This window comes from Heteronotia binoei, chromosome 21 (genome assembly GCF_032191835.1).
Source record: "Heteronotia binoei isolate CCM8104 ecotype False Entrance Well chromosome 21, APGP_CSIRO_Hbin_v1, whole genome shotgun sequence".
Taxonomy (NCBI): domain Eukaryota; kingdom Metazoa; phylum Chordata; class Lepidosauria; order Squamata; family Gekkonidae; genus Heteronotia; species Heteronotia binoei.
Genome location: NC_083243.1, coordinates 161,612,798 through 161,856,590, shown reverse-complemented (window position 1 = coordinate 161,856,590; position 243,793 = coordinate 161,612,798). Strand labels below are relative to the sequence as shown.

Below are 243,793 nucleotides of genomic sequence, written 5' to 3'. Positions count from 1 at the left end.
CAGTAGCTCACACATGCGTATATGAAAGAAACAATAAGTTTTCTCTAACAGCAAAATCAAGGTTATATGAAAAAGCACTGTCCACATTCTTTATCTCTCTCTATTCCTCAAGCCTGCATTCCAACACACTTCTATGTATTAAACTGAATGAATCCCCACATCTCCTCTGTTTTTATTTATTTTGTCAACTATTAAGGCTAAAGGAAAACATTAACTACATAATCTAAATACATTGATTAATGCAGGAATACATTATATGAAAGAACAACAAATTACTAGTAATATAAGTATCATAATCACTGCCATTACAAAATTTCCCAACTACTCCCAATTTTGAAACCAGGATCATATTTTACCATGGCTTCCTCTATAACCCTTGATTCATTTATAAAAACAACAAGATTGATTTAAAAAAGATATAAAACCTCATTCTATAAAAATAAAAAATCTAAACCAAGACAATTCTAAAAAACAGTATTCATTACAAAATTCATTTCAATCAGCAAAGCAGCAATAGCTATTTTTAAAGCATTAGTAAATAATTCTATATCTTTAGAAATGGTTAACAATATCAAATCATTACTAACAAAAATCATAGTAAGAATAAAAACTTGCAATATCCAATAATACTATCTGTAACTTATTCAGTGCTTGCTTATACATATATATGTGTGAGTGAGGATTACATGATACCATAATATCAGAATGTTTAACAGTATACATGTCATAAGGACTAAGAGCAATTAGAGTACATTTGCTTCTCTAATAAGAAAACAAAACCTTATAAGCACTATGTTTACAAACAAAATACACCATCTTTCAAACCATAACTATAATTTTCAGTTGTTTCCACATTTGTCTTTCATTTCAGAATTACATTTTCCACCCCAACTGTTATTCTTAACATTGAGATTACAAAAACAATTCAAATTCTCTATGCCATGGTTTGACACATCGAGCAGGGATCCATAAAACACCCTGCCACGTTGGGGGAATCCATAGAAGTGCTTTCTTTAATGCTACTGCAATATATTCTCTTCCCCAGGTGATCAGGAGGACAGGACCTTTCCATTCAGGATAAGGAAACTTCTGATATGTGACAAGTGATCTAGGCAGTTGTTCTTCTGACCTAAAATAAAGCTCAACAGGAATATGAGACCCTGTTATGGGGAGTAAACAAAAATTTAATGCATAAAGCACTCTAGCCATGACTGTGGGAACAGCTGCTGTTGGAATCCCTTTCCCCTCCATCTGGCAATACAATAGCAATATAAAGGTTAAATGAGCTCTCTCCACAATAGCTTGACCTGTTGAATTGAAAGGAATAGCATGAGTTAATTTTGTTCCCCACAATTAACAAAAATCTGCAAATGCTGTAGAAACATAGCCAGGTGCATTGTCCATTTTTAAACATCCTGGCCTTCATAACTGCAAAAGCTCAAATACAATGTTGAATGACATGACATGATGTTTCTTCTTTCATGGGCATAGTCCAGATAAAACCCAAAGATGTGTTTATGGTGAGATGTAACTTGTTGAGAGGAGCTAATGTTAACACATGAATCACATCCAATTGCCAAACCTGGTTGGCCTGAGCTTCTCGAAAATTCACTGCATCATAAGAAAAGCTAATAGAAGTCTTACAATAAGAAAAACACACAGATACAATGTCTCTTGCTTGTAACATCGAGGTGAAAAACATTCTGTGCAAGGTCTTAGTAGACTGATGGAATGCAGCATGTGACTGAATAGGATTGTCAAACAAGGAAAAAACATTATTCTGAAGAGCTGCATCTGCACGTGCATTTCCTTTCACCAACATCCCTGGTAGACCAGAGTAGAAACGAATGTGACAAAACAGAAAGCTCTTCTCTCCTGTAATAAAAACTGCAACTGACAAAACATTTCATACAACTCTTTGTCAATAGATGGAACCAAATAAAACAAAAGTAAATGCATCATTAATCTGAACACATATTAAGTATCTACTACAAGAGTAAAATCATCATTTTTAAACAACTGAAATGCTAAAATTACAGCAGCCAATTTTGACCACTGGGCTGATGACTGTGAATCAGTAAAGTTCACTTCCCACACCCTGGAGATCCATCTGTAAAAAGAGTTAACACATCTTGCAAAGGGTGTGAAAAAAAGCAAGTTATTAGTTTTAAGGCATTTGGAAAAACAACAACAAACATTTATCTTGGGGGGGTGTTACAAAGGATTGTTCCCAGAAAACCCTCAAAAGCTATTTGGAACTTTGAAGTAGTCTGCAACAACCTGTGAAAAGGGAAAATAAACAAGATTAATATCTTTTTCTGTTAACTGGATTGCATTACTTCTGGATTTAAAAAACAAGTCAGAGATTGCTATAATCTTTGAGTACAAATTCTTTGAAAAAGTATGTGGTAGATGAATCCATTCCACGACAACAATTTCTTCAAAGGTAGACTTCAATCTTTTCTGCAGGAGATGAATGTCCAGCAAGTGCTAAAAATAAAGGTGACAGTTCCATGGTTGTAAACGCTAGGAAGGCCTAGCCCAATTAATGTTTCCCAATGTACTTTGTAATTGTATCAATGTCAATGTCTTTTGGAAGCTGTAATTGTGGAAAAACTGGAATTAATGAAGTTGTGGAAAATTTGTGCCTTAAATACATATAAGGACTTTGACGTAGAATCTTTTCTGGTGCAATCATAAGGCCATATTCTTGAAACACTTGTTACTAAAAAAATCCACATGATGACTTAATGTCCACTTCCAGCCAGCAGAATGTCATCCATATTTCCAGTGTATAGGCAGGGCATGTAATGACACTGCTGGATTTAATGATCCTTGAGCAGCTTGAATTGTAGCCGCCAAGAGGCAGGCAGCATAGGATTGAGACCCCACATTTTGGCATACTTTGAGCATAGACTGAATATCAGTGGTGGGATTGTTGTAGATAGGTGTCAAGGCTGCCTTGCAATCCTCATTAGCATTTTCAAAAGCCAATTGCTTTCCAGCCCCAGCACTGTCAATCTGCCTCTGCACTGCCCTCATAAGTCCATTAACAGATTCAGCATAGGGTTCTGTGATGCCTTGGCATGTGTTAGCAAAACTAGCCAAGGAATTCTCATCAGCCTCTGGGATTTCTTTATATGCCTTAGTGACAAGTGAGGACAATTGAGAGAGTGCTCCATCCGTCAGCACTGCCTGCTGTATGGCTGTGATATAAGGTACTGATTCCTCCAGCTCATTCAGAGTCTGGAATGTGTCAAATCTGCCACAAACAGCTAGCTGTCCTCCCCCACTTGAGCCTTCTGGAAAAACAACTTCAGTTTGGCCTTGATGTTCTATATCTGGGCCTCCTCGAATATTTGCATCCCCCTCCTCCAGCACAGCAGCTTGGAGATCTGTAGTTAATTGTGCTGGCCTCTGCATTTTTGGAACAAGAGCAATGCTGTTGAGTAGTTGCTTATTTGAATCTGAGCCATCTGGTGATTTAGGGGGTAGATGAATTTCATCACAGCCAGAAGATGTAACACAAAACCCTGAAGGCAATGGTAGCAGAATCTGAGGTAAGACGCCAGAAAGCATTGCTTCAGCCTCTGTCTGCTGATTAAATAGAATGTTGGTGGGCTTAAGTCCTTCTAAACAAGCTTTCACTTTGCCCCAGGTGCATAGAACTTTGGCTGTGATTTTTGGATGATCCTGAAAAGCATTCCCTATTTTATGCCAGTCTTGTATATTTAAACTTTCACTCTCAGGAACACACAGACAAATATCTGTTATAGGTGTAACTAAATCAAAAACATCAGACTTTCTAACAACAAGTCCTTCTTTGGAAAGAAGACAGTGTAAATATTTTCTGAGGCTGGCTTGGGCAGCTGATAAGGGAGAACCCATTTTTTCAGGGTCTGTGTGCTCTTTACTTGACAAATCACACCCACCGTTGGGATCCTTGACCGGATGAATAAAATGTCTTTGAAGCCCTTCCTCGGGCGGAGTGGAGTGATTTTCAAGCAATAAATCAGCCTGAGCAGCACATAACATAGACCCCATCTTCACTACAGTGTGTGTGTGGTCTAACTTGACAAGCCAACTCACCCCCAGGGACCTTGACCAGGTGAAGTTCGACGTCGTTGCCCTCGCCGGGCGCAGGGAGTGAGTGATGATCAATAAATCAGGTTATCTTGTCTTGCTATCTCTTCTGAGCCTCGCTGAGGGGCACCAAATGTCGTAATTCAGAAGCTGGGACCAAGTGCGTAGATCCAGCCCACGCACTGGTGATAAGAGAAAGATTTACACCAAAAGAAAAACACACACATGCACACAAGGAGGCGCCTGGAAAAAGTTATCTAGTGCTGCGCAAATCAATCAGAAGCTTCTTCATAACTCAAAAACTCTTTATTATCTTCTTGGTACATTCTTAGTTCCTACAGGACCAAAAGCCCCAAAAGGACCCCTCCCAATACCGAGGGCTGCCTTTTATATCTTTCATGACTTAATAACATGCCACCTGTACCAGCCAATTAATTACCCTGTGTATTCTGCCCAGAGACAGTAGCTCACACATGCGTATATGAAAGAAACAATAAGTTTTCTCTAACAGCAAAATCAAGGTTATATGAAAAAGCACTGTCCACATTCTTTATCTCTCTCTGTTCCTCAAGCCTGCATTCCAACACACTTCTATGTATTAAACTGAATGAATCCCCACAGGAAATGACCTTACTAACTCACACCATGTGGCATAGCCAAGCCAATCAGCGTCTACGTCCACCTCGCTGTGACATAGCAACCTTGCATATTAATTGAGCAGGCCGGAAATCACATGTGTAGCCTCCTCCCCTGCCCCCTTCTTCAGCGCCACCCACTGCAGCGTCACTGAACTACCGCCTGTGGCACCCCACCCAGGAAAATGGGGGCTGCCACTGAGAAAGCCTGAGTAGGTCCATGTGACCCTTCTAACAACACGCCAAGTCACCCCTGGCCAATAGCAAATGGGCTGGGGTATTGGGCTGGGGCCCACCCCCACCAGGTTATTTTAGGAAAGAAGCCATTTGTGCTTGAGCACACATGCGCAGGCTCTTGCTGAGAACATGGAAACTCCTGCCAGTTCCCAGGTATTCACCACACCACCGCCATTGGGGAGATCTAACTTCAACATTGGCGCTCCTGCCAGGCAGCTGGAATTTGACATCCCTTCTGCATCTACTATGTACTTTGGAGGAGTTGTCCCTATGCGCTGTACTTACCTGGTCTCCAGTGAGGCACCCCGCAACTCCAGAGGTAAATGGCAGAACAGAAAACACGATGATGCCTGCATGGGGAAGCCAGCATGATGTGTGAACGGAGCTTTCCAACCGCCCTTAAGATGAGATGGACTTGGGAATGCTCAACCCGCTGTGGTGTATTTACCAGGACCCTGCTGAGCAGTTTGAGGATGATGATGAAACTCCAGAGGGGAGTGAGAATGAAGAGGTTTTAGACAAACAAGACATGAAGAGGTTTTAGACATGGAACAAGAGAACGTGGTGTCAAACTCACAGGTAATCAGGTAAAGCAGTGTTTGTGAATGGGTGTATAATGAAGGCGGGTGATGGACTTTTTCACTGAGCTGTTCTTTTTATTTTATTTTGATAGCTTGATGAGAATTTTATCCAGGCTTTCAGTAATCTTCACATCGGTAGCCCTGTTGATGTGAATCTATCATATGTGTTGTGTTTCTGTACCAAAGTTACCCAGTGCGACAAGAAAAAGAATAAAATGAATAATAAGAGGAAGAGGTAGTTCTGTTACAATAAAGACATTTGTTTTATAACCTTGTGTGATCATTTCTGAGTTAAGCAGGCAATGATGAGGGCAGTTGATGAAGAGGAGGTCTTAAGGCACATGTATTATACACCCGGAGAAGCAGGGAGCTTTGGCAGGGTGAGGCCTCTCTTCCAGGCAGCCCAAAAGCAGTGTAAAGCTCTCACTCAAAATCATGTTACTAACTGGCTTTCAGAGCAAGATGCGTACACATTGCATAAGCAAGCCCGTGTCCGCTTTAAGAGAAACAAGACCACGGTTTCTGGTCTCAATGCCCAGTGGCAGCTGGATTAGTTGATAAGCAAAATTTTTCAAAAAATAATGATGGCTACCAGTACATTTCAACAGTGGTTGACATATTGTCTAAATATGCCTGGGCTTTGGCCTTAAAAGACAAGACACGGGGGAAGGCGTCAAAAGCCCTTAAGGAAATTTTCAAACAAGATAGAATACCTGCCAGGCTTCAGACTGATGCAGGTAAAGAGTTTCTAAACCAGTCTGTAAGCAGCATGTTAAAACAACACGGAGTCCACCATTTTTACACCCATAATGAAGTCAAAGCAGCTATTGTGGAGTGCTTCAATCAAACATTAAAAACAAAAATGTGGAGGTATTTTACTGCCAACAACACATTCAGATATATTGACGTGCTGCTGCTTATTAAAAGTTACAACCACAGCTTTCCCAGGACAATCAGAGCCCGTTCTGTGGATGTAAACCACACCAATGCTCATACTGTGTGGAAAACGCTTTACGGAGACGGTGTTGGGGCAAATGTAAAGGAAAGGCCTTTCATTAGAAAAGGAGATCATGTGCGTGTGTCTCAAAGCAAAGGAGTTTTTGTAAAAGGATATGAATGGAGCTTCACAGATGAACTATTTATAGTAGAACAGGTCATCTAAAGAGGCAAGAGGCCTGTGTACTTGCTCAAAGATTATGCTGGAGACCCTGTCATATGCTCATTCTATCCTGAAGAGCTACAAAAAGTTAAGAGTAAAGCAGACAGAGTGTATTGAATTGAGAAAATCTTAGCCTCCAAAGGCAGGGGGAAGAGAAAACAACATCTAGTGAAGTGGTTAGGGTGGCCTGATAAATTTAACAGCTGGGTTCCTGCTTCTCAACTGTGATCATATATAGAAAAAAAATGGCTGACAGCGACTTCTTTATCACCCTCCCTAGCAACGCATGCACAAGTGTTTTTCCACAGAACACTACAGCAGCCTTTACCACCCATCTAGCACGTCATTGGACCTTCCAGGGGCCTGGGAGGTTGGGCTTGTGGAAATAGTACCCTCACAGCTGGAAGACCCTCACCTAGGATTCCACCATCGCAATCGTTACCAAGGAGAAACAGTGGAAATACAGATTCAGTAGCAGCTATTATAAAAGCATTCCTGACCTGGTGGTGAAACTGAACAAAACCCTACAGTCACATTTTTCCCCACTGAACTGAGCATGGACTATGACCCACAGTATAGGAAGATTGGCCTAAGAGCACCGCCTACTTATACCTTTTCAACTTCTCACCTTTGGCTCACCTTTTAGGGGCACCCCCAGATGAGGTGATCCAAAATATAAACTTTACAGCAGACATCACAGGGGAGTTCAATACTTTGTACATTTACACAGACATTGTGGAGCACCAAATTGTAGGTGATGCATATGTTCCATTACTGCATTGTATCACTGTGCAAGGGGAGACTGGCGACTGTATTAATAATATCTATGTCAAGCCACACTATATTCCTGTGAATAAGCACCACATAGACACCATCACTATTGAAATAAAGACAGAGCAGAACAAGAACGTGCCATTCCAGTTTGGTAAGGTGATTGCGAAGCTTCACTTTTTGTTCGCGGAAAGGCTTGGTCTGTTAAGCACACAAAGATGGTCATCATAAAAAGCTATGGGGATCCCAACCTCTATAGGAATTATGACAAGCACCAGGTTGGCTATGCTTTTCCTGGTTACCATGATGCCCCGGTGATGTATGGGGCTGGGGTTGGTGGAATTTTCTGGAGCCTTTTCAGAAAAGCTGTCTCTCTTCTGAGAAGGGGATTTGAACTCATGAAGCCCCATGTGAGAACCGCCACCAAACCAGCATTGAGAGATGTCTATATATTGAAGTTCCTCCCCAGGCTGCTTTGTCAGAATTAACACCACTTAACTTTTTCATCGCTGGAAATGGAGATGATTATAAGGATTTAAATAATACCCTGCTTTACCTGTGCTGCAAAATTGTGAAAGAAGATGGGACAGACCTTGACAGAAATGCAAGGGTGAGTCTGGTGAATTACCTTATTGCCTTCATCTTTAGATAGGCTCATCATGCAGTCACATAACGCATATCCATACAGAGGGTTTATAGAAGCTGTACTGAATTACAGCAATGATACTCTGAACACTCAGTTCTCTGCAGGCCTGTTTTACAAAGACACAGCTGCTCAACATGAATCAACTGCCCTGGATGGAGACAACAAATGGTTTGTTAAAAGAGCAGCTCTAGCGGCTGAAAGCAGAAAAATAGATTTGCTGGGTCAGCTTCACAGTGACCTGCTTTTCCAAGAAAAACTGCTCTTAAATGGCGTGGATGTCAAAATTAAACTGACACGCAATAAAGACGCTTTTTGCCTCATGGCGGATTATTTAAACAGGGCTTGCAAATTAAACATCTTGTCTGCTTCCCTTTTCGTCAAGAAAGTCAGAGTAGCCCCTGTTGTCCGTTTAGGCCACGCAGAGGCGCTCTTCACAGCTAATGCCAAATATCCTGTGGACCGCGTGGGCATCAAAGTGTTTAGCATCCCTGCAGGAAGTCGTGTCAGCAACCAAGAGAATTTGGTTTTGGGGCAATTACCCAAGCTGCTGGTTATTGGACTGGTAGATAATGAGTCCTTCAGCGGGGCCCATAATAAAAACCCATTTAACTTTAAGCATTATGACATCAATTTCTTTGCTCTCTACTTGGATGGAGAACAGGTACCCACAAAACCACTGCAGCCAGACTTTGAAGGTGGAAACTGTGTGAGGGAATACATGCAGCTGGTTCAGGCCGCTGGTAAACATATGAAAGACGGATCTTTGTTAGTAAACTGCGAGGAGTTTGCACAGGGCTACACGCTATTTACATTTGATCTTTCCCCAGATCAGGAATGTGCAGACCACTATTCCTTGATGAAAACTGGGAACCTGCGGGCTGAAGTGTGGTTTGCTAGAGCATTGCCTCACACTGTCAACATGATTGTCTATGGTGTTTTTGACAACGTTATAGAGATGAACCACAGGCGAAATGTTTTGTTTGACTATATGTAACATGGACACCCTGCAGCTAACAACTGTTATCTACTAACCCTTACACCAAAAAGACTTTCTTGGGAGTGTATCCAAGCAACTGGCTCCCCAAACAGAGAGTGGATCAAAGACCAGCAGGGCTAATTGTAAATACCCACCCACATGACCTCCCTGGAGAACATTGGCTTGCCATATACTTGACAGAGGATGGGTGCAGCGAGTTTTTTGATTCGTATGGACATGCGCCTAGCAGTGTTTTAATTCCTAAATCCATTGTGAGATTTCTGAGAAAAAATGCCAATGAGACTGCATTCCAAACCCAGGCAACTGCAGGCATCTGACACTCAGGGATAATAACGAGGAATATAAGGAAAGATAACTTGGTTAATAACAGTACTTGCTCGTGTATTATGTGTACATTTTGTGCCTTTATGAGCAGCAATACACCATGCATATGCCTGTGGTTTGGGTGGACAATGGCAGAGTTCTACCTGATCTCCACACCAGTGATGCCATCAGGGTTGGACTTTGCAGTAGAAGTTCAGAGCCTCAACAGGGCAGGAAGACAAAGGCTGTAGCTTCATGCCTCCCCCCGTAAGTTCCTCCAGTCCAGGATCTAAAATTACCTAACTTCCCCACTGCCCTGCACTCTTTTGTTGACCAGCTTGACATCATGGTCTTTCTTTAAGATTGTTTTTCTGTTGTTTGTCCTTTCTGTACTCTGGCACATAGGGATTCCTGTAACATACTGCACTGAAAGGTGAAACACAGAGAAGTTCCTAGCTATAATATCATTATGGTCTTTTCGTTACTTGGCACTCATTGCTAAAAGTTTTGTATCTTCTTCTGTCAGTTAAAAGTGTATGATCGTTTCTTGATTTTTAACCAGGACTCTCTAGTAGTTTGTCCAAGCTACACAGCATGAATAGTTATTGTGCATGGATTTCTACAGATCACTAAAATAAAATCCTTTTAATTCTCTTTTATTGCTTTCTGGATTTCAGCTTAGCATAGGACACTGCCATTTGCTTTCTAGTAGGTGAGCCAATTTTTAACTATTGTATCTTTCCTAACTTTTTGAAACCATTTTTTCTGGAGAAGTGTTTCAAGAATATGAGAAAACATTGTATCGATTGCTCTGTCACCTTAAGTGACGACCTGGCCACATTTACACAAATCGCCTTGTCAAGTGACATTGTAAGACCCATAAAAAGAAGGTGATGGCTTTCAAAAATTGTATTATCCATATACTATTTTATAAACAAACATTACAGATAAACTATACATATGCCTCATCATATTAGTGGATTTTTTTGCTACAATAAACCAATGTAAACCAACAGAGCTAAATTATATTCTTATTAATTCCATTCTAATACTTAGGCTGAAGTTCCTTCTGTGTATTCTATATCCTAGGTTCTGCCTGATCTATGTAGGGTGCTTCATTTTCAAATGTGTCATATATCTAGCTTAGTTTGAATGTTATAGTGGAATTTTCTATTTTATCAGTGTGTCTTACAGATTTTCATCATCTTCTAAAGTAAAAATTGCAATGTAGGGTGGGAAATTTGGATTAGAGAAAGGAAGTTTACTCCTCCTCTCTGTCATCCCCTTGGTGTGTTCATCCTGAGTGGAGGAACACATGAGAAAGAGAATGTGCCCAAAAGTATACCTAATACGGGCAGTCTACCATTTCACTTGGTGGTAGGGTTGCCAAGTCCAATTCAAGAAATATCTGGGGACTTTGGGGGTGGAGCCAGGAGGCTGTGGGGGTGGAGCCAGGAGACATTGGGGGCGGAGCCAGGAACAAGGGTGTGACAAGCATAACTGAACTCCAAGGGAGTTCTGGCCATCACATTTAAAGGGACAGCACACTTTTTAAAATGTCTTCCTTCCATAGGAAATAATGAAGGATAGGGGCACCTTCTTTTGGGGCTCATAGAATTGGACCCCCTGGTCCAATCGTTTTGAAACTTGGGGGGTACTTTGGAGAAAGGCAGTAGATACTATACTGAAAATTTGGTGCCTCTACCTCAAAAAATAGCTCCCCCAGAGCCCCCAAAACCTCCAGATCAATTTCCCATTATACCCTATGAGAAACAATTCACAAATAGAGAATAATGAAGACGTTTCCCTCTCCTCCACACCCACACCCACACACCCCTTCTCGCAAATGTAGGGGATTGGCCTCTCTACTCACCAGCCAGCTTCTTCACAGACACAGGAAGTTGAAGCCTTTCACCACCTCCGGGGGTGCAAAGACACATGGTCCTTTGGGGCGGGGCAGGAAGCAGCCTGGGAAAGCTCCGGCTGCTGCGATGGAGCTGGGTGGGAAGGGGAGGGGCAAGGAGAAGCTGCTGCAATCCGAGGTAAGAAGGGAAGGGAAGGGAGTAGTAGTAGAAGCATTGGGGATCGGTGGGAACGGGAGAGGAGAAGCTGCTGGGATCGGGGCTGGGTGGGAAGGGCTGCCATTCCCCCCCCCCCCCCGCTTTCTGAATTTTTGGCCAGTGGGGGGAGGAGGCTCCAAAACTGGGGTCCCCTGCCCAGGTGGGGGATTTGGGAAGCCTACTTGGTGGAGTATTCCTACCACCTACACAAATAAAAAAAGGAAATTAACTAGGAGATGAAGTCATCTTCTTGTACCCTCACAATCCTCCCTTGAATCTTGAAAATGTGAAGAGGACTGGGGGAGGCATCTACCAGTAAGCAGCATTGTACTGTTTTTGGAGGTCACAATGCAAATGGCAACTGATTGCTTTTTCCTTCCCAGGGTTACAGCTTGCAGCCACAGGGTCAGCTGGATTTTTATCTCTTGTACTCTCTGTGTAGCTGAAGATTATCTGGTCATTTGGAGGGTATTTGTACTTATCACAGACAAACAGGTAAGAAGTACCTCTTGAAGAATATTGAAACACATTCGTAGTACAGTACCTCTCCATCTTAATTTTTCTCTTCATTTTTTAAAAGATCTGGTAAAACAAGGAAGAGATGTGCAGCATAATGCATAAATGTTCTTACCATTAATGTTCTTACTGTTAAGAGCTGATTGATGTAACAATAGTTTCCTGTTGACATCATAGTAAATCTCAGCTGCCTAAATTTTTCCCCCAGAAGAGGTTATCTTCAGGGCACTTTCAGAAAATTATACCTGAAATGGTATTCATGACTCCCTCAGGACTTTCAAAACAAAACTATTCATGCATTCATCTACACAGATTTCTTTATTAATTTAGTGATGAGGTAGTACCACTTGGGCTGTTGCTTGCAAGAATGAAAATGGATTGTTATGTACTCCTGGAATGCAGTAAAAATCCATAGATTAATTTAGGCTTGGTGCATGAAGAGGAGAGCACTGGGCTTTCAAAATGATGCTTTATGTCTATAGCATATAGAGAATTTTGATTTCTAGTATAAAGCTGCTATAAAACTTATAGTGAAATAAATGTGTTCATGAGACAGAATGGGAGTTATATTACTGAAGAGATAAATGCCATGCTTAAAACAGCTTAGGGTTCTTTTGGAATAAGAGAGTTTAGGACAATGTTACCTGTCTAAATTTGACTGTGTATTGGTCATCTATGGTGCTTGGAAAAATTGTAATAAACAACTTTGTAGATTCCAGTATGGTTCATTTTGCCTCTGTCACGACTCAGGGGGTTATTAACCAATTGCAGCCACGAACTCTGGGTTAAGGGTTCCCCTTGAGAAGGCCCAGAATTCCCTCCCAAGCCCTTTAGATCTCTAGTAGCTTAAGCCAAATAATAGGCGTGAGGACCAGGCAGAGTGAACAACAACAAAAAAGGTTTATTTTAGTGCAATATAAATTAACAAGGTGCATGAAACAGTAAAAGGGTGAAGGGAAAATAAACAAAAGTCCTAACATGTCTGAATTTATAGTCCCTAAACTACTAACCAGCACTCATCCCTTTCCTTAGGTGAGGGAGCTTTCCCCTGCTCAAGCTCTTTAGGTACAGCCTACCTCCAGCTCAGCCTTCCAGGGAAAGAACATCCACTTCCTGGGCTTGGTCTTTATATTCTCTTCCCAGGCCCCACCCCTCTCTGTGCCGGTTTCCCTCCAAACCCCTTGCTACCCAATCAGAGGGGATCTCTGGGAGATGTAGGCTTTTCCCAGTAACTCCTATACAGGCTTCCCTGGGGCCTGCAGGCCTCGTTAGGCCCAGGATCATGACAGCGTTCCACAGAGTGATTGTTGGTATATTAAACCTCATACAAATACAAAAGACATAGAAAATACCTTTGAACTAAACACACTCATATTTCTTTAGCCTTGAACTCGGTTTAAAAACAAAGACAAAAACAATGGTCTGCACCTTGTGAAATATCAAGACTTTCACCTGTAAGCTAAAATATTTTGATACTCCATACATTTTGTGACATTTAGGGTAATTTTTTTCAAATTTGTTTTTAGTAATCCCTTTATACGTCTTCTATCTTTCTCTTCATTCTACCACCCTCATTGCAGACAAATATAGACTTTCCTCTGGTTTAGTGGTGTAGTGGTTAAGTGCGTGAACTCTAATCTGGGAGAACTGGGTTTGATTTCCCATTCCTCCATTTGCAGTTGCTGCAATGGCCTTGGGTCAGTCATAACTCACAGAAGTTGTCCTTGAAAGGGCAGCTTCTGGGAGAGATCTCTCAGCCCCACCTACCTCACAGGGTGTCAGTTGTGGAGAGGGGAAGGTAAAGGAGATTGTGACCACTCTGACATTCAGAGTATAGGATGGGATAGAAATCCAGTGTTGTCGTCGTCCTCCTCCTCCTCACATAGTAATTTAAAGGGAAATCCTAATAGGTCCTTTACTCACCATATGATCCACTTTTCCCCAGCTCTGCCATTTTCATCACTAATGCTCATTCTATTCTAAAAGAGCAATCCTAAGCAGGTCTACTCTGAATTCTACCAGGGGTCAGTTTGTAGAAAAAGAGGTGCTGGAGCATATGCCACACCCCCTGACATCAAATCCTTGCTAGGAAATATGAGAACCACATCTGAGTGCACCAATGGCAATACCATTTACCAAGCTCCAAAAGCTGCAGCAGATTATGAAACCAACTTCCATTGGTAACTTCCATTTCATTGTATTTGAAGAAGTGTGCATACACATGGAAGCTTATACCTTGAAAGCTTATACCTGTTGGCTTTAAAAGTGCCATCAGACTCAAACTTGGTTCTGCTACTTCAGACCAACACAGCTACCCACTGAACCTATTAGATAGTTGAAACTGATTATATCTTTATATAGTTTATTTTTAAAATTTAGAACTGAATATGCCATCAAAATAGCTCTCTTTGGATCCAAAGTAATGCAAGCTCCAGCCCATTCGTGGAGTGAAACAGTCCTGTCCTTGGCAGTCAGAATTCGGCTTAGGAACAGGACTGGATGCACGGTCAGCCCTTCCACTAGGCCAATCAGGCAATTAGGCGCCCCTCCCCATGACTTTTATAAGGACCCTACACCTGGCCTTTGCCCAGCCCCCTGGCTCTGAGGAAGTACCATGCTGCCAAGAAGTGCCTTGCTGCGCGCTGCTTGCTTCCCTCCTCACCTTCCCTTCCATCCCGTCTTTCTGTCCTTCCTTGCTTTCTCTCCCACCCCCTTTCTCCCAGGCACAGTACTGCTTCCTTCCTTGCTTTCTCTTTCCCCTTCTCCTGAGCATGGTGCTTCCCTCCCATCCCCTCTTCTTTATGTCCTTCCTTGCTCCCCCCCCCTTTCTGCCGACAAGGTGCTGCTTCCCTCCCCACAACGCTAAAGGCCACCTTCTTTTCCTTTTGGTTCTTTAGATCCAGTTCAGTATGTCAGCTCATGCTGTCTGCAATGTTGCATTTGCCATGATATAGTATTAGTCTTTCAATCCAAATAAAAGGGATTTGTTCCCTCCATGGGCAGAATGGCAGATGTCACTCCTGTTGATATAACTACATAAACCTTTAGCCATAAATGGTCTAATCGAAACAACTTTTTTTTCTTTTGGGCTGACTATAGATGATCAGTCTGTTAAGATAGGGGGGGGGGGTCAAACTCATTTGTTATGAGGGCCGGATCTGACATAAATGAGACCTGGTCAGGCTGGGCCATGTGTTTCAGGGTCTGCAAGAACAGCAAGCAAGAGATGGTTGAATAGAGTTTTCCTTCCTACACTTTGGGTACTTTATGTAGCTCTGAGTCCAAACTGGGAAGTGCATGTTTATTCACAGAAGACTTGTGTTTTGTGCACATGGTATAAAGGAGGTGGGATTAGTTTTTAAACAGAATTGAATGTCTGCGCAAAAGGCGCTAAACTCAGTTGCTTTCATAATTTTCCTTCTGACGTGGCTCTTGAGACCAGAAGAGAGAAAAACACTTCTAAGCACTGGGGCACAGTCAAGGAAGGCAGGAGTAGCAATGGGGTTTTGTTCTTAATCCAAGTGTTCTGTTTTTGTTTAAAATTGACCTATTTTCTTTCAGTGGACTTCCATAAACACAGAAGGATACATGTAATTATTATTGTATATTATCTGTCCCCATTAGTTGCTTTCTTGTGTTACAAAATACCTCTCTGTACCTATTCTATTAGCAAGAAATTGTAAATCAGAGGTTGTTTCTTCCATCTGTGTAAAGCATAGAAGGGAAAATCCCTTGCATAAAGAGTACAGTACACTCCCTCAGAATGGAGGGGGTAAGAGGGCAGATGGAAAACATTGAAACCAGTGGAAATGAAAATAAAATTAATAACCTAAACATAAATGGATAGCTTTAGTAGACAGTTTAATGAAACCAAATCAAGTCTGTTTTTTTAAAAATAGATCAAGATGGGTTGCTGTGTGAATTTGTGGCAGTAGGAAAGTTCAGTAGCACTTCACAGACTAACAAATCCTGTGATAGGGTATGAGCTTTCATGAGTCACTGAAATGAGCAGTGACTCATGAGAGCTCATATCCTACCACTAATTTTGTTAGTCTTTAAAATGCTGCTAGAGTCTCTTTTCTACCCTTTTAAAGTACCTATTCATTAAAGTGATCCTATCAAATAATGAGATGCCAGAAGTAAAATATTGGTGGTAAGGATTTGAGTATTACATTATAATTTGATATTAGCATTTCTATTTGCTTCCAGTATCATTGCAGGATTGTTATAGATTGTGTGATGAAGTAAATGCTGAGATCAAATAACTAGGGGTTTTTTTCGTGTTTTATACTTAGGGCATTCTGAGATGGAACTAACCTGGAAACTAAATCGAGTTCCAAGACCGGGTTCTGCTACAGTTCGTGTGACAGACTTGGGTTTGCAAGGACGGTTGAATCCCAGTCCATTAGTTAGAGATGATGGAGACTTACTAGTGGATGAATATCTTTCTCCTAGTAAGCTGGTGAGTAAGTACCCTTTTGAATGCATCTGCAAAGAGAACAGTGGAATAAAAATATGCCTTGCTAATCAGCATTGCACTGTGACCTTTCTGACAGATTTGTAGTTGGATTACTGATACAACGTTGGAGCATCCCTGGCTACTTCCAGCATGAGTTCTCTATTTACCAAAGTTACCAAAGGAGGAGGGCATTTTTCAGACTGCAGCCACATTTCACATGTGTTGTGCTGGTTCTGATTATCACACTTATCAGTGGGATCCATTCAGACTTCGTCTCAGGAGATCCATATTGTGGGGGTTTTTTGCACATGCATTGAAGCGTTTGAGCATTTCAGCAGCCTCATTTACTTGCCTTCCTTATGTGAGTGTAGTTCCTTTTGCTCTTGTATAAAGCACAGTAGCTAAAGCACAAGAGATAATTTATTTCCACTATTGGCTTTAGAACTGAAGAGGGGGATAAGATTCTGGCTTAGAAAGCAGGCTGGAGATAGAGGAAGAGAGGAGACTAGAGCTGGGGGGTGGGGAGGAGACACTGTATCTCCCCAACTCCCAGGCAGATTTTTCCTGCCAAAACTTCAATTCCCTTCAAGGACTGAGTTGCCCTATAGTAGCATGTCTTTCTTCTTTGTTTGATAGCTTAAATTGTCTGCCTTGTCACAGATATTTGTTTAGGCTTTAAACTCAATACAGGAACTTTAGGGAAATATAGGAGCTGTTTTATAAACCCTTGTGAAATGATACTTGAGGCAGATTAACTTGCAAAAACAGAATAAATATTTTCTTAAACAGGCATGTAATATATACATATATAAAAAAAATCAAGGTTTAGAGATGTTCTAATATACCAATTTGAGTTCTTAAGACTGTTTTCCGGAGATAGCTTTTGCTTATAGTTTCTAGATTTCTCCCTTTGGAGTTCTAGGTCTTTCCTTTAGTTATTACAACTTTTCACTAACTTCGCTTATAGTTTCTAGATTTCTCCCTTTGGAGTTCTAGGTCTTCCCTTTAGTTATTACAACTTTTCACTAACTTCTGAAGTGTCTAAGTTTCTCCCCTTTATTGCAGATCAGGGTTCTCTTCCCAAGCCCATTAACTGGCAGGAAATTATTCTCCTTGTCCCTAAGACATCAGTTCTCTTGTTAGGACATCATGCTTTACAAACTATGATGCTATCCTATTTATTATCATCATTATTTCTTTTGGGCCAAAAACTGCTGTATCATTTGTAATGTGCCCTTCCAGCCTGATGATGCAGCTATTTGTTTTATTGTTCTGTTGTTTGATTTGCTAATTTTATTGTATTGTTTTAAATTTAAATGGTAGTTTTTGTTGTTGTTCAGTTCATGTTGTGATCCACCCTTATGGGAAAGGGTGGAATATAAGCCTTCTAAATAAAATAAATAAATAACCCTTTACTATTTGACTTGTATGGGAGTTCTCTCTAATTATCCAGACCTTCTGCCAAATCCTTCTCCAGTATTCGTTGTCTGTATAACGCATTTCTGTAGCTTTCCTGACTGAAAATGACCACTGGACACTTACTGTGAAGAGTCCTTGTCCTCTGAGGAGAGGACATCTTGCTGGGTGATTCCCACCATCCAATCAGGGAGGCAGGAACAATTTTTCAACTTCCGGGGTTTTGCCTGTGGAAGTCACCCTCTTTAGTTCTGGTAACTCTGAAAGCAGTAAGACTGTAAAGTAAATTCAAGAAAAGAGGACAAATGGACAAGAACAGAATGACAAGGAAAATAGGCTAACAGTACTCATAAGACAAAAAGTATACCTGCTGAATAACTAGGTTGACAATGACTTTGGGAGGGACAAAGATGTCCTCTTTTCCTCAGAGGATAAGGACCCTTCATGGTAAGTGTCCAATGGTCGTTCTCCCTCTGAGGCAGAGGACATCTTGCTGGGACCTCCTAGAGCAGTGTCCTCATTTAATAAGTGGGTCATCATCCTCTTCCTTCAGAAGCCGAACCCTGATCCAGATGTAAGGCAAAGGTCAAAAGGCCACTGACTGACCCTTTCCCCTCCAATTCAACTGTTTTTATTTAACAGCTAATGCTGGCCAAACCCCAAAATTCTGCACTCAAGGAAGGATTAACTCATGAACTCCCTGACTCTGATACAAGCAGCATTTAAAAAAAAAAAAAAACCCCTGTTTTTCTATGCAATCCATCATACATACGCATGCATGCACACTCCACTGGCAAGGCAGAGCAAAGAGGAATACAAGCACATTCAATCACTTAAACGTTTTGTCATTGAGATGTAATTTAAAAGAAAAACCACACCAGCCTTCCCTTTCTGGATGGATTTTGGTGGGCTAGTGGGTTGTGCCAGAAGCTGCCAATATAAAAAACTTAGTTCAGATTACAGAACAGAAGCTTTGTTGTGAATACATTTCACTTTGGGGGAAAAGTGCAGAAGAAACCAGTTTTATTAGGAACAGGAAAAAAAATGGGGAAGATCCCAGAGAGTGCTGGGATGTTTATGAAGTTGTCTGAACACAAGAAAAAAAACATGGTAACATCAGGTAATACAAGTGGATTTTTAAGGCAATATGAAAGATGAAGATGGGAAAGTATATCACATACTCAAACACCTGAGAAGAAACTCAAGGCAAAGCCAAAAGATGTAATTTGAAAGCTTCACATAACATTTCCTTTTTCTGCAAGTATAATATGAGAACTTAATATAAAGTTCCTATATTTATACTAACTGCAAAAAGGAACTTTACATTAAATGTTTGCCTTTGGTTTCTTAGTTTAATTTGTAATGTAAGAAATGTATTGAACAGAAGACTTGTTCTTATTTTAATATCAGAAGAATTTTTTTACAATAATTAACTTTCCTGAAAAGACAGATATCTTAAAAATGTCTTTTAGAATTTGAGTCAGGCATTTGACATATAAACAAGTGTATTTTGTCATGCTAGTGGAGTTTCTTGTCTGAAATTGTGTACTCTGAATGTAAATGGGCGTTTTCCCACTGAGCTTACCTCGGAGCGACGTCCCTCTTCACCACGCAGCGTCTGCGCGGATTTCCCACCAACTGCTCCGAGGAACCAGGAAGTTCCCGACCTTTTGAGTCACAAATGTAAACCACCCCAAACCAGTTTACATTTGCGACGCAAAAGCCACGGGACTTTGACGCTATTCCGGGTTCTGCGGAGCAGTTGGTGCGAAATCCGCGCAGACGCTGCGCGGTGAAGAGGGATGTCGCTCCAGGGTAAGCCCTGTGCAAAAACGCCCAGTGTCTCAAAAGCTTTCTTTTATATGTGTTATCTGATACTTTGTATGTAGTAATACCACAAATTGAATCCGAGGCCACCCCCTAAGTAAAAGCACCTCCTTCATCCATCCTTTCTCACATGAGAGTCTGTTAGAAAAATGAATGTTCAGCAAAAGTGCATGAATTCTCATATTTCTGTTAATATTTGAATAATGTTTTTGTAAAATGTGTTTTAGTCTATTGAAAGAAAAACCCCCCAGAATTCTCTTGTGATAATGCATATTTGTGTTGTAGCATGCATTATTTATTTGGTTACTAATTAACGGCTGATAAAAACCTGAGGGGCACCAGAATTAGCTCTTCTGCTGGCATGGGATAGCTAGACAACAGGCTGCATTGATAACAGAGTATGGTGGTTCTATCTCTGTGTGGAAATGAAAAATACTCTTATTTTTGTTTTCAATAGTTCGTTTTATGATTTCAGCACAATGGCTTCTTCCCTAAGATTGTATATCAGAGAAGGATGGATGACAGTTCTAGATTAAAGTGGAATTTTAGTGAGAGCTGTGATAGAAATAGTGTGATAGAAGTTGGCATCTTTATTAAAGCAGTAATCACTTGTATAGTAAGTTTATTGTTAGTGCAGGGCACAAGACCATGGGGATATCTCCTCCCTAAGCAGCCTTCTCTAAATATTAAAAAGAATAGCAACCCCCCCCCCCACCACACTTAATATAATCTAGTAGGAAGTTTTATGAGATAGAATCTGTGAATACTTTGCTCACAGTATACAAAACTGCTTGTACATACAGTTATAGGGAAAGGGTTTATCTAGAACCATATCCTTTACATGCTACTTTTTTATGTATAGGGAGTGTTTTATATGAGAGATTAGTCAAACATTTAATCCTCTATCTGCAGTGCAGTCCAGTACGTTACAGCCCAACGCAGATAACAATATACGGCTTCTCCTTTGTTTTTACTCTGATTCAAACTCTTCAAGCTTCCTTGAGGAATGCTCTCAGACAGCTGCATTCTTTTCTGTTTGGCTTGAAAACTCACTTTTGAGTGGGCTTGGTTGCAACTGACACTTCCTGCTTAAAAGAAGAGGTATAGCATTGTGATGAAAACAATAACTATGTTTGCAACATATTTTAATAAAGAATCTAACATATCCATTATTTGCTCTCTTGTTCAAGTTGAAGTGACTGCTTCTATACATTACTTTCTTTTGCTTTCTCGAGTTTAAAAAATAGTACCACTGTTAATTGATTAGAAACAAATTTTCATTATGCCTTTTCTGTTCTTATATCTAGTTAAGGAATCAGCAGCAGGATTTTTTTTTCTCAAGTCAGCACAATTACATCATTTTTCTTAATAGTTCTAAGACCTGGGAGCATTTCTTGTTATGTTTTCATTTAATTCTTATTTTATTCTGCTTCATAAGACTTTGGTAAGTTGCTTGCGGTATACTCATTTTCTATATTTCTTTCCTGGGCATGAGTTGATTTACACACTATAAACAAGCAGTTTAGATATACAGATCATAGTCTGGATGGCCAAGACTGGCTGATCTTTGCAGAACTTGAAAGCTAAGCAGGGTTGACCCTGGTTAGTACTTGGATGGGACACCACCTAGAAAGTCCCTGGTTGTTACAAGAAGGCAGGCAATGGAAAACCATCTCTGCTCGTCTCTTGCTTTGAAAACCCTATAGGGTCACCATAAATTGGTTGCGACTTGATGGCAACCCCATCATCAGTGGGGTTTTCTTATGGGCAATGTCAGGTGGCCATGGTGGAGAGTGGAACAGAAAATGCTTTCCACTTCTTGTTCCCATGTTCCTCCATTATGTCTTCACTAGAATTGTCGAGTGTTCTTTATGTCAGGTTTCTGATACAGGGATCTCCTTGCAGATGAACAATGTAAAAGTTCTGTTGGAGACATACACATCCTATTCCCCCTTCATTTCCAGCACACCCAGTGCTATAGCTGGTGTGTGTGAAATCTTGAAACAAGGAGATCATAGGGAAAGTCTAAGTATATTTTTCTTAGAAGAGAATTGCTAAAAATAGCCACAAATAATGTAATTTTTAAGGTGTAAGCATTTTGCCAAGTGCCTCCAAGACTAAGTAGGTAACTGTTTTTCTTATTCTCAGTAGCTGAAATTGCCCCTATTCAGCAGTGTGTGACATTTCTATTTTACAAATTAGCTATGCTGCTTATTTGAAGAATGATCATAGAGTTTTGACATTATCAGTTGTCTATGTAAGAGTGATTTAGTGCAGTCAGAAACCATTCTTGATTATTTATTGGTTTTACTACACTGACAGCTCTGGCACAAATTAATTAAATGCATTTGTCTGGGACTGTTTCCCATGTTACAGTTTTAAAAAGTACACATTACAGACCTGTGTTTCATACCCCCTGAAAGGGAAATACATACATGTTGTTAATGTTTTCACACTTGCTGTGAGGAGTTGCAGTTAGCCCTGGCTTCAACTGTCATGAATCAGGATACACATAAGGTAAAAAATAGTGGGCTGGATCCTAGCCTTGTCCCACCACTTCACTGGGCAAAATGTTTACTAGAAAAATATGTAGAAAATACAATCACACACACACAAGCAATACGATACACACAATTAAGAAATTAGGAATAGAGTGGTGAGGAATAGCGATTTTCAGGGGTTGTTGATGAGGGCAATATTTACCTGTTTTAGATATGCAGAAGTCTATATAGAGGGGAAAATGGAGATGAGGACGTTCATGACCAGCGTGACACACCCAAGGGACCCAATTACAGAGAGTAAAGGGGAGTACAGACTGTATATGGCACCTTATAGAATGCACACTGTAGTGGGGCATGCTCTCAGTTTATATAGGGTTTGGAGGGGTGGAGACCTTTTCAGGGCAATGATGACTCTTAATGGTCATTGATGTGTCTTTCTTGGGTGCCTGAATAGATTCTCAGTTCAAGACAAAAGGGGGGTTGTCATAAATCAGGTGTGACTTTATGGCACTTTCCACCACCAACTCAGTTTAGAATGGCACTGTTAATGTGTCATAACAGAAATGTGCAACACACCACTGGGTGTATTTGGTAATTGGGGGGGATTAGTTTAACTATGTTAACATTTGGTTAAGGTATGCATGTTATAGTTAAAAACTAAGTGAAGTCAAATGAAAAATGAATCCAGTCTCTTGTATGTATTTGCAGCTATAACATTTACTAACATACTAATGTTTAATTTTAAAAAGCTTCTGCTAAGAATCTGTCAAACTCACAGAGCTGTCAAACATATACCCGCAGGACGAATCCAGACCCTCAGGGCTCAGATCCATCCCACAAGCTCCTTCCTTTTCCAGGGCTGCTTCTGCAACCACACCATAGCTTGCTTTTTCCTAGCTCCCTCAGTGGCTCTTTGCTTCCTATTTCCTGCCTCTTGCCTCCCTCCCCCCTCTCTCACATACCGTACATACAGCTCCCTCAGTAGCTGCTTCCCACTTCCTGTGGTGCAGATACAAAGACAAGCTCCCCCTCCCCCCCATAGCTTCTGCTTCCTTCTCTGGGGCTGCTCCTCCTCTTCTGGAAAGGAAGGGATGGGGAGGAGAGAGAAAACAAAGTCCCATGGCAGTTTTAGGACCATCAATGTTTTATTCCAGGTATAAATTTTTGTGTGCAAGCACACTTCTTCTTCAGAGGGAGGGTGGATGGATGTATTCTTTTGACAATTTACATTGAGGAAATTATTTTGGCTTATTGTGATTTTTTTTTAAAAAAATTGGATTTCTCTGTTCTGATCTGGATTTTATTGTAATTCAAAAAGATTCTGATTAGGAGTTAGAACACTTGGGTTGGTCCTTATATCTTGGAAAGTGGAGTTATTTCAGATGCCAAATGATAATAGCACACATTGGTAATGAGACAGGAAAACTAGGTCTCAGTTCAGTCATTGTCTTGAGCTTCATTATCAATTGCAATTCAACAGTCTGTCTAATCTTCCTTTGACATTCCTTTGCAAGGACACTGCTAGTCTTAGATCAGCAGCTGAATGTTGTGATTTCTAAAGTCAGATATGTTCATTTATTCTTTGCATCCTTCTAGACTGAATCCTCCAGGACATAATTGTGACCTAGGTTTCCTTTCTTATTGCCAATGCTGGTACGTCCATGACTACTACCCCTCTGCATATCACACCTAATCCAATCCAGCCTGCTATTGTCATCCACCTGCTATTGCCATTCGGCATCCAAAATCATCTTTATAAAATCTATATTTCTGATACCTCATGCTATAGTTTATTGCAGTCATGGCCCAACAAAGTGACATCTGATCCAGCTCTCATAAAAATGAGTTTGACACCTCTGCTCTAAAGAGTCAATAATATAAATGAAAGCTGGCAATGCTTTTGCGGTCCCATCATGTATATTGCTTGATCTTAAAAATTTGGTGCAACATAATATGTTTCAGCTGTGTACATGGAAAATCTAATCCAGTATTCTTAATCCATTACTGGCACCTACCATGTATGCGACATTATCATCAAGTACTCCCCAAGTGACATGAGACATTAGAGCAGTGCAACAGAAAGCAACTTATTTGCTTATTTGTATGCTAGACATTTTCTATCTAAATTGGCAATATGGGTATCTGAGAATAATTTGATAGTACCACATCAAATAGGATTCAGACATGATCACTCCACTCTTGACCACTGTCTATTACTGCAGCATCTTATTAGTAAATATACAACTCATCCTTTCAAAAAATTGTATGCGACTTTTGTGGATCTTAAAGCCGCATTTGATTTTATCTCAAGGAACCACCTATGGACGAAATTGAGTAATATGAATATTGACCATAGGTTGCTTGAATGTATAAAAGGTCTTTATTCCGATACAAGTATGAAGATTCGACTTGGCTCTCGTGGTCAATTGTCCAACCCAGTTAAAACAACAAAAGGAGTCCGACAGGGGTGCATTTTGGCCCCACTTCTTTTTAATTTATACCTGAACGATATAGTAGACTATCTAGCAGGTCCACAGTTTTTCCCAGTTAAAGTAGAAGGAAAATTTATTTCTACCCTACTTTATGCAGATGACACCTTGCTAATTTCTCATACCCAAATTGGCTTTAGAAGATTATTGAGACATTTTAGCCAATATTGCAGAGACAGTCTATTACATGTAAACTATGATAAAACCAAGATTATGGTCTTTGCTAAAAGATCCCATTACTATAAGTGGAAAATGGATGAGAAACCACTAGAACAGGTTCTCTTTTTTAAAATATTTAGGTGTGCTGTTCCATCATTCAGCCTCTTGAACTTCTCATATTGACTATGCTAAGCGTAATCTCGAAAAAGCTGCTGTGGGGCTATTGCAATTTTATAGAAGAGGTGGATGCTTGATACGTCCAGCTGTAGAAATCTACAAAATGCAGTCAATACCCCAGCTTCTGTATGGAGCGCCAGTATGGGCTTCTGGAAATCTTCATACTTTAGAAATTTCCCAAAATAAATTTACACGCAGGGTTCTTGCTGTCCCACCTTCAACACCTTCTGTAATGACTAGAATAGAATTATCTTTATCTCAGATAACAATCTTCGTTCATAAAATAACTATCAGCTTTTGAATTGGTTGAAGATTATTTTTCATATGGCTTCCGAATTACTTACGTTGGCATATGGGGAAATGAAGGATAGGTCTTGGCGCAGTTTTGTTTTGAGAATAGTGGCCAAGCTTGGCTTCTCGGTTGATTATCTGAGATCCCTTGGTTTTTACAATGTCAAATCTATTGTTAAACAAAGATTGTTGGATCAGTGTATTCAAGCTGACATGGAACTATTAGGCAAATTGAGAATTTCTGTGATTTATGGACAGTTATCACCTCTGGTATCTTCTCCATATTTTGTTAATCTAATTAATTTTAAGTATCAAAAAGCTTTTACTAGGGGTCGTTTTGATATTTTACCATTATTGACCAATGAAGGTCGTTTTAAGTGGCTACCTTATGAGAAAAGAGTTTGCCCCTGTGATCAAATGGCTATTGAAGACCGGTCTCATGTCATATTTTATTGTGTAAAACATGAGGCAGAACGAAATAGGTTTTTGTATACCATTTTATCTCACCTTCTTGGAAGATCGGACCAAGAAAAATTAGTTTTCCTATTGTCAGATAGAGATAAATATATTAGTTTCCAAGTGGCAAACTTTATGGCTACCATTATAGATAAAAAAATGAGTAAAGAAATATATTAAATATTCTCCTTTTTACTACTGTGAATTGTTTTCTTAGGATGTCATTGAATAAATTTTATTGATAATTCGCCTAAATTTTATCATGATTTATATAATTCTATTGTTGTATTGAATGTTTTATTTTATTTTTTTTGCTGGTTGTCGGTTGCTTTGGCATTTTGTTGCTAATGTAATAGATTGATTGATTGAACTTATATGCTTAAGTTAATTTATAAAGGTACTTGTCCTGACCTGGATGGCCAAGACTAGCCTGAGCTTGTCAGGTCTTAGAAGTTAAGCAAGGTTAGTCCAGGTTAGTATTTGGATGATAGACTATCAAGGAATTCCAAGGTTGCAGTGCAGAGGAAGGCATTGGCAAACTACCTCTGTTAGTCTCTTGCTTTGAAAATCTTACCATGAGTCATCTGCATGTTGACTCTTACCATGCATCTTACCATGAGTCATCTGCAATCTGATGGCACTTGATAAGAACATAAGAGAAGCCATGTTGGATCAGGCCAATGGCCCATCCAGTCCAACACTCTGTGTCACACAGTAGCCAAAAATTTTATATATACATATATATACACACTGTGGCTAATAGCCACTGATGGACCTCTGCTCCATATTTTTATCTACCTCCTCTTGAAGATGGCTATGCTTGTAGCTGCCACCACTTCCTGTGGCAGTGAATTCCACATGTTAATCAGCTTTTGGGTGAAGAAGTACCTCCTTTTATCCATTCTAACCCGACTGCTCAGCAATTTCATTGAATGTCCACGAGTTCTTGTATTGTGAGAAAGGGAGAAAAGTACTTCTTTCTCTATCTTCTCCATCCCATGCATAACCTTGTAAACCTCTATCATGTCACCCCGCAGTCGACGTTTCTCCAAGCTAAAGAGCCCCAAGCGTTTTAACCTTTCTTCTTACGGAAAGTGTTCCATACCTTTAATCATTCTAGTTGCCCTTTTCTGGACTTTTTCCAATGTTATAATATCCTTTTTGAGGTGCGGTGACCAGAATTGCACACAGTATTCCAAATGAGACTGCACCATCGATTTATACAAGGGCATTATGATACTGGCTGATTTGTTTTCAATTCCCTTCCTAATAATTCCCAGCATGGCGTTGGCCTTTTTATTGCAATCGTACACTGTCTTGACATTTTCAGCGAGTTATCTACCACGACCCCAAGATCTCTTGGTCAGTCTCTGCCAGTTCACACCCTATCAACTTGTATTTGTTGCTAGGATTCTTGGCCCCAGTGTGCATTACTTTGCACTTGGCCAGATTGAACCTTATCTGCCACGTTGACATCCACTCACCCAGCCTCAACAGATCCCTTTGGAGTGCCTCACAATCCTCTCTGGTTCTCACCACCCTGAACAATTTAGTGTCATCTGCAAACTTGGCCACTTCACTGCTTACTCTCAACTCCAAATCATTTATGAACAAGTTAAAGAGCATGGGACCCAGTACCGAGCCCTGCGGCACTCCACTGCTTACCGTCCTCCACTGCGAAGACTGCCCATTTATACTCACTCTCTGCTTCCTATTAATTAGCCGGTTTTGGTCCACAAGAGGACCTGTCCTCTTACTCTATGACTTTCGAGCTTACTAAGGAGCCTTTGATGAGGAACTTTATCAAAAGCTTTCTGGAAGTCAAGGTAAACAATATCTGCTGGGTCTCCTTTGTCCACATGTTTGTTCACCCCCTCAAAGAACTGTAACAGGTTAGTGAGGCAAGATCTTCCCTTACAGAACCCATGCTGAGTCTTCCTCAATAATTCGTGTTAAGCAATGTGCCTACTCATTCTGTCCTTGATAATGGTTTCTACCGACTTTCCTGGTATTGAAGTTAGACTGACTGGCCTGTAGTTTTCCGGATCTCCTCTGGAACGCTTTTTAAAGATGGGGGTGACATTGATGCACACACACATATAAGCACCTGTATTTCTTTAAATAAAATCTCAGCCTTGTTTTGGCAACAATCAGGTTTTGTTACCAATAGCCTAATAAAGCTTGCTTGTGAACCATCCAGGCAAATTCTGGGTATAAGCTTTTGTGTTCATGCACAATTCTTCAGATACCAAAATTGTGTGTGCACACAAAAGCTTATACCCAGAATTAAGCTCTGTTGGTCTTAAAGATGCTACTGGACTCAAACTTTGTTCTGTTGCTTCAGACCAACATACCTACCCACCAGAATCTATCCAGGTTAAGATTCCTAAATCATACATTCTAGTTCCCCTAATTGGCAAGTGTCATTTTTCAGGGTAGCCAGACTGTGTAAGTGGAAGAAGTGTCATCTTAACATTAAGCTTAAATTCTGCCAAACTGGTCATATCTCTGGATGAGTGTCCCAAACCCAAGTTGGAGAGTCCACATGTGCCTAAGGATATACATAAAGGAGAGTACACATGGTAACAACCTATTTTCTTCCTAATGTGGACCCTCTTCCATTGTATCGTCATAACAACAATCCTGTTTATAGGTTACCTGAAGGAGAATGACTGGCCCAAGTTCGCTCAATGAGCTTCTGTAGCAAAGTAGAGATCTGAACCTGGGTTTTTCAAATCCTAGTCTGATACTCAGACCACTATAACAGAACAACTCTCTAGAGGTTTGTGGACTGTGGCATTTGAATCTCTTGTAAGGCATAGGAAAATGAAAACATTCCAGTTTGCTCAAGAGTTTACATTGTGCCAAACATCATGCCCTTAGAGAGAACAGTTCCCTGTGGGAACATGCTTGCTCAATGACATTATTTGAGGGAACTCTACTCCAAAATCCTTCTCTTTGAATTTTAAAATATATAGCAGAATTTATACCTGCAGTATAGAACCTTTTCATTGGAGCTCAACTATACCACTGTTTTTTGAATATAAATACAGTTTTCCTCTTCTAAGAGTTTTAATTGGTTTATTGTAACAACATCCTCATCTTTTGTCTTTAGAAGTATTCATCTTCCTATTCACATTCCAAAAACAGAGAAAGAGAAGTAAATCCCTTCTGTAATGTATCCAATGGTGCTGACAAGTTCCTTGATTTCATAATCAAAGTAATTTTTAGGGACAGGAAAGTTCTAGCTTTTAAGCCTAGAAATGAAAAATTGAGGCACACTGTGAATTTGCTTCTCACAGAAAATGGTTGAGGATTTATTATGAAGCTTGTAAATGTATTCTGTAGAATAAGATGCTCTCCCTCCCTTTTAACAATAAATTTATTGGAACCCTCTGGAACCCACAGATATTGCTACATTGAATGGTGAAGATTCAGAATCGTTTAATAGGCTTTCTGACTGTTCTAAAGCAGTCCAGGGTCAGTGCAATATAGTCTTAGTCAAAAATATGTCTTCTTTCATACTGAATATGATCCATATGTTATTTCTGCTTATTTGGATTTCCTTGCTGTGGCAAAACAACTGAAACAGATGCTGAATCCATTATCATAAAGGAATCTTTAGGAGGCATAGGGTTTAATCTTTGGCATCTCATTACAATTTGGATTAGCAAAGAATCCTGGAAAAAAGGTTGCAGCGCTTCAGTATTCTCCAGTTGTAGGAAAGGTCCATTTAATTTATGGCAGTTTAGAGTAGCCCAGGGGGCTATGTTATTTTTTCAGCTTCTTGTTAGGAAGCTATAATACCTACAGTTTCTGATTCTTGGTTTGGGTACTTTAAATAAAAAGACAGCTATGATATCTTAGATCACAGCCTATTTGATTTTATGAACAGTGGAAAATAGTTCTAATCCACTCAGGTCTAATCCACTGAAATGTCATGATAAAACACCATTTATTTGATTAACCTCTGGTTTAATGTGATGTCTGCAGAGTGCTCAACAAATTGTGGTTGCTGGGATTCTACACTATAATTTGTTTGATTTGTTATGGTGTCTTAGTACATAATTTGGAGTTGGGCAACACTCTTAATCAAGGTAGATACTTGAACAAAACCCAGGAAGTTTGGTTTTAAACCCAAAAGGATTTTGAGAGACCCTAAGGGTAGATTTTTGTGGAAGGTACACTTGGAGCATCCTAAATAGTTACCCTTGCATCACTATATTTCTCAAATAATGGCCAATTAGATTTTGCTCACAAGATTTTAAGGAAATTGGGAAGATTTTCCTCATCTATAAAAATAATAGGGACATGAATGTTAATTTGCAAGGAATACTTCATAATTGTCATGGTAATGGGTTTAATAAAAAACTGAAGGGGGGATATACTCCCACACTATGTAAGGCTTACGGTCGTCTCAACTAGATAACTGAGTTTATGTGAACTAAGGGCAGAATTACTGTAAGATTGTCAAGTAACACTCAGGTAGATTTCTGTTCTAGGAATATAGATGAAGCTTTATTACTGATTTGTTACCAGCATTCTTTCCCACTCCAGGGTATTGCCAGGAATAACTACCACTATGCAAGCAGTTTTAAAATAGCCCTGAAATCCCTCCCCCCCTTCACTACCCAAACATTCTAGCCTAAGCAATAATAATAATAATGATAATAATAATAATAATAATAATAATAATAATAATAATAATAATAATAATAATAAGATATTGGATTTCTATCCCGCCCTCCACTCTGAAGAGTCTCAGAGCGGCTCACAATCTCCTTTACCTTCCTCCCCCACAACAAACACCCTGTGAGGTGGGTGGGGCTGGAGAGGGCTCTCACAGCAACTTCCCTTTCAAGGACAACCTCTGCCAGAGCTATGGTTGACCCAAGGCCATTCCAGTAGGTGCAAGTGGAGGAGTGGGGAATCAAACCCAGTTCTCCCAGATAAGAGTCCGCACACTTAACCACTACACCAAACTGGCTCTCCATTACTAGTCATTACTCTCTAGCCTAACCAAAATAATACATAGTTCTTAAGAGGTAAGGTGTTATCAGAAGACCGTGACCAGATGGAACATGTAGGAGGGGTTAACACTTGTGTTTCCAAGTGCTGGGCAATTCACACAGGAATGCATTTCATTTTACTCCAGTTACACTAACTCACTTAATGAAAATAGACAGTAAAAATTGTTGGAGAGGTAGCAGTGAACTAGGGACGTTTATTCATATGTGGTGATCTTGTCCAGTTATAGTATTTTTTTTAAATCAATAATTGCAGAGATTGCTAAAATAACCTGGGAACAGATAAAACCTACTATTGAACTAGTGCTCCACAATTTATTTATCAATGAAACATCCAATGTAGACAAAAAACTTATCAACTTTCTTTTAGTAGCAGCTAGGATGTCTATAGCTCAGTGTTGGAAGAATGCTAAAGGGATTTCCTTTGATAGGTAGTGCACTAAATTAAGGAATATAGCGACACTTGAAAAAAAATTAACAAACGAGATTAATTCAGAGAAGAAGAAAAAAGACAATTTTAAGATAATTTGGAATAGTTTTGTTTTTCTGGTTGGAACATCACCATAATATGATGGTATCTTATATTGAATAAGAGGTTATCAGGACTCCCTCCCTCCATTTTTTTTAAGTTTTCATAGGTCTTCTAAAGAAATCGATATTAATCAGGCAAGCATATCCCTTACTAAATTTTGTATACAGTTGGATAAATTGATTTTGAATGGTTCTCATGTTGGTGACATCTCTGGGGAATAGCATCTCATCATCTGAGTCCCTTCCCAGATTCATCTGGTCACACAATCTTAAAGAGAGAGCTCAGTGATTAGTTACCAAGCAAGTATTAAAGAACCTGTGTTCCTCACTTATAACCTCCTTAAATCCAACAGAAATAATATCCTTATTTGGCACTCTAGTTTCAAACTGTATTTCATTTCTCAATCCTGTTCCTATGTTGATCCTCAAATATCCCAAATATAATCCTTGGTACAACTAATAGTGTTTACATCTGAAGTCTACTCTTCACTCTATTTATCACTGCTTTCAGAGCCAAATAAAACCTTTTCTGAAAGAATATTGTATTATTAGACAACAGTTATCTCATCTAGTCAAGGCCAAGAAGCTCCAATATGCTAGGGCCCAGTCGGAATTGTTGATTAAGGCAGTTAGGTCAAATGACAATGAGAAATTTTGGGCTGTAATCTCTGGCATCTCATGGGCAAAATCAATTTCATAACCATCAATTCATCCTGGGTTTTGTATTTTTTCAACCTTTTCAATGAAGGTGCTGCTAGTTTTTCTAACTCCACTGAATCTGGCATCCCTGGCTGCCTAAATGGCCACCTGGATCTCCAGAGGATATCATTACTTTGATCACACATCTTAAATCAAAAGATGATTACTCCAGAATTATTAAAGTTCCTCCCAGAATGGTGGGCCCCTCCTTTGGCTGTTTTGTTCACTATGATAAATAGTGGAATAATGTCAAAGCCATGGACCAATGCAATCATCATTTGTATCTTTAAAAAGGGTGATTCTTCTTTACCCAATAACAAGAGACTAATTAGTCTTTTATCAGTAGTCTTGAAGCTTTATGCTAAGCTTCTCCTAACTAAACTAGAATGGATGAGTGACCATAGCATACTAGGTCAAGAACAATTGGGGTTTTGCCACGGAAAATCTACACTGGATCATTGTATAGTACTGTCACACTTAGTTGCTAAATATGGTGGGAAACCTGGTAATAAGTTCTTTGCTGCCTTTTTAGACCTTAAAGCAGCGTTTGATTCAATTCTAAGAGATCTCTTATGGGATAAGATGGCCAGAATGAATATGGAGCCCAGATTACTTTTTCTTTTCCAAAAACTTTATATAGACACTTGTTATCAGGTCAAATTTAATCTTCTGGGAAATTTAACCCAAAAATTCCATCACGCAAAGGTGTAAAACAGGGCTGCATTCTTGCCCCTTCATTGTTCAATCTGTTTCTAAATGACCTGGCCCCAGTTTTATCCGATATGGATGGACATTTCTCTAAAATTGCACAAAGCCATATTCCAATTCTTTTATATGTGTACGATGCTGTCCTACTTTCATGCTCTCAAATTGGTCTGAGGTGTCTTTTATATCAATGCTTGGTTTACTGTGATAACAACAGACTAACTCTGAACTATATGAAAACAAAGATCCTAGTATTCACTAAATCTTGGAACAGCATGTATGGACAATTCAGGGAAACCCCATCGAGCAGGTTAAATCTTTCAAATATCAGGGGATCAACTTTTATTATAATGGGAACTGGGCTACATATCATAATTATGCCACCGACTTAACAAGGAACAGTGCTGCTGCCATCAGCCATTTCTTTTATTTGAGAGCCAATAAGTATGTTCCTATGGCTCTAAAAGCCTTTAATGCCAAATCCAGGCCACAGTTCCTATATGGAGCTCATACATGGATAAATGCAATCAACCCTTCTGTTGAGGGGCTACAATCTCTTTTTTTATAAAAACATTCCTTGGTTTTCCTGTGTACCACATGCTGCGATTTGTCTCAAAACCAGCCAGATGTTGTTAGAAACTCAGACAATTAGGTTTTGGCTTCTCACAATTAGGTTTTGACTTCTCACAGTTAGGTTTTGACTTCGCCTTTTGTTTAACTCTGATTCAACTCTTTGACTTTCCTAATGCTGACAGATGATCATGAATCTAATTGATTGGAATTAGTCCATTAAAAATTAGATCTATAGGAGAGCAAGTTTTCCTTGCTGCCTCAGTCAGGTGCTGGAATTGAATATCTAAAAGCCTGCACTTGATTATCTGGAATACTGTTGAGGCAGATGGATTCCTTGTACCTATCAGGGGGAATGTGAACTGGAGGGATTCTGCTCAGCATAGTAAGAGCCAGAATGGTGTAGTGGTTAAAGTATTGGACTGGGGTCTTGGAGATCCAGGTTTGAATTCCCACTCCAGCATAGAAGCTTGATAGGTCACACAGTGGCCAAAAAACTAGGTGTCATCAGGAGGTCCACCAGTGGGTCAGGACATTAGAAGCTCTCCCACTGTTGCCCCTTCCAAGCACCAAGAATACAGAGCATCACTTGCTCCAGATAGAGTTTGAACAATATGCTGTGGCTAATAGCCACTGATAGACCTCTGCTCCATTTATTTATCCAGTCCCCTCCTGAAGCCGTCTATGCATGTAGCTGCCACCACCTTCTGTGGCAGTGAATTCCATATGTTAATCACTCCTTGGGTGAAGAAGTACTTCCTTTTATCCATTCTAACCTGACTGCTCAGCAATTTCATTGAGTCCCCATGAGTTCTTGTACTGTGAGAAAAATAGAAAAGTACTTCTTTCTCTACCTTCTCTATCCCATATAATCTTGTAAACCTCTATTATGTCAACCCTCAGTCAACATTTCTTTAAGCAAAAGATCCCCAAGCACTTTAACCTTTCTTCATAGGGAAAGTGTTCCAACCCTTTAATCATTCTAGTTGCCCTTTTCTGGCCTTTTTCCAGTGCTATAATATCTTTTTTGAGGTGTGGTAATCAGAATTGTACACAGTATTCCAAAGGAGGCTGCACCATTGCTTTCTACAGGGGCATTATGATACTGGCTAATTCGTTTTCAATTCCCTTCCTAATAATCCCCAGCATAGGGTTGGCTTTTTTAATTGCAATTGCACACTGTCTCGACATTTTCAGTGAGTTATCTACCATGACTCCAAGATCTCTCTCTTGGTCAGTGTCCGCCAGTTCACACCCCATCAACTTGTATTTATAGTTAGAATTTTTGGCCTCAATGTGCATTACTTTGCACTTGACCACATTGAACCTCATTTGCTATGTTGACACCCACTCACCCAGCCTCAACAGATCCCTTTGGAGTGCCTCACAATCCTCTCTAATTCTCACCACCCTGAACAATTTAGTGTCATCCGCAAACTTAGCCACTTCACTGCTTACTTCCAACTCCAAATCAAAAATGAGCAAACAAGGCAGGCTGAGCCAGTGAAGTCCCCTCCCTTAACAAGTCAGTCAGTAAAGGGGAGGTTAGAGGTAGAGCAGCTGCTTGGAGCCTGTACGGCACTGTTCATGCCCCTGCCCAAAGCCAGGCCTGTGATATTAAGGGTAGGCTTCCTCAGAGTGCCCCCTGACAGAGGGCCAACTGTCTAGGAGTAAATCTCACTGAACACAGTGTATTTTACTCTTGAGTATACATGCCAAAGATAGTGCTGTAAGACGCTTCAGGACTGAGAAGCAGAGTATAAAGATGTGAGAGGTACTATGGTGTTTTCCCCCATGGACCTTGTAGCTTCCCATTTTGCCCTAGTTCATTCTTACTTTTTGTTTCCTGTTGCAGCAAGCACTGACAGGACTGGATGATCTGCGACAAGTGAGGGCCCTAGAGATGCGTGTTGACACAAGAGAGAACAGCCTAGGAAACTTTGGTAAGAAACAATTGATCTGGCCTTTACTAGTTGACTCTTAATAATAAGGAGCTAGGTTTTTAAAGTTCTTCATTTCTGAATGCAGACAAATGTGGAACTGTGTTCATGGCAAGGAAACTCTTAGAAAGTAATGGTTGGTAATAGCTTTATAATGCTACCAGGTTTCTTTAGACAGTAGCCACAAATCAAGTTACTGACAGTCTACCCTTATTTGATTTTTGCCTCCTGGCAGACACACTAAGTTGATTGGGTGCCTGAATCTGTCTTCTTCTATGGCTGAGGAAGCACTTTAAAAGCAGAAAGTGGTTTTGGAACATTTTTGATAGAGAAAAACAATCTTTGTTTTATATTTGCTCAGGAAAATACTTGACACTCATCACCCCTGTCATTCTGTTATTTTTAGTACTGCTTCATTCTGTAACCATAAATGTGTGCTTTCTAATACTGGCTATGTCCTAGAAATTAGCTCTTATAAACCTTGTTTAGCAGTAATTACTGTTGACTGCATTGAAAGAATGCTTAGTATACAGGAGTTGATGCTTTATTTAAGTAGTCATAATTTATCCAGTTTATTTGAATTGGCTCCTCCTATGGACAGAGCTAAGAGCATTGTAAGCTCAAAATCTTTCCCAGTTCCACATAGGGCTGATTCACGCAGTACAAAAAGTCCATGTGACAGATATGAGACCATCACCAAGACTTTGGATGAAATGTTTGCCTGGAGTTCCATTTTGGGAACTCAATTCCTAGGGCAATGGGGACCCAATTCAGATCAGGATTATAGAGCATGGAGAGAGGGAGCTTAAGCCTAACTGAAATAGCCCTGGGGAACCACTACTTGCCTCACTGGAGAAACTTTTATCTACTGATTGGTACATGTAAACTTCCCCAGTGGGGCAAACAGAGTTCCTGAGGATGTTTTAGGTTGGGAAAATGGGGTTGGGGAAGGCTAATATGCCTGCTTTCAATGTGTTGCAATGCTGATCTGAATTGGGGCCCATAACACTTGGGAATTGAATTCCCAGCACTGAACTCTAGATGCCTATCTATTAACATTCATTCTGTGGATTTGGAACATGTGAACGCCCTTAGATGTGGATGGGGTAAAAAAATGACATAACATAAAATTAAGAGGTCAGCTTTTAGAAAGTTATCTTAAAAATCCGACTCAGTACAAGGGTGTTTAATAAGCTCAGTAACGGAAAAGTTAAGAACACAAAACTTATATACCTCTTTTGGCCCACTGTTGCCTCTGGTGAAGGGGATTTCACAGGGCCTTGGAGTAATACAAAACCTATTTGATCAGAAGTGGAAGTGGAACAAATGTTTACACCATGAGCTACAATTCTTTCAAACCTTCTTTAGCTGTCTGGGGGGAAAACAATCTGTCTCATTTAGAAGCAGGTATGGATACATTGGCTGTATTTAAATGTTGCAAGAAACTAGTTTATAAAGTATGGCTTGACTAAATTCTGGGTTTTTTATTATATCCAGATGGAACATACCTTTAAAAATGCCAGTTTCTAGAGGCGAAAATGTAAGGGAATACACTTACTTTAGGCAGACTTGTTACTATGTATATTTCTTATGTCACAGTTCGGAAAGAATGAGAGGGCTTTACAAACATTATGTTGATCTCATTGTAGCTACAAATTGTTATTTTCCTTTCCTGGTCTTATAGGTGTTTATCTCCCTAACTTAAAACATCTGAAACTGAACAACAGTGTACTTACATCTGTGAGGTAAGAAGCTAGAAGTAAAATTCAATATACTCTTACATTCTTCTCCCCTAGTTAGGGCCAAACTACACATTCATTTTTTGTAAAGAGTTGTGTTCAACTTTCCCTGAGCCAGCTCAGGTTCCATACATCCACCCAGAAGCTGCAGGGAATGTCTATTAAATATATGAGAGCCCAAACAAGACACTGACACTGAAGATGTAAAATTAATGTTAAAACCAAGGATGAACTAAAACCCTCTTTGTTTCTTCCCTTAATAAATAAATTATTTATTCACTGCCTAAGCCAGCATTTAAAGCAGTAAAATCATACAAAATTAAAACTGATTGTCCATAAAATCATACATAAAAGGCATAAAATACTGTTACAAAACTACAAATATAACAAAACATGGCAGTTACAGCCAACAGATTGGCAAAGGTGTTTAGCCATTTCCTTATTCTTGTGGCAAGCCAGCCAAATTTTGCTAATTTGTATGTAACCTCAGGGTTCCTATCGCTAAGAAGATTCTTAAGGAGTTGCAATTTTTGGCTACTGGTAGGGTATCGAGGTCACCCTGTTGATTGGTTCTGTCAGAGCTCGCCGTTTGGTTGTGCTATTGGGGTCGTTTTGTCTGACAATGTCCAATATTCTCTGTTTCATTATCTCCCTAGCATTATCATAAGTGAAAGAACTGAGATATTGTTTGGAAAGGCCGTAATAATGTTTTCTGTAAAATTTTCCATTCCTCCTCCCCAGAATACACATTTATTTTTTTCAAAGTTTCCAGAAATCAGACTTTCTCTCAGGACAATGAAATTAATGAGTGTGTTCTTTTGTTAACTGAAATACTGACCATCTTTTTCCTATGTGTGCCAACATGCAATACAACACTTAGCTTACAGCCATATAGATTTCTGGATCCCCTGATAGGGTTGCCAATCCCCAGGTGTGGGCAGGGGATCCCCCAGTTTGGAGGCCCTCCCCCTGATTCAGGGTCATCAGAAAGCGGGGGGAGGGGAGGGAAATGTCTGCTGGGAACTCTATTCTTCCCTATGGAGATTTATTCCCATAGAAAATCTTGGAGAATTGATCTGTGGGTATCTGTGGCTCTGGGGGGGTCTGTTTTATGGAATAGAGGCACCAAATTTTCAGTACAGCATCTAGTGCCTCTCCTGAAAATACCTCCCAAGTTTCAAAAAGATTGGACCAGGGGGTCCAATTCTATGAGTCCTAAAAGAAGGTGCTCCTATCCTTCATTATTTCCTATGGAAGGAATTGAAAAGGTGTGCCGTCCCTTTAAATGTGATGGCCAGAACTCCCTTTGGAGTTCAATTATGCTTGTCACAGCCTTGATCTTGGCTCCACCCCTAATGTCTCCTGGCTCCAACCCCAAAGTCTCCTGGCTCCACCCCCAAAGTCCCCAGATATTTCTTGAATTGGACACAGCAACCGTATCCCCTGAACATGATATACGAATAAGAACATGATAAATGAATAAAATACTGAGCTTTCACAGTTACAGCATTTGGTGTATGATGCAGTAACATTGTTTTTACTATGTCTTTGATCGTTTCTAGGCATTATTAGAAGCCTAAACTTAAATAAGTTTGCCTTCTGCATGTTAGTACAATTAAATTGTAAGGGATGAGGAAAGGGGAAGCACTAGAACCTGGCACCATTCCCAGGCTAGAATTGTGCCAGCAGTTTTGAAGCAACTGCCCAAGGCAACTGTGGCTTTCATAGTTTATTCATAGAGCAATAGATTTTAGTGCGTTTTGTTGTTGTTTTTGGTCTGTTTATATTTTTCTATTCGTCTTTATTGTAGAATTCTTAAAGCATGCAAGAAAAGATAAAATAATATAACAAGTATAAAAATAATAAAAACAAATCAAGATCAATATAAAATCAAAAGCCAAAGTTTCCTCTTAATATACAAGCACTGGAGTCTATGCTGACATAGTAATATTTCTTTTAGATACAAATGTGCAAGCCAAGCAAAGTGAGTGCAATCAAGCACTTCTTCTGCAGATATAGCACAGCTGTTATCTCTGCCATCAGATCCTGAGATACCGTGTTTCCCCGAAATAAGACATTGTCTCATATTTGTTTTTTCTCAAGAAGACACACTAGGGCTTATTTTCAGGGGATGTCTTATTTTTTATTAAGTATGATACAACAATCTACATTTATTCAAATACAATTTTTTATTAAGTATGATACAACAATCTACATTTATTCTTGAACATTGTCATAACTCTCCAGACCCGGAATTCCATCCTGAATTTTTTGCGACGCCCATCACTAGGTCTTATTATCGGGGTAGGGCTTATATTTAACAAATGCATAGAAATCCTGCTAGGGCTTATTTTTGGGGTAGGTCTTATTTTCAGGGAAACAGGGTAGCTATGGACAGCCCCATACTGCAGCACTCCAGTTTCAACTAGCTCCAGTTAGAAACTTCCAACTCTGTCTCTGATTGTTCTCCAAATTTAAAGTACAAAGTCCTTTTCTTGCCTAAGTCACATACAGCACTGATCTCAAACACCAACTCTGCAAATAAATGGTAACTCTAACTCTCACTGAGGAAACTTCAGTGAATCTTCTGGCTGCTAGGAAAGTCATACAGCATCCGAAGCAGTATTTTTAATTTAAGAAATTTTAACTTTAGCAGCATAATTAATCTCTGAATAGATTTGTTTACAGTCATTCCAGCCTGTTCTTACATTCTTACATTCTGCACAGAATTTCTGTACTTGTTCTCTTAACATACATATTGTTTGTTAAATAAAACTACTTAAATATATCGTATATTGTATTCGTGCTGCTGGTGGTGGAAAGTCCCATCAGGTCAAAAGTCATTTATAGCAACTCTGTAGGGTTTTCAAGATGAGATGTCCGGAGATGGTTTGCCATTGCCTGCCTTTTGTGTCATGTCCCTGGTATTCCTTGGTGGTCTCCCATCCAAACACAAGCCAAGGTCATCTCTACTTAGCCTCTACTTAGATGAGATCAGGCTAGCCTGGGCTATCCCGGTCAGGGCCATACAAAACAACTTAAATATCTTGTGTTCATCCTATCTCTTTTAAATTTGCTTCAATTAATAAATAAATTGGGAGCTTCCAAGATCCAGTCAATAATCAGGAGATCCATCCAGGACATTAGAATCTGGAGGCCATAGGTAGGGTTGTCAAATGGGGTATGGCTAAGTAGCAGAGCATCTTCTGTTTTCATGTAGAAGGTCCCTGATGTAATATCTGAAATCTCCACTCAAAAGGATCAAATAGTAGGTGGTATAAAATACTTCTGTCTTCACAATGAAGTTTTCACAATGAAAATCATGTGGAACTGAGGAGTTGCACAGGAAATGTATGAATAAGAAATTGATGCTACATGTTGCCATCTGGTTCAGCATGCTTTAACACCAGTCATCTGGACTTGGAGCTCCCAGGCTCAGTGCTAAAAATGTGGCAAATTTAAAACTGGCTTTGGTAGACAGAGTTGTTTTACGGTGTCCTCTATTAATGCTGGGCTATTGTTGTCTAGCTGCACAGCCAAGAGGTTAAAAGTGCAGCAAGGCCCTTCCCTGGCAGCACTGCTCATGAAGGGTTATAACTAGGGGCACCAAATAGGGCACCCCCACATGACTTGCAGGGGTTGGGGCAGGACCAGCGCAGCACTGTGCCAAGCACATGGCTGGCCACTCTGCCCACCCAGCCCTCTTCGACTCCCTTGCCAGCACAGTGGTGGCAGCAGGAGCAGCCATGAGAGGAGGTGCCAGGTGTCGCCATGCAGGAATGGGCCTGGCTTGAGGACTTCTGATTTTGGTGACACATCTTTAGGAGTGGCTCGGACCAGCGCGTCCAGAGCCGCTTCTAAATCAAACTGCAGAGGGGTCCTCCACAAGGGGTGACTCGACTCTGGGACCCAGGAAGGGTCCAGGAAGGCAGGGAGCTCAAGCGGTTGAACAGGGGTTACAGCAGGGGCGGCTGCCCCCTGATCCCAGCTCGCTTCTAGCCTCGCTGTTTCGATTGCCATTTTTAAATGGCTTGAGGGTCGACTGCCGGACTTTCCCTTTTCTTTTTCTGATTTAAGTGACTCTGCATCTCAAGTGACAAGCTGCATCTACACTATTATGTCTGTAAGTTTTCTTTCCTCTTGCTGATCTCTGAGGCACTGTTTCTGGCAAGCAGGAAAAATGGAGAACTGGGACTGAAGTGGAATTCAAATAGAGGCAAAGATAGAGAAGGGGGGGAACTCTCTCTCCTTCTCTTTCAAGGCTTCTAAAAGTTTCTGCCTATCCTGGTGATGTTTATAATTCCTGCATGAGAAGAATCACATTAATTCTTAAACATAGAAAAGACTTGATGGCTGAACTTAATTGATTTGTTTTAAACCTCCTTCTGGAAAAAGATTTTACTTTGGGAAAGCTGTTTGCAAGAATATATGAATGTGAAGGACAGCTGGCTTATGAAGTAATTTGAAGCTTAGGCTGAAGTGCTTTGAACAAATTTATATGAACAACTAGACTTTTAATTTTAGTGGGTATTGTATACTGGATTATAAAACATAACGGTTGAAGGAAGAACACATGTGCCAATTTTTAAAGAGGATTATAATTCTCTGATGGTGGATGTTATGGATATAACCCTTTAATTTTTGCTTTTTTTTCCTTCATGGTTTGAATATTTTTGATATGGTTTGAATATTTTTGGCTTTGGATTTATTCTCCCATTTTTCCTCCTTTTATTTATCAAATCTGGAGTCTTCCTTATTTCTGCTACTACTTTTTTTGGGGGGGGGAGTGCCTGGTCCAATTTGTGTTTTTTATTTTTCTCCTGGGTTATTTGTTTAATTTTTAATTTTTTGATCTCACTTGTGGATTATAAATAGGGCATTCAGCCCTGGATTACAAATCTATACCTTGAAGCAGTTGGATGATCCTGTGGAGACTTGGATTTCAATTGAACTATCATTGGCAGAAGATTTGTTATAGTAAATTGCTTCTTTTAGTGAGTTGAATTGTTTTGGCTAAGTGGTTAAGGGTGTTGTACTGAAAAGCCTCTGTTTATCATAAGTTTTATTATAGTTTGGGGTCTGGCAAATTGTTGATAGAAGCTAGAAGGCTGTTTTCCTCTTAAAAGCATTCCATATTAAGGGTACTGCCTGGCAGAGATTAGCTTATCTGTTATAAAGAGAAATATTGAGTTCCAAAACAAACTCCAAAGAGGCAGCATACTGACCTGGTGGCTGTGAGTGCATTTACTTTAATAAGAATGGAAAATAAAGCTGCGATTGGCTTTAAAGAAACAGTAAAAAAAAAAAAAGAAAATCGAGAAGGAAAACCACCAATGTCTTCACCCAGCTCTGCATCTAGGCCAGGGAAATTTACAACCATGCAGGGAAATATGAAAGAAATGCAAAATACTCCATTAACTGCCATAGCACAGTTGACTAGTAAAGTAGATAATATTGGAGAACAGATGGCAGATATCAAACAAGAGCTTCTGGAAAACAGCAAACAGACAGCTGAGACCAATAAAGCCTTAAAAGTATTAGATGCCCAGGTGACAGATAATACACAAAAGGTGGAACAACTGGGAAAAGAACAGAACATACATGATTCCAGACTCTTGCAGTTGGAAATAGACAAAGCTGCCTATATGCTGAGGTTCCAAAACATACCAGAAGATAAAACTGAAGATTTGCAGAAAATATTAAGTGAAGCCTTGGCTGAAATTCTACAGGTGACTCCTCAAAGGATGGAAGAAGAGTTCGATCAAGTTAGACGAGTGCCATCAAGCTTCACGAGACAGAACAAACTACCCAGTGAAGTTCATTTGAAGCTTACAAGAAAGAGGACCAGAGATGACATTTTGAAGTAAGCAAGAGACAAACCTATAGATGATAACTGGAAAAATGGTGAAAATTTTAAGAGAGGTACCATGGCCAGTGAGACAAAAGAGGAGAGAATACCAAGCTTTAGCAGGCTTCCTGAGAGAAATGCCATATATATAGCTAATGCCTGAAGGCCTTCTTTTTGCTTATCAGGAGAATAGGTATAGGGTAAACTCCATTTTCAAAGCCCAAAATTTTCTGGATAGAGTGAAGGAAAAAGAGGGGAAGGAAAAGAAGGACGATGAAGAGGAAGAAGAAAGCTCTGGTGAAGAGAATCCAAATGAACCATGGAGACACCGGACAAGACAGAAGACTAAAAAAAGATAAAAAAGATAGTGATAAGAAAAATCCATAATGGCTTCAATAATTTTTATTAATGTGAATGGACTCAATTCTCCTGTTAAAAGGAGGAAGACCTTCAGATATTTGACAAAATTGGAAATGGATATAATTTGTTTACAAGAAACCCATATTTTAACTAAAGACCAACATCTTTTAAAAAATAAGAAACTTGGTAGCTTATTCACAGCAACAGATATGAATAAAAGAAAAGGGAAGTGGCAATATATGTTAAGGATAAATTTAACCCACAATTGCAGTGTGCCTCTGAAGATGGAAGAACCCTATTAGTGGAAATCACAGTGGACAATAAAAAAATCCTACTGGCCAATATTTATGCCCCAAACGACCAACAAGAGAAATTTTTTCAAGATTTGCATCTTGAACGATCAAATTTGGAATATGTGGAATACTGTTTAATAGGAGATTTTAATGCAGTTTCTGATACACAACTGGACAAAAAAACACATAAACAGATTAAAAGTAAAAGTCTTCAATTGCCAATAAGTTTTTGGAAGCTAGCAGAAGAATTGGATTTGGTTGACGTATGGAGAACAAGATACCCAAATTCGAAAGACTTTACCTATTACTCTCCTAGTCACCAAATGTGGTCAAGAATTGATATTTGTTGGCTCTACAAATTTGGTCAAAGATTTAGTTGAGACAGAAATTCAAACAAGAGTCATATAAGGTCACAGTCCTGTAATGATAAAGTTCAAAGGCATACAAATGAGAAGATCATGGAGGTTAAATACCTCAATTTTGAAAGATAAAGAATTTCTCAGGGAATCTAAGGTTGAAATGGAATCCTTTTTCAAACAGAACAGAACACATGATGTAAAGATGCAAGTAGTTTGGGATACTGCTTAAGCATATTTTAGGGGCCTCGCAATTAGATATAGTGCCAAGAAAAAGAAAGAAAGAACTGAAAATTTTCAAAAACTAATGTTGCAAGCTGGAGAAGCTGAAAAGAACTTAAAAATACAACCGACAAGACAGGAGTTCCAAAATAAGGTGAAAGAAACACAACATCAATTGTTATTTACAGAGGAGATGGAGATAAAATTGAGACATGCCAAACAAAAAAATTTTGAGCATGCCAATAAGCCTGGAAGGTGGTTGGCCTATAGGATGAGGAAAGAGAACGCCAAAAGAATAATATCAGTCTTGAAAGATGAGAATAATAAAGAGAAAGCTCAAAAACAGGAGATGTGTCAAATCGTGGAACAATTCTACAAAAAATTATATGAAGATAAACAAGTTCACAAGACAGATTTAGAAGACTACATTAACCAAAACAACAAATTTACAGAAGAACAGCAAAAAATCTTAAATGATCCAATAACAATAAGGGAACTTGGAGACATAATGGCATCTCAAAAGAATGGTAAAGCTCCGGGTCCAGATGGATTGCCTGCAGAATTCTACAAAGCTTATAAGGAGTCTTTATTGTTACCATTTAAGCGTCTCCTTGAAAAGATTCAAGATGAAGGCCAAATACCAGCTTCTTGGCAAGAAGCTACAATATCCTTAATTCCAAAAGAAGGTGCAGATTTGAAAGATATAAAAAACTATCGTCCAATCTCTCTCTTAAATGTGGATTATAAAATCTTTGCTGCAATATTGGCACAATGATTGAAGAAAGTTCTACAGTCTACAATACATTAAGACCAGGCTGGATTGCTTCCTAGAAGATACTTGAAAGATAATGTTAGAAAAGTTTGTAATATCTTGGAATATTATGAGACTCACCCAGAGAAACAATCGGCACTAATTTGTTTGTACGCTGAGAAGGCCTTCGATAATGTTTGTTGGCAATTTATGTTGCAGCAACTGAAAGGTATGGAAGGTGGTGAAAATTTTTTGAGAGCAGTAGAAGCAATATACTCTCTTCAAAGAGCAAGGGTGATGGTGAATTAACAGAAGCAATTAATATTCAAAAGGGTACAAGACAAGGCTGTCCACTGTCTCCACTACTTTTTATTTTAACTTTAGAGATATTGAATAACCAGATAAGCGAAGACACAAGTATTAAGGGAGTTGTGATAAAAGATGAACAATACAAACTGAGAGCTTTCGCAGATGATATAGTTTTTATATTAGAACAACCAATAGACTTAATAGACTGTCTTATAAACAAGATCACTCAATTTGGTTATTGGGCAGGACTGAAGATCAATAACCACAAAAGAAAATTTTTGATAAAGAATATGATGATGGAACAAATCTAATCTCTTGAACAAAAATCAGGGGTTTTGTATGAGAAAAGAAGCAAATATCTAGGTGTACTTATCTCAAATAAGTGCAGCAGCTTAAAAATTAAAGCTTAAAGAAATTAAAAAAGACTTGGAAAAATAGCATGATTTGATTTGAATTTATCCTTAATGGGAAGAATAGCCTCAATAAAGATGAATATCCTCCCAAGGTTATTATTTTTGTTTCAAACTATTCCAGTATTTTTAAATAGTGAGTTTTTCAATAATTGAATAAGATGGTCTCTAAGTATATTTGGCAAGGCAAAAAACCTAGAATCAAACTAAAGATATTGCAAGACTCTAAATTGAGAACAGGTATGGGCCTCCCAGACTGGCAATTGTATTACAAAGCTTCTGTGCTCCTGTGGGTAAGAGACTGGATACTATTGAATGACAAGAGGCAACTGCTGTTAGAGGGACATGGTCTCACTCTGGGTTGGCATGCGTACTTATGGTATCAAAGACTTGAAGGACATTCTTATTTTAAGAACCATTGGTTTTGGAAATTTTTGTATCATACATGGTCATGGTTAAAACGAGAATTTACCAAAAAATTCCAAGATGGGTTTCTCCAGTAGAAGCATTTACTCATCCAAATCTTTTAAAACCTAACCAGAGTTATAAATATGATGACCTGTTGGGAAAAGACAATCAACTGAAAACCAGTGAGGAGTTGGAAAACATCGACATTAAAATGAATTGGTGGTTGAGAATGCAAGTCGAATCTAGGTATGTCAAAGACAAGACGATAGGCTTTAATACAGAACAATACCCATTTGATAAAATTTTCCTAGGCCCTCAAGAAAAGCTAATCTCCAAACTATATGTATACCTACTACAGATGAAGACTCAAGATGAAGTTGTAAAAGACTGTATGGTCCAATGGGCGAAAAAATTGGGCCATAATATTACATTAGAAGAATGGGAGAGATTGTGGAAGTGCAATATTAAATTAACTAGGTCAGTAACTTTTAAAGAAAACTTGTATAAGATGTTTTATAGATGGTACTTGACCCCACAGAAATTGTGCAAGATGTATACTAATATGTCTAGCAAATGTTGGAAATGTGCTAAACAGGTGGGTTCTTTTTATCATATGTGGTGGACATGTGAGGTGGTGAAGGACAACTGGAAAATGACTCACAAATTACTACAGAAGATTATGAAGACACAGATTCAATTCAAACCAGAACTATTTTTATTGAATATATTTCCTGAGGACTATTCCAAAGAAATGAGACATTTGTTGGCACATTTCAATACAGCAGCCAGGTTACTTTTGGCGCAGAGATTGAAATTCCCACAAGAATGGACTTGGTGGGAAAAATTCTGGAAACAGCAGAGCTGGACCTTTTATCCCAGCTGTTGGCTGGGAAATCTAAGGAAGAAGCAAGAAAATATTGGTTGAAATTTTATGCCTGGCTAGATACCCAGGACTCTTAAGATTCTCTGGTGTGAACTCATGTCTCCTTTTTCCTGTATTCTGTATTACAAGATTGCTTTTACTGGAAATGTCAAATTTAATAGATATTTCAGCAAAAAGATTTATAATACAAAATATCAAAATGCTGATGATACACAGTTTAGAGACAACAATATGTGACAATTTATGTATTTCAAGGAAGTATTGCAGATGTAGACTTGTATTCTTTGAAAGTATTCTCTATGAAGATTAAGATGATTTGTAATCTTTATTTCTCATCCCTTCCTATTCCCTATTCCCAATTATTTGAAACTAATAAAACTTTTAAAACCAGGAATGGGCCTGGCTTTTCCTGCAGGTGGTGGGGAGGAAGGGCACAGCCTGGCAGACAGGGTGGTGGGGCAGGAAATTGGGGGGGCTGTCAGCGGAGGGGGAGGCAGGTGGGTGGACCTTGCCTAGGGCATCAGCCCTGCCAGTAAGGAAGACATGGTAATTGTGAAACTCTTGAACCCCACAGGAGAGCTTTTGAGCCCAATTGTAATGTTTGATACCCTGTTTTTAAGAGAAGACAGAGCAAGTTCTTTGTGTTTGCTTTACTAATTGTGTGACAAGATTCTGAAAACTCCCATGTAGCAGGGGTGGTCAATGGTAGCTCTCCAGATGTTTTTTGCCTACAACTCCCATCAGCCCCAGTCAGCATGGCCAATAGTTATAGGGAGTTATAGGCAAAAAACATCTGGAGAGCTACCGTTGGCCACCCCTGCTGTATAAGATCAGCAGAACCCATGTTCTTCCAGCTACAGCAGCATCAAAGCCTTTTAATATTTACATGTCACCCTATGGTCTATACTCTTATTTCTCATTTGTTTGGATGTTGGCCCACTTATTGTGTGGTCAAGTGGGGAAATATATGCACAGTATATGATGAAAAGATAATGCTTTGGGTTCTTGTTAATTCCTGCTTTATTGGTTCCATCTATCTCTCTTGAGACAAGTAGTCAGATTTATGAACTAATAATTGGGGAAGAAACATGAACATTCTCTAAAGAGAGCAAGTTAACAAAATATCTTTTATTCTTCCATGATAACATGTTCCTTGTCTCCCTAATGATTCTGGCAAAAAATACCATATTTCAAGGCTAATGGGGTATTCATTCTAGTCCGGCTAAAAGCCACCGTTTTTAATCTAATTGCTTCTCTAGTTTCTAATTTCAGGGATGAGTAAAGGGATGCATGTAAAAACATAAACACATACTTTCTTTAAAAACAGGCCGTTCTATTAAATGCATCTTTTATAGTAGCGGTGCTTTGGGCCTATGCAGAAGTCTCTAATTGCCAAATGACCTGTCATTTTTAAAGGTACCACCAAGCTACTTGTTTACTTTGAGCTAGCCTTGTCTTTGCAGTAGCAGCTAATAAATTTATTTATTTTTATGCTGCCTCTCCCCCAGCAATTGGTACTCAAGGCAGTTAACAACATAAACACAAAACATAAATTAAAATATAAACATTCTATAATGTAATTTGAGACAGTGGCACTGTGGCATGACAAACAGAAATGTTTATGCTAAGCCAATCAAAATTGAATCAATGGAATGCCTGGAGGAATAACTGAGTCTTACAGCCCTTGCGGAGCCTAGACAGGTCCCACAGGGCATGAGTTTCATTAGACACAGCATTCCACTAGGTTTGGGCCACAGCAGAAAAAGCTCATGTTCTGGTCGAAGTTAAAATGAGCTGCCCAAGGGCCAGGCACCACCAGAATTCCATGTGAAGTGGAACACAGGCACCACCAGGGGGTTGTAACAGGAGAGGCAGTTCTTAAGGTATGGTGGTCCCAGATTATTTAGAGCAGGGGTGTCAAACATGCAATTTGGGGGCCAAATCAGGCCCCTGGAGGGCTCCTATCAGGCACCAAGCAACTGGCTGTCCTCTGCTTCCTTCTCTCTCTTTCGCTTTCTTCTGCAACACCGCTTGCTTTGCAAGGCTTGCTCATTTGCACAGAAGCTACAAAGCAAAACCTCTATTTTCTCCATTGGCTGAAGCTCCTCCCTTGGGGAGGAAGGTGGGAGGAATAGCTTGCTTTACCAGGCACTCTCAGTTGCACAGCAGAGCTACTGAGCCAAGCCTCTCTTCCTTCTATTGGCTGAGGCTCCCCCCCCCATTTCCTGGAGAGGGAGGGAAAGAGTCAGAGCTTCCTTTGCCCAGTTCCCTGGATCCCATGAGAGAAATACAAAAAAAGTATCTTTAAGACCAATGAGTGCTAATGGTTTAAATGTTTTAAGTTTTTAAAAATATATATTTGTTTTTTTCTGTGTTCTTTATAAAATTTATATCTCTGCTACCTAATCTTAAATAGATACACACATGGCCTGGCCTGGCCTGACATGGCTTGGCCCAACCTGACATGATCTGGCGAAGGGTAGGGAACGTTGGCTCTCCAGATGTTTTTTGCCTACAACTCCCATCAGCCCCAGCCAGCATGGCCAATGGCTGGGGCTGATGAGAGTTGTAGGCAAAAAACATCTGGAGAGCCAACATTCCCTACCCCTAAGGTCTCATTTATGTCAGGACTTCAGTCTTAGCTGGATTTAACTTCAGCCAGCTGTGCCTCAACCACCCACCCATGGCATCCAGGCACTGGGTCAGGGCTGAGAGAGTGTCCTCAGGCTGTTTACCCAGCAAGAGGAAGAGCTGATTGTCATCAGCATACTGATGGCACCCAACCCTGAACCTCCTGATAAGTTCCACTAGAGGGTGCATATAGATGTATGAAATAACATTGGAGACAAGGTCAACCCCTGTGGAACCCCACAATCCAGAGGCCACCTGGTCAATCTTTTGTCTCCAATAGCTACCCTCTGACTTTGTCATTGGAGGAGCAAAGCAAACTACAATAAGGTAGTGCTGTATACCCACAATGCAGCTAGGTGGCTGACTAGAGTAAATTATCAGCTATATGAAATGCTGCTGATAGATCTCATAGTATCAGCAGTTCTGAACCACCTCTGTCAAGTTGAATCTGGAAATCATCCACAAGGGCTACAAAGGCTGTCTCAGTTTAAAACCCAGGCCTGAAGCCAGACTTTGAATAGATCAAGTGCCGACATCTTATCCAGGAAAACCTGGAGCTCTTCAGTGACCACTTCAGTGACCACTTTCTCGGTTACCTTGGAAATGGAATTTTTAGAAAAGGAATTACCTTTCCTAGAAATTTACCATTCGTAGTAAATTGGATACCATGTGGTAATTGGCTAGTTTCTTTTTGTCTAAAGGCTTTTTCAACAGACGTTTAACTACACCCTCCTTCAAGGACGCAGGGAGCAAAAGACAATGCTTGCATTTATGTATGAGAAATGTATGACTGGGGGTGGGGTGTACATGTGTAATAGTTGTAAAGAATATTGGGATAGATCCAGACAACTGCAGATGAAGTGAAGATTGCGGAAGAGAAAAATATGTGGTGGAGCTCATTAGCATAACTCATTAGCATATGTCACCCTTCCACCAGCCAAAAGCATCCTGACGCAAGAAAGGAGAGCCCAGGCAAGTGAGGCCGGCTTGGGCTGACTAGAGATCCAGCCAGCCGAAGCAAGCCTCGCTCACCTGGGGCTCTCCTTGTCCACCCCCCCTCCACAGTCAAAAGGCCAGCAAGCCACCTGCTGCCCAAAATCACATAAGAAGTGGAGAAAGGGTGGCGTGGGCTTCTCCAGGGTTAATGAGGGCTGGTGGGGGTGTGGCAAAGCTCCTGGTGGCTGGCTGGCTGGCTGCCCGCTCTCCTAATCCAGGGATTGTTATGCAGCTGCACCTACTATTCAATGGACAAGGTAGGTAGGTGGGGAGGAGGAGGGGAGCCATCATCAAGGTTCAGGAGCTGTGCTCCTGTGAGCTCCTGCTGCATTCAAGGCCTAAGGAAGATGAACTGTGCTCCGCAGCAGAGACTATGTTGGGCACACAGAACTTGTTCATAGGATGCAAGCTGTGATTTTTGCTGCTGATTCCTTCTTTCTATAGTCTGCTACCAAAAGGTGTTACTCCTAGCCAGGGGCTGTTTTGTAGAAAAATAGGAGCTCATCCAGGGATTGTTATGCAGCTGCACCTACTATTCAATGAACAAGGTAGGTAGGTGGGGAGGAGGAGGGGGAACCCTCTGAAAGGTTCAGGAGCTGTGCTTGCCTTCTAACCTGGAACTGGACATTCTTTGGAAATATAATTCTTTGTGCTTGCCTTCTAAACTAGAACTGGAAATCAAATATGTACAAACCATGAATGATGGTTGGGGCAAAACAACAACAACTATTATTTGCAGCAAGTCTGGAAGAGAACTGGAGCATATGAGATCATGACTTCTTTTGTCCTAACAGTCATATTCAGACCCATGTTAAGTTTTGTTACCAATTAGTTTAGCTGTTTCACTTTTTGTGTTTAGATAGCAATGAAGTCTCTCCATATTCACATTTGTCAATAATACCTGATGGTATAGTAAGATTGAGAGACCATCCCACTTATTTTTATAGAGAAGTCTGTGGAACTATATATATATAAATTATTGGCCACTGTGTGATACAGAGTGTTGGACTGGATGGGCCGTTGGCCTGATCCAACATGGCTTCTCTTATGTTCTTATGAACTCAACAGTTTGCATATATTTTTCTTGCATAACTTGACATTATAAAGCACATTGTCTCACTGACTCTGGGTTTCACTTTTGACCTATGGCAACAACTCAAGACAAACTGTAATGATTTACTGTTCTGGTGAGTTACTTGAAAAGAATGCAAGTCAGCTCCCTGTGAAGGAGTACAGTGCTTCCAGATGGGAACAGAGAAACAGCTATGGAGGAATTTGGTGCTCCCTCACCCTTATTGCCTATTTCTTTATGTTCCTCTGTGTAATATTCTATATTAGAATGTACTAGCTCTGTGGATGAAAGTGCAGTACACATAGCTGAATCTCTGACAGTATACATGACTTGTGGTTTCACAGATTGACAAATATTGCTGTCTTCTAATTTGTCAGATCTCAAATAAGCAGTTCCTATTAATAGTTACCACCTAATCTCCACAAAGAAGCTGCAATGATAATTGAATTCTGTGATCAAAAGAACAGTGATACAAAATCGTGCATATTCTATTCACACATGCATGTATTTATGTGCTTCAGAACTGCCATTCCTCACAATGTATGTCAGTTTTGATCAAGCCTGTTGTTATACTGGACAAACACTGAACTTAAACGTTCTGTTATGCTGACTCAGCAAAAGGCTGAATTTCAGTTGCAATCAGCTGCTTTGATCTACAGTGTTAATAAAGATTTAATTAACTGGATTACAACTGAAATAATTAAATCATAGTTGTGACATGTATCATGCTGGATCTGATTCTGAGTAAGTAATGTTTGTGGGTAAACAGAATTTTATGTAAAATAGAAAAAGACTGTTCTTTGAAGATGGTTTGATAATAAGCTTGGAAGTAGAATTCCTATGGGCGTTTTCACACTTACCTTAAGCCAGAGCGACGTCCCTCTTCACCGCGCAGTGTCTGCACGGTTTTCGCACTAATTGCTGCGGAGCACCTGGAAGAGCCGCAAAGTCCCGCGGCTTTTGCGGTGCAAATGTAAACCGGTTTTTGGCGGTTTACATTTGCGCTGCAAAAGCCGCGGGACTTTGCGGCTCTTCCAGGTGCTCCGCAGCATTTAGTGCGAAAACCGTGCAGGCGCTGCGCGGTGAAGAGGGAGGTCGCTCCGGCTTAACGTAAGTGCGAAAATGCCCTATGTCTTTATTTCATACTTATTAACATGAACCTTTACTGTGATTTCTGTAACTGCATTGGACAAATATGCATTGACCTGCAGAATGGAAATGTATTTACAGCATCCATGGGACTGATAATATGTCTTCTGGCAGTTCTTTACATATATACATTTTCAGGAAATTTGTACCTGTCTGGAAGGAGCTCTGAAATGTTGTCTTGTGAATGAGAATTAGTGCATTGGGCCAGTCCGACTTGTTCTGTTCATAGATAAGAGCCACAATGAAAAGCTCTGAAGGACTGTGTTACGGGTGTAGAGCTGCACTCTGATAGGGGTTGCCTGACCGTGAAAAGAGCAGGTCAGTGCACCAACTTTTGTGTGCATCAGAACCATTTCATCGAGGCAAATATGTCAGGTTTAGCAAATTCTTCTGCTTGACTAGCGATCTAATACAAAATGACAAATTTCGAAAAATAGGGTGCATTTTTAGTTCTGTTGATTAGCTTATAAACATTTTGTAGATCTAGAACTATTCTAATGCAAAGTTGAAAGCTACTATACCTGTCAGTTCTGCATGAGAATAGTTCTGTATCCACAACATATTTATATGAAAATGTTTGGCCTCATCACTTTGGTTGTTTATTTGCAAAACTGCTAGAGTATTCCTCTCCACAGGCCCCGCTTAGGGCTTAGTAAATGCCATTCAGAGGTTAACTCCACCTTTGTTGCTGAAGGTACAAGACCTGACATAAAAGTGCTTTTTTCAAAAAATCCACTAAAGCCAAAGGAGAGCTCCAAGCAATTGCTGTCCTCCTCCCCCAGCCATAGTGAAAGATATTATTTCAACTGATCCAGAGCAATCAGAATTAGTAGGATCATAGAAACAACTTCAGATGTCTTGACAACTAGCTGATGATCTGGATATGTTTTGTTATTACTTTAAGAAGACTAACAGCAGAACCCGGGAGGGGGGCAGAATTGGCACAGGGAGCTGGTATAACCATAGGTTAGGTTAGGTTTATTCAATTTATATCCCGCCCTCCCTGCCGAAGAAGGCTCAGGGCAGCTCACAGTTTACAATAAAACAGCAATAAAACATCAAGTTAAGCATTAAGTTAAAACAATTCAGGTGCTAATTTCAATACAATTTAAAGATGGCATTCAGCGGTCTTAAACATCCACTTCAGTTCTGATATCCTCAGCGATGGCTGTAATTTCAATTGAATGCTAGCTGGAATAGCATAGTTTTGCAGGCCTCACAGAACTGGGCAAGGTAGCGCAAGGCTCTGACATCCTCTGGGAGTTGGTTCCACCAGTAAGGGGCGGCGATTGAGAAGGCTCTTTCTCATATTGTTTTGAGTCTTGTCTCCCTCAGCCCGGGGATCACAAGCAAATTTTGTGTTCCTGACCCTAAGTACTCTCTGGGGAACATGTGGGGAGAGACGGTCCCTAAGGTAGACAGGTCTTCGGCCATATAGGGCTTTAAAGGTAATAACCAGTACCTTGTAGAGAATCCAGTATACCACTGGTAGCCAGTGCAGCGCCCGCAGTCAAGGCTGTATGTGCTCCCACATGGAGAGCCCCAGTAGTAGCTTGGCTGCCACATTCTGCACTAGCTTCAGCTTCCTGATTCAGGACAGTAGAAAGCATTACTGTAGTCCAATCTCGAGGTGACCATAGCATGGATCACAGTTGCCAAGTCACCACGCTCGAGGAAGGGAACCAACTGCCTTACCCGCCTAAGGTAGTAAAAGGCAGATTTGGCAGTGGCTGCTAACTGGGTCTTCATTATTAGTGAAGGCTCCAGTAGCACACCCAAACTTCTGACCTTGTGTGCCTTTGTAAATGGTGCACCATCAAAGGCTGGTAGGGAAATTTCCCTGCCAGGACCACTCCAACTCAGGCAAAGGACCTTCGTCTTCGGGGGATTCAGCTTCAGTCACCTCAGTCTGAGCCATCCCGCCTCAGCTTGCAATGCTAGGTCCAGGTTTTCCAGGACACAGTCAGACCAGCCGTCCATCAGTAGATAGCGCTTACACTGGTGTAAAAGCCAGTTATGCTGGTGCAGGACACTATCCTGTGCTGCTCAGTACTGTTGGCACAGCTGCAACATGGCAGCTTGCTGGTGGAGCTCCAGCACAAAGCCCTGTACTGCTGGGTATGTGGGTATGCTGGGGGGTGTGGTGGCATTTAAGTGGCTTCCTAAGCACTTCCAGTGAGCGAACACCCCCCCTGAACAGTTGCAAAATTGCACTGGCAAAAAATGCTGGTGCAGCCTATTGGTTCCCATGTTAAGTCAAAATTCGTTGCCCCGTCACTGCTGTGGCCATACCCACAGGAACCCAAGCAGCTCATGATACTGACTTAGGGCACACCCCATCAGCACCCTTCCCTGTGCTGGCTGTATCCCTCCCCAGCAGCCAGTTACACACTCCCACCCTACAAATGCTTCCTGCAGGTCACTCCACAACTCATAAGGTAGGCTAAGTGGCATGGGACAGTGTCTGACAGCTCCCTGCTGTGCAGACTTAGAGCAAGTGAACATGAATGCACTTTGCTGGCAGGGAAAACACAGAGAGGGCACTGAGCACCACCGGACAATCACTTGGCAGAAACACACCACTGGGAGAACCAAGTTCACACCAGCTTTCAGCCCCAGCAGGTACCCTATCTCCTCTCCCAGGATCCACAGGGGCAGCTACAAATGAACAGGTAAGCAAGCCATCCTTTTCCCAACCCCTTTCCCTGCAATGTGGCTTCACTGGTAGCATTTTGCAAAGTGGAGCTGGTCAGCATTAGAGGGACATTCCCTATGGAGGCCTGCAAAGGCTGTCCGAATCCCAGCAACCCCAGAGAGAGATGGGTGTGCAAATTAGGGGATGGAACAAGACAAAGCAGCATGGAAAAGGCACCATGGGGTCGCACAACAGTTTGGTGCTATGGCCATTCTAAGCATCAGCCTTCCCACTGGCCCTCCAAGGAACTGATGACCATGGAGGGAAATGCCATTGCTATGGGTGCACTACCAGGTCCCTGCCACTTGGAATCATACCAGGGTCCAGCGCCTACAGAGCTAGGAGCATTCAATTTGCTTGAGGTGGGTGCACAGGAGATCCACCAGCCTGAGGGATCAGCAGTCTGAGACTGTGCAGTTCCCTCCATGACCACTCCTTCATTCCACATGTTGAAATGGCCACCTGTCATGGGAGATCCTAGCTCTGCTTTCACTGTTGCCCCTTCCCCTTTTCAAATGATCCCCATATGGTTAAAGATCAGAAGGCAAAATCCATCCTCAGGGCATGGATGCCCCTCCAGTCTGGCTGCCCATGCTCCAATGGCAAGCCCATTCACACCTATGGGCATGGGTGTCTGGATACTTTCTCTACCAGATGTGTGGCCACACCCACTAGATGTGTCTCAAGTCCTGCCTTGTCTAGGCCTCCAGTGACTGCTCTGCATTCCATTACCCTGACCATGGACCCTGTGATATGGCCCCTGTGTTGTGGAGCATTGCACAAATGGTTAACAGCTTGGCCACTGCCAAAGGCTGCACAGCTCAGTAGCCCCAAGCTGATGTAGGCAACAGAACTGCAGTTTCAGCTGGCCAAATGCCTGTGCAGTCACCATGTCTGGCAGTAGACGTAGTTGTAGGCTGCATGGTCTGATGGATCACCTTCTGGGTAAAAGATCAGCAAAAATGGCAGCAGGAGGTATTCTTGGTCACTTGGGGGGAATGCAACAAGGCTCATCAGGAGTTGTGCCCTTTCCTGATAATCACCCACCCCTCCCCACAGATTTGACCCAGGAACCATTCTTTCCCTTCCAGCCAGGTGGTCAACAGGCAGTTGATGCCAAATGCTGTGAAGATTTGGACGTCATGGACATGGCCCGGGAACTTGGCTATGAGATTCATAAAATTGCAGGAGGCCTGAACATTTGAGCTGTAGAAGCTATGTTGGTTGTAGTAGACCTGTGGCTCCTCCCCACGATGTTGGGGAAGCCGGTGAATTCCACGAACCCTTCCCTGATGTATGCCAGATTTCCCCCCTCAGTAGAGAAGCAGATGTGCTTCTGTAGGTGGGCACAAAGCCAGCTAGAAAACCAGGCAATGGCAAAAAGACTAATCCTCTAGAAGCAATACAACATTTATAAAGTAGAACAAGGAGTGGATTAGAAGAATGTGTACTGTGATATTTGAAAACAGTGAAGGTTTTATCTTGTTCCATTTTGAAATGAATGTAAACAATCATGTATGAAATGATTGTGAACAAAGGGCTATATAGCAGAATGAACCAGAGCTCTCAACAAAGAGACAGAACAATTGTCAAGCTCAAGGTTCCTGCACCTCAGCTTTGGGAGAAGAGTCTCCAGGTCCAGAGAAGTCAGCAAGCACCTAACAGGACATTGGATTATAATATTGTTTTTGGAGTGCTTGGGACCTATTTTTGGAGACTGTTTCTCTCTACCTGTAGGATGGTGAAGTGTTGCTGCATTATGTAATATTCCTATGTGTATGCATTAAGTGTTCACCACATATATTGTAACTGTTAACATTTATTTTACTTTATTGTGTTTAATGTTGTATTGCTTCTAGAGGATTGGTGTGCTTTGCCTGTAGGTGGGCAAGCATGACATCAAGGTGCGCAGGCAGCGACTTGCAGAGGATTCAGACACCTCAGGGACCTCCACCACAACCCCCTGGAAGGATCCAGTGGCCAGGAATCTCAAGGAAAGCAGGATCTTCTGCAAGATAGGGATAGCATGGGGTGTGAAAGCTAGGGCTGGAGGGCTATCCCTAGCTCCTGGCACAGGGCCTGGATGAAAGCTCTGTCTAAGCAGAACTGATCAAGGTAGGTGCTGCCCAACAGATGCAGGTCACTGATTTGAGCCCAGTAACAGTGGACATGGTGCCTTCTCTGTTGTCACTCTGCCACCCAGACATAGACTGCTAGCAGTAAGTGGATGTGGCAGACCCCTAGCATGGGTGGCAAAGGCAGAAGGGGAAACCATCTTGAGAGTGCCTGGCCAGACCCTGCAGAAAAAGGGGACAGCATTCACTACAGTGAAAGGCTGTGAGAGCCATGTCCTTCCAGCTGGCAGGCACCCTGACCCCCAGACACTACCTATCCCCTTCCTTTGCGGCTCAGTCCCCAGTGCCTACTGTCCTATCTTACCAGTTGAGTGCCATGGTGGGAATGGAGGGGGGCAAGTCAGGATGGTGAGGGGATCAACATCTTCGCATGGTGACTCAGCTTCCCCCTGTGTGTGGGTGGCATTGCTACAGCAACATCTGGTAGCAGCAATGGTCTCCGCCAGCCTAACTGGACCATAGCTGAAAAGGCACTGCTGCAGAGGTTGGTGGTGGAGCAAGTGAGCTCTTTGCCGCCTCCAGGAGCAGCTCTGACACCCCACAGCTCTGTGCCTTCTAGTGAATGATAGTGGAGAGTTTCTGCCCTGAGACATGGATGGAGATGTCCACTCTGAAGCACTGGAATGGTTCCTTCGGTCCCACTTGGAAGCATGTCCAAGCCCTCATGGTTAAAGCTGTCACGCGCAACTAGTGGAGGAGTGTCTGCCTGGAGCAGAGGCCATCATGTGGGCAGTGATACCCTGTGGTGGTGGGTGGCTGTAGCATCAAGGTGCTGTGTGATGAGTGGCAATGTCCCCATTACCACTTAGCCCCAGCTTATGTCCCCATTACCACTTATCCCCTGCCACTTGCAGCCTTGCCAAGCCTCCAAGGTGTGCTGACTGATTTCTTCACTTCCTACAGATGGCTCCCAGTGGTCACCAGGTTAGGTTCCCCATTGAGGAAGGGGACAGTACTGCCATCATCATGCTCTCATCTCCGCAGCTTGGTGTTGCTTCAACACCTCCAGGACCTCATGCCAAGAGCCCAGGCCCACGAGTCTAGCCAGGAGGAGTTGGAGCTCAGTGGCAGGGAGGAGGACTAAAGGGGCCAGCCAGTCAGCCAATGGAGACAAGGCAGTTCAGGGGGAGTGGAGACATGGCAGCACCAGCACCCAACTGGGAAATCCAGCTGATTGCTGTGTTCTCTCCCCATGCTTAGGTCCCTATTCCATGATGCTCGACGCTGAAGTCATGGACCACCTATGCGCCCTGATCTCCAGGAGCCAAACAGCAAAAGAAACTTCCATGGTCCTGTGGTCACTGGGCATCATGAAATCCCCAGGCCCAGCAGCTGAAGGAAAGATGACACAGAGGGCAGACTCCACATCTTCAACTGGCAGCAGCCCTGGCCTGCTGGAAAGAGGGGAAATTGGGGTGGCAGGGGCAAGCCTTGTTCCCCTGAGCCAGGTGTCATGGCTGCTGGTGGCCCAGATGAGGAGGGGGAGGGTCTGGCCCTTGGCTGGGGCCCTGGGCATAGAGCCCATGGCAGGCACAGCCCACACCACTCACCCTACTGGAGAGCTGGTGTGAGTTGTAGGAAGCCTTTGCCAGGGGCCAGCAATGGATGGAGGGGCTGTCAGCATCTGTGACGACAGCTGCCAGGCATCTGGAAGGACTTCTTGCCATTACAAGGGACATTGGTAAGGGACAGGGATGCATCACAAGGCTGCTGGGAGACCTGTCAGAGGTTCTCCAAGCCCCCGTCCATCATGATCTGCAACTCCATTTGCAACCCTCTCTTGCTTGTCATCCAGCCGGGATGACACGGAGGTTGGAACAGGGACACCCTTGTCAGCGTGAGCGATCTGCTGGACAACGTGGCCATTGCTGAGTGTAGAGTACCCGCACATCCACATTGTTGTGATGACAGACCACCCAGTCCATTGTACAGAGACAGCTTGGGGAGGGGGTGGTCTGTTGGGAGGAAGAGTCACACCACCCTCCCTACTGATAGGTGTGCAGGACTTCTGACCAGAGCCAGTCTCTTTAAGAGGGGGTGTGCTGCTGACTGACCCCTCTCTGCCCCTGCCAGTGATGGATGCTTTGATCAAGCCCCTTGACACAGGGCCCCGATTGGTCCTCCTGCCTGCCTATCATGCTATGCCACCCATACCTAGCAACAATTCTGGCACAGACACCACAGATGCCACCACTGCAGCACCTGGGGGGGGGGGAGGAAATGCTTCTCCCCCCCACCACCACCTGCCACCTAATTTTCCCCATAGGGAGATGACTGACAGCACCACAGTTGTGCTGTGGTTGGCCACCACACAGAATTGCTTTGCCTGTTTATAATATTCTATTTATATAAAGCCATCTGAAATGGGTCAAATTCTTTTGTTGTTGTTTTTCTTTAATGCTGAAGACGTGCTTTTAAAATGAAATTAAGAGAGGTGAAGAGCAGATGGCAGTTACCAGAGCAAAAAGAATAGTGTGTATTTTTATTAGTATTGTGGGTTCCAACTATTTATAAACACCATGACTGTCAGATTTTTTTCAAAATCTAGCTTTTCTAATATTTGTAATAGGTAATGCATAGTTCTCCCTAAGAGGCGGAGGACATCTTGGGTGTTTTCCCACCGTCCAATCAGGGAGGCAGGAATCTAAAAGATCTTCCCCTTCCTGTGGCTGTGGGAACCACCCTTCAGTTCTGTTCCTGCCTCAACAGGGAGAGCAAGTGTTTAGAATAGGCTCCTATTCTTTTTCTTGGAGAGAGACTAATTTCTTAAAAAAAAAAAAAAAACTTTCCTCAGATCCTTTTCTTCTCCTTCCTATCCTAATCTAATTATTCTACTTTACCCTTTGTCTAAATACTGCAGCCCTTTGTTCACTCACCAGTTCTTCTTCCTTTCACTACTCCTCCCCCCCCCTTTTCCATTTTCCTTCGGAGAGAGGAGCGGCGCCGCGGAAACCGCGAGCGAAACGCAAGCCGCGGCGCGAATAGAGGCCAGATGGCATGTCGGGGGAGAGATCCTTTTTTAGATGACGACTCGGCACCCGACGCATCGCGCGGGGCCGAAAGGCCGCTTCCCGGAGCCGGCATGACCTTGGGGCTTGCCTCGGCTGCCGGCAACGTGCCCTGTAGGGGCAGAAGAAAAGACGAAAGGAAGCGGCGCTGGTCTTTTTCTGCAGCGGAGGAGGCCTCCTCAGAGCTGCATTCCGGCCGCGACGGCCATTTTGAGCGCCACAAAAAGGCGCGAAAGGAAGCGGGCCTGCAGGCCGACAGCCTCCAGTGGCGGGGGACGATGGATGCCAATCTCCAGGCGGGAGACCCCAGCGCCTTCAGTGACCAGCCAACTCAGGAAGCTCCGCAGACCTACCAGCCCCAGAGGGGCTCTGGTAACGTACCCACCATGGGGCCCTCTTTGTTTGCAGAATTTTTAGACTCCATAAAACAGACCGTGGGTGCGGCAGTTATGGCAGCCACCCACAAGAGACCAAGGTCCCCTAGCCATGCTTCCTCCTCCAGATCCCCATCTCCCAAGAGATCCAGGGGGCATTCTAAGGCTCCAAGGGGTCCCTCAGCCAGTGATTTCCGGGAGGGTGAGAGGCTCCCATATGAAGCTCTATCGGAGGAGTCTTATGGGGAAGAACGGGAGGAGGGTGAATTCCTCTCAGATGAAGAAATAGAGAGCACTACTGTGCCAGAACCCTCCTCACGCCTTTTCAAACCAGAGGAGTTTCAATCCTTCTTCCCAAAGTGCTAGCTGCACTGGACCTTCAGGGGTCACCTGAGGAACAGGAAACTACAAGTTCCCTGACTAACCCCAAAAATAAGCCCAAGGGAAACGCAGAGTTCTTCCCAAGGCACCGTGCTTCGGACAACGTCTTCCCCTTCCCAGAGTTCTTTGAACGTCATTTAAAAGCTGAATGGGCCAAACCAAGTGTCAGCAAGCAGGTTCCCAATTCTGTCAAAAAATTGTATGAGCTTCCCTCTTTTGCTAACGATATGTTACAGGTTCCCCTGGTCGATGCTCCCGTGGCAGCCCTACAGTCCCAGGGGTTGCTAGCTGAGGACGGTCAGGGTTCAGTCCGCGACAGTTGGGACAGGAAAATCGACCTGGCCTTGAGGAGGAGCCACGAGGCCACAGCCCTGGCCATCAAGGCAACTACTGCTACTTCTATTGTGGCTAGAGCAGCAATAGTGTGGGTCAGACGCTTAGCACAACTCGTACCAGACACGGATAAGAGGATTCTGGAGGGCACCAGCAGACTCATGCGGGCAGCAGAGTTCTCAGCGGACGCCTCACTGGACTCCCTTTCGTTCTCAGCCAGGGCGATGGCAGCTAACACCATCGCGAGAAGGGGCTTATGGCTGAGAGCGTGGCCAGCCGACAATCACTCAAAATCCATCGTGTCAGGCTATCCCTTTCAAGGAGAGAAGCTATTCGGGGACTCACTGGAGAAGATCCTGGTGGAGACGCGAGACAAAAAGAAAGCAATGCCAAAGTTTCTGAGACGCCCCGACAGACGGGGGTTCGGTTCTAGTTCCTTTCGTAACACAGCCAACTTCTCCAAGCCTAAACAAGAATACAGAAGACAATCCTGGAGTCAATCCAAACAAACTTTCCACAAGAACTTCTCCAACCCCCGATTCCAGAGGAACCAGCCCAACCGATCGGACAAGTTTGAGAAGGGCCCCAAGCCCAGTAAGGCATGACTGGGATCTCATCCCAGTAGGGGGCCGCCTGCTTCACTTCCATCAAGCCTGGAGGGAGTCACGGGCGGACTCATGGACTCTGGACATTGTTACTCGGGGCTACACGATAGAATTCAAGCGCTCACCCCCAGACCGCTTTATCGTTTCTCCTCTTCGCTCGAACCCGGGTCGGAGGAATGTTACCCTCAGGGCTATAGACCACCTCCTAGAGATCGCAGCTATAGAACAAGTTCCCTTGAACCAGAGATGTCAAGGTGTCTATTCGATCTTCTTCACAGTGCCCAAAAGGAACGGGGACTGGAGGGCGATCCTGGACTTAAAATTCCTGAACAAGAACATCAAACTTCGACACTTCAGAATGGAGTCCATCAGGTCCATTACAGAAGCCCTACATCACCAAGATTACATGGCATCACTGGATCTAACGGAGGCTTATTTGCACATTCCGATCCTACCCGCGCATCGCAGATTTCTTCGTTTTTGCGTGAACAGATCGCACTACCAATTCAGGGCCCTTCCATTCGGCCTGGCGACGGCACCGCGGGTGTTCACCAAGGTCCTGGTGAATCCGATAGCACACCTCAGACAGAGGGGAATCCACGTGCACCCCTATCTCGACGACCTGTTGATAAGATCTTCGTCGAGGAGGGAAGCGGAATTGGACGTCCAGCGCACTGTCAATTGCCTGCAACAGCACGGGTTCTTAATAAACCTATCCAAAAGCCAGTTACATCCGACCCAGAAACTGGAACATCTGGGCATGATAATCGACACCAACTTGAACTCCATATTCCTTCCGGAGGACAAGATCTCAAAGACCAAGACACTGGTACAGCAGGTGATTCAGGGGTCATCATCAACGCTCCTGACACTAGCAAGGCTCATGGGTCTCCTGATCTCGAATCTCGAGGCATTACAGTGGGGTCGCCATCACACCAGACAGTTGCAAATGTTTCTACGACCCTATCAACTCCGCATCATGGAGAGATGTGCCATCTCACTGACGGTACCGATGAAGGTCAAGGAGAGTCTTCTGTGGTGGACCAAGACCACCAACCTTCGGCAGGGAAGAGTCTACGCCGCAGAGAGAGAACTACAACTGTTCTTAGACGCCAGCCTCTCAGGTTGGGGGGCTACTCTCAACGAGGTTCCCACACAGGGTCTGTGGTCAGCCAAGGAGTCGACTCTTCCAATCAACCTTCTGGAGCTCCGGGCCATACGATTGGCACTACTCTACTTTCAGGTCCAGGTATCGGGACAGCACGTGCTAGTGCGAACGGACAATATAGCGGCGAAAGCCTACTTAAACAATCAAGGGGGGTCCAGGTCCAGTTCCCTTTACAAGGAGGCTGCGAAGTTATTCGAATGGGCGGAACTCCATTTAAAATCAATAAGAGCGGAGCACATCAAGGGGGCCTGCAATGTCCAAGCAGACTGGCTCAGTCGGGAGAGCATTCAAGCAGGGGAGTGGTCGCTCAACAGGGCCTTGTTTCTGAAGATAGTGAACCATTTCGGCCCACCTTCACTGGATCTCTTTGCGTCTCACCAGAATCACCAGCTCCCTCGGTTCTTCACGAAGTACTACCACAGTTGGGCGGAGGCCACAGACGCCTTAACATCTCCATGGCCGCAGGATCTCCTATATGCCTTTCCCCCGATACCGGTCATTCCCAAGTTGCTCAGGAAGATCAGCCGGCTGGGGGCCGAGGTCATACTAGTTGCACCCTGGTGGCCTCGTCGTCCTTGGTTTTCTTCAATTCAGCAGATGTCGGTAGAAGAACCCCTCCACCTACCAGTTCAACCAGACATGCTATTGCAGGGACCAGTATGGCACCCCCATCCCGAATGGCTGAGTCTGACCGCGTGGAGGTTGAGAGGAGATCACTACTAGACCTAGGCTATTCTAGTGATGTGACCAATACAATTCTAGCTTCCAGAAGAGAATCCACTACACGGATCTATAACGCGTCTTGGAAGGCCTTCCACAGGTGGTGTAGGAGAAAACAGGTGGACCCGCTACAGCCTACGATCCCTAGGATCCTACAATTTCTTCAAGACGGCCTCCGATCCGGACTGAAACCTGCTACTCTCAGACGACAGGTCGCGGCCCTGGCATCAGTTCTCCAGCAGGTAGATGGCGTACATCTGCCATCCCATCCACACCTTCGGCGGTTCCTTAGAGGGGCTTCCTTGAGCTCTCCACCACAAACGCATCGCTTTCCAACTTGGCGACTGAACACGGTGCTCTCGGCTCTAACCAATCCACCCTTCGAACCATTAATGTCCGTACCATTAAGGATAATGCGCATGAAGACGATTTTCCTGGTGGCAATAACCTCGGCCAGGAGGATCTCGGAAATCGGTGTGCTGTCGGTCAGGAAGGAGCTTTGCATATTTCATAAGGACAAGGTCGTTCTGTACCCGGATCCCACTTTCCGCCCGAAGATTTCCTCTAGATTCCACCAGAGCCAGGAGATCAACCTACCATCGTTTTGTCCAGATCCCAAGCACCCGAAGGAGCGCACGTGGCATACCTTGGACGTGCGCAGGACACTCAAGATCTACTTGATTAGGACTGAGACATTTCGTAAATCTGACGCCATGTTTGTCAATGTGGCAGAACCCAGAATGGGACAGAAGATGTCCAAGTCTGCCATCGGTTATGCAATCAAGCAGTGCATAACGGAGGCATACAAGGCGTTGCACCTCAAAGTTCCACAAGGAATCACGGCACATTCGACCAGGAGTTCAGCGGCCAACGCGGCCTTCAATAAGAACGCCTCTGTCGAGGAGGTGTGCAAGGCAGCTACGTGGTCTTCAATATCCACCTTTATCCGGCACTATAAACTGAATGGCTACGCATCAGCAGACGCCGCCTTCGGCAGGCGAATCCTTCAACACGTCCTGCCCGAGTAGGGCGACCCCACCCTGCTTAACAATACTGCTCTGGGAGCACCCAAGATGTCCTCCGCCTCTTAGGGAGAACGACCCTTGGCACTTACCGTGAGGGGTCCTTCTCCTAAGAGGACAGGAGGACATCTTGCCCTCCCATCTATCGCCCTACCTTGGGCAGCCTGTTCCTACTCCGTTATTCTACACCTGTTGCTGGTACTTTCTACTAATTATGTCCATTGTCATGGGCCTGTTTTTTCTCTCTTACGTTCCTTTTTTAGGGTTTACCTTGAATTTCAATCTGCCGCGTTTAGGCAGTTGTACCTGACGTACCGTTATCTGTTTGCATGAGAAGTTCCTTTTTTTTACTAGATATAGGTTTTTTGTACTGCTTCTCGGAGTCACCCGAACTGAAGGGTGGTTCCCACAGCCACAGGAAGGGGAAGATCTTTTAGATTCCTGCCTCCCTGATTGGACGGTGGGAAAACACCCAAGATGTCCTCCTGTCCTCTTAGGAGAAGGACCCCTCACGGTAAGTGCCAAGGGTCGTTCTATCAAATGCTTTTCAAAAATGTCTACACTTTGCATTTGCTCAATTGCACTCACATGATCCTCCAGCAGCCCATGCTGGACTATCCTGAAACCTGTTGTTTCCACCAATGTGCCACCCACCTCCTGCTCTTGTTTCAATTAGCCTGCCATTGGAAAGGACTGGGGAGCTGGATGTTTCATGGTGAGAGGAAGGGGAAGCCCTTTTTTATTAGTCATAACTTTAGCAAAAATAATTGCTTGAATTATAGTGAAACACTTGATGTTGCAGAACTGTTATATAGTCATATTGTTTGAAACACAAAAAGATGGCCTTTAAATGACCTATGACATAGTTCCTTGTTGCTTAGGTATGGAAGATCAATTCTTTTCACGCACAATAGTTTAATGTACAATGGTGTTTAAATAATAAATGCTGAAATACAAAATACTATGTAATGAAGTTTATACATGTTATGTTAGACATTATAGAACTACCTGAATATATTGTACATCAATGTACATCAAAATATTATTCAGTGCTGCTGGCCCAAGCTGGCTTTTCCTCTTGACTTCAAAAAATGTCAGTCTGGGAAAGCTAGTTGTCATGAATGTGTATTATGGAAGTCTATTGTTAGATCATCTGAATTCTGGGATGCTGTTAGCAAGCAGTTCTGTATCAACAGTCCTGAGGCACAAATCCTTTTGTTCACTTTCCTCCCTCTCTGTCTGCAGTGCCATAAAGTCCTTTATTGCCTAGAGAAAGTGTTGAATGTAATCTGGGGTGCAGTTTGGGGTTAGCAACAAATAGATGCCTTTCTCAATATAACAGGCAGAGGGGTCCATAAGAGCTTGCCTTGTCCTTGTATCCCCCTCCCCTACTATTTCTTTTTTGCCTTCCTTTGCACACCCCATTGCCTCTCCGATTTTCTTGCTTTCTTCTTGTCTTCTCACCCACCAGCCTACCAACCTTTTTGTGTTCTCCTACCTTCAGCTTGCCTTCCTTCCCTCCACTGGCAGCCCAGGGAAGTCTAGCTGAGTTGCACAGTGGTTGCCAATGCAGGGTCCAGTTGTGTGGTGACCACTGCTGGGCAGGTGTGGCCCAGTTACAAGGTAGCCTCCCATGGTGCCATTGTGTACTTAGTCACAGGGTGGATGATGGGCTGAATGGTGGAAGCCCCGATGAGTCCTTTATCATCAAATCACATGATTGGATAGGGACAGGACCCTTTCTATGGTTGTATTGACTTTTCAGTTCTGCCGAGCTTCTCTTTAAAGAATCTGTCTTAGCAACATTGAGGTGGTTTCCTAGTAACCTCCAAAATGGCCACTGAAAGCTCAATAAGGCTACAGGCATATTTCTGTTATTTTGGGGAGTTTTATTCTGCTGATGTACTTTTTTTAGATTTGAGGGGGATTTTTTTTTTTTGCAAACTTGTGACGACTTTTAGGTTTGTAGTGAAATCTATCCCTGTATTTCCCTAGTTCCTTTTTACTGATCTGTTGGCCTGGTTCAGAATTAGTCATATAACATGAAGGACAAGATTTAAATTTTAAATTAACTTAAATTTGAGTTGCAGTTAGGGTTGCCAGTTCTAGGTTGGGAAATTTCTGGAGACTTAGGCATGGAGCCTGGAAGGATGGAGCTTTGGGTAGGGGGAGTCTCACAGTAGGAATATGTTATCCCAGAATCAATCTTCTGAATCAATTTTCTCAAATGAACTGATTTCTGTAGCCTGCAGAGAAGTTTTAATTTTGGGAGAATTCCAGGCTCCACCTGGGGTTGGGAGGCCTAGCTGCATACATGCAGTTCCATAGGCAGCCCCTTTGTCAAAGGATACTTCGGGGCAGGGCTTTTTTTGTAGAAAATCCCAGCAGGAATTCGTTTGCATATTAGGCCACACACCACATGGCACCATTGTTTAACACAGGGCTTTTTCTATAAAAAGCTCAGCAGGAATTCATTTGCATATTAGGCCACACCTCCTGACACCAAGCCAGCCAGAACTGCGTTTCTGTGTGTTCCTCCTAAAAAAAGCCCTGCTTAGGGGTTGAACGAGCTTTTGTTTTGTTTTGTTTTATTAATTTATTTCTCCTTGGTAGAAGATTGATTTAAGCCTTGAAGTGTGCAAACAGAATCTGAAGGATAAAAGTGGAGAATACACTACCATATCTAGTGCCCATTTTGTCTCCATGCTTGAGTGTGCATTAGTGTCTCTAAGAAGAAGATGATGCTTCCAGCTCATTGCCCAGGGCTCAGCTTGCCTGTAGTTTGCCCCCTAGAATACATTCTAAATCTATCATATTTTTTCTAGTTGAGGCACTCTCATACTGATTTTCAGTTCTGCACTTTTTTCACCAGCCATTGGAACAAAGTACACTATTTCTGGGAATGTAGGTGTATGCTGTCATCACATTTTTAAAATCTGAACCGGGTGTGATGCATAATCACAAATCTTTGCTGACAGAAATGTAATTTCTGGACGTTTCCTTCTCCTACTTTACACTTACATGTGCTCCTGAATACAAATGTAATATGATTAACTAGTGGGAGAGCTGGGCTTCAAAGTCTCTGTTGCAACTCTTGTTCTCTTAAGGGACCTTGGAACAGCATTGTCACATCTTCAAGTCCTTTGGATGGCTCGCTGTGGGCTTTCAGACTTAGATGGCATCTCTTCCTGCTGTTCTTTGAAGGTAGGGTGATTAATTATTTCACAAACTCCTGCAATTGATACATTTACTCAATATTTATCTTCCTTGTACTTCCATTCATTAGTTCTTTCAATGGACTATCCCTTTCTCTTTCAAGGGACTTTATACATTTTAGGTACTATACATGGAAGTAGATCAGACTTTAAAACGTTAAGGGCCCTAGAATCTTTTTTAAAAGACACTAAGTACGGATCAAATGCATGTTGTGCAGAAAGGAATCACCACCATAGTTTATCATATATTGTACTCAAGCTGACTCCTGGTTCTAAGAGTTCAAAATTATTAACAATCTAAAATAAAATATTGTGCTATATCCAAAAGACTAGAAAACATGCATTCAAATGCTTCAGCTTAATATAGCTTACTTAAATATTTCTTCCCCCCTAGGAACTCTTTGTAGCGTACAACAATATTGCTGACTTAAGCCCTGTGAGCCTGTTGGAACATCTTGAAATTCTAGACCTAGAAGGAAACAGCATTGAGGACATTGGTCAGGTTCAGTATCTAGAACTCTGTACCAAACTGACTACTCTTACCATGGAAGGGAATCTCATTTGCCTGAAACCAAGTCCACAATATTCAGAGGTAAATTTTATTCAAACTGCATGACAAAATAGTTGTTTCTTAGGTTGCTTCTACATAATGATGAGTCTCTGTTGTTACATTCATTGCTGCTGCTTTTTTGCTGGCTTTTAAAAACACAGTTGTCACATCGATGTTGTGCACAGAATCAGCTTGGCTTAGCTTGGCATGCTCTCTTTCTCTCTGATCCATTCAAAGCCAAGCAAGGCTGCGAAAGATCCCTTTCCCCATCCTACATTTCAGCCGCGCTATCACCAGCATTTGCAACCTGGGAATTGTTCTGTTTCTCCCCTTCCCTCTCTCCCCTCCCTTCTGGGTCTTCTTGAATCAGGAACTACTACCAAGAGTTAGATCAAGATGAGTAGCTACATGAGTCTGTTTGTAGCAGTAGAAAAAAGGAATAGTCCAGCAGTACCTTAAAGACTTTACAACATTTGTGGCAGGGTAAGAGCTTTTGTGAGTCACTGTTCACTTGACCCTGTGCACTTTGCTTGTTGTCCCTGCTTTGTCTCAAAACCTCAGGGATCGTGAAATCATTTGTTATGAGGGCCAGATCTAACATAAATGAGACCTTATCAGGCCAGACTATGTGCGTCATAAAATGTAATGCCAAGTAGAAAAGGTATAAACTTTATAAAGGACACAAACACAATTAAAGATTTTTTTAAAAAATAAAATAAAATATGCTTAAAAGATTAGCACTCTTGCAATATTTTGTTTATTTAACAGTCTGTGATAACTGCCACCTCTTGTTCTGAATTATTCCATCAAAATCTGGATACAGCCTTTTTCCATCTGAGGTGGGTCAGAGAGTTGGTCCTGTATCTCAACCCCCATGACCTGGCTACAGTAACCCACTAAATGGTCACTTCCAGGCTAGATTATTGTAACTCTTTCTACGTGGGGCTGCCCTTGATCCTCCTTCGGAAACTCCAGCTGGTGCAGAACACTGCTGCATGGCTGTTGACTTTGTCTCCTATACGGACACGGATCCATCCTGTGCTGCGTGAACTGCACTGGCTACACATTGAGTACCGGATCTGGTTCAGGGTGTTGGTACTTACTTTTAAAGCCCTATACAGCCAGGGGCCAGCATACCTTTGGAACCACCTCTCTCTGTATGAGCCCCATAGGTCCTTAGGATCAACAAACCAACAATTTTTGGTAATAGCCAGCCCCAGAGACGTCCATCTGGTCGGTGGAATGAGCTCCCTCTGGAGATCCGGGCCCTGCAGGATCTGTTTCAATTCCGCAATGCCTGCAAAACAGAGCTCTTTCACCAGGCTTTCAGCTGAGGCAGTAGGCGTCACTTGTTACCGGCCTCCCCCCCCCTTATTCCATCCCAGTGCTACAAGATCTGCTGGACCTGGACAATAGGTCACATCTGTGAGGCAGAATCTGTCGTTGTAATTTTAGATTTTATATATTTTAAATTGATTGTTTACTGTTTTTACTGTTGACTGTTTTTATGAGGTAACCCACCCTGAGCCTGTTCTACGGGAAGGGCAGGCTAAAAATTGAATTAATTAAATAAATAAATACAATGCCTGTGCTGTAGCAATCCTGAGTATACTGTTCAGGTGTTGTTCAGGTGTGCATCTGTAAGTTGCAAACCTAATTTTGATTTATTGACATTCATTACAGAAATCTCATGGTCAATGCTTTGAGCCTAAGACCCAGGGGAAAACATGAAATGGCTGGGCATTGCAAGCTTTTGTACAGAAGTTGCTTCATGTACTGGTCAGCCAATAGAGAAAATAGAGGCTTTGTTCTGTAGCTTGATTGAGCAAACCTGGCAAAGCAAGCTGTGATACAGAAGGAAGCAGACAACAGTGAGTTGCTCGTGGGCCTGATAGGAGTCCTCTGGGGCCTGATCCGTCCCCCAGGCCACATGTTTAATGCCCCTGGTCTACATCATGTTATATGCTAATTTATGCTAATTTCAACCCTGTCTATAAGTTTAAATGCTTTTCTCCCATTTCATTGTATCTGAAGTGTGTGTGTACACACAAAAGCATGTACCTTGAATAAACCTTTGTGGGTCTTAAAGGTGTTACTGGACTTTAGCTTTATTCTGTTGCTTCAGACCAACATGGCTACCCACCTGGATCTTCTTCACTGAATGTTTTCTAGTTGAAGCACCTGTCCTGCTTTGTACACCGCATTGGAAAGATCAGCAGTGGGTAGCAGTGAAGGAACACTTTCAGTAGCTATGCATAAGTTTTGCAGTAGAGCCAATAGCAGTTCTATGGGGCAGCTTGAGGAGTAGAAAACAGCACAGAGGGAAATACTGCAGCCAGCTCTCCCCATAGGCCTGGATGCAAGAAGAAAAGAGCATGCATGACTCTGGGAGACTCAAATCTCCCATCAAATGTCTGCCTCAAAACCATATGTTTTAACTTAACATTCAAAAGGTCTATGTAAGGTGAAAAGAGGCTTAAAATTTTCTGAGTGCTGTTGAGTTGTTTGTTTATAAAATGTTTTTTTTATTGTATTTTATTGTTTTATCATATGTTGTACTCTGCCCTGAGCCCTACGGGAAATGGGTGGAATAGAAATATACTAAAATAAAATAAATAAAGGTGTCACTCACAAGACACTTTTGCCCAAAAACTAATACATGTATTATGGTAAAAGCTTTTGTGAGTCAGAGTCCATTTCATCAAGTGCATGAATTGTTACATGGTAAATGTGTGTGTGTGTATACATGTGTGCATGCACAGAAACATGTACATACATGCTCCAAACAGAAGAGGGCAGGCATTTATTTCAAAGAGAAGTCAAAAGGCCCAGTTTTTTTAGACAAGATGTGTTACATTATATTGCAGAGCATAAATGAAAACAAGATCTAGTCAAAAGAATGATTCACTGTGCCTTGCTGTAGACCATTTCTAACTGTTGATGAACTGGCAAGGTAGAACAGATTGATATAGCATATATAAAGCTGTATGTCGTGACTCCGCTAACTAGCCTGTCCTATTATATTGAATCTGCATATGAATTGCAATTCAACAGCTTCTCTGTGGAGTCTCCTTTTGAAAGTTTTCTAGTGAAGTACTGCAACCTTTATGGCTTTTATTCAGTGTTCTGAAATACTCTTTTGCTGGTCTCTTGAGTGTTTCAATTTTCAATGTCTGACTTGTGTACATTTGTTCTCTTGCGTAGATGTTGCTTAGTGTAAATGACAAAAGAACATTGCTGGTACATAATAGATTATTCCATGTTAAGAGGATTTGTAGGTGAATGACCCCTTCATGGTATGGCTAATGTTACTGAGGTTCTGCGGTAATGTCACTTGAGTGACTATGTGGACAAAGCTGTTGCAGTGGCTGGACCTTGGGTTTGCTTTTCCACTGATATTTTATTCCTGGTGAGTGGTTACTTCATGTTGGGGGCTATCTGTAAACAAGGACTGGCCTCTCCCCTGTTATAGAGGGATCATCTTTCTAAACTAATCATACTTCAGAGAGGTTTTAGCTCCAACATATGTGACAACTACTGTGCAGTATGTTGTTTTCCTTACTGGACTACAAGGCACCTTGTTTTGTCTGCAGCAGCATAACAGTTCAATCATAAACAATGTTCAGTGGATGGGTATAAATCTATTTAGGATGTTCTTTAACATGGCTACCCCTTTGGAATTTAGATCAGAAGTTACTCTTGTGAACTATTTCTAGTACAAAAATACTTAATGCAAACTGTCTTGAGGGCTGTTGGTATCCAAAATGGTTAGATACTCACCTAAAAGTGGGAGCTACAGTGTTCATTCCTATGAAACTGCAGTACTTATTTTCACCTTCCTGACTGGTGCTTATTTCTTTGCAGGTACATGATTCAGTATTTTGAATTTTAGGCTCAATTTCTTTCTTTCTTTCTTTCTTTCTTTCTTTCTTTCTTTCTTTCTTTCTTTCTTTCTTTCTTTCTTTCTTTCTTTCTTTCTTTCTTTCTCTCTTTCTCTCTTTCTCTCTTTCTCTCTTTCTCTCTTTCTCTCTCTCTTTCTCTCTCTCTTTCTCTCTTTCTTTCTCTCTCTCTCTCTCTCTCTTTCTCTCTCTCTCTCTCCTTCTCTCTCTCTTATTCCCCCCTCCCCACAAGTAGGCCAAGGCCAGATTAAAGGCAAATATGTAAGCCATTCAGCTTCACAACAGTACCCAGATAAATAAATAATTAAAACACATTAAAACAAAGAAGTTTAAAAACAAATTGCACAGTTGTCATGTTCAAAGGTACCTGTACGTCTGAATGTATCAGCCAAAGCACAGGCTGCTGATTTCTAATAAGTTTAGGACTAGGGACAGGAAAACGTGCCTTGTCCTCCAAAATATGCATAAGAACTGGGAGCAATCGACAGGGAGAGAGGGTGTGTGGCATCCCCTATTTTCATATTGTTTCAAGTCTGTGATTTAGACTTCAACTAGACAGAACTATCTACTAGCTCTGTATGATTATGCCCTTGTATTTTTAAAACATAATTGTATATACTGATTCAGTTTTAAAGGCTCTCTGCTTGCTGAGTGTAATTTGATTCCCAGATGAGCTCATCCCTTTCTGCTATCTAAATCAAAACCAACAACCGTATGATAAATGTGGCAGTCTCCATCACAACTGCTGTTGCAGAACCATTCTGTGCACCTCTCAATCAGGACAGAATTGCAAACTGGAAGTCTGTAGCCTGGGCACCATGTAGAGTATGCACTATGTGAGAAACACCATGTAGAGTATGAAGTATGTGAGAAGATGATTTTGTCTTCTGTACTATTTACTCACTTATGGTAAGAACGTTGGCCGAAAGCCACTGTAACATTATACCAATGCATAGTGCTCCCTAATGGAATGGCACTTTGTGATCCATTTTTAAAAAAATCTTTCCAGTTGTATTTGCTCAATGCTGCTGCTCCTGCTAAAATTGTGTAGCAACAGTAAGTTGCTTGGTACAAGACAGTAGCTAGAGGCAATGCTCTTTCTAAAGTAATACAGTTTAAAATGTTGCTTTAAAGGGCATTTGTCAGGGACAAGTAAAGTGTAGCTCAGGGACTAAGTTGGCTCCTAGCTAGACTTTAGCATAGCACCAGAGCTCAAGGATATCTTATTATGTTATTTGGAGGTATCTCCCACACGAGATTAGTCACTAACAGCTCTTTAACTCCTCCCCTCCAGCGTAAAGGATGTTTTGCAGAGCCTTACCTTTACCATGCATCTCTGCCATTTATTCTAAGGGCCAAACTAATAAGTCTGTGGGGGGCAGCCACATGTATTTATCATCTATTAAGTGAGGGGCTGGCAGGATCTTTTCTTCTTCTTCTTATTATTATTATTATAAAAGAGCACATGGGTGTGGAGAACAAATCCTCTCCTGTGTTACCGTCCTCTCTGTGTTCCCAGTCCAGCTTACTTCTGTTATTGGAGCTGAGCTGAAAAGTGCATGAAGGATTAGAATGCAGTGAAGTAAGGCAGGGGAAGGGTAAGTCTTGATTTTCTTTCACCTACTTGCTACTTTCCATCTGAAAATATGAAGGCAAGTAAGCTGCCAGGAATTTAGATGAACTACTCAGAATGGGAAGCAGGAGATGCACTGTGATGCTGAAAAGATCTTGGCAATGGCCCGAGAATGGTCAGAAGAAAGGATGAAGTCAAATGCACGCCCAAATGCACACACAGAGGTACCCCCAAGTATGCCTGGGGGTATAGTAATATCACCAAAATCAGAGGAAAATTTCTCTGTGTATACAGTAGTAATGGTGTGGTTGGATTAGAAATGTCTGATTGCTAGTGCAACAGTTGAGTAGGCAATATGAAGTGAGAGGGAATGCTTCTGTTTGGTGTCGTGGTTAAGTGTGCAGACTCTTATCTGAGAGAACCAGGTTTGATTCCCCACTCCTTCACTTGCACCTGTTGAAATGGCCTTGGGTCAGCCATAGTTCTCATAGGAGTTGTCCTTGAAAGGGCAGCTGCTGTGAGAGTCCTCTCAGCCCCACCCACCTCACAGGTTGTCTGTTGTGACGAAGGAATATAAAGGAGATTGTGAGCCGCTCTGAGACTCTTGAGTGGAGGGCAGAATATAAATCCAATGCCATCGTCTTCTTCAGAGAAAAGGGCTGAATATTTTTGGTACATTGAACAAAATTCTCTTTGGTTCTGTTTTAATTAATCAGGAATGCAAGTAATATTCATCTCATACAGAAAAAAGGAAATGCTATACACACTCTTCCAAGTGGTGAGGTTGCAGGGGCTAGTGCTCACCTGAGTTGATTCCCTTTCGAAGAGAGAACACTGGGAATTTGTACCAGCTTTGTAGTATTTGGTCTGTTGACTAGTAGATCACTAGTGGAGGCAAACTAGAACTACTATAGGGCAGCAGATCCAAAGAACATGATCCTGTGCTTTCAAAGTGCTTCAGCCAGCTTCTTGCAGAGTCTGTTTGCAGTCTGCTTTTCTCTGTCTCTTACAGTATATTAACTGTACTTTCTTTTCACATACACACTCACACACCTTCCAACCTCCAGCTAGATGAGAATCTTGCCTCTTCCAATCCCTGGTGGCTGCTTGAGCAAAATAATCTTCTGACGTTCTTGCACATGGAGGAGACAGTACAATAGTTATGACATCTACAATGGTTACCTTTATCATGTAGGATAGACCCACTAATCAGAGGCCAAGCCTTCAACTACTACTTGCACAGTTTTGAGCGGGGTGTACATATGCATTTTTGGCTATTTCTTAGACTTTTATTGAACATATGGTTAAAATGACTACCCTTAAGACTGTTCCATTCCATTCCAGGTCACAGACTACAACTACAGAGCTGAAGTGAATAAACTCATTCCTCATTTAAAAATGTTGGATGAAGTACCAGCAAACCAAATTGCCATCCCATGTAAAATGAACAAAGATTGGCTATTGGTCAAAGAATCCATCAAAGAAGGAAGTTTAGTTGAAGAGGCAGCTGGTTTAGGTATGCTAACTTACTATGCAAATCACACGTTTATTAGTGTTTCAGGAGAAGGAAGCACATGCTTTCTCTCCTGTGCACAGCAAGGCAGGCATTGTTATCAGGTATAAGAATGGATAGTAACTCGGTTCATGCAGAACAACAGTAGAAGGGTGAAACTAAGCCAGAGTGGCAGAGCCACATTTTCAAACATGGCTCATGTCAAACAGTTGTAAATTGGAGAGGAAAGTATATGAGCAACCTGTAATAGAAAAACAGCTAGCAGGAAGGGTGTGCTGAAATCTTCCTTCATATGCTGCTGTTTCTGAATTTTGGAGACACAGCTCTGTTACCCTCACAACTAGTTTCATCAACAAAGTTTTATTCTGGGTATAAGCTTTTGTGTGCTTCAGGTGTGTGCATGCACACAAAAGCTTAAACCTTGAATAAAATTTGTTGGTTTTGAAGGTGCCACTAGACTCAAGCTTTGTTCTGTCGCTTCAGACCAAGATGGCTACTTACCTGAAACTAGTTTCATCCTAAAAATCTTGTTTACAATGGCTCTTGGACTGTAGCAGAAAAAAATCTGAAACTATCATTTTGGCAAGGCTCTGTATTCCACTTACTACATTTCATATAAAAAAATTATTGCCCAGGAAATAATATCCTTAAAATTCTTAAGACGTGTGAGATCACTGTATTCATTTAAATTACCTGTCCATTTACAAAATAATTTAATAAGGCTCAAAAGCTCTTAGTGTTTCATTCTGTTCAGGAGTTAATGACCTGTACTGTGCTGTACTCTGTAATGAAGTTGCCCTTTTTGTGAGACTTTTTCTAGATCACAAGAATTTCTAGGAAGACAAGGAAACTTGTGCTGTACCATATTAAAAAATCCTGCATTAGTGTAGCAACAAATAAAGCAAAGCTACAGTTGGTAGTATATGTTCTGTAAAACTCCCACAGTTTTTCACCTAAATGTGAAAATCCCTACTTGACTTTAAAAAACAGTTGTGCTTATTTTTTATACCCATTGTAAATGTGTTACCGACTCCCCACTAGCCTTGTCCCAGTCTTGCACTCCTCTTCTCCATGGCGCTTCCATCCAATTTTGCACAAGCTGCCGTGGGGCTGCAAGTTGCCCAGACTCTTTTCCACAGCAAGCAGAAACCGGTTTTCAGAGGATCTTGCTTGCCATGGGAAAGAGGCGGGGCAAGTCACAGCTGTGCGGCAGCTTGTGCAAGATCGGACGGAAGGGCCGTGGAGAAGAGGCACGTGAAACCAGGACAAGGCTAATGGGGAATCGACCTGGGTTTTCTTTCTTGCATTCTGAGATCTTAAGTAGCCATGGCTACATATTCATTTGCACTGCCATGGCATCACAGTGACTAGAAACTGGCATATAAAATAAAGGGAGTCAGCTAGTTCAACTCTAACAGGAGCCCTTGAGTTGTACAGAAGTACTTTGAAGGACCTGTGTTTAACTCTTGTTCTAGAGGCTGTACTTAAGAGAAATGCTAAATTAACTTCAAGATGGGGGGGAGGATTCCTGTTTACTATTGTTTGTCATACTTCGCTAATATTGAATACTTGTGCCATCTTATTGTAATTTTGTCTTTAATATTTTATGTTGTTTTATTTTTTTGTTAGCTGCCCTGAGTCCATCAGGGGAGGGCAAGATATAAATCTGATTAAATAAATAAATATATCTTGCCTCTCAGATTCTCATTCAGGATCACTAACAAGAAGACCATGTTCTGCTGGAAGACCGACCACAAGTAATTTCTTCTCCGCTTCCAGGCCACAGACTGCGCAGAGACCTCCTACCGCTCATTTACTCTCTAGTAATAACACCTTCTTGGAGTCCACACTTTCTGAGGAGATAGTACCAGAAGATGATTCCAGTGACTTGACACATGGTAAAATATCACCTTGTGATGTTCTCCCCCACCTTCAACTCATAAGCTTCTCTTAAAGAAAAAAGGAAATACACATAGATGAGGATGAGTATTGTCTTCTCCATAAACTTTATTGAGTGGCGTATGCACATGGTGCTTTTGTACAGTATGACTGTGTTCTCCCCTTTCCTTTAACATTACCATTCCTTCCCCCTTTATCTGAGACACAACAAAGCAGGGCAGCCTAGTTCACTGATCAATTACCCCATCCAGATATTGATAGAGAACTAAATACTGCTTCCCCTTTCATGCTGCCATCTTATAGCTAAATATATAGGCCGAGGTTTGACTGATTTGTGTGTGCATAGATTTATTCCCTTCAGGAATCAACAGCCACATCAGAGGAGAGAACAAACAGTTCCAGTGGTGATGGGGGCAGAGGAATCCTACAGGGCAACAGCAATAGAGGAAGGTGACACTGATGGAGGATCTATTATAGACAATGGCAATGCCACTTCAGCAAAACCTATTTAGTATTGTGCAGAATGCGGCAATGCTAAACCACTTCTGATCATCTCATACCCTGAAAACCCTATATGAAACAATCTAAAGTTAAAAAAGATATAGTGCTAGAAGACAGAACCCACAGATCAGATAGGACTCAATCAACTATTGAGAAGAGCAGAGGATAAGTACAAGTAGCACTATTCTTAATGATGCAACTGGATTAAAACCAACAGGATGTTCAGTGGTTAATATGAATGAATGCAAAAGGAAAGTTCAAAACTGTTCAACATATATAGTAGGGACATGGAACGTGAGAAGTATGAATCAAGGAAAGCTCAAAATCATGAGAAATGGAATGTTTAAACATTGCATTCCTGGGAGTGAGTGAACTAAAATGGACTGGATTGGGACATTATCATTCAGAATATTACAGTGTTTAATTCATGTAGATCCAGGTGAGTTGCCACGTTGGCCTGAAGCCACAGAACAAAGTTAAGAGTCCACTGGCACCTTAAAGACCAGCAAACTTTTATTCAAGGTGTGAGCTTTCATGTACATACACACTTTGTCAGACAGAATGGAATGAGACTTACCAGTCCATACAGAGGTTGAACAGAAAATTGATATGCAAACATACAATATAATGAAATTTTTAACAGATGCAAACAATAACAACAAGCTAAGTTTATATGGTTATCATTATTTAGATTCAATTTTGGGAGAAAACAGGTAAATTATGGAGTGTTAAGAGTAATCATCCAACCCTGACTCCATCCATCTCCTCTCAAGTGTGGAGGTAGTGGTATCTTTTTCCTTGAGTTGGAGTGATTTGTTGTGCTGTGTTATGTCTCCTCTGTTACCAGACCAGAGGAATACATTCCAATATACCAATCTGATTCATTGCATTACATTACAATCACTATTCTACTGTTTCAAATAAGAAATACACTAAAATAAAGAGGATGTGTAGCCCTTCTTGGTGAAAATACAGATGTAATGACTGAATGAACTTAGCATGTGCAGTGAGATTTTTTAAAAAACCAATATCCCTGTGGAGTCCTGGAGAGGTATTTGTTCCAAGGTTTGTAAAAATTTGTAATTCAGCAGTTTCCAATATGTTTTTGAAGTACCTTTGCGATAAAACAGCTACTTTGAGGTCACCTATTGAATGTCCTGGAATGCTGCTCATTGAAGATGCCATTGGACTCTAACTTTAATTCAGGGAATGACAAACATAGAGGAAATGGAGGTGTGCTAATAATAAGGTAGCCCAGGTAGTCAGATAGCCCAGGTAGTCAGGGTCTATAATACAAAGTCTGACAGGAGGGCCTGTCCATGGGGTCGCAAAGACTTGACTGTGCGACTGAAAACAAGACTGAATAATATCACTCAGACTGCATGGAAAGCCTATCAATATAACCATCATCCAAGTTTATGTTTCAACTACAGATGCTGAGGAGGAAGACACTGAAAAAATTGATTACACACCTAACAAGATGTGCTGATAATCATAAATGACTGGAATGCAAACGTAGGAAACAAAACAGAATCAAATATTGTTGAAAGATTAGTGCTGGGAACAAGAAGTGAAGCAGGAAAGTGACACATAGAATTCTATGAAGACAACAATTTGTTCATTGAAAACACGTTTTGGGCAACCTAATAGGTGATTATATATGTGGACACCCCCAGACAGCCAATAAAGAAATCAAATAGATTACATTAGCTAATGAAGTTCTACTGTAGCTGCTAAAACAAGATGAGGAGCTGGTTGTGGTACAGACCATGAATTGTTAATATCAAAAACTGCAATAAAGCTGAAGAAAAATATCAAAACATTTATATTGCCAAAATACAACCTAAGCAACATTCCTGAAGAGCTTAAAGACCATGTAGAGAACAGATTTGCATTACTAAGTTCAAGTGAGTGGGAACTGAAAGAACTGTGGGTTGAAACCAGAGATAATATCAAGGAAATTTGCTTTCCCCAAAAGCGGCTGGGTGGCTCCTGCACAGTGCGCTCCTCCAAGGGGAACTTCTTTGTGCTTCAAAGTCCCACTATAGTAGTCTCCACAGGAGAAAAGTTTGTAAGCCTTTTGCTTGGATGTACTTACCTTTTCTCAGGCGGTCTGTTACCTAACTTTAACACAAGATTATATAAAAATATTGGGGATTTTGTATTTAAAGGGGCCCCGTGGCACAGAGTGGTAAAGCAGCAGTACTGCAGTACTGTGGTCTGAACTCTCTGCTTACGACCTGAGTTCGATTTCGGCGGAAGCTGGATTCAGGTAGCTGGCCCAAGGTTGACTCAGCCTTCCATCCTTACAAGGTTGGTAAAATGAGTACCCAGCTTGCTGGGGGGAAAGTGTAAAAGACTGGGGAAGGCAATGGCAAACCACCCCATAAAAAAGTCTGCCGTGAAAACGTTGTGAAAGCAATGTCACCCCAGTCGGAAATGAATGGTGCTTGCACAGGGGACCTTTCCTTTTTCCTTAGCCTTAACAGATTTTGAACATGGGGTTATATGATAATGATTTACCAGCATCCATTGAGAAAGATATTTTGAAAGCCTCCTCAGGCTGTTTCTCCTTTGCATCATGATTGAGGTTTATGTTGTACAGGGGACCTTTCCTTTCCTATAACAGGAATAGACTGGTGTAATTATAGCATGAAGTAATTGTTGGACTCTTGTGTCATCTCAGTTTTGTGTTTGACTATGTGTCGTCACAGTTGAGGTTCAGCTTTTAAAGTTAGAGTCTGAATCCAACTCCAACATTTGGAATTTCAGGTGAAAGTTCAACCTTACCCTATATGAATGTAGTTGAAATTCACCACCTCTGTGGAATCTCATAATATTATCAGTAATTCTGAGTAATTAGTTTACTCTTTCCATAATGAGAGGGTTCCCATCTATATTTTTGTATAATTTGCATATAGTGCTTATGAAATAAAACCAGGGCTTTTTTGTAGAAAAAGCCCAGCAGGAACTCATTTGCATATTAGGCCACACCCCCTGATGCAAAGCCAGCCAGAGCAGCGTTTCTGTGCAGTTCTGCTAAAAAAAAAAAAGCCTTGAATAAACTACACACACTTTTGTACTGTATTTAGAGCATTTTTTCATATAGTCTCTTTTTTTCCATTGTTCACTTTTAAGGACCTTTTTGTTGCCCTCTAGTTTTTTCCTGTGTATAAGTAGACTGGACATTCTGCTTTATAAAACCAGTTTTAAAAGCATATGGAATCGTAAAGTGGAACAAATTGTTTTTCATTTCTTTTTGCCAGGTGTCAGCAGAGTTATATGTGGGAACCCTATCAAAGCTCTTCATGCACGGAGACAAAAACTAGGTGTAGGTTTTCTTTTGTATGTACTTTACTTTGGGGTGGGAGGAAGCTACTGTGACACAAATTTTACATTTCCTTCTAAATCAATTTAGTGGATTTAGAAGGGTGCAACTCTGCTTAGGAATGCTCTGCCAGTGCGCTAAAAGTTAACTGTTCAGTAAAATGTCATACATTCCTACTATCTGTAGAAAGCCTTCTTAAGAAGAAATAAACAGAGGAAAAGGCTAAAAACATGCTTGTACTATAGAGGTTGTGTGGGGGCCATACCAAAACAATGTCCCTTGCTGAAGATATTAATTGCCTCATAACATGCTGCCATTTCAGCTGGCAAGAAAGGAAGGCATAAATGGTCTAAGGAATAAGGGTATTTCAGCCCCTGCTCAGTAAGCCTGCAGAATATCTGGGTCTAAAATCTTAATAATTAAAAACCTTGTTAGGCATAAGACTTGGAAAGAAATGATGGGGAGTAGTTACCCAGTAATGCAAGTTGTTGCCTCCATATCTGAAGCTAGAGCATTAGCATGCTAGACAGGACCATTTGTGTGCCCTTAGAGGCCTTATACACTTAATGAAATGCAAACTCAGAAGCCTTTTATAAAACACTGATGTTCTTTAGTGAGGATTCAATCATGGATATTTCTGTATTCTATATAAATGCTGTAAATGTTAAATATATGTGATTGTTGCTATTGTAGTTAGTGGAATAATACTTTACGCTGTTAGACCCACAGTATTGAGGTACTAAGCTGTGGTTAGTAACCTGGATAGTATTCTCTCATTTAATACACCTAGGGTTGCCAGGTCTCTGTTGGAAAATACCTGGAGACTTTGCGGGTAGATCCGGGAGAGAGCAGGATTTGGAGAAGGGAGGGGCCTCAGCATGGTACAGTCTCCAAAGAAGCCATTTTCTCCAGGGGAGCTGATCTCTGCCAGCTGGAGATCAGTTGTAAAAGTGGAAGATCTCCAGGCCTGAAGGCTGCCAACCCTAACCACCAATTCCTTGTGTTCTCACACACTCAAGCACAGAGAAGATAGTTAAGTCCTCAGTTGCTCTCATTATTTTATGCAGAACACATTGGTCAATTTAGAAGGGGTAAAATTTACATAGGGCCCAATGGAAACCTAATGGTTTCCTTTCCTTTTACTTTATCTCATAAAAGAAATAGTTACACTTCACTGTTATGGAAAAATAAAGTGCTGCAGTACAGGGAGTGTATGTTACCCTGCTACCCTTTTATATTGATGACTTGACCTCAACTGACTGAATACATAAGGTGTGTAATGTTATCTTTCTGTGCTCTGAGGATTCAGGGATTTTTGCTAGACATAACTTGTCCTGACCCTGTAGTACACTGGCTCCACTCCGTCCTTACCTCACATGCACAGTATTTTTCTAGTTATAAAAAAATCAATTTTGTCTCTTAGTCATGATGGACTTCTGGTGGTCTCCTTCCACTTGTAGTGGGCCTACATATATTTTACACCCAGTGTGAAAGCTGACAGGGGAAATTGCCAGGATGGGTAAGTTGCCTTGCCCTTCCTCAGTTTCCGGAATAATGACTGATGAGGAAGAGAAGAGCACTGCTAGATCACCACATTGAAGCAAGCAATAGATAGGACTGGGCATGGGAGTTACCTGGGAAAGCAGGGAAAGCCTGTTTTTTCATCTTGTCATAGTGTACCAATTCATGGGACCTCCCTCAGCCCTTCCTTGTGCAGTAGCAGCTCCCTGATAGTGCAGTGTAAACTGGGCATGATTGGAAGTATTCTTTTCATCAGAAATGGTCCTGACAGGTGAACTTGTAAAGAAATACATATATGCCTTAAAATGTCAGTCACTTGGAAGAGTGATGCAAATGCCTTCTGAGAAATTCTACAAATGTTTCAGTCTACAGCAATGAATCTGTTCCAGCCACAGTGTTATCCAGATGACTCTGAAGAAACTAGTGATGTAAATGCTGAAGAAATCTTTGCTGAGCTGAAAATTTGGACAGAGCAGTATAACCAGTAAGTTCAGATTTAGTCTCTAAATCAGGAATCTCTACGGTATCTCAAGCCTCCCTGTATGGAACAAATTAGCTTACATTACAGGTTTGTGGCATGGTAAAGTATTCCTAAGGGAAGAGGAAAAAACGGGGGATGTTACCACTAGCTTCTTAGATGGCCCAAATCTGTGTTGGTGCAGTTATGATAAGGAAAGGAGCTATTATTATACTGTGTCTCCCAGCCCATTCATGGTGAGCTCTAGAGAATCTTTGTACCTTCATAAGTCCCAACCCAAACTTTGACTTGTTCTATATTATCATATGACTAAAATAGATCCAAGTGGGCAGCCGTGGTGGTCTGAAGCAGTTGAACAAAGCAGGAGTCAAGTGGCACCTTTAAGACCAACCAATTTTTATTTAGAACGTAAGCTTTCGTGTGCTCTTAAGCACACTTCATCAGATGAGAAATCCAGAACAGTGAGCAAAGCCATACATAGCTGAGCAGAGCCATACATAGCTGGTAGGCAGTGGCCCAGAATGCAACATGGTACAGATTTAAGAACCGATGACCGTGAAGTAAAATTATCTGGTAGGCAGTGGTTTAGAATGTAAAATTGTACAATGACAGAATAGTAAAATTAACAAATTTGATCAAAGGTTTGCTCAATTTGTTAATTTTACTTTTCTGTCATTGTACCATTTTACATTATAAACCTCTGCCTACCAGATAACTTTACTTCACTGTAATCAAGGTGTCACTTGACTTCTGCTTTGTTCAACTGCTTCAGACCACCACGGCTGCCCAATTGTCTCTTGTCCTTCAACAATATCCAGTCTCTTATCCAAAGAAGTGCAGATACTTTATAATACAATTGCCAGTCTGGAAGGCCCATACCTGCTCTTAATTTGGAGTCCTGCGATGTCTTTAATTTAATTCTAGATTTTTTGCCTTGCCAAAATATTTAGCAACCATCTTGTTTAGTTCTTGAAAAAATCCACTATTTAAAAATATTGAGATAGTTTGAAACAGAAATAATAACCTTGGTAAAATATTCATCTTTATTAAGGCTATTCTTCCCATTAAAGATAAATTCAAATCATGCCATTTTTCCAAATCTTTTAATTTCTTTAAGTAGTTTGTCATAATTATCTGCTTTTAAGTTGCTACACCTGTTTGAAATAACAACACCTAGATATTTAATTCTTTTTTCATACAAAAATTTTTGCTGAAAGGATTGTATTTGTTCCATCGTCACATTCTTTGTAAAAAAATTTGTTTTGTGGTAATTAATCTTTAACCCTGCCCAATAGCCAAATTGTTTGATTTTATTTAGAAGACAATCTATTGAGTCCATTGGCTGTTCTAGTATGAAAACTAAGTCATCAGCAAAGGCTCTGAGTTTATATTGTTCATCTTTTATCACAGCTCCCTTTATAGTTGCATCTTCCCTTATTTGATTGTTCAATACTTTAAAGATAAAATAAAAAGTAGAGGGGACAGTGGACAGCCTTGTCTTGTACCTTTTTGAATGTTAATTACCTCTGTTAGTTCGCCATTCACTGTCACCCTAGCCTTTTGTAAGGAATATATTGCTTCTACCGCTGTCAAAAAGTTTTCACCACATTCCATGCCTTTCAGTTGCTGTAACATAAAATGCCAACGAACATTGTCAAAAGCCTTCTTAGCATCTAAACAAATTAAAGCCAGTGGCTTCTCTGGATGATTCTCATAATATTACAAAATATTACAAACTGTTCTGACATTGTCTTTCAAATACCTTTTAGGAAGGAATCCTGCTTGATCATAGTGTATTATAGATTGTAAAACTTTCTTCAAACGTTGTGCCAATATTGCAGCAAAAATTTTGTAATCCACATTTAAAAGGGAAATTGGACAATAGTTTTTAATATCTTTCAAATCATTATCTTCTTTTGGAATCAAAGATATTGTAGCTTCTTGCCATGAAACTGGAATTTGGCCCTCCTTTTGAATCTTTTCAATAAGGCATTTAAATGGTAAAAGTAAAGATTCTTCATAAGCTTTGTAGAATTCTGCAGGTAATCCGTCTGGACCTGGAGCTTTACCATTCTTTTGAGATGTCATTGCCTCTCCAAGTTCCCTTATTGTTATTGGTTCATTCAAAAATTTTTGTTCTTCTGTAAATTTGCTAAGGTTATTTTGATTAACATATTCTTTTAAGTCTATTTTATGAACTTGCTTGTCTTCATATAATTTGTTATAAAACTTTTCCACAATTTGACGTATTTCTTGCTTTTGAGTTTTCTCTTTGTTATTCTCATCTCTCAATATCGTAATTATTCTTTTGGCCTTTTCTTTTCTCATCCTATAAGCCAGCCACTTTCTAGGCTTATTGGCATGTTCAAAGAAATTTTGTCTAGCGTACCTTAGTTTAATCTCACCTCTTCCATAAGAATTAAATTCAATTTGTGTTGCATTTCTTTCACCTTTTTTTGGAATTCATATTTTGTTGGTTGTTTTTTCAGATTCTGACATTAAATTTTGGAAATTTTCAAATCTTTCTTTCTTTTTCTTAATACTATATCTAATTGCAAGCCCCCTATAAAAGGCTTTAGCAGTGTCCCAAACTACTTGCATCTTTACCTCTTGTGTTGTGTTCTGTTTGAAAAAAGATTCCATTTCCACCTTGGATTCTTTAAGAAAGTCTTTATCTTTCAAAATTGAAGTATTTAACTTTCATGATCTCGTCCGTGGGCCTTTTAGCTTTATCATTACAGGGTTATGATCTGAAATGACTCTTGTTTGAATTTCTGTGTCCACTAAATCTTTGATCAAACTTGCAGAAAACCAACACATATCAATTCTTGACCAAGTTTGGTGACTAGAAGAATACTAAGTAAAATCTTTGTAGGTGGGATATCTTGTTCTCCATACATCCACCAAATCAATTTCTTCTGCTAATTTCCAAAAACTTGTCGGCAGCTGTAGACCTTTACTTTTCATCTGTTTGTGCGTTTTTTTATCCAGTAGTCTGTCAGAAACAGCATTGAAATCTCCTATTAGACAGTATTCTATATACTCCAAATTTGATAATTTAAGACACAAATCTTGAAAAAAATTACCTTGATGATAATTTAAAACATAAATATTTGCAAGTAATTTTTTTGTTACCCACTGTAATTTCTTCAGAAGCAAATTGCAATTGTGGGTTAAATTTATCCTTAATATATATTGCCACTCCTTTGTTTCTTATACATATCTGTTGCTGTAAATAAATTACGAAGTTTTTTATTTTTCAAATAATGTTGATCTTTAGTTAGGATATGTGTTTCTTGTAGCACATTATATCCATTTCCATTTTTGCCAAATATCTAAATGTCTTTCTCCTTTTGGCAGGAGAGTTGAGTCCATTCACATTAATTGAAATTATTGAAGCCATTATAGGTTTTGCTTATCATTATCTTTCTTATATTTTTAGAATGCTGTCTTGTATGGTATCTCTGTGGTTCATTTGGATCTTCTTCATCAGAACTTTCTTCCTCCTCCTCTTTCTTTTCTTTGCCTTCTTTTTTCTTCATTCTTTCAAAAAAAATCTGAGCCTTGAAAATAGAATTGATTCTGTATCTGTTCTCCTGGTACATTAGCCACATATAGGGTATTTCTCTTCCTCTCAAAAAATTTGCTAATGCTTGATATTCTCTCCTCCTTTGTCTCACAGGTCAAGGAATCTCTCTTAGAATTTTCACCATGTTTCCAGCTATCATCATAGGTCTATCTCTTACTTATTTCAAAATGTCATCTTCTTTCTTGTAAATCTCAAATGAACTTCGCTAGGTAATTTGTTTCATCTGGTATAGCTCGATGGCACCTGCCTAACTTGATCAAACTCTTCTTCTATCCTTTGAGGAGTCACCTGTAAAATTTCAGCCAAGGCTTCACTTAACATTTTCTGTAGGTCTTCATTTTTCTCTTCTGGTATATTTTGAAACCTCAACATGTAGGCAGCTTTATCTACTTCCAGCTGCAAGAGTCTAGAGTCTTGTATAATCTGTTCTTTTCCCAGATGTTCCACCTTTTGGATATTCTCCGTCATCTGACCCTCTAGTACTTTTAAGGCTTTATTGGTCTTAGCTGTCTGTCTACTATTCTCCAAAAGCTCTTGTTTAATCTCTGCCATCTGTTCACCGATATTGTCTACTTTACTTGTCAGCCATGTTATAGCAGTCATTAAAGTAGTTTGCAATTCTTTCATGTCTTCTTGCATGGTTGTAAATTTCCTGGTCCGGGTAAAGTGCTAGGTGAAAGAAATAGTGGCTTTCCTTCTTGGGTTTATTTTTTTTTACCCTTTTTTTGGGAGCAATTCCAGCTTTAGTTTCCATTCATACTAAATTAAGCACACTCACAGCCACAAGTTCAATAAGGCCTCTTCAACGTTTGTTTTAAAACTCTATGTTCCTGTTTGTAACAGATAGGCTAATCTCCTCCAAACAATGCCCTTATTATAAAATAGTTCTAAAAAGAAAACAGCCTTCTAGCTTCTATTAACAATTTGTGGTATCCAAAACAATGAAAGAATAATAATAAACACAATTTTTCAGTTCACCACACTGGATATCCAAGAGACAAAACAATCCAGTTCACTACAAACACAGCAATTCACTGTCAGGTGTCTTCCAGCAATACTGATTCAGATGCAATCCAGCTCACCACCACGTCTTTCAAATATTTTCAAAGTTCAGCAGCTGCAAAGTATAAATTTGTAATCCAGGGCTGAATGCCCTATTTGTAATCCAAAAGTGCGACCCAAAATTAAACCATAAACCAATAATCCAAACAAGGGTAGAAAAATCCAGCAAACCCAAAAATAAAAGCAAAAAATAATAAAAAATGATAAAAAAACGGGGGGAAATTCCCCTATTTGGTGATACACAAACAAATAAAAAATGAAAGGTGCATAAAAAGAAAAATCCAAACCCAAAAATATTAAACCATGTCAAAAAATAAGCCAACCACAGATGAACAAAAGATGAACAGATGAACAAAAGGCAGGAAGAGAGAGAAAAATAAAAACCAGCTTAAAAGGTTATATCCATATCATCCACAGAAACAGATAAAAATCCACTTTGGAAGTTTGTAAAGATAGTCTTACAGCCAAAGATCCTACAATGCCTCATAAATCATAAATCAATATCAGGTACCCACCAGCTTTTAAAAGTTCACATCCATGTATACTTGACAGCAAGCATCTTTCCCCAAATCCAAAGTATTTTTCTCCTCCAAGGAGGTTTAAAATATATCAGTTATATTCAACCATCAAGTCTCTTATAAAGATACAAGTTGGTGTATTCTCATGCAGATATTTTCAATGTTCAGGTTAGGCAGAAACTTTTGCAAGCCTTGAAAGAGAATAAGGGAGAGTCCCCCCCCCCCTTTTCTCAGTTTTTTGCCTCATTTGAAATTTGCTTCACTCCTGATTCTCCTTTTTCTTGCTTCTCAATGATATTACCCATCCAGAAGATAGCATAAAAAAGAGACACTTACATCAGTAGAGAAATCAATGTCACTTATCTTGAAATTGCAAAGCTTGAAGACCCAGAATGTAGAGTGTAGAAAAGGGAAGAGAGAAGCCGGTGGCTGACCCTAGCGATGAGGCTAGAGAAAACGGGATCAGGGAGCAGCCACCTTCGCTGACATCCCCGATCTACCGTTCGGATTCCCCTGCCTACTAGAAACCTTCCTGGACCCCAGAGTCGAGTCGTCCTTCGGGGGCGATTCCTCAACATGCCAATTTAAAAGCGGCTCAAGACGTGACGGTCCAAGCCGCTTTCAATAGCGCACCGCCGAAACCAGAAGTTCTTAACTTGTAATAGTCATCATCAATCAATCCAAGCTTAACACAATCCATTCAATACATAAATATTTCATATAAAAATCTTCCAATAAAGTGCTTGTTTCAGAATAAAGTGCTTGTGTAAAAGTCTCTAAATGTTTCAGCCAGTAATGCCATAAACGGAAATTTGTACAGGACATCTTAAAACACCTCTGACGTTGCTTGCCAGCTAATTTGCACATTTCAAGTAAACTTCTTTATGGGGGGGGGGGAGTAGTCTGCAGTGATCACATTCCAACCACCTTCATAAAGAATCAGTTCAGACACCGAGTACAATATGTCTTCTGTAGAGATCTCCACAGAATCAAGTGGTTGGAATGTGATAATTGTGGACTATTACGTTTTATATGATTAGTAATTAGACCACGATATATCTATTTTGTATTTAACTGTTCTTCTGTGGCCTTCTTTGTTGTGTTCTCTGTTCTTGTGGCACTTCTTCACAAGACAGAGAGAGCTGCCCAAGCCGAAACCAAAGCATCATTCAAAAGAGCTGTAAGATCGTGTTATTTCAACTGGCATTAAGACTTTCTTTTAGTGCTAGAGTTCTAGCACTAAAGTTCATATTCTACTGATTTAATCTGGAATATTTTTTTTTCCTGGAATAATTTAATCTGGAATATTTTTTTAGCTGACGTGCTGCATTTTGCTTATCGCGTGTTTGGTGACCTGGAAATTTGAGATTTCTTTTTATCTAGCACTCTTGATCCAAAGCTGCTAATCCCTTCCTTGTGTAAATGTTTTGCTAATTTATTTTTCAGATTTATATTCCACACTCTCCACAAGCAGACTCAGGGTGGATTACAATATATAATTAGGCTGTTTGGCGTCACAATGATACATTAATATATAGTTAAAACATATTAAAACAACAAAATTAAAAACAGATTGCACAGTTTGTCCTGTGTACAGTGTCCAAAACTGGTGCTGGTAGCTTCTAAAATTTATTTGACCTGGGCTGCACAGAGGTGTCTTTGGTAGGGCCCTCTGGACTTTTTTTTTATTGGATGCCCACCATCTCAGCTAAAGGCCTGGTGGAACAGCTCCATTTTACAGTCCCTTTTTGAATGTCCCTCATGACCCTGATCTTACGTGGGAGCATGTTCCACCAGGCTGGGGCCAGGGCTGAGAAGGAGATATTGGATTTGTATACCGCCCTATATTCTGCATCTCAGAGTCTCAGAGCGGTCACAATCTCCTTTACCTCCCCCCCCCCACAACAGACATCCTGTGCGGTAGGTGGGGCTGAGAGAGCTCTTAGAGCAGCTGCCCTTTCAAGGACAACTACGAGAGCTATGGCTGACCCAACAGCTGCAAGTGGAGGAGTGGGGAATCAAACCTGACTCTCCCAGATATGAATCCGTGCACTTAACCACTGCACCACACCTGGTCCTAGCTGCGGCTAAGTGGATGTCCCTTGGGTCAGGGACAGCCAGCAGATCTTGCTCAGCAGAGCACAATATGGGGAGAGGTGGTCCCTCAGTTATGTCGGTACTAGGCCATGTAAGACTTTGAAGGTCACTATGTGAAATGTTTGTTTTATTTTTCAGATTTATATTCCACACTCCCCACAAACAGGCTCAGGGTGGTTTACAATAGCTCCCACCCATGAAGGGTCTGGAAAGGCTTTTCCAGATGAACTTCTTTGACAGACTGTGTTATTAATTTTTAAAACCTGATCTGAATATTGTGATGGATGGTCTTTAACGCTTTCTGTCATTGGGTAAATGGCATCTGTAAATGCCATGGAAGCTCAGATTTTACTTTTTGTATCATTTTCTTTTTGAATCCATACTGCCATAGTCAACAAAATATCTTTGGGATGTTGTAGACTTGCCTATCCAGGTCATGCTTTGGCCATGCTATGAGGTTGCTCCCCAGGTGATAGTGGGAATCTTATGTTCTCTTTATAAGATGTTTCTGCAGCTTCTGAAGTGGTGACAGTTTATGGGTTTTAGAGGTTTTTGGACCTTGGTTGTGTTGCTGGAGAAAGCTTGGGGGTCCATACTAGAAGCAATTCTGCACATCCCCAGGAGCCCCATTCTCTACAATGAGGCAATATGTCTGTGTTTTAAATGTGCTGGAATATACACTATGGCTGGGGCAGGATGAAAATGTAATTGAGTAGATGATACTTTTCTGGCAGGTGCCCACACACCATTCCAAGGGAGAAGGCTCTCCAAGTACTGAAAATAACACAGAGTGATGAAGAGGAAGAAGAGTGGAGCCTGAGTGACAGCTTTGATGAAGACTCAAAAGAAATGAACAATGAAGACTTAAAGGAAAAGCTGTCTCCAGATTCTTCCTACCAGTCTGGTGTTTCTCAATCGTCCTCAGGTAGAGAACATAGAGGGCTTCTTTATCTAGTATCCTCCACTTGATTGAAAACTTTCATATTACCATTGCACAAGTCTATATTGAAAAATAGTACACACTATTTTATCCAGGCATAATGGACAGAAGAGGCATAGCTGCCTGCTAGCCCTTGAAAATCACCATCGTCAGCTCTGACAGGGTGCCCCACCTTCAAAGAATTGGATAAAAACAAACTATTCATGAAATGGGGGAGGGGACAAGATTGCTGTGGAGGTGAAAGTGTGACTTTCAGACATTCTTCATCCTCTCCCCCCCCCCCTTTAAGGAACTAGATTAGTACCTTGCCAGAGAGTCACAGTAGAAAAGGTTTAGCCTCTAAAAACATTTAAAATGTTATTTTAAATTAAAATGAAGTGTTAAATGATCACAAAATGCTGTGGATATTGGAAGGGAAGATAAGTTGTCCACCCCACTCCATGGATGCCATTTTATCCCATGGACTTATCCAAAATGAGAACTTTCTCCCTGATGGAAAATTTAATAAACCCAGTGCTGGGAAATGCAGCATCCTTAGAACAATAGCAAAACCTCAAAGGAGGATGTCTGGATTATGTGCAACATGTGAAAATTAATTGTGTTAGAAATCAATTGCTTGGAATGTCCCCTGACCTTTTCCAGTTATTTAATGGTCTTCGCCAAGGAGCACATGACCTGTGCCCTAAAGACCATTTTCTTGAAACCAACAGTATTGAATCAACTCTTTAAAAGTTCTTTCTTTTTAAAGCAACGGGTCGTATTTCTTGAGGTAAGCCTTTGGAGTCCTGCTGAAGATTCACAGTTTTGTAACTTCTTGTTATTGGATCTCAGTCAGCTGAGGCCATGCAGATGCTCTTTCCTCATAGCCATCACATCCCTGTCTGCAAGTGGACTACAGAGGCAGCAGCCTCTGATCTGCCTCAGGAAGTGAATGCTTGGGCTGGATTTAATGTTCTGTTTGTAGAACTCCTGTGCAGCTCAAACTTCGCCTGGAACACTATCAATAGGTCAGCTCTTTTGAAATGCAATTGTGCCCATTAGCTGTGGTTTGACTTGTCTAAAATAAACTAATTGGCAATCCATAAATTGCTTCAAGCCTTGGCTTGATCTGTGGACAAGAGTCTTGCTTAAGGGGACTCAAGAATGTATACTTTGTTGATGGATGCAGCAGTGGGCATGCCGGCTTCAGTGTGGAAACACCCTAGAATCTGGCTGCAGACTGAAATTGACAAGAATCCAGTTATTCAGAAGTGACAGAGTTCCTGTAATTGTTTTGTAGTAAGTCTACATTTTCTATTTCAAAACATTTTATAAAATTACACACATGGAGTATTCTACATCTTCAGGCAGTTTCTCTTGAGGTACACCATCTTGCAAACGTCAGTAGGGATGCTTTGCTTCCCCTTAGCTCTCAAAACCAGAACTTTTGGTAGTGGTGGTAGTGATGTGTGTATGGAGGTGCATGGAGAATCCTTACAATGTCGTCTTCCATGCATCATCTTCCAGAGTTTTCTGTTAATTCCCAAGCCTGCTTTGGTATAAGCTTTCCTGAAAGATTCACACAAATTTGTATGTCTTATAGACAGGAAGTTGCATAGACCACCTGCCCACATTTACATAGTTTTGCTGCTATTGTGGCTGCCATTTCCCATCCTCCCCCATTGCCACTTGAAGGCTTTAAAAAACCCCACACACACATTAGTTGCTTCAGCCATTACATTCCTTTTTTAAAAACCATCCAGTGGAGCAGGGGAACAGAGAATGGAGATTACAAGGTGATGGCTGAAGAAGGTATATAGAATCCTCCCCTGTGGATGCTTCATTGTGAATGGCTCTGCATTTGTAGTGGCAATGACTGCAGAACAGGAATTCATCATCACTGAAAAGCGACCAAAATCTGCTCATGCTGCTGCTTTGCTAACTTCCTAACCAAGATCCCTGTGCTCGAACAGGACTTGCACCACTATGTGTAAACCAAATCCATCTGTGTGCTCAGAAGGAGTGATACTAACTTGCCTCAAAGCAGTGACTTTGCAATGAGATATAATATTCCATATTTCAGAATAATATAGCAAGGAGTTGGGCTACAAAGGAAAGGGAGCTGAGCTAGGCTAGTGGCAGAGTCTGGGGGCAGAGGGCATAGAACATGACAGGGAGTTGTTCAGGTGGCAAAGACACTGCTTACTTGAACAGCTGGAAGCTCTACTCAGATATCTCCATTTCCCAAACTTTCCACAGCAATTATCTACTAACTTACTGTTAATCAAAAATGAAGATTTAGAAGAAGCAGTTTTAGAAAAGAACTTCTGTGTAGCTTGGCATATACATGTGGAGAACAGAGCTGGCCTGTGGTGTCTTTACAACTTCAGTATTTAGAGAGTTTGACCAGATCCTTCAGGATTTTGAAATAGTTCCTAACACATACCTTAATGGAAGTTGAGGTCAATTTTCCTGCCCTGGTTTGAACACGAGTGCCCAATCCTAAATCCATCAAAAACATGAAAGCATCTCAACTAGGGTGACTGCTGGATAATGGTCTCAAGTTGGGAAAGAACTCTGCTTCTAAATCATGTGCTTTCCTTTTGCATTTCAGATTCATTGCGTGCCTCAGAAAATGCATTACCTGCTCTTACAAAGCACCCTCTTGTACCTTCTCCTCCAAAATGTCCCTCACCTGCATCTGTACAGGGTGTGAAGGGTGGGCTTGTTAGAGTCAGGCGTCTGAAAGTTTCCAGTTCAGAAAAGGTAGCTCTGCTGAAGCCAACTTTTTTGTCAATGGTGAACAAAGATGTAGCAGAGCATGTGGTTGAGAAGACTACTGTACTTAGTCTCTGTGGAAAGCCTGATGCCTCATCTAACACATCCATGTTAGGACAGAAGTTCAGGCCTTGTGGAAGCATCAACAAGCCAACCAGAAGGCCCAGTTCAGGACCAGCAGCAACTGGATCAACAAACATCAGGTTTGGCTACTTAAATTAGGCTAGGACTGCTAAAACATTTTTTTTTTAAATGCACATGGGATGAATGCTGTCTCATTGACCCTGCGATGATAACATCATGACCATAATCCAGCACAGGTTTAGGACTACTTAAACCCATAAACTTTGGTGCATTTGTGCATATCTGTGAATTTGTGAATCTGTCAGTGTGGTGCCGCACTCCTATTGATTTTATACTCGCTTTTTAATTCTGAATACTGTACTGTTGCCATTCTCAAAGAGTTTTAAGTAGATTGACTAATTAATTATACTTGAGACTGGTTATACCTTTCTTACCATAACAGGTAAGGCTATAACATGCTTCTAAGCATGTGAAGAGTGCATTTCCCCCATCAAGGAATAATCACAAATATACATATATGCATATAGATGTGGCAGTTATTAGGAGGCCTGACTTGGATAGCTCTGAGTCTCAGCCTGTGTCTTTTAAAAAAACTATCCACAATACTAGTAATCCTCTCTCCTATCCATCCTTCTCTCCTACCCATTGGCAATAGTATTCACTGTGTGGTTGGGCAGGGGTGGTCGGTTTGTTTAAAATATTCATACCCTGTTCTTTTTAAAGCATATCATTCATGGCAGTTTATAGCCAACCAAGTAAAAAACAAACAACAGAATTAACAGGCAATCCTAAATAGAGTAACACCCTTCTAAGGCCATTGATTTCAATGTGATATTTTATCACATCCAGCCTGAGCCTTTTGTTTGACACCCCTGCCCTGGACGGGGATACTTATCAGGCTTTGCTTGGCCTGTGTCTCACTTTGCACGTGATCTTGGACTTGAGCACCACCCCTCTGCTTCTGCAGGCAGGGGGGTTAGTTTAGCTTGCCTTCTGAGTCCCCTTCCATGATGGCTCAGAGGCAGAGGAGAGCTTGCAACATCCAGCTGCTTCACATTTTTACTCTGGGTCCCAGGCTCATAGCATTGGCAGTAGAAGCAGGCTGGGGATGGGGTTTGCCCCCCTCCAGGCGGTGCTGCACTGCTGGCTCTCCTGTCCACCTATGCAGGTTTTCCTCTGCAACCCCGCCCCCCCCCTGCCCAGCCTATGGGGCCTCGCAGTGAGGACACACCAACTTAAAACTTACCAGCTGTCCTTTATAAAGTGTATATCTCTGGTACCTGGCGTTATATTTTATGGCGCACATGGCCCGGCCTGACAAAGTCACATTTATGTCAGATCTAGCCCTCATAACAAATGAATTCGACACCTCTGGGGGCTTTAGAAATAACAATGAGCACTTTAAATTGTGCTTAAAAGCAAACTGGAAGCCAGCGTGGGCAATATTCTATTACTGGGATAATAGAAAGTGATCAGAAGCTGGGTAACTGCGGCCAAATCGTGCCTGTCATGGAAGGGGACACAGCTAACAAACCAGAAAAATTAACTACAGGTGGATCTAAAAGCACCCCACCCCCCACCCCCAAACTAAGAACCTGTTCCTTAAGGAGAAGTACTTCAGAACAAGCTGACTCCGCAAAGCACTTTTGGCCTTATTAACTAACAGCATCCTATGTCTTAGCAGGATGACAGAAGAGAAATTGTAATTGGGGATGTTATTTGCCCAAAGGACAAGCATCTGTATTCTTATACTGCAGCTGATCACCTTCATGTTCTCCATGCTAGGGGTGGGGGTTGGGTTTTGTAGAAAATCAAATATTTCTCTGTGGTACATTCTGCACTAGAAGTAAATATAGGTGAACACAATATATCAGGTCAGTCTTTCAAAAATATTTGTACTAGTTCACTATTGTTTGGTTGCTTTGTTTTTATTTTTTCTCTTCCAGAGCCACTGTGGAGAGTAATATTCACAAGATGATCCACCCTCATCACTCAGCTGTTCACTCATGCACAAAAAGGCCAGAGACACTTGCAGTGCTGAACGTGGGCTGCCCTCTGACCACCAAGGCTTCCCTGCAGAGCTTGCCAAGCAGGCCGAATATCTCTATGATAACTCAAAGCAAGTTTCCTGAGCTGTAGGAAATGCCCTGTGCAGCTGTGCATGCGTCATTGCTAAGGCACAGAAACATTCAGCTGTTTGCTGTGTCTCTCATTTCCTGTGAGTAACACAGTCTGACTTTTCTGAGTCATTCTGGTAGTTCTAGGCAAGCAAGTTTAAAGGAGACACTTTCATTACCTCAAACAAAAGCTGTGTGTGAAGAGAGAAGCTTCAGCCCTGCAACCAGCGCTTTCAGTAGCTTCTGAAAGGAGAGACAGCTTGTGCCACTACAGGCTCCTCAGGAGACTACATAACTGACCTCATGAGCTGGGGAGCTCCCTTGACTCAGCCAGGGGGAGGAAGGTACAGACTGTCCTTCAGTATCCCCTCAGATATCCAGCTGCAGCTGTTCAAGTGTCAGCTGATGCACCCCCACAGGCCAAATAACAGGACAAACTGGGGAAGTTGTGTTGCTAAAACTCTTGGATTGGATCTGAGTAGGCTCTGTGTTCTTTGGACAGAAGTCTAACTGGCAGAACATATCCTTCTTGATTCAGGTACTAGCTTCCCTTTCACACTGATGTTTAAACAGGTCATCCCTTTTGAAATTATTCTGTTCAGCAGGGGGGAAAAACTGAATAGCTCAGGGTGAGGTTGTAATCAGAAATATTTTATCACATCGACTTGTTTTAATTGTGTTTACAAGCAATCATAGCACTTGCCCAGAATGTCTATCATACAGATATACATGAGTGGATAGTTGGTATGTTCTCCACTCCAAAAGACCTGTGTAAATATGTTTTCAGTGGATGTGGTTGATTCCTGAAGAATCACTCATTTACTTCATGTTTGTCATGGCTTTTTACAAACAGATGTACACTCGCAACCAAATGTTCATTTTTTCCGATCAGTTTTAGATTGATATAAACAATATAATTTATTTTCCAGGCTTCATCAAAGACATCCGTTGTAGGGAGCTTACCCCCTGTACAGTCTGCAATAAGAACACTACAAAGAACCAAGTATGAAACAGAAAATGTTCAGTCCAAATCTTCAGTGGTTTCTTATGTTGAACCAAAAAACCCTGAAGCCTCTTCACCTCCTTTTTATATGACTGGCAGTACAATCCCAAGCAGAGTTACACCCTTCTAAGTCCATTAGAGTGTAACTCTGCATAGGATTGCACTGTGGGGTAATTCCACATTTAAATACATAGCTAGTTAGGTCAAAATACCAAATTATTTACTTATTTCCCGTTTGCTTGTAAGAGATTCCTCTGTTAAAATCAGTATTCAGCAATGAGCACATTCTACTTGAAAGCTTATTTGTGGTAAAATAATGTGCTGTTCCTTTCTGCTGCCTTCCATGGCCCTTCTTTGTGGCATTCTTTCAGGATAAGTAAGTAGACACCAAAAACCACCTTACAATTAAGAGTTGCAAGCCACAAAAGTTCTGCAGACTAAGACAGTCTGCAACACAGTGTATTTAAAGAACTTGTGCAAACCAAGATTTCTTTGTCTCCTTTCATTAACACGTTAACTACCGTAATAGTACCGTCGCAGATGCAGATCCGTGCTAATGGGAACATAACTCATGTACTTGAAGCCGTATTTCGAGCGGGCACTCTTCTGTCCTATCAAAGCTACCATGGGAAGTGTGGTGTCCAGTGTTGTTTTGAACTCCTAAAGAAAAGGACACTACTGTCACCAACATGCCAGTACTAAATTAGGTGATGCTTGCCATGCATATAGCCATACCATTAATTCAAGCTCTTTATTCTGTCACTGGGAATACATTACAGCCATCAGCCACTGGGAAAGAGTTCAGGGTAAAGCTCACTTTTTTGACTGTTGTATGGTTGTAATCATAAAAGGAAAACTGAGTCGTAAAAGGGATAGCTGTTGTGTTGCTCGCAATTAATTATCCCTTACATAAATGAAATTATAACTTATGAGACCTGAACAACTCCTGCAGGCTGCTCCTGGGCTAGAGTCAAAATGCCCTATCAGAAAGTAGTCCTCAGAAGCTGTTTGTTATAGGGCAGATGTTCCATAAGTGTGATGGGATCATGCCAAAACCACTGCCCTCCTCATACTGCAGAAGTGAAATTCTTTCCCAATCCTTAAATTATGTTTACATCTTAACAGAAAGACAGTGAAACATTTCTGACTCTAAAAACGCAGTGCCTGATGTACAGACAAAATGAAGCTACTTGTTGAAGTTACATAGCAGAGTGGAAGCAATCCATATGGATAGTAAGTTAAAACTCAATGTCATTTTTTTTGCCTTTCAGTAATCCATCTGTGGCCTTAATAGTAGTAAAATGCTAACTGGTAGTACAGGTGGAAAGTTTATCCAAGTCATTCTTCCTCTAAATAATATTCTAGTATTAGTTCCATCTTTAGAGTAAGGTCTGCCAAGCAACCTATGTGACATCTTATTTTAAGGTTCCTAGAAAAGGCATATTATTTTATAGAATGTTTATAGTGGGATTTGATATGTTTTGCATAGCTGACATACTGGAAAAACAGGAAACCTTTGCTTAAAAGGGGAAAATCTACCTCAAAGCCTGAAAATGTTTAGAATATTGCGGTCTTCTTCCTCTGTTGTGTGTAGATACTGCAACAAGTCATCAGCCACTTATCTACAGAATTTGTAGGAAGATTTGAAAGGGCCTTTTCATATTAAATAACAAAATATGCATTCTGAATTATTCCATCATGTGTACATGAGATGTCTTTGTAGTAACAGCATCAACTGAAATTCTCTACGTGCTTTTCCATGTTAAAGCCTGGAACTGGCATCCATGCTTTGTGGAAAGAACAGTGTTCAGTCTTCTGACATAGTCCATTCTAGTCATGTTACCTTCACAGAGTCCCCGGATTCAACTAAATGACATCTAACATCTCTTCATATTGCTTAACTGAATTTGTTCCTTCACATTTTAAGAGACCAAGAGCTCCTGCAAATACTCCCCATTCTCAGATTTCCACAAATCCTTATTTGGCTTGCCAGCAATTTCTTGTCACCACACCTTATCCATGGAGCACATGGGAAGTAGGGGGTATCTACTCACTTTGTACTTGGGCTGCAACAGAGAGACTTGCACTGCTTCTGCAAGGCCCCTGTATAAAATAAAAGAAGACCCCTTTCCTCCTTGGAGTCCCCTGGAATGAGATGGGAATTGGTGGGAAAGATATGCTTTGACAAAAGAAAGGAAGGAAGGAAGGAAGGAAGGAAGGAAGGAAGGAAGGAAGAAAGAAAGAAAGAAAGAAAGAAAGAAAGAAAGAAAGAAAGAAAGAAAGAAAGAAAGAAAGAAAGAAAGAAAGAAAGAAAGAAAGAAAGAAAGAAAGAAAGAAAGTCCTCATTGCTTCCTTATACCCAGTGTCAGCAGATCTGAGCTTGAGCTCAGAATATCCTATGTAGGACTGAACAGGATTGGGAATGCTGTTACCTCTTCCATATATATGCTACTAATAGACTTCACTTACTCTGGCTTTTGGTTCTTCAAGTGGGGGTTTCCATGTTCGAGAAGGAAAATATTCATCCTCACTGGATGAAGAATGGCTGTCTTTGGCTGCCAAAAAAATAAAATAAAAGTAGAGTACCTAATTAGTACTTATTACAAGGTCAGCTGAACTAGAGAAAGTGTAATATTTCTGTACTTTAGATGAATTCAAAGCTGTTTAACCTTCTTTATCCCCTGTACAGTGATGTGTTTGGAAGCACTCTTACACAGAATGAGGGCAGTGGGGAGATGGAGGGGACAAGTGGGGAGACCCAGGTTCATGTTCCCATTTATCTGTAACAGTTCGCTGGGTGACCTTAGTTACTAATTCTCACTCAGACTATTTCTATAATAATAATAATAATAATAATAATAATAATAATAATAATAAATTTTATTTGTATCCCGCCCTCCCCGCATAGGCGGCTCAGGGCGGCTAACAACCTTTTATACATATGCAATAATAAATAAAAACTTTAAGTTTAACAATAAAAACATTTAAACATTATAAAAACCAGTTAATATTTAAGAATTAATAATTTAAATTAATTTAAGTTAATCTGGCAGCAATGGTGGCATTCTGACGCTGGTTTCTGCCAGTTTAAATAATTCTGTGATAATGTAGGTCCTTGAAACAGGACCATGCTGGCAGGTCCTTAATTCACAATAATTCAGCAGCCGGTGTATGCTCGTTTAAAGAGGACAGTTTTGCAGGCCCTGCGGAACTGATCAAGGTTCCGCAGGGCCCGCACCTCCTCCGGAAGCTGATTCCATAAGGCAGGGGCCGCAGCTGAGAAGGCCCGTGCTCTGGTGTTCTGGAGCTTGACCTCTCTCGGCCCAGGGATAGTCATTTTATTTTTTCCGACTGACCTCAGTGCCCTCTGGGGTTCATATTGGGAGAGACGGTCCCTCAGGTAGGCTGGTCCTCGGCCATACAAGGCTTTAAAGGTAATAACCAACACTTTGTACTGGACTCGGTATGTAATTGGCAGCCAGTGCAGTTCGCGCAGCCCCAGCCATATGTGCTCCCATTTCGGGAGCCCTAACAGTAGCATGGCCGCCACGTTCTGCACTAGCTGCAACTTCCGGGTCCGGCACAAAGGTAGCCCCAAGTAGAGGGCATTACAGTAGTCCAATCTTGAGGTGACCGTTGCATGGATCACTGTTGCGAGGTCGCGACGCTCCAGGAAAGGGGCCAACTGCCTTGCCCGCTTCAGATGGAAGAATGCTGACTTGGCAGTGGCTGCTATCTGGGCCTCCATTGATAATGAAGGCTCCAGTAAAACACCCAGACTCTTTACCTGGCGCGCTGGTTTCAGTGGCGCGCCGTCGAAGGCTGGGAGAGCTATTTCCCCTCCTAGAGCGCCACGACCCACACAAAGGACCTCTGTCTTCGCTGGGTTTAGCTTCAGCCCACTCAATCTGAGCCACGTCGCAACAGCCCGTAAAGCTTGATCCAGGTTCCCTGGGGCAGAGCCGGGTCGGTCGTCCATTAGTAGATAGAGCTGGGTGTCATCTGCATATTGATGGCAACCCAGCCCAAACCTCCGGGCAATCTGGGCAAGGGGGCACGTATAAATGTTGAACAACATTGGGGAGAGAACTGCTCCCTGAGGCGCACCACAATCTAGTGTGTGTCTCTGGGATCGCTCCCCCCAATAGCCACCCTTTGTCCCCGACCTGAGAGGAAGGAGGAGAGCCATTGCAAGGCCAACCCCCTAACCCCAATGTCGGTGAGGCGGCGCCTTAGCAACTGATGGTCGACTGTGTCAAATGCCGCCGACAGGTCTAATAGCATCAGTACCGCAACGCCGCCACGATCCAGTTGCCGCTGGAGGTCATCCGCCAAGGCGACCAGCACCGTCTCCGTCTCATGGCCCGGTCGGAAACCAGACTGGCATGGGTCAAGGACGGAAGCGTCATCTAGGAACCTCTGTAGCTGCAACGCCACTGCCCTCTCGATAATTTTACCTAAAAATGGTAAATTAGACACCGGTCGATAATTCGCTAATTCGGCCGGGTCTGCTGTACATTTTTTTAAGAGAGGGCGGACCAACGCCTCTTTCAGAGGCGTTGGGAAGTGCCCCTCTGCGAGGGATCTATTTATGATGTCCCGTAAAGGACATCTAAGCTCCCTCTGGCAAGATTTAATCAGCCAAGAGGGGCAAGGGTCTAAATCGCATGTTGTTGGGCGAGCAGCGGAGAGGATCCCATCGACTTCCTCCAGGTTGAGTGGGTTGAAGTGATCCAGTACCAAACCTGAAGACAGGCACGGAGCCTCAATTTCACTCACTGTTTCCAAAGTGGTAGGCAGGTCTTGGCGGAGCAATGAGATTTTATCTGCAAAATATTTCGCAAATGCCTCACAGCCAATCTCCAATTCTCTAATATTTGGTTTGCCTTGTGGCAATGTTATAAGGTCTCCAATTATTCTAAACAATTGTGCCGGGTGCGAATTTGCAGATGCAATCTTGGTTGCAAAGTAATTCTTCTTTGCAGCCTTGACTGCCATCTCATAAGACTTCATAAACGTTCTGTAGGATGTTCTCATTGCTTTGTCCCGAGTATGTCTCCACTGCCTCTCTAGTCGTCTGAGCCCTTGTTTCAGCTGGCGCAATTCCAAGGTGTACCATGGGGCCAGCCTCACACGAGGGCGCAGAGGGCGCCGAGGTGCTATTTCATCGATGGCCCTGGATAACTGGTCTTGCCAGGTCTCCACAAGGCCTGTGAGAATAAAAAGGAAGAGGGGAGAATAATGTATCCTGAGTGCCTTGAAGAAACGTTGGGATAAAAATTTAACTGATAGGAAAGTCTACTCCCAGTTTCCAGTAACTGGTTGCTGGGAATACTGTGGATCAGCCCAGCCACCCATCTCTGCATTACAACACAGTCTCTGTAAGTGTACATGCAATGTGATCAGGAGTTGTTTCAAAAGAACAGGTTTCGCATTCTGGTGTCCAAATGTACCACTAAATTAGCTTTGTCTGAGCCTCAGTTGTATGTAGTGTATATCAGGGGTGGCCAACGGTAGCTCTCCAGATGTTTTTTTGCCTACAACTCCCATCAGCCCCAGCCATTGGCCATGCTGGTGTATACAAGTGTGTGGACAACACATCCTCTTTCAGAGTGAACCAGAATTGCTTTGCAGTAGAAACATAACAGCACAGCCATTTTACTTTTTTTAATCTGCAAAGCGAGTGGATGAATCATCCAGCTGCCATAGTTGTATGTGTTACAAATTTGCACAGTAGTAGCTTGCTCTAGTAATAGATCAGGGCACTTGTGATGTTTTGTTCACATTCTGAGCACAGGATAAAGTACAGAATTTGATTAGTATCTGCCTTTCTAGTTAAAAATAACAAAGGTGGAACCAGAAAATAGGTGATTTGCAAAAAAAAGGGAACATATTTAGGAAATTATATTTCCCTGAACATATAAGCACAATTTCTAAGTGTGTCTGCACTGAAGAAACCTGACAGGTGTACTTCATTCTGGATACTGAGACTTCTGTGCTAGAGGCTCTTGTTTTCCCCATTCGTTTCCCAAGCTATCTTGGGAAGCAGCCATGATTGTGATCCAGATTTACATCTGCAGTGCAGACTTGCGCTAAGAGACTAACTATATTGTAAATGTAAATGTGTAATGGAGTCCAACACTTTAAAAATAAAGTTTCACAGGCAAGTACAGTGGTTAGAGCAGGGGTGTCAAACTCTTTTGTTATGAGCAGGGCTTTTTTTGTAGAAAAAGCCCAGCAGGAAACCATTTGAGTATTAGGCCACACCACCTGACATCACCATTGTTTCACACGGCTTTTTTGTAAAAAAAGCTCAGCAGAAACTAATTTGCATATTAGGCGACACCCCCTGATGCCAAGCCAGCCGGAACTGCGTTCCTGTGCATTCCTGCTCAAAAAAAGCCCTGGTTATGAGGGCTAGACATAAATGACACCTTGTTGGGCCAAACCATGTCAGGCTGGGCCGTGTGTATACCTATTTAAGATTAGGTAGCAAAGATGCAAACTTTATAAAGGACACAGATAAACGCAATTAAAGATGCAAACTTTATAAAGGACACAGATAAATGCAATAAATATTTTTGTTTTTAAAAAAACCTTAAAATAAAACATGCTTAAAACATTAGTACTTGTGGGTCTTAAAGGTGCTTTCTTTATATCTCTCCTGTGCAATCCAGGGGACTGGGCAAAGGAAGCTCTGGCTCTTTCCTGCCTTCCCCAGGGGACCAGGAGGGGGAGGAGCCACAGCCAATAGAAGGAAGAGAGGCTTGGCTCAATAGCTCTGCTGTGCAATTGAAAGAGTCTGGCAAAGCAAGCTCTCCTTTCCCCCTTTCTCCCCAAGGGAGGAGCATAAGCCAATGGAGAAAATCAAGTCTTTGCTCTGTAGCTTCTGAGCAATTGAGCAAGCCTTGCAAAGCAAACTGTTATGCAGAAGGAAGCAAGAGAGAGGGAGAAGGAAACAGATGACAGCCAGTTGCTCAGGGGCCTGATAGGAGCCCTCCGAGGGCCCAGTTTGGCCCCCAGACCACATGTTTGACACTCCTGGGTTAGAGGAAGGAAAGGAAAGATCCCCTGTGCAAGCACCAGTCGTTTCTGACTCTGGGGTGACGTTGCTTTCACAACGTTTTCATGGCAGACTTTTCACGGGGTGGTTTGCCATTGCCTTCCCCAGTCATCTACACTTTCCCCCCACCAAGCTGGGTACTCATTTTACCCACCTCAGAAGAATGGAAGGCTGAGTCAACCTGGAGCCGGCTACCTGAAAACCTAGCTTCCACTGGGGATCGAACTCAGGTCGTGAGCAGGGCTTAGGACTGCAGTACTGCAGCTTTAACACTCTGCACCACAGGGCTCTTTAGGATAGAGGAAGGGGATGCTTAATCCCTTTTGCCCACTCATGGATTCTCTGCACAAAAATCACCTCTTTCCCCTCCCCAGGTCCAAGCTCAGAAATCATTTTGTGTAGGTGGGGGTTAATCTTGTTAGCACTTCACTGCATGTTTTTGCACATAACATGTAGTTAGTGCCTCTGTGCCTACCTCTAAGCATGCTCAGTTAAACCTTTCTGATTATACATCTACTACTTTAACATAGATACATTCAATGTAAAAGAGCCTTTAACACATGATGTAGCTTAACATTTAACACAGAAATCCTTAGGTTGATCTACATACTCAAGAGTGGGTAGCTGACGGTTCTTAAGGACAAGATGGAAGACCGACTGCTTGCATCACTGATTCTCTTCTTTGTTGCTTTGGGATGGACATTCCAATCCATGCTGCCTGTAGAGTCTATCGAAACTGTGCCTATGTACCTGAGTAAAGAAACCAAACTGACTCAGTATGAAACTCACCATCATCCTCAAAGCACAGTAAATGAGATGCCTGCTCTTTGCTACACTTGACCAGCTTTAAGCTGCTGAAAACATTTCACATTCTGGCAATGAAAATAATCTACCTGATATTAAGTAACTAATTTAAGAACTAATATTTATATTTAGATTCAGGTGGGCAGCCATGTTAGTCTGAAGCAACAGAACGGAACAGCTTTTGTGTGCAAAAGAAGTGTGAGTGCGCATGAAAGCTTATACCCATAATAAAACTTGTTGGTCTTAAAGGTGCCACTGGGCTCAAACTTTATTCTCTTTATGTATTTATTGTTATTTATTAATTAAAATACTTATGTCCTCCCTTCCTGCATGAATTAAGGCCATTTAAAAGCCATAGTTAAAACATTACGATTTAAAACTAAATAAAACATCAAATACCCCTTTAATGCAAAAGTTGACTACAGTCTATAAAGGCCTTGCAGTGCTTTCTGAAGATTTTTAATAATGGGGCTTCTCTTCCCTCACTTGTCAGGAAGCCTGTGCCATGGAATAGAAGCTATAATGGAAAAGGCCTGGGGCTCTGGTTCATGCCATGCAGGCCATCTTATGTGAGGGAACAGCCAGTAGGTAGCAGCCTGAACACTGTTGGCACATGGGGATATAGGGGAGGAGATGGTTCTTTTGATATGCAGGTGCTAAGCCATGAAGGGATTTAAAGGTCATAAACACCTTGAATTGGACTCGTCAGAAGCAAACTGGCAGGCAATACAGTGTCTTTAAGATGTGTGAAATACATTCCTATCAGCTAGCCCCTGACAATAATCAGGCTATTTTATGTGGTCAAAGCAGATTTTCATATTCAGTATAGTAATCATTACCACAGTTGTGGAGGGCAGGCCAGTATTGTTAAGCCCGTATTGCAGGTGGTGGGAATGAACTCACCTAAGGGCACCTCATTAATTTGTGACTGAGATGAGACTGGCTTATTCACAGTTCACACACTGAACCACCCTGGTTCAACAGATAATGCAGAGCAAAAAGGGACATAGCACAAGACAAAGAGCAAGAGGCATATGTGTTGGGATGACAAAACTGATATTTGGTTTCTCATTTTTCCAAAGGACCAGAGAGACCCAAACTACACCAGATTTGCCACTGCTGTGGCATGCATAACATATATAACACTATATGTAACCCTAGCCCCTAACAACCTGGGGGCTAAACCACAGTGTATGAAACCTCTGACATGTCTTTGACTTTAAAAAGCAGCTAGTGGATGTGGTAGTGAAAAATTAGTCAAAGCTACAGTGCCAGAGAAGAGGGCTTAATTCTTTCCCTCCTGCTGTTTACACTACTTTTACCCCCAGTTGAAAGAAAATGTAATATATGATATCTCTTCTTCTCTATTAGAGCTTAAAGTAGCCAGTTGGGACAGCTTTGACTGAAGACATGACATGGAAAAAGAATTGCTTTCTCCCCTTTCCCAGTATCCTGGGCCTGATCCAGGGGAGAATTGGGAATGTAGTTCTTTTTCAAGACCAAAATACACAACTGAAGTACTAAACAGAAAACTCCAGCTTCACTGTTCAGTTTGTCATAAGTCACACATATTTGTTAAAGGCATTCTGGGACCAAATATTGAACCCCAACTAAACTGCCATTTAATGCACCTAAATCTATATTAGACCCCCCCCCCTCAGTCTCCAGTATTTGCTCTTACATAAAATTGTTTCCTACCCAGAGCCCTTCCTGTGCTATCTGTTGTGCTCACTCTGGACACAGGGATCTGAGTTTTGATTCCATTTCTTTAATTTCAGTTCTAAACGGAGTTTTCCTTTTAAGGCTACAAACATATAGAGAGGCTCTATTCAGATGTTAATGAACAAATATAACTTTATTTACAATGGGCATGAACTGGCTTGTTGGGTTTATACATTTTTTTCCACCTTTCCCTCTCCACATCATATGTTGAGAACAACTGAAAATGTCCTTGTTTTGAAAGATTCTAATTTGTCGTGACATCCAAAGGCAGCTACTTTAACACATTCAAGTTAATTTCTTTCTGAGTAACCCTTTGAAGGGAAGAAACAAACTCCAATTTGTCCAGGTGCCCACATCAAACATCACCCCAAAAAAATGAAGTTAGACCAAAGACTTTAGAAACTGGAAACTCTTATAAGATTCTGAATATGTAGTGGGAGGAGGGAATGCTTGAGTAAGAAGCAAGAAACCAGCTCTCCACTTGTGACAAACCTTTTTGTTTGTGACATCTTAAATAGGCCAGAAAGATAGTGAATGTATTCTGATAGGATCTTGCTGTGACCCCTTTAAGTGCTTTGCAGCTGTCAACATGACTGCATCTGGTGATTCAAGACTGCTGCTTGTTCTGAAGCAGGTGGTGGCATTTACCAGGGGCCCCCCATCTCGAAGGAAGCACGAGGATGGGGAGAACCAATTGGGGCTCAGTGAGGGAGTGCTGACCAATGAGAGGTTGGCTCGCCAGTCAGGTCTGGCATCAGCACCCTTTGGCAGCAGTTTGGCCCAGTGCAAGTTCTCTGCCCACCCACCTCTTTTTAGACCATGTGGGATCGATCAGCTAGTCACCAGTTTTTGGGGCTGAGCAGGAATTTTTTGAACCTCACTCAGATTGGCAGAGAGGGAAGCCTTTTTTCACCTGCTCCACATGGTCAGAAGGGGTGAGGGATAAATAGGCCTGGCAAAGCTGGTTAGGCCCTAACCGGGAAGCCAGAAAAAGCACAGGTTGAAAGGATTTTGAGCTGGCGAGCACTCCAAGATATCAGCAAGGGGGGGGGCCGGGGGGGTCCTCAAACTGGGTACCTATGGGGTTTGCAGTCAGGGTGTCTCAGTTGGGGGGCTCTTTGGGGTTGAGGGAGCATATTACAAGCCTTAAGGCTTGGCAGTTATGGGCTGGAATGTGCAGTCCCTCCTCTCTACGTACTAACAGCGGGCTGTGATGAGTAAGGTCCGGAGGGATCTCAGACCTGGATCTGAACCAGGGTGGGTTTGCCCTGTTAGGATGCTTGCTCTGCCAGCACAATACAGATCAGCTTATGTTTAAATAAAATTCCCAGTATAACCCATAACATGTGTTGTGTTTCATTCAAGGGGTGGGTGGGCAAAAGCCACTGCTGGTATCTTAAACCAACAGGACATGAAATTATGAGATCACATGTTCATTAAGGAAGTTGGGCCTGGCAGTGAGATAGTAATGTGTTAGATGACACCAAGCTCCATTCCCCCTCCCAGCTGGCTGGGTTTATTAAATGCCCTAAGATAAATCTGTACCTTGTCTTTAAGGCTCTGGAAGAATTATCAATCATCTCTTTCTGGAGAGTCTTTGCAGGCAAAGCTACTTCTTCCTTTGACGGCCAGGATGCTTCAAGAGTTTCCTCCTTGTCATCTGTAAGTGGAAACTTGTCCACAGAAAGGTCCACATTATCACTGTAGGCCTCTGCAGCTGCTGTGAATCTGTGAGGTGCTGTGTATTGTGACACTGTCTGGGAGTAAGAGGATGAAAACACACACCAGGTCACAATTGACAGACATTATTGACATTTATATACCCCCCCTTCTGCCAATATGCTCAAGGCAGCTTACAATTTAAAATCTCAAAAAAAAATTAAGATACAAATGAGAAAATAATAGAACATCAGAAATCTCTCACACTATTGGTGGTTTCTTTAGCAGCTGAAAGCATTTGCTCCCTCTGCTGGGCTTCTTCTGTTTTGTATTTCCCTCAGGGCATTCGACGAGCCCTGTGGCGCAGAGTGTTAAAGCTGCAGTACTGCAGTTCTAAGTTCTGCTCATGACCTGAGTTTGATCCCCGGCGGTAGTTGGGTTTTCAGGTAGCCAGCTCAAGGTTGACTCAACCTTTCATCCTTCTGAGGTCAGTAAAATGAGTACTCAGCTTGCTGGGGGGGGGGGAAGTGTAGATGACTGGGAAAGGCAATGGCAAACCACCCTGTAAAAAACCTGCCGTGAAAATGTTGTGAAAGCAACGTCACCCCAGCTTGCACAGGGGACCTTTCCTTTCCTTCCTCTAACCCATTTCAAATGTATCTAATAACTCCCAGCAGCTTCCTTACAACCGACTGCAGGTTAACAACAGGTTAGCAGGTTAGCCACCATTGCGTGGCTGCTTCTGATGTCCTATTGAACAGGACAATCTATCTGGTATGCAGAACAAACCTAGAGATACATTCTGCCTACTGAATCTGACCTTAAGCAGCATAGATGAGTCTGAGGGGCAGCAAGTATGTGATTTAGATCTCACATCCTGACCTAATCTTGCACTATAGTTGATAATATCTGTTATGTTTATTTACATCTAACAAATCTTGTGATTTTAAAATTCAACTTTGGATAGTAATAACACAGTATGCTGAAAACCAATATAGTGTAGGAGATAAAATGGTGGAGTGGACCAAAGAAACCCAAGTTCAAGTCACTACTTAACTATTACTTTGAGCCAGTCATCACCTTTCAGCATAAACTACTTCACAGGCTGTTGTGAGCATAAAATGGAGAAAAAGACTAGATACAGGACTTTTTTGTAGAAAAAGCCCAGCAGGAACTCATTTGCATATCAGGCCACACCCCCTGACACCAGGCCAGCTGGAACTGCATTCCTGTGCATTCCTGCTCAAAAAAAGTCCTGACCAGATATATTACCATGAGTTCCTTAAAGAAAAGGTGGGATAAAATGTAATAAACTCTCATCCACATGTCAGGAAACTGGCACCAGAGACCCTTCCAAAGTAGATACTTATAATAATTTCTGCAGAGCCCCAGGATTAATTAAGCCTTTCCATGACCAAATAGGTATGGACATGTTATCTCATGGCAAAGTAGAACACAATTCATTGAAAAACTCAGAAATTTAAATATACTCCCATTGAATGTTCAGCATGTCTTGTCAATACTCTCTATTACAAGTTTATATTGAAGTCCACAGAGATACAGTGCCAGTGTTCCCACTATATGATAACACTTGGGCTGTTTTAAAGGTGAGCAAAAAGCAGTATATCCCTTCCAAACTGTTAAATGAAGCAATTTACCTGGCCACTGCAATTGCAGAGGATGGTAGTACATTCTGGGCCTGCTCTGAAAAACCACTGTGAGTCTAAGAATGTGTCTGAAGGTTGCTTTTGAGCGAGGTTGGCCCCTGCAGCCCAGACCTAAAAAACAGTGCAGATGAATAAGCCACACTACATATCAGTAAGACACATGGTTTATGTTTAGATTTAACATCTTTGCATATTCATTAGAGAGCCAAAACACACATTATGGGCAATCGAGATGAACTGTAGTTTGACAGTCCTTTCTTAGCTTGAAAAGATGGCAGCCCCTTCAACAACTCCCTTCAGAAGCTGTTTGTAACCCCCCAGGGGAGGGGCTTCAGAATACTTGCTGCATGTAATGTAGGTTGGCCTTCAGTATCTTACAATATCGTATTCACATGACGTTATTCTACAGCAGTAATTTGCAGATTGAGGGAGACACAATGAGACCCTGCTGCATCTCTCATATCAGAGAAACATGCTAACTTTAAGCTCCTGCTTTGTAAGTCAATAGGACTTATATCACACCAAGGACTGGGAAGTGAGAGGGGTCTCTGCTCCTTACGGTGATATGGTGCTGTGCAGGCAGAATAGTGCCATTTGGGAAGCGGTAGATAGACACTGGGTACCCTTCAACCCATTGCTGGATGATGTAGCCACTGAGGTCTATCTCCTTGTTCAACAAATTGTTGAGGATTCGGATAAATTTGCCTTGATGATGTACACTGACGATCTTTAGAGAGCTTGTGATGGTAGAATCCCTGGAGGAAGGAAGTGTGAGGGGGGAAAAAGTTCAGAAGCCTGTTATACAAACCAACCCTACAGAGGGGCATATGGTTAAAATACAGCTATGATTCCTAACACATAAGGCAGAAATGTATAGTTCTTTCAGCTAAAGAAGTACAGTTTAATGTAGCTGCTCCACAGTTAGGTTCAAAATTGGTATGTACCAGCAAGAGTGCCTATTAAACAGGGACAGTAAATATGTACTTAGTACCCAGAGAGAACTGAAGCAGAAAGGAAAGGAAGGGGATCTGGAAAAGGTAGAGGTTCTAGGGAGGGATGTCATAGATCCTTTCGGAATTTGCAAGGGTTAGAAGTACCTATGGGAAGTACAGATAGTTGTAAATGAGAGAAAAGTCTGCACACACATCACTGAACTACTATGCATCAGCATACCCTGAGGTGGAACAAATTGTCATTACATCTATTCAAAGACTTTATTTATTGAACTTAATTAGATGAAAAGACATGTTCCAGGAGGGAGAGAAAGAAAATGAAACAAATCAACCAGGAAAGTTAAGAACCAAAGAGGAGAAAGATTAGGCAGAAGTGTGGAAGAAGGCAATTTAGCATATGGATTTAGCAACAGATGTGAGAGGAATGTGCTGTTAAAGTGACTTTCTTCTGAGGTGATTTGAACAGCTATTTCTTAAATAATGAGGTCTGCATAGAAAATATATAAAGGATTGTTTGCAGGATGCTCTGTGTGTGTGTGTGTGTGTGAGAGAGAGAGAGAGAGAGAGAGAGATGCTTTTAGCAAAACCCATTAAACAGCAATGGCTGGTTGCCTTGAGAAGTATCCTACTGCCTTGGGAGGTTATGTTTAATATGTTGAAACCTCAATAATAGGCATCTGACATCTGTATGACCAGATGGCTGATGTTTTTAAGAATCACATTACTTAGATAATAGAGTTGCAACGCCATTTTATTTGCCAGGGTTTATAATAAATAAACCTATAAATGGCATAAATCGCAGGCATCTTTTTTGGAGGAAGGAGAGTTATCTGGGGGTTTATTTTGTTGATTTTAAATCAGATGTTTTGTAAGCCACCTTGAACCACAAGGAAAGATGGGGGATAAATATTTTAACAGATGGGCAGACAAAAGACAGATTCTATTCCCAGATGGACTTTTTTCCCAGGTCTATCTTTCAAGATCCTTATAGTACACTGTTATTACTTTTAAAGCCTTGTATGGCTGAGGACCCGTTTACCTGAGGGACCGTCTGTCCCCACACATTCCTCAGAGGGTACTAAGATCTGGATCCCAACATCTGCTAGTGATTCCCAGGCTGAGGGAGGTGAAATTAGTGACCACCAGGGATTGGGCCTTTTCAGTGGCAGCCCCATCCTGGTGGAATCAACTGCTGGAAGAGGTTAGGGCCTTGCGGGACCTCGCCCAGTTCCGCAAGGCCTGTAAGACCATTCTCTTCCAGCAGGCCTTCAACCTACCGTAGGAGAATTCTGGCATAACCACCATCCTGGAACTATGAGGAACATTTAATGTGTTAGCACCAAGCTGTATATTGTTTTAATCTGTGTGTTTTAACTTATATATTTAAGTGGTTTTATTGTTTTTATGACTGTGATCATAGCACGCTGACTTTGATGTAAGCTGCCCTGAGCCCGCCTCGGCGGGGAGGGCGGGGTATACATCGAATTAAACATAAACATTATCTGGACAGTTTCAAACATGACAGATAACTGCCCCATAGTGGTTGGAGTTTCAGATCCCACTACATCATTGACTGCCTCCTTATTATTGATTACTCAAAGATAGGCTGGTAGGCTGAAAAAGCTCTCTCTGAAAATGTGCCCCAAGAGAAAAAAATCTTCCTGCAAAAAGCTAGAAAACTGAGGAACTATTAGAATTGCCAGTCCCCAGATGGGAGCAGAGGACTCCCCAATTTCATGGGCTCCTGCCTGCCACCAAACAGCTGGCTGGCAGGGGAAGCCCTCACCCACAACAACCACAACCCCATGCAATGTCCCTGACATGATGATGTCATGCAGACATGATGTCATCATGCCAAGGACATCACACAGCTATGCTATGGTTTGGGGACAAAACTCTATGGGTTGAGCCCAATTTTACCACAAGAACTAGTTTGCCCAGGAACTACAGTGTTGCCACACAATGTCCCTAGAATGATGACATCATTTCCATGTGACATCACATCAGGGATGTCATGCATGGTGACATCGCTCCACCTTCCCCACTCCCAGAAAGCTCCCTTCGACCTCCCACCAGTGCAAGGTAAGGATCTGGCAACTAGAGGAACAATACAAAATGTCTAAAACAGCAACCAATAGTGGGGTAAAGGACTGATAAGGCAGGGGTTTGCTGTTTTTCCTGCACTTTCAGAAAGAATCCAGTCCAAGTAGTAAAGAAAAAATAATTTGCTGCAGATTATCCATTTGTGATATTCTGGCATACTAACAGAAACCTTGGACACTGGGAAAGTCTCTTAATAGTCTCCCTACAATACTAGTCTCCCAACACTTTTATGCCCTTAAAACTTGCCATAAATATAATAGTAAAATGCCTGTATACATATAGATGTCATTCTCGGGGAAAGTGGGCTTTTTGTGTCTATCAGGGTTGGGTCCAGTTTTTTTGAGTCAGTTTGGTGTAGTGGTTAAGGACTCTTATCTTGAAGAACCGGGTTTTATTCCCCACTCCTCCACTTGCACCTGCTGGAATGACCTTGGGTCAGCCATAGCTCTGACAGAGGTTGTCCTTGAAAGGACAGCTGCACTGAGAGTCCTCTCAGCCCCACCCACCTCACAGGGTGTTTGTTGTGGGGGAGGAAGATAAAGGAGATTGTGAGCCGCTCTGAGTGGAGGGCAGAATATAAATCCAATGTCTTTTTCTTCTTCTTGATGGTGCAATTGGTGGGGCATAAAATATGAAATGTTGAGAACCACTGTTCTCAGGCATGCTTGAGCCCAACTTGGACTGAGGCGGAGGTCAGTGGGGGCCATGTGCCATGGTCCCAAGTCTGAATCAGTCCTCAGTCCTCCCGCCCTCCCTCCCATGGTTGGGAAGCCTGGTGTTTCCAGAATACGTCTGTCACTTGACTCAAAGATTGATCTTGGAAAAATGCAACATGTAGTAAGGTCCCAGGTCACACAGAAATTACAGAAGCATTGCTCACTCTCAGGCTGACCTCTCAAAATTCTTCCATGCTGTGGCACTAACCTTTTGCATTCTTTTGTGAAAGAAACTGGCATCCATGGTGCTTTCCCAGCTGAGGGCTGTCCAAGACTAAAATTAGACTGAGCAGTTCTCCAGTACTCCACACAATGACTTTTGTCAATTGCTTTAGAAAGGTGAAACACAACATAGACCATATTAATACTTCCCAATAAAAAGTTTTTATGGGAAATCTTATGATTAAGGAGTAGACCACATATAAGGATGCTATTAGTTTAACTGTAAAATCAGTCCACTGTACTTATACATTCTACTTTTTCATGTTTTCTCTATATTTTAGCTAAGAATTATCTGTTGTTGGTGTTTCATACGCTAACTGCTGCTTAGGCATTGACCTACATGCTGAGAAGTGAAATTTTAAAAGAACAGAGTAATGACAAGCTGTATCTTTTGGGAGGGAAGTGAAAGATTTAGGCTTCTTCCAAATGAGGATAATTCCCGGTTGTGGACTGCAAAGGCAAAGGCATTCAGAGTGGCAACATAATATCTACATTGGGTGAGTCTCATTCCTCATGCTGGTAATTCCCCACCCCCATGCTGACTGAAGGCCTTTCTTGCTGGTTTTAAAAAAACATCCCACCCAACAATAGCTATAACAGTATGGTTTACAGCAATTTACCAAACTGTTTAAAATTGGTAAAAAAAATCTCACTGGCAGAGGGGGAATAAAAGGCATGAGGGAATGGGAAGGGGAAATGGCACCAGAGGTGGACGTGCAGACATCTGCATCTTCCCATTCACAATGAAGTGCGGTACTGGATCAAAACAAGTTCCAGAAACATTGGGGCAAAGGAAGGGAAACAATAGGTGGTCGTGGAAGGGCAACACACTGAAGATTACATCATGTGGATGCTTGTGCTGGACAGGCAGTGAAAAATACCCCTAGAAAATACAGATGTCATTTGTCACTTACAATGATAAAAAAATAAATATATCATGTCCAAGGCAGAGTTATATAAAGTTGCTTATTCAGTGCAATAATAGATCTATAAAATATTAATGTGTATGTTATTATATGACTGTAACTTTTTTGTTGTTTTGGTGGGTTTGTTTTTTTGCAAAATTTATTTAATATGTAACTATTGATTGCATTCCTGTGTAGCATTGTGATGGCTTTCTATACAACTTGTTCATATTTATGTGTTTGTCTTTACCTTTCCAGTAAAAGAAGAACATTTTTCAATAAAATCCAAGTTTTTAAAGAAAAGAAATACCCCACTGCAGTTTGAGAGCTGGGGTAGAACAAATTATCCATGTAGTGTCGATGCAGCCTTATTTGGGAAGAGGTACTATTGAGTTGGCAGGAAGGGGTGGAGGGTAAAGACATGAAGACTCAGAATGAAAATGAAAAAATTAATTTCCATGGCCTTAAAAAAACAACAACCCTGAATGTTGTGGTTTCTAGTGTCAGACTTATGTCCATGGATTCTCTGCATCCTCCTGGATGCAACTGAAATCCAGGTTTCCTGTCTCATTACCAATGCTGGTATCTCCACACCTACTACTCCTCTGCATATCACAGCTAATTCAGTGAAGCCTGCTATTGTCATTCACCTACTATTGCCATTCAGAATCTGATATCACTTTTCTAAAGTTTATATCTCTGTTACCTCATGTTACATAGGGTTGCCAAACTCCTAGGTGGGGCAGGAGTTCTCCCACTTTGGAGGGCTCCAACCTGCTGGCCCACAGTGGGCCAGTGGGTGGATACCCTCCTGATGTCACCAGCATGATGACATCACTCGCAAATGACGTAATTGCACTGGCAACGTCACGCGTTGGCCATTCTAGGAACTTCTGGGAAAACTCTATGGTTTTCCTGGATGTTCTAGTAACTTGGGAGGAAAACTCTATGGTACCACAGAGTTTTCCTCCGAAGTTGCTAGAATGTGCAGGAAAACCATAGAGTTTTCCCAGAAGCTCCTAGAGCCGCTGGCACTCGACGTCTCCGGTGCGATGACATTACTTGTGAGTGACGTCATTATACCACATGCGCTAAGTGCACATGAAAAAAGTCCCCCACCGGAGACTGTGCGGGACTTGGCAACCCTAGTGTTATACATTATGGCATGCATGGCCTGGCCCAACAAAGGGACATTTATGTCAGATCTGGCCCTCATAACAAATGAGTTTGACACCTCTGAATTAGAGCAAGAATATAAGTCATCAAAGATTTCAGGTTTTCACGGCTGGTAACATCATTAGGGTTTGTAGAGTCTTTTGGGATCAAGTGCCATGTTCTACTGCAACGCCACTGAGGATGTTCTCCGCAGCTGAGAACGAAACGTCTGGAAGGAAAACTTTCTCCAGTAGAACACGGCACTTGATCCCGAAAGACTCTACAAACCCTAAAGAATATAAGTCCTTTACCTTTAAATCGATGTTAATATAATCCATTAACCCTTAGTTCTGAAGTAGCCTTTCCTATTGGTTTAGAGAAGTTCCTACAATGGACTTTGATCGCTAATAGGGTTGCCAATCCCAGGTTGGAGGCCCTCCCCCTGCTTCAGGATTATCAGAAAGTGGGGGGGAGGGGAATGTCTGTTGGGCACTCCATTATGCCCTATGGAGACTGATTCCCACAGGGTATAATAGAGAATTGATCCATGGGCATCTGGGACTCTGTGGGGGCTGTTTCTTGAGGTAGAGGTACCACATTTTCAGCATATCATCCAGCACCTCTCCTCAAAACATCCTCCAAGTTTCAAAAAGATTGGACTAGGGAGTCCAATTCTATGAGCTCCCCCCCCCAAGGTACCTCTATCCTTCATTATTTCCAAATGGAGGGAAGGCATTTAAAAGGTGTGCAGTCCCTTTGAATGTAATGGCCAGAACTCCCTTTGGAGTTCAATCATGCTTGTCACACCCTTGATTCTGGCTCCACCTCAAAGTCTCCTGAAGGATGGCTGGGGGCGCTTTGTTCAGATGCCCATAGAACTGGACCTCTTGGTCCAATTCACTTGAAACATGGGGCTTATTTAGTGCATAGACACCAGCAGTTCAGCTGCAATTTTGGGGCCATTAGCTTAAAGTGCTTTATAAAAACCTGGATCCAAATACTAAATCTGTATTTGGAACCCAGATAGCCAGGAATCCCAAGATTTTCCGGCTCCCTGATATCTGGATCTGAAAAAATACCCATTATTTTTGAGGTGCACATCCCTACTCAGTATGGATAATGAGCTGCATTATCTACTGAGGGACTCACAGAACTGATTTTGCATCACATTTTTTATTACATTACAAAAGCAAAATCCTGGATGGGAAGCTATTTGTTATAGATGGGTATGAACTGACTGTAGTTGCTAATTGATGATGGAAATGCTGTTTACATCTAGTTAGACTCAGACTCCCCTGCCCATTCCTGCCAATTTCAGGGCTAGGCTTTGTACTGAAAATAGCTCTAAATGCTCAAATTAAAAGCTAATGTATTGCACTGAAAAATATCTGCTGCTATATTTTGAGCTGGATGGTATCCATTTTTGGTTCTGCTTCCAAGCATGCCACAGGCAGCAACTAGCTACTAGCTAGCCACACTTTGTGCCCACTCTGTGAAATCAATAAAGCATCCTACGAAAGATGCAGAGACATCTCATGACCATAACTTAAAGATTCCCCTGCCAATCCCACATCTTGCTTTTTAACATCCAGCCTGATGAAGAGATCTGGAAAACCTGAAAGCTTGCACAATGCATTGTGTTATTTCGGTTAGTCTTAATAAAAGATATTTCTTGGATTCTGTTTTTGTATTTCACATTGGAACTATATTTTGTCAACAACTGCTCTAGCATAGATTGGCCAATTCCAGGATTAGCCTAGATCAGGGTTTCCCAAACTCCCTTGGGCCGGTTATTTTTACACCTCTCCTTTGTGGCCCACTAAAATTTGGAGGTGGAGCCAGGAGACTCTGGGGGTGAAGCTGGGAGACAGGAATTATGCCACTTCCTGTGGTGTCACTTCCAGGGCACATTGAACCAAAACTCCACCTCTTCCTGTGATGTCACTTCGAGGGCACTCCCCCAGACTTGTCTCTTCTTCTGAAGAAACTTCGTTTTCAGAAAAATCTCTCTGAAATTCATGCTGAGCCAAAATGGGGGTGGAAAGTGGGCAGTCTGCAACTTTTTCATACATTCCCAGGGTCCTCTCTTTCCACACCCACACCTGCATGCACCTATCTGTTTGTGTGTTCTTCTTCAGCTTGCAAGCACTCCTAATGCCCATGTTCAGTTGCCTGCACCACCTACACACCCCTTCCTCAACAGCACTGGCCAGTGTATGCAGTTGGGAGTGCTGTTGCCATTGCCATCAGGAATGCCAGCTCTGTGTACCATCCACACTGGGCCCTAGCAGCTGCTCTAACTCAAAATATGCTGACACATCCTTCAGCTGCTACTACTGGAACCCTGCCTCAAGCTACAATCAAGGTAGCAGAATTGTACTGCAATTAATGAATTAATTTCAAATTATATGACGTTTATACAAGCTTTTCTGCAGTTATCCCAAAAACTTGATTATACTAGGCTGTTTGGAGTGTTTGTGTGCATACATTACACATGTAACTCTTTGATCTACCAATCAATGCCACACCTTTTTTTGTAAATGAGAAGAATTTCAACTTACAGCTCCCATGTTGGAGTTTCCCCATTAATGACAACAGACTGGAAGAAGATTCTGATGTTCTGGTGGCATTCACAGCTGAAACGAAATCTGATTTCTGAGAGGTGGGAGCAGCCCATAAAGTTGGATCAGATTGACTCTCCTTTGTTTTTGAGCTGTCAAAGGAAAAAAGTTCAACAAGGATTCTTTGAGCTGCTTCTCTTTTCCCTTCCTAAAAAGCCATTGTCTATCCTTTACAAAACTCTTACAAAGCCATATGCTCTGCCACAGCAGAGCAAAGCCTTCTCCAGTTGCCATCTTGCAGATCCAAAATCCATAGAATCAACAACTCCTCATACACATGCATTCTGTTGCGGCTTTGACTTTGTCAAATGGCCTGCCTGATGAGGTTCCGAAATCTCCTTCTCTCCTGGCTTTCTGCAAACTATGCAAAAGGACTGTACTGTTCAAAAAAATGCTGTGGGACAAGCTCTGTGGACTATATTACTGTGTTCTGTCTGTTGCTATAAGCATGTTCCTACGATATAATCTCTGTAACACATGATGTTAAAATGCTTATGCTTTGTTTTAGGTTTGTTTCAGCTGTTTCAAATTTCTGCTTGTTTTCAAATTTCTGCAGTCCAAATCCTATCGCAGTTTTATTGGATGTCCTATCCTTTTGACTGTATTTAACTTACAACGCGTAAGGTGCCTTGAGTCTCCGTGAAAAAGGCAAGCTATAAATAAGTACATAAACAAGTAAACAAATATAACACATTCTACATAGCAACTGTTGGAGCTACTGATGCACTAGATGGGGGAAGAACTGCATGTTTCTGGTGACAAAATATTGTCATTTGCTTGCTGGGCAAATGCCAGACTCCCCACAACACAACTGTTGCTCTGAGGGAAGCTATCTGGATGTCACACACGCATTTCTTCTACTGAAGCATGACAGTTTCATAGACCAGCCTGTTCATTTAGATTTTTTTTTCTTTCCTGGTGTCCTGATAGTAACATTCTGCATGGTTCCCATATATATAAGTTCCCACATCCCACTGTATGCATATCATGGGCATAAGCACTGGATAAGATCAGACTGTTGCCAAGCCCCATGCATTGTGCCACAGGTACCTGCCTCTTCTACTTGCTTCCTGGCGTGGGGGTGGGGGAGAAAAATTATTCTAAAATGGCACCAGATAATGAATACAGGGGCAGTGTTATCTTGAACCACTCTTGCACTTTCTCTCTGATCCTACTTATCTGACCAAAGAGCTCCTGGAATACATCAGTACTAGAGGCTAATGGAAAGTAGCCTCAGGGAAGGGTGAGCATAGTAGAATTATTAGAACTTAAGCAAAATATATTTCAGGAGATAATGGAGCTCTGTCTTGCATATCATAGTGTTCCAAAACAGAAACAAGTTTATGTCACATCCCAAAGCAAGTCATCAATTTTGACTGATTTATGTCTGAATGAATGGTTCGTTCTTTAACCAGCAATATGGTAGGGAAAGGAAAAGGAAAGGGATTGCTTTTCCACTTGTGGGAAAATGGCATCTTTGGATTTTCCACCTAATATGCAAGAATAAGCCAGGCTAACCTGATCTCAAGTGCTAAGCAGCATCAGCCTTGGTTAGCACTTGGATGGGAGACTTTGGAAGGATCAAATCCTTCCAAAGCAGTAATACCAGTCAGTGCAAACATAACTCCAGGAATAAGGTGCAATTTTAGTAATATCAGTTTGTCCTGTACTTGTTACTGGGCCACTGACTCTTACTGTCCTGTTTGACCTGCACACTGAATCAATCCATATACCATTCACTCCTTTCCTTCTCCTCCCTTACTTCCTTAAAGGTAAAGGTAAAGGTAGTTCCCTGTGCAAGCATCAGTCATTTCTGACTCTGGGGTGAAGTTGTATCACAATGTTTTCTCAGCAGACTTTTTTTACAGGGTGGTTTGCCATTGCCTTCCCCAGTCATCTACAGTTTACCCCCAGCAAGCTACAGTTTACCCCCATTTTACTGACCTCAGAAGGATGGAAGGCTGACTCAACCTTGAGCTGGCTACCTGAACCCTGCTTCAGCAAGGATCAAAGTCAGGTCATGCACAGAGTTTGGACTGTAGTATTAGAGCTTACCACTATGCATCCTTAGCTGGACCCAAAGCTGGACTGCTATGGAGTGATGGTGTCATTGACCCCAACCAGCAATAGAGGCTCGGTTTGAGTTGCTCATGGGCTGCATTGCAACAATTTTTTTTAGGATGCCAGTAATTTGAAATCCAAAAACCATAGGATCATATTTTGCTAATGGAGTGTTATATTTTGCAAGTGAATCCAATAATGTGGGGCTTGTCTTCAAGTTTTTGAGACAAAATCTTAACAAGTTCCTGTATTCAGTTCTGATTTAATGTTTAGGTAATATTTGAAAAATATTGTATTCATATCTATTTTCCCAACTTGGAAAAAATGACTATGACAAAGCAAAAAAGAATAGAAGACTCAATACTCTCAGCATCCAAACTGCTCAGTCTTTACCAGATTCTTTACCAGAATCTGCTCTACCAGATTCTTTTTAGTATGTACATCCTCCAGTGTTTTCTAGTGCAGAAACTCCTAAAAGAGGCTGTTGCATTCCTCTCTCTGATGCTGCCCCTCCCCTCAAAAAAAAAGATTGCTTCCAGTCTCCTTCATTCTTGTCCTATTCATTATAAAAGCTTAGGATTTACAGTTACCTTTCCTGTGAACTCTGCGTTGCGATGCTATGCCTAGGTCCATGTATTTCACCTGAGTCTGTACTACTGATTACTTTCTCATATTTATCATCATCAGAAAATAGGCTACTGCCAAACTAAAACAGAGAAAAGTAATAGAACAAAGTTTGAATTCAGTGGCACCTTTAAGACCAACCAAGTTTTATTCAAGGCGTATGTTTTCATGTGCAAGTACACTTCTTCAAATACTGTAATAAAAGGTGATGAAACTGCACTGCACGTGAAGGACAACCATCTGTCAAATAAATGCACCCTCCGTAAAGTATACAGTGAAATCTATGGGAAAACAAGGGATCTTCAGAGGCCTTATTATCTTGCCAAACCTCCCTAATTCCTCATTAAAAAAATGGTTTTTGAAGTATGTATATATGCTTAAACTGAGTTCCCTTGCCCATAGCTCAGTCAGTAGTAAAAGACTGTCTTAAGTGTTGGAGTGAGCGACTCAGCAAGCCTGGACACTGAGTGGGGGTGCTACATCTCTCTAAGGGTGCATAGGTGTTATCTCTTTGAATGAGATGCTTCTCTTTGTCTTAACCTGGGAGCTGCCCTCTGACCCCTCCTCTCTGTCCTCTCTCTGTCACCACAGGTCTCCCCAGTAGAGACAATGCCCTCATACTCTCATACACATGATGCTGGACAAGCTGGCCATTTGTGACAGGGAAAGTACTCTTTAGACCTCTCTCTCTCTTCTTTTGACAGCAACCTGAATGTAAATCTGATCTACTTGAACAAATGTTAGTTTACCTTTTTTGCAAAATATTTCTTGGAAGATTTATCTACTACTCTCATTATCACACATAATCGGGCAAACTCATCTTTATTACCACAAATATCCTAATACTAAGCACCAATCAAGGACAAAATAAATGAACAAAGGTGGACAAAAGAAAGGGATATGAAGGACAAGTTTACTCTAAAGAAGAACTGGGAGATCTCCACAGCAGATTGCAACAGGGTTTCCCCCCCCCCCCTTCAAATTTATCTGCATTAGCAAGTCGCTCACACTGCATAAGCATTCACTTTGTGTATTACAATCCCAGTTCAAATCAAGGAAACTCAAAGTACAAATCTGACCAACAGTTCCTATGACAGATCCGGACCTGATCCGAGAACTATATATGGTGTGGTTTGGCCTTAGTAGAGTAGGTGATCCCTGTTGTAAATTCAAATATATACATGGTTTGGAGCACACAGAAGAATCCCTGAAACCATGGCAACTGTTTATTTCCACAAGGGAAGGGCAGTAAAATGTACCTGAAGGTCAGAGAAAACAGCAAAGGAGTTCCAGCTCACAGCTAGCTATTTGGTTTCCATGCCAAGAGGGGAGGATGAGTGAATGTTGTAAAACATGATCTGTAGTAGGGAGTGTGGAGTACATGACATCTAACCTGACTGGGAAAGAGTTTAGGGATATTTCCCACAAAGGCAGGAGACCTAAATCTGGATTGGGGAAGATGCCTGCCAAAGCAAGCAGGAAAGCTTAAATGGTAGAATTGTCCAGATTTCCACAAGGGAAGGGCAGTAAGATGTACCTGAAGGTCAGAGAAAACAGCAAAGGAGTTCCAGCTCACAGCTAGCTGTTTGGGACCCAGCCTCCTCTGCAAAGGGAGCAGGAGGGGGCTGGGATTGTATCAGATTGTGTCTGTTCCACCAAAGGCAACTGTCTTGTATTGTAATTTAGCTACACTTAGGGTGTTTTTACACTGACAGTTTGTGACTATCACCACATTGGAAACTCACCTTTTATATTACCTAACGTTCTCACAACTGTTTTGCATTGTTGCTGCTCGAAGCATCTACATTTGTTTTGGTGAGATGAGTTTTGTGTTTTAAACAATTTTATTGATATCATATGGTAACAATTTCCGTTAATAACTTTTTTTCATCTATCCCATATGCTTCTTTCTAATCACCTTTCCCCCCATTACTTGACCCCCGCCAGTGTTATTTACTCAAAATACTAACATTAAAAGGTACCCTTAATTACTAAGAACTAAAATTAATATTCTTCTTTCTTCTAAACTTTAATCATTATCAGAAATTGTCCAAAGTCCTTTTACTTTCCACTCGTCTTCTACATAACTTCTAAATTTTTTCCACTCCCTTTTAAAATCTTCTAAATCATAGTCTCTTAAAGTTCTTGTTAATTTGTCCATCTCACTCCATGCCATAACTTTTACAATCCAATCCCATTTTTCTGGGTTTTTTTTTTTTTGCTTCCATAACTGCACATATAGTGTCCTAGCAGCTGAAAGCAAGTACCAAATTATAGTTCTATCTTCTTTTGGAAATTTTTCCATTTGTAATCCCAACAGAAAAGTCTCTGCAACTTTCTTGAATTCATATCCCAAGATCCTAGAAATTTTTTGTTGGATCATCTGCCAATACTTTTTCGCTCTTTCACAAGTCCACCACATATGGTAGAAAGAACCTTCATGTTTTTTTGCATTTCCAACATCTGTCTGGCATCTTGTTATTCATCTTTACCAATTTTTAGGAGTCATATACCATCTATACATAATTTTAAAACAGTTCTCTTTAATACTCTGACATGTTGAAAGTTTCATAGAGTTCTTCCATAAATATTCCCATGTATCCATCTGTATTTCTTTATTTACATTTATTGCCCATTTAATCATTTGAGATTTCACTACTTCATCTTCTGTAGACCATTTTAAAAGTAACTTATAAGTTTTTGAAATTAATTTTTCGTTATCTCCAAGGAGAACTTTTTTCAATTCTGTTTGCTCTCATCTTATTCCTTCAATTTTAATATCATTTTCCACCAAACTCTTTATTTGTTGCATTTGAAACCCATCGTATTTGTTATTCAACTCCACAGCAGTTTTCAATTCTATTTTGCCACTTTGTATTTTTAATAGTTGATTGTATGACAGCCATTTTTCCTCATCTGTCTCAGCTGTTATTTTTATCACTTCTGCTGGCACTGTCCATAATGGTTTTCTTTCATCACCATATTTCTTATATTTCATCCAGGTATTCAACAAATTATTTCTTATATAATGGTGAGAGAAAAAACTATCCATCTTTTTCTTTCCATAATACATATAAGCGTGCCAGCCGAATTTATTTCCATGACCTTCCAACGCTAAAAGTTTTTTATTCAACAGCGTCACCCAATCTTTTATCCACACTAAACAAACAGCTTCATGATATAATCTTAAATCTGGTAATTGGAATCCTCCTCTTTCTTTAGCATCTATTAAAACTTTCATTTTAATCCTTGGTTTCTTCCCAGCCCATACAAATTCCGAAATCTTCCTTTGCCATTTGTTAAATTGTTTACTGTCTTTCACAATCGGAATATTTTGAAACAAATACATGATTCTCGGCAAAATATTCATCTTAATTGCAGCTATTCTTCCAACCAATGACAAGTTAAGCTTATTCCATTTTATCATATCTTCATCCATTTTACACCATAGCTTTTCATAGTTATTTTTAAACAGGTCAATATTCTTCATTGTTATTTCCACACCCAAATATTTTACTTTAGAGGTAACTTCACATCCTGTTAGTCTCTGCAACTCCTTTTGTTTATTTACTTGCATATTTTTACATAAAAATTTTGATTTTTCTTTATTAACATAAAATCCCGCCAGTTCTCCATATTCTTGTATTTTAGCTAACAACAAAGGTGTTACTTGTGTAGGATTTTCATTTATAAACATTATATCATCTGCAAATGCTCTATATTTGTAAATAAATCCTTTAACTCTCAACCCTTCTATTTCTTTATCATCTTGTATTTGCATCAATAAAATTTAAAGAGTCATTATAAACAACAATGGTGAAAGCGGACAACCTTGACTTGTACCTTTGCTGATTATCATTTCAGCTGTAAGATCAACATTTATACATAACCTTGCATGTTGTTCAGTATATATTGCCTTTATCATTCTTATAAAGTTTTTCCCCAACTCTATTTTCTCCATTACTGCAAACATAAAGTCCCAGTTCAAATTGTCAAAAGCTTTCTCTGCATGCGCAAAGAATAATGCAACTTCCTTCTCTGGATGTCTTTCATAATATTCTACAATATTTACAACAGTTCTAATATTGTCTCTTATTTGCCTTTTAGGGAGAAATCCCGCTTGGTCTTCCTTTATGAAATTTATCAAATATTGTTTAAGTTGTTCTGCCAAAATTCTTGTATATATCTTATAGTCATTATTTAGTAATGAAATTGGTCTATAGTTCTTTACATTCGTGACATCTCTATCTTTCTTAGGAATCAAAGAAATTACAGCTTCCTTCCATGTATTTGGTATTTTCCCTTTTATTCTTATCATATTCATCAATTTTTGAAGTTTCGGTACTAATTCTTCTTTTAGAATTAAAAAAAAAATTCCGTATATCCATCTGGCCCAGGTACTTTTCCAATTTTCATTTCATTAATCGCTGCTTCAATTTCTATTTTTTCAATTGGACCATTCAAATTTTTTTTTCATATATTCAGTTAAAGGTGCTATTTTAATCTTTTGCAAATACGCTTCCATCCTTTCCTTCTTTACTTTAACACCTTTAAATAATTTAGCATAGTACTTGAAAAATTCTCTCTTTATTCCTTCTTGATCTACCATCTCTCTTCCATCAACCACAATTTTATTAATAATTTTACTTCCTCTCTTTTTCTTCAGTTGCCAGGCCAAATACTTTCCAGGTTTATTTGCTCCCTCAAAGGACTTTTGTTGTAATTTTTTCAATTCCATTCCAATTCCTTATTTAACAAAAGTCTCATTTGTGCTTGTAGTATTATAATATCCCTTATAATTTTCTTTTCCCCCGGCCTTTTTCTCAGTTCCCCTTCTTTTTTCTTTATTTCATTTTGAATGTCCAACATCTGGGGGGGGGGGGGGGTTGCCCTTTTGTCCTTATTGTTTAATGTAATCAATATTCCTCTCATTACGGCTTTATAAGCATCCCACACCATCTGAAATTCTATATCATCTTTATCATTTATTTGGAAGAAAGCTTTAGTTTCATTTTCTAGAGATGTCACTAATTCTTTATTTCGTAGTAAATCTTCATTTAATCTCCATCTCACTTTTTTAGACAATTTTGTAATCCATAATATTGGATTATGATTTGCACCTATCTTCGGTACGATCTCTATTTTCTTAGTTATAAGGCCTATGTCCTTTGTACCCCATAACATGTCAATTCTGGAAAAAGTATTATGTCTTGCTGAAAAAAATATATAATCTCGTACTTCAGGATTAAATTTTCTCCATATATCTTCCAAATTTTCTTGTTTAACCAGTTCAAAGAAGGATTTTGGCAATTTTCCTTCTTTATTGTTATTTTTTCCCCCAGATCTGTCCAATGTATTCTGAATTGTTCCATTAAAGTCTCCCATAATCATGACCTGGTCATATGTCACTTCATCAAGTTGTTTTATAATGTCTTAAAAAAAACATCTTTTGCACCATTTGGCGCATACAGTCCCAATGATAAGATTTTTTTCGCATTTATTATTACTTCCACTGCCACAAATCTTACATCTTTATCTTTAAATATTATTTTTGGGTCCAATTCTTGTTTAATTTAAAAAATCACACCCCTTTTCTTCTGTTCAGCCAATGAAAAAAATTCCAGTCCCAATTGTTTATTCCATAAAAATTTATAATCCTTTTGTTTAATATGAACTCCTTGTAAGCAAATTATATTACAGTTTTGTTTTTTTAATCCAATGAAATATTGCCTTTCTTTTTTGTGGTGAATTTAGTCCATTTACATTCCAAGATAATAATTTATAATCCATCATGGTGCAAATTCTTTATTCTCTTCATAAAATTTATGCAGCTCCTGTGTATTTGTAATTGTAATCCTTCTTCCTTGTAGCTCAAAGCTCAAACCTTCAGGTATTATCCATCTATACCTCATTCCATTGTCACGTAGTTTTTCTGTTAATTTCTTATATGTTCTCCTGTCATTTATCACTTGTCTTGGCAATTCTTTCATTATTCTTACTCTGCTTCCTCCCACTATCAATGTATTTTCAAAATTTTTATTCAAGATTTTCCCCACCATTTCTTTTGTCATATATCTTATAACCACATCTCTTGGTAAGTTATTTTTCTTGGCATATGATGAATTCACTCTATACATATAATCATACATATTTCTAGTCCCTTCAGGATCTTCCTCCAAGAAATCAGCAATTATTGTTATTACATGTTCTTTTAAGTCTGTCCCTTCTTCTTCAGGTACTCCTCTCAGACGTATTTGTCTCCCCATCAATTTACAGTCATGGATTGTTATTTTTTCTTGCATTTTTAATAAGGTGGAATCCTGGAGGTAACTTTCCCTTCTACCTCCTGCACTTTTTTTGACACCACCACTGTTTCATTTCTAAGCTCTTCCATTTCTTTTTTAAAGTCCTCAATATCTTTTTTAAGTTCTTTTTTGCAAGCCTTTATCATCTTTTCCACCCCTTTCATCATCCTAGCTTCCATTGCTTCCAACTGATCTTGCATCTTCTCCAATGAGGCAGCCCTTGCACGGATTACCTTTGACTCTGACATTAAAAAAACAGCGAAAAAGTTGATATCACCAAACTAAAATTTGACTATCAGGTTTGATAGATTAGAACTTGCTCTTTCAAATGAGCCTAATTTCGCCATCCTCCAACCTTCCCAGGCTCAGATATTAATTTTTAAAAAATTTAGCCTCCCAGTAATGGCCGCCGATGTTTTTCTATGGTAATACAATCCTCGAGTAGGTCCACTTCTTCAATAGTTACTTCCTGCTTTGCTTGCCCCAAGTCACATTCTCACTGGTAACAAAGTCTCACAATGTACCTCCTGTGCTGACTGTAGAAATGGCAGATCTCTGACGATGCTGCTTTCACTTCACGACCGCAGGTAGACAAAACAATAAATTCCTTTCCAATTTTTAACACTGTCCTTAATTTAACAAAGTCCAAAATTTACCCCTTCTCCTCTTCTTCCAAGCTTTCAAACTTTCTCTTTCCCACCTTCTAATATTATTTTGTTTGCTTTAAAATAGTCCCGGAATGGTAGATAACAATCAGTACCTTTTTCTAAGGTTATCCAGATCAACACTGGTCTTGTACAGCATCAGATGTTTAGCAGTCTCAAAGATTAGGATCTTGTGAAGCTTATGTCAAATAAATGACTCTGTAAGCTTCTGCAGATGATGAATATGCAACTCTTCTCCGGGGATCCCTCAAAGCCTCAAAAGAGCACCCCCCCCCGGGACTCCCTTTTAGCCAAAGTAAATCACCTCAAAGTTTCCTGTGCATATCTTGGACTAATCTCTCACTGAGAAAAGTAGGCAGAAGGCAAAAATTTGCCCTTTATCCCGAACAGAAGCTCCAGTCTGCCCCCCTTAGAGAGGCGGGTCAGCTCAGCATTCTCCAAATCCCGGAAGGCCATGGTGAGATGAGTTTTGGAGCTGCTGCAGCAACATTTTTCTCCACACTAGTTTTGATCTGGTCTTTTCTCTACAGGCATTTCAAACTTGTATTGTAGAAGTTTTCATGCGTTTTAAAAGACTCCTCCAAAAGCAACCACAAGGTGCAGTAATTTGCATGAGAACTTACAGCACTTGAAATTTTTACATATCATTGCTTGCCTCATCTAGTAATTTAAATTTGTATTGTTTTTGCAGCATTGACACGATTTCCAAGCAATCGTATACATTTAACTAAGCACTGGTATTCTGGCTGCCCTCTGATCAGAGACAACCCACCCACCCCCAATTGAAACGCTTAAATGTAAAAGGAAAATAATTAAAGTGGAACAGTGGCAGGCGATTTGAAGACTCTAAAACTCTGGATCAAACTGAATGTAAAAACACCCTTAATTTTGTTGTAATTTAGCTAGGATTTATGTTTTTCTGTTATTATCCTTAGACTTGTACTTACTAGACATGACAGCTATTTTCCATTTTTGTCCTCTAGCTTGTATGTGTGTCAAGCTGCTTCTGACTTATGGCGACCCTCTGAATTAACATTCTTTCAAATGTCCTGTCATTAACAGCCTTGCAAACTGAAGGCCATGGCTTCTCTGCTGAGGCAATCCATCTCATGTTGGAAATCAGCTTCCTTCCTGTCAGGGTTTTCATTGTCCAGCTTTCACATCAATGCATAGTAAAGGGCAGGGCTTTTTTTGAGCAGGAACATAGTTCCGGCTGGCTTGGCACCAGGGGTGTGTGGCCTAATATGCAAATGAGTTCTTGCTGGCCTTTAAAAAAAAAAACCTCTATGTGAAACAATGGTGACATCAGGGGGTGTGGCCTAATATGCAGATGAGTTCCTGGTGGCCTTTTTCTACAAAAAAGCCCTGGTAAAGGGGAATACAATGGCATGAATTAACTTAATTTTGATTACCAGAAGCACATCCCTACAATTACAAATCATTTCTAGCACTTTCATGGCTGCCCTTCCCAGTCTCAATCTCCTTTTGATTTCTTGGTTGCAGCCTCCTTTTTGGTTGCTGCTGTTTCAAAGGAATAGGAAACTTTAAACGATTTCTTCACTGGCAGCCTTAAAGCCTATAATTCCCCTGTATGTCATTACTTTTTGTTTTCTTGGTGTTTAGCTATAATCCTGCTTTGACACTTTCTGCTTTAACCTTCAGCAGCAGTTGTCTCAAATCTTCACTATTTTCTGCCAGTAATGTGGTGTCATCTGCATATCTCAAATTATTAATGTTCCTCCCACCAATTTTGATTCCACCTTCATCTAAATCTAATCCAGTTTTCCTTATGGTATGTTCTGCATCTAGATTAAAAAGACAGGGAGATAAAACACATTGTTGTCTAACACATTTGCCAATTGGAAACCATTCCAGTTCTCCATATTCTGTCCTAACTGTAGTCTCTTGTCTGAAATACAGGTTTAGCATACAAAAAATCAGATGCTTCAGCATACCCATTTATTTTAATACCAATTTTCATAATCCACATAGTCAAAAAACTTTGCTGTAATCAAATGAAACACAAGCTGATTTTCTTCTGAAATTATATTGCATTCTCTAGTAACCAATGTAAATTTGCAACATGATCTCTAGTATTTCCTCTTTTTCTGGCATTTCTTGTTTCAAATATGGTAACAATCTTTGCTGTAAGATTTTGAATATCACTTTACCCGTGTGAAAAATTAATGCAATAGTCCAATACTCCTTTTGGAATTAGAATGTAAATTGAGCATTTCCACTCTATGAGCTACTGTTTTGTTTTTCATATTGCCACAATCTTGTTATGATTTTGATGGACTCCATTTCTGTTGATTGGAATAGGTCTATTGATATCCCATCTACTCCTGGTGATTTGTTTCTTCCAGTTGCTCTCAGTGCAGCTTTCACTTCACTTTCTAAAAACTGTAGGTTCTTTTTAAAGATTCTTCTTGGAAGGAATCTGTCACCCTTTCATCTCTTTTGTATAGTTCTTCAGTGTACAGTTCCCACATTTTCTTTATTTTGTTCATTTAATGTATTTTTGTGTTGATCTTTCAGCATGCCTAACTGTGCTTTAAATTTCCCTTTAATCTCTTGGATCTTGTGGAAAAGATCTCTTGTACTTCCTTTTTTATTGTTCTCTTCTATTGCTTTACAGTGATTATTATAATAGTTCTCTTTGGTACATTCTGCATAGGCAGCTTACTTCTGATTTTCACTGAAGTTGAGTTGGTTGGGTTTACTTTGAATGCTGTGCCTGCATTCTACATCTTTCTCTCTCTCTCTGATTTCTATTGAGAGTTGCGGTGTATATATTCTACATACCAATGAGAAAAGCCGGGTAGTGTTCTGGGATTGGTTTCTCCTGATTGGTTAGTTTCACACTGGGCGTGCCTTTTGAAATAGGAGAATCTTCCAGCTGAATTTACTGTGGGGTAGCTATTAGTGTCCCCACCCCCACTCTTTATCAGTGGTCAAAGAGTTTGCTGGAGGAAAATAAAAATACTGCCAGGCACTGCTTTAAAAATTTAGTGAGAGTCAATGCTGACCACTTGGCTGGAGAGGAGGCAGAGATCTCCGTGCTTTGCATCCTGAGTTCCCCCCATTGTTATTTAGAAATGAGATAACAAAAGGAGATGTTGAGAAGGACCAGCAAGTTTTTTTTGCTGGCTTTTAAAAATTGTCACTACCTATATCACTATTATATCATAATGCTGTAGTGATATCATTATGCTGATTTTAAAAAAAGGCAAAAACCCCCTCTTGAAGCATGTGTGTGTGGAGAAGCCATTGAGAAAGGAAATGGAGGAGAGAATAGGGAATATCCTTGTGTGGATGCTCCACTACTGCTGCAAATGCTTCTGTATTTGCAAAAGCAATAAATGCACAATCAGCTACCATTTCTGTGAAGAACCAGCCTAATTGTGAGGAGGTAAAGTTATTATACTGTTATGATATGCTTAATGCCAACTTAAATGACAGCTTTCCCCCAGCATGTTAGTATGTGGTGCTGCTGGACAGCAGTGCTTGTGTCATCTGTTATGTAAGTTTGAGGGAGAGGCTTGAAGGCTCAAATTATCCCTCAGACTTCTCCATTTTGTACCAGAATCCTCATCTTCATGAGACTGACCTTATGAAAAGTATCCACAAAGCTGGTGTGCTTGGGGATTCTTCGAAGCCTCAGATCACTCTTGCCTGCCAACAATCTGTTTCCTGACTCTGACCAGAGCTACACAAAGAAGCATAAAAGTTTTACATCATTAGGGTTCACTTATTTGCTATATTTGTATTCAGATTTCCCACCCAAGATGTTCAGAATGGCATATAAGGGATCCCAGGCAGAGAGGCAGAGTTGAAACCACAGCATGTATCTCCTCAAAGCATTTGAGGTTGCCTCTTCTTGCCCTAGAAAGAACCACAGAGCGATGCTCTTTCATCCTCTTCATCAAGTGAGATTGGTTGGGGAAAAGAAAATAAAAGATCTGTGAAGACACATGTACAGTAATCTCTCACTATGACTAATTGCACTTTTTTTTAAAAAAAAGTTTAATTTGGGGTTAACTCTTTTTGAAAGTAGCTTTGGCCTTAGTGGGATCAATGAATGTTTTGACAATACAACTGAAATACAGAAATGTTTTAAGCTGAAGTCCACTAAATCCCCAAACAATTCAATTGTTTATGAGTTCTGAATTTCTGAAAACTTTGAGGAATATAGAGTTACATCCCAACAGCACTAATTATTGCCTCTTGTTTCTTCTGGAATTTTTCTGAAAATCGTTTAGAAAAAACGACATGAAAAAGGGGTTAAAATTATTATTATTATTATTTTAAAAATTTATATTCTACCTTACTGCTCTTACAAGTGCTGCCAAGGAGAATAAAAATATAAAAGAAACAAGATAAATCACATTATAAAACCATTATAACATAAAACCATTATAATAAAAGCATATAAAACATTTATGATTAAAACAAAATTTAAAAGAGTTAAAAAATAGAGTTAAAATACTCACAAAGCCATTGAAATACATACAAAACATTAAAAACATTGGTTAGGAAGGAGGAATCATTCAGGGAATGCCAACCAAAACAAAAAAAGTAGTCAATTGCTGACAGAATACTGTAACAGAAGGGAACAAACAGATCTCCTTGGGGAACAAGTTCCAGCTTTGGTACCATAACCAATAAGGCCCTTTCCTGAGTTGTCATCCATCAAATCTCAGAAGGTGGGAGCACAGAAACAGAGTCTCTGAAGATGACCATAACTCTTGAGTAAGTAGGCCTTCAAGTATGCTGGTCCAAAACCATGTAAGGCTTTAAAGACCAGCACCTTTAATTGTGCCCCAAAACAAACTGGAAGCCAGTATGGGTGGGCCAAGACTGGAGTGAAATGGTCCCTATGACCCACTCCAATCAACAACCTGGCTGCAGAATTCTGTACCAACTAAAGTTTCTGAACACTTTTCAAGAGCAGCCCCATGTACAGTTCATTGCATTAATCTAATCTGGATGTAACCAGGACATGTACCACAGTGGCCAGAACTTTTCTGCCCAGGAGGTTGCAGCTGGCTACCCAGTCTAAGCCAGTAAAAGGCACTCTTGACCACAGCTGCCACCTGCTTATTAGCCAGTATCCACTTCAACACTGCCTCCAGGCACTATTTCAGGGTTTCTAGAGCCTCCCTGGGATCAACTGGAAGTGCAAGATAAAACTGAGTGTTGGTGACAGCCCAGCCCAAATCTCCAGCTGAGTGGTTTTATGTGGATGTTAAAGAGTATTAAGGGACAAGACAGACCTTGTGGGACCTCATAGCCAAATGCCAAGTGGCTGAATAGAATCTTCTGAAACTAACCCTCCAGGTAGGATTGCAACCACTGCAGAATGGTGTCTCACAATCCCAGTCCAGATAGGCTGTCCAGGATACTATGATAGATAGTATTGGAAGCTGCTGAGAGGTCCAGGAAGATCAACAGAGTTACACTTCCTCTGTTAATCTCCTGGACCAAGTCACCAACAAGGATAACCAAGGCTGTTTGAGTCCCATAACCAGGCTTGAAGCCAGACTGAAAGGGATCCAAACAATTTGCCTCATCCAGGAAAGTTTGGAGTTGTCCATTCAGCACCTGTTCAATCACCCTGCTCAAGAATGGTTGATAGTTATTGAGATCTTCTGAGTCAAGCTTCACCACAGCCTGTTTCAAGGCTGGGGTGACCAACCCCCTCTCAAGAAAGTATTAACTACTTCTTGAACCCAGTCAGCCAGCCAGTCAGGTTGGAGGATAAATAAACAGAAGAATCAAGCTCACACGTTTGTGCAGCCAAGCATTCATGCAGCAAAGAACATGCACATCTTGTAATCCATCAAGCTAAATGAAGCTCACTACGCATCTGCTGATCAGGTGCATAAAAGTCTGTTTCTGTACTCCAAGGAAGGTGGTAAAATCTCTAGTTGGGCCTTCATTATGGACTATGCTTGGTTTGGTGGGTCACAAGTGGTACCAGCCTGGTGTGTTTCTAAACTGTTAAAATGTGCGTTCATGTGTATAAAGAGATGCTAAGTGACCCTGAATAGCAGCTACCATGCTCCTTAAATGTTACCAGTGGCCAGAAGATTTAAAAACTCAGCCCTGGATTTTTAGACAACTTGTAAAATGCCCAATGATTCTATTAAAAAGTCAACCATGAGTAGTTTAGAGACATTTGCCATTATTTCTGGATACAAAGACTCCTCAAACTCTACTCCAAGTTTCAATGTCAGGAGGAGAGAAACTTAACTCATCTTTCAGCAACAGAGGAAAAGGCCTTGTCCCCTCCTTCCTCCGCTAGAGGAAGTTTTTACAATAATTTTATGGTGGAAATCTACAAGAAATCCAGTTCCACAATCCTGTGAATAGCATCCACATAGAAGGTTGTAGTTTTTCACTGCTATTCAGTTGGAAGCAGATCTTTGTGAATCTTCATCTTCCTTCAGTAATAATAATATAATATAATATTTTTAATTTATATCCTGCCCTCCCCGCCGAAGCAGTGCTCCATCCCAGTAGGCATTTTTGAGGGAAGAGAAACCTTCACAGAAAAAGTGGTCATGAGGGCCTGCAGTGAAGAAGGGAATAAGGATGTTCACCCCTCCTCTAGAGATGTGAAGGTCCAGGAAAAAAAATATTCAGACAAATCTGCCCCCCCCCATTTTTCCCAAGGTCCTTTTTTCTATTTGTCTGACTGAAACAGGAAATTGGGGGGAGTACTGAGAAAAACCCCTATGAAATATTCTTTTTTTAGAATGAGTGAAATGCTTTTAAAGACAAGGTGGATGTAGACATACAAAGTGTTTAAATTCAAGATGCATTTCTGCACCTAGAATACTTAATTTTCCTGAGGGGAGCATGCACCGCCTTCATTGCTTCTTAACAATTGAATACCTTCTGTTATTCTTTTGACCTGACATGGTTGACCTTTTCACCTCTCCCACAAACCACTGTAACACATTTACCCATAGACTGGGTAAAAAGTAACTTATTGACCTATCTTGCAGGAGGGAGAAGGAGGTAGGGCAGAAACTGCACTGAAGTCTCAGAGGAAAACTGAAAGTTTCTTTGACAACTTAGCTCTCTCTGCTAACCAGAAAGCAAAAATTAGAACAGCACAGGGTGCATCAGCTTGCAGTTTCTCTCAAGTGCTGGATGTACTTCCAGTTTACTTCTACAAAATTAAGGCATTTATAACTTTTAAATTCCATAAGCATGTCAAATATTGCAATTTTATATGCTAGGTAAGTTATAAATTATGTGTTTTATGTTGCTAAAGCAGTAAAATTAGTTCAGGTTTGATTGAAAAGTAAATATTGCACATATTTCAGTTTCTCCCCACATTTCTATTTCATGGTGAGAAGTTCACATCACCTGTCAATTGCTGCAAATCACACTGATATTCAAGAGACAGCTAGAGGGACCATTTTAGAAGTGGCAACTCTATCCTATAGTCTTCCCCTTTCATCCAGTCAACCCCCTTCCCTGGATTTGCTCTGGAATGGGTGGTGGCTGTGGGTAAGGTTCCCAGTCTCCTACAGGGGGCAGGGTTTTCCCCGACTTCAGGGGCCCCACAGAACTGGCTGCCAGGGGAACCCCATCCTTGAAGAGCACTGGTGTGCCACAACATGCCTGGTGCAATTATGTCATCCAGAAGTGCTGTTATCATGCTGAGCAAATGGGGGGGGGGGGGGGTTTCCTCTAGTTTGTGGATAAAACAGAGGAGAGTAGAACCATGTACTTCTCCCTATGCTTTATGGACCAAGGAACAAAACTCAAATAGATTCATATGCAAATAAGGAGGGAGAAGAGGCATCAGTCAATGGAAGGCAGACCAGGGAAGCTGTCCTGGACACCCATGGGTTTCCAATCCAGTTTAGGGGTCTGAGCAGAAGATGGCTTTTTTAAATTACAGCCTTCACTGAATTTTGACAGGTAGGACATGATAGGAACTTCATAGCACAACCTGAATATTTTTATAAACACTCAAAAGGATAGTATTTGTGCTAATTTTTTAAAATTGGAGATATTTCATATTTTTACTTCATTTATTTTTATTTTATTTATCCATTCCCTCCTCTGTTTTATACTCACAATCACCCTATTACATAGGCTGGAGGACTCTTGTAAATTGTCTTTATTGATTTTGATCCTTAGAAATCATATCTGATATAGAATATAATAAATGAAAAATTAATAAAATATCAAAGATGTCAATCTATCCATAACCATTCTTCCTAAGCTACAACTCTTGTTGCAGAGCAAGCAAAGGGGAATCATGAATCAAATATTTTGCTAGCAGTGAGTGCCCCCTAATGATTAGATACTGAAATTAGTCTTTGGTTTTATTTTTAGGTTTTAAAAAATCATGTAATAGCTTTTATTGAGGCCAGTTCAAATGACACAAAACACTCTGAAAGCTTTCAGGTTCTATAGAATACATTTCATTCTGTTAAGAATAAACAAAAATGGAAGATCATTACTGGACTCTGTTTTTTTCAAACTAGATGACCCTCTGTTTCTTGTTTCTTATACCCAGAATCCAAATGCTATAAGCTGAAACTTTCAGCAATCAAACTGTGAGCCTACCAGCACCAAGCCTCAATGGCTGGCATAACAAGGCCTTAAGTTCTGGAATTAGAAAATTTGCCTTTTATTTTCCCCCTGCTTTTTAATTTTTGTACCATATACCTGATGATGGGTTCTATAGAAGTCAAAAGCTTACACAATGTTTTGTGCCATTTGGGTTGGCCTCAATAAAAGCTATTCAATTATTCAGGGCTTTTTTTGGTAGAAAAAGCCCAGCAGGAGCTCATTTGCATATTAGGCCACACCTCTGACATTAAGCCAGCTGGAACTGTGTTCCTGTGCGTTCTTGCTCAAAAAAGGCACTGACATTATTTGATTTTGTTTCTTTTTCTGGATTTTGTGGTGGCCTCCACAGCTGTTTATAATTTTTTTCTTTTTTAGGATTGCCTATCAGTGGGGCACCACCATGTGATGTGCAAAATAAATAAGCAAGTATTATCAATGGTGATTCAAAAGAAGACTGAATAAAAGGAGTGCAGAAACAGACAGTGGGGAGAAGTAGAAATGCTGGACATGTTACTTTAATGGCTATAGGAAATAAGTCCATGAATGGTTTAAAGTAGGGATGGGCACGAAACGTGAACATGGTGGTACCATGTTGTAATTGGGTTGTAACAAAAGGCTGGTTACCCTGTATGAAAGATTACTCCTGAGGAACTCCATGTCAGTATATCCAGTCTACAGACCACAGCTAGATCTGCATGGTCTAAATGACAGCTGGACAAGCTGGCATTGCTCCAGGTTGCATCAGCCAAGGTGATGTAATGGGGTAGTGCTTAGTGACTCAGCACTAAGCGGATTGGGTACTGAATTGTATAAATGTGCTATAGACCTGTTCTGCTTGTGGTGTGTGTATAGTGGATGTGTTGACGGAGCACTTTGTCAGTTTGTATAAATATTGTAAATAAACCTCGTATATAGTTAGCTTAACAGCAACTGTGTACAGTCTTCATTCTGCAAGTCTCGAGAAGACCCCACGCTAAGCACAAACACTCCATTGACAAAATGAGCTTACATCCGAGTGCTCATTGGACTTTTTTTGCCATATTGAAATGTGAAAACGGAGCACTGTCATAATATGAAGGGCCATGCAGGTTTGCCATAAACCAAGCCTTCCTGGGATCTCTCCTTTCCTGTATACATATTTGGTTCCCTCCTGCTGCTTTCAGGCCTGGAGTAGGCAAGGGCATTAACTGACTGGCAACACTCTGGTTCTAGGGCATTACTAGAGAAGGCCCAGTGCACTCTCCCTACCAAGCAAACCTTGTTTTTAGTCAGTGCATTTCCTGATGTATGGTCAAGTCTGAGGCATGAAAAACTAGGGTTGGAAGATCTCCAGCCAACACCTGGAGGTTGACAACCATATGAAGAACCAAGGCAGAATGAACTAGAACTGGTTTATAAAACAAATATTATAGCAAGTTAGGGTTGCCAGGTCCCCTCGGCCATTTGGTGAGGGGATGGGGGGGCATTCTGGGAGATGGTGGGGATGATCTGATATTTGGGATTAACTCTATGGTCTTTTCACCCTCAAACCATAGAATTTGCCCAAATCCAATGATGTTCTCAGTGTGATTATTAATACATAGATAAATGATTAATACATAGATAAAATGATTGTTTTATCTAATCCTTAATACATGGATAAAATTAATGACTAATACATAGATAAAATTAATTTTAAAACAGGTTGATTTTAATGAACCTTTTCCATAGAACTGTACATCATCTTGATATTTTTGAAGTGACATTTAATAAATCTCGTAAATAAAAGAAGCTTTAAAATGCTTGCAATTCTGAATCGATCCAACTCTGAAATCAGTTTAACTCATATCCACCCACTTATTCATTTTACTTGCAGATCCCAGCATGCCCTTCCTTTTTATTCTTATAAAAGTAATGGCTCAAGGGAAACATAATGAAAACCACCCTGTCGCCATTATGCTTAGAATCATAGAGTTGGAAGGGACCTCCAGGGTCATCTAGTCCAACCCCCTGCACGATGCAGGAAACTCACAAATGCCTCCCCCTAAATTCACAGGATCCTCATTGCTTGTCTGCGTCCAGCAACAAACAATATTCAAAGCTAGCAAATTCTGAGGATTGTGTTGCTTCATCAATGTCCCTACTCCCATTGCCCAATTTCAATTAGCTGGTGATGCATGCCATTTCCCAGTTTGATCCATGCTGGTGTTTGTCTTCAAGAGGGCACAGTGTCCTCCAGCTCTAATTCAGAAATATTTTGGCTGGGTAAAAGAAAATGGCAATGGCCTTTTCCACACCACTATACTTTCCTATGGAAGCTCCAGTGTTGCTGTAGCACCAGTGCAGCATAGAGTTTCTTCTAGATGGCAGCTTTCCTTGCATTTTCCTAGCCACTGTCCTAATGACAGCTACCCTCTGCCCACTATGGGAGTGCTTTTTCAAGTTTCCCCCCAGTAATGGACATACTACCATTAGATAGATACACCAATTGCTGGATTTTTAAAAAAACTAAAAAAAAGGCTTCTGATGGTGGGGAATGATGGGACTGGGGCAGACAAAATAGCTGCTGTTTGGATGGGACAAAATCAAGGTGTTCTGACCTATGTGGCAGCCAGCCCATCTTTACTGCTATCTTTTCCAAAACTTTGGAGCAAACCAGGCTTGGGAAAGACTGCAGAAAAGCCAAGGAAAAGCCAAGTGGTGTTCAGAAGCACTATGATGCTGTGAGGAAGCAGGAGCGGGGAGGGAATCCCTGCTTCTCAATAGCACTGTCCCCAAAGCAAATTGTCCTTGTAGAAATGGCTAGTATCTGTTTGGACAGAGGAAACTGGTGTTTTACTTGTCCTGGCTACCATCTGAGTAGGGCTCTGCATATATAATATATCCATGACTCAAGCTTGAACATCAAAGACAGCTGGCGACATGAATATCTTTTGCCTGTTCTGCAGCCCTGTTAATATAGGATCTTTTGTCTTGTTCTCAGCTACAGCATAGGTAGATCCCACAGATATCATGTGCAGCTCTCCCAAAAGTATTACAGGCTCAGACCTGTTCCAGGGTTGTTTCTGTCCTCCCTGCCAATCTTATTTTGTCCTGTCAGGGTCTCAGTGCTTGAGTAAAACACAGAACTGAACTAGATTAGCTTGTGTTTTAAATATACCCCAAAGCAGGTCTTCTTTAACAAAGAGGGCACCTGCCTAAAACAGGAAATCTAGTTCTTTTGATTAAAATCAATGGGACTTTTGCCATTGGCTGACTTCATTAGGCAAAAAAACAAGTTCTATGTATGTTCACTTGTTTTCCAGCCTCCTGCCTAGAGCCATCTCTCTATAAATAAAATGATATCGAGTTATTTATGGGATTTTGTACCTGTCTATATCAGATTTCTAATATTATAATTCTAATCACAGCTGCACCCTTCTGCACCCACTGAGTTCAACAAACCATAAAAAGGTGTAATTTGGGATCAGTTATATTAGTATCCAGTGGGAATAATAGCCCCTTTTCTCAGGTTTATTTTCTCAATACTGGGTAAGGACAATTTGTCCTTAAGCATTTAAAACTAATTGCCATGAGTTCCTTTTAATTCAGGACACATATAAACACTATTTTTTTAAAGAAAAGAGAAACTCATGCAATGCCATCTACACAGCCAGCTTTTCTGAATTCTACAGTAAACTGATCATGTGCTGGAAACCCACTGCAAAAACATGGCTGGGCCATTGAGACTAACCTGCGAGCTTCCTATCTCCCACCCATCTCGCCTTTCATAGTGGCATTCCCTCTGTTGTTTTGGACATAATCGTAGCATTATATCTACATCAACATTTCCCCTCGGTACATTTTACACCCCCATTTCTCTTCATATTTACCACAACTACATTTTAAACTGAAAGAGAGTAAGTGTGGGAGGGAAATTCCTGCATGAGAGGAAAGGAAGGCATGAAGCCATGGTGGCTCCCAACTGTCAAACCATGACTTAATAATTGGGCAGCGCTATGGTTACACTGAACCAGGAGGTGGGAGAAGACAAACAAGTGCAGAATGAAGAAAAGGAGGATAATGACAGGCACGAACTAATAAAACTGCTAAAAGAAAGAACTTCTTGTACAATGAATGAACATATCTAAAGCAATTTACAGATTGTAAAGGGCAAGTATGTTGCCAGTATGCCTAGGCTTTGTATCAAATACATGCCAGTTGTGTGATGCAATGCATTAATGCATAAAATATTTTAAAAGTCTAAAGAGAGACCATCATGTCAGTTCACACTCCAAAGCTGGATTTGGGATGACGAGTTTCAAAGCATGTTCAGATGGTGTCCTAGGATACCAAATCATTTGTACAAGTCAATGTCCTCTTGAATTCTCAGCATTCAGCTGTGCTATGGCCAAACCAAACAAGCTGCCATTTATTATTTGAAAAGTTTGTCTTGATGGACTCCAGTAGCACCACAAGCACTACTGGAAACAGAAAGGGAGATACTGCAATTGCTGCCCTATAGCTGTTGGGCAAGAAAATGTTCAAAGTTTAAAGGCACAGAGATCCTCTCTGTTCTCCAAACTTCCTGTCTGAAACACATAGGCAGTCCACATTGCAACAAGTGCAATCAGTGTTCACCTCACAAATATTATTTGGTCCTAAACAAATTGGCCAAGGCCACAAAATAAGTCTATAAGCAATATTGCAGTTAATTTCTTCAGGCAGTTCTTTGAAGTGGAACTTTAGGGTGCTGGAGTGATAGTATATTTCAGGGGTGGCCAAAAGTAGCTCTCCAGATGTTTTTTGCCTACAACTCCCATCAGTCCCAGCCATTGACCATGCTGGCTGGGGCTGATGGGAGTTGTAGGCAAAAAACATCTGGAGAGCTACCGTTGGCCACCCCTGAATTTAGAAGGTGTCTTTTAACCAAAGTATGGAAAGCACATATTACATGATTAATGATTTTTCCTTCAGGCATGGTCTGTATGGGATTCCTTGGCACTCTGCTTTGTGTGTGCAACTGTAAGTTGCAGGAAGCAGGACCAGGATTTCAAATGCCAGTGCCACTCTCCTTGCAACTTGCAGACGGCACAGCCTTTGCACAACCTGAATCTTCACCTTCCCCACAAGCAGGCAGAGGATATGCACAGACTATGTACTGGTATCAAGAACAGGGTTGTCAACTCTGGGTTGGGAAATACCTGGAGATTTTGGGTTGCAGTCTGGGGAGGGAGGGGAGGGACCTCAGCTATACTATCATAGAGTCTACCCTCCGAAGCAACCATTCCTTGACCCCCCCAGAACTGATCTCTGTCACCCAGAAATCAGTTGTAATTCTGGGAAGTCTCCAGGCCTGACCTAGATTTGGCAGAACATTGAACATGAATGAATGACCTGACCCAACATACTACCTTGATAAGTGTGGGATACTTTTAAAAGCTGTAACAACAGTTATGCGGTCTTTAGTAGGTCTATCTAGCTGACAAAGTCAATATGGGACAACAAGAAGAAGATTTATACCCCGCCTTCTCTCTGAATCAGAGTCTCAGAGCAGCTTGCAATCTCCTTTATCCTTTATGTTGGCATCAAGGCCTACGTGGGCACGGATGCATCTGGTGCTGCGCGAACTGCACTGGCTACCTCTCAAGTACCGGATCTGGTTTAAGGTGTTGGTCCTTACCTTTAAGGCCCTTTACGGCCAGGGGCCTGCATATCTTTGGGACTGCCTCTCCCCATATGAACCCCCCCGGGCTCTGAGATCTGCTGCTCGACATCTTCTCATAGTCCCTGGTCCTAAGGATGCCTGGCTGGCTTCAATGAGGGCCAGGGCCTTTTCGGTCTGGGCCCCTACCTGGTGGAATGAGCTCCTGCTGGCGATCCGGGCCTTGCGGGCCTTGTCAAGGTTTCGCAGGGCCTGTAAGATGGAGCTCTTCCACCAGGCTTTTAATTAATCCAGCGGGCATCCTCTGAAAGTCGTCACTTCCCCCAGCATTTCACCATTATGGTGTTATAATAATAATAATAATACTTTTTATTTATATCCCGCCCTCCCCGCACAAGCAGGCTCAGGGCGGCTCACAACATATAAATGTGATACAATAAAATTATATTATGCTACTAGCCATCAGCCACATGCTGTTTACTGCCTATGTCTGTAAGACTGTTTACTGTGCTGCTCCTGTTTTGTAATTTATTTATTTATTTATTTTATTCGATTTATATCCCGCCCTACCCCACCGAGGCGGCCTCAGGGCGGCTTACAACAGTAAAAGCTAACAGAGATCGGTTTAAATATGATTAAAATTATACAATAAAATACATAAAAACCTAAAAATACATAAAACTCACATCGATATACATTATGCTACATTTTCCTTAAATCAGTCCTTCAATTTCCAATATTCAGTAATCTGATGTTTGAAATTTAATATTTGGCATTCTGATCACAATTAATTATATGCCAACTGGAAGAGGGTTGTTTTACAGGCCCTGCGGAACTGTTCCAGGTTCCGCAGGGCCCTCACCTCCTCCGGGAGCTGATTCCACCAACAGGGAGCTGCAATCGAGAAGGCCCTGTCCCTGGTCGCTTTCAGACGGGCCTCCTTTGGCCCAGGGATTACAAGGAGGTTCTGAGACCCCGACCTCAGCACTCTCTGGGGAACATGTGGGGAGAGACGGTCCCTAAGGTAGGCAGGTCCCAGACCATAAAGGGCTTTAAAGGTCATAACCAGCACCTTGTACCGAACTCGGTATGTTATCGGCAGCCAGTGCAGTTCCCGAAGCCCCGGCTGAATGTGCTCCCATCTAGGGAGCCCTAACAACAGCCGGGCAGCGGCATTCTGCACTAGCTGCAACTTCCGGGTTCGGCACAGGGGCAGCCCCATGTAGAGGGCGTTGCAGTAGTCCAGCCTCGAGGTGACCGTTGCATGGATCACTGTTGCCAGGTCGCCGTCCTCCAGGAAAGGGGCCAGCTGCCTTGCCCGCCTAAGATGAAAGAATGTGGACTTGGCAGTGGCTGCTATCTGGGCCTCCATAGTTAGGGTAGGCTCCAGTAGCACCCCCAGACTCCTAACCCTGTGCGCCGCTGACAGAGGCACACCGTCGAGGGCCGGTAAGGGAATCTCCCTCCCCGGACCACGGCGACCCAGGCAAAGGACCTCTGTCTTCGTCGGATTTAGCTTCAGCCCACTCAGCCTGAACCATCTAGACACGGCCTGCAATGCCAGGTCCAGGTTTTCTGGGACACAGGCAGGCCGGCCGTCCATAAGTAGATAGAGCTGGGTGTCATCAGCGTACTGGTGGCCGCCCAGCCCATATCTCCGGGCAATCTGGGTAAGAGGGCGCATATAGATGTTAAACAACATCGGGGATAGAACTGCTCCCTGAGGAACCCCGCAATCCAACGGGTACCTCTGGGACAATTCACCCCCAATCGCCACTCTTTGTCCCCGACCTTTGAGGAAAGAGGTAAGCCATTGTAGAGCCAACCCCTGAATCCCCACGTCGGCGAGACGGCAAGTCAGCAACTGATGGTCGACCGTATCGAACGCTGCCGACAGGTCTAACAACATCAGTACCGCCGAGCTGCCTCGATCCAGATGCCGCTGGAGATCATCCACCAGGGCGACCAGCACTGCCTCCATCCCATGACCCGGGCGGAAGCCCGACTGATGGGAGTCAAGGACGGAAGCATCCTCCAGGAAACTCTGTAATTGCAGCGCCACTGCCCTCTCAATGAGTTTACCCAAAAAGGGTAAATTCGAGACCGGCCGATAGTGTGCCAATTCGGCCGGATCCAGTGTTGGTTTTTTTAAGAGGGGGCGGACCACTGCCTCCTTAAGAGGTGTTGGAAATTGCCCTTCCATCAGGGATCTATTTATGATATCCCGTATAGGATACCTAAGCTCCCTCTGGCAAGATTTAATAAGCCAGGAGGGGCAAGGGTCCGAATTGCAAGTTGTAGGGCGTGCAGACAAGAGGATCCTGTCAACTTCCTCCAGGCTGAGAGCGCCGAAACCATCCAGAATACAATCTGAAGACAGGCAAGGAGCCTCGGCTTCGGATACTGTCTCCAATATGGCGGGGGTGTCGCGGCTGAGCGACGCGACTTTATCTGCAAAAAATTTCGCAAAAGCCTCACAGCCTATTTCCAATTGACTAGCATTTGGGCTGCCCTGTGGCAGCGTTATAAGAGTCCAAATTGTGTTAAACAATTGTGCCGGGCGCGAAGTTGCAGATGCAATCTTAGCCGCAAAGTATGTTTTCTTTGCGGCTTTGACTGCCATCTCATAGGACTTCATACACTCTCTATAAGATGTTCTAGTCACTTTGTCTCGAGTACACCGCCATTGCCTCTCTAGTCGTCTGAGTCCTCGCTTTAATTGCCGCAACTCCTGGTTATACCAGGGTGCTAGCTTTAGGCGAGGGCGCAGAGGACGTCTAGGTGCAATCTCATCGATGGCCCTGGAGAGCCCATCATTCCAGGACTCCACCAGGTCATCGAGGGAATTGCCAGAGGGCCAGGGATCCCGTAGAGCCATCTGGAACCGTTCGGGGTCCATCTGGCTCCGCGGGCGAGCTAAAATAGGCTCGCCGCCTAAACGGGCTTGGGATGGGATATCCATATGAGCCTTAAGGGCATAGTGGTCCGACCATGGCACTGTCTGAGCAGTAATATCGTCCACTAAAATTCCCGCCGCGAAGATCAGGTCTAACATGTGCCCCGCTTGGTGAGTAGGCGTTGTGACAAACTGGGAGAGTCCTAGCGTCGCCATGGATGACACTAGGTCCATCGCCTGACTAGAGGACATGTCATCGGCATGGACATTGAAGTCACCCAGGATCAAGAGCCTTGGGTACTCCAATGCCCAGCCTGCTACGGCCTCCATCAGGGATGGTAAGGCGTCGGCTGGTGCGTTAGGCGGTCGGTACACCAGCCAAACCGCCAACCCCTCCCCAACGTCCCACGCCAAACCGGCACATTCAATGCCCCCGACCTCCGGAGGCGGGAGAGCCCGAAAGGAGTAAGCCTCTCATATGAGTATAGCCACAGTAATGTCTGTTTTTATGAAATTGTTTTAACCTTGTTGTTTTATTGTTGTGAGCTGCCCGGAGCTTGCTTCAGGATAGAGCGGGGTATAAATCTAAAAATTAAATTAAATTATCTTTTTCCCCCATAACAGACACCCTGTGAGGTGGGTGGGGCTAAGAGAGCTCTCCCACAAGCTGCCCTTTCAAGAACAACTTCTGTGAAGGCTATGGCTGACCCAAGGCCATTCCAGCAGCTGCAAGTGGAGGAGTGGGGAATCAAACCCAGTTCCCCCAGGTAAAGGTCTGCACACTTAACAACTACACCAAACTGGCTCTCTTAGGAAACAGTCCAAGGCTGTACTAAGCCTGTCTGCCTATACTTCTATATGGCTTTCAGTGTGACAAGGAATGAATGAATCACTTACCTTTTGCAGTAGTGGAAGTCTCCAGATACCACAGCAGGAGAGTCCTAAAACATCCTGGGGACATTGGTAGCACCACACCACTCCTGCCATTTCTCCACCTATCCCTCTGTAAGTCCAACAGTGTGGCCCAGAAATCATTCTGACCTACTCAGCATACAGATGTTTAGATTTCACTTCCATGCCTAGTAACATTGTGAATCTGGCAAATTTTCCATAGAAACTTATTCTCCATGTGGGGAGGGCCTTTGGGGGACATTCCAGGGGGTGGTTGGGGATGTCTCACCCCCAAATGACATTCTGGATCACTTTCTGTTACCAGAAGTGGCCCAAAAAACCAGGAAGTGGGATGCAGCTATCTGAGTTGTCCCTTTTGCTTGCAGCCATTTCACAGCCAGATTTGCTCCCCCACCAGTTATAACAGGGGGGAAGGGAGTGAAACTAATTGCTGAAAAGCAGAGCTTTTTTGAGCAGGAATGCACACAGAGCCGGCGTGTCCATTAGGCAATAGCCTCGGGTGCTGGCTCTTGGGGGGCACATTGTTTCTGGACGCTGAGGTGTCTTCCAATCCCTCAGGCCCCTGGCAGCTGTTAGCCCCCTCTCTGCTCAACTTTCCCCACCCCGCAGTTTCCTTGGTCTCAGTCGAGTCCGCCCCCAAAGCGGTTCTTCTCCTGGGGCCTGGGGGTTCTGTCCACACAGGTTTGCGGCTGCCGTCCCCCCAGCCTTGGCACAGGGCCCAGGCTCCACTGGACTTGCCCAACCAGGGGAGGGGCTGGGTCACCAGGGGGCTCTGGGCTGTTGCAGAGTCAGGGGTCTTCACCTGGTGATATTCCTGAACTGGTCTGGGGAGCCCCAGCAGGAGAGAAGGTGGGTGGGGGCCTTCAGAACCCCTCTCCGTGTTTCAGAGTCCCTGGCCAGGACGGGTGGAAATGCCACCCCCCCCCCAGGAAGCAGGCAATGAGGAGGGCGAAGAAGGGGCGAGTGGAGGTGGCGGCTGCCAGAGGCAGAAGCGCAGCAGAGTCCCGAAAGACTCTGCTCCAAATCCCGCATCCAAGGAATTCCCTAGAGGAACTGCAGACTGGGCCACAGAGGAAGGCTGAAGCAGATCCCTGCGTTGGGACCAGTTGATTCTGCCAAGGGGGCTTCCTTCCCACCAGCGCCCAGAAGCAATGGCACTTTCAGCCCAAGACTGAAAGTGTCGTGTTGTTCCTTTGGCTTTGAGGGATTGGAGGATTCCCCCCCCCCCCCATGCCTCAGAGCTGAAAAAGCTGCACTTCCCTCCCCCACATCCTCTGAGGGCGCAGGGGAAGGGAAAGGCTGAGTTTGGCTTTGAGGGATCAGAGGAGTCCCCCGCCCCATGCCTCAGAGCCGAAGGAGTGGTGCTGAGTGCACAGTGCAGTGACATCATGGTGATTTCATTATGGTGCATGTGCAAAGCATGCACACAAGTTTTTACTAGGGGGACACAGGTTGGGCTTCTGCCTTGGGCAGCAAAACTGCATGCGCTGGGCCCGAACGCACAGGAACACAGTTCTGGCTGACTTGGCATCAGGAGGTGTGACCTAATATGCAAATAAGTCAATGCTGGACTTTTTCTACAAAAAAGCCCTGTGCAAAACAATGGTAATGTCAGGGGGTGTGGACTAACTCATTTGCATGAGTTCCTGCTGGGCTTTTTCTATGAAAAAAGCCCTGCTGAAAAGGTTTGTAGCTGTTTTAGGCTATTAGCTAAAACCTGCTGCAAGCCTTCTCAGTGATCAGGGTCACCCGAAGAAAAGGGATCATTCAAATGGCTGCCATTTCAGGGCCAGTTTCATCCCCCCTCACCCTTCTAATTGGGGGGGGGAGGGAGTGAAACTGATAGTTGAAAAGGCTTGCAGCTAGGGTTGCCAATCCCCAGGCTTGGAGGCCCTCCCCCCGCTTCAGGGTCGTCAGAAAGCGGGGGGAGGGGAGGGAAATGTCTGCTGGGAACTCTGTTATTCCCTATGGAGATTTTTTCCCATAGAAAATCATGGAGAATTGATCCACGGGTATCTGGGGCTCTGGTGGGGGCTGTTTTTTGGGTTAGAGGCACCAAATTTTCAGTATAGCTTCTAGTGCCTCTCCCCAAAATACCCCCCAAGTTTCAAAAAGATTGGACCAGAGGGTCCAATTCTATGAGCCCCAAAAGAAGGTGCCCCTATCCTTCATTATTTCCTATGGAAGGAAGGAATTGAAAAGGTGTGCCGTCCCTTTAAATGTGATGGCCAGAACTCCCTTTGGAGTTTAATTATGCTTGTCACAGCCTTGATCTTGGCTCCACCCCTAATGTCTCCTGGCTCCACCCCCAAAGTCTCCTGGCTCCACCCCCAAAGTCCCCAGATATTTCTTGAATTGGACTTGGCAACCCTACTTGCAGCCAGTTTAGAGAGAGCCCGCTGTTAGCCTAAACTTGGCACAAGCCTTCTCATTGACCAGGGTTGCTGAAGGCTTGCAGCCATTTCACAGCCAGATCTGTTCCCCTCCCCCCAGCTTCTAATCTAAACTTCTGGTTTTACTGGAAGTGGCCCAAAAATGTAATTTTGCGGTGGAATTTCCCCCCCACCAGACAGTAGGGAGACTGAGAAGAGAAGCACTGAGTCCTTCCTATTCTCCTGCTTGCTCTGAGGCCTACTGGCATAGCCTCTTAAAGAAGCAGTACAAAGCATCTGCGGGACTTTAAAGACTGATTTATTGTTGCATAAGCTTTAATGGGCTCACTTTTTCAGAGGCATGAAGCAAATCCTCACTCCATGGACACAGAAAGGGGGAAATTCTGAATACGTATAGAGGAAGAAATTATGAATATATGCATCAACAGTCTAAGGATTCACTTCATGCATCCTATGAATGATTTTTGTTGTTGTTATTCAGTCACACAGTCAAGTCTGACTCTTTGCAACCCCATGGACAAAGTCATGCTAGTCCCTCCTGTCTTCCACCATCCTCCGAAGTCTGCTCAAATTCGTTTTAGTTACATCAGTAACAGTCTGGGTGGCTTGGTTGGGGGCCTCTCTTCAAGGTTGGGGGAGCATATGACCAGCCTTAAGGCTTCACGGTCGTGGGCTGGGAGTATGCGCTCCCATCCCCACTATGCACTGACATGTGGGCTGTGACGGGTAGGGTATGGAAACTTCTGGACCTGGCCCTGAGCTGGGATGGGTTTGTCCTGTTAGGAAGCTTGCTTTGCAAGCTCAATGCAACCCGTGTTTTATGAGGTATGTAATGGTGCAGATCAGCTTTTGTGTAAATAAAGTCCCAGTTTAACCCATAACATGTGTAGTGTTTCATTTGAGGGCTGGGTGAGCAAAATCAGTGGGAGCCATTGAGCTTCTGCTGCCATTGCCCTCCCCTACTTCCTCAAAGGGAAGCATTAAGGGTGGGATGAGCCTATTCAGGCTCAGCACGGGAGTCTTAACCAATCAGGGGGAGGCTGGCTGGCCAAGTAAGGCAGCCGCTGCCATTCCCTGATCAGTCTCTGTCACATGTCAGCATTGCCCAGCCAGGCATGGTCAGCAAGAGTGAATTACCAACTGGAAGACTGGAAAGTGGCTCTGGTCATGCTCTCTAAAGTCTGTTGCAAAAGGAAGACGATCAGTTCTCCCAAGTACCATGTTCCTGTTTGACAGAAGATAGCAAGCTGGCTTAGTAAACAGAGGCTGCCTTTTCATGCTCAGTGGCCTGTGTACGTGCTTCAGGGTTAATCAGTGTGATCAAAAATAACTTGTAGAAAATATGGCTTGAGTAGGCCATGTAGAGTTTGGCACTTGATGAAAGCAGTCAACTGATATATACTGAGACACATTTAGAAATTTTGCAGTAACAAAATGTGATCATTGTAGCCATGTGACAGGTTTGGCATGAATCCTTTCTTAATATCCCAGTTTTATTAAGCAGAATAGGACACTAGGCTAATGGTGCTACAATTCTCTGGAGTGTACATGATGATGGGAAATGTCATATTTTCAAATGCTCTCCAATGGGGGGGAAATTCCTGCTAAGTTATAGACATTCTATCACAAAAAGGGAAAGAGAAAACTGGCTTTTCTATATGCAGGGAGATTTTAAACAAGCCCTGGTTCACCAGCAGGTGACTTGAGGGAAAGCAGCTAATGCAAGTGTTCTATTTGCATAAACAGTGTACTGTAAGAACCACAATATCTGAGCTCATTCACACATTACAAAGTCCCCTGTGCTTGGAATTCCGCACTTCCCAAGCACATGCAGATTTGATATGGAAAAGGACCATGGCATTTATGGACAAATGGGGCTTCAGACTTCCCCATCACACTGTTTTCCTGATCTGCCACTGCCTTGGGGAGCTGCTATTTGCCCCATTAGGAAAGTTCAAATGTAGTCACCATTAAGATTCAACACAGCAAATACCAGCTGCTGAGAGCTGTTTTAAGCTGATTAAAATGGGCCCATGTGCACCTGGGAAGCATGGAATTCTCAACGTATGTGTGATCCAAAATCCTCATGGTGGCCATGTGAATTGTCCCACAGTCACATGTTGTCACAATTTAACTCAATCCTGCCCTAGAAGAAGAAGAAGATATTGGATTTATATCCCGCCCTCCACTCCGAAGAGTCTCAGAGCGGCTCACAATCTCCTTTACCTTCCTCCCCCACAACAGACACCCTGTGAGGTGCGTGGGGCTGGAGAGGGCTCTCACAGCAGCTGCCCTTTCAAGGACAACCTCTGCCAGGGCTATGGCTGACCCAAGGCCATGCTAGCAGGTGCAAGTGGAGGAGTGGGGAATCAAACCCGGTTCTCCCAGATAAGAGTCCGCACACTTAACCACTACATCAAACTGGCTCTCCCAGGATTTCACTTCCCTTGAAAGATTAGATTCACTAGCCTGGAAGGGCTCCCGGGCCCTGTTTTGTTCCTGGATTCTGAGGCGTTGGTAATATCCTTTGATTGGGCTTTGACTGATTCACTGTTTGATAGAAGATCTTGCCTTTGAGACTTCTACATTAGTCCTTTGTAATACACTGTTACAGTTATTCAAGATGATTTGTTTGCCTCCAAAGCAGGGTGTCACTGCACTGTGTATGACATGATGACATCACTTTTGCGCAACTTCATACTGTCCAGGGCATTGTGCGCTGATGTTGCTGTTTGGAGGTAGGGCTTCCCCTGCTGGCCAGCTGGCAGGTGGTAAGCAGAAGCCTCGAAGACGGGATTGCCCACCTGGAACAGGGGCCTGGGAATCCTACCACCAACAGATACATTACACGGTAATGATGGATTTTGTTGAAGTCTGCACTGAAGCATAAAGTTGGTTGAATAGTTATTCCATCTCCCAAAACTCTGAGAATGGTAGTTAGGGATATGGGTAGAGATCTCTAAAAGATAATTCCCTCAGAAATCACACAAGTGACATTTCTTACAAACCTATAAACTAGACTGATTCCACAAGGAAGTTGAGAAAGCCAACCCCTGCCCTGTGGAAACAATAGCAAAACAGGGCAATGCCCTGCTATGGGTGCCAACCTCAAGGTGGAGTCTAGAGATCTCCCACTCTTACAACTGAAACCAGACTACAGACCCTGGAAAAAATGGTTACTTTGGAGGGTGGATTCTATGGCCCTCTCCTCCCCTGATGCCACCCTCTGCAGGCTCCATCCTCCCACCCATAGCCTGGTAAGCCCCCCACCCTTTCTTCTTTTACACCTGAACCACAGTTAATGGGAAACCACAGAACAGCTGCAAATAGGAAAAGGCTGTTAAAAAGCTGAATGGTGGAAGAAATGCAGAGCTGAAGTTCCTAATTTTGAAGTTAGAGCTCAGTTCTATGACCCTCCCACCCTCCTGCTCCTAGGGATGCCAGCCTCCAGGTGGGACCTGAGGAGCCCCTGGAAATACAGCTCATCTCCAGACTATAGAGATCAGTTCCCTGGGAAAATGGATGCTTTGGAGGGTGGATCTGTCATTGCATCCCACTGAGGTCCCTGTCCTCCCCAGGCTCCATTCCCAGATCTTCAGGAGTTTCCCAACCTAGATCTGGCAACCCTTCCCCCCCCATCCTCTGCTGTCAATCTTACCTGCTCCTCCAATTAGCTGCAGCTGTCCACAGTGCATATTCTGCTTACAGCCATCCCATATTTACCCCTTTGAGTCAGAGCAAAGGAAGTTTTTATTTGCTATGGCTCAAAGGAGAAAGACCCAGGAGGCTCAGAAGTCATGTTTGGAAGAAGCACAATGCCACACGAAAGCTCCCCAAAAATGTAGGGGCAAGCTACATTCCACATGGTGGAAAATCCCAATATGGAAGCAGTCCTGGTATAAAATGGAGATATTCAACTTTAAAATGGAGATATCATAATGGAGAGCCAGTTTGGTGGAGTAGTTAAGTGTGCGGGCTCTAATCTGGGAGAACCAGGTTTGATTCCCCACTCCTCCGCATGCACTTGTTGACGTGACCTTGGGTCAGTCACAGCTCTTGAAAGAGCTTCAAGAGCAGTTCTTGAAAGAGCTCTCTCAACCCCATCTACCTCATGGGGTGTCTGTTGTGGGAGGGGAAGGGGAAGGAGAATGTAAGCTGCTCTGAGACTTCAAGTGAAGGGCAGGGTATAAATCCAATCTCTTCTCTTTGTCTTCTTCAAAGTTCACAGGATTTCTATTTCAGTCCTAGTGCTCAGAGATGACATCTTTGGAAATTCATGTTACTTTATTTCTGGAACTAGCATTCTTCAAATGAGAGCCAGGATTCCCTTGCTTCCACACGAATAAATGACAAACTAGTGGGTCCATCTGCAGCTCATGCAATTTAATCTAATTTGAGGACTGAATAATATAGAGCATTCATTTCTGGTTTAAAATATCTTCTAATATTCCACCATTCCCTTAGCATACCACCCTTCTGTCTCTGTTCTTATTGCCTCCTTTTCTGCACAGAATACATACATTTATATTGCATTAAATGAGCAAAGGATGAATAGTGTACTGGGGCTGCAGTCAGACAACAGACTTAGTGAGATCTGGCCCCACCTCTAATTAATCCAGGGGTGGGGTTTTTGGTAATGGACAGTTTTGACTAGATATCCCACTGTAACCCACTTCAGCATGCCTTCACTCTGTGGTTGATGCAGCTGTCAATGACAGGCAGTCATTTTGGCAGGTGCAGGTTCAGGAGTGTATAGAAAGGATATGTGCAAGCTAGAGTCACCTAACTCACAGGGGATCTCTTCCTAACTCTCCTGCCCTCCAACTGTGGTGAGAATTGGGCATTTCTCCAGAAAGCACTTTCTTGGGGCTACTTTCTTTGGGTGGGGGCAGTAACTCAGACCCTGTAAATCCAATCCTCACCAAACTTGACAGGCAGGTAGAGGAAAATCAGAAATTTTCAGTAAGTTTAATATCTCTAGCATGCATGGGGGCCATTCTACTGGGTCACAAACCTCACAAACCAAGCAAATTTGTTTGGCCCCTGAAAGTTTTTAAATTTTTTATTTCAATTTGCTATCTGTACCCCGCCCTATCTTGCAAGGTGGACTCAGGGTGGTTTACAACATTAAAACATTGCAATAACAATAAATAAAGCATATCCAATTAAACACAACAAATTTAAAATATCTCATAAACATAATACATAAAATAGAGAGTCATAACTCCAACAATAGTCCAGCCAAAGGCCATAGTTCAGCAGTTGGTACGACTTCAGCTAGTTAACACTACTTAGCACAGCTTCAGGTCATTGACACTACTTAAGGTTGTAACACAGACCCTTGACCCAACTCAAGCACTTGGATAGTAAAGTGCGGGGGGAAGGTTTCAGAGGATGCCCAGTAGATTAAAAGTCTGGTGTAAGAGCTCCGTTTTACAGGCCCTGCGAAACTTAGGTAAGTCCCGCAGGGCCCAGATCTCCAATGGGAGCTCATTCCACCATGTAGGGGCCCGGATTGAAAAGACCCTGGCCCTCATTAAGGCCAACCGGATGTCCTTAGGACCAGGGATCACAAGAAGATGTTGTGTAGATGATCTCAAAGTCTGGGGCGGGGCTCAAATGAGAAGAGGCAATCCCAAAGATATGCAGCCCCCAGGCCATATAGGGCCTTAAAGGTAAGGACCAGCACCGTGAAACAGATCCGGTACTTGATGGGGAGCCAATGCACTTCGTGCAGCACCGGCTGCATTCGCACCCGTATAGGCCTCAATGCTAATAACTGGGCTGCTGCGTTCTGCAGCTGCTGGAGTTTCCAGAGCAGAGTCAAGGGCAGCCCCACATAGAAAGAGTTACAATATTCTAATCTGGAGGTGACCATTGCATGAATCACTGTGACTAAATCACAGGGTGCCAGATAAGGGGCCAGCTGTCAGGCAGTCCTTGCAGTGGTGGCAACCTGAGCCTCCATAGATAAGGTGGCATCCAGGACTACCCCCAAACTCTTCACCTCTATTGATGCCATTAATGGAGTACCACTTCCTGTCCCCCCCCCCACCCGATCCAGACACAGGATTTCCGTTTTAGATGGTTCATGATAGTTTGTGGTTTGTGAACCAGGGATGCCATGGAATGAACTTCATTTTTCTGGTTTGTGCCCATCCCTAGTTTAGAAGGTTCAGGAGTGTATAGAAAGGATCTGTGCAAGCTAGAGACACCAAACTCACAGGGGATCTATTTGGTCCTCAACTATTACTTCTGGTGAAATAAGTTCTAGCCATTTTCCAAAAAACTACTGCTCAGAAAACATACAGGGACAACAGAAACAGGTGTGTACACCACAGGCAACTCTAACTTTATATACCACCTTCTGGTCCCTTTAAAACTGTCCTTGTCCATGTCAACAACTAGTTCACAAAGCAAGAGAAAAGATAATGCATTTGAAGGAATGCATTTTAGCCCTACCTCAAAGCTCTCACATGCTAATCGTGCTCCTTCATCCAGTGACATGCTGGACTCATTGTCGCTTTCATTCTCTGATTTTGGTGATATGTCTTTCATTTCATCCTGCAGATGCAGGACACATAATTGTGATCTCATGAGCTTCTCTTGCATCATTTGCATCTCCTTTTGACAAAAAAAAAAAAAAGGTTAGAGGAATAATAGAAACTTTGTTTAAAAGTCAAGCAAGGCCCAAATTCTCTGTTGACAGAAAGATCAAGATTAAGCTAACAGAAGACAGATCCCTAGTCCTAAAAATCTACCTCTCCACATAATGCTTCATTTTATTCTGTGACATAATAAATATTCTTATTTCAGGAAGCCATACATGTTGTCAAATAGATTTCAAATTAGTTACCTCTAATTGCAAAACACAAGAGGCTAGTATACAATTGACCAGAGACATACAATTAACAACCCTAGTCTAATGCGTCTCTACTCAGAAATAGGTTTCACAAAGTTTAGCTTACACAATTTTGAACAGAAAAGCAGAGCTGGTGTGGTTTATAACCTCATCTAAAGAAATTAAAAGAATAAAAGATTTTTTTAAAAAATTCACTCAGAATTAATTGATACAGAATGTTTACTACCTACTGGTTTATCACAAATAAATACTTTGAACATCTCCCTTTTAGACGTCAATATTCACAAAAGAGCAACTCCCAAGTGGTGTCACTGGCTGTCCAACTGCCACACAGCCATCCTTTCTAAATGTTCAAGGACTGACTGATGATTTGTTCTAAAACTTTTCCAGGTATAGACATCAAGCTGCCTATAAAAACATATAGAACATAAGAACATAAGAGAAGCCATGTTGGATCAGGCCAACGGCCCATCAAGTCCAACACTCTGTGTCACACAGTGGCAAAAAATGTTATATACACACATACACTGTGGCTAATAGCCACTGATGGACCTGTGCTCCATATTTTTATCTAAACCCCTCTTGAAGGTGGCTATACTTGTGGCCGCCACCACCTCCTGTGGCAGTGAATTCCACATGTTAATCACCCTTTGGGTGAAGAAGTACTTCCTTTTATCCGTCTTAACCTGTCTGCTCAGCAATTTCATCGAATGCCCACGAGTTCTTGTATTGTGAGAAAGGGAGAAAAGTACTTCTTTCTCTACTTTCTCCATTCCATGCATTATCTTGTAAACCTCTATCATGTCACCCCGCAGTCGACGTTTCTCCAAGCTAAAGAGTCCCAAGCGTTTCAACCTTTCTTCATAGGGAAAGTGCTCCAGCCCTTTAATCATTCTAGTTGCCCTTCTCTGCACCTTCTCTAAAGCTATAATATCCTTTTTGAGGTGCGGCGACCAGAACTGCACACAGTACTCCAAATGAGACCGCACCATCGATTTATACAGGGGCATTATGATACTGGCTGATTTGTTTTCAATTCCCTTCCTAATAATTCCCAGCATGGCATTGGCCTTTTTTATTGCAGACGCACACTGTCTTGACACTTTCAGTGAGTTATCTATCATGACCCCAAGATCTCTCTCTTGATCAGTCTCTGCCAGTTCACACCCCATCAACTTGTATTTGTAGCTGGGATTCTTAGCCCCAATGTGCATTACTTTGCACTTGGCCACATTGAACCGCATCTGCCACGTTGACGCCCACTCACCCAGCCTCAACAGATCCCTTTGGAGTTCCTCACAATCCTCTCTGGTTCTCACCACCCTGAACAATTTAGTGTCATCCGCAAACTTGGCCACTTCACTGCTCACTCCCAACTCTAAATCATTTATGAACAAGTTAAAGAGCATGGGACCCAGTACCGAGCCCTGCGGCACCCCACTGCTTACCGTCCTCCACTGCGAAGACTGCCCATTTATACTCACTCTCTGCTTCCTATTACTCAGCCAGTTTTTGATCCACAAGAGGACCTGTCCTTTTACTCCATGATATGTAGAAAACCTACATATAGAAAATCAGCCTGTTTAGGAGAAAGCTAGGCTAAGCAGTCTGATGGGTAACACTTGTCCCTAGCAAAGGCAGGGATTTTGTAAGCAACATTTGATGGTGTGTGATTTGCAACAGTGTGATGTTAAAGTACTGGCCTAGAACTAAGGTGCTCTGGGTTGGACCACTTGGACCAGCCTTTATCCCTCAACTTGAGCCACCTCTCAGGGTTGGTGTGGGAATTAAATGGGGCAAGAGAATTATGTATGCTTGTGCCTTGACCTTCTTGGAGGAAAGGTGAGAAAAACTGATAGACAATGTAAGCTCCAATCATCAATCAAAAACAACCAGCAGTCAAAAATGATCTCATTAAAAGTTAGGCATACATCTCTGATCGCATTATTGTCTAGTGACCAATATGGTTCAGATTATGCCATAATAATCTACAAAACAGGTAGCAGAAGTCTGACAAGCCTTCTGAGGAACTTAGCAATAGACAGTAATGCTAATAGAATGAACAAACAACAAGATTTGAGCGCCATTTCATAAATGAGGTTAAGAACACCTTTTCATTTGGTATGTGCCACTTGTGAACAGGGACAATTCAGGCTACTGAACCACCTCAAAAATAAAACACCCCCCACTGCCGTTACAGGCTCAAGCAGGGGACAGAAAGAACACCTCTATTGCCGCTCTTCAAATGGAGGATCCTAAGAAGACAACAGATATGAGGTAAGCTGCATAAGCACATCATCCGCAGCCCACCTTGGACAGATTCTATGTGAAGAGCAGCAGCATAAACCATGTGCCTTCTCTCTTGTGATACCTAGACAGGTACAATCTAAGCGGGCATGTAGAGAAAATGCCACTGCAGTCCACCTTGGAACCCTTGTGGCAGTGGCACTTGCCCAGAAGGTGCCACCTTCTATCCACCAAATTGATGCTTAGGTTACTGTCCTGCTTGCCAGGTAGAAATGGAGAGAGAAATGTTTTAATATAAAACTACCTAAAACATAGATGGGCAGGTGATGAGAACCACTTTAAGCAGCTCTTGTGAAAACTGCCTAGCTTTTAGGATGTGTCCACTAGAGCTGTCAAGACCCAAGATAACATTATACCATTTGCCTGAAATTGATCTTGCTGCTAAAAACAATTACAGTTGCACCAGGATTGGTATTAGAAAGGGCAACAAAGGAAGTGGACAACATATAGAGGTAAATATTAAAATCACCGTAGGGCAGGACAGTTTTGAAGAAAATATTTAAAAGATTCAACAGGAACTTAGGGCTTTTGAGAAACAAACAAAAGAGATTAAGTTTAGAAAATAAGAGAGGGATTGTAAAGATTATTCTCAGGTAAAAGTATACTGGTGGTATATATTGGAAAGACCCAAGAGTAAACGTGTGACTTGGGCTGATAGATGCAGAAACTTCGGATGGAGAAGAGATGGCTAGTACTTCTGGTGGTGAGGCTTCCCCACCCCCAACATTTTTTACCTGATAGGAAGACCAAACAGCAGGCTAAAAGTTCTTTTGGGGGGGCTTATCAGAATTGCAAGGGGAAGAAGAAAGTTTAATAGTGAATCTCTCACCTCAGCCTTTAACATCTAGTGGAATATGAGTGTTAAATTTGGGATTAGGATATGTTCCCACTCCAAAGTATAACTCTACATTGACTGAAGAGGAGGAATATTTACAAGAGACTGCCAATAATCTAAAATATTCTGCAATTTGGGTATTCTGCATTTAAAGTATTTGTGGATTTATGGACTAAGTATCACTTTGTATCAATAACTCTGTATAGTAATTTTCATTGTGGAAATATTGGTGCCTGGTAGATTGTTAAAATAGCAATATAGGAATATATTCATAGTGCTGCGCAGTTTTCTTTTGTTGCCTGCAAATGTTTATGCTTTTTAAACTGTCAAAGTTTAATGGCAACCCAGCATTATCTTCATCTGTTTACCTTCATGTGGTTCTCTTGGGCAGCTTTCAGCTCAGAGTTCAGTTTCTCTATTTCTTTCTGAAGAATATCTTCAGTTTGGCTTCTATACAGACCCACACAAACAAACAAACAGTTAAAACATTGCTTTAATTTCTTAACAGTGTATGGGAAACATCAACCCGATATGAAAGGAACAGACATACCAATTGGCTTACTGTCCAAACCAATAATTTCTATGTTCTGTGGTCTATACTTCATAATGGAGATAACTTTCCTTGAAGTCCTAGCTATAACTCCCCATAGAAACCAAATTTTCATTACATTTCCGGGCATCATATAATTTTTTTTTAAAACGAAACAAAACTAAATACAAGGGATTGCAATATGTTGTCGAAGGCTGGTCTTATTCTGTGGCAAGCTCTTTAAACTGGTGGCCCTATGAAGGCAGGGTAAAAACCATGTAAATAAATATAATTAACTTAAAAGTTGTAGCATTCTAAAAGCTTCCCATTAGTCTTTGTTCAGGCTGCCTGCCCTTTGTTAGTTCCATGTGGCTGAGGCAGACATCAAGATGTGATTTCTTCCTTCAGAAGAAATCAGCCAAAATGGATCTCGTTCCAGGGGATTGTGCCCTGGGAATTGATCTCCTCTGTCTGCCCACTACGTGCATCATTTATTCTCTTCCTTTCCTTCCTAGGAAGAGCAACTACATGGCATTTGGCACTCCTAAGTCTGTGTCCCCCTCCAATGTGTCACATTCCTGCCAAGGCGTGAGATGGCCTTCTGGTTGTTCCTTGTTGGCTAGAAGTATTTGTGTAACCTAGCCTTAAGTACTGGGTGTGCTTGGGTGTGCCATCAATGGGATAAGGGTGCTTGAGAACAATTACCTTCTCTCCTGCTTCCTGGCCTTCTGCCAACAAAGAAATTTCTCTAAATGAATGTGGGGGGGGAGGGAGGGTTGTAGCCCCCAAACAGAACACATTTGTCCACACACTCCCACAAAACCTAATCTAAGGGTGTCGAACTCATTTGTTATGAGGGCCGGATATGACATAAATGAGACCTTGTTGGACCACGTCATGTGTGTCATAAAATGTAATGCTAGGTAGCAAAGATATAAACTTTATAAAGAACTCAAACAAACACAAAGTTTTTAAAAAGCTTAAAATAAAATATGCTTAAAACATTAGCACTTGTTGGTCTTAATGACACTTTCTTTGTATCTCTCCTATGCAATCCAAGGAACTGGGCAAAGCAAGCTCTGGCTCTTTTCTTCCTTCCCCAGGGGACCAGGAGGAGGAGGAGACTCAGCCAATAGAAGGAAGAGAGGCTTGGCTCAGTAGCTCTGCTGTGTAATTGAGAGAGTCTGGCAAAGCAAGCTATCCTTCCTCCCATTCCTCCCCAAGGGAGGAGCCTCAGCCCATAGAGAAAATAGAAGCTTTGCTCTGTAGCTCCTGTGTGATTGAGCAAGCATGGGAAAGCAAGCTGTGATGCAGGAAGAAGTAAGAGAGAGGGAGCAGGAAGCAGATGACAGCCAGTTGCTCAGGGGCCTGATTCGGCCCCCGGGCTGCATGTTTGACACCTCTGACTTAAATTCATCTCCCCTTCTTTATAATGCAAATAGATTTTTTCCAGCTAGACCAAATTCTTATATTGTCCTAGTGATATAGTTGCCATTTGGGTGGCTCTCTGCACAATTAGAAGTTGTGTGGAACAGCACAGATTAGGTTAGAATGAGGAAGTTTACTTTAAATAGAAGCTCTTCTCAGATCATATGTGCATGGCTTCATATAAGCAGCTAAGCACAGACAGCAATACCGTACCACTGGGATACAGCATGAACAGGCCTCTTAGAATCTAAAAGCAATAAACTAAAGCTATTGCTGTTAAACTTCAGAAGGTTAGGCCAAGTAACTTCACAATCTTTGCACTAAGATGACAATAAGAAGACCTCGCAGGCTCAAATTATGTAGACTGATAGCACACTGCTCCAATCACATACAAAGGGAAATACAATTTTAGAACAAGAGGAGGAAGGTTATGAGGTGATCTGAGCCCTCTTCTCCCATACACTCCCCCCCCCCGTTAACCTTTACCTTTCTCTGTCTATGCCTGCAATGGCATCCCCTTGCTCTTTTTAAAAAGTGACACTTGTCCTCCTTCAAGAACTTCCTCAATAATAATTTCTTCTTCTAGACTCTTCTTGGGCCACCCTTGGCTGCTAACACAGGACTGGGTTAGGGGCAGGGAGACACAAACACAAAAATTGTTCTGTTTACAGCTTGCTCACTTCTCCCCATCTGCTGCTCTGCTAGGTGTGTACATTCTGTGTTTAAATATCTTGGTTTTATGGGGAAAGTTTTGAAAGTTCTAAGAGAGGAGGTGAATGGAGAGTGCAAAGGCCTTGTGACCAATTTTGACACAGGCACAGCAGCATGCACACCACAGTAAGCAGGCACAGGCTGTTCTTTGGTCAACTACTGTTGTGCCATTAATGAGATTAACATCACATACAGTCAATTGGGTCGTTTATCATTATGAATAGGGATGGGCATGGACCGGACCACAGACCTAATTTTTCCATAGACTGGGGCCTAGGTCATGTCTGTGAGACCAGTCCATGCCATCCCTCTGACATGGACCTCCCACAACCCTCCCAATAGGTTTTAAGGTCCATGTTGGCAGGACTTGCAAAAGGCTTTGTAAGTCATGCAGCGTCATGGACCAAACAGATCATGACCCCGTCTGTTAAATGTGCAGGTTTGTGGTTTAGGGGTCTGGAAACCCCATGGACCACCATATTTCTGGACTGCATCCATCCCTAGTTATGACTGTTAGGCACTAAAACTAAATAGATTGTAATGCATGTGTTAATGGTTGTCTATCACCTATAAAGCCTATAAGTTGTCTATTACCTATAAGACAATCAGCCATGCTCTCCCCAGTTTATAACCAACAATCACATCAAGTTAGCTAAAGGCGAAGTCTAAGCTCTGAGAACACTGACAACCTTACTCCGATTTCTCTCAGCACTGGTTGTGTCTTGTCTCCCTCCTCTAGACATTGCCTTTGCAGTGGTGGGTACGTTCACACACACACTTTGTGACTGGAATTTTACTGAGTAAGAATGGCAAAGTCCACTTGCAAATGGTTGCCATGTGAAAGCACCTAGTACTGATGTCATGCCTTGTGTGATAGCAGCATGTACTTTAGATGAGAACATTCTCCAAGGCAGGGTAAAGTCTTGCTTGATTGCCATTTCCAAGTTGTGCAATTTAAACTCCAGCTTTAAATTTAGAAAACAAGGCAGAACGAAAGAAAACCAGCAGGAATAATTATGTAGCCACGTCAGAAACCCATAAGACAAAAGGGTTTTTCAGGGCAAGAGAGCTGTTACACATTCTGAGTAATAGCATGTCACTTAAAGACTTCCCCTTGAGGCTCGCCTGACACCTATGTTGCTTTCTTTTAGGCACCAGGACAAGAGGTTTCTGTTCACCCAGGCTTCTAATTAACAGGCTAACTTTTAACACCATTTTCATTTGGAAACTGTCATTTTAAGCTGTCAGTGGTCTGTTTTTGTGGTCTATGTTTTTATGCTGGGCTGGGTTTTTAATTATGGGTTCTAATATCTTTTAACGTTTTGTTTGTTTTTGGAGAGGTGGCATTAAAATATTCTAAAGAAGTAAATTCTTTGTGTGGAAATAAGACATCTTTTCTTGCTGTAGCCCTTGGGTTGCAAACAGACCACATTTTCTCAGCATTCATATAATATGCCACTGGGAAGTGTAATCCTTCCTCTAGCTCAGGGGTGTCAAACATGCAGCCCGAAAGCCAAATCAGGCCCCTGGAGGGCTCCTATCAGGCACCTGAGGAACTGGCTGTCATCTGCTTCCTTCTCTCTCGCTCTTGTTTCCTTCTGCATAACAGCTTGCTTTGCAAGGCTTACTCAATCACACAGCAGCTACAGAACAAAATTTTTATTTTCTCCATTGGCTGAGGTTCCTTCCTCCTTAGGGAGGAAGGGGGAGGAGGCAGAGCTTGCTTTGTCAGGCTCTCTCAATCACACAGCAGAGCTACTGAGTCAAGCCTCTCTTCCTTATATTGGCTGAGGCTCCTTCCCATCTGGGTCCCCTGAGGAAGGAAGGAAAGAGCTTCCTTTGCCCAGTTCCCTGGTTCCCATGGGAGAAATACAAAAAAAAGCACCTTTAAGACCGAGTACTAATGTTTTAAGCATGTTTTAAGGGTGGGGTTTTTTTAAATCTTTAATTGCATTTGTCTGTATCCTTTATAAAGTCTATATCTCTGCTACCTAAACTTAAATAGGTACACACATGGCCCGGCCTGACATGGCCCGGCCAGACTCTCATTTGTGCCAGATCCATCCCTCATAACAAATGAGTTTGACTCCCCTGCTCTAGTTAGTGTATCTGTTGCTGAAATAGCTACAGGGAATTTGAATGTGCAAGACTCATAGATTACAAAGGGTTTGCCTCCTGCCTTTTTATCCACACAACTACCATAGTGAATGATCCAAACAAAATGGGGAGCATCATGTCCAACCTGCATGTTCCTCCAGTCAGAATCCAGCACTCTAGCCACAACACCACACTGGCTCTCTGGTGATGATAAGTGACACAACTTCACCCTGCATATGCATTTTAGGGTTTTTATGTCTTTAGTGGTAGTTTGCTCTTTTCATACTCATTTTTTAAAAAATGCATTGACTTTAAATGATGCATGACTGCACATAAGTGCATAGACTACCACACAGGGATGCCAGCCTCCAGGTAGGACCCAGGGATCCCCTGGAATTACAGCTCATCTCCACATCTACAGAGATCAGTTCCCCTGGAGAAAATGGATGTAGTGAGGGTGGAGTCAATGGCATTGCACCGAGGTCCCTGACCTCCCCAGGCTCCATCCCAAGTCCCCAGGAGTTTCCCATCCTGGAGCTCACAACCCTACACTTCATCCCCCGCTGGTGGCTGCGGGAAACTGGCAAACCTAACAGGCAATCAGAAAAGGTTAATCCTGATTCAGCCCTGTCCCCAAACTGATTTTCGACTCTAGAATTGTAGAATCATAAACTCATAAGAGCTGGTTTCTATGATTCCATGATTCAAGTGTAGAATGTCAGTTTGGGGATAGAAAGATCCTGCTTGCATCAGACCATCTTCCTTGAATCAACCAAGAACATTTTATTTCAAGAAGAAACAGTCACAAACAGCACAGGCACTTCACTCATTATATACACTCTGGCCATGACTAACTACGCCGCCAACCCCCCCCCCCCCCAGCAGGCAACAGTTACTCCTATGGGCTCGCTTCAGAATCCTTCATTTGCAGCTGTTCTAAGTTGTTACATGCCTAGCATCCTGATTGGCCAGTTCTTCCAGGCTTCAGGATCCTGGTATGCAAGGAGTGCCTATCTCAGGCTCAGGCAACAGAACCCAGTAAAATGCACGTGACAAAGCAAATACATAACAATTTCCACCTCCACCTAAGAGCTTTTTGAGTTTTTTTAAAATGGCAACCAACATACACTAATGTTATAGCATAAAAATCAGGGCTTTTTTTGAGCAGAATGCACAGGAACGCAGTTTGGGCTGACTTGGCACCAGGGGTGTGGCCTAACATGCAAATGAGTTCCTGCTGGGCCTTGATTAAAATGATTCATCTATTTGTTCCTCTGAATCCCAGGCTTCAGCTTTTAAAGCCTCTAGAGCAGGGGTGTCAAATGTCTGGCCCACGGGACAAAATTGGCCCACCAGGATTTTAATCTGGCCCATGAGGCTCTTTTCTCCCCTCCTCCTGTCCTCACCCTTTGAAACTCGGAGGGTGAAGTTCCCATCTCCTTCTACTTTGTCTTTGCAGGCTAAAGCAGGAAGAAATTGTGGGCTTGCAAAACTGCAAAGAAAATGCAGAATGGATTTTGGATTAATGGAAAATCCATTCCATGTTTTCCTTGCAACTTTGTCTGCGCAGTAATGTGTTTTAATGGAGTGGAGCTCAGTTTCGCTTTTTAGCAATTATATGGCCAGTTAGAAGCTGTTCCTTGCTAGAGTTGTGGAACATGCAAATAAAGGGCTGATGCTTTGAGTCAGCATGTGTCTGCTGAATGGAGTTTAGCACTGGTGCCTAGTGAGTACTCTAACCTGGGAACCCACAGTCAAAGTGGGATATTATACTGTATAATATTTACAGTATATTATATTATACTGAAAAGCCATTGCCAATTTGAGTAGATCTGGGGGCAGTGGGAGGAGCTTGCAATATCCAGCCATTTCATGTTTTCCTAAGCCCAGAGCATTTTATATTTTTGGTCTATATTTTTAGTTTCTGCTGTGATTCTTGTGCTTTTTTTATGTTTTATTTTTAAAGTTGCACTGCCAAATCCCACTATTCCCCCATCTTTCCATTTTAAAATCAGAGTTGCACTTACCTGTAACTGTTGTTCCTTTTTAAGAACTTTTAAAGCTAGTTAATCAATCTCCACAGTAGGCCTGCCCTAAGGCAGTCCCAATGTGTGTCTGCACAGAAGATGGAGGATGAACAAAGCACTGCAAGAGTTTTAAGCATGTTTGTATTTAAAGTAAACAATAATATCTTTAATTGTGTTTCTCTATACTCTTTATACAGTTTATATCTCCACTACCTGGCATTACATTTTATTATACGCATGGCCTGGCCCCACAAAGTCCTATTTATATCAGATTCGGCCTTCATAACAGATGAGTTCAACACCCCTGCTCTAGAGGGGGGTTTGGGGCAGGTAATAGGATTGCACTGTACAAAAGGCTTTACAGACTTGGGTAAATGATTGAGACTGAGATCTATACTGCTGTGCATAGCTTATTGTAAGTGGGCTCCTATGTTGTAATGTCTGTACCACTTAATGTGCCATGTTATTAGTTATGCTATGCTTCAGTTCTTTCTGGTGGTTGCAGGCTTCTAAAATTCTAATGCCCTGATTACTGAATTATTTATTTTGTTGATTGTAATGACTCACCATGCGTAATCTGCCTTAAGTCTCTGTGAGAAAGGTAGACTATAAATAAATACAAAATAAGTGCTAAAAATAAAATCATTTGTTTAAAAGATGAATCCTCCAGTTTTGGAAGTTATTAACTAACCAGGAAGTAATCTGAATTTTGCAGGACAGACAAACATAAACTAAAACATAATGACTACCATTTCCCATTCTGGAGATTTCCACATCCCTGTTAACCAGTTTTCAATAGATTCATAATAAGCAGAGTACAGGCATTGCCATTACTATCTCTAGCTTTCCATTTGCGTCCTACAAAAATTGTGTATGTTGTACTATAATTTAGCTTGATAATGTGCTGTTAATCTTCCATTAGGTAGACCAATCTGCCAATAATGTTTGAACCTCACTTTTGTGATTTCCATTGATTCATTTACATAACACCCTTCACCAGGCCCGTAGCTAACCAGGGGCCCATGGGGCCTGGCCCCCTGACAGTTTTGGGGGCCCCTCACCCAAGGCTGCTGCCTCCCTCCTGCGTGATTTAAGGTTATAGGTTTATTAAATTTATACCCCACCCTCCCCATCGAGGCCGACTCAGGGCAATAGTCATAATAACAATAAGAGACTAACACGTTAGTGCATCATCAAAATAAAATCAATTAAATTTAAAACAATTTAAAACAGTTGGCGCTAATAACATTCTGGTGTTATTCAGGTTCGATGACATCAGTATTTCCTGGATTCCTCCCGCTGTTATAAGTCTCAAAGTCAGCTGAAAGCAAGCCGGAAGAGTGTGGTCTTACAGGCCTTGTGGAACTCTGCGAAGTCCCACTAGGTTCTAACCTCTTCCAGCAGCTGGTTCCACCAGTAGGGGGCTGCTACTAAGAAGGCGCAATCCCTGATTTAAATCACATGGGAGGGGCATCCAGGAGCAGCTGCTGCCCCTCCCATGCCATTTATACAGCCCAGAAATCATCTGATCAGTGGGGTCTAAATTATGCAGGAGGGATGGCAGGAACAGTCACTAGCCTCCTGCATGATTTAAAGGGCCCCCTCCCCCTGCAGCCCCTAACTACGGGGCTGCCCTTCACCCATCACTGAATAATTTCTACACTTACTGCCTATTCTACTGTCAGCTGTTACTGATGGCCAATGACCCTGTTTGTTATCTGATTTTGCACAATCCAGATTTTCATGACACTCAATTTTCAAGGAGAGTGTGTGGTTCAGTGGTACATCTGCTTCACATGTAGAAAGTTCTAGGTTCAATCCCTGGCAACTCCCCTAAAATTAATCAGGTAGAACTTGGTAAGAAAAACCTCTACCTGAGACCCTGGAAAGCTGCTGCCAGTCAAAGCAGACAATATTGATCTTTATTGACCAATAGTCCAAATAAGTACAAGGCAGTTTTATGTGCATGTATACATGGGAGTACAGATTTACACCTGGATATACTGGAGATGTGACTACTACATACTGAAGTTTTGATCAAATGCCCATTCTGTCTATTACTCACTTCTTCAATGGTCCTTTTTGTCGTGTTCTCACAAGCTCTTGCAAAATGCAGGCAAGCCGGTCAGGTGGATGCCCCCGGGCAGCATTTTTCAGACCTTTGATTTCCAAATCCTTCTGATGAAGCAGCAAGAGAAGCACATGTGGCCTGTCTATTGGCTGGGAGTTGTGCCGCAGAGAATTAAGGTCTCTATAGAGGGAACAAATAAATTAATTTCATTTTTATTTCAGCTTTCTTCCAAATAATTTGGGATGAATGATGTACACAGTTCCTAAATATTTGAGAGGCTGCAAACAATTTTTTTTTCAGAGAACTAACAGCAATTTGAAAGAGATATAGTGGTTCATGCTTTATATTTTCATTTCATTTTTACCTTTGGTTAACAGATTTTACTGGGGGGTAGGGTTGCCAAGTCCAATTCAAGAAATATCTGGGGACTTTGGGGGTGGAGCCAGGAGACTTTGGGGGTGGAGCCAGGAGACATTGGGGTGGAGCCAAAAGCAAGGGTGTGACAAGCATAATTGAATTGCAAGGGAGTTCTGGCCATCACATTTAAAGGGACTGCACATCTTTTTAAATGCCTTCCTTCCATAGGAAATAATGAAGGATAGGGGCACCTTCTTTTGGGGTTTATAGAATTGGACCCCCTGGTCCAATCCTTTTGAAACTTGGGAGGTATTTTGGGGAGAGGCACTAGATGCTATACTGAAAATTTGGTGCCTCTATCTCAAAAAACAGCCCCCCCCAGAGCCCCTGATACCCGCGGATCAATTCCCCATCATTCCCTATGGGAATCGTTCATGGAGGTGCATGATGGTTGTGGGGGCGGGGCTTCCCCCGCCGGCCAGCTGGCTGGGGGAGGGGGGAAGCCTGTAAAACCGGGGGATCCCCCTCTGGGACCTGGGGATTGGGAAGCCTACTGGGGGGGGGGGTATATTATTTCAAAAACTAACAAACCTGTTTTACCAGTGATGGGTTAAAAAATATAAGGCCAAGACTGATGGTGCAAGCAAAGTTAACATATATTTCAGCTGAAAATTCCCTACTGGATAATAACAGTTCAAGGTGCAGGTTCAAATCTCAGGCTCATCTATGAAGATCTCTGCAGACTGGATTCCCTGGAACTTTTCCTTCTCCCTCCCACATTATCCTCCAACAATGCAGTGCTTAATGAGTTTGCACTAGTTTACTGAGGATTACATTCTACAGAATTTTTCTGTTCATTGGTGGCATTTTCTTCCAGTGCAAGGAGCCTGGAAACAAACTCCTACTACTAAGTAGCAATACTGGCCAGTCTTACAGTGTAGTAGCAATATTGGCATGGTCTAATTGTTCTGGCTCATTTACATGAATACTCTTGCAGCTACATTTTGAACCAAAAGATGTTCCTGAACTGTCTTTAGAAGCAGCCCCATGTACAATGTGTTACAGTAGTCTAATATAGATGTTACCAAGGTGTGCATGATAATGGGTAGGCCAGGTTTCTCCAGGAAAAGTCAAAGCTGATAAAAGTAATTCTGGGCAACTTTTGATCCCTGCCTATCCCAGCGGGAAGAAGAGTCCAAAAGAACCTCCAAATTGTGAAACTACTTTTAGAGGGGGAGAAAATATCTTTCCCCAGGAGGTAATTTAAAAATTCTGAGAAAGAAGTGTTCACTAGAAACTGCAATAATTGTTCTTTCCAGGTGGATCTACTACACTGTAATAGATAACTGAAATTCATGGATAACTGAAATTGTCTGTTTCAGACTTGCCAGTAAGGTATGGTGGGAGTAAAATACACATATACCTTTTAAGCATTCCAACTTTTCTTTGTTTACACATCTGTTTTCTATGCCATTATCTAAGGTTCAGTTGAAATATTACAACTTCCATGTAGGCTGCTGTACCACACCAGGGCCTTAATGTCCAAGACTAATTATCACATAGGTTTTGTTCTCAATTAGAGGAGAACTCTGCATCTGGGCTATACCATTTCTAAATGCAAGTGGGGTCTCATATGACAGGATGCTTCCCCCTTTAAAAAATCCCTGCATGTAAAAAACTAGAAGCCAGGTAAAGGACCATTCTCCCCAATTTCTACTCTTCTGTGCCGGATTTTTATTTATTTATTTATTTGCAGAGAAGCATTCACTCTTGTGAGCTATCACTTTGCAGACCAAAAGTAGGCTTACTAATTCGGTAAGAACAAGGCCATCACTCCCATGAATCACATGACAACTTTCCATGCCAATTTCTAAGCCCTCTGTGCAAAAAAACACAATAATACATCTGACATGCAGGCCTTTTCCATCTTGGCCTGTTGTTTATCTGGTAGACAGTGCAGTGCAGTAGATATGGGATTCATATCTAAGATTCAGTTGAAACTATATGCTTTGGGAAATTTTTATCTAATAATAATCCCACCTTTCTTCCAAGGAGTAGATGATACAATGGATTTTGTCCCATTTTGTCTTGAGACAGGTTATGCTGACATATGTGATTTGTCTGTTTACTTTATAGCTGAACTGGGACTTAAAACCTGGTGCCCCTCACCTCCCAATACAAGGTCAATAGCTGATTTCACTACCGGCCCCACCTCCATTTCTTCATCCTCAAAATGCAGATAGTAGTGGTCTGCTTCTCAGGACTGCCATAAATATGGATATATCACTAGCCACCTCAGTTTGGAAAGAAAGGGTATTTTGTAGCTTCCAATCTCTTATCCTCCCTCCTTCTCATAGAAGTCTTTAAGGCATCATAGAATAGTATTCAGTTTCCATCTCATGATTAAGGATGAGCCCAAACTGGCTCACAAATAGTGGTATGCATTCAGTTCTACCCAAGCTGAAAATCTACCCGAAAAATACCTTACTGGTATTTTTTGTGCGTGTAGATTTCAGTATCCCAAATGTATCGTTTCTTTGGGAAAACAATCATAATTTTAAAAATCCCAAATCTTCAGGACTGTCTCTCCCGGTATGTTCCTCAAAGAGCTTTATGCTCTGTGGATCAACAGCTTCTTGCAATTGCTGGCCCTAGGGTTGCCAGGTCTTACCTGGCTGCCGGTGGCGGAATTTCCTCATGCGTGCAAATTACACATGGCATGATGATGTCACCCCAAAGAGACATTATCATGCCAGGCACATCACAGGGGGGATGCTCTAGCACTTGGGGGGAAACTCTATTGCTATCATAGAGTTTTTTCCAAATGCTAGAGTGCCCCCCACAACATGCCTGGTGTGATAATGTCACTTTCAAGTGATGTCATTGTGCCAGGCATGTCACAATGCTCCGGTGCTCTTCGTGGTAGGGCTAGAGACCAGCAGTCACTAACACTCTTTGGAGAGGACTCTCATAGCAGTGTAGAACCATGCATTTCTAGATAGTAAAGCTTTAGAGATATAGACAGAACTAATCTATCCATCTTGGATGGACATGGCTCCAGAGGGGGACCATGCATCCATTGTGCTGAAAAAGAGAGTGTGCTTCTTTGTTGTGTGTAAGAGACGAGTGTAAGAGGGCAGAATGGAAGGAAGGAAGTTGTTTCCATGTAAGCTAGCAGCCTATATCAAAGGGACAGTGACAGGAGAGTAAAAAGGCACTGACTTGTTTGCAACCCCCCATACAGAGGCTGAGGCTTGAGACGGTGTCTAGGCCTTCACTTCCAACAAGTTGTGCTGATAGTCATAACTTGAATCCAAGTCGACAGATTTGACACACAAATAGGGTTGAAAGATCCCACCAGGGGCAGGGGAGCCTCCACTTTTGTGGGGTGCTTTCCTGATGCCAGCAACCTGGTTGGTCGTGGGAGATGCTGCCCACAACTGGTCTGAAAGGCGCAGTGGCCCAGAATTGACATCATCACATCACCGATGTTGTGCGGTGACGCTCTAGTTTTTGGGTAAAATTCTAAGGTAAAATTGGCTACAGGCCATAGAGTTTTGTCCCAAAACTAGAGCATTAGCATGATGTTGGTGATGTGATGACATCACTTTGCACTTACAGCAGAAGATCCCAGAGAAGACCAAGGATCCCCTGCTGGCTGCCAGGTAGGATCTGGCAACCCTACACACAAATTTTAGCATCAGGTATTTAGAAAAGTCATGATCCTCATGAATAAATATTGTACGCCTGGGGAGGTAGCATAAAAATGTCCTACATAATTTATGTAGAACATTTTATGCCCCCTCTTAGCTTTATAGAAGCTAATAGTGTTAGGTCCAGGCCTAGGGTTACCAAGTCTCCAGCTTCCCGGAGTGGGGAACTTTTGTGGTGCTTTGCGCGTGTGCAAAGCGATGACATCACCCACACTTGACGTCATCAAAATAGTGGGGGCCATGTGGGGGCCGCTCTAGGCTTCTCCAGGAAAACTCTATGGTTTTCCCGAACGCTCTAGCCAAATGGCTAGAGCGTCCGGGAAAACCATAGCGTTTTCCCTGAAATGCCTAGAATTGGCCTGCACGGTTGCCATCATTTTGATGACATCACTTTGGGTTGATGTCATCGCACCAGTGATGTAGGAGGAGGTTTCCCCCGCCAGTCCAATGTGGGCCAGCGGGTTGGAAACCTCCTGGGCGGGGCATTCCCCGTCCAGACTGGGGGCTTGGCAGCCCTATCCAGGCCCAAAAGACCTTTCTTAGGATCCTTGGCACACGGCATGTTTCTCTAATTGTTGCAATACAGTTATGGGAAAAACTCTACCAGGTGATTTTTTTTCTTTTAATATAATTCTTAAATATGTAGGAGTTCTTTCATGTTCTGGGCCTGCAAACCCTCCCTGGTAGATACTGGAAGAACTGACATAGTTTGATAATTTCCATGGCAATATTATTTATTTGTTGCTGCGAAAGCATCAGAAGAGTGCTAGAGAAAGTTTTAACATATCTGTCTAGGTGAACTTGATAGTGCTATCCTGGCATCAGGGCGTAACACACTGAATTGTATTTGAGATTAATTTGTTCCATAACATTTTATCTGCGGTTCTCTCTCCACTTTAAATTTATGATAATCCTGTGAGGTAGATCAGGCTGAGAGAGAGTGATTGGTTCAAGGTTATCCTTTGCGGGGTTTTTTTTTTGGCAGAGTGGAGATTTTAATCCATCTTTCCATAGCCCCAGTTTGACTCTTTAACCACTATGCAACACCAGCTCTCAAACATGGCTACATTCCCTCTCAAAGAAGGTTTTTATTCCTTGAAGAGATCTGAGGAAGCTAGAAGCTCTACAGCTGCAGCGTCTACTATCACAAGGATACAAGAACTGCCCCTTCTCAATATCATCTTGCTCCAGAGCTGTCCAGACACTTCTAATGAAGATAACTGCATACAGAATAGTGAGAAGTAGGTTTATCTGACCTGACATTGCTGCAGAGCATTTTGATGTGACAATAATACATGAAAATGTAAAGACTATGAAAGGCCGTGAAGAACACTTACTCAGGCTCTTCTTTTGTTGGTTCAATTATAGTGTGCGAAGTGTTGGAAGGACTGCTGTTTCTTTTGAAATCCTCAGGAGCCTTTATCAAGCTGACCTTGGTGATTACAGGAAGTTCCTCCTTGACAGTGTCTTCCATTTCACCTTTCCTCGAAGTTCTGCGGTTCAAAGGAACACTTCCTGTAGCTGTAAAATCTTCCATAGTCAGTAACTGACTGCTGGTTGGTGTTTCATGTGCAAAAGAGAATAGCATATGGAACTTTTCTGGTTATCAGAACTTTCTCTATTATTTTTCTAGTCTCATTCTCTATTACCACTAGGGTTGGCAAATATCAGATTTGATTTGGAAGCAATTATCAGGTGATATTATTTAACTTAATGCCATGCAGGGCTTTTTTGTAGCAGGAACTCCTTTGCATATTAGGCTACACCTCCCTGATGTAGCCAATCCTCCAAGAGCTTACAGTAGGCCCTGTAAGAAGAGCCCTGTAAGCTCTTGGAGGATTGGCTACAACAGAAGGGTGTAGCCTAATATGCAAAGGAGTTCCTGTTACAAAAAAAGCCCTGATGCCATGAAAAGTTTTCCCACTTACTAAACCTCTGTTAAAGGGATGGAACATCTCCTTTCATGTTGAATTAACAACCATATTTACCACTAGTTTCAGAGCCAGTGTCCATGCTGTTTGTTCACATTACATATCTGACTTTACCACCAACTAAACACTTGACTTGAACAGGTTGCCTCTGCTAGCCTCTGTTCCTAGCCACAGCATGATGCATGGGTGTCTGTGTATGTTTGCTATTACCATGCCTTATATTTTTAGGAATGCACACTTAAAGAAGTAAAAACTAAAAGGAATCTTGTGACATTAAAGATGGACAGATTCTTGGTTTTGCTTCAGCTACCTAACATGGCGACCCTAGAACACTTCACATCTAAGAATATGAAGTGGCTTTTGTTCCTCAGTGTACATTTCCTTAGGTTAGAAATAGATATACATTGCAAATTGTACTTGCAAAGTGTCTGACATAGACGTATTTAGCATTCCAAGTCATTTTTTTCCAGGGCATAAAATATACATTCATATCACTTCCACAACATGTGCAATGAATGCCTCGTCTTTCAACGCCACTTAATTATGATAGTTATCATCTAGATAACCCCATGGAGACAGATGGTACTAGTACAACCAGTCCAGAATGAGAGATGTGCAGACTCCCAAACACAGAGATTACATCGGCTGATTCTAACAAAACTGTTTCCTTCAATGGAGGAATATCCAGAGACACTCAAACATAATATCAGCAAATCTGCATGAATTCAACAGAAAAGAATTCCGAATAGGCATGGGCAATTTTCTGCTAATGGATTTTTTTTCAAGGTTTGCGTTTGCTTGTTTTTAAGTGGTGCAAAACCTAAGTACACACACACAAGTAAGAGTGAACAAATTATTGAATGCATATGTTACAATTAGAAACTGTGATTAAGATGTATAATCCTTGATCCTTTTTGTGAGTGTCCTATAATGAGAAGCCTAACATTCTCCAGCCTAATTTGAGATTGTTTGATATGGTGACAATTACAATATTTACAATCATTATATAAAGATTCAATACTATTTAATATCTTCATACATCAAGCCAACTAAACCAGATTGTGGTCAAAATCCTTAGAAAAATATTTTGGTAAGTATTTCATTATTCACAAGTGCATATAAATATTTCATTTTAAAATAGTTACTACTACCAACAAGGATTCAGGTAATATAAGAGCAAAGATATCTTATAAGAAGAGATGCAAGGTTTTTTTTTCTGGGGGAACATGGTAGAATGGAGTTCCAGAACCTCTTTGTGGAAACAAAATTCTCAAAAAAATAAAAAATAAAAATTCATGAGGAGTACTGGGAAGCATGACATCACTTGTGATGTCACACAAATACTAAAATAAGATTTTAAAAAATAAGATTTAAATAAGAGGATGCCTGGTAGTAGCTGCGGGTGAGTGGGGAAGCAGCCAGGCAGTGCAGAGGACTTGTTGCTTTTGCCAAGGGTGAGGTGCGGGCTGTGAGCCTGGGAAGAGTGTGATGTGCGTTTGGGCTGGAGAGAGAAAATCAACTGCAGCTTACCAGACAGAGGCTCTTCTCCCCTGACAGCAGTGTGCCCCAGCTTCCGCTCCACACTATGACTCCCAGGTGAGCACAGCTTGGATCAAATGATGTTGTAAAGGTTTCTGGCATCAATAGATTTAAGAGTTATTTGAACAAGTTGTATGTTATGTATCATTTATCTCCAAACATTGCAAGGCAGCTCGAGTCATGTGCAGTTATGTTGGAGATAGAGTTTTTAAAAATTGGAAGGATTCTATCAACAAGATGGGTTGCATCTAGCTACAGAACTGTTGGGTGTTGGGTGTTTGGCAAGATTATGAAGCCCTAACATGAAAACTGGCTAGCCATAGGCCTCAGAGAAGCACAGGCCTCAGAGAAGCAAGCCCCGGTGAAGTGCGCCAGCTGTGGGGATCTGCACGAGCGCTGTGACTGCCAGTTCCAGAATGTGGACTGCTGGAACTGTGGAAAAGTCGGACACATAGCATGAGCCTGCAGGGCCAAGTCCAACCAGAGGCACGAGTCTACCCACCACGATTCAACAGACATGCACACCACTGCATCGACCAGAATCCAGGTACTGAATTTGCCTTAGGACACTCCCGATAAAATTAAAGTGCAGGTGCTGATCAACGGGGCTCCATGCATGATGGAACTGGATTCCATCTCCATCTCCATAATCTGGGAGGAGACCCTAAACAAGCTATGCCCCAATGGCGGTCCGCTCTTGTGGCTTGCTGGACTCATATTGTGGGACTTCCAAAAGAACCCCATTCAGATTAAAGGGTGGGGGCTGAGTCCAAGTACATTTTACGCATTTCGATGGGATGCTGGACATACTGGTGGTGATGCGCAACCTCACCAGCTTACTGGGTTTAGCCTGGTTCAAACCACTGGGGATAGAAATTGTTGGGGTGAACCAGGTACAGCCTCACAATTTCGAACATGTGTGCCGGGAATTCCCCAAGGTGTTCAATGGGGCTCTCAGTTGCTACAAAGGGCCACCCATATTGCTGCAGCTCAACCCCAAAGTCCAGCCCATAAGGCTAAAGGCCTGCTGGGTTCCGTTTGCACTGAAACCCAAGATAGAAGCCGAAGTGAACTACCTTGTCGCCCAGGGGGTCTTAGAGCCTGTCTCCCATGCTGCTTGGGAGACTCCCATCATCACACCCATGAAGCCCAACAGGGACGTCTGCATCTGCGCAGACTATAAATGCACCATAAATAAGGCCCTCCAAGACCATGAGTATCCAGTTCTGGTGGTGAGCTATGTCCTAGCATCATTGGCTGGCGCTAAGGTTTTCAGGAAGTTGGATTTAGCTCAGGCCTACCAACAGCTTCTGGTGGACGAGCTGACTGTGGAGGCCCAGACAATTGTCACTTACCGGGGGGGGGGGGCTTTCAAGGTGCAGCGCTTACAGTTTGGGTTCACTGTGGTTCCGGGGATCTTTCAAAATCTCATGGATTCTCTTCTCAAAGGAAGACTTCCAGGTTTTGGCATCTCGAGCTTGGTGGGGTCCACGGAGCTCGCTCTCGGTGGCCCCTCAAACTGGGCAGTAGGAGGGGTGCCACAGCTGTGGCATCCTGAGGGAGACCCTGGAAGGGTCTTCTGACCACAAGGGGCTTTACAAGAGCCAGGGAAGCAGCAGCGGCTGGTCCCTGTTCCTCCTGTCTGCCCCAATGCTCCACCGTCGCAGTCTCCATGATGGCAGCAAGAGATGAATGCCTGACTGCTTTCTTCTTTTAACAAGCTTCTATCACATCATATTTCTACTTTAATCATTGAAATGCTATCATGCTTCTATCACATCATATTTCTACCTTAATCATTGAAATGCTATCATGCAAGTAAGTCTTTCTTTTTACTACTACCAATTAATGGATCTTTTACTATAATGCCAATTGGGACTGTTCAAAAAAAAGGGGGGGGAAGAGGAGTATATCCCCCCCCCTTTTTCCCCAAGGGAGGCTTCAAAAAGACAAAGAACAAACTTAAGAACAAGGTGGAAACCTTTATTTTAAAATACAGCAAACCTGAAAATTTACATGAGCAGAGTGATGAAGAGATCCCAGTGAGGTCAACGGAGTCAAGAGAAGTGGATGAAGATCTGGTGGGAAAGGAATCGAAAGAAATCAAAATGGAGACATTGTGCGCAGTTACAAAAAAGAGGTGGAAATCAAGCCTGATTAAAGATTTTACTGGAGGAAATGATGGCATGGAGACCTCATCACTTTTAGTAAAACAGATCTATGTGCTAAAGGGAGAAAAGGCAGACTACTTCAAGAAGATCAAGACTTGGAAAGCTTTCAAAAAGAAGGAATTATAAACTAGAAATAGCAGCCTAGAAATAGCAGCTCTCCAGCAGCCCTGGCCCCACTCAATGCACAGCAGCCAAGAAGGTCAGAGCACCTGCTCCGGCTGCAACGCCACTGAGGATGTTCTCCGCAGCTGAGAACGAAACGTCTGGAAGGAAAACTTTCTCCAGTAGAACACGGCACTTGAGCCCGAAAGATTCTACAAACCCTAATGATGTTACCAGCCGTGAAAAACCTGAAATCTTTGAATTATAAACTGTTGCTCTTTCACGTAATTGGTCAACATGGAATTAATAAAAGGAAACTGTGCTAAAGGGAGAAAAGGCAGACTACTTCAAGAAGATCAAGACTTGGAAAGCTTTCAAAAAGAAGGAATTATAAACTGTTGCTCTTTCACGTAATTGGTCAACATGGAATTAATAAAAGGAAACTGGCGTGCGGCCTTGAAACGGCTTTGAAATGGCAAGTGTAACTTCTAGAGGCATGCAGCTTTGAAATGACAAATGAGAGTTTTAGAATCTGAATGCTTCTCTTATGTTTTTTATTTTTATCTATGGATCGTACATTTTCAAAGCTAAATAGAGCAATTTAATACAGAGTGGGTTATAGAGGTGTATGATTTTTTCCATAGGCAAAAATAAATAAGTGTGAGAGAGGAGGCCGTTTTCATCTAGAAATCCTACTTTTAAAAAAAAGTTAATTAGAGCAATTTAAAAGAGCGTGGGTTATAGAGATTGTATGATTTCTTACCTAGGTAAAAATAATAAGTATGGGAAATGAGGCTGTCACTGTTTATTAAACTTGTGTGTCTTAAAGTAATATGAAAATAGGAGATATAGTCTCCAAAAAGTTTAATGAATCTTAAACATTCAGCCTAGACAAACAATTAATTTGGGTCAATTTATAACAAGATAGACAACACAGGTATTTGAAAATTTTAAAGATCTGCTCCTGTTCTTTTTTTTGTTTGTTTAGCATTAGAATCTGTTTATATTGAAATAGATAAAGCATTGTCTGCTAGGTTTTATTTTGGTTCCCCCCCTTTCTTCTCTGTTGGAAGCAATTAAGGTAGTATTAAGGATAAAGAAATTATATTCATCATATGAACATATGAAGCTGCCTTATACTGAATCAGACCCTTGGTCCATCAAAGTCAGTATTGTCTACTCAGACTGGCAGCGGCTCTCCAGGGTCTCAAGCTGAGGTTTTTCACACCTATTGGCCTGGACCCTTTTTTGGAGATGCCAGGGATTGAACCTGGGACCTTCTGCTTCCCAAGCAGAAGCTCTACCATTGAGCCACCGTCCCTCCCCACCGTCCCTCTCTGCTTATGCCTATTGTCATTATTGTTAAAGTTAGCGCTTATCCCTAATATTGGTAAAATTAACCCTGCCAGGAGTCGAGGCCAGATCTGCCCAGTGCTCCTGTACACTGCTGGGACTCTAACCACACGCCTTGGTCCCAGCAGCACCTGGACTTTGCGGGACCCTAGCGGGGACAAATATTCTTCATATTGGTAGATGCCTACACAAAGTGGCTAGAGGTGATCCCTGTGGCCTCCACCTCCACCCTTGCTACGGTCCGAGCTCTCCGTAGGGCCTTTTGCACACACGGGATACCAGAGACCATAGTGATGGACAATGGTACTGCATTCACCTACCAGGAATTCCAGGAGTTCTTGAACAGGTAACTCATCCGGCACATATGATCTGCCCCATTCCACCTGGCAACCAATGGCCAAGTGGAGTGCATGGTCCGCACAATGAAGGAGACCCTCTGCGTTCATGGGGACTGGGACCACTGCCTGGCTGCCTTCCTTTTTGGGAACAGGACTACCCCGAACCCCATTACAGGCCGCAGTCCAGCGGAGCTGTTAATGGGCAAGCGTTTGATCACCTGGCTGGACAAACTGCATCCTGACTGAGCACCAGACGTACGCAACTCCCCCAAGATCTGGGAAGCCACAAGGAGGTTGTTTTCAGGAGACCCAGTCTACACAAAGAACTTCTCCAGTGGACCTGAATGGCTGCCAGCCTGAGTGGGCCACTGGCTCCCAATTGTACGAGGTGTCGACAGAGGGGGGGTCAGCTCCTCTGTTGAAACATCAATCAGTTGCGCCACTGGACCTTGCCAGAAGAACTGGAAGAGCCCGAGGGAACGAGAGACAGGGAGGTCTTGGGGTTGCCACAGGCTGCCGTCATGCCAGTCTCAGGCCTTTCTACCTCTAAACCTCACAGAGACTTGGCTACATGTCCCTCTACAGGGGGGAGTGAAAGGACTCCATTCTCTCAGAGTCCACAGAGTGTCATGTTCTCAGGGTGCAGGCAGGCAGGAGTCCAAAGCCAGTCCAAGGTCAAAGTCCAGGAAGTCAAGCAGGAGCCAAGTCACCAATGCAGAATCACAAACCGGAATCAGAAGTCAATGTCCAAAAGCCAAAAGGTCAGGGTGCCAAGGAAATCAAGCAGGTCAGGATCAGGAAGGAGCATGGATGCAAGCCAGAGAATAGACTTGTTGCTTCCACAAGGCTAGCAGGTCCTGGGTGGGAGCTATATGGGAGTCTCAATCAGCCTGCTCCCTGGGTGGCAGTGACTCTGCTAGAACTCAGGGCTGAGAGATCTGAAGCATCGGCGTGCCTCATGTCTTCGCTCTGAAAGTTCTTTCCAGAGCCTGCTTCGAACTCTTGAGATGGGAGGAGGAGAGCTTGGAGGAGATTGATCATCAACAGCTGACACTGGTGCCTGGAGAGTGATTGATGGGCCAGTTGCTGTTTGTTCAGCTAAGGAACTGGCTGGCAACTCTTCCAGGTCTATTAACCCTATCAGCTCCTCCTCGTCAGGGCTCATGACACAGAGCATGTCCCCGCCTTCCTTGCCACCCAGCAAGGAACCAATGGCACCAAGCGTAATTCCTACAGCCCCAGTTCCTCCAGCCGAGCCTTGGCATTCTCAACGGGAACGGCGGCCACCTGAATATCTCAGGGATTATGTGTGGTGAACTAGGTGGGGAGGAGTGTTGCGTACTGCATTTTGGTCCTTGAATTTCCAACACAGCGTTGCCTCGCACGTGCAGGTGAACCACAGGTCACCTGACTAGGGAAAGACTTAACTGACTGCCTATTAAGAACTGTGGAGTGAACTTTCACCGTTCAAGATTGGACTGGACTTGGGAGGGGGTTGTTCCGGGTGCATGCATATAAGCGGGGACCCGACCCCGCCATGTTGTCCCGGTGTGTGGATGTTAATGAAGTATGGTTGCGGTTGAACATCTCTGAACACAGTACTTCACAGTTATATCAAAATGGGTAAAATTATGCAGGAACCATGTATCAGAGCCTTCTGGCCATTACTGCTAACAATGAAGGCAACAGATGAAAAGATAGCTGTTAAAAGAACGAATTGAGTATGCATTTCCAATAGCATCTGAATGGCTAGCTACTGGTGAAGACAGATGCTGCATTCAGATGTCAAACTTAACAAAAAGAGTTTTTTCTGGGTTCATGCATGTATGTGCCTTGCACCTCCCACTTCTGTTTTACAGAGATAAATGAGATTAAAATCCAAATCTAGCAACCCATGTTGCCCAAATACAGTTGCATGGCTTAACTGAAGGTAGCTCCTCCCCCAGTAACTGGGATCCTAAAACCAGAGTTACATTAAGGTTCACGGTCCTGGTTAGAACAGGGAAAGAAGGAGACATGTCCACGAGTTTGGCAAGAATGTAGCCAGAGTATTAGATTAGATACACCTTCAGAGTGAAACAGCAAAACTATGCTGATGTTTTTAGTAGAATGTACTGACATTAGCAACACAATTATACAGTGATACCAGAGTAATCTAATTATTACAGTTGTGTACCTTCTTGGCTTAAACTGAAGCCATCCTATTACTTGCAGACTGGTGCCAGATACATAGAAGGATGAACATATATGAACATATGAAGCTGCCTTATACTGAATCAGACCTTAGTCCATCCAAGTCAGTATTGTCTTCTCAGACTGGCAGCGGCTCTCCAGGGTCTCAAGCTGAGGTTTTTCACACCTCTTTGCCTGGACCCTTTTTTTGGAGATGCCAGGGATTGAACCTGGGACCTTCTGCTTCCCAAGCAGATGCTCTACCACTGAGCCATCGTCCCTCCCCCTGAGCCATCGTCCCTCATTAATTTTTTTAATTAATCATTAATTTTTCCCACATGACAAATTATTTTGCATCTGGCCTAAATAGATTTACTTTAGATAACTAATCCAGTATTCCAGACAGCACAGATTTATGGCGAGAGGTAAATCACAGTCTCCTGACATCTTAATATAATGATCCCCAATGTGATACACTTTGACTTGAAGGTGTTGTAAAGGTGATGGGATGATGGAGAGTGCCAATGTTGTTGGCAGTGGAGGAGAACCCTATTCCAACCAAGTCCAAGCAGTAACCACAGTCTGAATAGTAACTGGTGCCTGAGCTTGCATTCTGGCTCTATTTGTCTTCATTAGGAGCTTATGTTTGCTTGAGATTACTTTACCACAACAGCATCTCTGCTGCTGGCAAAAAAGGAAGGAGGAACCCACAATACAAGTGAAAGTAAATATGAGAAAATCCAAAAGCCCCATCCTCCTATCATTCATTCATTCATTCATTCATTCATTCATTCATTCATTCATTCATGTTATTTATATCCCACCCTTCCTGCCAAAGTGGGCTCAGGGCAGGTTACAGCATAGAATCATACAATACAATAAATATCTATTTTAAAAAATAAAATTACATCAATTAAATAACATTAATTCAGAATACCTTCATATGTAAACGAAATCCATTGTAGATAGCTTATGGATTCCATGATACTGGGTTCACTCAGGGTCTCCTGTCCAAGCTGATGATTTTACTTGCAAATGGTAATTAAGATCACCCCTCAAAATGTCACGTTCCACTGCGGCAGCTTCCTTCTTCTCACAAGGTATGCTATCAGTACTCTCCTTGTCTAAGGCATGTTCAGCAGCAATCCAGGCCGGAGCTTTTTCACAGCTGCAAAACAGCTGGAACAGTCTCCTGGAAGAGGTCAGGGGAGACAGGCTTCTGGCCTCTTGGCTTTCCAACAAGGCTTTTGAAGCAGCCTGGAACCGGGCAAATGGGAAATATCTTATTGGCTAGGGCATTTTAGACTGACTTTTAATGTTTTGTGACCTGTTGCTTTGATGTTACCAAATTGTTTTCACACTGTTGCTGCTCACCTTGAGTCCTAAGACACTCAGGAGAAAGGGGGCAGGGAACATATAAATATTTTAAATAAGTAATCTCTAGTAGTATGATTTATTAATCCTTAAATCGTTATTGTAGTTTAAAATGTTAGTTGTGCTGAATTACATTCTTTCCCCAAGAGCTGGGATGTTACACAAGAATTCAGAATTCTTCTGAACCTTAGGCCTCGACTACATGCTTGACATGGCCACAGATTGCTTCCCAGGACTGAGAAGCATGCTTATGAGCAAACAACTTTTGTCCTGGGATGGACACTATTACATTCAACTGCAAAACTTAAAGGGAAGGTGGTGCTTTCCCCCAGTGACTCTCCCCACTCCCAGCCTCCTACTTCAAAGCAGGAGCCTCTGAGGAAGGCTGAAGACATCTGTATGGTAAAGAAAAGGGAATGCAGTGAGCCTCCCAAGATTCCCAGGAACCTCTTGCTTGGAGACTGAAGACAATGAGGAAGAGAAAGTGCTCAGTACATTATAGTGGCATAGTCCATTAACTCATCTTACCCAATTGCATTTATTATAATTGTTATTGTACTGGCAATAGGGGCTTCATTCCCAGTGTGGAGTCCTATTCTTCTCTGACCTCAGCAACCAGAATCAGATGGTACCCTCATTTAACAGGGTAAGTCACCTTTAAGTTCCTGGGCTCCATAGAATAAATAAATAAATCGAATTAAAAATAAAAAATAGCTATTCTAAGGCAAGGAGTTGGGGGACAAGATCACCCATTATAGCCAGAGGTCCACTTGCTTCTGCTCCCTTTCTTCTGCCCAGTGCAGCAGTGGGAGAAATTTGGACAAAAAAGTGGCAATGTCATGCACTTGAGAGCCAGTTTGGTGTAGTGGTTAAATGTGCGGACTCTTATCTGGGAGAACCAGGTTTGATTCCCCACTCCTCCACTTGCACCTGCTGGAATGGCCTTGGGTCAGCCATAGCTCTGGCAGAGGTTGTCCTTGAAAGGGCAGCTGCTGTGAGAGCCCTCTCAGCCCCACCCACCTCACCGGGTGTCTGTTGTGGGGGAGGAAGGTAAAGGAGATTGTGAGCCTCTCTGAGACTCTTTGGAGTGGAGGGCGGGATATAAATACAATATCGTCATCTTTTTCTTCTTCTTCACTCTATCAATCCTCTCAGACCCTATGGTAAAACCAGAGTTTGGGGGATTATGAGAGCATTCCAGCCGTGTGTGGTATCACTTCTGGTTTCATGACCAGAAGTTATGTCTCAATGTCAGGTGACATTCAGTTCTGCCCCCAGAATGCCAACCCAACACAATGTTTTCAGGTCTCTCACTATGGCAGGTAGGGTTACCAGCTTCAAGTTGGGAAATTCCTGGCAGTTTTGGGAGTGGAGCCTGGGGAGGAAGGGTATAATTAGGGGGGGTTTTGAGCAGGAACGCACAGGAAAGCAGTTCCGGCTGGCTTGGTGTCAAGAGTATGTAAATGAGTTCCTGATGGGCTTTTTCTACCAAATAAACCCTGGGTATAATGTTACAGAGTCCACCTTCCAAGCAGTTGTTTTCTCCAGGGATATTGATCTCTGCAGTCCAGAGATTAGCTGTAATTCCAGGAGATCTCCAGGCACCACCTGGAAGCTGACAACTGCAATGGCAGAAGACATTCTGCTGATACAGGGCTGCCAAGTTCCCAGGCCAGGTGGGGGTTCTCCTGCCCTGGAGGTTCCCAACCCGCCAGCCCACATTGGGCCAGAAGGGGGATTCTCCCCCTTGACATCGCTGGCGTGGTGATGTCACGCGGAAGTGATGTCATCACATTGGTGATATCACGCACCAGCCGCTCTAGGAGCGTCTGGAACAACTCTATGGTTTTCCCAGACGCTCTAGCAATTTGGGAGGAAAACTCTATCCCTCTGTTATTCTGAAGAACTTGGTTACATTCAACAACTTTCCTGAGAAAATTGCCCCAGTGAGATCACAAAAGTGGTGTGCTGTGTTTATTTTGGCTGCTCTGTGTGTGTGTGTGTCTCAATTCTTTGAGCTATCTTCAGAAGTTTATTCTATATTATTTCTTTTTGATATTATTCATTAGTATTATTATTGTCTTCCCTCTACAGAGTTCTTTCCACAGACCTTTGTGTCACTTCGCTTTAAATGGTTCTTAATACCTGGGGTAACTTCATTTGAATTGAACATGGTTATTTCTACCTTTGTCACAGCCTTAATATGTTGTAAGCTGCCTTGTGGGGCATATACTGGAAAAATGTGATTCTTAAATATATTTCTGCTGTTAAAGCTATACTTCTTGGCAGGGGTTGTTTTATAGAAAAATAGGTGGTGGAGCACATCCAGGGATTGTTATACAGGTGCACCTACTATTCAATGGACAAGGTAGGTAAGTGGGGAAGATGAGGGGGAACCCTCAGAAAGGTTCAGGAGCTGTGTGCCTGTGAGCTCCTGTTGAATTCAAGGCCTGCTCCTTGGTATTGGTTCATACCAATTGCCAATGTATTTTGTCGTAAAGCAGTAGTTGGAATTTTCCTGAGAGAGGCTCATTGTTCAGTTGTGCAATATTAAAAGTTCAGCTGCTAAACAGGAACTGCTTAATGCTGCATTTAACATTGATGTTTTATTTCCTTGTAGCATAGGCTGATTTTATTTTATTTTGTGTTTTATCTCTAGCATAAAGTTTTTCTGCTGTATATCATTTGCTTCCATTTTGCTAAACTACAATAGTTAGAACGTAGATGATACTCTAAGCTAAGACTAGGGTTGCCAAGTCCAATTTCAGAAATATCTGGGGACGTTGGGGGTGGAGCCAGGAGACACTGGGGTGGAGCTAGGGGGGAGGGGGGGAACGGCTGCCGCTGCCACCTCTTCTCCGCTCACCGTAGCTGCACCGGAGGAGCAGCTAAAATGAAGCCGAGAAGAGGCAGCCCTGCTCTTCCGGCAGTTTCTCCAGGAAACACCGCTGGGCAACTGGGCCTCCGAGGAGGGTGTGGGGCTGCAGAAGCCGCCCGCCCCGTCCCGGGGAAGCCGCGAAGGCAGCAGAGAGGGGAGGGCGGCAAGGGCAACCCACCAGGCCTCGGCAGCTCCATCCCCCCAGCCTCCCTCCCTCCCATGCCGCGGCGGGGCAGGGCAGGGCGCTCACCCACCTGGGGTTGCTGAGGCTTGGGGGGGGTGGCGGCAGCGGCTGTGCTGCTGGAGGCGGCTGACCACGCGGTCAGTGTAGAGGACAGGCTTGAGGGTGCAGGAGTGCTGCGACCAGCCGTCACAGAAGGTCTCCGCGCCCTGCCCATTGCGCCCGTAACGCACCGACGAGGAGCACATGGAGCGCAGGCGGCCCCCCAACCCCCACTGTTGATGCTGTTCACCCCCGGCAGCCCCTGACGCCGCCAGCAGCAGCAGGAGGAGGACGCCGAGCGAGTCAAGGAGGAGGAGCATTTACAGTGAGCGGAGAAGAGGCGGCAGCAGCGCAGTGGCCGCCCGCTCTGAGATGGGGCGGCTCGCGGCGCTCCTTGGCGCTGTTTCCCCCCCTTCCCCCGATTCTGTTTTTTTGGGGAGCGGGGGAAGAGGGTGGAAATCCTGGGGTCCCCCACCAGGGCGGGAGGGTTGGGAAGCCTAGCTAAGACCAATTTCGCACTCACCTTACTCTGCCCTCACCTCTGTCTTCTCTGCGCGGTGTCCTCCCAATTTCCCACTATTTGCATTGGGGCTGCAGCAAACATCGTGGTTTACACGCAGCAAACAGAAACCGGTTTTTAACGGTTTCCATTTGCTGCGTGAAAACCACAATGTTTGCTGCAGCCCCGGCACAAATAGTGGGAAATCGGGAGGATGCCGCTTGGAGAAGATGGACGTGAGGACGGAGTAAGGTGAGTGCGAAATTGGTCTAAGTGTGGTTTCTGTATGGTTTTGATACTGTTGATCAGGGCTTTTTTTTTTTTAGCAGGAATGCAGTTCCAGCTATCTTGGCATCAGGGGTGTGGCCTAATATGCAAATAAGTTCCTGCTGTTCTATTAAAAAAGCCCTGCCTGGAAGTAATGACACACTGCTCTAGGAATCACCAGGAACTCTGTGGTTTCATATACTATCATGTCACTTCCAGATTTCCCCCAGAAGTGACATCATGCTGACAGTGCCCCCTATATCCCCCCCACCCTGTCTTGGGGCCTGGGAACCCTACTGCCATATTCACATTCTCATTTTCTCACTCCACTTCTCTGGATGCTAGTCCTTGCCAAAAGGCCATTAGTGGCTGGCAACTACTATAGGCATCTTTGGATTTTCTCCTCTGCAGCTGAGTTGCTGCTTCTGCTAGGGCTGTTCCTTTGCTCTCCCCCAGAAAAAAAAGCATGTGTTATATCATGGCAAGTTCTGAATTTGATGATGTTCCCTTATTGAACTGTTTAGTTATTTTCCCCTGGTCCAGGGGTGGTCAAACTGGCTCAGGAACCACATGTGGCACTTTCACACATATTGTGTGGCTCTTGAAGTCCCCACCACTGCATCAGCAGCTTGGAGAATGCATTTAAAGTTAAAGTTGCTTTCTTTCTACCTCCCCCTCTCTCTTCCTGCCTGCCTGCCTTCCTTCCCTTCCTCAAACATTCGACGTTCATCTCTTGTTGCTCTCAAACATCTAATGTTTGTTCTATGTGGCTCTTACGTTAAGTAAGTTTGGCCACCCCTGGTCCCTTGAAGTCGAAAAGCCCACGCTGCCTCTGGTTGTTGGCCGTTAGTGTTTGTTCAAGCAGAGGCCAGGAAAGGCCCTGCTTATGTTCCAATAAAACTTTCAATCCTCCTGGCGTGGTGTGCTTATGGAATTATTACAGTAAGTGCCTGAGGTGCAGGAGCCAAGAGCTGATCTTGATTCTGGGAGACAAAGCTTTAATGCAGGGAACAATCCTAAATAGGATTGCTCAGAAGTAAATGCCAATATTCAGCAGAGACTATGCCCAGCAAAGTGCCTTTAGAATTACAACCTATGAGTGTAAATTTTCCTAGGCTCACATGGCTGCTTCCACAGAGTGATCATTCCTTATGTAGCTCTTATGGCTGCATATGCAGAAGCATTTGAAGCCATACACCACCCACACATGGCAGTTTCCCCCACACTTTCCTTCCTAAGTACCCCATTCCTGCTCACAGTCACCATTACCTTCATGTAAGTAGAAGGCTTTTATAAAATAGGCCTTTGCTAGATTTCTACAACACAATAATGTTCTATTGCACTTCATGCATATGTAAGGAAAGGGCTAGAAATTTACTTTTAAAAAAATGGCAGCTGTGAATTCAGAAAAAGAGTAAAGCGTGGATTTAGAGTTGCCAGGAGCATATCTAGAACCCTCCAGGAGATTTGGGGTCCCAGGACATGGGGGGAAATGATAGTGTCAATGCCATTTTCAGTTAAACCCCAGAAGTGATGTCTCTGACGCTCCAGGATTTTGACAATCTCTATACCAACCCACCCCCCCTCCAGTTTGGATTCTAAGTCAGAGCAACCTGTCCATGTGCAAGCAACCTGTGCAACCTCAAGAACAACACTCCTTGTGCTTCAGCATCCTAACTGAAATGCTAACTCTCTCACTCATTTGGTTTTTGCGAGTGTAAAATGTAATAAAAAATTGTCACACCCTTCTCAAATTGAATGTGCTATGTAATGATCAATAATTATATTTTAATTAACTGTGTACTTCGCCATTTCTCACAAGTGTACAAGATTGCTTATCATAGTCAAGGTTTACTGGGGGACATTACTGTGGAAAGCTGAATACTTTTAGTTATCTTGCCACAATAGACATAGGATTACAGACAGATAACAAAACTCCTGCACAGCAGGTAACTGACTACAACTTCCCAGCATTAGTACACTCTTTATACTATGCAACTTCCACACACTAGAATTACAAGTAAGTTTCTAGCATAGGGTTGCCAGGTCCAATTAAAGAAATATCTGGGGACTTTGGGGGTGGAGCCGGGAGACATTGGGTCGGAGCCAGGAGCAAGATTGTGACAAGTATAATTGAACTCCAAAGGGAGTTCTGGCCATCAAATTTACGGGACCGCACACCTTTTTAATGCCTTCCCTCCACTGGAAATAATGAAGGATGGGGTACCTTCTTTTGGGGCTCACAGAATTAGACCCCCTGGTCCAATCTTTTTGGAACCTGGAAGGTAATTTGAGGAGGGGCCCCAGATGCTATGCCATAAATTTGGTGCTTCTACCTAAAAAAAAAGCCCCGAGAGCCCCAGATACCCACAGATCAATTCTCCATTATACCCTATGGGAATTGGTCTCCATAGGGAATACTAGAGTGCCCAGCAGACTTTTCCTTCCTTTCCCCTCCACTTTCTGATGTCCCTGAACTGGGGGGAGGGCCTCCAAACCAGGGGATCCCCTGCCCCCACCTGGGAATTGAGATCCTAAAGATACCCATGTTCCATGTATATAATATTAATTAGTCAATAACACTTAAACCCTATGAAAATTCAGTAAATTGCACAAGCTTAATGCAAAGAATTAATTTACTTATGGTCAAACCTCAAAATATATTGTACATTTAGAGCACTAAGCATATATTCATAGAAACTTATAGACCAGGGGTGGCCAATGGTAGCTCTTCAGATGTTTTTTGCCTACAACTCCCATCAGCCTTAGCCAGCATGGCCAATGGCTTGGGCTAATGGGAATTGTAGGCAAAAAAACATCTGGAGCGCTACCGTTGGCCACCCTTGTTATAGATGCTTACAAAAACATAGCAAAAACTAATTGAAATGATGCGAAAAGCATGAGTCATTATGAGAGTCCACCAAGATGAAAATTCCAATGAATGGGGTGTCCTTGTCAATGAGCAGACCTCTCCGTGAGAGTAGCGATGTTGCTAAGCAATGAAATTTCAAAATGTCAATGTTTCTGTGCAATAAGTAAAGACTCGGTGATCATATAATGTATTGATGATAACACATTTCCTAGGTAGAACCACGTGTTTCAGTATCGACCTTCATCTGACCCAATTACGTACTTCATAATATCTGGAACCAATGCTCAAAAACAGTATATGTGCTATTAGTCAACTCAATGGCATTTACTTATTGCACAGCAACAATGATATTTTGAAATTTCATTGCATAGCAACATCGCTACTCCCACGGAGAGGTCTGCGCATCGACAAGGACACTCCATTCATTAGAATTTTCATCTTGGTGGACTCTCATAGTGACTCATGCTTTTCGCATCATTTCAATTAATTTTTGCTATGTTTTTGTAAGCGTCTATAAGTTTCTATGAATATATTCTTCGTGCTCTAAATGTACAATATATTTCGAGGTTTGACCATAAGTAAATTAATTCTTTGCATTAAACTTGTGCAATTTATTCAATTTTCATAGGGTTTGAATATTATTGACTAATTAATATTATATATACAGAACATGGGTATCTCCAGGATCTCAACCTTACTGTTTTCTTCCCATTTGGTTTGTACACCCACCTGGAGATTGGCAACCCTATTCTAGCATATTCCTACATATGAATTTCTTCTGTGCAGGAATTTTGTACTGTTTGACTATTATTCTGGAAATAATGTATTTGTTTTATCTACTTGATTTATAGCCTATCTTTCTCATTGCTTACATGGAGTAAATCTACACAATCAGTAGAATGAGATATCTAATAAGCAATATAATAGTGCTGGGATTACAGATATCTGAAACAAGCAACAGGTATCAGACATACGTTAAACAATACAGAAAATTTTATTACATATGTACAAAACCATACAGTGAGAGCTGGATAAAACATACTATGCACAGTGGTATAGCCCACAATTCTGTTTCTTAATAAATGTGTATTTCTGAACCTTTTCATTGTAATATAGCATCTATAAAAATGTCTGCCTGAAAAATTATATTTTACATTGTTGTGGACTAACTGAAGCTTGGTCACCTCCTTGACTTTCTCAGGCAGACCATTCCACTGGTCTGGGTATGGGTAACGTAACAGAAGCCATGTTGGAGCAGGCCAATGGCTCATCCAGTCCAACACAGTGACCAAAGCCCGGGGCCATCAGGAGATCCATTAGTGGGGCCAGAACTCCAGAAGCACTCCCACTGTTGCCTCCCAAGCACCCAGAATACAGAACAACATTGTCTCAGGCATAGATTCCACACTAGGCTTGTTCCGGTGTCAGAGCTCTTTTCCCCCCACTGCTTCCATCCGATTTCACACAAGTTGCCTGCAGCTGCGACTTGGTTTGCCTCATTCTTGCGGCAAGCAGAAACCGGTTTTCAGAGGATCTTGCTTGCTGTGGGAAAGAGGAGGGCCAAGTCACGGCAGCATAGCAGCTTGTGTGAAATCGGATGGAAGCATCAGGGGGAAAAGAGCTCCAACGTTGGAACAAGCCTAGTGGGGAACTGGTCATAGTGTTCCATCTGAACCTTGTGAGTAATAGCCACTGATGGACCCATGCACTATGTTTATCCAATCCTCTCTTTAGGCTGCCTTTGCTTGTAGCTGCCACCAGTGTTCCCTCTAAGCTGAGTTAGCGTGAGCTAGCTCACAGATTTTTAGCCTCCAGCTCACACATTTTTGTCTTAGCTCAGGAAGGATGAGCCCAGAGAACACTAATTTATGCAGTAGCTCACAACTTTAATGCCAGTAGCTCACAAACTAGAATTTTTGCTCACAAGACTGCAGCTTAGAAGGAATTCTGTAAATCTCTATCTTGTCACCCCCTCAATTGTCATTTCTTCACGCCAAAAAGCCCTAACCTCTTTAACTTTTCTTCATAGGGAAGGTGTTCCATCACCTTAATAATTTTAGTTGCCCTTTTCTGCATCTTTTCCAATGCTATAATATCTTTTTTTGATATTTTTACCATAGAGTTTTGCCCCCAAACCACAGCATCATTCCCAGCTTTATGACTTCACTTACGTGTGATGGCACCATGTTGCAGAGCCCCGCCCCACTCCCAGAAGGCTACTTCCCGCCCCACCCCCCGCCTCCACACACCAGTGCATCACTGGGACGTGGCAACCTTACTCTCAGCAGGCAGGGTATCTGCTGTAGACAAAACTGCCTCTGTCCGGCCTTTGCTTCTCTACTGCCACAGGTTCCGTACTTAGATATGTGTGAAACATCACGCAACCTTTCCACACTTTAGGCAGGTCTTTTAACTCATTTTCAAGCAATTACAATATTTATCCATTTAATCATTTATTCAAGTTATTTCCTTTTTTTCAAACTGGGGAAATGCCTTCATTACTGCCAAAAGTTACAGCCAGTTTTTACAGTTGGATGCGGCAAAGGGCAGGTTCCCTCCCCCTTTTGCTTCTGCACAATATTGATATGCAAATATTCACCTTCTGGATTTTTCCTTGCTCTGCTGTTTGCTATGATCTTTCCTGAATGATTGTACCCAAAGCATGTTTGGTCACAAGACCTCCATGCCCATATCTAGTGCTGTTTCCTCTCCATCTGCCTTGGTGCCATTTTTAAAGGTATTTATACCCTGCTTTTCCCCCAATGGGGACCCAAAGAGGCTTACAATATGTTCTCTTCTCCATTTTACCCTTACAACAACAACCCTGTAGGTTAGGCTGAGAGAGAACTGGCCTAAGGTTACCTAGTTCTGTGTGAAACAGTGGTGATGTCAGGGGTGTGTGGCCTAATATACAAATTAGTTCCTGTTGGGCTTTTTCTACAAAAAAAGCCGACAATAACAGTGTATAAATGAACAAAATTTGAGTCCAGTGGAACCTTTAAGACCAACAAAATCTTAAAGGCGCCCCTAGACTCCAACTTTGCTTTATTAGGGTTGCCAAGTCCAATTCAAGAAATATTTGGGGACTTGGGGGTGGAGCCAGGACTCCAATGGGAGTTCTGGCCATTTCATTTAAAGGAACAGCACACCTTTTCAATGCCTTCCCTCCATCTGGAAATAATGAAGGATTGTTTCAGACAACATAGCCACCCACAACGTGGAATTGTCCTTGTATGGAGGGAAGCAATCTGTATCTGACTAAAAAGATGTGACTGTAGACTCACCACTCAGAGATGTGTATCTTAGAAGTACAGGAGCTCTCTCAGGTCTGAACCAGGCAAATCTAAATGCCAATGTTAAAAATTATGTTAAATACAGTATGACAGGCTCAAAAATAGATTTTAGAAAGCATCAGAAATATGCAAAGACATAAATAATAAAATTGTTTTTCTTCCCTCAGCTTGTTCATATGGATCAGATAGATATAGAGGCAATTTTAAGAGTTGCACAAAATTCTGCAGGTACTATTTTTTTCTAATCCTTGAAGCATTAGAACTAGTCAAGCTGCATCTACAGAACTTCCATCCAGTACTGACGCAGCAAAGGAACGCATCCAGGCCCAGACACTCAACCCACTTTCTGAAGGTTCGTTAACTGTCTTAAGGGTATCGGGGTATTTAAAGAGTCACATCACCAAAAAAAATATCCTACCCCCCCCCCCCAAAAAAAATACAACCCCAAAAAGAAGTGGCCTACAATAGACCATATTTGCCGGCGTGGTATCTGTCAGTATGGAGGCAGATTGTTGCAAGCCACAAACATGATTAAGTGAGATGAAAAGGTGGGGGGACCTGAAGAAGAGCTAGGAGAGAATCTCTGCTGGGGTTCAAGTCATTGGTTCACAAAAGCAAATGTGTCACTTAATTCTTCCACATGACTGGCAGCTGAGTAAAGTAGCTGTCATGAGGAACACTGGGTCTGAGGTGATAATAGGTGGCATTGTTACCTCACCATTGTTTGTGGTTGTATTGCTAAGATGGTCCATTCACAGACACAGGCTTTCATATGGAGTTGTTTTGAGATTCCTGGGTTGAAATTTCCAGCACTGCCCTCAGAGACAAATCACCGTTTCTTATCCTTTACTCACGACATGTTAAAGAGAAAAACAGGCACAGGATTGCTATGAGAGCAGAATCAACAGGCTCTAAAACACTGAAAATGTTAAGTAGAAAGGAAAACTCTTTCATATGTTGCTGAAATAAAAATACATCTAAAAATACATCTCTCCTCCCCTCCAAAATGGGATCTAATTATATAAATCATTGTATTTGCTTACAAAACAAGCAGTTGCTGCCCTTTATTATCTCTCCCTCACTACACCTGTCCTACCCCCAGTTCTATAACTCACATTTTATTTATTTATTTTACAAAAATCATACTTTGCCTTTCTGCCCTGATAAGGGCCATCAAGATCCTGTTTTTCTGTCTTCTGCTGATGTGCCTCTCTCCAAAAGGGAAGAAGGGGGAACTTTGTGAACCCAGCCCTATTGGTTATATCTGCCTACCTAGGAGGCCGAGTATTGGTCTTTGTGAGGTCACCATAGTAACAATATTAAAGGGAGGGGTAAACCAATGAAGCCTTATGCAGGGAGAGAGACTAGAAGGGAAAAACTCTATTAGGAAGATTGGACCTTGCCTAAAAAATCCACATACAACAGTGATTTGTAGAGGAATAGAGGACATTCACCACCACAGTGGTAGACTGGATGAACTGCATGTAACTTTCTCTCTCATGTGAACATTTAGATAATTCTAGCTGTAACTTTTAACTGTCAACATTTTGCTGACATTTTTGAATGAGAGTTACTTTACATATTGTGTTCTCCAGGCTTCGTCCCCTTCCAATCCACCATTATAACTAGGGAAACCACAATGACGTACACATGAAAAGGAGTGAAAATGGAATAAAAAAGGGGAAAGGCAAGACAGAGGTGAGACCTTAGTTCATACGTGTATGTATACTATTGATTTCTCATTGCCTTTTCAAATGAGTATGTTAACTGACTCCACTGAGAAATACTGTGTTTTGTGTGATAGGTAATATGAAACTTCACTTTGGCTCATGCCCAAACATGTGAATGTGGACAATATGTTGTAATGACTGTGATGAGCCACACTTATGTGAACCACATCACAGAAGCGGATAATAATGCTTTCATATACTTATTTTTAAAGACAACAGATCACTAAATTACTCTGTATTTCAGAAGACTAAGTAATGGCAAGGCCGCCAAGAAAGAGTAGACTGTGGGGACAAACTTTCTGGGCCAAAGTCAGCTGGGGGTCCCTAGTCCAGTATCATGCAGCATTGATTTCCTTTTACTTCTAATGTAGTTCTGCAATGCAGCCACTAGGGGCACAGGGAAAGGAGAGGGCGCTCATGGTAAATAGGAACTCTGACTCTGCTGACTCTGCTGGAAACTGTTACCTGTCAGATCTTGCTAAACACATCAACCAAGCCAACACTGGAGCGAAGTAAGAACAACCAGCACCACTCATGGATTCTAAGAGTCATGGCCAGGAAGCACTGTCCTAATAAGGTGGTTATTTTCAGCAGTCTATGGTTTGCCTCTTCCCTTCATTCCACCCAACCCCATAGTTTTGTCTGCTCAACCAGATCTTGCAAAGGGGCAGCACTGTTACTGTGTTGTAGTAAAATAAAACCACCTTTCCTTCTCTTCCTCTTTCCCACACCTTTCTCCTTAATTCTGCTCTCTTCTTTTCATAGGGTTGCCAAGTCCAATTAAAGAAATATCCGGGGACTTTGGGGGTGGAGCCAGGAAACACTGGGGGTGGAGTCAGGAGCAAGGTTGTGACAAGCATAACTGAACTCCAAAGGGAGTTCTGACCATCACATTTCAAGGGACTGCACACCTTTAAAAGCCTTCCCTCCATTGGAAATAATGAAGGATAGAGGAACCTTCTTTTGGGGCTCATAGAATTGAACCCCTTGGTCCAATCCTTTTGAAACTTGGAAGGTGTTTTGAGGAGAGTCCCCAGATGCTATGTTGAAAATGTGGTGCCTCTACCTCAAAACATAGCCCCCCAGAGCCCCAGATACCCACGGATCAATTCTCCATTATACCCTATGGGAATTGATCTCATAGGGAATAATGGAGCACCCAGCAGACATTTCCCTCCCCGCTCCCGCCATTTTCTGATTACTCTGAAGTGGGGGAAGGGCCTCCAAACCGAAGAATCCCCTGCCCCAAAATGGGGATTAAATTATAGTAGGCATCTGAGACCTGACTCATATCACAGAAAACAAGATAGGTCCCAATCATTATTCAATCCATTTGGTGCTAATGGGTTCAAACGGAATATCCATCTCATTTCCTGTTGAAGGAGGAACTTCCCAACATCAGTACTGAGATGGGGGCGAGGGACATATTTGAAGATGACAAAAAATCGTAATTGAATCCAGGTCATGTTGCATGGTCCTAAAGTGCTCTGTGAGAGGCATTTCTTGAATGGGATTCTTCTCTCATGAGCAGTGTACTAACACCCTCGTTCTAACCACTCTTGTTGTACTTCCTATAGAAGGAAACATAGACAGATTATGTCATATATGGCTCTCTTTGTTGCGCAACTTGTATAGGACTGCATCTTTATTGTATAGCCTGTAGTTTGATGTTTGTATTGTTTAATCTGCAGGCAGAATTGACAGGCAGAATTGTAGTCACTTCTGTCTTCCTAAAACTGCTCAGATCTGACTATCAAATCTTTTGTATTTTTTTTGTGTGTGTGAAACCCATACCCTGGATAACATGCCAAAATTGTTCAATGGTCCATTTTATAGAATACAGTAATGGAGAAAATTGAAACACACATGTTAACCTGTTTTGCTCTTTTTCCTTATTTCTATAACTTACCAGTGATGTCCTGACCACCATTTCCACCCTCTTCATAGCTGATTTCATATCTCACGATGCATAACCCCTCTCTTGAAATTGCTAAATTGTAACAATTTGCTTTCCTCTTTGAAATCTGTGGCTTTAGCAGGATTTTGTTTAACCCTTAGTAGTTGACTGTAATTGAAGCTGTTGGTCTTAAAGGTGCTTTCTCGTTGGTCTTAAAGGTGCTTTCTTTGGATCTCTCCCATGGGATCCAGGGAGCTGGGCAAAGGAAGCTCTGTCTCTTTCCTTCCTTCCCCAGGGGACCAGGAAGGGGAGAGAGCCTAGGCCAATAGAAGGAAGAGAGGTTTGGCTCAGTAACTCTGCTGTGCGATTGAGAGAGCCTGGCAAAGCTAGCTATCCCTCCTCCCCTTTTCTCCCCAAGGGAGGAGCCTCAGCAAATTGAGAAAATAGAGGCTTTGCTCTGTAGCTACTGTGCAATTGAGCAAGCCTGGCAAAGCAAGCTGTGATGCAGAAGGAAGCAAGAGAGAGGGAGAAGTAAGCAAACAACAGCCAATTGCTCGGGGGGCTGATAGGAGCCCTCTGGGGGCCTGATTTGTTCCCCAGGCCGCATGTTTGATGCCCCTGGTCTACTGTGACTTTTTTATATTGTAATATTAAATTTACAAAGGATTGCAATTCATGATCTACTAGCCTTATTGAACTATGTCTTTTTAACGAAGCACCAGGGCTCAGATTCAGTGGGAGCTCACAGGAGCGCAGCTCCTGAACTTTTCTGAGAGTTCCACCTTCTCCTTCTGAAAGGTGGTAGGGTTTGGGGAGGGGAGGGGCCTCAGCATGGTACAATGCCATAGAGTCTACCCTTCAAAGCAACCATTTTCTCCAGAGGAGCTGATCTTTGTCAGCTGGATATCAGTTGTAAAAGCGGAAGATTTCCTGGAAGTTAGCCACTTTAGTGTCATATGCAGGGCCGGCGCATGGGAGTAGGCCAAATAGGCAACCGCCTCAGGCGCCACCTGGCCGCGGGGGCGGAGGGCTGGGGCAGGTGCCCCCTCCCCATCCCCAGTCGCGCCAACGAAGCTGGCTGGGAAATGGCCACCTGCATACTTCTTCCTCTGTTCCGATTTGGATTAGAGGCAGAAGCACGCAGGCGCTGCTTCTCAGCCAGCCGAGACCCTCTGAAGGGGGGGGAGTGAGCTGGGCTAGGGGTGAGCCGAGCATTCTCGCTTGGACAGCCCCTCGCCCAGCCCCTCTGCTCTGCCTCTTCAGAGGAACTCAGGTGGCTGGGCAGAGGCCGCCCACATCATTCTTTCTCACATGACAACCCTGGGTAAAGACAAAATGAGAAGGGGTACAGTACTCAGTCCTAATAAATGCAATTGGTAATTTCTGTGACAGTAACTGAGTAAAAAGAGTAAAACAAGAAAAACCATCATGGGACCTTAGACTTCAAAACTGAATGAAGGACATTAGTCTTTGACAGGCTAATAAAGTCACCCTAAGGTTTGGTTTTGTTTTGTTTTTAAATACATATAAGATTTATCAGCAGAATACAGTACGATGCTTGTCAAATCATGACCTAACTTTTACATTTTGAGCCTTCCTACAGTAATACTTGGCTGGGTTCCTGAAGCAGATAGTTTGCTGATGTAGCAAAGGAAAAATGTCAAACTGACAAAGCAGCAAAGGTAATAAATAACTCAGAATCAGTTTGTCAAGCCACATCTCCTACTGGACAGGGCAAAACCAAATTTATATAAAATATTTTCTTCTAAGATGTATCATATGGAAGTTTAAAAGGCAAGACTGTAAGAAATAGCAAGGCTGCAATCCTAAATTCCTTTACTAGGGAATAAGTTCCATTGAACTGTGGGACTGACTTTTCAGTAGCTATACATGCTTAACATTGCACAAGCAGTTCTGCACAAGCCCCCTTTTTCTATGGTTTGTCACTCCCACTGTCTTTGAGTTACTCTTTATGCTTCAGACTTCTAAGTGTAAAGTTCAGCACAGGAATAACAGATGAGGGGCATGTTGCTACACCTAAACTTCCTAAAGCATCTCTTGAGGACATCCAACCCCCTCAGTGTTTGTAAAGTTGTAGACAGTGAGCTGCATCTTGTCCATCATTTCCCCCTTTTCACGAAAAGGAGCAATTTTTACCAACCCCCCCCCCCCTTTCCCCAGAAGTAGTGTTTTAGAGGCATTTGGGGATGCAACAGGAGGGGAAAAGCGGATGTCACATTCAGTTGATGGAAAGCTTTCCATCAGGGGATATTTTTCTAAATCTCAAAATCTTCATCGGGAGATATTTTTGGTGACCTTTACAGCATCCTCACTTGAAGACATGTTAATTCTATAGCACCCCATTAACCTGATACTAATTAACCTGATACTAATTTCCTAGAGCAGGGATGGCCAAACTTGCTTCATGCAAGAGCCATGTAGCATAAATGTCAGATGTTTGAGAGCCACAAGACATGAATGTCAGATATTGGAAGGCAGGCAGGCAGGCAGGCAAATAGATGGGGTAGCAGGGAGAGGTAGAAAGAGCAACTTTGAGAGCCACAAGACATGAATGTCAAATATTGGAAGGCAGGCAGGCAGGCAAATAGATGGGGTAGCAGGGAGAGGTAGAAAGAGCAACTTCAAATGCATTCTCCAAGCTGCTGGCTGGCTTGGAGAAGTGATTTAAAGAGACAAATGCCTTCTCCAAGCTGTCCAATGAGGCGGTGGAAGTTTTGAGAGCCACACAATATGTGTGAAAAAGCCACATGTGGCTCCCGAGCCTCAGTTTGACCATCTCTGTCCTAGAGCAACAGAACTGGAGTCATAATAATGGACATAATCTGGAATGTGGTACTGCTGCGCCAGCTGTTCCCAGGTTATACATATCAGCAGAAAAAAACACCTTATACCCAAAAGGTATATCTCTTCAGGCTCGCAGGCAGCCACCAGCGAGCCTGCAGCAGACGTGGACTATTGCACCCTTCTTAAATCTTCGTTCGCGAAGCCAAGCCGAGAGAGAGAGAGAGAGAGAGATCTCTTCAGGCTCATTTTCCTGGGCCTGTTTTATTTTATAAGGAAGATTCAAAAAATAAACCAAGTCAGCCTTTTATTGGGAATTAACTTTTAATATGCCCACAGCTGCATCTCATAATCTCCTGCAGAGCATGCAATTAATATTTTGTTTATCTCAAGCTGTGTTCTAGCCCACACACCTCAACTTGAGTAGCCCTAATCAGGGATACCACACTTATACAGACTATTTTTGCAGAGGCCTCAACATTCAAATGATAGTAATTTTCCCACAGTATTCTGGGCACAAATTATAAGGAATATTGTCCCTTCTCCCACAAGCTGTCTGTGTGAAGTGGCAATTTGTTGTGCTTGCCTCCTCTTGGATAAATATTGCAGCCTGCTATGTCAAGCAGTAAACTAGATCACCTACCCACAGATCTACCAGTATGTAAATTGTTCTTTGCTATCTGTTCTGAATGCAAGGACCTGCTCCAGTCTTCCACTAGATACTATGAGTAAGATGCTTACTCATAAATAATTTCTGTACTGCTCATGGCCTATTTACTACACATATACATGGAGCAGCACAAGAACAAACCAGAATAAGAAGAAATAGTTTGACCCTAGTGTTAAAATGCAGCGTGATCCATCATGTCCAAAGTGCTGCCAGATTCCATTTTATGTGCCAAGCCTGACACAATTTCCAGAGTACAGCAGTGTCATAGGTGCCAAGTCTTATTGACGGGTGCCCACACTGCAGTGCAGCCTGGTTTGCCCTCCACAAAGCATGTACATGAATAAGGCATATAGGTGGGATAACTGAGGGATGACTGAAGAGGGGACTCTGGTTTCTTGGAAGTCCTGGGGATATGTGGGGTCGCCCCAGGAAGGGAAGCAGGCCCCAGAATACTGACCATTCCCCTTGAGGCTGGGATTGGCCCAGAAGACAGTAAATCCACAAAATAGCCAAGGCCAAAACATTGGAAAGGTTACCAAAGGAGATTGACAGTGGCTGACCCCACTTGAAGCTCGTACTTTACATGCGGCCAACCAGAGAATTTTACAGAATGTGAATTGGATCCAAATGGGTAAGGCTGATCCACCTCTAGTAGTAGTGGCTGGACTCTACCAGCACTATTCAACACTAAGGCCATGTTCAGACATGCATTATCTGACATCGCCATGGATGCATGTTGGATTTTAAGCACATGTCCAGACAGCAACATCTGGGAATGGCTGGTGAGTTACGGGCAACCCGTCCTGCCCCAACTCAGTTGCAGACTTATTTGACAGCCCATAAAGTCTGGTCCTAAAAGCTTGATGATGGGCCATGAATGGATTTTCCCTGTCTGATCACTCTAGTGTCATCAAGCCATCAGAACTTCCATCCCTGTCAATCCTGGATCGGCAACATTTTGTTTTTAATCTTAGCAATACACACTTAACCGCAAGGGGCGCATTCTGAGCAATCGCAATTTTTTTTAAAGTTTACTTTTTTTAGATTGAGATTTGTAAGTAACATAATAATGGTTTAACCCATGCTTCTAGAAGTGCATGCGCACAAGGCTTTTATACACATGCGCCAAGGCTTTTTTAAAAGAGAGAGAGAGAGAATGCACCAGGCCCGGCTGTCTGATCAATCAATAGTAGAACAGGCATGGGTGAGGCAGATTACAGTCGGGATGTCTGATCAAGCAAGTGTGTTTCAAATAAGGACGGACAAAAACAGGAGTGCCTTGCTGATGGGTTAAACAGTGCATCTGACTGTGGCCTAGGAGTGCTGTCAACATTGTTCATATATATGGGATTGGTCCTGGCATCTAACCTAAGGGAAAGCCACACACAACTAGATTACAAAAAGAGTGGGCCACTGTGTGGGGGAAGATACACTATGAGGAAACCCTCTCCATGGTGGTGCTAAAGGCAGTGCCAGCGCTGATATTGATGGTATTATATCCCCCATGGTGAGCCCCTCTCTATGAGGCCATCTCTATGAGGGCCTTAGAAGATCTGATAGTGGTAAAGCAGGAGGTCTTGGACATTGCCCCAATGGAGGGCAGGATAGCAAATGAAGAAGCCAAAGGATTCAGGCATAGAGAGACAGCATCAAGGTTGATCCTGCCTTGGTATAGTAACATAACCAGCCTCTACTGGATTTGGTCTCAGAGACTCCATGAGTAACACACACAATAAAGCAAAAAGGTTTTGTTTAAGAAATTCAAGATTTTTTTTTTTTAAAGCAATACATATAGTTCAGAGCAGGGCTTTTTTTGAGCAGGAACACAATTCTGACTGGCTTTGTGTTGGGGGTGTGGCCTAATATGCAAATTAGTCCCTGCTTGGCCTTTTCTTTAAACAAATTCTGTGTGAAACAATAGTGACATCAGGGGTGTGACCTAGTATGCAAATGAGTTCCTGAGGGCTTTTTCTTTTTTAAAAGTGTTTTGGGAGTAGACAATCCACTATGTTGGCGCAAGAAGCATTTGCACCCACATACAGCCGGCTCTGCCATAGCAGAGGGGAGTTATGTGCGCGTGGGGCCGCCAGAACACCGCTTCACCTGAGAGCTGCGGTGCCTGAGGGCTGCGCCCAAGCGGCGGAAGTGTGGTGGAGCGTGGCGCTCAGCCGCAGGATGGGGTGGAGTTGGGGGCACGGCCAGGCTTAGGCAGCTCCCTGAGACGTTAGGGCCATGACACGCCCCCCCCCCCCGAGAGGCACAACGTTACATCTGCAAAAACAGCGGCGTGCCCCATAGGCACTCATTGAAACCAAAAACAAAGGTTGCCTCCGCCGCTGCGGAAGCTCACAAACCCCTTAGAGAGTGGTGTGATTGCTTCACCAATCCCCTTGCACCTTGGGCTGATGAGCCCCCTCCCCATCACCCAATTGTGGTCCCCCTCTGACGGGTTTTTCACTGCGCGGTTGCTTTGACAGTATCTTTGACGTGTGAGGAGGAAAGCAAGGTCTCTCCCCTGGAGCTAACTGCTCTTGTTTCCAGATCTCCACATGTTCTGGGCTCCCGGAGGCTCTGCATGCAAGGACTGTCACCCATGGCTGGGTAAGTTCCACTGTGCACCCCCACTGTCCTCCCCCTCCCCTCGCTCTCGACCGCTTGGTGTACAAATGTTTCCGACACTTGAACCAGGCAGTGGGCTCTGGCAGGGGGCATTTGCTGGCCCCACTCCCCTGTACTGCTGCCTGCTCCCTTCCCTTGGTCTGCCCGCTGCCATGTGCCCAACCCCTGGCAGGGCTCGGGTGGGAAAGTGTCTGGCCGCTGCCCCAATGCAGGGAGGTGGGTCGGAGACTGTCCCTTTAAGAGATTCCCTCAGCACAACATGTGTGCATGGCTGTAGCTGCCGCCCCTTCGGGTGCTTTTGATTTCTGTTTCTGTTTTGCAGGTGGGAATGCAACAAAGAGGCTTCCATGTGAGGCGCATCTTCCCCCCTCCTCCATCAGTTGCTCCCACCCTCCTCTTGGAGTGAAGCCTTGCGCCCCTCACGCCCAGCAAGACTGTCTGAGGTGTTCCTAGGAAACTGTTGCACCCAGTTTCTGTCCAATAAAGTGTTGCGATGTGCCGCTTTTTGTCTCGTGTGTGTGATGTCTGCTGCACATTCCCTCTGCCCCACCCCCTTCCAAGTGTGCTGTGTGCAGTGTTCCCTCTGTCAGTGGGTGGGGAGGGGCCAAGTCTATGAACCACCTCTGCGATAGAGTGAACAGGCGAATCTGAGGGTCTTCCCCCCCTTCTCATCCTATGGCACAAAGCAGAGGGGAGTGTGGGGGGGAGGGGAGGGCATGCGCTGGGCACCTGGCTGGCACCTTGCACTCTGTGTCCTGCTGCCAATGGAGGCAGGATTCCCTGCAAGAGGGGTGGGGCTGAGACTCTGTGTCTGTGCTGGGCAGAGCTGTCCTTTGGGACTTGGACATGCTGCGGCTCTGTCTCCTCTTTCCTGGACACACATTTTGCCTGGTTTCCCTGATTGCAGACTCCTACCCAATGTTTTCCCTGTCTGCGCATGCTGGTGGGTGTGGGGGACTCATGACTTCTCTCACCTGCTTCCCATTGGCAGAAGTCTCTGACAGTGGGTGAGGCCATGGGACTGGCCACTCCCACAGCTCTGCCCTTCCCCTTCCCCACCCTCACCACGGCAGCATGCCAGGCTTCTCTATCTCTCTTGTGTGCATGCCCAGCCCGACCCCATTCCCCTTGCCGCATTGGTGGGACTTCTCTCCCTTGACTGTGCCCATCTGGCCATGATTGTCTCAGGTCTATGCTGAGGCGGGGTGGGGAAGGTGATCAGCATCTCTGGGGTGGCCTCTTCCCACCCCCGACTGTCATCTGCCATAGCACCTGGCCAATCAGGAGGGCCTGAGCTGGCCCTCCCCTCCTCCTGCATCCGCCTTGCCTGCAAGCTCCAGCAGGGTTGCCATGGTGACTGCCGAACCTGCAGCCACCTTAAGCCTCTTCCCCCTCGCCCACCCCTACACCTGTGCCTGCGCATGCCAATCCCCTTTGGGACTCGACGAGTGCCGCCTGACGTGCGCCGTGGCCAGCCGTCACCTATGTCTGGATTGGGCTGCCCGTCTACAAGCCATTGTTCTCATTTTCTTGGCTTTACTATATGTTTTATTGGTTGAATAGAGCAGATCTCTTTTCTGCATTTGCAGATATACTTAATAATCCCATATGAAATAGTGTCTGTTTTTTTATCTACAGTTTATTATCCAAAGCTTCATTAGCCTCCATGTTTGTATCTTGTGACCTCTCTGCTTTTATACTTTGTAGAACAATTGTGGTTGCTATGGATGCAGTTCACAACAGCACTTGTATAGATGTTAATATTATACGTAGCCTTTAATAATAATGACAATATCAGTTCTTGAAAAAAGGCTCTCTGCTATGGATGAAGAAGAGTTGTGAAGGAAGGACAGTTCTTTATTCTGAAGGATAACCAACCTGGATATATATGAAAGGATAACAGCCTGTCTATATGAAAGATAGAGACCATTTGAATATAAGAAGTTAGGAGATAACACAGTGGTTGGAGATACAGACTAATATTTCTGTAGCCAAACAGTCAGATTTTAGATATTAAATTAATAATTTACCACAATGTGTACTACTTTTGCATTTACGCTAATCTATTAAGGCTGCTTCTACACGGGTTTTATCCTAGACCAGGGTGGCCAAACTTGCTTAACATAAGAGCCACACAGAGTTTCCAGGCTACGTCGCCTTGCTATCAGGTGAATTCACGAGCTCTCCTGCTTGTGACCCCCCAATCGGGCCTGGAGGGGTCTCTTAGGCATGGGGCTTTCACAGTGTGATGGGGGCGCAATGGCAGTTCCTTCTGTGTGCCCTAAAGCTCTCCTTGTCACGATCGCTATTACAGCAGCAAGAGGTGAATGCCCGATTGCTTGCCTTTCTTTTCTTCAACAAGCTTTTGATCACCCCTCTATCTCAAGCATGACAAATCTGCAATGCAAGTATGTCGGCTTTCAATTACCAAGGGCTAATGGGTCCTTTTTACATGTTAATGACTTGGTAGTTCAAAGGAAGGGAAAGAGATCGATATCTCTAATTTCGCTGTGAATGAGGCCATGGAAAGTCAAAGAACATCTCTAAGTACTGGAAACAATTTGAACTAATCGGAATACGGACATTTAAATTGACCCAGATCATAATTGGATATTTGTTAAAGAGACTATTATTTGGCTGCAATACGGTCTGAACAAAATGAGATACCTGTTAGAGGGATTTTTCCTTGTTGTCTGATTTGGAATTCATATGTTAACATCTAAAACTTCAGTTGGAGGAGACTGGGAAGGACGGGCTATCTGGGACTCTGAGCTACTTTTTAATCAGGATTAATGGACTGAGTTTGCTGACAGAGAAAAATGGCTTTGCTAAGTGAAATTTCTTATAAAAAAGATATTTTAAGCAGTTTGAAATCTCTAAGGCAAGATCTTGGTTTATTGGCAGACTTGGTTAAGAAGCAAATGGGAGCTTTTTTTGCTAAAAGCTAGCGAAATCTCAAATCTACATGAGCAGAGTGCTAAAGAGAACCTGTTGATGTCTGTGGAATTGAAATGCGAGACTGAGCTGTTGGGAAATCAACAAAAGAAAATTAAAACGGAATCTTGTGGCATAGTTAAAAAAGAAGACCAGAAATGGAGACTGACTCAAGCTAGGTTGAGAGGAACAAAGGCTGTGGAATTTTTCTCACCTCCTTCGAGAAGGATGACTGCATTAAGAAGTAAGAAGATGCATTTTAACCAGAAAATCATGATGTGGAAATCTTTAAGAAAAAAGAGCCTCCTGAACTAGATTTTTCTCAGTGGATAGCTGGACATGGACTTCGTAAGAAACTCTGATATTGTGAAATTAGAAGGCTAAGTGAGACTTCTTTTCCTTTTTTTGTTTTTGTTTATTTTTGAGCTACAATGTTGTCTTGTTTAAAACAATATGGATTTAAAAGTTAAATGACTAAAAAGTTTTTGAAAAGAATTTTATGTAAAACTAGTTATCTTAGATTAACTTTTAAGAAGGCAGATAATGTAATTTCCTGACAAATTGCTGAACTTGTTTTTAATAGATAATGATATTAGTTTCTATGTTTGTTATAGATATGGGTAATTCTGCAAGTTAATCTATAATTCAGGAGATAGATTTCTTTTTAGTAAGAAGGGTTTCCTGAAATGTTCTTATCTTGGTGGGTAGCTGGGTATGTAACTCTCAATAAGAACAGGCATGGGATTTTTATTTTTGGGTCATAAAAAGTTGTTTTTCCTAGCCCAATAGGGATACAAGAGATGGACTAATTGTTAAAAATGCAGACAACACAGATGTTATGTAAACTGCCAGATTTGTTTTTTAATATATCTCCCAGGAGAAACTGTTTATATTGAGATAGACAAAATACCATGTTCTATTTCTTTTTAGTTTTTTAAGGATAAAGATATGAATTTTTGTGTCTATGTTAATGAAGATAGTGCTAAACTAACGAATTAGTTTGTGTTTTTTAACAAGGTTAAGCCAAAGCAGTTAGTTTCGTGCTGAGACTGTTCCGGCTTGTTCATACTTATATGTGTTGAAGAAGAACTGTTTAGATGTATTGCAAATAATAGCTTAGTAAAAATGTTTTATAATGGAAGATAAAGATGGTAAAATACGGTATATGGAGAATTTTATACTTGCAGGTAGAACAAATTGGATATTTTATTTGGAGGTAGATTTAAAATTGATATATTTGTATTTTTCCTTCCCCCCCCCACCTTTCCCATTCTGTATATGCCCTCCTCCCCTCTTTTTCTGTATTTATGCTTATGCTTTTTCTTTTGTAGTTAAAACCGATAAAAATTATAAAAAGTGAAAAAAAAACACATGAGCCACATAGCATAAATGTCAGATATTTGAGGGAGGCAGGGAGGAAAATAGATGGGCGAGGGAGAGGTGGAAAGAAAGCAACTTTAAATGCATTCTCCAAGCTGCCGGATGGCTTGGCTCGGAGAAGAGATTTAAAGAGACAAATGCCTTCTCCAAGCTGGCCCACACAATATGTGTGAAAGAGCCACATGTGACTCCCGAGCTGCAGTTTGGCCACCTCTGTCCTAGTCAAAGCCTACAAATTTAATGCGATCTTTCATACAACATGGTGCACATTGTGAGCACTACATATGCCCCTCCAAGGAAGAGTTGCCTTCCCTGATATCAGTTCCTCTGGTGAAAATGGCTGCCTTGGAGGATGAACTCTATGACATTATACCCTGCTGAGGTCTTTGCCCTCCCCAGTTCTGCCCCCCAAGTCTTCAGGTATGTCTCAACGTGAAGATGGCAACCCTACTCTAGGGTTCCCAACCTCCTGCTGGGGGTGGGTTTTCCCCTGATTTGGGGGCCTTCAGCCCACCAGCACAGGAGCTCTGTTGAAACCCAATGTGCCTGGCATGATGATGTCACCTGGAAGTGATGTAATCATCCTGTGCATGTCGCTTGGGGACATTCTAGCATTTTGGTAAATTTTACCAAATATTACCAAAATTTACCATTTTACCAAAATACTAGAGCATTCCCAGGCGACATGCCCAGTGCAAGTCCGTCACTTCTGGGTGACATCATTGCACTGCACGTGCTTCGTGTGCATGAGGGAAGTCTCCCCACTGACAGCCAGGCAAGACCTGGCAACCCTACCTTACTCCCAGTGCTTTCCCCTTTGAGCTGGATGAAAGGAAAACTTTCTTTGATCTGGACTCAGAGGAGCTGAGGGCAGAAGACACTATCCACATAGGCACTACCCATAACGAATAATGGAGAGGTGAGTGGAGTTGATCTCCATTTTCAAAATGACAGAGCTAAACCTTGCTTTTTGTCCTTCACTTTGGCCTTTAAAAAGGGATTTGTCTTTTCCCAGCTGAACTCTGGCATAGCTTTACCCTGGGGCTTAAAATAGGAAGTATTTCTGAGCTGCAGTGGAGAAATACAGTCTCCATCACTTCTGGGTAGAAGAGGGAAAGGGGAAAGGGCAAAAGCAGCAGTGAGCACTGCAGGGAAGGGCCCATGAATCCTTCTCCCACCTGCTGTCATGCTGAGAATTGCTGCTGCCAAGTCAAGGGTTCTTGCTGCCTGCCATGTGCAAACAGCCTAAGACTGCAATCCTATCCATGCTTACTTGAGCATGTCTCATTGAAGTCAGTGGGAATTTTGACTTAAACATGCATAGATTGCACTGTAAATAAAAATGTTTACCCTTACAAATTTTAGTTAATTAATATGACATGTCTAATATAATGTGGCATGGAAAAAAATTGGGGGGGGGGGGAGTGAAATCAGTGAATTTTACAAAACAAAAAGTTTAAGAACATAAAAACAGCCCTGCTGGATCAGACCAGTGGTCCATCCAGTCCAACATCCTGTCTCACACAGTGGCCAACGAGATCCTCTGGTTCCACAAGAGGCTTGTTTCCAATTGATCTTGAGGATAATTTTTTGCTTGGCTCCAATTGCTATAGGATATTGGTGAAGCACAGGTTGCATTACTGCAGCTCAGCAGCTGTTATGTACTGAATTTATTGATTTGTGTGGCTTCACGCGCTTCTAGTGAACCATGAGAAACCGCAGGTCACCTGGACGGATTTGAACTCTGCAAATGAATCAATGAGCGCAAAACTCAACTGCATTGATTTGGTATGAACCCGGGGGAGGTGTTCCAGGGTGCATGCATATAAGCAGGGTCCCGGCCCCACCATGTTGTCTTTTAGTATGTAGTAGCAATAAAGTATGCTCCATGTTGAACTCTGCTGAATTGAACTCACTATTTAACGCTGACGACGAAGGCGGGATCCTGTTGAGTCAGTCTGTTGCTCAGTCACACCACATGCACCGCGCACCGAGCTCTAGTGCCTCATGCTCCACTTGCCACGCATCACGACTGGGATCGTGGCTGTTGCTTCAGGACATCATCAACTGGAGTTTAGCCCCACATGGCCGGACTTGTGGGAAGCATAGGTGGACCAGCTCAAGTAGTACATCCTCCTGCACAAGATGGAGGATGAGGCTGATCAGAGGGTGCTCCTACTCTGCTCATGTGGCATTGACACCTGCAGTTAATGAGCGCCTCATCGCTCCGACCACGCTCAAAGCCATCACGTACTAAGACCAGATCTGGGCAGCGACCAACCATTTGGCACCCCAGCCAACCCACCCGGCAGCAGTAGGCCTCTGAATCAGCCACGGACTACCTCACCAAGCTGAGAGGCATTGCCCTGTGCTGTGAGTTCCATGACCTGGATGAGGTTTTCCTGGACCAGTTTGTGGTGGGAATTCGGGATGAGAAACTATGCCGCAAGCTCCTCGACACTGATGACATCACCTTGATGAAGGCATTTCACCCGGCCACCACATTTGAACAGCCTCTCCATGACCTCAGCACATCAGGCCACAGCATCCTCCACCTTTGATGCTTCTGACAGCAAGGAAACACACAAGCTCCTTTGTCCATCTCACCACGAGAGGCAACAGGCGGCACCAACTCAGCCCCAGTGGCCTGTGCCAACTGTGGGGATCCACATGAGTGCTGTGGCTGCCAGTTCCAGAACGCTGCATGTTAGAACTGTAGCAAGGTGGGCCACATTGCCCGGACCTGCTGGGCCAAGACAAATCGAAGACACCAGGCGGCCTATCACAAGTCGGTGGAACATCACACCACTGCTTCCACCAGCCTACAGGTACTAAATCTGCCCCAAGACACCCCTGACAAAATTAAAGTAACAGTACTAATTGATGGGGCCCCATGTCTAACGGGGATTTACTGAGGGTCCTCCATTTCCATCATCTCGGAGGACACCTTCAAAAGACTATGCCCAATGGTGGCCTTCCACTATAGCCTGCCTGGTTCATCCTGCAGGTCTTCCAAAAAAAACCGGTACACATAAAAGGATGGAGCCGATTCTGGGTGCAGTTCAAGCACTTCGATGGTATGTTGGACTTACTGGTGGGGGGGGCAAGCTCACCATACTGGGCCTGGCCTGGGTTGGACCTCTGGGGATCGAGATCATTGGAGTGAATCACGTCCAGCCTCCTGCCTCCCAGCTTCACACACATTTGTGAAGAGTTCCCCAAAGTCTTTGATGGGGCTCTTGGGTGCTCCACGGGCCCACCAATATCCTTACAACTTAATCCAGCGGTCCAGCCCATACTGCTGAAGGCCCGTTGTGTCCTGTTCACATTAAAACCAAAAATTGAGACCGAACTGGACTGCGTCATGGACCATGGGTTTTTGAAATCAGTCCCTCATGTCCTCTGGGAAACCCTGATCATCACGCTGGTTAAGCCAATGGGGATGTCCACATCTGTGCGGACTACAAGTGCACCATAAATAAGGCACTCCAGGACCATGCGTACCTAATCCCTGTTGTCAGCCATGTGTTGGTATCTCTAACGGGCTTTTTCAGGAAGTTGGACCTTGCCCAGGTCTATCAACAGCTTCCAGTAGATGACCGGATAGCTGAGGCCCAGACAATTGTCACACACCAGGGGGCATTCAGAGAAAAATGGCTGCAATTTGAGATGAACATGGCCCTGGGAATCTTCCAAAATCTAATGGACTCTCTCCTTAAAGGGATTTTGGGAATCCAGCCATTTTTTGACGATGTTCTAATCACCGCCCTCTCCACAGAAGAATTCAGCTGCTGCCTCCTTGCTGTGCTACAATGTTTTCGAGCAGCTGGGCTAAAGGTGAAGCAGGAAAAGTGTGTGTTGGGGATTCCTCGCGTGGAGTTCCTGGAATTTTCAGTTGATGCACGCTGGCATCCACCCAACTACAGAGAAGGTCCACACAATCGTTCAAGCTTCTACTCCCAGCTCCAAGGCAGAACTCCAGGCATTCTTGTGGCTCTTGACTTCTACCACCATTTCCTGCCTCACAAAGCCGCCGTTGCAGAGCCACTACACCGCCTACTAGATAAGAAGGCTTCATGGGTCTGGGGTAAGAAACACATGGCCACGTTCCAGGCCATCAAGAACATTTTGGTGTCAAATGAGGTTCTGCACCACTTTGATGAGGCTTTGCCCGTGGTTCTTGCCTGTGACACATTGCTCTACAGCATCGGGACAATCCTGGACCATCAGTTGCCAAATGGCCGGGAAGTGCCTGTGGCCTATTATTTGCGTACCTTGTCACCTGCAGAGAGGAACTACTCTCAGATCGACAAGGAGGCGCTCGCCATTGTAGCAGAGTTGCGGAAGTTCCACTATTACCTGTACGGGCGGCCCTTCACCATCACAACAGACCACAAACCACTGCTTGGATTGCTGGCTCTAGACCAACAGACCTCACAGATCCCATCACCACGCATCCTCCATTGGAACATCTTCCTAGGTGCCTACCGCTATACCCTGGTCTACCACCATGGGAAGTCGATGGGCCATGAGGACGCTCTCAGCCACCTCCTGCTTGCCTCCATGGATCCAGACCCAGCACACCATATCCTGCTGATCGAGATGCTGCCAGACTGGCCCTCAACAGAAGGTAGATCCAAAGGGGCCCCACTTTCTCCGCCACCACCAATGGTCCCGATTCCACTGCCACAGCCAAGCACGGCTGAACCTAACTCAGTTCTGGTGGCACCTACCCTTCCAGCCGAGCCCCGGCGCTCACAGAGGGAGCGGTGCCGACCAGTGTACCTAGAGAACTATGTATGCTAGGGCTTTGGAACCTGGGGGGGAGGCATGTTATGTACCGAATTTATAGATTCACGTGACTTCACGCACTTCTACGTGGTTTCCCATGGTTCACCTGGATGGATTTGAACTCTGCAAATGAATCAAGGAGTGGTTGGGGTGCAAAACTCGACCACAGTGATTTGGTATGGACCCAGGGGAGGGGGTGTTCCAGGATGCATGCATATAAGTGAGGTCCCAGCCCTGCCATGTTGTCTTTTAGTATGTAGTAGCAATAAAGTATGCTCCATGTTGAACTCTGCTGCATCGAACTCTGTATTTAACAGCAGTCATTATGCTAACCATTACTAATCAATTACATTCATGAATTAATAGGAAGTGCCACCCGAAACTAAGAATATGGCTGCTACTTTCTCCTTTTGAGTCCCATCCAAGTCTTCTACCAGCTCTCCCTCTCCCCCAGCCATTCAGCTCATCCCACTCTTACTTGTGGGCAGGTCTGTAACTACAGAACTGATCCTCTTTTGAGGAGAGCATCCAGACTCATTCTAAGCATCCCATTTAATCTCATGACAGAGCAACATTATGTCTGCAGGAGCAGTACTAGAACAGTATTGATGACCTGCTGAGGAACGGAGTCCTTGGTCTGAATCTGGGTAGTTTCCTCCCTCACTGCAGTACAGCTGGCCCAGGAGTTGAAAAACCAAGCGAGACTCTAAAACACTAATCAGATGGTCAGCCTAGCTAGAACATAACATGTAATGGTGCTGCTGCTTGTGTCCTGGGGGAATAGAACAGTAGAAAGCAGACTGAAGAAGACTGCTTGTAGCTTCTTGCTCTTTTGGCTGGATTGAAGAGACGACATTATTTTTGGGTAACAAGATCTGTGTTGTTTACCAAGAGGCGTCAGTAATTTGCAAGTATTTGTATAAATGTTTAGGATTTGCTGTGCGTGCATCATTGCTTGTATAAAAGAGAGATAAAATATAGGATCTTTGCACCAGCAAAAACAACTGTGCCAGGGCCCAAGAGGACTGTGAACTGAGATCTGTGCACTGATATTGATTTGTTGTTGTTTTTTAAAAATAATTTTCATTTGGAAAAAGAAAATCTGAGCATGATGTGTTTGCTAGGAGCCCAATTATTCTAACCTTGTTACTTATAAATTGGCTCAAAATAATGTGCCTTTTGCAGAAAGCTGACAGAGTTCTTAAATTGTGAAGCTTAATAATATTACACAAGCTTGTATTGATGGAACAATTTGGAATTACTTCACATAAACATATATTACATTAAAAGGAAAATCAATACTTCTGGGCTCCCTTCCAAGGGCTGGAGGTGTATAGTACAGTCCTTTTACATCTTCTCAACTCGCCTTGTTCTAACGTTTTTTTGCTGGATTTTCTTTTTGTAACGCCACACTAAAAAAATGCAAAGTTACATCATGCTGTATCAGTTTTGCATGAATAAATCAAGAAAGTACATCAGTACATGAGCAACACTTTAGGATACCCTGTGCCAGGGCAGTATATAATTAGCTTTGATTAAGAAGTAGCAAAAAAACCCTACCTCCAAATAAAAAATAAAAAGCAAGACTTTCGACATGTGCCCAAGTCAGAGGTGTAGACTGGAGCTTTTGGTATTGCTCTTGATTTTGCAGGGATATCACTCTTTATATTGACTCCAAATTAAAAAGTTGAACTGTTTTACGCTGATCATGAATTATTCTCTTGGTTCTTCTATACCTAGGATGAGGTGCTAACACCAGTTATTCTTTTTACATGTGCCGGTGTTAATCCTACTACCTTTCTGCCTGGCTGGAGCTCTTTGTGCAGCATATTGGCCCCATTCCTGGATCAAATGCAGGTAAACATCATAAAGAAGTCACCTGCATCCTGACTTCTCTGATATTAAATGTTGCCTTAGCGGCAAGCCCAGAGTGGTAAGCCAGAAACTGTCCTAAGGCTTGCATATGTGATGTTGTAATGATCTCTTGGTTTGTTTCAAGCTCTTATTTATTTACATGATCAAGAAGTAAATTCATATTTGGGATTAATAATAAGGGGGCTCCTCTGTTATTTCCATGGCAGAACAAATGCAGCATAATGTGCAGTGCTGGAGCTATGTGCCATCAAGTTAAGAAAGCACTGTCCAAAGCAGTGAACAAAAGGTTGAAGCTACAGTGCTTTGGAATTTGCTGGGTTCTAAAAAAATCTGAGGTGAGGTGGTTTATTCACAATATGAACAGTACAGTCCTACACATACAACTCCAGTTTATCTCAATGAGATTACACTGAGCTAACTTTGCATATGATTGCACCATGCTTTCAGTAACCAGCCACTGTAATGTAGTTTAGACCGATTTCGCACTCACCCTACACTGCTCTGACATTCCTCTTTTCAGTGCAGTGTCCTTCTGATTTCCCACTATCTGCCCCGGGGGTTCTCCTTGCGTCGCTGTTGTTGCAAGGCAAAGAGAGACCCCTAAAAACCAGATTCTCTTTGCTGTGCAAAAACAGCAACGCAAGCTGAAAACCCGGGGCAGATAGTGGGAAATCGGAAGGACGCCGCGCTGAAAAGAGGAACATCAGAGCAGAGTAGGGTGAGCGCAAAATTGGTCTCCGTCTATGTGTACTTTCACACAGGAAAAAAATCCCTGGCCACAGCAGCAAATGATAGTGGAATGGGCAGGAACAACATCCATACAAACGCCCAGTCCTCTCTCACTTACTGCTGTCCCCATCTTTCACTCCTTTCTCCTTGTCATGACTTGCAAAAGTGTAGACAAAAATAATAATTAACTTAGGATCCCCTCCTATGGCCCTAACATTCCCCTTTCCCTTCTAAGCTATGCCATAATGCTACAGCACAGCTTAGTGGGAAGAGAGAGAAAGGCCCTTTAAATGGCTAAACAGTGAGGGGATGGCACATGGCCATGAGATTTTCCATGTTTTTTTAAAAGTGTTAGCTCCACCTACAATTTTTGTAATGGCAACAGGAGTGTCTGCATGTCTGCACCCCTGCAACGATTCTGAATATTCCGCTTTAAATAGGAGAAAAATGCATTAATTCCACACACCCCTCTAGATTAAAAGGCTCTGGAATGCCTAGAATCAAGTTCATTCTGAGCATGACATCATGTGGACACTCCAACTTTAATCCAGGGGTCTCCTTCTTTCCATGAAGTGAAAAATCTTCATATGGAAGCAACCCAAATGTCAGGTGTACCTCTGTTTTATGCTGTAGTGGCTGGTCTACAAGAAAAAACTTTATGAGCTGGCTCCTACTTTTAGACTTGCCACAAGCCCAGAGCAAAGGAGGGTTGAAAAACTGGTGACACTAAAAAGTGTTTCCTTCTTGGATGTCCATTTGGTCTTGCTTAACTAGCTTTCCACAGAAGTTTGTTACTGAGAGTCCCAACTCCTTTTATGTGATATGATGCAATACAGGACAAGCGTATAATTTGTTTGTTGATATTAGAGGGGGAGGAAGTCTGCACACATTATATGCTTTAGCTGAAGATGTAAAAAAAAAAATTAAGCATGTGGTGCTGGAACACCAGCAAAGAGGACAACAAAGCAAATGGAAACAGCCTGCTAACTAATTTAAAGGTGGCAATTAAATTTTCAGTAGGTGCATTTCTATGGTGCTTCACCTCCCTATGGGAAGGATAGCTAGTGATGCTCAAGGTTAATTGCAGAAATGTGTGGAATAATTGACAAGCACCTTTGAGGCTACTTCTTCCTCAGTTATATTTCATACGTGTGAGTGTGTGTGTATGTATGTGTGTATATATATATAGCATGCCTGGAAAGCAGGAGAGCAGAAGAACTGTTAAGAACATAGGCTTGAGTGATGAAAATGAGAGAAGACCTTTGGGACAATGTATTTGGGTTCAGCAGGATCCTTTAGATGTAACTCGTTGACCAATGGAGAGTTGCCTTTGGCAAAGCTGGGAGCCTAGCTAGGAATCAGAATCCAATGCCTTCTGTTATATCAGGCTCTTAAAGTGTTGGCTAATTGCAATAAATTACAATGGCTAATTACAATAAATGAACTGACTGACTGACAAAGTGTTGGGTGAATGCAGCAAGTGCTGCCTTCTTGAATGTCCATTTGGTCTTGCTTAACTAGCTTTCCACAGAAGTTTGTTACTGAGAATCCCCACTCCTTTGATGTGATATGATGCAATATAGGACATGTCTTTAAGCTGTGACACTCAGTTTGCCTTCACTGATGTATTGCTTGCTGGCACTGGTAGCTTGCTTTATCCCCAGATTTGCCCTCAAATCTCACCTGGTCTCCTCAGCTGGAGCAGCTCTCGGGATCCAAATGGGATTTGCAGGGTTAGTAGTCTCTATTAACAAAAGGGATAACAGTTTATTATCTTGCAGAACCGAGTGGAACTACTGAGCATCACAAACAACCTGTAGAGCTGTCTCCCTATTTTGCAAATAAGTCCCACTCTTCTCTGTTTATTGACCAGTTAAGCTTAACATTTCTTGTACAGATGGCTTTTAATAGCCACTGGTTTATGACTGTGGGCAGGAATACCAGGTTCATAAGAGTGTATATTCTATAGAACTAGCATTCAATGTAGTTTTCTCAGTAGACTTAAGCATTCATTTTTATTAATAGTCCTATGGGGTAGATTTTTGTTTACAGTGCAGCTCCCTTAACTCTTTTTAAATCTTTCTTTAAAATAAAATTATTACATTCATATTCAGCTCTCCCACACCTTTATCCTTTGAAATTAAATTTACTCTCATTTCCTTTCTCCAGACCACACATACAGCTAAATTTAGGTGAAGCTAAGGGCATAATTACACTACAGTATGCCCAACATGTGTCAGGTCATTTGCCTGCAGATAATCTAATTAGAAACTAACTCTTCTCTACCTGCATGGAGATATTATTATTGTAGGAAAGCCATCCCAAATCTGGGTTACTGCAGAAATAACTATTACCTTTCTCTCCATTACATCATAACAGCTACTAGGCAGTTTATGGGGACAATCCTAGCAGTAAAGAAATGCCAGGAGGCTATAGCCACTCCCTTGATAGGTAAATTCAGTTGCAAATTCATGATTCTTCACAAACCTTGTCTGTAGGTAGACATACAGCTGCTCTGGTCAGTGAACAGACTCTGAGCATTTAGCAGGGCAGAAGCTGGTAGATCAGATTGAAGAGAGGTTTTTTTCCTATTAAAATTAAACACTCCAACAAAATACCTGATAGTTGATGGCTCTATTTGGAACACAGTTGGGTTCCGCTGTAGCTTTCAGCCTTCCACTGGTTGTCATTAGTTGGACAAATTACAGCAAATCACCAGATACAGAAATTAATAAGCAGGAGAGCCACACAGACTTGTAGGGGGCATCTCATTTATCATCCCTCATAATTTCCTATATCCCTTCCCTGAAAGCCTCCATAGCTTCTCTCCTTTTCATGCTTCTTTTTCTCCATCCTACTTACCACCTTTATTTTTCTCCCTGTCTTCAGCTTTCCCTCCCTGGTAGACTCTCCTTGGGGAAATTCTAGCCAAGTTGCACAGTATTGGTTCCTGTGCCAGTCTCAGTTGCACAACAGGGAACCTGCAAGGGAATTTCTATTTTCCCCTGTATCACCTCCCCAGTGTCTTTCTCTCCCCCTGGCAGTCCACATATCCTTATACTGCTTCCTTCTTACCCGTGCACCTTTTATCTCCCCCCCATCTTCAGCTATATTATTTACTTCATTTTTGCCTTTCCTTTTTCCCTAATGAGGACCTGAAACAGCTTACATTGGGGAGGCCAAAATGTGGCTTGGGAGCCACATGTGGTTCTTTCACACATATTGTGTGGCTTTTGGAAGCCCCCACTGCTCCATCAGTCAGCTTGGAGAAGGCATTTGTCTCTTTAAATCACTTCTCCAAGCTAAGCCAGCCAACAGTTTGGAAAATGCATTTAAAGTTAAAGTTGCTTTATTTCCACCTCTCCCTCCTTCCTCCCATCTATTTTCCTCCCTCCTTGTCTTGTGGCTCTCAAACATCTTACATTCATATCTTGCGGCTCTCAAACTTCTGGTGTTTATTCTGTTTGGCTCTTAGGTTAAGCAAGTTTTGCCACCCCTGGCTTGCATCATTCTCCCTTCCTCTATTTCATCCTCACAACAGCCCTGTGAGGTATATTAGATTGAGAGAGAGTGACTGACCCAAGGTCAGCCAGAGAACTTCAACAGCAGAGTGGGGATGTGAGCCTGGGTCTCACATGGCTTTTATAGGTGTGCCTGCTGTTGAACAGTAGTATGCTGGTTGACCTGAGTGAGCCATGCAGATCACATGGTAGCAAGTCACCCAGTGGTTGCTGCCAGACCTGAACCTGATTAGTACTCCTTAAAGGCCAAAACAGCCCTTGAAAGAGCTCTGCTCCCTTCTTCCACCTTTTACCGACAAAAGCCAAGGCTTGAAGACTGGCAATGCTGTAGTGGTTGCCTAGCAAACTCCATAATAGCCACTGGGATCTCCTCCCTTAAAGGTACAGGAACTGCTTCTGTTATTTGGGGGGCTATTAACCCTTCCCCAATGCATTGGCTTTTAGATTTCAGATTTTCTAAGTATGCATAGATTTAACCACACTGAGAATTAGAGAACTTTTATTTGGCGGTATTCACTTGACATGGTCGTTTTTTTTAGACTTCTTTGCTTATTCAGCTTAAAGGCCACAGACACATAGAAGCATGTGTCAACGAACAGAACAGGTTGTTCTGGAAAAGACTTTTTCCTGGACAGGAAATATAATCAGTTGTGGATAACATGGGCTGAACCAAAAGACTCACCCTCCTTATTTTAACTGTTTCAAGGAAGGTCAAACTCTAGCATTTGCAGCTGTGAATATATATTTTCAATTTTATTTGTGTATATCACCAAAAGCTGGCTCTGAGGCTGTACATTTCAGTATATGAATGATGGAGAAGGGTGACAATTGCTTAAACCTTTTGCCTACTGGTCATTTTTCTAGCTGTTCTTTCTGAATGAACAAAGAAAAGTAGGTATTTATACTGTGTTTTTCTCTACTTTAAGGAGTTTCAAAGTGGCTTATAATCTCCTTCCCTCCCCCTTCCCACATCAGTCACCTTTTTAGGTAGATGGGGGCTGAGAAAGTGATGAGAGAACTGTGACAGACCCAAGGTCACCCAGCAAGCTTCTTGTGGAGGAGGAGAGGGGAATCAAACCCAGTTCTCCAGATTAAAATCTGCCACTCTTAACCACTACACCATGCTGGCTAGGGGAAAAGCAGCTGTGGAGGAGAGCTACTGAGCAGAGAAAATGACCAAAAGTTTAAGTAGCCTCTTCCCACATCCAGTTCCTCTGCTGAAATTAACAACATTGGAAGCGGCTTTCAGTTTAAAAAAGAAAATGGGGAAAGGCACACATGGCTAATTATAACAAGCAGTTGACTCTGAAAACAAATGACTTCATATTGTTTTCCTGCATTCTGATATATGCAGTGTACTATTCTACAGAACACTTTGCATAGTCTCTTGTTCAAATGTCTTGGTAACTGAATGCACTGAATTTCATTGCTATAAGGAGAGAATGTACTGGAATGGAGAACTGCCAGTCTCTTTTCTGTAGACTATAAAAAGAATAATCACATCAATGTATTGCCTATGCAAATATTTGCACAGGTTTAATCATTAATTGGTTTAGTTTAATTCTGACCTCCATCCTGACAGAAACAAAGTTAACTATAAATATTGATTTTTTTAAAAAAAAAATGTAGACGAAAAGTCCATGGAAGTTTACCTAAATTATAAAGTGTTAGTGCATAGTTTTGAAATATACACAGATACAAAATAGTTTGGGTCGAGGTTAGAAATAATAGTATATTTGTATGAGATTTTGCTGCTGCTTCCTAGGTGCAACTCCATCAAATGAAATCTACCCTAGGGCTTGATGTTAACATACTTGCATTGGGCATTGCAAACACATTGACAGAACAAAAATGATGACACAAGCATAATTGTTGTAAACCCTCAGAGGCAATGAAGGATTTATGGCATACAATCCCTGAACATTTGAATGAGAATCCAACTGCATCTAGAGGAATCTTCATCACACAACTTCTCCATCACCAGTACCTTTTTAAGTAGTAGCATGGATTGCAAAAGTTCAGTGCATTGTAATATAATGAGTATACAACAGAAGTGCTGTGGTATGGCAACAGACAACCGGTTTGATTAGACACATATTGCTTTTTTATCCTAAAGGCAAGGCAGGCATAGTTCTCTACCAAAGGAAAAACAAACCATCTAATTACTACATATATTAGTGCTGATGGGGCAGATACATGTGTAGATGAATATACAGGTGCTGTGCACAGTAGGTGGCCACTTCTGTGTCTTAGATCATGTTAGATGAGATCAGAGCCATTTCCCTTGTCTGGGTGTGTACTGGCTGTATACCTTTCTTTGATGCTGTTCATTGTGGCCAAACCATGGTGTCTGGATAAATGTTACTCTTGCCACTCTCTTTGCATATTATTTTTCCCTTAGATATTATTGCTGTGTGGAAAGTCAATTGTTGCATATCATGGGCCTTTAATGTGAATTGTGACACATTTCCCCTTAAAAAAGAATCTCGCTCATACTGTGTTCTGCCCCTTTCTTGGTTTTTGTTCCTTAAAAAGTTCAAAATTTGTTTGTTTGCAAGTTGTATATACTTCCATGCAACACAAATCCTGTTCACAAGCCCTTATCAACAGGCCCTCAAGACTGCTTTTAGCTATTCTGTTCATCTAGCTATATGAAAAAGGTGGAAAATGAACACTAGTGTGCAAAAAAATGAAAGTTAGATTTGGAGTTGAGTTGTGTACAATTCTACAATTCTAATACTGGAATTAAAGCTAGTCATTAATCAATGCTTCTGTTAGTTCAGTGAGAAATGCACTTCTGCCTGTAATTTCCTCCCAATTGAGATTAAATTCTCAGGGATTCTGTATCCAAATAATCCTGTCTCCCAGATTTCCAGGAGCTAGGAGAAAGTATCCTGTTCTATAGCCAATTAAAAATTCAGCAGGCAGGCAGGAATTGATGTATATGATTCAGCTTTTAGAATCCATTCTCAGGATTTTTAGGTGGGGGAGAGTAGTATGTCTGTTTTTTAAAAAAATACAAATGGTGCACATGGGCAAGAGAAATGAAGCCTGACCTCCTCTCATGCTTCATCTCATGCACTCCACTTTCAACATTTTTCTCCCAGTCCAGTTGACTTCATGCATCAATCTGACCAGAGTAAAAATGCCTCAAAAACTGGAGCAAGATGTTGGATAGAGCAAGTGTTATCGTCATGATCTGTGCATTCTTGGTTTTGTTTGGTATAACTCCCCCCACCCTTATTTCCTGGAGGGGTACCTGTCTGTTTTTTTCAGGTCTAATAACAGCTATAAGGAATGACATGGCTTCTCAGGGTTTTGAAATGAAATTAGAGATGTCAATAGACTCTGAATCAACAGTTCCATCTCAAATAGAGAGTAGATCTGATCCTTCCTCATATCCAGTCTGTCTCACCCATCTGGTTGAGTATGTGTGGGTGAGTTTTTTGGGGGGAAGGGAGGAGCAAAACTTTAGCCTCTCTCTCTAAGTGCCTCAGAAACTTGACTTTAGTAAAGAAATACATTAAATATATAAAATATCCCCAGTCCCCTGTTGATCAGCTGAGTAAGCATACCGCAAATCATTGAGGGAAACAAAATCCGGGTGCTTGCCCTCTGTACATCCCCGATTGCCTATTAGCAGATACAAGCAAAATGCTTCTTTGTCTCCCAGCAAGGCATGCCCATTTATGTGTGTGAAAGCCATGACCTCAGTGCCTTTATAGTCCCTAGTCTATGCATCCCGTCTTCCTACCAACAGGTACAACAAGCAAGGTCTATGGGAAATGTCTGGAGCACACTGTCAGGTTGCAGGAGTCATAAGTCCTGTCTCTCTCCCCCTCTTACAAGCCCAGCCAATCTTCCAAGCAGAGCCTTTCCCCTGCCTGCTCAGTATGCAGGCAACCTCAGATAACAGAATATTTCTGGAAACCTGGGCCCTTGTTTACATAAAATTAATAAAACCTCCCATAACCAGTGGGATGGTACAGTGATTGATGAAAAGTGGAAATGCTGAGGGGTAAAAAGCCAGTCAGAATTCTGTTTCTTTTGTCCCTGCAGACCCAGAGCTACAATGAGACCCTTTGAGGCCTGGTCCCATGACTTCCTGCCAAGGCCTCAGACTTCCCATTGGGAGGGAGATGGACTGGGGGGGGGGGTGAGTGAAAGGTGTGCAGGTGGAGCAGCTGAGGACAGCATTATGACAAGGTGGGTATGAGTCTGTCCTTGCCAGCCTGCCAGCCATGACTCCCTGCTGGGTGTTGCTCCTCCTATTGCTGTTTGGCACCTGGACCCTGGTGGAGGCAGCTCCACTGTGCTCCTCATCACCACCCTGGGTGGAGTCAGTGCAGGGGCTGGTCCAGCACATCTTGGTGGTGCTCAAAGGCAAGGTGCTGACTCACAGCATGGATGATTCAGGAGCAGCAGTGGAAGGAGGAGAAGGGGAAGAAGTGATGTCACTGCTGGTGGAGCAATCCACTGCCACTGCTGCCTCCTCCAGATGTGGCTGAGGAAAAGTGGTGGGCTGTGGAAGGATGTGCTGCTCTGGGCGCCGCTGGCCACTGAGCTGGGCTCCACCAGGGGGAGCAGCCTGAAGTAAGAGAGCCATTGCATCTTCTTCCTTGAGTTTGCTGGCAGGACCAATGCTAGCAGTGGTGGTGGCTCATCTTCACTCCTGTTGCCGCTCTTCCAGCTGTCTTCCCTGCCCCTGGAGACAGGCAAGGATCTCGAGAAGGAGGTCAGCAGGCAAGGGTGGCAATTACAGTGCTGCCGGCCCCTTCCCCTCCTCCCCTCCCCTCCCAGGAACAGGCAGCGGCTCCTGTGCTCAGCAAGCCTGTAGCAACATGATTCCTGGAGACTAAGCTGCCTGTGTGCAAGACTGCAGCTGGCAGCATGAGCATTTCTAAATTTTATTTTTATTTAATTTTGTTTTTGTGAGATCAGTGCACTTTTTGTGATGTCAGTGCACACATCTGGGGCTTTTTTGAGGGCCCCACCAATTTGCCCAGTGCCCTCCCCAGTACGCACCTTGGCAGTGCTTGAAGGCAAGGTGCTGGCTCACAGTATGGCTGATGCAGGAGCAGCAGTGGGAGGCTACAATATTTTCTTATTGGACTGAACACTATTTTGGAGATACTCTTCTGGGACTCGTGTATTTATCTTTTTAGTTTTAACTAGCTTCCATGTCTATAGATCTAGACTCACTTTGTAATATATCTTCTCTTTAGCTGTACTTAGAGATTTCTTTTTACTTAACTCCACCCATGGCTAATTTGAGAGTCATAACACTTAATTGCCAGGGCTTAAATTACCTAATTAAAGCCAAACAAATCCATGCTTATTTAAAAAAATCAAAACACTGATGTGATTTTTCTTCAAGAAACACATCTTAGGAACAACATTATTTGCTACGTTCCAAGCATTTTCCTTATAGCTATGCTGCCCCTGGAACTTCACAGTCATGCGGAGTAGCAATTTTGCTCTCTCAATCTATTCAGTTCTCTTGCCAGGCGGTAGAAATGGATCCTCATGGTAGATTCCTCTTTGTAAAGGGTATCTTGAATAGTGACAGGGTAACCCTGGTAACAATCTGGCCCTGTTCAGACGCACAGTATAATCAGATGTCGCTGCTGTTTCCTTCCAGATTTAAATGGCTGATCAGACAGCAACATCTGCCTCTCAGTATTAACTCATGGTAGCCCTCCCCAATCCTTCTCGGAACCGGATTATTTTGTTACCTGCTCCTTTGTGGTGTTTTTGGAGTTCTCCGGTTTCACCTCGTAGTTTTCTCCGTCTGGATAGTTCTGTTGTGATATTAACCAACTTCTGGATATCTGAAAGCTGTTCCAGAGCAAAAGGAGCCTCAGATATCCAATTTATGGTCGCCATTTTTTTTACTACTTAGCGATGTACACATAACCGCATAACCACATGACCACATAATGTTTTAACCTATGCGCATATCGCACATGTGCATAATGCGCGCATGCACATAATAGTGGAGGGAAAAAGAACTGCATGGTGCTGTTGTGTGGATGGCAGAAGACGGTTTCACCATGGAGTGATTCGAATTGCAGTATGGCAGTCTGATCGATAATATCCGGAACAAAGATATTCGGAACAGAACCGGGTCAGTTTAACACGGACTCAACAAGCTGTGTGAACAGGGCCTCAGTGTCCCTAATTCTGGCCAATTAAGTTTTCTCTGAGATTTGTTGTCCAAATTAAGACATTTTCAAGATGGCCTGATCATTATGGGGGCCGATCTTAGTTATATAGTGGATCTCAACAAAGATAGACAATCACCCATCACTAGGTACAAATTAAACAGCTCTAATAGTCCCAACTATACTGGCCTTCACAAACTTTTTAAGGAATTCAATCTCTTAGACACTTGGAGACACCTACATGTTTCATGATTATAATTATCAGGCCTCATTTTGGGCAGGAGCTCACAGGAGCGGAGCTTTGGAACCTCTAAATTTTATTGTGCTTTTTCTTTCTTATTCCCTCCCCCAGTACTTGCTTCTGGGCTCCATGGTTCAAACCCCCTGTGAGAGTTTTGCTGAACTCTAAGATTTGACACTTTCTAATATTTTTCCCCATAAAAATGGGAAAATAATCAAAACATATAAAGCAGACAGATGGAAATCTTCATCATGCCACTGTGGCCACATAGGAGAAAGTAATTTTAAAAGTATGATGGGAGTAAGGTTTTATTATGACAATTATAATTCAAGAAGCATTTTAAGGCAGATGCTGAGCTGATATAATTTTGTATACCTTCTGGTGATGTCAGGGGTGTATGGCATATGCAAATGAGTTGTGGTGGTGATCTATGGCACCTCTTTTTCTATTAAATGATCCCTGATTACTATACCTATTTTTCCAATCAATTTCAAGCCTATACTAGGATCAATTATGTTCTTATTTCTTCATCATTATCTTCTCACCTAATAAATGCAGAAATATATCCCCAGTGCTGGTCAGATCATGTGGCTGTGACTTACACTTCAAAAGAGAGAGTAAAAATAGACTTGGTTTTCACTTGGTGGTTTGATAACCTTTTATTGCAAGATAAAGCGATTATAAAATGATTGGAGCACCATAATTCAAAATATTTTTAAATAATTTAACTAGCAAGGTCCAGTTACCAATTATTTCGGATGCTTACAAGGCTGTTCTTTGCAGCCATTTGATCTCTAGTTCAGCATTCTATCATAACGCACATTAAATTATGTAACAACCTCTTAAATAATATCACAAAATTAGAGACACAACAAAAATACACCTGTTTGGAAATTTTTTAAATAAAGTTACTGAATGAGCGATGGAAACTTGAGGTCCTTGAAGTTAATAAAATCAAACAGCATCTTCTCTGTCTTAAACAATCCTGCTGGTACAAAAGTTCCCATTCATCATGTCTGTTGGCCTGGAAGGTAGAAGAAACAGGTCACTAATTCTAAAGTAAAGGGACTTCAGGACTATTTAGACCCATTTAAGATCCATACTTCAAATGAGTCAATTTTATCAATTTTTAAGTCTTTTTATTCTAACATATGAAGCTGCCTTATACTGAATCAGACCCTTGGTCCAAGTCAGTATTGTCTTCTTAGACTGGCAGTGGCTCTCCAGGGTCTCAAGCTGAGGATTTTCACGCCTACTTGCCTGAACCCTTTTTGGAGATGCCAGGGATTGAACCTGAGACCTTCTACTTACCAAGCAGATGCTCTACCACTAAGCCACCGTCCCTCCCCTCCATATCAATCAACTAATCTTTCTATTGATTCTATTAATGATCACATGCTTCTCTCAAACCCTTATCTGACACACATTGGTCCTTTTTAGAGCAGTGCATCAATGAACATGAATTAATGGCAGTTATTAAAAGTTTGAAAAACAACACATCTCTGGAACTCAGATTTACAACTGAATATTACAAAGCCCTGCAGCCCTCTTTGGCACCTTTCCTACTTGATCATGCCCTCAACACTAGATCTTTTCCATAATGGTCCACAGCCAAAATTATAGTTCTTCCCAAACTTGACAGGGACCTGGCTGACCCTAAATCGTATCAGTCTATCTCCCTAATGAACACTGACTACAAGTTATCCACCAATATTTATTTTATTTATTTATTTATTATTTATTTTATTATTTATATCCTGCCCTTCCCAGCAAGTGGCTCAGGGGGGCTCACAGCATAGAATCTCACATAAATAAGGTTTAAGCATATAAACAGTTAAAATAATTAAAACATTTAAAACATTCAGACACAGCAACTAAACAAAATTATAGGTGAGTATATATTCATGGAACAGACTGGAATTATACCTCAACGGGACATGACAAATAATATTTGTAAACTGATTAATGTTATATCCTGATGTCTTCTAAACAAAGTCCAAGATGTGTGCATATTAACCTTAGATGTGAAGAAGGCGTTTAATACATTAGAAATGCGATACTTGCAGGCTTTGTTAAAAGCCATGCAGTTTGGTAGCAAATTCCAACACATAATTAAAGCTCTCTGTCTGTCACTGAAAGCTCTTATACGACTAAATGACTCCAATTCATTATAAATTTAACTAGAGGAACATGACAGGGCTCCCCCTGTTGCCTCTTTTATTTGTGCTAGCAGTTGAACTGCTGCCTAATTTACTTTGGGAAGATGTTGTTAATTTAGAGATATCAATAGGAAATACCAGAATGAAGCTTAACGTATTCACAGAAGATATGATTTTATTTATTTCCAATCGTAAAATATATCTTCCTCAAATCAATTCTTATTTAGCAATCTTTGGCACTGTAACAGGCTTTAAAATTGATTCAGACAAATCCCAAATATATGCCATCTCCTTGTCACCTAATGTTTCCTCTAACTACTGTGACAGCTGGGTGAAAAATACATGGAAATATTTAGGCATTAATGATTCATTGCGTCTTGCTGATCACTTGAAATCTAACCATATGGAAATCTCTAAACTCATTAAAGAACATTCTACACACTGGGCAACAAAGTATATGACCCTCTTAAAAATAATCAATTTTATTAAAATGATCTTGCCAAAAATCACGTGCTATTTTAGAGCCCTCCCAATTGACCTGCCTGTATCTCTCCTACGCAAGTGGCAGAGGGAAATTAACACTTATTTGATAGGGTAAGAAATCTCGCATACAATTTTCTACAATTAGCAAGCCACACCATGAGGGAGGTTTAGCTGTTCCTGATTTACACCTCCACTATGATTCAATTCTTTTAACATATACAGTCAAACAATACAAACACGTAGTGGAATGGAAAACTATTGAAAAACAGCCTATTCCCATATAGCTTCCAAGAATTCCTCTGGAACAGTCATCAAAAAATCTTTAAGGAATCTGCTAATCCTTTTTTAAAAAACAACTCTTAGAGTATGGAACATTAATCTTGCATTCCTTGCCCCTCCCACTTCTCTCCTAACTGAATCCAGAAATTACCATTTATTTATGCCTGGCCAATCACATCTTTAGTTTCTTAGCTGGAGAACTTCACACTTAATTTGCTTCATAGACATTTTACACCAAGGCCGGTTGAATATTAAAAGGAATCTAGAACATACTCACTACATCTCCCTGCCTTGGTTCGAGTATTTACAATTCCAAAGTTTCCGATCTACCCACAGATTGCAACTTCCCCTCTGAGCTAAGCTCACAACTTTTGAATAACTGCTCAACTCAGATGGAACACCAATCAAGGGTATAATATCTAAGCTTTATAATATGCTAATTTTCTACACATCAACCTATATGTTGTAAATTCTGACAAACTGACCTTGATATCACCATAACTGAAGATCAGTGGCATGGTGTGACTTTCCCCACCCCTTAGATCTAAGTCTGTAAACATCACCTTACAGGAATATAAAGTACTTTCCAAGCGGTATTTTATCCTTGCACAGCTGTCCCATATAGCACCTTCTATCTCTTCCAAATGTTGGAAGGGTTGTGGGAAACTTGGTACTTATTTCCACAATTGGTGGACCTGTCCAATTATTCAGGCTTTTTGAAACTTTGTTTTATCTAAGGTTACACTCTTAACTGGTTTAGTAATACTGCAGTCCCCCCAAATCCTGCTTTTAAACAGCTGGGACACCCATAACATAGCTAAGCCTCAGTGAGACCTTATTTCTCTCATGTATACAGCCACTAAATCTGCAATAGCAGTGAAATGGAGGTCAGAAACTCCCCCTTCTATTTATGCTTGGGCAAACAAAATGTGGGAATATTTTTAATTGAATTGCTCAATCAGGCACTACGATCCACTCATCCTTGCTCCACAAATAGAAGCCTTTTTTGCTTTGGAATTTTGGACTCTCATCCCCACTTACAAACATCCCCCAAGAAGAGTATCTCTCTCTTTTAGCTATACATTAATCCTTTTCTCTTTGCATTTTTGCAGTGTGGTTACTTTTTTTAACAATCTTCAGAGCGTTATAATGATCTTTTAGACATCCTTGATTGCTTGTATTGTTATGGCAGTTTATGAGCAGGATTTATTTTTTCTTCCTTGCTGCGCTTGTGTAACACCTTCGTAGACATAGTGCTGTTGTATTTGACAATTATTTTGCATTTGTTTCAATAAACTTTAAAATTTAAAAGAAAAAGAAAATTTCCTGGCTACAGGCCTGTGTCCCTGTGATATATCTCTCTCCGAGGCTGAGTGATTCCCTCCCACAGTCCAGGATAGTGAGCTGCTGGAATAATCTCCAGATCAGAAAGACAGATTTGGGGGAGGGGGGGTAGCCAATTTGGACTGAAGCAGCGTAATAAAGTTTGAGTCCAGTGGGAATTTTAATACCAACAAAGTTTTATTCAAGGTATAAGCTTTTGTGTTCATGCACCCTTCTTTAGATACATTGAAATGGAAGTTACCAGTCCATACATATAAGTAGAGAGTGAGCAGCAATGAGCATACAATGAAATAAAGTTGCTTAACAGATTCAGGGCTTTTTTGTAGAAAAAGCCCAGCAGGAACTCATTTGCATATTTGGGCACACCCCTTGACATTAACATTGTTTCACACAGGGCTTTTTTTGTAGAAAAAGACCAGCAGGAATTCATTTGCATGTTAGGCCACACCGCCTGACACCAAGCCAGCCAGAACTATCTTTCTGTGCGTTCTTGCTTAAAAAAAAAAAAAGCCCTGAACAGATTCAAGGACCAAACAGGAATAACAAGCATCATTTATAACTTTTTGTAGTCACCATTTGTTTGGGTTTAATTCTGGGGGGAAACATAGTGAAATAAATATATCAAAAGAGGCCTGAAAGAAGTCCGGCTGTCCTCAACAAGGGCCAGGACTTTTTCAGCCCTGGCCTCGACTTGGTGGAATGCTCTGTCAGAAGACATCAGGGCCCTGCGGGATCTTTTACAATTTCGCAGGTCCTGTAAGGCAGAGATGTTCTGCCAAGCCTTTGCATAAGGACAGTGATGGTTGCTGTGCTGGCACCTTTTTCTCTCCACCCCTTCTTGGGGAGATCCCCCATCCCTGATGTGATGTAATGACTGAATAAGAGCACTTTAAAGACACTATCAGGGTTTGTAATCTTTTTAATACAACTAATTTTATATGTGTGTGTTTTTTTAATATTGTACTTCATCCAGAGTCTGGCACTAGCCAGGATAGGGTGATTCATCGAATGAAATAAATAAATAAATAAATAAATAAATAATAATAATAATAATAATAATAATAATAATAATAATAATAATAATAATAATAATAATAATAATAATAATAAAAAACTGGAGATTGATGGGCAGATGTACCCTTCTGAAAATTCCACAATTAAGAAGGGTACATCTGCCCATCAACCTCCAATTTTGATATATTTATTTCCCTCACTATGTTTCCCCCCAGAATTAAACCCAAACAAATGGTAAAGTATCACATAAACAAAACCTGTTATTTCTGTTTGGCCCTTGAAACTGTTAAACAACTTTATTACATTGTATACTAAGTTGCTGCTCAGCCTCTACTTACATGTATGGACTGGTAACTTCCATTTCAATGTAAGTGTGCATGCACACGAAAACTTATACTTTGAATAAAACTTTGTCTTAAAGATGCCACTGGACTCAAACTTTATTCCACCAGATCAGAAGATCTCCTCATTTCTGACTGTTAGAAATAATTTGTCTGTATTCTGAGCATTTCCAATATTTATAAATAGGGTATGATTCAGGCTAGACCATGTTCAGGAAAGTTCTGACCACACACATCGCTAGTATTCTCTGTCAAGGCTGTACACTCCCCTGAGAAGCATCCTACTTTCTTGTTAATCTTGCATTTATGTGCATTATTTTGTTTTTGGCAATTGTGAACTTCCTCTTTCATGTACTACAGCACATATCTATTTGAAGTATTTAAAAACAGCATGTGTATGTTAAAAGCTGCACAGAAATCTCATCTAGGTGCAGGTTTGAAATGGTGCCATTGTCCTTGAAAATGGGCTTGAAGGTATATCTTGCAAAAGGTTGAAATGCCGTTGGAGGATACTTTGACTCATTGTATGGAAAACCCTTAAGACTTGCAACTGTCCCTTTAGTTTCTGGACAGGTTAGCTGAGTCAGTAACTTTCACACAGCAGCAGTTAGAGGCAGAGTTTAAAAGATCAGTGGAAGTAAAGAGGGATGGTAAAGTTTTCAAAATCCTATTTTAGAAATCACAAAGCAGGTCCAGTGTATTGGCACAGCTCTATCTATTCTCTTCTCTTGGCCTTGTTGCAGCTTTGTGGCACATTTTAAATAGGATTCCAGGAATGAGGGGCAATGAGGGGGGAGGGCTGAAGTCATACAAAGACAGCTAGCTCCCTTTGGTTCTTATGGATATTGTCAGTGCTTTTCACTCTCAAAGACACTGCAGCATCACATGACCTAAGGCTGAGTGCATTCTAGCCCAAGGGCCTGATTGGCCACTGGCTCCTTTTTTGAAAGCCTAGGTGTCCGTGGCAACGAGAAGCAGGTCAGCCATACTTTCCTGGCCTCCCTCAGAAGTGCAGCAGGGACAGAAGAAAAATCAGCAGCACTTGCAGCAAGAAACACCAGAGCAGCCAACAGGACTTCTCTTCAGGTACCGACCAACTGTTTGGGTTTGGGTTGGTGTGTTTTTTTTCTGGTCAGACTGGTGTGGAGTAGATAACTTTGTGTGTGTGTGTTAAAAGTATCAAATGAGATGCTATAATTCTTGTCAAATATTTATTGATTTTTGTCAAATACTCACTGATACAGAAGGTTCAGCAGTTAGGCACCCCCATTCTCATCTTTAAGGGCTATTTTTCAGGACACCCATATATTCTTGGGAATTGAACTTAGCCTAAAATCTGTGCTATTGGAACTCAAATACACATGTACATCCCTGAGAGCATGCAAGCCAGGCATAGACTTTTCCCTTGTTGTTTATCAAAAATAAAATGTGCAACTGTGTAATGTACAGACATTATATATTCCATTGATGTGTAGACATTGATGTCACCCCCAGTGTATTACAAAAGTAGCCTGAGAAATGGTTTGAAGACATTTGATTTACACCCAAATCTGCAACATATTTAATTAAATTGGAAGTAACTCTCATTGATTTCAGTTGAATTTCAGATTTCAGTTGATTTCAGATTAGGACTGCAGCCTCAGCCCTGTGGGAAAAGCTTGCTTCTTGATGGCCTCTTGAAACAAGGCAATCTGTTATTTATATAAATTGGAAGGAAATCTACTAGACACTTAAGTGTAAGGTGAAACTTTAAGGAAACTTACTAGAGAGTAAATCTCATTGTATTTAATGTGGTTTAAGTCTGTGTAAACTTTATTAAAGCTCTTCCTGTAATAATCTGATCTAAAGGTTTCTTGGAAGCAAATTCTGTTCATTTTAATTATGCAACTGAATTAGTACATCCAGAGATCTTACAGTATTGCTGCATAAGATACAGTTCTTTAGTGCTTTTGCTCAGCTGAAACCAATATCCATGACCCCAGCTAGTGGAACCGCCTTGTTCCAAGCAGGCAGGCATATCTAAGGTGATATACATAAATACCATGCAACAATAGAAAGTTCCAAGCAGTCTTCCTGGAAAAGCATGTTGGGTTTTTTTTTTTTAAATCTGATTTCATTCAGTTACAAGGGAAAATTAGAAATGGAAAGATGCAGTTTCTAAATTCATCTCCCGCCATTAGTAACAACTAGAGAGAAACCTGTCAGCACAAAGCAGTACTGTTCCCCAGCAAACCAGCAGAGGGACAAAGGGGTACAAATGTGGAAGAGCTTTGTTAAAGCAAGAACAGGCAATACTTGCTAAGGAAGGACAGTAGGAACTGCTGCTGTGTAGAAATTGAGAGTTAATCAAGAGGGATGCAGTATTTACTGAACTGCAGTAAAATTGAAGAATCAAAGCAATGCTTGCGGAAAACTAGTGAAATCAAATATTTTAAAATGCAAACATATTCTGGAGTAAAGTTTGAGTCCAGTGGCACCTTTAAGACCAACAAATTTTATTCAAGGTTTAAGCTTTCATATGCATGCACACTTCTTCAGATACAATGACATGAAAGTAAACAGTCCATACATGTAGGTAGAGGGTGAGCAGTAAATTTGCATACCACATAATGAAATTTAATAGATTGGTTCTTGACTCTGTTAAGCATCTTCATGCTGTATGCTAATTTACTCTCACACTCTACCTATATGTATGGACTGGTAATTTCCACTTCATTGTATCTGAGGAAGTGTGCATGCACACAAAAGCTTATACCTTGAGTAAAACTTTATTGATCTTAAAAGTGCTATTGGACTCAAACCTTGTTCTGCTGCTTCAGACCAACATGGCTAGCCACCTGATGTTATTCTGGAATGTAAAGGTCAAATCACATAGTTTGCTTTCCTAACTGCAAGAAGCATGAGTCACTGTCCTCTTGTTCTGAGCAACTGGTTGAGTAACAACAGGCTTGCACAATAAACTGCAAAATAACCTTGGTAAGCTTGCCAACTATGAAGTGACAACCAGCAGGAGAGGGAAGGAGGTGGGGACAGGGAAAATGATATTGCACTGATAGCGTTATGTCACTTCTAATTAATACCTGGAAGTGACATAATGTCACTGACAGGGCACTCTAGAATATGGACAAAACTCTATGGTAAAATTAAAGAGTTTTGACCAAATCCTAGAATGTCATGTCAGCATCATGTTGGCAACATGATGTCACTTCTAGGTATTCACTGAAAGTGGCATCATGCCATTGATGCAATACTGGCTTTTCAGTAGTTTCTACCACCACCACCCACAACAAAGAAGAAGGCCAGGAGGGGGGTGGCTGGGGAGGATAAACTTTGGTGAGGAAACTCAGTGGGGATGTGATGCCATAGATTGTTGCCAGGTCCCCCGTGGTCACTGATGGGGGATGGAGGGTAAGGAAGGCTAGATCCAGGTTGGGAAACTCCTAGATATTTAGGGATTGGGCCTGGGGAGAATAAGGGACCTCATTATGGTACAATGCCATAGAATCCACCCTTCAAAACATCAATTTTCTGCAGGGGAATTTTTCTCTGTAGTCTGGAGATGAGCTGTAATTCTGGGGGGTTCCTAGGTCCCACCTGGAGGCTAGCATCATTAGATGTAGAAGTGCTCTGCATCATGCTGAAAGTTGCCTTTGGAGAGAGCATTATATTTCTATTTTGAACACTTGAGTCAAGGAATTGAAGCACTAAATACTAAAAACTGCTGTGGCACCTTAAAAACAAACTGGGCTATTTTGCATGAATTTGCTAGGCTTCATTGTCAACAAAGAGGCTGTGGTTTTAGAAAATTCATGCCAAGTAAACCAGTTGGTCACTAGGATGCTACAGAGGTTTTTGCTTCTTTGCATTCCCTAGCACTTTGTGTAGCAAACTACTATTGATCTATCATTGAATGTGATTTTAATTTGAGTGGAATGAAGATCATTTTTTGTAATCCTGCTCTCCATTTGTTTACTTGACATAAAGGTCTCCTGCAAGTAATTACTATAATAGCAGTATAGGTAGCACTAAATTTGCTCCAGCAGTTTAATGATGATATGTTGTATCAATTCACTTTGTAAGAGTTGCAAGTTTGCAGCTAGGTTGACTAGAATGTTATGATTTGAAAGCTAAAGACAGACTTGCCAGAGATGAACTAAGGAATTGAAGAAGACCTGACTAACTGAACATTACCCCCACCGGCGCCAATTGTAAGAGGGGATCCCATGGTTTGGAGGCCCTTCCTCCTTCAGGGTTACCAGAAAATGGGGAGGGGAGGAAATATCCGCTGGGCACTCCATTATTCCCTATGGAGACCAATTCCCATAGGGTATAATGGAAAATTGACCTGTGGGTATCTGGGGCTGTTTTTTTTTTTTGAGGTGTAGGCACCAAATTTTCAGCAAAGCATCTGGTGGCTCTTCTCAAAATACCCCCCAAGTTTCAAAAAGTTTGCACCAGGGGGCCCTTTGAGCCCCAAAAGAAAGTGTCCCTATCCTTCATTATTCCAAATGGAGGGAAGGCATTTAAAAGGAGTGTGGTCCCTTTAAATGTGATGGCCAGAACTCCCTTCGGAGTTCAATTGTGCTTGCCATACCCTTGCTCCTGGCTCCACCCCCAAAGTCCCCAGATATTTGTTAAGTCAGACTTGGCAACCCTAGCCAATCCACAATCTATACAACTACAAATGCTACAGGCTTTGTTTGTAAAATTAAATCTGAAATTCCATAGGTGTTCCTCCTGGTACAATCTTGCTTATTGTGAGCAAACAAATTATTTTCAGAAATAGATACTTTTGAAGGCTTGGAACTTCAGAACTCTATAGTGCCGTAGCAGCAGTAGCAAATGAGCACACACACTGTTAGGCTGAACATAGTTACTAATAGTCCTGATTTTCCAAGGGCTGTCCCTTTTATGATACATCCCAGCAATCCACCAAAGGTGTCTCAACACCAGTTTTGTCCTGAGATTTGCATTCTTGTATAAGCGTTTGTAGTGGTTGTTCATAGTCAAACACCGGTTTGCATTTCTCTACTCTGTGCCAGTCCAGTCCTGGCAACACTAGAGGATGCCAAGATAGAGGGCAACAGAAAAGCAGCCCAAGACCAAGGGGTTCCCCAAATGAGCTACACCCACAGCCTATAGCCCAGTTGTGGCCAGATTCCAGTCAGCAAAACCTCAAATGGAAAGCCTTTACTACTGCAATGGGAGAGGAGGAATTCCCCTGGGGTTGCGGTGTGCGTGGGAAGAGTAGGCAGAACCTGCAACTAGGAGACAATCCTTCAAAGCTGCCACCCTCTGAGGATCCTTGGGTAGGTGAGGGAAAGGAGAGCTGGAGGAAGGGAGTTCAGCCATTGGAAAGTGACTGAACTTTTCAGGGAGAAAAACTGATTCCCCAAAGGACAATTGTTACCACATAACTGCAGAATAAAGGGAGGCTTGCACTGCACTTGCCTCTAGGTGGAGCCTGGAGAGCTCCCAGAATTACAACTAATCTCTAGCTTTCATGGATCAGCTCCCCTGGTAGAAATGGCTATTTTGGTGGCATTATACCCTGCCCTTCCCATGATCTCCCACCAAATCTACAAGAATTTGCCAAACTGGAGATGTTAATCCTAACTGTGCCTCTGCATCAGAGTATCCTTCCAAGCATCTGGACAGGGCTATGGATAAGCAACCACCATCCAATCTGTTACACGCTCCAACACTCACACCTCGACACTGAGTTCAGTGGGATTTCCTCTTTAGTAAGATTGCAGCCTTAGCATCAGTATTCCTAAAAATACAAGTTCAAAGAAATGTTCATTGTTACAGCTAAGCAATCTGAACGGTCCATATTGTGTTACTTGTAATTACTGACATATGCACTATTTCACTTATATGCTCTGTACATACATTTTAAGGTGTAGCTGCATCAGCTGTTTTTCTACCATATCATGTGAACTGTTATTGCATTTCTATTTTTTTCTTGTACAAAACTAGGTATATAATTATCTTGCATGACTGGCATAAACTGAATATCATACTAACTTCCTCATAATCTGTAGGAGTTTTTCTTTTTCTTGTAAATGCACAAGTCATGTTGACATCAATATCGTTTTTTAAAAGGTAAAGGTAGTCCCCTGTGCAAGCACCAGTCATTTTCGACTCTAGGGTGACGTTGCTATCACAACGTTTTCACGGCAGACTTTTTACGGGGTGGTTTGCCATTGCCTTCCCCAGTCATTTACACTTTCCCCCAGCAAACTGGGTATTCATTTTACCGACGTTGGAAGGATTAAGGCTGAGTCAGCCTTGAGCCGGCTACCTGAACCCAGCTTCCACCAGGATCGAACTTCAGTCCGTGAGCAGAGTTTAGGATTGCAGTACTGCAGTTTTACCACTCTGTGCCACAGGGCTCTTAAAAGAAGACTAGAATTCAGTAAAAAGGTAAAGGTAGTCCCCTGTGCAAGCACCAGTCGTTTCCGACTCTGGGGTGACATTGCTTTCACAACATTTTCATGGCAGACTTTTTACGGGGTGGTTTGCCGTTGCCTTCCCCAGTCATCTACACTTTCCCCCCAGCAAGCTGGGTACTCATTTTACTGACCTTGGAAGGATGGAAGGCTAAGTCAACCTGAGCCAGCTACCTGAAACCAGCTTCTGCTGGGATCAAACTCAGGTCGTGTGCAGAGGGCTCCAACTGCAGAACTGCAGCTTTACCACTCTGCACCATGGGGCTCTTTTTTGTTAGCAGAAGTTAAAAATCTGGCAACTTAATGACCCCAGAATTTAGTGCCTTATGGATTATGGAATTTCTGCATTTATTGGTTTTTAAGAAATAACAACATTGAACAAGCATTTGCAACAGCTGGTAGTGCATATACATGGGAACTGTGCAAAGCTTATCTGTGGACCATGAGAGAAATAAAAATGAAATGAAGTAGGACAAGAGTGTTAATGCAGGCATAGCTTTTAGATTAAAGTCAGCTACTCGGGTATGGTTGAAAATCTGTGGTTTTCCCTGAATAAGTGTGCGTATGTGCAATCCAAATCCAAGCCCACCATCACAGGATTCTAAGTTTAACTGTGTACTCAGAAACAAGTACAATAGAACACCATGAGATTTATGTTTTAAAAAATTAGCTGAATTGAATGGGTGGTCCTCAGTGATCAACTGTACATATTTCCCTCCACTCCCTAGCAGCAGTACCAACTGAAAATTTTCTAAATGTTTTAATCATAAACAGAAGCCAGCAGCAGAACAAGTTATCTGGAAAACTATGTTGCAAACCTCACCTTCTCATCTGAAAACTCCCTGTCTATAGAATTTCAAGCCCCAACAGGCTTTCTTGGCTTCTGTCCCACATTCAAACGTGACTGAGAAGCTTCACTGGACAAACAAGATGGCAGGTGATTGCCCCTACCCACACCCTCTTCTTAGTAACTTTCATGGAAAATAAAACTGCATGAGAAGTTCACCCCAGATTTTGACCTGTGAATCTAAAATCTGCTTCCCATTGTCCATTGGGCCGGGGGTGGGGGGTAGCCCTTGATCTGATCTAACAAATAGGAGCAATTTGTTAACAGAGGTAGCATCATCTTCAATGTGTAGAGTCTGTAGACTTTCATCACATTTCCATCCACACCCAAACTTACCTTTCTGAAACAAAATTTCTTTCCAGGCTTATGTTATAGTTATCAAACCAGATTTTAATACTTAGCTACCATACTAAAAATGCTAAAAAGGCACAAAAATGACTGGCAGAAATATGTCCAATTTGAGGTAAGCAACACTTAGACACAGTGCATTAATGGAAACAATCCTAACCCATGAAGACTCTTAGGATACATCTAGGAGGCACCATATGGCCACAAAGAAGGGGAAATGTAGGCAAAGTTTGGCTGGTACCTGCTTATTATCTCTGGAGAAATGCTATAGTGCCCTTTTAACATTATCTTGTCCCTTCCTCAAAAAAAAAAAAGGGTTTCCAATGTCTGATTGGAATACCAAAGCCTCTTGCAGTGATACAAAATAAGGGAAAGAATGTGTTATGGCGGGAACACTAAAGGACTAGCATTGTTGCCAATTTAGTCAGTGTTGCAGCTAATCAGGCAGAACTGACCCCCTGTGATTGCCTAGTAGCTGTAGAAAATGGATTCATTATTTGCAATTATCCACATGGACCTTCTCTACTTCACTTGATTATTAAGAGGCAAAGAAAGGAAGTGTTCCTTTTTTCCGAGTTCTGTTGCATAAAAGTCAAGACTGTAAACAAAATAAATGCAATAATAATGAATTTCTTAAATAATCCAATACGAATGCAGAGAAAATATCTCCTTCATAACAGTGCCAGTAGCTACTAACCATATCACATTCTTTAACATAATTGAACCCAGAATCATAATTGAAGCCAGTATCATAATGCCTCTGTATAAATCGATGGTGCGGTCTCATTTGGAGTACTGTGTGCAGTTCTGGTCGCCGCACCTCAAAAAGGATATTATAGCATTGGAGAAAGTTCAGAAAAGGGCAACTAAAATGATTAAAGGGCTGGAACACCTTCCCTATGAAGAAAGGTTGAAACGCTTAGGGCTCTTTAGCTTGGAGAAACGTCGACTGAGGGGTGACATGATAGAAGTTTACAAGATAATGCATGGGATGGAGAAAGTAGAGAAAGAAGTACTTTTCTCCCTTTCTCACAATACAAGAACTCGTGGGCATTCGATGAAATTGCTGAGCAGACAGGTTAAAACGGATAAAAGGAAGTACTTTTTCACCCAAAGGGTGATTAACATGTGGAATTCACTGCCACAGGAGGTGGTGGCGTCCACAAGCATAGCCACCTTCAAGAGGGGGTTAGATAAAAATATGGAGCAGAGGTCCATCAGTGGCTATTAGCCACAGTGTGTGTGTGTGTGTATATATATATATATATATATATATATATATATATATATATATATATATATATATATGGCCGCTGTGTGACACAGAATGTTGGACTGGATGGGCCATTGGCCTGATCTAACATGGCTTCTCTTATGTTCTTATGTTCTTAATTTTTATTTATATATAAACTATTGCTTTTGAATGCTTTGTTGTTAAATAAAATTGCTTTAAGAAATGCAAATATTCCCAACCAATATTCCCAATTTTATTTCCACACATTATTCTCATGTCTTTCTGTTAATTGTTTGTAAACTCATGGGAGAGAGGATCTGGCCTGGATCCAGAGTAAACTGGCTATCCTCACCGGTTACCCCTTCTTCCTTCAGACCCCACTCATGACAGTCCTCAAAGTTCCCCACACCCCCTGGAGCAGCACTTTTAAAAGATCAGTGGGCTGCAGTGGGAATGAGGAGGCAGGGAATTCCTTTCTAGTATTGGAAAATTCAGTCTGGATCCACCTTTCTGTCTTTTCAAAGAAATAAATGTAATTCTGTAAAGTCTCATGTGGAAAAATAGTGCTGTATACATAATATGATAACTCCGGAAGCTAACTGCCTTTGCTGTGAAATACAACTGGTTTGGTTTTTTTAAAAAGAATAAACCTTTAATGTAGCTCAGTACAGGGCTGCCATATTTAAGGTATAAGAGAAGTCTCTTGTTCTCTTAGTAGCTTATAGAAGAGAGTCTCACCAGAAGCAACTTCTCCTGCCATTGAATAGAACTACTCCACAAACATTTTACAAATTCTCTCTTTAACACTAATTGTAATAACTGAGGTAGGAAACATAACAGGCAATGGCCTACCACAGTGAATATGCATGTTAAAATGGTTGTATGTGCATTCATCACATACATGTGAATTATATAGAATACTAATGGAAATTTCTACACAGACATTACTTCTAAGAACACAGCAGTGTTACAACATCTTCTCTTCATGACCCTGCACTCTAATATTTCATAAATTGCTTTCATAGGAGCTGGAGCAAACTAATACACAACTCTGAGTATACGAATCTCTGCATTGTATACTTTTGACATGCCTTAATGGGGCAAACAAGAACGCCAAGAACTGCTGAGTCTCTCCTGGCTCTGCAGAACAACTCCTCTTCACTCTGCCCTGCAGTAACCTGACTAGTTCATTTCCTCCCCTCCCCCTTTCTCCAGGAGTATACAGTAATCAAAAGGGTGATGCAGAAGATTGGTGAATCAGATACTGGTGAAAATGCTTTTAAGATGAAAAGAGCAATGCAAATAGTGACTAGTGTGTAAACCAAGATGCAAGCCCAGTTATAGATTTCACAAGGGAATTATGTTAGTGGGGAAAATGTGGTTTTGTCACATTTTCCCCACTATTTAGCGTTTAATTATAAGTATGATCCAATTTAACCCTTTCACTGTTTGGTAGCCTCCTTCATATAGCAGGGAAAACACAACTTCGGAGGTAGCAGGATGAAAGCAACATTGCATGTGGAATATTTGTGTGTCAAAACAGACTCTTCTCTCATAGTAATAAGACTTCTGTATCCACTCCACGCTCTTTTTATTTTTATTATTGTGATGAACAGTGACTTACATTTGGTGATTTACAACACCCACATTAGTGAAAACAGAAACCTACAAAGCATCATGTCAATAAACAACCTTGATCCCCCACCTGCTTACTCACCTGCCCCTCTAACATTGGGAATTGTAAGAAAGATAGAACTTACTGACCTAGCCACTATATATTAGTATTCTGGAGAGTAAGATATTACAGACATAGGATCTTAGTCTTATTCAAGGCAGCTCTTCAAATGGGCTGGTATGGGAGGAATAGACTCCTGCTGTGTTAAAGCTGTCAAGATGCTGTGACTTCTTGGCAAATTTCCCTTATGTCAAAACTGATGTGATCTAGTGACTCCATGACTAATATTTCATGTGGGAGTTCCCCGTGTGAAAAAAAAGCCTAATAAGTACTTGTTTTTTGCCTTGGAATTCATAAGCCTGCCTCACAGATTGCAAAGTATGAATGTGAAAATATAGTTTGTGGGATTAGTTACTGTAGGTACTGAGGAAGATGCATGTATACCAGACACATGTGTCAATTTCTGCTTGGATCTAGATCCACTGTGGGGAGGCCTAGTTTGTGATAAAAAAACCTCTTTTCTGCCACCTGTCACTCCTGCTTCTGTGGAAGCTGCAAGTTTACATTCTAACACCCAGGCAATGGCAGAATCACAAACACGTGCATACTTCTGAAGGATCTTTCAAGCAAGGGGATGAAACTCTAGGGCAGATATAAATTAAAACTGAGGATATCAGAATAATCAGAGGTAATTTATTGAGGAGGAACAGGATTTCTCCACACAAAGGAAGGGGTAAGGCTTTGGAGCCGAGATGGTGTGTGTAGCCAAGATGAGGGGTTGTAGAAGAAAGATTTACAAATAGATTGAAGATGCCATTTTTGAGGGATTCAGAGAAAACAAGAGAATGTTGTGCCTAAAAGCACTTTGAATAGATTGAAATATTTGGAATAATCATTGCAGAGTACGATATGGTCATTTCCCATTTTTATGAAGCATGTCTGTATGGGGTGAACTAGCCTTTATTTTTTCATAGTTAAAATCAGATCAGACAAAGTAGCTTCCTCCTGCTCTCTTCCCTGCTCCCTTCATTTGTCCTGCAAATACCCTCCCAAACTACTCCTACCAGAGGCTAGTATTAACTTTCTGAGTTTGTCAGAACAAGTGGACTTGTAATAGGCCAAGAGGTAGAGAGTAATGGCAACAAAATGGATGCAGAAAGGTAATGACAAATGATGTGGCAATAATTTGGAACTGTTGTGACCATATGCACAAACAGCTCTGGCTACAATAAGAGCAAATTAAAGTATGGACAAAATATACAGAAGAGCTGGAATTTTTTATTAGTTTCAGTTAAATCCTTTTGTACTTTTGTTACCTGGACTTGTAGAATGAAGACAGTCTTAATTATTCATTCTTATGTTAGGAAATTTTGTGGCATGGGTTCAGACAAAGACCTATGTTAACAGGGTTTTGTTGCCTTTATAACACAGCAGGTAAGAACTTCCTTGGTTAGGAGCTTCTTGGCATAAAAAATGGCCAGATAGCATGATGACATCTTGTAGAAGGCATATACTGTTTGTATGCCAAAAGCCTGCCAAGTATGATGCTTACTTGGAATGTGAAACCAATATACTTTAGATAGACAGAGATAGAAAGGGAGCATCAAACACTACTTTGAGGTTATTTCTCTTGGACCAGTTCTAGAGAGACTGCTGTGTTAGCCTGTTGCAGCAAAAATAAACAGAAGTCTAGTGACACCATAAAGACTAAACACAATTTTATTCCAGTATAATTTTTTACAGTGCCTTCAGATGTATTCAGTTGTATAATTTATTGTATGGATCGATGTTGTTAGCCGCCCTGAGCCTGCTTCGGCGGGGAGGGCGGGATATAAATAAAATATTAGTAGTAGTAGTAGTATTCAAAGCAGACCATGGATGTTTGTGCTTCAATGAAATGATGTTAGCCTTTAACATGCCACAAGTCTTCACCTGTACAGTAACTTAAAAAAAAATTCATCTTTTTCCTGGAGATTCAAAAATAATATAATACAGCATTCAGGGAGGCTGTTTCCAATCAAACAGAAAAGTGCTTAAGTATAAATCCTTTGGGTGAGCACAAACCTTTAGATGCTCCTAAGAGAAATCTCTGGATTGTGTCCACACTGTCGTAGCCAACTTATTTGGTCTTTTTGTTGATTATACACACTCTTCTGATGAATGTGGTTCAAAGAAAGGAAGTAATGGCATCTTTCGGGTGTTCCTTTTTTCTAGATTACTTATCCAAATGTGATAGGGAGACAAATGCCAGCACTTTATGAACAGAACATTGTCCTATGCCCTGGGGGATCCTTCACGAATGCTGTGTATTTATTGCATCCTTTTTTTCATATTATGCTTTCTACAAGGCTGGGTAATATTTCTCCCAAGCCACTCCATCTGTCAAACAGACACTCAAGTCAATGATGGATTGAGCTGCTTTTAGATGGAAATGCTGTTAAAATTGATTGCAAGCAGCCCCACCTTTATTTCTCCCCAGTTCTTGAAATGTTATCTTCTCTGCTTCCCACCCTCTTGTTCAACTGGTTTTTGCTTGTCTATAGAAATGAGAATTTGCTTTCCAAAGCAAGAGTTCTCTATTGCCTGAAGGACCAAAGCTGCGTGCCCCAAGCAGAGACTGTTCCAATATTATGGAAAGAAGCATTGACCCTCAAACTTTTATTTGTATATCTGCCTCTGTGAGCCAAACCCCCATGAAGCCAGTGAAAGGAACCATGGTGCTTGGATTGTTCAATCTTACATTACTCCGGTCATTTTTTAAAATGCAAACTTAAAGGTCAATTCAAAGGACTGCAAAAGCTTTTAATTCTAAGGATGCAAATCTAAGTACATTTTCTTGGGAATAAGTCCCATTGAACCTATTGAGATTTACTTCTGAAAAAACATGCACAGAGTGAC

The 243,793-nt window shown here is 42.3% G+C and overlaps 2 protein-coding genes across 2 annotated transcripts; one reads left to right on the top strand and one right to left on the bottom strand.

Moving 5' to 3' along the window:
• The first annotated feature begins 11,876 nt into the window (after positions 1-11,876).
• On the top strand, positions 11,877-96,872 carry LRRC56 (leucine rich repeat containing 56). Its single transcript, XM_060262846.1, has 13 exons — positions 11,877-11,967; positions 16,284-16,450; positions 35,151-35,238; positions 36,920-36,980; positions 68,211-68,307; positions 68,713-68,910; positions 75,685-75,856; positions 77,554-77,751; positions 81,520-81,584; positions 83,468-83,586; positions 91,581-91,771; positions 94,380-94,746; positions 96,574-96,872. The coding sequence occupies exons 2-13, from the start codon at positions 16,295-16,297 to the stop codon at positions 96,764-96,766; spliced, it is 1,905 nt and encodes a 634-aa protein (XP_060118829.1). The 5' UTR covers positions 11,877-11,967; positions 16,284-16,294; the 3' UTR covers positions 96,767-96,872.
• A 764-nt stretch (positions 96,873-97,636) lies between these two features.
• LMNTD2 (lamin tail domain containing 2) lies at positions 97,637-173,891 on the bottom strand. Its single transcript, XM_060262405.1, has 14 exons — positions 173,692-173,891; positions 168,279-168,464; positions 159,790-159,871; positions 155,880-156,041; positions 132,603-132,701; positions 121,989-122,104; positions 119,278-119,429; positions 114,643-114,763; positions 111,222-111,417; positions 110,654-110,773; positions 108,882-109,093; positions 105,421-105,560; positions 100,217-100,302; positions 97,637-98,407 (listed from the first exon to the last, which is right to left on the bottom strand). The coding sequence occupies exons 1-14, from the start codon at positions 173,889-173,891 to the stop codon at positions 98,261-98,263; spliced, it is 2,019 nt and encodes a 672-aa protein (XP_060118388.1). The 3' UTR covers positions 97,637-98,260.
• Positions 173,892-243,793: the final 69,902 nt, after the last annotated feature.

What these genes read in the sequence shown, in the direction of transcription:
- LRRC56 (XM_060262846.1), top strand. Translation starts at nt 16,295, where the DNA reads ATGGAACTAACCTGGAAACTAAATCGAGTTCCAAGACCGGGTTCTGCT. An exon ending in CTTCCTGCTGTTCTTTGAAG is followed by an intron (nt 68,308 to 68,712) that starts GTAGGGTGATTA and finishes CTTCCCCCCTAG; the next exon opens with GAACTCTTTGTAGCGTACAA. An exon ending in CAAGTCCACAATATTCAGAG is followed by an intron (nt 68,911 to 75,684) that starts GTAAATTTTATT and finishes ATTCCATTCCAG; the next exon opens with GTCACAGACTACAACTACAG.
- LMNTD2 (XM_060262405.1), bottom strand. Translation starts at nt 173,891, where the DNA reads ATGGAAGATTTTACAGCTACAGGAAGTGTTCCTTTGAACCGCAGAACT. An exon ending in CTGCACAGCACCATATCACC is followed by an intron (nt 110,774 to 111,221) that starts GTAAGGAGCAGA and finishes ACTGTTTTTTAG; the next exon opens with GTCTGGGCTGCAGGGGCCAA. An exon ending in TCCAGAGCCTTAAAGACAAG is followed by an intron (nt 105,561 to 108,881) that starts GTACAGATTTAT and finishes TTCTTTACTCAG; the next exon opens with GTACATAGGCACAGTTTCGA.